Source organism: Zalophus californianus, chromosome 17 (genome assembly GCF_009762305.2).
Source record: "Zalophus californianus isolate mZalCal1 chromosome 17, mZalCal1.pri.v2, whole genome shotgun sequence".
Lineage (NCBI taxonomy): Eukaryota > Metazoa > Chordata > Mammalia > Carnivora > Otariidae > Zalophus > Zalophus californianus.
Window position 1 is genome coordinate 9,639,116 of NC_045611.1, and position 288,358 is coordinate 9,927,473.

General features: G+C 44.4%; 4 protein-coding genes and 1 non-coding gene across 12 annotated transcripts in view; 1 reads left to right on the forward strand and 4 right to left on the reverse strand.

The window, feature by feature from the left end:
• The window catches only part of WWOX (WW domain containing oxidoreductase), a 928,538-nt gene extending 917,481 nt beyond the window's left edge, over nucleotides 1–11,057 (reverse strand). For 2 of the 6 annotated variants that reach the window (XM_027618082.2, XM_027618080.2), the window contains exons 1-4: nucleotides 10,774–11,050; nucleotides 4,706–4,770; nucleotides 4,248–4,305; nucleotides 2,651–2,829 (exon numbers count right to left, since the gene is read on the reverse strand). In XM_027618082.2, coding sequence (XP_027473883.1) covers nucleotides 2,651–2,829; nucleotides 4,248–4,305; nucleotides 4,706–4,770; nucleotides 10,774–10,880 — 409 coding nt within the window. In that variant the 5' untranslated portion in view covers nucleotides 10,881–11,050. Of the gene's footprint in view, nucleotides 1–2,650; nucleotides 2,830–4,247; nucleotides 4,306–4,705; nucleotides 4,771–10,773 lie in introns of those variants that run through there. The other 4 variants (XM_027618081.2, XM_035724879.1, XM_035724880.1 and 1 more) reach the window with 4 other exon arrangements.
• A 42,815-nt stretch (nucleotides 11,058–53,872) lies between these two features.
• On the reverse strand, nucleotides 53,873–62,584 carry CLEC3A (C-type lectin domain family 3 member A). Its single transcript, XM_027618084.2, has 3 exons — nucleotides 62,086–62,584; nucleotides 57,370–57,453; nucleotides 53,873–55,469 (listed from the first exon to the last, which is right to left on the reverse strand). The coding sequence occupies exons 1-3, from the start codon at nucleotides 62,198–62,200 to the stop codon at nucleotides 55,075–55,077; spliced, it is 594 nt and encodes a 197-aa protein (XP_027473885.1). The 5' UTR covers nucleotides 62,201–62,584; the 3' UTR covers nucleotides 53,873–55,074.
• A 30,209-nt stretch (nucleotides 62,585–92,793) lies between these two features.
• On the reverse strand, nucleotides 92,794–235,402 carry VAT1L (vesicle amine transport 1 like). The gene is made up of 9 exons (XM_027620130.2): nucleotides 235,076–235,402; nucleotides 212,611–212,740; nucleotides 208,459–208,674; nucleotides 176,849–176,991; nucleotides 166,527–166,630; nucleotides 164,143–164,198; nucleotides 160,417–160,611; nucleotides 97,446–97,529; nucleotides 92,794–95,404 (listed from the first exon to the last, which is right to left on the reverse strand). The coding sequence occupies exons 1-9, from the start codon at nucleotides 235,303–235,305 to the stop codon at nucleotides 95,306–95,308; spliced, it is 1,257 nt and encodes a 418-aa protein (XP_027475931.1). The 5' UTR covers nucleotides 235,306–235,402; the 3' UTR covers nucleotides 92,794–95,305.
• LOC113936781 lies at nucleotides 209,373–209,515 on the forward strand. The gene has a single exon (XR_003524356.1). It is a non-coding gene; the product is annotated as a small nucleolar RNA SNORA15 (small nucleolar RNA).
• Nucleotides 235,403–274,353: 38,951 nt separating the features above from the next.
• Nucleotides 274,354–284,929, reverse strand: NUDT7 (nudix hydrolase 7). Of its 3 annotated transcripts, XM_035724858.1 has the most exons (5): nucleotides 284,576–284,765; nucleotides 282,493–282,533; nucleotides 280,394–280,457; nucleotides 279,884–280,042; nucleotides 274,354–275,007 (listed from the first exon to the last, which is right to left on the reverse strand). In XM_035724858.1, exons 1-5 carry the CDS (start codon nucleotides 284,597–284,599, stop codon nucleotides 274,639–274,641), a joined length of 657 nt encoding a protein of 218 aa, XP_035580751.1. In that variant the 5' UTR covers nucleotides 284,600–284,765; the 3' UTR covers nucleotides 274,354–274,638. The 3 variants fall into 3 exon arrangements, with proteins under 3 accessions (XP_035580751.1, XP_035580749.1, XP_035580750.1); XM_035724856.1 differs by lacking the exons at nucleotides 280,394–280,457; nucleotides 284,576–284,765 and adding an exon at nucleotides 284,795–284,929 and having other exon boundaries at nucleotides 282,493–282,646; XM_035724857.1 differs by lacking the exon at nucleotides 284,576–284,765 and having other exon boundaries at nucleotides 282,493–282,626.
• Nucleotides 284,930–288,358: the final 3,429 nt, after the last annotated feature.

A 288,358-nucleotide genomic window follows, 5' to 3' on the forward strand; every position in this document is an offset into this window, starting at 1 on the left:
TTAAAAATAAAGAATAATTGGAAATATCAGCTTTGTAAATCAGCCTTTGCAAAGCAAATCAGGGTACCTACGTTTTTAGTCTTGGAGCCACCACTCTCTAAATAAATACTGGTATGCTTTGTGGCAGCCCACTCTGCTTCAAAGAGAACAGACAGCCACAAGGCTAAAGGTTGGACAGCTAATACACAGAAAACAGGCTCCCGTGAACAGCAGAAGGCAAGTGAACACCAACAATGTTAAAGCTCAGAGAGGACTCCTGAATGCCCACACATCTTGGAAATGAAGATGCCTGATTCACTCTGCATTCAGTTACTTCACTTGAAATGTGCAGAAAAGTGGTGACAGCAATTTATAGAGGGACATGTTTCATAGTTCAGGAGAAGGGAAGACTTTATCTGGAAGCCACAGCCTACTTGGGCAAGGACACTTTCTAAGGCAGCCACGCAGGATACAAAAAGTGAACTTAGTTACGACGAAAAGCCATGTGCCTATCTTCAGCCTCTTTTCCTTAAGCCTGAAACCACTGCTGCCGAGTAAAATGATTTGCAAGGATTTGATTGCTTGGAATTTTCAGGGCGATATTATTTCAAAAATTAAGAATAAAAATCTTTCACATCCACCAAGACCTATGCTTCCCAAGAGAGGAGAAGGGAGGGGGGCAGCCAGAAGCGCTGCAGCTGGGGAAGGAGTGCGGGTGTTGGCACAGGAAGAGCTGGTCGCCCCAAGACCCTCCCAGCACCCCTTCCACTCTAAGCTTGACGATTTGCCACCACATCCAGCTGGACCACAGAAACCTGCTTGCAGTGTCCGCAAAGTTGACCGTGGACATCAAAAAGGAAAGGTCTTCAAGAAAGAGGAAGCGGGAGCAGTGAAGAGGCACGGAGTTTCCTCGAAGAGGCTCGAGGTCCATTCTAATCAACACATTTATTCTCGATGCTTCAGAATCCCCTCCTTTATGATTAAAGATCCAATGAAACAAAGCTCTTTGTCTGCTCTGAACCAGCTCAACTAGTTCTGGATCATGATGTCCTTAAGTCTGATGCTGCAAATCTTTGGCAGAGCATTAGAAGCATCAATCAAGGTCTGCTATCTAACGTCAGACAGAACAAAGTTTGAACACTTACACAGAAAATAACCAGTAGTCATGTTGCTTACTAATTAAATGAAAAAACTGTCCCGCTGGAAGAGTAAAGGAATGAGATCTTTTAATTAAATTTTCTGATTAACTAATTGTTAAATAAAAAGAGGTATTTTACTTAAGTCCTTAAGTACTTATTTTTTCTTAATTATTTTCCACTGTGTTGGTCCACACCCTCATATAAGAGTAGTCAATGCAATCAACACAACATATTGTTTCTTGGGCGACTGAGGATCCAGTCGTTATTTTTAGTACAGCATCATCAGTTTCGATATCAATGACAATTACATAGAATCCACCCCAAAACAGAAGTTCAGAAAATTGAACTGAACATACTCTGAGCCTAAGGGTGAGGTCTGAGAGTTGATCTTAAATAAATCCCTTTCCCTTTTTTTTTTTTTTAAAACTTCCGTTTGCCTCTCTGCCTTCATAGACAAGTACAGTCAAGAGCTCTGCTCTGGGACTGTCACCTGTTAGACTAGACCCTCTGCCATGCAATAACTGATCCTCTAAGAATGTATTTTCACCTCCTGTGCTTCCCCTGATGATACCAGGAATGCTTCTGGAGGTTCGAGAAGGGGTCAGTGAAAATGAAGAAGGATGGAGAAAGGAGACAGTGGAGGAGGTGCACAAAGGCACGAGGAGACAAAGCTTATGAAAGAGAAGGCCAACAAGGGGGGCAGTGGGGGAGCTGTGAGGGGTCAGAGGACAGACAGAACTTGCCAGAAAACAGCCCAATGTAATTCTATGTTTCATCTGGGTAAATTAACCTGAAGATGTAAATCCTTACTCAGGGCAGTTTGATTCTTAACAGGTACATATGCTGATGTCAGTGGATCAAAACAAAGAAAGAATAAAATCACGCGGAAAGCTCTTGTACAAGCATCTGCTCTGCCACTGTCCCTTTTAGCAGCCCTGTTTGCTAAAGGAGGGGCGGCCTCTGGAGCCATCTACCTGTGCCAGTCACTGCAGTTAAACACTGGCGGTTAAGACGGTTAATCCAGAGGTTAAGACAAGAACTAATTCCCCAACTTTACAGGGAAACAAGATCCTGTTCCCAAAGGAAAATGATACTCTCATTGACCAGGTGAAACCTGCAGTACCCTCTGTTCCAAAGTCATGATAGGTTGTTGCTCCTGATATTCCATTACCAATCAATTTTGGTTTCAACAACCCAAGTCATTGAAATGTGTCCAGACACCACACAGACCAGGCTGGAAACCCTTAAACAGAACCTGTTGTCTCTAATCCTTGAATACCAGGATAGCCACAGTCTTTTGCTGAGCGTTCAGCTCTCAGAGAATTCAAGGTCAGCCCTTCCACGGCCTTCCATGAGAACAGTGGGATTTAAAAATAGGCCAGGATCTTAAGAAAACAACAGTAGGAAAGGCTATAAATACATTTTTATATTAGAGAATCACTCTAAAAGATTTCGTTGTAGTTCAAATTTAAGTGGATTTCATCATAGCAGGAACAAAACATCACAACAACGACTGTAAGGGGGCGGCCTACCTACTCCTGAATTAGCTCCGGTAACCACGACCACTTTGCCGGTGAAGTCCCGGCCCTGCAGGATCTCCATGGCGGTGGTACTGCTATCATATCTCTGCCTGTTGGTCGGCTTCGTAGGGTTATCATCCACCGTAAATGCCAGTCTCGGGTCCAGATAAGTGGTTCTTTTATTTATATGACTGCAAAGAAAAGGAGAAAACAGTGAACCCAGGCATTTATAAATGTAAGACCATCTTATAGTTTAGGTGAGGCAAACCCCATTTTTCATGTACTAAAAAGGTTTATTCTTAAACCCCAGAAAGAACTGGCGTCCATTTAAGTCTGTCTTCTGGCCTCCAGAAGGATTGCATTCCTGCCTGGAAAGAATAGTCATCAAATCCTTTTCTTCAGAACTGCCTGTGAAATACGCTGTAGCATATAAAAAGCACTGCCTTGTATCCTGAGATTTCAAAAAAGGAAGCAGCTTTGGGATTTTTTTTTTTTTTTTAACTCATGTAAATGTGGCGGTAAGATCTGTCAGCCACTGTTGTCAGTAGATTTCAGTGAAATCTCTGAACCCTGCGCAAGGGCGTAAGAAAACTGGTAGGAGGTGGCAAACTCAAAATGATAAAAAGTCTGAACGTTCTGAAGTTCTGATGATTTTCATTTCAAGACCGTATTCACATCTCCTCCGAGCACTGTAGTTTGGATTTGGAGGTGATAAACTCAAATATATTAGCACATATGGATTAATGGGTTACTCCCATGGAACAGATTTATTTTTTTACATTTTTAAATGTACTCTTTGGATCTGAGAGAAAAGATCTCAAAATATCTTAAAAACCATTAAGAACTAACTCTCCAGAAGTAAACAGATGAGATTTTGTGATTTAAAATTTTTCTGTAACATGTGTGTGCTTAAAATAATAATATAGCTTAAAATCTATACTCATCACCCTAGAAATACAAAGAGCCAAGAAGAATCCAGCTGTCGTTTTACTTATAACCGGAGCTGCCAGAGAAGTGTCTGGAAGGGTATCATGCGAGATGCCACAGCAGTGCCTGGCCCACGGGTGCACACCTCTCCTGGCTCCTCACTGACATCCCCTGGGTGGCCTGAAAGAAGCTATGGTGAAAGGATGTGCCCCGTGGAAACAGAGCTGGGCGTCCCCCCACCCCCACCAGAGTTGGCGGGGGAAACGTTTACCAGCACACCGCTGTAACAGGTGGAGAGGGGAGAGGCCAGAGTCACACAGGAACTTCACAACGTCAATGCCCAGGAGGTAATTTGATAAGTTACAGTCTATCGGTACAAAATAATACTCCATGGCCATTTAGCACCACTGTCTTGAAAAAACTAAACAGGAGAAAATGCTCACAAGACATTATGTGGAGAAGGACAGTTTACTACACAATTCACAAAGTGCACTCCCTTTTTATTCTTTGAAGAAAGCAGACTTGGAGAATAAATAAAAAAATTATTAAAAGTAGTTAATCCTACTGATAAGATTAGTTACATACTACATATTTTTCTATATTCGAGGTATATTACTTTTACAATGAAAAATTCCTACTGAAAAGCAAAACAACTGAGAGGCCTTTCTATACAGACACTTACTCGACAAAAAAAACTTGTCCGTTCTCATCGGTTTCTTGTTCCCATCCATATGGCAAATCTGAAACACAGGAAGACTGGCAGGTCTATGTGCGGCAGGGGTGGGGTAAACAGAGGCCCAGGCCCCTGGTCAGGAGGCTCCCTGCCCTTCCAGCCCCCGCCCCAAAGCCTCTCCCACCAACCAGCAGCCTCACTGGGCAACCTCAGGCTGTGTGTACCAACCGTGGCCGTCATAAAAAGCCCATGAGAAATCACCCTCACCATTCCACCCCACTCTCATCACCTCCTTCTGCCACAACCCATGAGCTCCGCCGAGAGAGAGAGCCTGATTCCTTGATGGCTCCCTCCTAGAGAACCTTCCAGGAATGACAGAGCAGCCTGTCACCTGATTGTGACAGTTCTGCTATCTAATTAATGCTTTAAATACAAGGTTATTTGGTTTATGACAACAACATACAAACCTCCTGCTATTCGTTTTCTTTTTCCGGTTTTCGGATGTTCCCACTGGGTCTTCTCCTCAGCATGACTGTTGAAAAAAAAAAAAAAGTTAAAACTCCACAAAAAAATAGTAACTGAAGGTTACACTTCTAAAAATTAATCAACTGCATTGTGCCCCACCCCCCAACAACACTATTTCCCAAGAGTAGTAAAGCCAGAGTTCAGAAAAGAAATACTCAGAACATAAATGCTACTGTCTACATCAGGTTCAACTGCCTGCGTGGGAAGGAGAAGCAGCCCAAGGAAATCTCCTGAAAGCCTGTCTTTGTGAGCAGGCTGTGGAGGACGAGGAAGAGAAGCAGACTGGAACCCCACTTGGGGGTCAACTTTAGGAAGCTTAGTCAATCACTCCGAGTATCTAGATGTGTTTTGCATTTGTTTTAGTTTTATCCCAGGACAGATGAACAGACTTCAGTCTAATTTATGATGCTGATATTTAGGTATCATTTAGATATATTAATCTTAAGTATTTACTCTTTCCACAGATAAAACTTTGAAGTGTTTTAAGCACTGACTCCTAATTGCTCCCAAGAGGTATTTAAGAATGCAGTTAGAAAGCCCCAAAGGTCATCTCACCGCAACCTGGACAAGTTACTCAACTTCGGTGCCTCAATTTACCTATCTGCAAAATGGAAATGATCCTAGAACTGATCTCAAGGAAATGCTATGAGGATAAGGTATATCAAGGGCTGAACACAGTACATGACATATAAAAAGCCCTCAAAAGTGCAACCTATTATAAGCAAATCAAATATATAAACCAGTCCTATTTCTGTGGAAAATTTAGCATTTTATCTAACAGCACACAAAGTTACAATTAAAATCGTGAGCCAATAACAGACTAGAGATATCGTCAACAGGTGATAAAATATCAAGAAAAACAAAATTACTTCATCAGAGAAGTAGCTGGATGTTGCAAGAAGCATTCCCAGGGGAGGCTGAATTTCCTAAAAGTTCACATACTCATGCCAAAGTAGAAAATAATAATCACTGACATCTAGATGATAAAATCTGAATATGCCTTCCCTACCAATTACTTTAAAGAGAACAAATATAGAGAGCATGAATCTGCTGTAAAATTTTACATGAGGCAAACAAGGTTTTTTGGGGAACTGTGGGCTTCAGGTCTGGTTTTGCACTCTCAGTGGCGGGTGCAGCAACTCTGTGGACACTGGACTCAGGAGGCCAAAGACTTGGGCTCCCGAATACCTGTAGTCAGTCAGCCAGTCTCCCTGGCCCCACACCCACCTCACAGAGCTGTTGGAAAGGTAAGTGACACCCTACTTGTGACAGTGATTGGCAAACAATGAAGTCACTGTACAAAGGCAGGGTATCAGCAGCCCAGACCAACGTCTGCTTGTACATCGACCACCATGAAATCCTACTCGCAAAAAGGGAGAGCCTGAGTCCCTGGTAAGGACAAGCTGCTCCTTGCGGACACAACCCCTGCTTCTCCTTTAAAACTGAAGGGAACAGCAAGCAAACCAGATGCTGGCAAAGACCTACACCATTCCTGCTCTTTGCTTTGCTTTTCTCCTCACGCTTCTTCAAGAAAACTTTACAGATGTGATTTTATATTTTCCTCTGCCTGGAGTTGAAAGTAGTTTGCAACCCACAGGCAGGCATCAAATGAGCTTTGAGCCAAGCTCCAAAAAGACCTGCCCTCAAGAATCTATAAAGTGCCCCTGTGAGTGGAACGCTGACCTCTACAGCAGACCAGTGTCCAGATGAACCCTCAGACAACCAGCCCTGTGCCTGGCCCGAGGAGTTGCCCAAATGTAAACGGGCGGCGTGAATAAATGCTTTCCGAAGGAGTTGGAAAACTCACTGAGAACATTTTTTTTCCATCCTGAGAGACATTAAAAAAAAAAAAGATAAACATTGTCGCCCATGTTTTTAACTTTGACAGAAAACGCCTAAGTCAAGGTTTCTTACCACTGGCAGTCCTGACATTTAAGCCAGATCGTTCTCTGCTGTGGGGGCTGTCCTGTGCACTAAAGGACGATTAGCTGCAGCCCCCGTCTCTCCCTACTAGATGCCAATATACCATAGTTGTGGCAACAGAAAGTGTCTCCAGACATCTCCAACTGTCGCCTGAAGGATACAGTGTCCCTGGGGGAAAACCCCAGGCCTGACACAAGAGAAAAGAACATAATTTGGCAGTGAGGATTTCAGAGTCCAAATGCGCATGAGTTCCGGCTCTCCCACTCACCAGCCATGTGCCCTTAAAGAGGTGTTTGACCTCCCTGTGCCTCAGTTTCCCCATCTGTAAAATGGGGATAATAGAAGCATCTGCTCCTTGGGGCTACTGAGGACTCAATGAGTTAACATGTGTGAAGAACTAAGAACTATGCCTTTCATACAGAAGCATTAATTTAAATAAATACTTACATATAAAACGTAATTAGAAAGTGTTCTCAATTGTAACCTAAAATGACTTTTTAATGAAGAGAAAATCACGACATATGTCCCCAAAGTGTTATCTTCCTCTCCTTTAAACAGAAGCCCTCTTCTATTTTTTCTTTTTCAATAAGCTTTTTGTCATTTAAAGAGATAATTAACAGGGATCTTAAACCAAAAGGATCTAAATTAAATTCATACCACATTACATGGATATCACTTTCAAGTATGCTGTTCTAGAAATTTGTTTTCGAACTTAACTTGGAGACAGAGAGCTGACTGTGAGGAGGGCCAGCCCCGTGGACCAGGGAGCCATCTCCCAACTGGGCAAGGCCAGCGGGCCCTCTGGTTGCCAAGACGCCAGGGCTTCAGAAGGAAAGCAGCGGGGGGGAGGGCCCAGGAAGGCCCAGGTGACTGCGGCGACAGGCCCAGGCATTGAGCCCTTCCATCCCACCTCCTGGCTTGGGCAGAAGGGCTGCCCTGGACCGTGTCAAAGAGGGGGGAAAGGCCCGCCAGCTCTCTCTGGAACCAGGTCTGCCCTCAGTGGCAGGACGGCTCTCTCCCTGAAAGCCCAGCCTGGGGGGCCCTGGAGCCATAGGACATGTCTGCTCCAGAGGTGAATGCACCACGGGACACATGGGAAAGCACAAGGAGCCAAAAGAAGCCACACAACAGGAGAGGGGCAAAGGCATGAGTCAGGGAGGGGGAATCTCATTGGAGGCTACAGCCTCTGTCCCTGGGGGTGGCCTTGCTGTGGTTGAGAGGAAGACCACTGGAAAACAGGAACTACTCAGAGGGCAGACTTCTTTTAGCCCATTAACAGTTTCCCAAACCCCAAGAGGGGACAAGTGACCCTTCCAGAGTTAAGAGAAAAGACAGACCAGGATGCTTGCAGGTCAGGAGAGATCAAGGGGGACTGCGGGGAATTACGGTTAGGATTGGTCAGAGGCATCCTTCCACCTGGAGAGCTAAAGCACTGAGGGCCAGGGGGACTAGAGAGGGGGACACCCAGCTGGGCCCAGCCAACACTTGTCACTACATTCAGTGTAAACAAGAGACCCAGACAGGCCAGTTTGAGACCCAACACTGGGGAGGGAGAGAGCCTTTTCAGGGACCATATATGCACCACTGAAGCCCTGGAAGCACTTGAAGGAGCTGACTGGGGTGTGCAGATCTTATTTAGTGAAAGAAGAGCCCGGACACTGGACACCATCGAGGAAGGAAGCAGATGGGAAAGGCCACCCAACATAAGGTAGGACACAAGGGGAAGAGACAGGGTAACACCAGGCTCCAGGCAAACTTGAAAGAAAGCCAGGGAGCCTAAGCTAAATGGCCAGAACGAAGGTGAGCCCCACACAAAGCAGGAGGCCGAGGAGGGCTCTTATAGCCAGGATGGCAGTCCTGTGCACCTTTGCATTCCCCGGCCCAGGATGCCACCTGCTCAGGGAGGCCCGAGGAACCCTTCACTGGAGGAATTCACTCAACCCACACAGACTTATGTCTCCCAGGTGCTAAGCACAGGAGATTCAGAGGGTAACAAGAAAAGGTCCCTGCCCTCATGAAGCTTACAATCTGGGGGAGGAAGACAGAGCACAAACAAGGAAAGTATGGCTAAGATGTCTACAGAAAAGGCCAAGTGCAGGGGCGCCTGGTGGCTCAGTCGTTAAGTGTCTGCCTTCGGCTCAGGTCATGATCCCAGGGTCCTGGGATCGAGCCCCGCATCGGGCTCCCTGCTCGGTGGGAAGCCTGCTTCTCCCTCTCCCACTCCCCCTGCTTGTGTTCCCTCTCTCGCTATGTCTCTGTCAAATAAATAAATAAAATCTTTAAAAAAGAAAAAGACCAAGTGCCATGACTCAGATAATGAGAGGCTGGGAGGAGGGTGCAGGGATCAGGGATAAGGGGAAGGTCTCTTGGGCAGTGGCATTTAAGTTCAGCTCTGGGGGATGACAAAGCCCTTCACATAGCTCTCCAGGCAGAGGTAACAGGGAATGTGTGCTCAGAAGCTGCCTAGAGCCTAACAGCTCCCTACTGCTAGACTTGTCCCTACCATTCTCCAGAGCCAGAAACCACCTTTCGAAAGACATAAATCCGATGGTACTCCCTGGCTCCAAGCCTTCAGTGGACCCCCGGGTCCTGACGATGGAGCCCCAGCTCTTCCATGAGGCACAGAAGGGCCTCCATACACTGGGGTCTTCCTCTGCTGCCTCAATCTTCCCATCCCTGCACCAGCACATGGGCCATATAGAGGCCTCCACTCTGTCTCCTCTGCCTGGGCTGCCCTCCTGGCCCTGAACATGCCCACCTCTACTTATGCTGAGGCCCAGCTCAGGTGCTGACTGTCCTCAAGCACCCAAGGTGCCCCCCCACCTACCCACACACGCCTCATGTTTAGCAGGCTACTGCTCACTATCCACACACTGTGCTGAACTAGCCATGTGTAATAACTCTGCCATACAAGACTGGGTGACAAGTGGGTCTTATTTATCTCAGTATAACCAGTGCCCAGCAAAGAGCCTGGCATGTGATAAAACCCCACTGTGTCTTGAATGAAATAAACTCACCAAGGTCTGTCTTTCTTTTTTCTTTTTTTCCCCTGGTTTTGTTTCTACCAAGCAACCCAAGACAGCAGTGGCTCACAACCCTGGATAGATAAGAATCTCCTGGGGAGATTTTACAACATACCAATGAAGGTGGGCAGGGCCCAAACCAGTTAAATGAGAACCTCTGCAGGAGGAACCAAGGAAAAGCTATTTTCTAAGTTCTCCAGATGTTGAAAATCACTAATTTACAACCACATTTCACAAACCCAAATGATAACCTGCCTTACGGGGAAAGCTTATAAAATACAGATTCCTTACGCTGGGTGTCTGCTGCCTAAGGGTCTCTGAAACCTGTATTTAGGACCCTCAACAGGTGATTCTAATGAGGCTTAGGCGATGCTGTCACAGCTGCAGAGAGAGCAGAAAAAGCTCAGTTATGGCGCAGAGTACTCATTAGATCTGTGCTAAGTGTTTAATGTACAGTGCTTTAATCAAAATTCTGTCAACCCATTTTACAGGTGAAAAATCGGTGACTGAGAGTTCTTGCAATGGCCCAAAGTCGCACAGTAAGGGAAGGGAGAGAGGGTCGGCCAGGGTTTCCAAAACTTTGCCAGAAACTATTGGAATCCTATTACATATACAAATGTATATATACATAACTATATTAGGACACTTATTAAAAAATAGATTCTCTAGGTCCCTGCCCCAGACCCACAAGGAGGGAGCTGGGCACTGGCCTTTTTTGGGGGGAGATGAGGGAGTAAAGGCCTGCTAGCCACCATGGCACCGTGCAGCGCCGCCTCCTGAGCAGCAGAGGGCGCGTCTGGGCGCTGCCAGGTGACCCCCGCTGGACCCAGGGCCCAGAAAGGCAGCCGACCCCAACTCGGGGACCCTGGGAGCCTCCTTGAGGAAGCTCCTTAACTATCGCCTCCACTTCGCGCGGCCTCGCCAAGCTGGAGCGCCCGAGCCCCTCCGCGCGCGGGTGGCATTCCAGGCAGCGCAGGGTCCCGGGCACTTGAGGCCGTCAGGGTTCCAGGTGCGGCCCCCTCCAGGTGCGTCCCAGGCCCGGAGGCCCCCCTGCGGCCCCTTACTTGGCATAGTAAACCCAGCCGTCCTTGGTGGTTCTCTGCTCCCAGCCTGGGGGGAGCTCGTCCTCGCTGTCCGTGTCGTCCAGGCCAGCGTAGCGCAGGGCTGCCATGACGGCAGGGAAGGCGCTCAGTCACCCACTCCCTCGGTCGCCCGCTGCCGGGTCTCCGCGCCCAGGAACTCAATCCCGCTTCAACCGAGCGCCGCGCGCGGCGAGACCCAAACGCTCGCGCCTGCGCACTGCGCCGCCCCGAGCCGCTCAGACGACTCGGTAGCTAGAATCAGGTCTCCCGCGTTTCGCCGCTGCCGGCGTAAAAGGGGCGGGGCCTGGGAAGTACGGCGGTGAAAGCTCGGGAGAGATCGCACTGCCGCTCGGCTGGAAGTAAAAGCCGGTGGACGTTCCGTTACTCTGGAGATGGAGCTGAGCTTCGTCCACCTCCCGGCCTCAGGGAAGGGGCGTGGGCCTCCAGTAATGGTCCAGGACTCCGCCCGTTGCCGAGCGACCCGTAATTACTTCCGCGTTGTTCTGACCAATCCTGCTGGAGCTCTAGCAAATGAGCATCCTGGGAAACGTAGGCCAGGCCCAGTGGGAACGGACCGCGGAGCGGAAAGGAGGGATGCCGAGGCTGGTTTTCTGGACTCTGGCCTCTCCGGCTTTTAGGACATTATGAAGCCTAGATGTTCCTGCTCAGAAACCTTCCAGAGCTTCCCATCACCCAGGCTGACTCACACACTTTGTTGTGCATGTAACCATAACGTTATAAAACGTGGGAACGTTAAAAATGCAAATTCCCAAAACTTCTAAAACCCCGTCTTGTAGAGCAGATGCTCCCGGCCGCAGGATGATTCTGTTGATAAATAAAGGGCTTTTATTTATCAACATTTATAGACCGCTTAATTCCGGATCAAGAATTCATAGACTATCTCTTTCCGGGACCCGACGCCTCCCACAGGTGGGCACAGTTAGAAGAAAGGAGAGCAGGGGACTAACTGCAGTTGAGACCGTATTGCTATATTACAATTATCTGTTTATCTGCGTACTCCTGACCAAACTGACAGAGCACCACATCTTATGCTTCTCTATCGCTAGCACTTAGTAAAATGCCTAGACCTGCAAATTTATTGAATGAAATAAATTAATGAATCAATGTGATTTCGTAGCTTTGGCCCTCTTTAAGTCAACCTAGTTTAAAACAAATTCCCAATCTACAAAGTGGAGTCTCTCAAATCCTCTCGGAGCACCTACAAGTATTCTATCAATGTCCTGTGTCAAAAACTGGAAGCGTATCTTTAACTTGGTCTTGCCTAAGTTGTTTTCCAGAACATTCCCCAGTTGAAACTTGCTCCCCAACTCAGCATTACAGGGAAGTCTACTGACCAGGATTCCCATGGCCTAGGTCTCAGAAAAACACAAGCCTCCATCTCAAAAATTACGTATCTTTGAATTTTTTAAATTTTTTTTAAATTACATATTTAAACAGGTAGGGACATGGGGAGGCAGGGAGTTGTGTTGCTTTTTGTCTTCAAGTCCTAAAATTGATATTGCTTTGGGATTTCTGCTCTGCATGCTTTTTAGGGAAGAGACTTGCTTTCCTTTGAAGGTGCCCAACCAAAAGCTAACTTAATGAAAATATATTTTAGTTTTAACAGGTCCACTATCACATCTCAGACCTATCAAAACATCACTCTCCAACCCATATATATTTAAATAAGCTAATTTATTAATATGCTGCTCTTCTGCTCACTCCATTTTAACCCCTTGTCTCTGTCACCCAAGCCAATTTATTCCTTTAATATAAATAGAGATTAGGTCACAATGACCCCAGATGATGGGGAGGAGAATCAAACTGATTAGTTTTAGTCTTTCCAATTATAATCTTAGCTCCACCCAAGGACTTACTGCTTAGATTTATCTCTTGTTGCCCTCACCAGAGCCTCTCAGGCCACCTGTTCCCTATGACTCAGCATCAGGCCACAGGTAGTAATATGGTATCTTCCCCAAAACTTGGTAGTGGTCCCCTTGATAAAATTCACAACTTCTAGTTCAACTCTCTGCTCTTCCTACCACTTAAACTATTCCCTCAAAGCTTCTCCTGCCATGAACATCAGGGTTTCTCAACCTCTGCACTACTGACATTTGGGGCCAGATAATTCTTTGTTGCCGGGACGGGGTGGGGGCGGGGGTGGGGAATCCTGTCCTGTGCACTGTAGGATATTTAGCAGCATCTCTGGCCTCTACCTGCTAGATGCCAGTCGTGTCCCCCTCCCCCAAGCTGTAAAACCAACAAGTCTCCAGACCGTTGCCAGTTGTGCCCCCAGTTGAGAACACTGATCTACACTGACAGTAAGCCAGAAAACTACTAACTCATAAATTAAATGCTGGGATGTATTTAAGATGTTTAAGAGACCCTTCCTGGCCAGAGATTCACAAGGTGGTATTCAGACCCTGCTGGTTCAGATTGCCAATTCTCTAGCACTGTCTGAGGGTACGCATTTCTTCAATTCCTAGTCACTCCAGAGTTGAGACCCATAGGCTGACAGAAGTCTGGCTGAGTGGCCCAGACACCAATAATGGTCCCAAACGGTAATGATGACCTAATTTTATTCCTCTCTTCCTACTTTTTATCTGTGGCTTCTATCAGAAGATTAAAAGAGTAAGACACACAGGCATTTGGGGACTTATGAAGGTAAGGCATGCCAGATTTTAGGATTTCCAGTCTTCTGGCTTCTTCCAAACTGACATTGTTTTAGTAGTGCTTATTTGATTGCAAACAACAGAGACTTAAGCAAAAGTTTACGTCCAGGGTGCACATGAGCTAAATTAGAATGTTATCAGGGCCTGAGGGAGCTCAAGGACAAACTCCTTTTTTACCTCTTGTGGATTTCATGGTCTCTTGCTTCCCGCTCTCCACTCACGAGCTACATTCTCCTGCTCTCTCTTTACTGGCTTCCTCTGTGCCCTGCCAGGTCTTGCCCCCTGAGCTTTAGCTTACACATGTCTTTGATGTTGGTCTTCCAAGGATCTACAAGAGGGTGAGCTCTATTTAGCATATAGAATTTAACAGGTTTGAGGAGCCTTAAGTTTGGGAATAAGCCAAGGTCCTCAATATTGTACCCCTAAGAAAGCCTAAAGAATGGTTTGCTTTTGTAAAGCCAACTAAGTCACATTAATGGGTAGTGAGGAGATTTTAAAAAATCCAATGTGTGGTTATACAACTGCACACCAGATGGCCCTATGTGCCCACGATTGAAAGGCTAAAGACCAATTCCTGACAAGGATTTCTACATTTGAACTGTCTTCTCTTTTAGTGACCATTTATGCAGTAAGTGACAATTGATGAACATAGATTGACGAGTTGCTGCTAAAAGCAGTTTGGCATTACTTATGCGGTGGACACAAGCTTTAGTGGAACATCCCTGGGGCCACATTTCTTTATTTTTTTTTTTTTAAGATTTTACTTATTTATTTATTTGAGAGAGAGAAAGCAATGGACAGGGCCCCGAGTGGAGGGGAGAGGGGCAGAGGGAGAGGGAGAAGCAGGCTCTCCGCTGAGCAGGGAGCCTGATGCGGGGCTCAATCCCAGGACACTGAGATCATGACCTGAGCCACGCTTAACTGACTGCACCACCCAGGCACACCACACACACACCCCCACCCCAGGCCCACATTTTTTTAGTTCCTATCATTACTGTGATGATGGTCATTACCCTCCCCCTCACACACACAAACACCCCAACAATTCTGCAAACCTGCTTTAATGGAAGTCACCGTTCTTTGGGAAATTAAGCTTCCTGTGTTGGTGCCAAAGGCAATATGCTAATGAGACTTGGGAGGCCTCCTGGCTCCTCTGACAAACTTCTCCTGGGAGGTAACCAGTAACGAAGAATACTGAACAGGATTCCAAGGGAAAATGCTTTCCTGGTCAGTGTAGCCTTACATAGGAAGATGTGTTCAGATTTCATTTATTCATTCGAACACACAGGAGTGAGAAAAATTTATGCCATGTGTCTGAGAAAAAAACAAAAAACAAAAAAAAAAAATGAAACATCCCTTGCATCCAGAAATCAGTCAACTAGGATAAGACTTACAGACATGCAAAGAACTAGGGTTTGAGGGGGGTTTTTGTTTTGTTTTGTTTTTTGGGGTTTTTTTTAGGTTTTGTTTATTTATTTGACAGAGAGAGACACAGCGAGAGAGGAAACACAAGCAGGGGGAGTGGGAGAGGGAGAAGCAGGCTGAGCAGGGAGCCTGATGCGGGGCTCCATCCCAGGACCCCAGGATCATGACCCAAGCTGAAGGCAGAGGCTTAACGACTGAGCCACCCAGGCGCCACCTAGTTTGAGGGTTTTAAGAGAAGTTTGAACCAAGATGTATAGGTATACAGAGACAAGGGTGAGTTTCAGTGGTAGGGTTTCCTGTAATTATCTTTAGAACCAAACTCAGTTCATGTCACTTACAGTGACCAAGTCATTTAACTTTCCTTATTCCATTACCAGCCCTGTTTTTACAGATGAAGAAACTGGGGCACACAGAATTTAAGTAACTTGTCCGCAGTCACTCCGTGAGCAAGAGCCAGCAGGCTCTGGAATTAGAATCCAGACAAGAGGACTAGCCCCAAACTCATTCTCTCTACCATGGTTCCCCTGTATGCTATCTTTCCAGAACAGGGGGTCCTCAGTACTGGGGTGCCCAGGAGTTTCTGCTCCTCCATGAGAAAATGAGAAAAACAAAGTAAAAGAAGTGAATTGCTCATAAAGCTAAATATATTTTATTTAAAGTACTGTCTTTTTATTTTCTATCATACTATATCTGTTCTACTTTTATTTATTTCTGGTGATCTCCCAACATGTTTCATTATGAAATTTTTCAAACATCAAGAAAAGTTGAGACAAGTACAATGAATGTCCATCTTACCGCCCCCGCAACACACAGACCTAGATATAGTAATTGTTAACCTCCTGCCACATTTGCTTTAAAGAGACAGAACTTGATTCCCTGAAACATTAGGAGAGAGTGATTTTGTTTTCTTATGAGAGTCTTCAGGACCAAGTAATAAGGCTCATTTTCTCTAGGCCACACCTAAGCACTCTCCCCTGGTGAGTGCATTTCTATTGCAGTGACGTCTCCAAATCAGACCCTCACATTTGGAAATTTCATTTGTTTAATTTACATTTAAAGGCCTCAAGTTTCAATGTAGTTTTACTATATAACTGCTAACTTGCCACCATTATCAAGATTCTACTTCAGCCTAATTTCATTCCTGGCTACTTTCTGCCCCACAGCAAGAAGAAGGACCGCCGGGGAAGCAATTGTGTTGTCCCTACTCACTCGAAAACTGTGGTGAGGAGTCCATTCCATTTAAAGTCTTCCACCACCTGCTTAGAGTGTCTTATTTTGGCAGCCAAAGCTTCCAAGGTATCGCTCTGATTCTCGGCTGTTGCAATCTTGCAAATTAATTCTTCCAAAGATTCCAGACCCTGGAGCCCAAGATTCACCCCAGATCCTGCCAGATGTGCACATGTGAATATACCAGGAGAAGGGGACATAAAGAAAAGAAAAGAAACAAAAAAAGGCAATGACTCCAAAGCACTCAGCACAGTGCCAGGCACAAGGCAAGCTGTTATTCTTAAATACTGTATCACAAGATGTGAGCTTTCGTCATTGTAATGATTGGTGACTAGAAGTGGACTTTAAGCATTTTGAAATTCAACCGTGAAGCACAACTCTGATTCTAGCTCTGACTTTAAAGCATAGGCATAATTATATGAAAGTTTTACCAGCATTAGCACATACACCATTGTGACAAACACGTCGAGGTGGGTATCATTAGCCCCACTCTATATAAGAAATAAACTAAAGTTCAAATTAGCAAAGAGAGCACAGACTTGGCCACAGAGCAGAGACAATGCCCAGGTCCCTCAGGTCTGAAGTCGGTATTGTATTCTTAACCGCCTTGCTATACTGCCTTCCTTGTGTCTTACAGGAAATCTGAACTGCTCAACCAAATGAACTGTGCTTATGTGCACTTATGGGATCTTCTAGCACACTTGTAGTCAATTGTTTTAGAAAGAAAAAAAATAACACACTCTCCCTGACATTCCTAGCGTTGCCTCTCACCCTCTCCCACAACTTCTCCATAAAGCCTATCTTCTGTCTACAGTGGGCACCTTGATCAGAGCCGGCTACTTAAAATGCAAATCTAAACAGCCACTCCCTTACGTGAAAATGATTTCCTGAGGATATAAAATAAAGCTGATGGTGGCTTCCAGAGTAGAGAGCATTTCAGAGTAGTAGCAGCTAGTAATAAGAGAAAGGTTTTCACAGTATACACTTTGAATTCTGTAACTTGTGTATGGATTATGTAGCCTCAAAAAAAATTTTTAGCTAAATGCATGAATAAATATATAAATAAGACAAACATTTTCTTGGCTCCCCTATCCCCTGCCTTCACTATCACTATGGTATCGAGTGCAAGTTCTACAGCCTGAACTTTTGTGAACTGGTCCCTGTTTCCATTCAAAGCCTCATCTACCTCCTTCCTCTTCTTATACTTGAGGCTGTTAGTAATACACAAACACAGAAGCCTGCCCCTTGTCTCTGGTGTTCTCTGCCTCTAATGCCCTTCCTTCCTTCAACCACATGATTCCTACTCTCCTTCTTCATCACCCTTTGTGTGCGTCTTATAGACCTGTTTGACATCTATGGTTCTTTCACAGAATAATGTCTTTAAGTGTATAAAATAAAATACATAAAATCACAAAGACAAGTATATTGAAATACAATTATTAAAATATTAACAAAATTGTAATATAATAATACAATCCCTGTACTTCACTAATTTGCATTAAATATAGAGATCTGCTGGCAGGTCTATCGATCACCATAGTTTTATTTTTTTTAAAGAATTTATTTATTTATTAGAGAGAGATATTGTGAGAGAGGGAACACAAACAGGGGGAGTGGGAGAGGGAGAAGCAGGCTTCCTGCTGAGCAGAGAGCCCGATGTGGGGCTCGATCCCAGGACCCTGGGATCATGACCCGAGCTGAAGGCAGATGCTTAATGACTGAGCCACCCAGGTGCCGCTCAATCACCATAGTTTTAAAGCACTGATTAGCATAAACAATTTTCCTCCATCCAACATCACAGACTCCTTGAGTTCTGTCCATCTCAAGTTATGAACCCTTGTTCCCAACTTAACTATTCCAGGCACGACCTCTCCCAGAAAGTCTTCCCTGAGTTCCCAACAGAGCTAACTGACAGCTGTGCTAGCCAGCCTCCAAGATGGCCCAGTGGTTCCTGCCGCCTGGTGTTCTCGCTCTCATGTAATCGCCTCCCACACTAAAGAGGGCTGCCTGTGTATTGTGTAGGATATCATGGAAAGGACATTGTGACTTGTGAGCCTTCATCATAAAAGACATTGTGTCTTCCTCCTTGCCTTCCCGTGGATCACTTGCTCTGGGGACACCAGCCATATGACATGAGGGTGAAGAACTGAGGTCTCCTGCTAGTAGCCAGTATCGCCTTGCTTGCTATGAGCGAACCATCCTAAAAGCAGGTCCCCAGCCATGATCAAACCTTCAGGTGCCTACAGTCTTGACTGACACTTTGATATAACTGCATGAGAGACCCTGAGCCAGAACCATCCTGCCAAGCCATTCCTGCAATCCTGATCCTCAGAAACTGTGTGAGATAATAAACATTCATTGTCGGTTTAAGTTCAGGGTAATTGGTTAAGCAGCAGTAACTACTATAATTAATACACCCTCCTTTTGTCTTCATATAGGTAGAATCACATATTTCCCTCCATGTAGCATATGTAATATTGAAGTTGTCTGGTAATGTCTACCTCCTCCATGTCTGTAAGAACCATCAGATTAAACACTGCCCAGCTCCACTCATCCCAGAGTCCTTAACATCCAGCATGCAGTCCAACAGAGACCTTTGCCTACAGAGACATTAGTCAAAGCTTATTCATCAACAAAGTGTTGGCAGCCACTGTTTTCCCTCTTCCATATCTCAACAGAAGGGTAACTGCATTAGGCCTCAGTTCCCCCATCAGGAAAATGGGGGTAATGTCAATGTTTTCCTCTTGGGGGTGACTTGAAGATTACATGAGTTCATGCACATAGTAAGTTTCCATTCAATGATTATTGTTATTGTTAATTATTAACAAGTCATTGTGGGGTCTCTGAACATTAGTTTTTCCATCTAATGGGGCTAATGGTCCCCACTGAATCAAACACATACTATGTTCTAAGCACTGTGCTCAGCACTTAGTAGGAATTACGTCATTCTACCAGCCACCCAATGAGGTAGGTGTGGCTATTTATCCCCACTTTACAGATGAAGAAATTGAGGCATAGAGAGGTAGAGCTGGCTTCCAAAGCAGAGAAGTGGCAGTGCCACACTTGAACCTAGTTTTCTCTGACTCTTCACCTTGGCAATGTATACATCACAGGTTCCAAAAGAAATCACAGTTGTGAATTGCAGGCTGTAAAATCCCATTTTCAAACAAAGGATACTTACTGCTCTTTGCCACTGTGCTGCCCTCCTTGGGCCCCAGAAGGGTGAAGGGCTGAAGGGAGACTGGAGACTGGGAGGATACTTCTGCTGTTCAGGTTTATACACAGCATCTCGTTTCCTGCCTCCAGTCTCCATCTCTTTCGTTACACTGATAAGCATACCCAGGCTAAGGACAGGAAATCCCCACAGCTGTTCCTGGAACCGGCACTCCTAAGAGGTGCTTAGCACAAGACTAGGTGTTTCAGACTCCAAAGTTGAATAAATTTCAGGTACAGCATCTGTTTAATACATGTCAGTTCACTAGGCTCTGATTAATCATAAAAATAGATATTAAAATGGCTTACTGAAACGGGATAACATCTATCCCTAATAGATATTGGTATCTTAGGTGAAAGACATTTGATAAAAATCTAAAACAGAAGTGTCTTTAAAGTGAGGTATATGCCTGTTGCACCTGGCAGCTGGAAAATGGATGTGATGCCTGGACCTCAAATAGCCTTCTTGGACCATGTGGTGAGGTGTACACCCAGGGGTAGTGATGAAAGCCACAAAGAGGCTAGGTCTCTGACAATGTTATAGAACTCTTAGGCCTACTCTTTACTCCCAATTCCATATTTATATGAGAGAAATAAACTGCATGTATTTAAACCACTATTAAGTTGGGTGTTCTGCCACTCGATCCAAGAAGTTTAACTAATTCAAGAAGTTCAACCACACATGCTTCTTTTGCTTTCCACATTCCAGAATGTTCTTTTTATAATCTACTCTCTGCTTCAGTTGTCCTTAAATATTCACTTACCAAAACAAAATAAAAGTATGGATTTTTGCCATTTAATGAGCTTTTGGGAGAAAGTGGCTATAAATGTATGTATCCAATCTACTGTCTTGAATCAGAAATTTGCCCTCATGATATTTTTGAGAAAATTAAACAGTATAATGAATAGAAAATTCCCAGTACAATGGCTAACCCAGGGCAGACACTCAATAAATGACCACAATTATTATGTCTCATTATCATCGTTACCATTGTTATTTCAAATGCTTTCTCTGGTGCTCATATCTAAAGGCCACAATAAATGCAAACTGAAAAACAAAAGGCCCTGTAACGTGCATGTATTTTATAATTGTGCTAATCCAAATCAACACACATTTATTATTTTTTCATAAATCAAGAGAATATTTATAGTGACAGGGAAATTTAAACAGCCTGATTTAGCTCCCCTAGGCAACACAGCGAGTTTTGTTGACTTAGCAGAAATAAAATGGATCACATGCAAAAAAGCCATTCCCCTGCCATCCCATTTCCTCCTGGGCTATGTACTTGGAACCATGATCAAATTCTTAGAAGAAAGTTCAGGGAGAGATGAACCAGGTCTGTTCCTCAGCACTGTGTGTGTGTGTGTGTGTGTGTGTGTGTGTGTGTGTGTGTGATGGAGGAGGTGATGGGGGCAGTGAGGGTGCCATGGGCCCCGGGGCCTGACAGAACTGCTCTTGAACCCTCATTTGACCTCCTATTTCCAACGGGTGCTTGGGCAAAAATCTGAACTTCAGCCTCCATTTCTTCAGCTGAAAACACAAGAATAATTTATTTCCTTCCTCTTTCAAGCTCCAGATCTCCTTAAAAAAAAAAAAGTTCTCATCTTTTCATCTTCGCCTTTCTCTCTGTCCCAGTGTTTTCTACATCTCTAGCAACTGCTAAAAATAGACCTACAACCCAGCTGGGGGCAGCTGTGATAGGCGCTTAGCACCTGTGTCCAAGTCCCGCTCTGCCACTAGCTGGGTAATTGCATTAGACCTCCGTTTCCCCATCCAGAAAGTGCAGGTAATGTTAATGTCTGCCTCTTGGGGAAGAGGGGGGTGAAGATTACATGAGGTAATGCCTGCAGATGCTTAGAACAGAGCTTGCTGCATGGTACATGTAAAATAACTGTGCGCAAATAATACGTCGCAGGCACTGTGCTGAAAACTTCATGTGGATTACTGATCACAAAACCCCTATGAGCTCATTGCTATTATTTTCCCCGCATTGCCAGTGAGGTAGGGACAGGTTAGTAATTTTCCTAATTTATCCCTAGAGCATAAATGGTGGAACCCAGTTTTGAAATGAGGAAATGTGCCCCCACTGTCACTGTCTTGTCCACTGCTCTATGGCACCAATCTGAATCAGCTGTGGTGCTAAAGGTAATTAACTCAATTGTTGAAATGTCTTCAGTTTTTTTGCATCAATTTAAAAAACATTAAGAAATTATTATGTTTGTTTTCTGTGTCAAGCATAGAAAATAGTGGCCAATATTATTCAGGTCCTACTAAGCACTCTAGACATTAACTCATTGAGGGAGCACCTACGTGGCTCAGTCGGTTAAGCTCCTGCCTTTGGTTCTCAGGTCATGATCCTGGAGTCCTGGGATTGAGCCCTATATCGGGCTCCCTGCTCAGTGGGGAGTCTGCTTCTCCTTCCGCCTCTGTTCCTCCCCCAACCTGTGCTCTCTCTCTCTCAAATGAATAAATAAAATCTTTATAGACATTAACTCACTGAATCTCACAACAACTCCTATGAGGAGTACACTATTAATATCCCCATTATACAGATGTAGAAACAGAGGCTGAGAGAGGTTGGATATGAAGTATTAGCAAGTGGAAGAGTTCTGGTGCCCCAACGCATACTGTGATGTCATACTGCATCTGAAGACATGGTCCCTGACCTTAAGGAACTTAGAATCTGCCCAGGAAGATAGACCCTTGCCCCTGCTTGCCCTACTTCAGTCCCTTCTCCCCACCACTTGCAGGCTCAGGAGAACATTCTCAACAAATACCCAGAAACTGCCCTGCACGGCGGCTTACCTGTGTCAAAGTGGAGCACTCAAGCTGCTTCCCCCTCCACGGTGACCACCCTGCCCTCTCCCTGGATGCAGGGTGCGGTGACCCGCCTGTGGGACAGCACAATCTCAAACAGCCTCCCACTGCACTGCACCCGAGACATCGCGGTGTCCCTCACGCGGGGCTCAATGTCCATCTTGTAGGCGTTGAACGCTTGGTGGAAGATGGTCTTCAGGATCTACGAGGAGAGCGTAAGAGACTTGAGAGCCTGGGTCTCTGCTTCAGGAAACCCATCGTCCAGGCCGACAAAACTGTGTTTTTTACCATGACTTTAACAACAAGCCAGGAGGGGCGCCTGGGTGGCTCAGTCGTTAAGCAGCTGCCTTTGGCTCAGGTCATGGTCCCAGGGACCTGGGACTGAGCCCCACATCGGGCTCCCTGCTCTGCGGGAAGCCTGCTTCTCCCTTTCCCACTCCCCCCGCTTGTTTTCCCTCTCTCACTGTGTCTCTCTCTGTCAAATAAATAAATAAAATCTTTTAAAAAAATAAAAAACAAGCCAGGAGACTAACGGAACTTCTCACAATTGGTGCTGGTGGAAGACAGGAATGATAATTAAACCGTTGTCTTAAATTTTGTTTGTGAAAGGTTAATAACAAGGAAAATGCTTAGGTACAATCCATATTTGGTTCTTAACCTGAGACCAGAAAAAAAAAATTACAACTCTATTTCAATCAACCTCTAAATGAAAGTTAGCACTTCCTTCCATTGTGAAAGTAATCACAGTAGTACCCGTGACTCCAAAGTCAGGCAAATAAAAATGCTGGGTGTTTTCAAATGACATTACAGTTGTTGCAGAAATTTCAAGCATTGTTCATGCTTATCACTTCTCTGAAATTAACCAAATTGTGAGAATTTATACCTTATATCCCTAGATCCCACATCATGCATTATTAAAGAAGCACATATATTCTACTCATGCATTTTTTGAAAATACTTTGATAACTATATTTTATCATTTTCTTTGTTATTTCACATACTTTATCTTCTGCATTTTTGAAAACATAATCCTGAGGAAGTTCCTGTAGTTTTCTCAGGCTGCGAAAGGACTCCCTGGTGCAAAAGAAGTTTGGATTTTATGTAAATTTTATATCAATAGTTGGTTTCTGACATTTCTTCCTATAAAAGAATCATCCTATGAAGTTTGTGTACTTTTTCTATCCTCATTATTGAGATGTGCTGAGACACAGAGAGGGTAGGCAAGTTTCCAAAGATCACATAGTAAGTGGCAGAACTTGCCTCTGATATCAGGCCCCAACTCTTTAAACATAATGTTAAATGGCCACTTAAGTTGTGTTCCCTGCCCTTAAGGAATTCATAATCTGCTGAGACAGACAGATTTGTTCTACCCGCTTTACTGCCTTCTGCATACAACTCCATTTCCTTCCCTACTTCCAACCCGAGGAAATTTTCTCCATCTGTTATCACATCACACAAAAAATAAAGGTAGATGTATTTTCATTAAATGCTGATAGTATATTTTGAATGGTTTAATCTAAGACCCTTTTTGGCAGACCCTAGATGAAGAGGGCACCTAAGTTAACTCGTCCTATGTATAGATTAATTTGGCCCCGAATTTTAAAGATTATATGGATTAGCTGGGAGATATGCTGCACATGCCCATTAAATTTTGGGGTGATTGAGTTGAGAAATTTCCTCCTGTAATACCAATACACATTATTCCAGGAGGAAAAAAAAAATTCATCCACACCCAATAAAGAACCCATCTCTGTGTTATAGTGCCAAGAGCTAAAGCAGAAGGGGAACAAAGGAACTGGGGAATGATCTGAAAACGCATCTAGAAGGGATATTAGCCTCAAAGACAGTGTCTTCTGTTAGCAAGTAAAGGAACTTCCAAGGTGAAGCGTTTCTGCAGGTGCATTGGGATTCATGCTAGTATGGACACTGGAATACCTGCTAATTGCTATTCCCCTCCTTCTTGCTAAGAAAACCCTGCGTTTATCTGGCAGCAATGTGCACCACCTTGGGAAGTAGACCTACATCATCCAAGTTAATCAAGGCAGCCCATTCTCTTTGCTAGTGATTGGTCAGGAGATAAGCATGCAACCCAGTTTTGGCCAATGAGATATTAGGAAAAGTCTTCTGAGAGTTTCTGGAAAGGTTTTTTCTCCTGGAAAAAGAAAAGCTCTGGAAAAAAGAGTTTGCATTCTACTTGGAACTCTGTGGTGTAAAGACATGGTGTATGGAGTTGAGGCAGTGTGGCAGAGACACTCCTGGGACACTACAGCTAGCACGAAAGATGAACAGAAAATCCTGGGTCTTGGATAACATTGCTGCATCACAGTAATCAATGTCCTTCTGCTTGAGGCCACTTTGGGACAGCTACACAATATCTAGCAGCCAAGTGCACCCTAACAGATATGCACACTCGCTCCCTTGATGGAACCCAAGATGGCCAGGAAAGATGGTCTTTTAATGCATATGGTCTGCCTCTCCATGTTGGCAGCCAACCAAGTCAGACATGGGTTTCAACTGGCCTTGGAAGAGCGTGCCATTCCTGAACAGTAAGCACACCAGGGTCGAGCATAACCCATTTTGGTAGAATGTGGCCAAGGGGAATAAGCATTAGTCTCTGACACCACCGATGCCCTAGATCTCTTTCAGCTCTCTGGAGTAACCAGGGTCTGGTTTGTTGTGGCCACCAATAAGTCAAGGGCTGTTTCTCTTATTGTAGCCTTCTCTGCGATTGTGTGTACTAAGATGAGGAGGGAGTAGATGGAGAGGACTGAAATCTTTAGCATGGCCCATGTTGGCTGCCATGATCTGGCCCCTCTGGCTTGCTTCTCTCCAAAGTCAGCTGCTGCCCCTCCACACTTTCTCTTTGCCCTATAACTACAGTGGTTTATGGCACCTAAATGCCTTCGTACATGCTGTTGTCTCTGAAAAAATTGTCCCCCATTCCTCCCGGCCTTAATTAAGACCTGAGCCTAGTTCCTCAAGACTCAGCACAAATAAAGGTTTCTCTAGGCAGCCTTCCCAGCCCTCCAGAATTTGTTCTAGTTGTAGTTCATTTAATACCCTATATGTCTCCTGATAGTACTTACCTTAGTTTTAGTTAAAAAAAATATGTTGAGTTACTCCTTTAATGTCTGTTACACCCAACAGAATGTTAAGGACATTAAGCAGAAACTATCTCTTAGTCCTTCCAGTATCCCTAGAGCTTCACATGGTGCCTGACACATAACAGGTGCTCAGTAAATACTTGCTGAGCAAATGACTGCTCTCCAAAGAGAAGTTAAAATAGTGCAGACACTCCATCACCTAGGGTGCTCTCAGATGCAATTAATGAATCACAACTAGAAGCTGCTTACACAGTTAGGACAAAAATATCTCTGGTAACCAGAACGCCTGATTTGGAGTGTTTTCAGGGCTGGTAATTTAAGGACCCAGGTTCTTTTTATCTTTTCATTCTGCTGTTCCCTTCAGGGCATTGGCTCCTTTTCTTGCACCGGCTTCATTCATGGTTCAGAGTTTGCTGCCACAGTTCTAAAGTGAGAAGATAATATGCAGAGGCAGAAAAATGGAACATCTCTTCCTTGGTCCCTCATTCAAGAATGAGGGAAATCTTCCAGGACACCCCTCCCTGGCCAGCATTGTGCCACATGCCCATCCTTGAATTAACCTTTGACCGGCAAGGGGGATGGCATCCTGATTATTGAGTTAGACCAAAGGAGAGTCACTCTGAGGCTGGGGGCGGGGGGAGGAACCCAGTTGCATTGATTCCATGAACATAATCATGATAGTATGAGCAAGAAAGAAGCTAAGTGTATGTGCCTGTGTGGTGCTGATGCTCAGAGTGAGGAGAGAAGTTTTATAGGCATCCGAAAATGCCTGCCACTCACCCTCATGGTGCATTCACAGGAGGAAATTCATTAGAAGAAATACTGGCAACAAAATACCGGTATAGCCAAGGAAGAAAAGTTTAATTCCAAAGGAAAAAAAAATCACAATATGAAAATGCTCAGTAATGAATTCAGCACTTATAAAAGACCCTTTAAGCACCTCTCCCTCGTTAACAGTGGCTCCTGATTTATCCCTGCTCACCGTCGATACCTTTTTGGCTGATCTGACTGATAAGCAACTGTAGTGATCTTCTAACAGTATAAGGCAAACACAATCAATGGAGATTGATTACAAAGCAGAATTGCAAATCTCTCCAAAAGTGTGAACTTCCATGAAATCGATGCAGGTTATTTCAGAGATCTGCTTCAAGTGTAGGCAAAGGAACTCACAGAAGCACACTGGTTAACAACTGAGTTGAATAAAGGATGATAAGCACTAAAATATATAGATATATTTGAATTAAAGGCTAAAAAAAGGGCTCCTGATAAAAAGTCATGAAGTTCTTGAATATTATTTTTTACCAATGAGACCTTCTCTATGTTCCTAATGTCCCAGTCAGTTGTGAAGGGCAAGGTCTATAACGCTATCACACAATTTGGCAGGAAAAATTAACCATCCCCTTCCCCCCAAATTAACATCTGACTCATTTTTCATTCTAAAGTTCTACAGAGTTGCTACTATGGCCTACATTTGGGCAAATATCACATAAAATGAACTTACTCTCATGATTTATAACCACAGCTTCCCCTCTATGGATAATACAGTTGTGGTTGCCTTTCAATGGGGCTTAAGGCCACATTTTAAGAGAGCAAATGATCTTGAAATAATTAGGACCCCCAGTATGCTAAAACGGTGATTATGAAGATTCTCTAGAAACATTCTTTATGATATGATGCTAAGTATAAGATTACCCAAGATAACTGTAACCATGTAAAAATATTTATGTATTTGGATCAGAACTGAGGCCAAAATAAAAGTGGGCACACACAGGGAAATTAAAGCTAATTCCTTTTCTCCCTTTTCCTTTTTCCCCCCAAATATATCTTATTCTTTTTTTTTTTTTTTTTTTAAAGATTTTATTTATTTATTTGACCGAGAGAGATACAGCGAGAGAGGGAACACAAGCAGGGGGAGTGGGAGAGGGAGAAGCAGGCTTCCCACCGAGCAGGGAGCCCGATGTGGGGCTCGATCCCAGGACCCCAGGATCATGACCCGAGCCGAAGGCAGCCACTTAACGACTGAGCCACCCAGGCGCCCCAATATATCTTATTCTTAATATTTTTTTTGTTGTTGTTAACAATAAGCCCGGGAAAATAATCCAATATGCTTTTGATCTATTTAGTCTAGCACTGTAAGAGTGTTGTGTATTGATTAGGGACAGCCCTGACTTATGCTCCCAGGGCATGAAAGACAACCTCTAAGATGCTCCCAGGGACCCCCATCTCCTGGTATTCACATCCTTGAGTTACATCTGCCCTTGAATGTGGACTCAATTGATCGACTCTCTTCCAAAGAATGCAATATGGCAGAAGACATGGGAGGTCTCTTCCAAGATTAGGTCATAAAGACTGTGGCTTCCATCCTGGGTGTTTGGCCTCTCTCCCTCTTCGCTCACTCATACTGAGGGAGGCCATGTTATGAGCTGCCTTACAGAGAGACCCAAGGGCAAACATCTGCTATCTCCTGCCAAGAGCCTCATGAGGGAGCTCGATTCACATCCACATACACACACCCACACAGGGGCCCCAGTTAAGCCTTGGCAGGAGGGCAGACCTGGCCAACACCTTCACTACAGACTTAAAAGAGAGACTCTAAGCCAGAGAGAACCAGCTAGGCCACACCTAGATTCCTGACCCATAGACAATGAGACATCAATGTTATTATTTACCAATACTGCACCTGGAAACTTTTTTTTTTTTTAATCTTTGGTGACAGAGTTACAGAACTGCTTTTTAGAAATCAATAAATGTCATTTATGTATTTTTATATAATAGCAGTATTGATAGCAATTTTTATTTGAAAACAAACACACAAAGTGAAGTTTACAGTACTCTAGAGTTTCTTAGATGATGAAAAACAAAAACTTCCCTACCACATTCTCTCTGTACTGAGGGGCTGAGAGTATGGCGGAGAAATCTAACAACTTTGGATGAGGCCTCTTTCCTTGACTTGCAGATGCTACCTTCTCACTGTGGCCTCACATGATTGCCTCTCAGTCTGTGTGCCTTGTGTCTTAATCTCTTCTGCTTATAAGGATACCAGTCTTACTGGATTAGGGCCACACATATCATTCATTTTATCTTAATCACCTCTCTGGAGACTCTTTCTCCAAATACAATCACATTCTGAGATACTGGCAGTTAGGACTTCAACATATGACTTCAGTGGTAGGGGGCATACAATTCAGCCCATAAATCACTCATCTGCTCTTTGCTGAAAAAGTCAAAGACTGTCTGGGACTGAAAATCAACTTATACTGAAAAAAGAGCAATCCTGCCACTAATCTAGCAGGGAGAGAAGACAGAGACAAATGCCTGCAAAATTCACAGGAAACATTTTCTCTCAAGATCAGGTAGCAGCTATAGGATGCCATACAATTGGGAACCATTGCTTTGGGGGCTGGAAGATATAGTATCTTCCCATGCCCACTTCTCAGAGTAGCACCTAGAAAATAGTAGGCACTCAATAAAGGCTCAATGAGTGAATGAATGTATGATTATAAATATACATAAAATATAGTATAGGTAGTTGGGTAATAATCAACAACTCCCACGATCCTTGAATATAACCTAGTTATTTAAATGCTTCTCTTCACAATGTTAAAATGGAGCAGATTTCTTGCTCAAATGGTACCAATGACTGTGTCTCTTCCAATTTTTTTTTTTAACCCACCAGTTAGCAGTCCTTGTTCTGTCTGAGCAATTAATAAAGTCAGGAGTTTTCTTCTCTCAATTATTCTATTCTATCTTTGGGGGTGGGGGGATGAGCCTTTGGTGAAAGCACCAGAATGAGTTTGGGATGTGAGCAACAAAACACTTCATCAACAGATGAACGAGTCAGCAGAATTTCTGTGACTCATGCCATCTCCTGTGTTACTGCAGTGCTTCTCAGGCTCTAACGAATACCAAAATCACCCAGAGGTCTCATCAAAACACAGAATGCTGGGAACCACTCTCCATAGTATCTGATTCTGAGGCTCTGGAGTGGGCCCTGAGAATCGGCATCTCAACTGGTTCCTGGTCATGCCAGTGCTGCTTGTCTATGGAGCAAATGGTGAGAGCCAAGGAACTACACCAAGGTTTCTCAGCTCTGGCACTACTGACATGGGGCCCAGATAATCCTTGGGGGTAGAGTTGGTGCTGTTCTGTGCATCATAGGATATTTAGTAAATATCCCTGCCTTCTATCCCCCAGGTGCCATAGAATATTCCCCTCCTAGTGTGACACCCAAAAATGTCTCCAGACATTACCGAATGGACCCAGGGTACAATCATCCCCTGTTAAGAGCCACTGCTCTATAGCATTTTCTTCTACTGTTTGACTTTCAGATTGAACTGCTGATATGTATTTCCATCTCTGCATCCAGGGTGGCAGAGATGAAGTTTTAACAATGAAAGCTAATATTCATTCAATATGTAATAGATACCATGCATCAACCAAGACGTTTGCATACATTATCTAACCAAATTCATACAATAAACATTGAAGTAGGTACTAAGATCAGTGACATTTTACATTTGAAGGAATTGAGGCACAGAGGAGTAAGGTAAACTATATTGTGTAACCATATGGATCAAGAACTGATTGTACAACATGTGTAAAAGCCTCTGGGGAAAGCGTTATCATCCCCATTTTAAGATGGGGAAACTAAGCCTGGTTTCTGGACTAAGGATTAGAGAAGCTGAGAAAATCATCTGGGTTGCACACCCAGTAAAGTGTGGAGCCGGTCTGGTTCTAAAACCTGTTCTTCACCTTTGCATACCTTTTTTGTTCTACCTTATCCACTTTGAGGGGGGGAAAACAGATGAGAACAAAAGCTGAATATAATTGTTAATAAGGATTGGGGTTTGCTCTAGATTTCAGTCACCCATGGTAACCTTGAGTCCCTTTAAACTTGACAAAAGAGAAATTACTAGTCAAAACACTTGTCTGCAGAAAGACATTCCTTAGTTGGAAAGAGTTCTCACAGTCAGATTTCTAGAGACTCCCTTTTTTTTCTGAGACGTATCGGTATTCAGACACTATTACTAACTCAAGTCCAAAGTTTATTCCTATTCACTCAAATATCCTCCAATGTCCTTTCTCTGTCCTGTGAGCTCATCGAGGGTACCACTTTCTATTTAGTTGTCGTGTCTCCTTACGTCTTCTAGACTGAGTTTTCTTGCTTTTAATGACCTTGACCATTTTGAGGAATGCTAATCAGTTATTTTGTAGAATGTCCCTCAATTGGGATTTCTCTAATATCTTTCTCATAGTTAGTTTGGGGTAATGGGTGTTTAGGGAAAAGGCCACAGAGATAAAGTGCCATTCTCATCGCGTCATCTCACAGGTAACTCCTACCACCATGACTTATTGCTATTGACGTTGACCTTGATCTCCTGGCTGAGTTCCCAGTTTCTCCACTGTAGTTACCCTCCCCTCCCTGCTTTGCCCTTTCCATACTGTCCTCTCTGGACGGAAGTCACTGTGCAGCCCACACCTAAGGAATGGGAGAGATGCTCCACCTCCTTGAGGGCAGAGTACGTACAGACATTATCTGGAATCATCTGGGTATTTTTAAACATTCTTTTGTTTCCTTTCCAGTTCCTTGTACATAATAAAGGTTTATGAAATGTTTTTGAGTGAAAGAATAAGGAAACATTATTAGAGCTAGCATTTTGTTCCACTTATTCATTTCTCCTGAACCAATAGTCTATAAGAGAACTTTTTCTCTGAACTATGGATGACTTGTGAGTCTATAAGCCTTCAAGGGCAGAAACCAGGCTTAGCTGTCTTTGTGGGATAAGGTCTGACAAACCGAAAATGTGGAGTCTGAGTTTGTATTTTTTCTCTTGCATCTCAACCCAAATTTGATCAGTAATCAATTTTCTGGCTTTGAAATTTTAGTATATTATATAAGCTACTACCATGGGGGATCCCGTGTGAAGGTTACATGGCAGGGGAAGGGGGTTGCAATCAGGAAAAAAAAAGTCTATAAATACTCCTGGGGTGGAGATGATAATGGAAAACAATGCTGAGAAACACTCCTCCCAGATGAAGTTCAGTAGGTAATATAAGAGGACCAGTCTGAGAGCTTGGTAGAATACATGGCTAAAACAGGTGTCCAGGGAAAATCAGAGGGGTGATTGCCCATTTAAGAGATGAGGAAAGTAAGACCAAAAATGGTGTGAGTTGACCTTGAGCCCTTCAGTGAATTTATGGCAGACCCAATACAAGAAATAGTAGCTTCCGAGGCCAGGATTATCTCTCCTTCCACTTATGTAAGGAGAGCATTTATCAGATTGCTGTTGTGCACATTCTTTCCCGGTCATGCTCCCAACATTCATCAGAATTATTATATGGTTTCACTCATATGTGGAACATAAGTAATAGCACGAAGGACCATAGGGGAAGGGAGGGGAAATCCAAAGGGGGAGAAATCAGAGAGGGAGATGAACCGAGAGAAAAAATCTGGGGGTTTCAGAGGGGAGGAGGATGGAGGTGGGGGTAACAGGGTGCTGGGTATTGAGGAGGGCACATGCTGTGATGAGCACTGGTTGTTATACTTAACTAATGAATCACTGAACACTGTATCAAAAGCTAATTATGTACTATACAGTGGCTAACTGAACATAATAAAAAATTAAAAAAAAAAAAAGAAGTACATACACAGCAGCCCAACTTGGCAAAAAGAAGCAACAGAACCCATCACGGCTTAGAGTTTGTGGCCAATTTCCGAGGGACTTCAAGCCCCGTAATTTAGCTAAGAATTTGTTAAATGTTTAAGGGCTTTTTGAGCAGAAAGAAGGTCCTGAAAAGTTTGAGGTATGCACTGACTTGCTTTAAGAGACATTTTTATAGAAATACTCCTAAAAGAGCAATCTTCCTTATACTCTGAAATTATGCAGAACAGAATTTTAAAATGCAGTTACCCCTGATGAAAACCTATTACACTGATGTGATTACCAATGATCTTTGGAAGTTCTAAGTATGCATTTACAGGATCTGCTAACTGGAATGAAGACAGTCATTAAGAATAACCAATTACCTCTTTTACTTGTCATATTACAACTGCTATGCTAATAAACTGAAACAGTGAGCCATTAAAAAATTCTTCTTTTTTCCTTGTCTTTTGCCAGTGTACAAATCATGCAATAGAGCAAAGAGACATATAAGGACAGGGGGAGAAAACCAGAATTCTGTAAATATAACAATATTAGAACTGAGCAAGCAGTACCTATGACAAACATGCAGCATGTTCAATTAAATTAAATACAAGTGGAGGAGGCCCAGACATCCTTCAGCAGTAATCAGAATGGCACAAAGGCAGTCATCAGGGCTCATGTGCAGACCTGAGTTTGGCAATGTAGAGTCTACAGGTCAAATTTGCAGCTGCCTATTTGTAAAAAGTGTTTTGTTGGAACGCAGCCCCGCCCATTATTTACATATTGCCTGTGGCATTACCGATTCCCTTTTGGTAGGAGATAAGCAGCCTCTTGTCTCTAGAGAAGGAGAATGTAGTAAGATCCTTTGTGATTTGAGAATTTAAAAAGAAAAGTCTGCCCAGTTCAGAGGTGTGCATCCACAGGGAAATGCAGAGGGGATGGGATCCCACTTGAAGGAGCTGGACACTGGAACCAGTCTGGCTGGGGTTTGGGGGTAGGGTGGGCCCCCTCAGTTGAGAACGGACACCCCCGGTGTGCTCAGAGGAGCTCAGCGCTGGAGGAGGAATTCTGTCCTCCCTGGAGGGGCCCTTGCTGGGGTCAGCTGGTCTGCCTCTCTAGCAGCTGAGCCCCCTCCATCAGGCTAGCCCTGCACACGACTTGAGCCACTGCAACCACAAGGACCAGTAAGAAATGGGGGAAGAAACAGGCTACTTACAGCCCAATTCCCCTCTGCTTGGGGTTGTACACGTTCACAAATCACTTTCTGTTCCAGAGATGAAGCTAGAAATAGTCTTTTTCCTGTAAAATGAACGAAGCCCAGAGAACTCCGCTTTGTGTGGTCAAACACTGAAATCTTGTATGCCACCTCTCCTCCTCGGGAGACCCAGCAGGGAAAAAAAGGAAGCTCCTCAGCCAAAAAGCAGAGTCAAGGCTCTTGCAGTTCCAGAAAATGTGTAACCAGGAAGAAGGGGAAAGAGCTGAGCCGCTGACGGCGTGCAGGCTGCTGTCTCAGGTTTTTTTCCAACACCAAGCCAACTCTCCAACACCAACTGGGTACCCAACAGTTCCACTCAATTCTGACACTAACCTCCCAGAATTCACATAGACTCCACAGCTCGAAGGCTCAGTCCCATCAGACTGACCCCACTTGGGACACCAGCCACAAACAGGGTGCCCAGGCTGCCCACACTTCTTCCTGACCCATGACCCCCTCTTCAACGTTTGCTGCAACAACTCACAGAAAATCTGGGAAACACTTTACTTAGGTTTACCAGTGTTAAATTAATTGAACGAGGAAGCCATTACACTGAGGTGACTAAAACCTTGGTGGCTTTAGGTGAACAAACCAAAAATCAAGCCAGTACCCGCCTCAAGGTTAGGAAATCAAAATGCTAAGAACAACCAATCACAAACAGCCAACGAGGTTTTTAAATTGTAGCCAATCAATAATAGCCTTACTCTGCTTCGATCTTTGCTCTACAAAGGCCTCTCCTCCTGAGCTCCTGTTGGGAGTGTTCCTAAGCACGCTTCCTTTGGTGCTCCCTGATTCAAATCGCTTTTGCTTAAATAAAGTCTTAAAATTATTAATGTGCCTCACTTTATCTTTTAATCGTTCTGGCGTCAGAGAAGGAATCCAAGGAGACCCCCGACATCCCCCAGGAGCAGGGGCAACCAGGTGAGGGTAACTGCTGGGTCTCTTAGGCTCGCTGCCCTGGCTGCCCCAGGAGGTAGTGGGCACGTCCTACTTGGAGACTTTTGTGTTATGAGCTTTCAGACCATTTGAGCGTTTTTGTTGTTTTTGTTTTTTCCCAGACGGTCCGCAAATCAGCCGGGAGTCAGACTGGGTCTGACTTAGAACCTGGATAGGTCCGGTATCAGACTGGTTCCGACTTAGAAACCGGATGGGTCCGGCGTCAGACTGGTTCCGGGGTCGGAATGGTTCCGACTTGGAAAGCGGATGGGTCCGGGGTCAGACTGGTTCCAGGGTCGGACTGGTTCCGGTTGGAAAGTGGCCTGAGCCTGGAGGCCGACGGGTTCCAAGTACTCTAACTGGACTGAGTGCGGTGTGAGTCCTCAGGTAATAAAATTTTGTTTTAAGGCTGAACAAACAGGTTAACCTTACCGAAGATAATCTTGAGTTACAAGTAGCCACAATGGAGAGGTTTTAACCTATATAAGCTTACCTATTTACAGAGTTCCTTGGAGAAAAAGGGGTCTCGATCAGGCAATCGATCTAAAGGAAAGGGGAAATTATTTGTTTCTTACTCTGTAGTTTCTGGTGAGCAGGATGAGACCTGCTGGGACACCCCACTCACTCTGGAGCCTGAAGGCAGTGTCCTTGGAAAACTGGCAGAAGAAGGCAAAGCGTAAGAATTCTTAGGAAAAACAGGGATCCCAGATCTTTATCTGGGGTGCCTGGTCGAGAGAGGAAGGTAAAAGTCCATGTTTTCGCTTCCTTGCCAAATTCCCATTGGCAGGAAAAAAACATTGGTTCTCGATCCTTTCTATCTCCAGCACAGCTCTTGCTGTTTCGTTTGTCTCATTTTGTGTCCTGAGAATTTGGCTTGGAAACCGCCAGGTTGGAGGCCCCCAAAATACGGCTGGATAGAATGTGGGCTGTACCCTGTTTGTGGCTGCAGTTCTACCAAATGTTGCCAGCTCTCGAAGGGATTGTCTCAATCTTTCTTTCGATTTTCTTTGGTAGTGGCTGTGGATCTTGGGTGGGCAGTATCCTTTGCATCTTCTTTGGGGATCTTCTCTTATATCCTTTGGGGACCTTCTCTTGCCAGGAACATTTACTGTTTGTCCCAAGTGAAACTGACAATATATTCGAAAGGATGTATTTTGTTTTGTTGTTGTTGTTACTGTTTTTAAGTAGCTCTATGGTCAGAAGTTGGCCAAATTGGAAACTGATATTCAGAGCCTAGAAAGAGGAACTTTTTTTAGGCCTTTTCTCCTAAACTAAAATGAAACTGTATACCCAGAGGGAAAGAAAAGCATCCTGAAGTCTTTGTGGAAGGAGTTACTGAAACATTCCAAAGAAATAGGATTTTTAAAAGTATTTCTTTTTTAAAAATTTATTTATTTATTTATTATTTTTTTAAAGATTTTATTTATTTATTTGACAGAGACAGAGAGCAGGAACACAAGCAGGGGGAGTGGGAGAGGGAGAAGCAGGCTTCCCGTTGAGCAGGGAGCAGGTTGCAGGGCTTGATCCCAGGACCCTGGGATCACAATCTGAGCCAAAGGCAGACGCTTAAAATCTTAAAGCCACCCAGGCGCCCCTCTTTTTTTTTTTTAATTTAATATAATATTTATTTATTTATTTATTTTAAGTTAACTCTACACCTAACCTGAGGCTTAAACTCATGACCCAGATATCATGAGTCACATGCTCCACTTAACTGAGCCAGCCAGGCACCCCTAGAACATGGGATCTTTTGATTTCCACCTTCGTTGAAGAACTTCTCCCTGATATAAAGCAAATGGAGGATAATGTAGTTGGATAGGTAGGTCAGTGTCTTGATAAGATATCATTCAGGTTGGAACCCAGTGCTGTGAGGAATTAAAAATAACTGCTTGTCTTACAAATCCCGTCTTTACAAGAACGGAAATGTGGATGTAGAAACAATTTAAAGCCCACCTATCCTCTTTACCAATCCCCAGACCTCTCCAGTTCATCTCAAAAGACTTGCAAATATTGTAAAAGATTTGGATTTAGGAAACGAAAGCCCTTTCTGAGAAACTTTTATCCTTTCTCTGTGCCTTTGAGGTATCAGTGTTGTACCTTGTCTTCTCCAGGAACCCAGAGCCAGCTCTTGAAATGCAAACTTCAGGGAGGTAATTCTTGTCAGGAAAAAACAAACAAAACAAACAAAAAAAAACCTATTTGGGAAATAAGATGTATGAAAAACCTTAAAAGTCTTTCCCACAATTATTAGTAAAAGCTTTACCCATCTGAGCAGGTAACCTTAACTTACTTAATCTGTCAGAAACACAGTTTGAATCCAATTGTTCTTTTATAAACTAGTGAGTTTTGCATTACTCTACTTGTATCCTGGCTAAAATTTTAAAATGAAAGTGATAAGATCTCTGAGTTTGTATACATTTATGTGTGTTTATGTATATATGTATTATAGATATGTGATATTTTTCTACCCCTGTCGGTGTTACCAAAATTAGTTTGTAAAGAGCTCTATTACATTGGCTTAAAGACAAATAAGCATTTATGTAAATTAAGTATACTCTCAAATATAGAAGTAAACCCAAGTGGTTTTCAATTTCATGTGATCTAGGATACTTGGAAAATAAAGTCTAGTTTAAATTTGTTGATTTAACTAAAACAGGCATATCTCTAAAGTTATCAGCATTGATATACTTTTATTCCATCTAGTTTAATGAAAGTCAGATTATCTCTGTTAGAAAATCTGTCAGCAAAAAAGATAAGATGATGGTTAGCTGGTTAATGTCTCATGAAATTTTTATGCATAATCTAAGAATAGTTGTTAAGAACAAGTAAATAGATGTAAGTAAGATAAAAGTTCATAAATAAACTTTTCACCAGTAATGAGGCTTTATGGTATGTCCTCGTAAAAATAGTTTCCAAAGTCCTTTTGGTAACTTGAAACCTTAAAGTTGTATTGAGATAAGCTAAATCGTGGATATTAATGAATATCTAGGTCATTTCCCAGACAGATAAAACACTGAAACATTAATTACTGAACATGGGTTTATTACCCTGGGCTTCCTTTTACAGAGGAACTAAAGATACTTGGGCCTACTAGTAAACATGGGTAGTTATGTGCCCCATTGAAAAATTTACTAGGAGGAAGAATATACTTCTAGAAATTGTGAAATATATTTATAAATTTGCCAATCCACAGAGTGCTAGTGTAACAGTCCACCATTGCTTGTTTCTTAATTTTCACCAGAATTAAGGATTCTAAGGGCAAAAATTCTAATCAATATATTGATTAAAACTATTTAGGAAAAAAAAGATGAAAGGAAACAACTGTATACAAAAAATAGGTAAGGAAAGTAGAATGAGTGATTGTTCCAGAATGAGAAAGAGGAAAAAAACCTAGACAAAATCAGGATGGATGTGAAAAAGTTGTAGAAGGTTTATGGGAAAGGAATCTTGGAAACAGAATTTTATGTCTGGCCACACTGACTAAAATGGGAATGTGTTTGTTTAAGTTTTTAAAGAATGAGTTTTAATTATCAGAAGTATACTTATGCAAAATTAGAATTTGGTCTTCTTTCTAATAAAAGGACAAAATTGTCTTGGAGTATTGGTCTGCACTTGGTAAAAAATTGTGAAAGGCTTTTTGTGTTTTGTTTTGTTTTTTATCTTTTGGGTAACCTACTTGGAAAGCAAACATGTTGTGTGTTACCAAAATAATTTACTGTGCTTCACATTATTTTTATTGGTTCTTTGATTACATAAGAAAACCCAGTCTTGGGGTGCATGGATGGCTCAGTCTGTTAAGCATCCAACTCTCGATTTCATCTCAGGTCATGATCTCAGGGTCGTGAGATTGAGCCCCACATCACCCTCCTCATTCGGCACGGAGTCTGCTTGAGATTCTTTCTCCGCCTGTCCCTCTGCCCTTCCCCACACACACACTCTCCCTCTCTCTCATAAGTAAATAAATAAATAAATAAAATCTTAAAAAACAAAACCCAGTTTTCTCAATATTAAAAGAGCTAAATTTTGTTCACAATTGTGTAACCTTCTATATTCACCTTTAAAATCTTCTATTGTCATGTTGGTGAAATAGATGAATATATTTCATAGTGATCTGAGTTTAGGCCAATGTTCACATCTTTTGACATTTTGGCAACTTCCCCAAATCGAATTCGAAATGGAGTCTTTTTGACCTAAAAGTAACTTTGAGATTTGAGGGTCCCTGGACACATCTTACAGAATTTGTCTCTAATCTTGTAAAAGAAAGGTGTTAAACTAATTAGGTGTGGTAAATTATAAGGAATGCCTTGTCAAATAAGAAATGATGATAAACATTCTTAGGTTATATGTGAATGGATGTATGTCACTGATATAGGTATCCCAGAAATGGTTTAAAGTTTCTAGAAATTTGTCAGTACTCATTGTCCAGTTATCTTAGATTATTTGTATGCCACAAAAATGACATTTCCTTATCACATGTACTCTCATCAGATCTTTAACCATGGCTATGGTTTTCTTTTTTTAGTCTTTTGTACAGACAGTTAATTTTTTGATGCTTTTGCAAGGGTGCTTCATCTTCAGAGAGATTCGTGGAAAGGACTCTGACCAGCACTCTAGCATACAGGTTTCTGTAACTTTAAGACCTAAAACTGAACTGGGTAAGAATTTTCAGAATGAATGGAAAAACTGGATTCAAGCAGAACAAGAACTAATAAGATGGGATTGAATGAACTGATGAGGATGCTTATCACTTTTTTGCAAGTTTTTCTTTGAAACATTGATGGCTCCTTAATATTTTATTTTTGTAGAGACCAAAGGAAGTATAGTTACTAAGGTGCATTTTGTGATGACTGAGACCTCCAAACATGGTCTCAAGGACTTCTATTAATATAAGTTTAGAAGCCAGATGTACACCCCCCAACATCTTTGGACTCTTTAAACTCCTGTTTTTCTTTGACACTTGTGAGGTTGGAAAAGCAAGGCTTCAGGTGGGAATCTTTGAGATAAGGCAGGTCGGCCCAAGTAATTCATTTTTACAATGAAAGGTTGGCTCTTTTTATCCTGGTTGAAGGCTGACATGCCCACCATCTCTCAGTTTGGACCACTCTGGTTAATGGCTAATGTGTGTAAGATAACTGATAAGTTCCTGGAAGAGTGGGTAATGGATTCTCTGACCAGTTTTGTTTGAGATGATCCATGTTTGCCCAAAGACTGAGCATTCTGGGTTGATGCCAAGTCATGTTCATTGCATCGTTAGCACAGATTGATTTGAGAAGTCACAGTCCCTAACACTGCCCATGCTGATGACTCAGCCTGTGGAGTTGCCATTGTGCAGTCAGGTGGGAAGATCACCTGGGCAAATATCCTGGAAACCACCTGGTTGAGTGCTCTTTGTAAATAGGCTCTCAGAGGCAGAACAGACTTGTCTGTGGACCATAAATGAACTAATAATCAACCTGTCAGCTTAGAATGGAATAAGTGGGAAAAACAATGTGAAAGACCCTCTATGGCTTACCTGTCTCTGGTCCAGTCTTGTGATGGTGGCATTAGCTCCATAAGCATTGCAGGATTCCACCACATAATCTGGACTGAGCCCCAGCACAGAGCAGGTCTCCCCATGGGAGCCATCAGCCACCACAATGATTTGGGGCCAGTCTGGTACCACCACCTTCCTCATAAAATTATCTGTAAACTAAGACACAAAGATGGGCTGATGATGAACAGAGCATGCACTGACACATAATAATGACATGGATGTTTTCTGTTGATGAACGAGGTGGTGACAAGCAAACAGACTTGGCTGTTCTGTTGGTTGCTGCTACTATTATTAACAATTTTATTATTCACAATAATGTTATTAACTCTTAGAATTTTAACTGCAGTTTTGTAACTATTTCTTATCCTTGGCATGCACTAAGAGTTTTCCATGTATGCTTGCATTCAGCCTCAACAGTTCTATGAGGTGGGCATTTTATTAGGCCCATTTTATAGATGAGAAAAATGAGGATTGGAGAAGTGAAGTAATTGTCTGATATCAAAGAGCTCATAAGTGTCGGGAGTCCTAACTGAACATAGATGTCTTGTTTTAACGCCCATGTTTTTTGCCATTGCTTTGGTAGGTACTAGAGATGCAGAAAGGAATAAAACACAGTGTCTGCCCTCAGACCTAGAAGGTTAGATACTCAATTTGCAGAAGTAATTGTCAGCGAAGAATGTAATCTTTTGTCCATTTTAAAGTTGGGTTGTCTTTTATTGTTGAACTGTAAAGGGCTCTACGTATATCCTAGATACAAATCAGGTACATGATTTGCAAATATGTTATCCCATTCTGTTGATTGCTTTTGATTTTTTTGGTGGTGTCCTTTGAAGCACAGACGTTTTCATTTTGATAAAGTGTGATTTGTTAATTTTTTTCTTTTGTTGGTTGAGCCATTGCCTAATCCAAAGTCACAAAGATTTACACCTATGATTTTTTCTAACAGTTTTATAGTTTTAGCTCTTACATTTAGATATTGGACACTTTTTGAGTTGATTTTGGTATGTGGTGTGAGGAAAGGTTCTAAACTGAGTCTGATGCATACAGCTATCCAATTGTCCCAGCATCATTTATTTGAAAAGATTATTTTCCCCCATTAAATGATCTTGGCCCCCCTGTCAAAAATCAATTGCCCATAAATACACAAGTTTATTGTTGGGCTCTCAATTTTATTTTATTTTATTTTTTTAAAAGATTTTATTTATTTATTTGACAGAGAGAGACACAGCGACAGAGGAAACACAAGCAGAGGGAGTAGGAAAGAGAGAAACAAGGCTTCCCGCGGAGCAGGGAGCCCAATGCGGGGCTCAATCCCAGGGTCCTGGGATCATGACCTGAGCCGAAGGCAGACGCTTATCGACTGAGCCACCCAGGCGCCCCTGGACTCTCAATTTTATTCCATTGATCTATATCTGTCCTTATGCCAGGATCACACTGCCTTTATTACTCTTGCTTTGTAGTAACTTTTGAATTTGGGGTATGTGAATTCTCCAGTTTTTTTTTTTTCTTTTTCCAGATTGTTTTATCTACTCTGGTTCCGTGCATTTCCATATGAATTTTAGGATCAGCTTGTCAATTTCTATATGTCTTATGTCTTTTTTCTTCTGCCAAGGAGTCAGCTTGGATTTGATCCTGATAGCATTGATTCTCTGGATCAATTTGTGGATTCTGGGAAGGCCATACTCTGTGACAAACCCTATGCTAAGCATTTCACTGGCTTTGTATCATTGCATCCTCAAGGAACCTAATGATATAGGTAGTTACCATGCCCATTTTATACATAGAGACAATGAGGCTTTTAGAGTTGTCAGAAGTCAGATCTCTTGAGAAATAGATGCAGAGACAAGATTTTCATGCAGCAGGTTTATTGGGGAGTGTCCTCAGGATTAACATTTGGAGGGCCGGAAGGAAGCTGTTTTGGGTGGAGAGAGTTAGTTGAAATGGATGCAGTTATAAAAGAGGTCTCAGCTGATCCCATGGAAAGACCAAGGGCCCAGAACTGAGTCAAGGGGCCTCTTCTTTGTCTCTCATCATCAATGTAGGCTGCCCCAGGAGAGGCATAACCTTGGGTGAAACACCTCCCTCCAGTCAAAGACAACTCATCAGGAGGGACTCCTGTAGCAACCAGGAGCAAACACTTCCAGCAGCTGGGAGAATGAGTACCTGCATCCTAGAAGGTGGATGTGGGCTACCCCACAGCATTTACTACAAGGCAGTTATCGCTTGTCCTAAGTCATGCAAAGAGTAAATGGCAAAGGGTAACATCTGAGCACTGTCAGTCTCACTCCAGGCTCCTCACTCATAACACTCACACTAAATTCACTCATTTGCAGAAATTCAACTAGTGTTGGAATTACCCAAAACATCCCTTGCTGTGGGCTGGATGTATGTGTCCCCCCCAAAGTCATATGTTGAAGTCATAACCTCCAGGGGTGGGGCCTTTGGGAGGTAATTGAGTCATGAGGGCAGAGCCTTCATGAACGTGACTAGTGTCCTTATAAAAGAGACCCCAGAGTTCTCTAGCCCCTTCCATTGTATGATGCTACAGCAGGAAGTCAGCAGTCTGCAGTCCAGAAGAGGGCTCTCACCAGAACCCAACCATAGTGGCACTCTGATCTTAGACTTCTAGCCTCCAGAAGTGTGAGCAGTACATCTCTGCTGTTTATAAGCCACTCAGTCTATGGTATTTTGTTATAGTAGCTCAAATGGTCTAAGACATCGCTGAATTATACCCTTAGCTATATTTGGTCCCAACATCGAACTTGTGATTTTTGAAGTATCTTAGTTTAAGGGCTTGGGGAGGAAATCTTACACGGGGGTCTCAAGACTCCAGGGTTTTAAAAATTAACTCTGTGAAATGGAGCTAAAGGTTCCCCTTATTAACTGTGCTTAGTGAGAAGTGTGGATGCTGTCTTGGTAGTCTGGGCTTACAGAGGTAGAGTCTTTTCTGATGGCCATCCCTGGCTCCTCAGCTCACCTCACTTCCAGAAGAGGAGCCTGTAAACACTCTCTTTCCCAGCAGATGATCTGTGAAATGCAAGGAGTCTTCTGAGCAATGTAATAAGGACTCATCTTTCCTTGATTGTCGGCATGGCAAGCCTACAGACCTTGTACTCTGGGAGCTTTAAGTTGCTTTTGAGGGCACAGCTGAGTCTCCACAATCAATGCAGTTTGACCCTTTGCTTTTGTTTTGTCAGAAGTCCATAATGGGTTGACAAACATCTGATACATGGCTACAAAATTTAGACTTAGAGTTTCAATGGATTGAAACAAAGGATTCTAAACTGGAGCTTACGAGGCCCCTGAAACTGGATGCCATGTGGCTGGTGTATGTGCATACATGCGTTTTATGGGAGGAGGGCTCAAGCTTCCCTGATGGACTTCATAACCCCCCACAAAATACAGGACCATTGGTTTAAAAAAACCCAAACTATTTTTCCCCCTTTTGTGTCACTCATATATCCATTTCTTGATTTTTTCCTGGTCTTGCTGAAGGTTGGTCTTGAGTTGATACTCATTCTGGAACTCTGGTGTGTCATGCATATAACAAAATGGAAAATTGCAATCCTTCATAGCACCACACACCTGGCAATTAAACCATACACCAGTGGCCCAACTCTGGTCTTTTCTGCTCATCTGAGAGTTGGCCATTGTGCTTTTGCCTTGTTTTAAAATACCTGTTTGTGTTTTAATCTACCCTGCAAATATTTCCATAATGTATTATACCAGGCTATGTGCAGAGTCTACATGATGTACAAAAAAATAAAAGTGACTGTAATCTTAATAGTCCCCTAGTCTGTTTGAGACTTAAATAGAAGGAGGGGGAAGTGAACATCTATTGAGCATTTTCATTTTGTCAGGCTCCTAAAAGCATATATTATCCTATTTGCATCTCAACAATCTGAGATTGCTGTTGTCCATTCCCTCAACTGACTTTTTTTTTTTTAAAGATTTTAACAACTGATTTTTTTTTTTTTTTTTTTTAAACCAGAAGACTAGGGGCACCTGGGTGGCTCAGTCTGTTAAGCATCTGCCTTCAGCTCAGGTCATGATCATGGGGTCCTGGGATGGAGTCCCGCATCAGGCTTCCTGCTCAGTGGGGAGCCTGCTTCTCCCTCTGCCCCTCTCCCCCACGCATGTTCTCTCTCTTTCAAATAAAATGTTAGGAAAAGAAAAAAAAAAACCAGAAGACTAAGGCTCAGAGAATTTGGAGAATTTATTCTTGGTCACACAGAATATAAATGGTGAAGTATTTTTAAGAAGTACAAGTACGTGGGTGCACTTGTTAATACAGTGGAGCGCTTTCTCATTCCTCTCTTACAGGATTCTCAGTGTGTGGTCAAGGAAGACCCTAGAAGTTCCTTTTAACTTTAAGCATGGGAGACAAGGACTGTTCCTATCCCAGCAAGAAAAATATCAGAAGAGAATGAGGGAGAGAAGACAGCTGAAAGAAGGGCTCCCCACTTTACCCCTTTCTCCCATCCCATTTATTTGACAGGAAAGGCCAACTCTAAGTAGCATGGAATAATTTTCAGAGTTGAAAGATCTGGGAAGAACACTCTAGATAGGCTTCCTTTTTTCTGGGAAGGAAAGTGAAGCTGAGAGAAAGGGACTTTCAATGCCACTCAAATGATTTAATAGTTAAAAGTATTTCATCCCATCATCATCTCAGTCTGCCTTCCCATATTGACATATGTCCAAAGCATATTTCTGCCCATGCTGCCTCTGTAGTCCTAGATTTTCAAGGCTAACACTATGATTGCATGATTATTTGCTGTGTAATAAGCACACATGCTATGTTTGTGGGAATAAAATTAGTATCTTCTGTGTATGTTTCACTTATTGGATTATACTAGAAGCACCCCAAAGGTGCATGGTCTGGAGAGGGAGACCTCAGAACAGGGCTACCCCATAACTCAGTGTCAAGAAACAAACCAGTGCTAACTAAATATCTGCTTTGTGCTATACACGGTACTTGACACATCCACACATCTCATTCCATTTAATGGTCAATAATAATCTTTTGAGCTTGGTACAAGGATATCTAATTTTTAGTAGAGGACACTGAGTATTGAGAGGTTAAGAAATTTGCCTGATTTCATCTGGTAATTAGTCATTGGTGGAGCCCATATGCAAATTCAGGTTGGCTAATTCCTACTTTTTTCCTCTACATCAGGCTGTCTTTCAGTGCTTGTCATAGCAGGTGAGCACACAGGATTTGGGATCTGAGCATGTCACTACAGGGGAGCTGAAAATGTTCTTCAGGGGTCTGGCTTTTATTCTGGCCTCCTTGGGGAAAACCAGCAGATACCCAGGGTGGAGTATGTGTAGGGGGTGTGGGTGTTATCTTCTCTGCAGTTGGGAAAATATGCTTACAATGGGATGACACAAACAAAGAAGAACAAGAATAGCTAACATCATTGCATACTTACAGATCTCTGCTAAGGAACCTATGGGCATTGTCTGATTCAGTTCTCACAATGAGCCATAGAGGTAGATATAGATCTACAGATGAGAAAATGAGCCTTGTAGAAGTTAACTTACCCCAGTTAATTGAGCAAGTTTTTGAGTTAACTAAGAAGTTAAGAACCTTACTTTGTACATAAGTCTTACTGACCTCAGAACCCTAATTACTTTGTTGCATTGCATCTAATATCAAGAGTGATTATTCATTCTGTACTCAGCAACCCAACAACTACTAAACCACAGAGATCTTTTATTTCTGGGCAGTTCAGTTAAGTAAGTTTTATTGCCTAATGTCAGACCTCTTATTTAGAGAGCTGCCAACCTGAGATAACCTCCCTCTTTAGTTTGTTGGTGGTTATTCGTTCATTGGGGCTGCTGTTAATTTTAATTACTTGTTTGACCTTTGACCGCTATAAAGTTCATCTGATTAAAAAATATTTTCTTAACATAGAAAATTGCCAACAAATACCAAAAGCACTAGGTCAACCAAGCCAGACATGCTTGAATAAACAACCACAGAGCTTATAAAATGTCTGCCTGTGCCCTTGACATTTGTAAAGAGACATTTATGACTCCAACACAATCTTTGCTATCATTAGGTTATTGCTAACATACCAATCTTAACTTGACCATCAGCTTTGATTTTTCCACTGGCAAGAATAGCTTAAGCTTTTCACATTTTTTTGCATTACTGGTACTATACAGATCTCACCCCACTTAGGATACACACATACACACTTTCTCAACAAAAGAGGCTAATACAATATAAGCACTTAGTACTCTAAAATACAGAAAGACAACAGAAACCTTCTGTAGTGGACAAGCAGAGGGGGCTTCAAAGATAGCTGAAAGAATGTAAATTAAGCATAAAAGAGGACTTCCTCTTTGTTGGAAATTGGAGAAATCCAGTGAAGTTGGAGAGTCGTTATTTGCCAAGAATGTCCTTCTTGGAAGATGCTTGCAAATAAGGTCAGTTTCTTTGGCAGTTCTTGGATTCAGGGAAAGACTCTTGGATTTTTAAGTTTTCCTTCCATATGTTCTTTACTTAAATCTCTTGATTGGGTGCTTATTCTTTTGTTGTGGTATGCAGATTACTAGGCAGAAGTTACTTGGTAGAAAACATTTGAAAGAATTGAAAGGAGGGAAGTATAGATATGACATTTTGCTTCTGGTCAGAGTTCTCCTATAAAATTTGTACATATGAAGACTGTTTTTGCTCCACAATTCTGAGATTGATTCTTCATAGTCATAACCTTCTCCCTACATTGTAATCTGGGATGAAAGCTTGTCTCTGGGTACTGGATCCGTGTTACTGGCAAGTGAAAAAGTTCTTTTTTTTTTTTTTTAAGATTTTATTTACTTATTTGACAGAGAGAGAGAGAGAGATCACAAGTAGGCAGACAGGCAGGCAGGCAGAGGGAGAAGCAGGCTCCCTGTTGATCACGGAGCCCGATGCGGGGCTCAATCCCAGGACACTGGGATCATGACCTGAGCCAAAGGGAGACGCTTAACCAACTAAGCCACCCAGGCACCCCTGGCAAGTGAAAAAGTTCTTAAGACTTGGTCTCTGCTTCACGTTATTTTTCTTTCTCTTCACCCACCCCCTTTCTTTGAATTGGTAGATGCACTCTAGCTGTTAAAAATGTCTGTTTTGTTTTTTCTACAAAATGGGCTGCAACTTGAATCAGTGGAAATCTTGGTTATTGAAATACTAAGCTTTCAAGTGAGTCTGTGGGCTTAACTGTAGAAATTGTTTGACAAGCACAAAAATATCAAAACAAGTTGGTCCATTAAGTCCACTTACATACATAAAGCATTTTTCTCAATTTAAATGTAATATATATGTTCATTTTAGAAAGTGTGTAAAATAGGGAAAACGCAAAGAAGAAAATAAAATTCACCCATAAAATCCTATCATCCAGAAGTAACAGCTTATTAACAACTTAATGCATTCCTTTTCAATCTTGTGTGTTTACTAATGGCTGCATGTCTAAAAATCTACAATAATGTCTGCTCTGTTGTAAACTTAATAAATATTTGTCGTATGTGAATAAGATGATTTATGTGACCAGGGTCTGTTTTGTTTTTGATCACTGTGAATGTTCTGTCAGTTACAGCTATAAACAACATTAATCTGTTGTAAGTTATTCCTGCTTGGTACCTGATTTCCTTTGGGTATTTGACCTTGAAAGCCTGCTCTCTAGACTTATCTACGTAAATATGATAGTACATGTTGAGAGTGCTAATATATTAATTAGATAATATAGCCATATGTTAATGTTAATTTAAATTTTAATCTGTAGTATGCCCCAGAAGCGAATGGCAGCATGGGGTATTAGAACACTGACCCTGAAGCCATGCAAATACAGATTCTAATCCTGACTCTGCAACTGCCAACCGTCATGTCCTTAATAAATTACTTAATCTCTTTGAGCCTTAATTTCCCCATGGCTAAAATGACCGTAAAAACCCACATCATATGATTATTGTGAGATGAAAAATATGTACAAAGAGAAAGAAATCACTAAATAAATTTGAATTAACCCACAGTGGGACCCAGAAAATTTGTTTAAGAAACCATGACTTATCTAATGCCATGTAAGTTTGTATAAGTGAAAAAGCCATACTGTTATAAGGCTAAACAGTAGCCTGGATTTTCCCCCCCAAAGGATGCCATGCTAAAAGATGACAGTTATGAGTGTTCACTCTTCAGAGGGAAACTCCAGGGCTGACGGGCTGGCTAAATCTACACCTTGGAAAATTACCTTCATTTTAATCTTCTTGTTTTTAAGTACTTAGGAAATTTCTTTTCTCAGAGCCACATGATATTTGATTTTTGTGCGTTTGCTTCTAAAAAGATGAGGGCCCTTTTCTCTCTAGTTCTTGAATATCAGTTTACAGCTGGTGATAATTTTCATTTTCTAAGCTTCTCCTATAAGCAGCAGATTGTACAGTGCCCTTCTACCTACACTGTCTCATAAAATTGTCACAAAAACTTACAATGTAGTAGTAGTATACCACTTCATAGATATTCTCAAATGTTACCTGCATTTTACAGATGAGGAAGCCAATTGCTTGCTCTCTGTCAAAAAGCTGGTTTGATAACAAGGCAAATAGAGAACACAGTCATGTCCATGAGTTATCGCTGGCCCCCTGTACTCAGCGGGTGTTGGGGGTAGAGAGGCTAAGTCAAAGGGGATATATTTTCCCAGGCCGGCCTCACCTTGGTGCCCAGGAGAAGGCAGAAGCCAGGCCGCTGGCCCTCCCTCTCCAGGAGGCTGAGCAGGTGCTCCTGGAAGACGCCGACCCTGGTGAAAAAGTGGCCGTTGCGCCAGCAGCCCTCCACGTTGTCGAAGTCCACTCCCTGCGGCCTGAGGAAGCGGACGCTGCGGGGGTCCCTCGCAATCTGCTGCGGACGCGCCCGCAGCGGACCCCGCGCGTGTGCGTCCTGCACGGTCAGCTTCAGCACCCGGCCGGAGCGGACAGCGACGAGCGCAGCCGCCAGCCCCACCGGCCCGGCGCCCACTACCAGCATAGGCACGCGGGCGCGCCGCCGCCGCCGCAGCGGGTCAGCAGCCGCCTTGACAGCCAGCAGCAGCACCAGGGCCAGCAGCGTGCCCAGCGCCGTGCCCAGCGCCGCGTCCAGCGCCAGCGCCTCGGTGCCGCCGTCGGGCCCCGTGGTCCCCGCGCCCATCGCCCCGCGCCTCCTTCCCAAGCCTGCCCCGGCCCTTGGGGGGATCCTGCTCTGCTGCAGCCACTCCCCCCCGGGCGGGGCCCCACCCCTCCGGTCTCTCTCTGGCTCTTGGGGATGTCAGCAGGCGGACGTCCTAAACACGTAAATAGTTCCAGAAGTGGTTGGGGCTAAGTATACCCCTTTATCGGGCTCCGGGCTCTGTCACCCTTGGAGTCTGTCCTTTTGAGGTCACTTGAGACCTTTTAAAGCTCCGTCGTTGTACCCCTACTGTATTTCTTATTACATATGTCGTGGTTCGTAATTATGTTCTTTTGGTAACTATTTAATGCTGGTCTGTATGTTTTTGTTCTTCACGGTAGGCCCAGTTCTTCGCACAACGTGCCATTGGTCTAACCCGATAAATATACCAAATGTAATAATAATGTTACAGACTACCTGTGAGGCTTCTTCCAACTGCGCCACAATCTGTTTTTGTTTTAGCTCATTACACTAATGAATATTTGTCAAATTAACCATTACCAAAAAAAAGAACTGTTTATTTTTAATCCTAATAATTTTATGAGGTAACTATTACGAATATTATGAACTGCTTACATTATTGTTTTAATCTTCCTCACTTTATTTAGAGATTGGTGTAGGATTCAGCGAGTTAAGATGACTTCTTCCAGGTCACAGAGCTAGTGAACACACAGATGCTGGTGTTCAAACCCAGGACCGACTGATTCCAAAGTTAATGGCATTTACAGGACCTGCTGTTTCTTCAGTTTCTACAGTCCTTTTAGAAAGCAACTTAGCACCAAGTTGCAAAGTGTCTAAGGTTATTCCCACCCTTTGATTCAATAATTCCACTCTGGAAATCTGTCTTAACAGGGGAGGAAAATCCAAAGTAAAAAAAAAAAAAAAGATGTCCATTACAGCATTATTTACAGAAAAAGAAAAAAGCAAAATTCCCATTTATTTAAATAAATAAAAAAATTTATATTTAGTTATTTAAGTAGAATTCCAATCATAAAAGTATTTGAAAAATTGCAATCATATATGTCCTTAAAGAATAACACCTTGGAGGGACACCTGGGTGGCTCAGTCATTAAGCATGTGCCTTCAGCTCAGGTCATGATCCCAGGGTCCTGGGATCGAGCCCCGCATCGGGCTCCCTGCTTGGCAGAAAGCCTGCTTCTCCCTCTCCCACTCCCCCTGCTTGTGTTCCTGCCCTTGCTATTTCTCTCTGTCAAATAAATAAATAAAATCTTAAAAAAAAAAGAATAACACTTTGGAATATTATGACACCATGAAAAGAACGTTAGGAAAAATCTAGGAAAATGGTTATTTTTATAAGTAAAATAAAGCTGGATATAACATTGGCTAATGAAGTATCCTCCACAACTCTGCATGTGTGTTGGTAGAATTAGACACTGCTGGGTATATATACTCAATAAATATTAATTGGATAAATAAATGAAAAAGACAGATAAAGGATAATTTCTAAAATATTTTTTCTACTCTTCTAATTTTTTCTATGGTAAGATGTTTTTATATTACAACAAAACTATAAAGATGCCATAGAGTATGTGCTTACTCATAAATGGTATATGCAAATTTCAACTCACTGTCCTGGAATGATCTATCATTCCTACTGATAGATGAGGAGTGGGGGCCCCCAAATTTATTCTCACCTGGAGTCCCATGTGTCAGAAATGTGCAATTTGGGTCTTTTGATCCCAGCTCGTATGACCTTACCTGACCTTGAACTGGGCTGCCATGTTCCACGTTCTGCATTAGGAGATAGGAAACTGAACTCTAGTCCCTGCCCTGTCTCTGGCTTGCTAGGTGATTTGGGATAACTCACTTCTCTCAGGGTCTCTCTTGGATTTTTACCCTGCTGATTATAAGATGGCTTTCTTTTCTGTTCTTTTTTTTTTAAGATTTTATTTATTTATTTGACAGAGAGAGACAGCGAGAGAGGGAACACAGCAGGGGGAGTGGGAGAGGGAGAAGCAGGCCTCCCGTGGAGCAGGGAGCCCAATGCGGGGCTCGATCCCAGGACCCTGGGATCAGGACCTGAGCCAAAGGCAGACGCTTAATGACTGAGCCACCCAGGCGCCCCTGTTCTCTCTTTCAATGGAGAGAGAGCTGTATCAAAAAGGGTTGCTCATCATGTCTCATATTGCTCCTTCTGGTCACTCTATCTTTTATCTCTGTGTTTTTTCTTCTGTTACTATTTTCATTATGTCATTTTGTTATGCTATTTTGTCATGTCGATCTTTCCACATTTTGTGATATGATTTTCAGAAATGACCTTGTTTATTTCTTTGCCTTTTTTTTTTTTTGTATATTTTCCCTATCTAGATGTAAGCTCTGTGAGATCTTAACCTAGCCTGTCCTGGCTGATATGGCAACAAAAACTAGCTCAAATGGAAAAGATAATTTGTCTTGTGTAGCTTGAAGGGATTGTAGTGGCTCATAGAATTTATAGAAGCAGCAACCAGGACTTTAGAAATGACAAAGGCCACACTGTGTGAACACATACATGTACTTATTTCTTCTGCCCTCCTCCCACCCCCCACCCCACCTCATCATTTCTCATTACCACTTATCTTTGCTTTCCTTCACTCTACACGTTGCATCCATCTAGAAGGGAAGAATTCTGCCAGAAGCCCTAAATTCACTTTGTTCCAATTTAACATTTCCAGCAGTTTCATTGCCCCCATGTCAGAGGGCAGCCATTGGAAAAGATTCTAATTGGTTTTGCTTGGGCTATGTATGCGTCTTTGAACCAGTCACACTAGGAGTGGAATTGTCAGCTGTGCTTGCTCACGTGTGTGCATGTGTTTTGTTTTGTTTTTTAATCCTTAACGTACATTCAATTTGGTATTTCTGTGCAAAAGCTTATTTAAATCATTGACCATTTTGTGGTGTTCAGTTGAGGTAAAACTGCATAATAATAACCTATAGTCCACTTAACTTCCATATGTAAATATAGAGGTACTAATATTTTCTTCTTAGACTCCAGTGAATAGTCTTGTTCTCCTTCTGTGTGCCGTGTTGTTACATCCTTGAGTGTGGGAACCATAACTCCCTTATTTTCTGCCCCTCCAATATTACCTAACAAAATGCTTTATAGTTAGTAGCTACCCTCTGAATTTCTGACATCAGATTAAATGAGCTACTTAAGTAGCTGAATTTGTGGACTTCTTCATTCATTACATGTGCTTTATTTGGTGAGGATATGATTAGTTTTCACTACTGGGAAAGCAGGAAAGACTATAACTCTCTTTATTTTTAGTTTAAGGAATGCTATTCAGCAGTGCTAGGGAAGAGAAAGAAATCATTGATCATTGCAATAAGTCCTCCTTCACATCATGAATTTGAGCCTCTCTTATTGATATTTCCTTTAACTAATTGACTTTTTACCTTGTACCTCATTTAATGATATGGATAGAGACATCTGTGGTAGGTAGAAAAATTGCTCAGTATTGTTCTTCACTCAGATGAACTGCAGATGTTACCCTTGACATTTGAGTTAAAGAAAACCAAACTTGCAGGAATCCATCAGAGACTGTCTCTAGGCAAGTAACTAAAGCTTTAGGCCCTTGCCATCAGACCGGGGTGTGTGATCTAGTATTCTTGGTTTCAGCTGTAAACTTTTAGAAATGCAGAATCTAGGGCCTCAGCCCAGACCCTCAGGATCTGTAACTTAACAACTTTCTCAGGTGATTTGTAAGCAAAAGAAAGTTTGAGAAGCACTGCTCTGGAGATTAGAATCAGATTCCTGGAAGGCTTGTAGGGCCATGAAGGTTGGGCTTTTTGAATATAATTGATATTTTCAGGAAGCCAAGTGTTTACCCTAGGGACGACAATGGTGGCAAATGTTGATGTCCTCCTACCATGAGGTTGTGAGAGACATTACTAATTGCTCAGGGCACTCTTACCACCAGACTTCAGGATGCTTGTCCAAATTCTCTACCTAGTCTGGTAACTTTCATGGAGACAGAAAAGTTGGCCTAAGAGTTAAGGTCTATTTATTAATCTTGCCTGAAGACCAATTGTTGTTTGCTAAGTAGTGTCCAACAAGCAAAATAGACCAAAGGGAAATCTAGGTTATTGAATCTTGTGGGTATGGCTTTTGGATAATTTGTTGACCAAATAATAAAGTCAAGGTCATGAGTTTTGCCCTCAGCAAACCGGATAATCTCTTAATCCACTTCTTCCGGTCTTGCTCTGTCTCCCATTCATTTGCTCTTCCTCATGCTAAACTTGTTTGAATTCCCCTCACTAACCTTCATCTTTTGAATTAAGCTTCTTCTCTTGATCTTTCTGGTTGGGGTACTTGGGAGAAGGATCATTGTAGCTATAAGCCCCATCTCCTGAAGACCCAAACTCTGACACTGACTTGTATGAACCCTGGTTATCTTTATTCACCCTTTTCAAACAAACTCAGACTGAATGCCTCGTCAGGGTCATCTGTTGCCTAAAATATTACCCCAAATGATAGAAACTGGGAGAATGGATTAGAATCCACTTAAATTGCCTACTTGAACTGCTTGATGTTGTCACAGTTCCCCCATAGTTGCCAAAGATGTAGGATCTGAGTCAACTTTTTAAGTTCTGGTCACAATTCCACTACTTCCTGGAGTGTGATGTGGGGCAAGTTAGCACGTATCTCTTTTTTTTGGTTTGTTCTTCTTTCGGTGAAGTGGAATAATTCTAGAGCCTAATTCCCAGGGTTGTTCCGGAGATTAATGAGAATTATGTAAAATTTGGCACTGTACCTGGAGTATGATAAGATTTTACTACCATTAATGTCTACTAATTTCATTATTGTCATAATCTTTGAGGGGATTTTGGCTTTGTTGGAATAGAGGATTGGGCAGGGTCAACCAAAAACAATTGGAGGTACAACTTTCTTTTTAATATTCTCCTCTTCCCTCCAGACTTAAATCTTTATTGTCATGTAAAATCATTCTCCTAAGACATCTAAATCACCAGTTCAGTCAGATCCAGGGTATTTCCTCCCCCAAACTGTGCCACGTTTGGTATAAACCAATGTAGTTTGAATAATTAATCAACATCCAAATATATCCGCATCAACCAGAACTCAGGCTTTATTGTGCAGTGAAAAAAACTAAAACTTAATTCCAAGCACACGTAATTAAAGTTTGCAGAGAAAGATATTGTTCATAAAACATATTCGATATTTAAAGAAAAAAATAACAATTGAAAAACAGAATATACTTAGAATTGTTGGCTTCTAAAAAGCCCATTTCCCTCAATCCTAAACTTTGTAATTTCATATTAGGCAATGATGTTATTTTGTACAATCTAGTTAAACTATTTAATGGAAATAGCATTTGACAGAATAAAATATTACATAGATGTATGACTACAAAATAGTATTATTTAAATCCAATGTTCAACTTCAAAAGATAGATTGCCCCAATAGACTTCAATATATGCTCATTTAAATATATATATATAAGTACATAAAGTATATAAAAAAGGAAATGACATATATAATATCAACCCTCGATTTCATCTGAGTGGATAAGGATACTAAAGCCAGGGAAATGTAGACATATTTTTTTCTTACTTATTTTCCCATACCCTCTGCCTTAGGGTTACCCGTTTGAGTCAGAAATTGTAATGTAATTCTGGGACTAAACATTGACCAAATATGCTACTTTATCATTTCCTTGCAGAACTTGACTAGACATTTTCAAAATCAGTGTGTGTATATGGTGGGGGGAAAGGGTCATGAAGAAAACAAAGTTAAATCAGAACATTTCTGAGACATCCATGTTCAGATGTGGCAGACAAGATGCAGGTCCCACCAGGGGATGCAGCAACTCAGAAAAGTTGATGGGCTAGCAAGGTGCTATGACTGGGATGGAACAGACTTGGCATCAGACTGAGGTTTCTGGATTGTATCACACCCAGACTCTCTGATTGAGGGAATTCTCATCAATCAGATACATACTAAACTTTAAAGGGAAAATCTTCCAGGTAGCTGTTGTGTTTTTAACACAGACCTGGTTTCTGTACGAGGGAAAAGGCCTAGGAAAGTGGGAAGGATTTGATAGCCCATTTTGCAGAAGCCGCATTAACAGTGTGCACATAGCTGGGTCATTATTTTCTGATCTCCTATACTCCATGGAGGGCGAAATCACAATGAAAGGTGGTAGCAAAATTGGCTGACTCCTGTATTCCTATGGACACAGATGCCTGTGTGACAATTCTGACTGACTTTTGTGAACCATCAGCCTATAAATCGTGACCCATCTTGCATTTTTGAGAAGAGTCTATGAAGGGATGATAAATTCGCAGATGTACCTCTTGCTGCTACGACAGACCTCGTCACTCCATTTGCCCTGAGCTGACTGGGAGAACAGGGCACAGTTTTCTCGCTTACCGCCATTAGGCTGTGCACGGTCCCAGTTGAGGAAGGAGAGGGTGACTCCATGGACATCAACAAACTTGCCCTCTGTGATCATGTCATTGATGCCCAGCCAAAAGTCATTGACACCTGGAAGGCTTCTTTTACCATAGTCTCGGAGGGCATTGATTTCATCAGAGTTTCTGGGGATAACCAAGGTTCCTCCCTTGGAGATGCAGTCTTCGTTGGCTTCATGGAAGTGCTTCATGCCTTCCGAAGCAAGGTAGCATTTCTTGTGAACTTTTGTGCCTCGGAGACAGACTGTAAAGATGTGAAATTTGACATATTAAGATGCTTTTTGAGTGTTTTGCATCCAGGCCTGGACTTGGAAAATAGCAATTAATATTTGTGGATTGAATGATGTGTCATCATAATGATGAATTAATATTTATTGGAGATTTTGTATGTGTCAGACCCTGTGCCAAGCACTTTATAATAATGAACTCATGTAATAATCACAGCAGTCCCAGAAAGTGAGATTTTATTACTCCCACTTTTAGATATCAGGATATTGAGGCTTACAGAAGTTGTTACTTGTAACGACTTAGTGTGTAAAAACATAAGTTACATAGCAGATAAGACCATTAACTACATAAATCCAGGTCTGTCCCACCCTCAAAACATTTTTAGCGTCATGCTGCTTTGATACACACATGCTTGGTAGTTTGTATAGCTCTACTGTGTGCTGATTTCCTTGGAACTTTTGGAACTGGGTGGTATTTCATAATTATTTAAAAAACAAACAAAAACAGAAGTGTGAGTTGACATATGGAGTGACAATGGTTTTGTTATGCAGATAACTCAGCCCTGGTAATATTGTTTGGATTATCAAGGATAAACCAAACATAAAGATAGTTTTAGGGCAAAGCATTGGAGAACCAGGCTCTGACATTTATTAGGTGTGTAATTGTTGGAGAAAATACTTAATGTCTCTGTGTCTCAGTTTCCTCATCTGTAAAATGAGGATAATCATAGTGGCACCTATCTCGTAAATTGTTGGAGGACTAATGTGTTAATGTTTGTAAAGCATTTATAGTGCCCAGCTGTGGGGAAACTGTTAATAAAACTCTTTTGCCTTCTGTCTGGTCATTTGATCTTCCTTTAGCTTCTGAATTCTGATCCTAGAAACCTGATAAAGGGAATATGTCAGCAGTATTACTAGGCAAAATTGCTTATGGTAAAAATGACCTTGAACTGGTCACATATAGCTGGCCTGGGAGTTATAAATCCTCGATGGAAGGCCATAACTTTAGTCTTCCCTGAAAGTGGTAACTCTTATAATTGGACAGGTCTCTTGAAGGACCCTTGAAGTTCTGCTTTTGGAGTTGCTGTGTAAGGTATTGGATCCTGGGGGTATAAGCCTTGTGGGCAAGGGCTGTTCTTGAACCCATCCAGTGTTGCTCTCTTTTCCTTACCCTGGGAGCCAGGGAGGGTAGCTTTGTAGGTTGCTGGGAGTTCTACCTCCGTGTAAAGAGGAATGCCAAGCTGTGGTTCTAACCAATGGCCTTCCATTTGCATCTGGTGCTCCATGTGGCCAGAGTGAGTCCTGTGATCCTATGTTTAGTTGAACCCCAGCAGATCTCCCAATGGGCACTTAGTAAACATCTAATGAATGCTAATTACTTTCACCAATTAATATTCACTTCAATTCTGTTTCATTTCCTATTAGAGAAGAATTATGAACAAACTTTTAAAATGCATTATTGAAATGCTTATTTTTATTTCTCTACCACCGATATATAGGAGAAGGGAGTGGAAAATCAAGCTGATTTCCCCAAACAGTTGTCTGTCCAGCTTTTGAATCCTTTCTCCTGGACGCCTCTCTGGGTTGTCAATGTGTCTTTTAGAAAGTGTCAGCTAGGGGCGCCTGGGTGGCTCAGTGGGTTAACCATCTGTCTTCAGCTCAGGTCATGATCCCAGAGTCCTGGGGTCAAGCCCCACGTCAGGCTCCCTGCTCAGCGGGGAGTCTGCTTCTCCTTATTCCTCTGTCCCTCCCCCTGCTCCTTGTCTCTCTCAAATAAATAAAATCTTTAAAAAATAGAATAATAAAAAGTGTCACCTAGAACTTGACATGTACTCTAGATATGGTTTGAATTACTGGCAAATCACGATTTCTTTTCTTGTCTCTTTTGAGACAAGGCATTGATGAGTCGGGTCTTACCTGTCTGTAGGGCTTGCATTTCCTTCAAGGCATTGACTTCTCTCCAGAGCTTTTCAATCTGAGTCTTCAGGTCTCCATTCTTTTCTGGGGATATTTTAGGGTAGGAGGAATGAAAAGCGTATGATTAAAATAAGATAAAAATAAAATAAAACTTTGGAACCCAGAATCTAAGGTGAGGGTGGTTTTGATGAAACTGAGCCGAGTGTACATGAAAATTAATGGATGAAAATAAGTTGGCCAGGAAGATTCATAAGAGCTTGGTTGTGATAATAATACTAGATGGTCCTTCTTTGAGACAGGGCTGCTGTGCCTCTCCAGCCCCATCCTGTGGGACTGTCCCTCCATCAGGCATCAGACTTGTTCACTTTCAGAGTAAGGTGTGTCATCTCAGGGTCCATTCCTTTGGGTTCCTCCTGCCTGGAACACTCTTGCTCCAGCTCTTGTCCATCTCTCGTTGAGCTGAAATATCTTTTCTAGAAGGCTGTTCTGGTTATCGTCTCTATATTAACATCTGTCTGACTAATCTCTTTCTTTGAACCTTTACTTTTCTTCTGAGCACTTTTCTCTAATCTATATTTTTACTTACTTAATTTCATGTGTCTTACTGTCCATTGGTGCGCTTGGTGCTTAACACAATGCTTGGCACATAATAGCTGCGCATAATGTTTGTTGAATGAATAGACAAGATTCTAGGACTGATGGGGTCTGTCTTAGAAATTGACAGTTTGAACTCTTCAAAGGCAAGAATTATAATAAATTGTAATAAATAACAAAAAGGAAAAATATTAAGAGCCACCATACACTGGACACCAGGAGCTTAATTCTTTCAGTATTCCTGTGAGATAGATACCATCACTACCCTCAGTTCACAGAAGAAATAGAGGCACAGGAGGTCAAATTAACCTGCCATAGGCTAGCCAGCTAGTAAGGTGCAGTCAGGATTTGAATCTGTCTTACTCCAAGTCTGTGCTCGTCACATCCTTCAGACCTGCTCCTGCATAGTAATTGCCTGATCCCTAGCACATGGCCTTGAACAGAGAAGATGCTTAAAGCTTGGTATGAGCTGTCCCCACCTGCCTCCTTATATAGATACCGTATGGGGAATCTGTGTTCTATCCTGGGTTTTTCAGGACCGTCCCCAAATCCTCCACACATGCTGATTCATCATCCTCTTTAACATGCGCTTTGCAAGTCAGGTGTTTCCACGCTGGGTTAGGAAAGCCTTCTGGGATACCCAGGGATGGACCCCACCTCTGTTTCACTTGATGGTGCACATCAATTCTGAAAGCATCCAAGTAGCTCAGCTCGGAAATACAGTAACCCAAGAATTTCCTCAGAGACTATTCGATCCAGAATAAATATAAGGGTACATTCAGAATGCAAAACCATCAACTGTTTGGAGGCCAGGCTCACAAAGACCGCTGAAGACTTGCTTCCAAGTTTCAAGTTGTCAACCATACAAATGTCATCCGCCTTCCCTCTCAGCTTCCTGCTTCATTCTATATAAATATGTGGCCTCCACAGGAAAGCTGTAAACGTTGTAATTAACATGAAGACATGAATAACATAGGCTCCTGGGAAATCATTATGGAAATCATTGTCCAGGTGACTTGGCTTCTGCTTCTAACCTTTGTGACAAATGTGGATGTGTTTTGTCTACAATGAATACAGGGAATATTTCAATTTAAAAATTAAATTTTAGGGGCACCTGGGTGGCTCAGTCGTTAAGCTTCTACCTTTGGCTCGGGTTGTGATCCCAGGGTTCTGGGATCGAGCCCCACATCGGGCTCCCTACTCCGTGGGAAGCCTGCTTCTCCCTCTCCCACTCCCCCTGCTTGCGTTCCCTCTCTCGCTATGTCTCTCTCTGTCAAACAAATAAATAAAATCTTTTAAAAAAATTAAATTTTATTCATTTCTGCAACATATAATTTATTGAAACCTATGAGTTAAATTACCAGGGAAATTTTGTTTTTGAGTTAAGTCCCTTGATTGCCATTTTGAGTAAAACAACAATAACAACAACAAAAACTCCCTCTTATTTTATTACTGTTTTTCTCCAGAAGTAGTTTCAGTATAGAAATGCAGAAATAATTCCTGGAAAATGACTAGTAAACCTATGAAATCTACCTCATCCTCATTAACAACCAAAGAAGTGTCAACCTTTTTAACAACCAAAGAAATGCAAATTAAAAGCGAGATATTTTGTTTTTTGGTTAGATTGACAGAGCTTAAGCTGATGATATGATGTTACGTTGTCAAGGTGTGTGGGAATGGTCACTCTCATATGCTGAAGATGGGAGCAATGTGAGTTGATGCTATTATTTTGGGAGACAGTTGGAAAGTGTGATGAACCTGCAGTTTTCTAGAGGTATATCATAACATCCTACCTAGCATGGGTTCAATATATGTGTACAAAGCAGTTCACTGAGGCAGTGGATCAAAAACAATAGAATGGAAGCCACATAAAAGTTCACCAAGAGATAACAGATGACATGAATTGTGACCCATCTGTGCAATGGAATATTATGCAGCCACTTTAAGGACTGATGTATCCCTTATGTTGATAGTTATCCAAGATTCAGTGGATGAAATAAATTAATAGCCAATTCTTATTTGGTTAAAAATAGCAGGTTTTAATTGTGCATTAGAAGAACTCTGGGAATATTATTTCCCAACACGTAATAGTGGGTAATTTTGTGAAGAGGGTTGGGAGAGAAAAAATGGCTTTCACTTTTGATTTCATAAGGTTTGGTATAATTCCCAGATACTTAAAATGTTTTAAAATTGTGTTAGTGGAGAGAGAAGTGTTTGGTAAGTTTAGGCTTATTGCATCACTTACTGCTGTAGAATCTACTTTTTTGGACTTAAGAGTGAAAACTCACAAAAACTCCTTCAGGAGGATGATGCTGAAGAGGTGTGCGCAGTCAGTTAAAAGGCAAATGGGGAAGAAGAGCATGTGGGTATACATGCGTGTGGCTGGGGGACTTCAGAAACATCCGCATAGCACACACACACACCCACATGTTCACACCCATCTCCACGTCCCTACTTAGTGGTCACCACTTTGCCACTGCCTCCTCGCGGTGAAGAGATGCTGGGAGGAAAAATACGCCACGTGGTCACACAGTATCTTCTCCCTCCCTCCTCCCCCTGCCCTCATCTTCACCAGTATACTTTACCACGGATGAGAAGTACTTTAACCTTCCATTTAAAAGAAGTAACAGGAAAGTTTAATATTGTATAAGGAAAAAGAGTCCACTGAAGAAATCTTGCGTCAGACCTAAATCATAGAAATAAATGCCCCCTCTTCAGGGCACTTTATAATATGCAAAACACACACCAAGACAAGCCTCCTTTTTAACCCACCAGCCATCCATGTTGTGTCGAGTCTGCCTTGCACTTTGTTGGTATGTTTCGTATGTTTTGTTACTAATGAAGTGAAATTGATAAGGAAATAGTGTCATAATATTGACCTTGAAATACGCTGATATGAGAAAGAAAATGACTCAGAGAATGAGATAAAACATCACTCTTTGTCTCCCTTGTTACTTTTTTCCTCTTGCTATGCTTTCAGCATATTGCAAATAAATTGCTGTCATCTTTGTTTTTTGCAAGATTTGTTTTTTCTTTTTTAAAGATTTAGTTATTTGAGAGAGAGAGAGAGTGAGCAGGGGGAGGGTCAGAGGGAGAGAGAGAATGTCAAGCAGACTCCCACTGAGTGCAGAGCCCAACGCAGGGCTTGATCTCACGACCCTGAGATCATAACCTGAGCTGAAAGCAAGAGTTGGTCACTTAACTGACTGAGCCACCCAGGAACCCTTTTTTTTTCTTTTTTGCCTCTTAACCCAGTTCAAGCCATCCAGATTTGGGGATTGCTTGGAGATTCAGTTTTGCATTAAAATGTTTTCAAACGTAGGGATGCCTGGGTGGCTCAGTCAGTTAAGCGTCTGCCTTCAGCTCAGGTCATGATCCCAGGGTCCTGGGATCAAGTCCCACATCGGGCTCCCTGCTCAGCGGGGAGCCTGCTTCTCCCTCTGCCTGCCACTCCCCCTGCTTGTGCTTTCTCTCTCTGTGCCTAATAAGTAAATAAAATCTTTAAAAAAATGTTTTCAAACACTACATGACTTTGCATGTTGAAATATTTTTAAGTTTAAAAAGAGGTTCAATTTCTCTCTTCCATGGAAAAACTTAAATGTGTAGTATAGTCTGTCTTTATATTGTCAGAGGTATGAAAATATACCTATGTGATAACCAGTGACAAAATGGTCTAACCTTGACTATACATTTAATAAGATTATAGTTATCTTACAAATATATTTGAACAGTTATATAATATCTAGGAATGAAACAGTATACTCTAATTATTAATCAGTCTATTCTACTTGACCCCTTGTTCATAATAACCAGATATCCACGTATCCAGATTAACTCCCTCTGAAGAACATTCTTCGTGGCTAAGCTCACTTGACAAAGGATATACAACACAGAAACTCTTTCTATTAAAAAAAAAAAGGACCCCACTGCATGATTCCTTTAAATATCAAACTGTTCCAGAGAATTAAGAGGTCACTCAGTCCCTTGAAATGCCATATCCACATGATGGCATGGTACTTTCACCAGAGACGGTTCTCCTGGAAGAGTTCGGAAATGAATATTGCCCAGTCCCTCCCCACACTGAGCAAGCCTAGAATTTTGCTGGCCTGAAAGCCCCGTTACCTTTCACTCGGCGTTTGCTGTGCTTCCTGGCTTTAAATTTGGATGAATGGCTGGTGGTCTGGTCCAGGAGTAAGGTGATAACCAGGATGTAAATTACAAGTCCATTCTTTGCCATGGCTTTTGGGCAAGTCTGAGGACCACTGCCAGCTCCTGTGAAGTAGCTAAGAGGCACGTAGACTGCGCAGCTACATCTTGCTCTGGAATGCCTGGGGCCAGCTTTATAAAAGTGCGAGTGAAGATTGGCTGGAATCCTGCTGACGAAATGTTTGAATTCCTCAGCTGGCCACAGCAGAAGGTGGTCCCTTGTTCTTGTGTCTCAGGTTAAACTTTTTTTGTTTTTAATGTTCCTGTTACATTTTCTACTTGACTTGCCTTTTCAGACTTAACTAAGGGATTAAGGGTTTTGCCTGCGTTCTTCTTCTTTCTTAAAGTCCAGGAGGTTTGGAGTCTCTGTGAAGACCCCAATATTTAAGCCCTTGATTTGGAGCTCTGAAGTTCACTTAATCATCTGGGAAATTCAGTCCCGTTTTCAGGGCAAATAAATAAATAAAGCACACCCAAAAAACTAGGAAAGCTCCTGCTGTGTATGACTGTGTGTGTGATGCTGGAGTCTACACACATTCATGTGTCTACTCAGCTCAGGTGAAACTTGGGAATGGTTTGCTCACAGAGCGTAACAGGGCTGGCCAAAGTGGATGGTCCATGATCAAAAAGAAAGCTTTCTATTAGGGTTTTGTGAATTCATGAAGAATTTCATTTTGGGGAAACACCTTAGAATGAAAAGAAAATTAAGATGATGAATTATTTCTGTAAGAATTAATATATAATATCAACTATAGCTATTTTGCAAATCCCTGTCACCCAACACTTTCTGCCTTGAAATTACCCCAAACACTTAAAAAATACTGTCAAAGAGAATACAGAAATAACAGAAGAATAGAATGAAAGACTCGGTATAATTATTCTTACCTTAACAATGGGCTTTTTAGGACAAATTCTAGGAACCAGATAAGCTTTTGTATCAAAAGCAAGGGACGTCCATTATCTTTCTTTTTCTTTTTGAGACAACATAGGAAGAATCAAGGGGTGATTCATTTCCTCTGGACCTTGGAAAACCACAGTCTAATCTATCTTCATTGCCTTCCCATAAAAGTCTCTCAGTACCCTACCCATGTATTAACACCGAAGTAAGACCGCTGATAGAGAAAAGTCTGACATGGTTTAACAATGTAAATGTGAAATAAAGAATAAAGATTTTACTTACAATGCAGAATCCTTGTCCTGATTTGGGCAATCTATGAGTAGGCACTTGACAGCTTGTGGAAACAAGCTGAGCTGGGTTCAAGTTTGTATTTCACCCATTTATCAGCTTTGTGCTCTTGGGCAAGTCACTGAACCTGTCTGGGCCTATTCTCACACAGAGCTAGGAATGCCTACTTTATAGGGCTGTTGGAAAGATTAAATGAAATAATGGCTATAAGCACCTAGCACAATGCCCAGTGCTTAATGATAATAATAGTAATACTATCTGTAACATCTTTACCATCAATTATAATAGTATGTACAGTTCATTTCATGGAATACCAGATCTTTTTTTTCTTCACAGCAAGCCTATGGGATAAATATTCTCTCCAGTTACAGATGATTGAATCTGAGCCTCAGGAAAGTTAAGCGGACTTGTTCATCACTCAGATTCCAGTGGAATTGAGTAGAATTTAAAATCTAGTTTTGATTGACCCTGGAAGATCTCTCCTTTGACCTGGCCTGTGAAAAATATGCTTTGATCTGAGTAGGGAAATGGATCAGTGCTTTACAACTGATCTTATGATTGATTGAAAATACTTTTTTCCAGCTTCTCAAATCCCTTCCTCTGAGAAGAGATTTTGAGTTACAGAATAGTCATGGAAAGCTAATGATTTCTCTTGGATCTTTGATCTGTGCTATGTTCAAACTAGATTTGTAGGAAAAGGCTGTCTTTTTTCTTCAAAATAAATCTATATTGTTTTAGGCTCTTTTTCCTTTCTAGGAAGGCTTTGACAATTTTTGGATTTGTCTTCTTTTAGCCAGATTCTAAAGCCTATGCTTTCTCCCTTTTAAATTAAAAGACTTTATTTTTTAGAACAGTTTTAGATTTCTAGAAAAATTGAGCAGAAAGTATAGAGAGCCTGCCCTGCCCCCCTCCCCAGTGTCTACTATACTTAGCATCCTGCAAAAAAACCAAAAACCAAAGAAAAATCTTGCATTTGTGTAGTGTATTTGTTATAATTGATGAATGAATATTGATGTATTACTATCAGTTAAAGCCTATAGTTTACATTAGGGTTCTCTCTTTGTGTCGTGCAGCTCCATGGTTCTTGGCAAATAAGTGTATAATGTCATGTATCCACCATTACGGTACATCCAGAAGAGTTTTGCCAAAGCCCATGCTTTTTGTTCTAATTAAATATTTGAGGATTTGTTTCTTCCTCAGCTGTACTGCCTGGTGCCCCTCAGGACTCTCTCCTGACTACCCCTCCTGTTACTCTCTTCCTCCTTCTCATGGCTTCAGATTCTCTGTCTGGGACTCTCTCACATTTACCTCTCAGTTTGGATCTCCTCCTTCAGATTCACAGTTCCAGTTGCCCATGTGACCCTTTCAGGTGGATGTCTGAGACATTTCAAACTCTTGATGGTTAAAGCAAAATTCTGGATTCTTCCCCCATTAACATCCCATGAATTTAAAAAAGTCTATTCTTCCTGGCTCTTCTCCAGCACAGTTAATGTCCCCAACCCACTCAGGGGGCCATTTCTGAAAACTAGGAATAACCTTCCTGCTTTGCCACCCACCTCCCCCCAGACTTTGGCCCGCAGTGCCCTTCCGTGCAACCTTGTCAACAGCAATGCCGTGGTTTCTACCTCTACACGGATGCTTCCTCTTTCCTGCCATCATCCCATCTGAAGTCTCTAAGAGCTCTTGTCCTGGCCCAGCTCAGCCCCTGTGCTCCTGCCCATCTCAAGTGAATGCTCCACACATCATTAATGGGAATCATCACTCTCTGACTTAAAACCCTCCAAATCTTTCCATTGTACTGAAGATGAAACCCAGACTTCTTACTTTGGTTTCTGAGGACCTCCTACCTAGTGGGTCCCACCTGGTTCTTCCTGGTGACTTTCTCCCTCCATGGAGACCTTTTGTCAACTCTGAGTCATATTTAGTTCTGTCTTTCCATCCCCACTGTGCTTTTCCACAGCCTTTTTCTCTGTCACTATACCGTCACCCCTTCCCAAACTCGAACTCTTGGTGTGAGTCCAAATTAGTGCTACTTTGTGTATGACCCGACTCCTGCTTGTCTTCCAGATCTGAACTTGAAGATCACCTTCTCACACATCTTCTCTATCTGCATAATGTAGCAAGGTCGTACTCTCTTTTCTCCAAGAAGGTCCCCTGCTTCCTTTATAGCCCTTCTCATAGTTTGGTACTCATTTAAAAAATATATTGACCTAATTGATTCACTGGTTGGATGTCAGTCTCACCGGCTAGGCTGTAAGCCCCCAGAGGGCAGGAGCTGTTTGGGGTTAGCTCAGCTATGCATGCAGTACCATACTTGGCACACAGTGTTTGCTCAATAACTGTTAACTAATGTGTGGCAGGACGGTTTGGCTTTTGCTTCCCTCCTCTCCCACCTCTGCTCTGAGACTCTAGCAACAAGGCACTTGATCAAGGAAACAGCTCAGCTCTTGGAAGAGTAAAGAGACAGACTCATTTGGCATAATAACACTTGGAGTCATGCTAGGAAACCATCCCACTCAGCACGAGCTCTGATTGGCTTGCAGGTGCTTGGCCCCAAGGCCAGACAAGGATGGGAGCTTTCCTTTAACTTGTCTTCCTCCTGCTGGGATTCTAAGTCCAGCTCATCCTCCTTCAGGGAAAAACCACTGGAAACTGAATGACTGCAGGATTGGCTGGAAGAAGATGAGTTGGATGTGAGAATATTCTTTTTTTTTTCTTTTTTTATTGTTATGTTAATCACCATATATTACATAATTTGTTTTGGTGTACTGTTCCATGATTCATTGTTCATAACACCCAGTGCTCCATGCAGAATGTGCCCTCCTCAATACCCATCACCAGGTTAACCCATCCCCCCACCCTCCTCCCCGCCAGAAACCTCAGTTTGTTTTTCAGAGTCCATCATCTCTCCTGGTTCGTCTCCCCCTCTGACTTACTCCCCTTCATTCTTCCTCTCCTGCTATCTTCTTCTTTTTCTTTTTTCTTAAAATATGTTGCGTTATTTGTTTCAGAAGTACAGATCTGTGATTTAACAGTCTTACACAATTCACAGTGCTCACCGTAGCACATATCTTCCCCAATGTCCATCACCCAGCCACCCCATCCCTCCCACCCCCGACCACTCCTGGATCTGAGAATATTCTTAAGGTAAGGATTTTTGTCCCTGTCCCAAATGCTGATTGACATCAGACATGGCCTCCACCCCCAAAATCTCAACAGGAATAGCAGGGGGAAAAAATGGCAATGATCTGGGGAAAAAAATCACATCAAGAACTACACACACATCGAAGGTAATGGATGCAGGGGGCCCTGAACCCACCTTGTCCTTGGGGAAGGCAGGCCTCGCTCAGTTTTCTTGGAGTCTGAACAATTCCCTTTTTATGGAGCAGGATGATATCACCAGCTTGTCTCCTGGGCTGGACTAGGGCTTCTGAAAGGGCTATTTAAGAAGAAGTATCCATTTATAGCCAGGGAATAGGAACCATAAAAATACTGCCTTCAGTTGGAAAGCCTTCCTGTGAGGATTTACAAACTGTCACCAGAGTTTAAATTTCCTTAATAAATTGCTGTTTACAACATGTCTCCTGACCACCCTGTGTAATTGACATGTTTATTCCACTGGTTGCTATTTTAAAGTTGCTCTAAGCTGCTGTTTTCCAAAGTGTCTAACAAACAAGTCCATCGTCCTCCTTGCTGTTTGTCTGTTAATACTCAAGGCTGGAATCTTTGAAGGCTGCCTTCAGAGGTTCAAGGGCAGCATTTAGGGGAAGTGATAAGGCTGAAGGTGGATATAGCAGAGATGAGGTTGAAATGCTTGAAGGAAAGATTGGTTATGGTGTCTGTGCAAGTTGTCTCATTTTTGCTTAGAGCTATTACTTGTAGCTGTGACTGGCAAAAGTGTCAGGGAATTTGAAGAAAAGGCTGAAGACAGGGTTTAGGAAGAGGGTTCAAAGCCCTGCTGAGATGGGTCAGCATTGAATGTACATAAAGAGCAAGGACTCCAGTAGTTTGGGGTTAAAATTTCAGATCTGTTATTTTTTAGTTGTGTGATGTGGTCAGACTTTGTTGTTTCTCCTGTGGTTTTCTGATCTTTTTTACAGAATGTTGAGAAAACTAGAGCATGTGTATAAAACATGCAAGCCGCATCTTAGCTTAGGCCTCCCTAAAGACCCATCATATAGATCCATGAGGCATCATGTCTCTTTGACTCATCCTTGCCCTGACCTCAACCCACAGATTTGACCCCATTTGTACCCACACTGAACATACTTTATCATAAAACTTCTCAACCTTTTTTACTTATTTTATATATTTGTATCTCTCACATTTTTTACCTTGGACATGGATCTTGCCCTATTCTCTGCTGATTTCCTAGACCAACACTGTCTAGTAGAACTGCTCAATAGCCACATGTGGCTAACAGCTGCCATGTTGGATAGCACAATTTTAGTGCCTCGCAAAATGACTAATGTTTAGTTGACATTTAATAAATATCTATTACGTGAAGTGGTTCAACCAAGAAGATTTGGAGTAAAGAGAGTGGCGATTAATCTCATCGTAACTATTATGCTTGGATTTTTCATGTAAATTCTATAAGGAAGGCATTGTTGTAGGGATAGAAGGTGGACCTAGCCTTAGGGAGTGAGGTGAACTTTCTAAGAATCTTCAGCTTCTAAGTATTAGTCAAACTTGGTCTCCTTAAGGGGCACCTGGGTGGCTCAGTCGGTTAAGTGTCTGCCTTTGGCTCAGGTCATGATCCCGGGGCCCTGGGATTGAGCCCCCACATTGGGCTCCCTGCTCAACGGGGAGTCTGCTTCTCCCTCTCCCTCTGCCCACCCCACCCCCCACCGCTGCTCATGCTCTCTCTCTCTCTCTCTCTCTCTCTCTCACACGCACTCTCAAGTAAATAAATAAAATCTTTAAAACAAAAAACAATAAACTTGGTCTCCTCAGCTGAGGGGCAGGCCCACCTGGTGGGGGGAAGGGGATTTGGGGCTTTGTGGGCTTACCTAGGAGGTCAGAGTGAAATTTTCTGGTTAAGTCAGGGTGGTGGAATTAGAACAATGGAGTCCCAAGTTTGGGAGAGACAGATCTCCGCTTTGAACACTTCTCATGATGGAAAATTTACTACCCAGTAAGGCAGCCAATTCTGCTAGAAAGTTTTGCCTTACCCAGAAGACATTCACCCTTCTCCTCCACATCTTTCATGTTATTGCGACCAGCATTCTTGGCGATTGCAGCCCCCACTTTAATCCATGAAGGCCCCCTGGCATCACTGCACCTGACTGGCTCTGTTGGTATGATTTCTACCATGGTTCTAATTTCTTTGGGTTCTCCCTGATATTACTTACAAGAACCTCTGCCTGAGTTTCTTGGGTTCTGCTCTAAGCCTGTGGTAGCTCCTTCTCTGAGCTAGTTTCTAGAGTGTGATCTCATCTTGAACCAGCTGCCTTCCCTCTTCTGGGACCGAGTGTTCTTCTGGCTCCATCCCATTCTGCCTTCTTGTGGGCCCTCTCAGACAGTGGCTAAGACCAGTGCATCCTTGGCCCTGAATAGCCAGACACCTTACCGAAGTCCTCACTTCCCACAGCAACACACAGTATTGGAAAGTGCACAAATGACATCGACCTGGGGTTGAATCATGGCTCTTTCATTTATCAGCTATGTGATTGGGGCAAGCTCACTAATCTCTCTGAGCCTCCCATTCCTATAAATTGGGGGTCATAATGACCATCTGCCACCATTATTGGGAAGATTAAAAAGATTCCCTGAAAACAGTCGATATAGTGGATGATACAGAAAAGATATTTCATATGAGCACTTTCTGTTGATAAATCAGTTCTCGTTATCACCATTACCATTATAATAATAATGTCCTAGCTCTTATTGACTTCACTCTGAAGTCATCCCTCTACAGCCACCCAATCTATCCCATCCTCCAAGCACCCACTATAGTGAACGGTTCATTTTTTAAAGGAAAGCAAACATTCCATTGGTCTGTTTTTCCTAGGTGTACCAACGTTTCAAATTTATCGTGAGCTTTGCCTGGCCCTGCTGCCAAGATGGTCCAAGAATACAAATAAGTCAGTATTCACCTCCCTTCTCCAGGGAGCAAGGGCAGCCCTCAGTGGAAAACCTTCCTAATTCCTCCCTGAAGGCCTCCCAAGGTTGGACCTGGTAGAAACAGTTTTCGATCTTCAGGTAACAACAGTGAAGTCCTTGTTCTTTCTTAGAATTCAGAGACTCACAGACTCTGTCTGTGCTTAGAGCAAGATGACTGCAGATTGCAGAGTGAACCATTGAGAAAATCTGCCTTTCTGAGTATTAACTAATTTTCCAACTTTTAAGTCCCTGACCATTTCACTGGTGGAAGTTTAGTGATAGAACTAAAGCCATCTTGTGTTCCCCTTGAGCTGGCTCAGTTATACAGTCAAGCTCTTCCATCTGGTTTAAAAGGCATAAAAAGGGATTGCCTTTTGGTCATCTCTCCAGAAAGTCCTTCCTGAGGCTGAAACCCTGCATGGCTAAGCTGAAGAAATTGTCCTTGCTGGGTAGACCAAGGAAATTGTGGCCATGATATCCGTTTCTCATAGAAAGTAGGAAAAAGCAACCAAACAGATGAATTATATGTACAAGACATTACTTATATTTCTCCTGAAGCTGAGATAATTGAAGAGATAGAGGAAGCGAAGCTGCAGATGGAGAGGATGGAGGGATAGAAACAGGTTTGGTATTGGACAAGTCAGTCTTAACATTTTCATGGGACATTCGCTGGATTTGTCTAGATGATAGGAAATAATGGTGGGACACTGGAATGAAGTTAAAAGTTCTTCAAGAGAATCAATAATTCGTTAATAGGGAATCAATGATACATTAACAGTGGGAAACTGATGATGGGTCTAAAGCCAGGACACCACATGGGGAGAAGAGGATCAGAGACAAACCCATGGGGTCCCAGATACTTAAGGGGTGGGTGGAGACAGGAAAGGGACTCAGTCATCGGAAAAGCTAGAGGAAAACTATGTTTCTCTTTATTCCACATTTTTTGAACCTGAGGTGAAGGTTCTTGGGAGAGGAGAGAGGAGACAGAACTGGCAAATGTGTCAAAGAAGTAAAACAGGAAAAAGACTAAAATAAACATTGGTCTTAGGAGTTAGAAAAATGACTCCAGGCAGTTTCTGTAAGGCATAAGGCATGGAAACCAGATTGCAGTGAGGAAAATAGTAAGTAGAGGTTTAAAAGTTAATTTTTTTAGTAGACCTTTTTTTTTTTTTCAGGTTCACAGCAAAATTGGACTAAAGGCACAGGGATTTCCCTGTCTCTGCTTGTTTGTTGGGAGCAGAAGAGTAGGGTGTGTATGTGTGCAAAGTGGGGGCACATCTGTCCCTCTGCAGTCTCCTGCCCCAGGCCCTGCTTCTACCCCATCATCTATGCAGACCCAGGTCTACACCCTCAATCTTGCATATCCCTCACTCTCAATGCAGGAATGTGCTGGCCATGGGGCCACACACATCCATGCCCACAGGCTGGTGGGCAGAAGGTGCGCCCACTGCAAGCTCTATGCAGAAATGGCAGGGGTGTGGTATTGTGGTTAAGGCTGAAGACTCTGGAAAGAGACCACCTCGGTTGGAATCCTGGCTTTATGACTTCTCAGCTGTGTGCCCCTGCTACAGTATCTTCTATCACACAGGAAGAGAAGGTGCAAAAACACTACCCAGCTCCTGGGTAGAGATGAAGTTAGTGAATACATATAGCATGCTGGCAACAGTGTCTGTCCAATAGCAAATGCTAGCAACGCTCATTAAATAGATGGGAATGTTGAGTGGTTCTAATTCTGGGTTGAAGTTTTTGTCCATCAGAATGGGGCTAATTGTCCATTTGATGAGTTGTCCTAGAGCCTCTGCTGGGAACCTGGCTTCCTGATTCTTCCCTAATACAGTAGACCGGTAGGAGGCTGGCTCATGACTGGGAGGAACCCTACTCTGCATCGTGTAGAAATGTTGGATGGGTGTGCAATAGCCACAGGTTTGCACCTGCTACTTCGCCAACAACCCAAGTTATTACACATTGTTTTAATGGAGACATAATATTTCATGTGCCTTACTTTACTGAACTTGTTCCAGTTGTTTAACTATTTTCCAGCTTTTCCTTTATTATAAATAATGTTGAAATCTACATCTTTGTGTGTCAGTGTTTTTTTCTATACTCTAGATTATTTTCTTAGGACACCCTGTTGTGTAATGGATTTACTGAAAGGTAGCATAGTCTAATGCTTGACAACACAGACTGGAGTCTGAATTGCTTGAGATCAAATGTAGACCCTGCTTCCAGCAGTTGAGTTTTCTCAACTCCCCCACATCTTGGTTTCCCTGTCTATAAAATAGGGGACAATAGTAGTATTTATTTTTTTATTACTTAAAAATTTGTTTAAAGATTTTATTTACTTTGTATGTCAGAGAGAGAGAGAGGGAGCACCGAGGGAGAAGCAGGCTCCCTGCTGAGCAAGGGGCCTGATGCGGGGCTTGATCTCAGGACCCTGGGATCATGACCTGAGACGAAGGCAGACACTTAACCAACTGAGCCACCCAGCCTTCCCCAACAGTAGTATTTAAAATGTAAGTTGTTGTGGGGCTTAAATTAATACTTGTAAAGCACTTACTTAAAGCAACATTTAGCCATAGTAAGCATTAGTAAGTAATATTTAATATTACTGAGCCAAAGGGGATGAATATTTTAAGATTCTTGGTACATATTGCTAATTATATTTGATGGGAAAGAGGAGAAGGCCTTAGCTTGTCTCCTTCCCAGGAGGAGGGAACAGTGATGGGGGTGGGGGAGGTAAGAGGAGGGTCAGATAACAGGACACAGATCAGATCACATGGCCTAGCAGGCTGGGTCACTGATTCTTAAAAGGGTTCCATGTGGGAATGGCTAGCTCTTTCTCTTCCTTCTTCCGATGAGCATTTCCTCTCATCTCTTTACTTCTCTGTAATATGCAACTGGATGGACGGTGGTAATGTCCTCAGATGTGGGTCTGGGCTAAGGAAGATACAGAAGCTCCTAAATGTGGGGCAAGGTTCTGTGTTCTAGCCCGGGACACTGTGGAGTGCTCTGTAGTGGAGTTTGAGACACAAACTATGTACTGGCCGAGTCAGTCCTTGGTGTCCGTTCACCGCTGTCCTTCATGCGTGATAGAAATATACTATACATGCATGAGTTGTGTGGGCCAAGGCAGGATTCAGGCATTTCTGTGCTCACTGACTGTACGTAATATCATCTAATAAGGCCCCAAATGCCATCATCATACATAACTCTATTTAAAATGGATGTGCCCATTTTCCCACCAGGAAAAAAAAAGTATGTAAGAAGCAGATTTCAATGTTATATCTTTTCTTAGAGATGTGGGGAGGTCCCTCAGATTAGGGAGCAAGATGGTGGCTCACTGGAGAGCTGTGTTGGTGTCTCGGAAACACTGCTCTTTTTCTCAGAAGTGAAAGCTTTTAGGGCTTTAGAATATGAACCAGCTTTTCTTTGCTTTCCAGAAACCACTAGCACATCCATTTTGAATGTCTGGTAAACAGATAAACAGTGAAGTAGTCAGTGTTTTATGAGTGTCTACTTTTCATCTCAGGAGACATTTTCAGCTTCTGCTTTCCCCTGATGAGCAGAGAGGGGCCATCCAATTTGCACTGGATGCTAGTTTTTGTGAAGGGTTCCTTCCAGTAGAAACCAGACAGGAAATATTCCCAGGGCCTGGTTGTTTGGGTGTGGAGACAGCAAGTCCAGGAGACAGGCTCATGTCCCTGAAAGACCCACATTCACCATGCCCGCTTCCTTCTATAATTTATTTCTGCCCAAGGAGACTGGGCCACCCTCCAAAATATATACCAGATATCTGGGATTGCAGTTGAAAAACCCACTACTTGCCTTGAGTATGCCTTGTTGGAAATAAAGGAGCAAACAGTCCTGATTTATGCCTATTGACAGTTTAAGAGTAAGAAAAAGAATTATTTCTCCAACCAAAAATTGAAAGAGGATTACTCAAAGGGGATTAATATATTGACCTTCTAGGCCATCATTAAAATTCTGCTGTAAAAGGATACTGAGCGACATGGAAAATGCCCATAGTATATTTCTAAAGGGGAAAAAGCAGTTATAAACCAGAATTTACAGTTTATATATACTACTAATGGTTACATTTGGGTGCTGAGATTATGGCGTCTTTTTTCCCCCTTAGGTTTTCTAAGCTTTCTGCATAAAACATACATCATATTTAAAGTTAAACATTTTATTGAAGTACAGAAATGTGCCCAAATTGCAAGTATACAACTTTCTAATTCTTCATAAAATTTACATCTGGCCATGCTACCAGTACCTAGATAAAGCAAGCAGAACATTCCCAGCACCCCAAAAGCTTCTTGAGCCCTGTCCTAGTCACTATTCCTTAAAAGGTAAACCACTGCAGTGGCTTTGAAAGATGTCAACTCAGCCTGGCTCAGCTGTTTCCCAGAATTCCCTTCCCTGTGTATTTTGAGTTATGGTGAAGCATCAGATTTCCCTGCAGAATACCCACAGCATCGAGGTAGGAGGCAGTGAGAGATTGATCAGGGTTCTGGTGTGTGCTCATGGGTTCTAACTTGTCTTCCTTCTTTTTCACTTTACTTTCATCTTCCCTTCCCCATGGTCGGCCCTATGGACCTCACGCATGAAGACTACAGCCTTACAGAGACCATTAACTAGTTTCTACTGTTATATAAGGTCAAATCTCTACGCTAGTCCCTTTATTTTTTTTAAGATTTTATTTATTTGAGAAGAGAGCGTGCGCACACAAACGGGGGAGGGGCAGAGGGAGAGGGAGAAGCAGACTCCCTGCTGAGCAGGAAGCCCCGCCATGTGGTGGTGCTCGATTCCGGGACTATGGGACCATGACCTGAGCCGAAGGCAGACACTTAGCTGACTGAGCCACATGGCATCGCTGCAGTAATCCCTGTAGTACGTGTATGTGTACGCACATGTGTTTATCTTGTAATGGCTTTGCTTCTCTGGTTGAACCCTTTCTGATAACAAATTAGACAGTATATGATGGCCAGTCTTCAGGATGCCTTCCATTAAATGGTCCTCACTTCTTGGTGTTCACATACTTGTGTAGTACCCTCTTATAATGAGCAGGATTGACCCGTGTCACTCATAAGATGTTCTGGAAATGGCAGTATGGGACTTTCAAGATTAGGTCATAAAACATATTGCAGCTTTTACTTCTCTCTATGATTTCTTGCTTTGGAAGAAGCCAGCTGCCTGGCTTCTTGTCAGGAATGTCAGGAAGACATTCAGGCAGTCCTATGAAGAGATCCACCCTAAGTCAAAACCACCCAGCTAAACTGCTTCCAAATTCCTGACCCACAGAAACTATGTAAGATAATAAATGTTAATTGTTATTTTGTGTCACTAACTTTTGGGGTAATTTGTTACACAGCATTAGACCCATGGAATTCTGAGTAATCGAAATACCTGTTATTTAAGGCCTGCAAGTTTTGGGGTGGTTTGTTACCCACAACAGATGTAAAAATCCTTTCTAAAATCCTGACAGTCATACTATAAATCCAGATCAGTTTAGGGCCATGTTCTACTGTATATAACAGCAACTTGAACAAATGGGGCTGTATTTTTTCTCACATAATAAAAAAAATCTATGGGACGCCTGGGTGGCTCAGTCAGTTGAGTGGCTGCCTTCGGCCCGGGTCATGATCCCAGGGTCCTGGGATTGAGTCCCACGTCGGGCTCCTTGCTCACCAGGGAACCTGCTTCTCCCTCTCTCTCCCTCTGCTTCTGCTCTCTCTGTCAAATAAATAAAAAATCTTAAAAAAAAAAATCTAAAGGGAGATAGTTCCAGTGTGGAGTCAGTGGTTCACCATTGGGTATGGCTTCAGCATCTTTGCAATTCTCTGGGCCCTCTCCTCACTTATAAGATGGCTACAGTAGATTCAAGCATCACATCTTCACAGCATCACTTTGAAAGCAGAGACAGGATTTGTGGGATGGAAAGATAATTCCCACATGCCTCCCTTTTATTACAGAAGGAAACCCTCTCAGATGTCCCCTAGCAGAGTTCCCCTTAATGTTTCATTGGCCTGAATTGGGCCACAGGGTCGTCCCTAGACAGGTAAGCCCACTTTCTCTGACATGAAGGGCACACTAGCATATTCTCGAACAAAACAGGGATCTGTCAGCAAGGAAAAGAGTAGAGAGATGGCTCTTGGGTAGACAGCCAGGAGGGTTTGCCACAAAGTCTTTCCCTGACGGAATCCAATCTATCTTTCAGATCCCCACCTCTTTAGGAAGGACTTCTTCAGCTAAGTCAGAGTTTTCTTGTAAACTTTTGGGGGTGTATGTTGAATTCTTTCTCTTTGGAACTCCAGTCACTATAATTTGGATAGTTTGTTATTTAACAATGCCTGTGTCTCTTGCTAGAGCGCACGTCTCATAGTTCAGGCCTAAGGATGCAGGACCTGGCACACGGGACTCCAGGGAGTTCTTTCTCCTTCCCTGCTCTGTCTCGCTCGTTCTTTTTCCCTGTTTCTGATCAATAGAAATCCTTGTGAGAAGTAAACTTTTCAGTTTTCCACTGACTTTTTTATTTGTAAATCTATCCCAGGAATGTTCAATTGACTTGTTGAGCGTAACTGTTTAGTAAAGCAAGATCTGGAATGTTTAGCAAATAGAATGTTCCACTGTAAATGAGAAGTCCCATGACAGGGAAATTGGATTTCTCCTTTACTTTGTATATCTGACAAGGCTTGATTAAATATTAATCAGACTCTCCTGGAAACAGGGCCCAAGTTTAGTGATATAATTGTAGCTCATATTCGTAACTTAGGATTCCTGCTCCTTACTGCTTCCTCTGGAATAATAATGTCATTTCCCTCCAAGGCTTGTCAAGTCAAGGAGAATAGAGAGAAAGGGAGAAGGGGCATGTGTCAGACGTGGTTTGCTGGACTGTGAATGGAAGGCCACTGGTTAGTTTTGACTGGAATATGGTCCCTGTCTGCGTCCCTCTTTCAGATTTGTCCATTTATTAATATCTGTTGGGCCCTGCTATGTGCCAGGAAGTGTTCTAGGTGCAAAGATACAGCAGTAAACCACACAGACAAAGATCTCTGCCCACATAAAGCTTAAATTCTAATGTTTCCTGACACCTGCACTTTTGAGAACTATTACATGTATTCTCAATTAATGCTCACTACTACCTGTGAGGCATAATTTCTTATCCCCCATGATGGACATAGACATATTTTTTTTCCCCCTGCCAGTATGTTTTTCTATAAAATCTCTGCTGTAAGGAACAAATTCTGCTTTGGGTAGAGATGAACAGCTCCCATTTCAGTGTTCCAGAGGTGGATCAGTAAATCAGATATGACCAACCTGAAAAATCTTATCTCCACGCAAACCCAGGCCAGAGTCCTCTCTGGGGCTTGAACACCAGAACTATCAACAAGACTCAGTTTTCCCCTGTTGAGATTACTGAAGAAGTACTTACTGGCAGACAAAAATTCACATGCTGCTATGTACCCATCCACACACAAATAATGTGCGTACACACACATGCGCACACGAGAGAGAGAGAGAGAGTGAACCAGCCTACTGACATCTTTTGAAGTTCTGGATTTAGTTGTGCCAAAGTCAAATATCTTCCAGAACCAACCTGCCTGTTTATCTCTTCCATTTCCCTCCTTTTTCCTCTCTTATCTCTCTGGTTTTTGGAAAATAATTTATTGAATACTGTTTTAGTTTGATACTGCTGTCCAATATATTACCACAAACTTAGAGTCTTGTTTATTACAAACATAGGTTATTTTCTGAGTCTTCATGAGTCAGGAGTCAGGGCTTAGATGGTCTTCTGCTCAGGGGCTTCTAGCGAGGCATCAGCTGAGCTGTGTTCTCATCTGCAAGCTTGCTTGGGGAAGCCACTCTTCCAGTTCATTCAGGCTGTTGGCGGCATTTGCTTTCTTGGAGCTGTATGACTGAGGCCCTGTTTTAGTGCTGTTGGCCAGGGGACACTCTCAGCTCCTCAAGGCCACCCATGGCTCTTAGCCATGTGGCCCCTCACAAGCACACTCACAACATGGTAGCTTACTTCCTCAAAGCCAGCAAGGGAGAATCTCTTGCTCCAGTTTGCTAAGATGGAATTGTATACAATGTAACCTAATCTAGGGAATGCCATCATTATGTTTGCCACATGCCATTGGTTAGAAACAAGTCACAAATTCTGCCCCCATTCAAGGGGATAGAATTGTTCAAGGGTGTGATTCATGGTGGGTCACCAATGATTGCACCTGCTACTAGAACCTACTTTATGTACCAAGCACTAGGCACCACACTGGGGAATATCAAAGTGCAAAAGAGATATGGCTCCTTCTGTCTTGGAGCTTACATTCTTATAAATTTGGAGCTTGCAAATTATATAAGCCAAAGAAATGCTGCCTATTCCCCAGTTTTGTTTTTCCCTGTAAGCTAGTTTGAGTTCTTGGCGGCAGCAGAAAGAATCCTAACCAATACAACTCCGTTCTGTAGATGGGGCAAACATGTAGGTTGTAGGAGTCGGGGGTCCTATCCTAAGGCTCTTTCTCTGGGCCCCTAATCATGGAATGGGTACGACTTTGGGGTGAAATGTGGGGGTTGTGTTTTGGCCCCACTGTTTCTGACCTCAGGCACTTCACCTTTTTGAGCCCCAGCTTTCTGATCTCTAAAATGAACATAGCACCTGTCCACTGTAGCCTATTCTGTATGGTTCCTATGTGACAGTGTTCTGACAATAGCTGCAGACCTAGACAGATATTGCTAATGTACTTGGAGACCAGCAACAAGATCACACCACTGTGGAATATTTCTGGACCAGTTGATTGTTTACCTGGATCTTCCCAAAGAACGCATCTTGAGAGGAAGCACTCTGCCCTTTTTTAGCATCTTTGCTTCTCCAGTTCTTGACACACAGAATGTGCTAAGTGAATGCTGGTTGGTCCTTCCAGGATCTCGTGTGTTCTTTCTTCAACACATTTGTGGGAGATGCAATAATCGCCCCTGAAAGATGCCCACACCCTGATCCCTGGAACCCGTACATGGCAGAAGGAACTTTCCAAATGTGTTAAGGGTCTTGAGACAGGGAGATTGTCCTGGATTATCTGGGTGGCGTATGTAATCACAGGGTCTTTAAAAAGCGAGAGACAGAAAGACAGAAAGGTCAGAGGTAGAGGGAAGGAGATGTGGTAATAGAAGCAGAGTTTGGAGTGATGCCATGGCTGGGAGGGCACAAGCTAAGGAATACAAGCAGGCTCTAGAAGCTGAGAAAGAAGGAACAGATTCTTCTCTAGAGTTTCCAGAAGGAATGCAACCCTGCTGACACCTTGATGTTGGCCAATAATACTCTTTTTTGAACTTCTGACCTCCAGAACTATAAGACAATAAATTTGTGTTGTTTTAAGCTGCAAAATTTGTGGTAATATTTTATGCAAGTAATTGGAAACTGATATAGTGCTAGTCTGATAACAGTATTGTTTTATATGTGTGGCCCTAGTGTGTGCAGGAACCATCTACTATCAGCACATCAGAACCAGTTTGTAAGTATTTGAGAATTTTACAAGCTCATTCTCAAAACTCGTGATAGCATGAAATTGACTATGTTGGGATTATTTACACAAATCAGCAGCTATAAATTACAGCTTAAAAAAATTCTGTAGAGCTAGTTTATCAGAATACCAATGTGGGTGGGTGTCTGTGTATTATGGGGAGCATGGGGGGCAACTGGGTATAAGAAGAGATATATGTGATATATGGTGATTCCAGAGGACACCAAGGCCTTTGAAGGCAGGGGCCATGTCTTTTTATCTCTAAAATTGTTCCTTCTCTGTGCTTTGCACATTGTACGTCCCCAAAATATTTTTAAAATAAAAATTTGGAATATGTTATCCTTTAATGACTGGCCCAAATGGGATCAGTCCTTCAGTCTTGGCCTACTCCATACTATTGTCCAACCAACCATCCAGGGGCACCCCAAAATAGCAGAAAACTATGGGATTTGAAACTGGTGAGAATCTGAATTTGAGACACTGCCTTGTCACTGATCAGTTGTGGGACCCTGCAGAAGTAGCCTTCATGAAGTCCAGTTTCCTCATCAGCGAGATGGAAATTATGCTTGCATACTGTTGTGTGAAGGTCAAACACAATAATGGATGTGGAGGGCGTTTATAAACTCTAAAATACCATATAGATAGAGGTCATTATCACATTGAAAACTGAGTAAGAGCCTCATGATATAGAACTGTGGTTTCTGACTTGATGTGTGTGTGTGTGAGAGAGAGAGAGAGAGAGAGAGAGGACACAAATAAATAACTGTGAAGTTTTAAAAAAATGTATTTATGGTGAGGGAGCCCATCTGAGGCTTTCTGGATATGAAACTTTGGGAGTGGGCCCCTCCTGAAATGGACAGGTGTATTTACAAAAAAGCCCCACGGGTGATTCCAGTTTACACCCCCTGTTGCACAGAGGAAAGAATTTTTGAGATGAGTTTTCAGAGGCATCTGCATGGGACCCTGAGCTCAGTTTCACCATTAGGAATGACTTGACTTAACGAAATGATTGGTAGCATTCCTTCCAGTAAATAAGACTCTTATTCACCTTCAGAGCCCAGCAAAGTGCCTGACAACACCATAGGCACTTGACAAATGTTTGTTGGATCAGAGAATGAGAATAAGGGGAGGCGGAGATAAATCAGCTGTGCGTCTTTGACCACTAGGTGGCAGGAGCATCATGCTAAGTCCAAGCTCAGGTGCCTGGCTGTCCTGGTGGGGTAGGGGTGGTTGACCAGAGCCTTCTTGAGGGACCTTGAATGTCTTTCTAGGATAAGGCTTGTCATGGGAGTATAGGGGGTTGCAGGGAGCGAGGAGGCCTTTTTCACAAAAAAGCCTCACACTTAGACTTTACGAATTTCACAAAAGGCCTCACAGCAAAGAAATTTATTTCCATTGTCATAAAAATCCACAGATAGGATGGAAAAAAATTTTTCACACTCTGATACGTCTGTATATTTTTTAAATGTAACATTTCTTAAATTCCTTCAATGTATGGATAGTCTCAAAAACATAAGTGGTAAGTTCTACCCACTTCCCTGCCTCCCCGCCCTACTCCCCCCCCCCCCCCCCCCCACCAGGTCCTGCACCCCTTCGCCTCAGAGCTCATTCCCATTGCAGGAGGAGCCTGGCTCCTAAGCAGGGTTTTTCAAAATGCAGCAGAATCACCTGGGTCTGGTGTGTACAAAAATGCCAACTCCTAGGGATCACCAGACTGTGAATCCGAATCCCTGGCGGTGCTTTAGTCTGCAGTCACCCTGGCTGTGAACCAGCTGCATGTGATTTTCACGTACAACCCAAGTGTGAGAACCACTCGGTCAGGCTTTCTCAGGAGCCTTCCTGGACCTCTCAGAGGTCCAGAGATGCTCCAGCCACCTCCAGCTTCACATACAGATGCACACATGCACACAAGCACACATGCTCACACACACACACACACAGGTTGTTTTTTTTTCTGGATTATGTGCACAGTGACACATGGTCATCGTACAGATCCACGGATTATAAAATAAACACAGGAAACAAATCTGTCATGTTAAGTTCAGAGAGAGTTAAAATGTTATTAGTTGGTATTTTACTGCCTTCAATCTTGACCGCTCCCTGCCTTTAGGTATAAAAATAAGGCAGTTTTTTTTTTTCCTCCAGAGAAGCTTCATAAAAGCCAATAGGATGCCTAACCCCAAAGAGAGAGTTTCGGAGATGCGCAACAGCAATCTATGATGCAGGTCAAACAGTCTAGTTATCACATTAGTGTATGTTCCTGGGAAACACTCCAGGGTCCAAGTTCAAGGGCATCTTCTTGGGACACGTTTTTTGCTGTATAGTGAGGCTTAAAGTTTGTGTTCTTTTGAGATTTCCTTCCCTTACTGAGGCTGCAGTTGTCTGGCTATGCCCATGAATTGATGGTGTTTGAGCCCTTCCTGGATCCAAGCACTGAACTAAGTGCTTTATGTGCATGATCTCATTTCATTCTTATGGGAACTCAGTTGTCTGGCAGCTGTTAGTTAGCATCCTCATTCTACATACAAGGAATGTGATTATGGTTACGTGAGGTGATGACAAGACTGGCCTGGCTGTGGGAAGTACGAGTGATTCCCTCTTAATCAATACAGGATATGACAAAGGTGGAGGGATTTTGCAGATGTTAATGGGGTCCTTGAGCAGGTGATTTTGAGCTAATGAGATGATCCTGAGTGGGCCTGGCCTAATCAGGTAAGCCCATAAGAGAGGGTCCAGGCCTTCCATCAAGCTCGAAATATTGTTCTATTGGCCTTGAAGGTATATGCTGCCATATCGTGAGAGGGCATATGCGCACGTGTGAGTGTCGACAAGGGCCCTGGGATCAAGAAGGGAATACAGCCTGCTGATCACCTTGATTCCAACCCTGGGAGACCGATGCAAAGGACCCATCTAAGTGATGTCCAGATTCCTGACCCATGGAAGTGATGAAATAATATTGTTTGAAGCCTCTAAATTTGTGGTGATTTATTATGCGGTTTAGGCTTCTCTGTCTGAGCGCACCAGACCCAGTACTGCAGGGTCAGCCCATGGGGACTCCTTAGTTCTTTATAATAATTGCTGGCAGGATTCTTTGGCATCTTTCTGGAATTCATACACCACCACCCTCCCACCCCTAAAAAGTTCTGAAGTGATTGGACATGTAGATTTTTGTGAAAGATCCCAGAAGATCCAGGTCCTACCTCTGTAGTCAAGCCCTGTGGCCAGATAGTTAGGTCACACATCTTCTAAGCCAGAGGTTGTGGGTTTGGATTCTACCATATTTATGGTTTCCAGAATTAGCAAATAAAAATACTAGATGAATGCCCAGGTGCATTTGAATTTTAGATAAACAGCAAATAATATTTTAGTATAAGTTTATCTCATGCAATATTTGGGACATACTTACACTAAAAAGTTACTTGTGTCTGAAATTCAACTTTAAGTGGGCATCCTGAATTTCACCTGGCAGCCCACCAGCAAGGTGCCTCTTTATGTCCCGTGAGGCAGCACAACTTAGTGGCTGATGAGGGCTGAGCACATGGATTCTGGGAGCAAACTTGGGTCTGAATCCTGAACTTCTCCTCACCTCGATTTCTTCATCTGTAAAAGGAGAGCATATAGTGAGAGGATTAAATGAAATAAACCATGCAGAGTGCTTGTCGGGGGTCCTGCCTTGGTAAGTGATACATAAATATTAGTGGGGATGATGCTGGGAATCCCTAAGGATGTCCCAGCACCACAGCAAAATACTCAATGGACATGGTTGTGGTTTCCTTCCTCGCGCTCTTTGGTACCGCTAAAACTGAGCCCTTCCAAAGTACTGGGAACATTTTGGGGGACCATTTGGGGGATTCTATTTCAATTTTGGGCCTGCAAATGCTTGGCAGCAAGTGACGAGCTATAGAAGTGGCTGACAGATGGTTTCTCTTTCCATCTGAGTTTCCTGGTGTGGAGGAAACAAAACTTCTGTCAATGATTCATTGTTGAAGCCAGCTTTAGCCAGCGTTTAAATAGAAATGGCTGGCTGTAGAAAACATTGTCACCACACAGAAGTGAGATCTGTTTCAAAACCATGGTATGCAAAGTGCACTTCTTAGAGACAAAACCAGGGTATTAAATTATATGCACTAGCATGTCTTCTCAAGAAAGTCGGGCTTCCCTGGCTGCCCTCAGATCAAAGCTTCTATAAGCCTTGTTTGCTGGAGAGCAGGTTTCCCTCAAGCTGGATATTCACACCATTGGGGTACATACATTAAGAATGCTGGATCACAGGATTCCCTTTACATCTTGATTATGGTGTCAAGGAGACAGTTTTAATTTGATGTTGGTATGTCTTTTAAAAAATAAATAAATAAATAAAATCTTTCCAGAACTTGCTAATCTCTTTTTTATTAACAGGAAACTGACCTGAAGCCCAGAGTCTCTAAGAGGCAATCATTTTTAACTAGACTCTAATAATGTTGTATTATATTAGGTTTTTTTTAAGTATTCTTTTGGTAACTTCTTATTTTGACATAATTTCCAACTCACAGAAAATATGCAAAAAAATAGTGTAAGGAACTCCTTTATGCCCTCCACCCAGATTCACCTACTGATACATTTTGCCCCATTTGCTGTATAATCCTCGCTCTCTTTCTCTTTCTCTCTCTCTCTCTCCCCCTTCTTTTCTTTTTCTATATATTTTAAACCATTTGAATGAATGTTGGAGAGACATCATTCCCCTTTATACCTAAAATACTAAAGTGTGTATTCCTTAAGAACCAGGACTTTCTCTTAATGATTAAACTGAGGCAGTATACTGTGATACAATGCTGTTATCTACTTTGCAGTTCATTTTCGGTTCCATCAGTTGTCCCAATAAAGTTCTTAATAGCTCCCCCCCTCCACTGCCACCCCAGTCTAGAATTCAACTCGGGGTAGCCCATTATCTTCCGTTGTCCTGTTTCTTATCTCTTTAGTAGTTTGTAATAGTTCTTCAACCTTCCTTTGACTCTAATGATCTGGCCATTTTTGGAGAGTACAGTACCAATTTTTGTTTGTCTGTTTGTTTTTTAGAATGTTCCTCAGTTTGGGTTTGTCTGGCATTTCCTCATGAATAAATCCAGTTATGCGTATACTGGCAGGGATATTACAGAAGTGATATTGTGTCCTTCTCAGTGTACTGTATCAGGAAGCATATAATGTAAGTGTGTCTTTATTGGTGATATTGCCTTTGATCACTTGGTTAAGGCATTGCCTGCCAGGTTTCTCAACTCTAAAGTTGTCCTTTTTCATTTTGTAATTAATATGTGATTTGTGGGGAACTATTTTGAGACTAGGTGAATAATCTTTTTTTTATCAAACTTTGAGCAACTAGTTGATTTTCTAACATTTCTTTTGCGTTTATTAGTAGGCATTCAACTGCAATTACTTGTTATTTAATGGTGGACTGATAGGTCTTTAAATTTTATTCATGGTTTATAATCCATTACTATCATTATTTATTTTGATGCTCAAATTACCCCATATTTAGGCAGTGGGAGTCCTAACCTGCCAATGTTTAAGATTACTTTCTCTTCATGGTAAATAATACTCATTTTCCTTTTATAGTAGCAATAGAATTTTTAAAAATTTATGTTTAAAAATGAGTTTATTTAAAGAAAAATAATAATATAATTCTATATAAGTATATATATAATATATTATGAAAAATTAATGCCACTTTGGGCCCAGGTATAACAAAGATCACAGAAATGTTGGTATGCAAATAACAGAAATTTGGGAAATTCTGCTCTTGTATTGTGGATAGGTTGTCTCTGTTTTTTTGTATTTCAAATATTTGACCATTGTGTCCTAAGTAAAACATGGAATGTTTCCAAACTGCTTCTGTTTTGGCACGCACACTTTGTCTCTTACACTGCCTCTTTTCCTTGATGTGCAATAATAATCCTTTGCCAGGCTTTATGTCCTGGCCTTTCTTTGGGAAATACAGAATACAGCAGGAAAATGATCTGTCCCCATTACAACCTCACCAAGTTATTCAAGGCCCAGTTCCAAGACCCCTTTTAATCAGGTAGGGTTTTTATGCATGCAAAAATTAGGTCTGGCTTACTTAAACTATATGTATGAGATTGCCCACAGAATCTAAAACAAGTCTGAAGATCTAGGCTTGGGGAAAATAGAAACATGGTAGCTTTGGGGATCTGGGTAGCAGGGAGTCATCGGAGGCTCTTTAGGGTACCACCAACCAGATGATGTGCTCCATTCATTTTCGTATGTTTGCATCTCTCTTCTTAAACTTTATATTACTAGGTGAACATCCATTTGGCTTTCCCTGGGTCATGAGTCCCATTTGGCTAGAGGAGGGAAGGACACCTTGACTTACCGGATCCCTGAAACAACCTACAAGGCAGGGTCATTCCCCAAAGGAAAATCAGGTGCAACTGACAAAACACCTCAAATGACAAGCAGTTATTTTGTACCAGGTACTCAGTTAAAAATTTAACATCTATTGACTGATTTAATATACACCATAACAGGATAACATTTTTTTTTTTTTATTTGAGAGAGAGAGAAAGAGAGAGAGCCGAGCAGGGGGGAGAGGGAGAAGCAGGCTCCCTGCTCAGCGTGGAGCTCCATCGCAGGACCCTGGGATCATGACCTGAGCCGAAAGCAGATGCTTAACCAACTGAGCAACCCAGGTGCCTAACCTGATAACATTTTAATGTTGTCATTCCCCTTTTACAGAGGAAACAACAAAGTAAGAGATTAAACACAAAATGTGTGCAAGGTCATACAGCTGGTAACTCCAAGAGTGAGGATTCAGACCTAGTGCATCTATCTTTAGAGTCCCTGCTGTTGACCACTGAGCCGTAGTAGGGTGCAGTCAATACTTGGCAGGAAAAGCCTAGAGTGCCCGCACACTTCCATTCCATAGAGACTTATTTATCTTATGTACAAACATCACCTCTGCCAATTTTGCACCTTAGAGCCCTATGCATCTCTCCCTTTTACTCTGCTAGCCTTCTCTGGGTGACTGGGTCCCTGTCTTACTCTGTCTTCTAGACAGTGGGCTCTTTACCAGCATTGCCAGGCTGTATTTATCTCTGAATCCTTTACAGTACATAAAATAGGGCCATGCACATAGCAAAAGCTTAATAAATATTTGTAAACTTGAATGGAGTCTCCTTAATAATACTTACCTTAGCAAAGATAGATAGATAATAGATAGATAGAGAGAGAGAGAGAGAGAGAGAGAGAGAGATACTTACATATAGACAGATTGCTCCTGATTGAGAATGGGAGCTTTTGATATCCTCTTAATTCATCTAGTTAACAATAAAATACTTTGGGTCAGTGTGATGGTGCACTGACTTCCTATCTTGCTAGTTGATTAATCTCAAAGGATCATTGGGATATCCAGTCGTCTGCCCTCAAACAAAGACAGTAGTCAGACCAGCTCTTAATATCAGCAGTCAACCTGAGCATTAGCTTGGGCTCTGTAAATAGGTATTTATGCTTGTTTTTGCAAAGGATTGCTTGTTTTTGCAAAGGATGAAGAGATCAAATGCATTGCGATGTGTGCCTTGGTCTGACTCTCTGCTTCCCAGCATAGCTTTTTAATTCATTAGGCTGCTGGGCCCCCTCCTGCTGGCCTTGGATAAAATTCTCCAGAGTCAGGAAAACAGAAATAATCCCTTCTTGCTCCCTGGGCAGGCTTTTGAAAAACTGAGAAGGGCTGGCCCCAGAAGTCATTTTAATTGACACTGGCTTGGCTTTTGAATAATTTTTTTCCAATTTGTTAAGTGGTATTGTGTGTTTTCAGTGACTTGGACATTAGCAAATGCTTAGCTTGATTTCTGGGCCCAAATTCTGGAAAGTCAGTTGCTATGTGTAGTGTTGGGCATTTTTTACTTAACTTTTCTGAACTTTACTTTGTCATAAGTAAAATGGGAATAGTATCACTTATAAGGTTGTTGTATTTGGCAAGTTAATACATCAAAAATGCTATTTTCCCCCCAAGTAGCTCCCAAGATAAGGACTTTGGTGCAGGTCATTTATTTAGAAGGTGATGTCAAGAAGCAGGAGTTGGCCCTTTGAGATTCTGTGTGGAACAGGCCCCAGAATCATGAGAGCAGAGGAAAGGGAATCTGGGCATTTATCCACGGGCTCTCATCCTCTGCTTCTGTGATTGGTTTAAGATGGACATGTGATCCAAGCCAGACCAATCAGAGCCTTCCTGAGAGTACCTTGATTCCCACCAGAGCTAGTAGAGAGGAAGTTTTTCTTCCTTGTCCAGAGGAAAAAGGGGAGTGATCGCATTACCTGGGAGATGTTAAGTCAGAAGTGCTGGCCCCCATCTTCCCCAGCTGAGTAAATATGGGCAGGCCACCTCACCTCTCTGAAATGTAGTATCCTTATCTGAAAGCAGGGTTGCTGCCTTCTTTCCAAGGAATTGTTTTGATTCGGTGAAGGTATATGTAAAATGCTTGGTAACTGGCAAATCCTCAGGAAATGTTAGTTTTGTTTTTGTGGTTTGCCTTGATTTGATTTCATTCTATGGAAATCTTTGAACGCTAAGCTGGGACAGTTTTTTCAAAGCGATTCCCATCTTTATGCATGTGTTTGTGAGCTTGCCATGTGAGCCCTCTGGTAGTTTTGACTCCCAGCTCTGATAGGTGGTGATTTACTTTCTGGGTGCCTCCCATGGACAAGTGTCCCCCAGTCCTCAGGGAAAGCCTACATCACCAGCCTTCTTTGTCTTATCACTCCTGAAAGAAAGATGTGTTCTTTCTTTCCCACTCGGGCTGGATTAGTAGCTACTTTAATTCATGAGCGAATAGACAATGGATCGGCCTTGGGGGACAAACCAAAGAAACTGTTGTACCAGTATGTCCCCCTGCCCAATCTGCCTCCCAAAACTGGACCAAGTGAAATGGTGAAATTCATTTTTGGAAGATTTTCCATGGTCTTCTCTTACTTGAGAGCATTCTCCAGTAATCCCTTGATTAATCCCTATGCTTTTAGTAAAAATCCAGAACCCTTGAAGGGTCCTTTGTGGATTTCTATAATGCAGTCTTGCTCATTTGTTGTTTCTCCTCTCGGTGCATGCGGTAGCTAAATGGACCATTCTTTGAGTCCACCATGTGCTTCCCCACTGATGTACCCAAAGATAGTTGCTTCTCCTGGGCAACTCTCCTCACCTGCTTCTGATGGACATTATTCATCAGTTACAGCAGTCTTTACCACTCTGCCCACATGAAAGCCCAAGGCAGGCTTTACAAATAAACTGCCATTTGCAGAAGAGATAGAATTTATTTGTTAACACATCATTAAATTGTAAGCTTTTGGATGACAGAGGTTATGTATTTCTTATTTTTCCTAAGACATTAAAAATACTGTGTTGGAAACATGGTAGGTATTTGATTAGTGTTTGTTGAGTGAATGAAAAACCTTGTTTGAAAGCATTTACCATCTGGCTTCCAGACTGGAACTTGTGGGTCGTGGTTTCAGTCTGGTTACACATACACAGTTAAATTTGATCTTCATCACAATTCGAGGCCATAGACAATATAATTATCCCCATTTTATTAGGGGAAAACTCACATGCCAAGCAGTTTGCCCAGATTTGATCCCTCATTTGCAAGATTCCAAGTCTTAAGCTCTGAATCACCACTCATGTGGGTACTGCTTGTGGTGTGTTGGGGGTGCAGTTGCTACTGTCTGAGTCACTCCTTCGCCTGGGTGTTTGGGTGCCAATTTGAATAACTCATGGGACATATTTCCCAGCATCTTTGCTTGGCTGGTAATAGGAGTTGTGTTCATTCTGCTCAAGGCAGAGAATGCAAAAACACTTATGTCTTTGATAGCCCAGGCTGCTGTAACAAAGGATCATAGACTGCATGGCTTCTGAACAACAGAAATGTATTTCTTACAGTCTCGAGGCTGGAAGTCAGAAATGAGGGTGCCAGCATTGTCAAGGTCTTGGGAAAGGGAAAGCCCTTTTCTGGTTGCAGACTGCCAGTATCTTCGTATCCATACACAAGGGAGGGGGAGGGGGGGGAAGCAAGCTCTCTCCTGAGTCTCCTAAAGGCAGTAATCTCATTCATGAGGGCTCCACCCTCATGACCTCACCTAATCCTGGTTACCTCCTAAAAGCCCACCTCCTAATACCATCCCATGGGAGAGGGGGAGGATTACAACATAGGAATTTTGGAGTGTCACAGACATTCAGTCCATAACAAGTTATTTTTTCTCCCACCATCAAATCTAGAAGTGAAATATTGAGATCTATATATTCTCTATTGTTAAAAAAAAAGGGGAAGCTACTGAGTATTTCCCAAGCATCCCTTTCTTCCCTGCATTAGCAAATGGGAAAAGAAGCCAATGTTGATTGTGCTTACTGTGTACCAGGCACTATGCTGTGTGCATTAAGTACATTATTCTGGTTACTGGAGTGAAAGGGGGTGGGAGAAATGGGGTGGCTGGGTGATGGACACTGGGGAGGGTATGTGCTATGGTGAGTGCTGTGAATTATGTAAGACTGATGATTCACTGACCTGTACACCTGAAACAAATAATACATCATATGTTAATAAAAATAAACAAAACAAAACAAAAAAATAAGTACATTATTCTCATGAACAACACCCACTCCTCCTCAAGCGTCACTTCCTCTGTGTACACTTTCCTTGACATCCTCTTTTATCAGAGTTGACCCCCTCCCTATTTTGTGCTCCCACTTGCCCCCCCAACGTTGCCTCTTTGAAGCTATGTTGCGTATATTGGTGTCCATTTCTGCCCTTGTCTAGACCTGCCTGTCCAAAATGGAAGCCGCTAGTCACAAGTGCTACTGAGCATTTGCAATGTGTCCAGTTCAAGTTGAGATGTCCTGTATTATAATACACACCAGACTTGAAGTCTTAGTATGAAAAATGGAGTGTAAAATGTCTCATTAATAATCTTTATATTGACTGTATGTTGAAATGATAACATTCTGTATATTAGGCTAAATAAATTTCTTTTTTTACTTTTTAAATTTGGCTATTAGAAAACTTAACTTTGTATGTCGCTCATATTCATATCTTTACTGGATACCACAGTTTTAGACTGTGAATTTCTTCTTCTTTTTTTTTTTTTTTTGACTGAATTTCTTGAGGAAAGGTCTGTGTCTTATTTTCTTTCTATTTCTAGGACCCGAAACAGGGTCCTACACCCAGTAAATGTTCATTAATAATATCTGTTGAACAAACATATGTCTTTCTTTAACATAGAGTCCCAGATCTTCTGGCCCCAGTGATAAGACCTGAAATTTGGCAGGAAGACCCCAATGAAAGAACTCATCACAGTGAAGGTTGGGTGAGGGGAGGCATTTTGGCTGTCTCTGTGCAAAAGCCATATTCTTCAAGTCAAGAGACCAATTAACATAACAAAAAGCAAAACAAGGGGTGCCTGGGTGGCTCAGTCGGTTAAAAGTCTGCCTTCGGCTCAGGTCATGGTCCCAGGTCCTGGGATCAAGCCCTGCATTACATTGGGCTCCCTGCTCAGGGGAGTGGGGAGTCTGCTTCTCCCTCTGCCCCTCCCCCCAGCTCAGGCTCTCTCTCACTAGCTTGCTCGCTCTCATAAATAAATAATTTTTTTTTTTTTTTTTAAAAAGCAAAACTGAAAGGGTGGTGTGAGCTAATGCGATAGCTGGAGTGGGGAAGTAGTTAGTAAGCCTGGCATATGGTTAGTAGAAAGCTTCAACAGCTTCCCCATTTGACTTCCGAAGAAAGAGCCAATTCCCTTGAAGAGTTACAGTAAGAGCTCTGGGAACTTAACTGTTCCAAATCCCCTCACTGCTCCTCTATATCCTAATGGCTTTTTGTGGCTGTTCATCCAAGGGCATTGTCAGGCCACAAGGGGAAGGTCAAGAGCATCAGGGAATCAACACACTTGTCAGAAGTAGCCCTCTACCAACGATGCCTGGGAATTGATAGATAAATAGGACAATTTCCTCACCTTTCAAATGAGACACTCTGGGGCCTGTTTACCTCTCCCACAGTGGTAACTTGCTCATCAACATCCCCTGAACTGGCTTCTTCCCTTTCCTGTTTTATATTCCTCTTCCCCCAGCTGTGCTTCTTGGGATCACCTCCCAACACTGCTGATACTCAAGTCCTTGTTCTGACACTTAACGTCTGATTCCAGAGGATGCAAATGAGGGCGGGGGGAATTGAGGTACTTGATGTCTCCCTGGGACCATATTTAGGCTCATCTCACATCCCTCTTTGCATTGAACCCCACATTTACTCTTGATAATCACCTCCATGCCCAAACTTTCACGCCACACCACCACCGCACATCCTTGTTCCTTTCCACAGAAATCCAGGACCATCGACTTGGTGTTCAAAGACCTCCACACCTGGTACCGACTCCCCATCGTGCCTCTCTCCTGTTCCACTCCATCCCCGTGTGTGTGTTTCAGCTACACTGTTCTACTCTCCAATCATCATTATGCCCTTCAGAAGTTCTCACCTCCTTGCTTCTACACAAACATTTCCTTCCCTATGCCCCAAATGGCTTTTGAAAGGTTTACCTCCATTACCACCCAAACATCATTCACACTGCTGAAAAGAATTTTGTTTCCAACTGCTGGACCTCTTCCCCATTCTCAGAGTTGTAAGTGAAGATGTGGATTTTATTTTCGATTCCAGTTGCTGGACTGTGTTTAAATGTGACAGTGTACCAACACTGGCTAAGTAAGACCATGAGGTTTATATGGAGTACATGAACATTAAATTAGAATATTGTAAGAAAATCCTTTGTGCAGGCACTTTGAAAGAATTTCACTGACAATGTGAGTAATATTTCTACCTTGCAAATTCAGATTTATGTATGTGGCATTTTATTGACATGGGGCTTAGTTCTATTTTTTTGGCTTCCTGCTGAGAATATGGTAAACACAATAAAGCCTCCCTAATCATTTAATTCCTCTTTCATGAAGTCTTAGCCTTGGGGATTTACTTTTCTGTATCTCTTTGATAACCTTGAGGATATTAGATCATCAAAATGAAAAGGGTTGAGATGTGTGAGGGTTTTTTTTTTTTTTTTTGAGAGAGAGAGATGTGTGAGTTTTAAAATCAGTACCTCACTGAACCCTGGGATGGAGGGCCAGAAAAAAAAATGCTTCTTGATATATTATTGGCTACAAAACAGAACAAATTTACAAACATATCCTTGAAATCAGAGGAAACAGAATACTTGAAGAGTTTCTAGAGAACAAGGGATGGTAATTTGAAATGCATCATATTTCACCCTAGTTAAGCCAAGAAGCATGATAGGGTGATTAAGAGCATGGGTTCTAGCTTGGCTCGAAATCCTGGCCCCATCACTTACTAGTGATGTGATCTTGGGCAAGTGCAGAACCTTAATCTTCAGTCTTGTCACCTATAAAATGGGTGTAATGATAAACCCTACCTCTCAGGGCTATTGGGAGGGTAGGCAAATTAATATGTATGTTATTTAACTTTAGTTTATATAGAGATACAGTTCTCTTAACAGCATATTGTAGGTACCTCATAAGCGCGATTATAATTATTGTCATTATATGATGTCTTCAATAGTTACTTTATTTAGTGGTTATACTTTCTTGCTTGAGGGAACTTGAATTTTTTTTTTTTTAAAGGCTTGTCTCATCGTGCCTCCTATTTTCTCTACACAGTCTTTAGTTTCTCATTTGAAAATTCTTCTATCACGTATTTTTTTTTCCTTTTTGAGTCACCCACTTCTTGCATTTTAATAGTTGGGGCTGCTTTTCCAACAACTGTTTATGTGGAGTCACCAATATGCCAGGCAAGGTTATGCTATGCTGAATACTTTATTTATATATTTTATGTAAACATAATTTGCTTTGTAGGCACAATGTAACAAAAGCTCTAAAGCCACAAATACGTTAGACAATGTTTCAGTTCACTCCAATCAAGTTTAAATGACAGAGAAGCCTTCACAGTTCCTTTAAGGCAAACTGAGACTTTCCTTATACTTCCTTCAGAAAACCAGTCACGTGACAGGAAGAAGGTGCTTAAAACGAGAGTGCATTAAATGGCTAATTTTGGCATTTTCTTTTCTTCTGTTCTTAATGGCATAACTGGACCTTGATAGTCAAACTCTAGTTTTCTCTTCTCACCCTGTATTCTGGAGTGACAAAAGGGTTTTGTTTAACCAACTGCCATTATATATGATGACTGTATTAATTTTGCTAGTTGAAAAACAGATTTGGGGAAGCATGATTTCTTTAACGCCTCTCCTCTGGACAAGAACAAAGGCCATTTGGATTCTGCACATAGAGCTCCCACTCCCCTCGCAGAGGACAGCCCTGATTTGGCCAGTGGCTCTTTATTACCCCAGCCCTAGAAAATGCCATTTCTGTCCAGCTCACCAGGAATGTCACTTGGGTAGTGGTTCTTCTTCAAACATCATTGTCAGCTTGGTTATGGGAGAAACATGACCAAGAATACAGCATTTTAGTGAAAGTATTGGGTGGGGTGTGTGAAAACTCTCCACATTATCTTTCTAAATGGCCCAGAAATGAAATATTGGTGAGTCCTGGGGTATGAAGAGAAGATGATGTGAGTGTCTTCTTCTGAGATACTCTCATCTCTCTGCTCATCAGATGGAAGCGCCCTTTCTTGTCCCCATATTTTATATGTACATTCACAATGAGGAGAAACTCCCTTCAGATAAATATTTGGCATAAATGTCACCATCACAAGCTTAGTGCAGGAAAAAAGAACATGATTAATGAGGTGATTGTTCTTATAAAGGGACTTTGGAAATAAAAAGGTAATTGCTGGAATGCATTCCTTCCCATCATTTGGGGAAAGAGTTGGGTCTACCCTGAGGCTCACTGGTGGAGAGATGGGGCAATCAGGGAGCCCTCCAAGGTGTTCCAGAAGGCAAAGTGACTTGGGGTGCTAATCATGTGGGCTCCTTGTGTCTCCAGCTCTGTTTGTGAGTGAAGGAATCACCATTTGAGCCAAAAGGAGTGGGAGGAGGGAATAAGGAGCCCCCCCTATGGAGACACTGAGCCTCTCTCTCATCCTTCAGGGGAACTGTTCACCTTGAGACATATCAAGTATGGTGGGCGGGGTGTGGGGTGTCTTAAGAGTGTAGGAGCTGGAAAATTAGACAATGGTGTATAATCAAGTAGTTTGGTCCCTGGTTTCCAAAAAGCAGGGGCTTGCGAAGAGTCTGCACCATAATTTTGTATTTTAGAGGAGAGGAACTGCACATTTGGCATCAGATACTGAACATCAACCGTTTTTATCGCTAGAGTTTGTTACATGTCAGAACATGCTTTGGCAAGAAAAGAGATACTCATTGATTTTTTTTTTTTTTCCCCTAATATGGTCTACCAGGGAGGTCTTCCTTGGGGGATCCTTGGTAAAGGTAGCTGCTCACTACCTGGAAATGAAAAGAGCAAAATCGGTAATGCCCATGGCAAGTGTGCAAACATAGGCAAATCTCAGTAATGACTTCTGAAATAGTCCCACACGTGGTGAGTGTTCTTAGAATTAAAAGAAAATGTATATGGCGGGCGGCCGGGGTGGGGGGATTTTGCTCATGAGACCTGGTTTCAGAGGAGAAATCTCTGTGGCTGATGCTCAAACTCATGCTGTTGACCCATCTTCTATCCTGAAAACTCCTGTATTGATGGTTAAGAACCAGTGAAGGGATCAAGCATCAGAGGCTGATGCTAGAGGAGAATGGTTCAACCTTTTGACCAATAAACAACTGAATGGATGTAAGGAAGGTGCCTCTCAAATGGGGAGAGGGAAAGTACTATTTGGAGAGATCCTAAACGTATGGGCTCATAAAAGCACCTCCTGGCCTACCCTCCTTCTGCCAGCCACACTGGCAAGTGCTCTTGTCAGAATCACGGGTGGCTGGCAGCAAAAAGTGTCATTGGCCCGAAGAATTCTAGGATCTGGACACTGCTTTTATGATAACACCTTTCAACCCAAACTTGTCTTTGCCTATGTCTGGTCTCATAGGCTTTGGGCTCTGGGCTTGTATTAATTTGCAAGGCTGTTCTAGAACTGTCAAGAAGGACCCAAAGACGGATGGTTTTGAAGTAGGAGAGGGGGGAGAGTGTGATACACAGATGAGGGAGGGACATAATACTGCATGGAATGGGCTTGGCACTTAATTTCAAAAACAACAGTGATCAACAGCTTTTAGCTCAGCTGACTGCAGACAAACACAACACACAGTGGACTACAGCATTTGTTCACTGGGGTACAGAAGAGCTTTCTCGACCGGCTCGTCTTGTTCCAGACCGTCCTTCACATTCTGCTGCCTGGGTCCTGCGTTACTGGATAAAGGGCATCCGCTCCTTGTTCTCGCTGTCTCCCTCGTGGTCCTCCTCCTCCTCCCCCGCCTCGCTGGTCTCTGTGCTGTCGTTGGCCATCTGCAGTTCAACAGAGGACGTTTTAGAGGGTCTGCGGTCTGTCTCTCACCTTCTTCAAGCATCTGAGGAAGCCCCCTTGGGAAGGACTTCTTTGAGGGCTAAGAGTTAGGGTTGCTTTCCTCCCAGGAAGGCATTGTGGTGCTGGCCGTCTTATGTTGGGTGTCCTAAGAAGCAGACTCTGAGATAAGGATTTGAGTGCAAATATTTGGAAGCTGGGAGATGATGCCAGGAAGCCCGGGTAGGGAGGGAGGACACGAGGCAGGAAAGGCCAGGAAGTCAGTACAGTGTGTGCTAATAAGTAGGCTCCTACTGTGGGCAGCTGGGGCTCAGTCATGCCGGGGACCACTGGGAGCCAGTGAGGGACACCCCTCACAGTTGTCCCACGTGAGGAGGTAAGAAGCCAAGGAGTGGCTACTCTGGCATCTCTGGCAGTTATGTACATACTGGCCAAACATGCCCCTGTGGCTGGGGGCTCTCAGACAGAGGGGTCAGGTACTGGGGGACATGGGGGCACTCAGAGCATCCACTGCACAGACTGGCCAGGGTTCAAATCTTGGTGCTGTCACTTCCTAAGAGCCAGAACAATAAGGCTAACACACATGCGTTTGTCTGCCTTGTTGTCTACATCCCCCGCATTGGAATGGCATTTCTGTGAAGACGTGGATTTTGGCTCTAGCCAAAGCCTCATAAGAGCCCTCCTGAGATTTAGGAACAAGGGCCATAGCATACGCCAAGGAAGGCCCTGAGCTGTTATACTCAGAATTGGGCTTTTCAGCTCCTGCTCTGATGAGAATTCCCTGTGGTCAAACAGGCCTTCCTCAAGCCTGAGGGCCCAGCGGGACCTCATGTGTTATGGAGACAGGAGGGAAGCTGATGCCAGCTATCCTACTTAAAAGCAACAAACTGTCCAGGCTGGCTCTAGATCTCCTCTACTGATAAGGTACAATAGGTCTGGTCATGTGTTTTAAGAACAACATAGGTGTACAGAAGACCTGGGACCCAGCCCCCTTCTCCTCGCTTGTCTCAACCCCTCATCTGCCTTCAAACATTTGCTGGCGGAGTCCTGGGACTTAGTAAACACTTAATAGACAAAGTCCCGATTGTAATCAGTCACTTGCATTTTGTAAAATGCCCTCTCATGAAGTCATCCTTCATTGAGTGAAATGACTGCCATTCCCACACTACATTGTGGTTACAAAAGCCAAGGAAACACTTGAAAAAAACCACACACACACACAGAGTAAAACATGCAAAGATTTTAGTTCTTTCTCTTTTACAAATGCCTGATGCAGGTTTAAGACTAAACAAAGAAAAAAGCCCTTCCTAAGTATTTTCTTTGTGAAACCTTTCCTAGAACTTGGGATGGACGAGCCAATGCTTTATGTGTCTCATCATCTCTCACCTGACTTGAGAGAACTGATCAATCTCCAGTTTACAGGCAGGGATACTGAGGACGGAGTGGCAGAATAATCGCCCAGGGTGACACACAGGACATCAGAGCCAGGCTTCGAATCCACGCAGCCTGATGGCGCTCTGTGTGCCACACTACACTGCCTTCTCCCCCACCCTGGACCAGTGGCCCTTGCAAGAGTGTGACATGCTTCACTCCCGGTGGGATCCCTGGATGTAAGGGTATCATCCCGACGAAAGGAAACAAAAGCAATGCAATCATCAGCAGGCATCTCGGAAGCAAGTAGCCTCCATCTGTTGAATATGTGAATGTGAGTTTATTTGATTTTACCAGGAATTCCTCCCACTTGTGGCAGCCAAGAGACAGCACTTGTCATAGACACAGGTCGATTACTCCTGTCCTTTCCTGACTGCCCTCGGATTGCTCTTGAAATGTTCTCACTGAAGTATCTTCCTTTCCCTTTTAGCCTGCATCCCAGTTTTGTGACTAATCGCTCATTTGCACCATCATTTGATTACGCGGGTCTGCTGTGCGAGCCAGAACTGCTTGTATTTCCCCCTACCCGACCTGTGCCCACACCTGATAGACCCTCTTGTGTTGAACTGAACGGACCCTCTGCTTTTGACTCACCAGTGGAGTCGGGGTCTTCTCTACATCCAGAATTAATTTGCCGATGTTCCCCCGGTCGTGGATCCGCTGCATGGCCTCCTTCACCTGAAAGGAGAAAAAGGAAGCGCCGGTTGGGTGAGGAGTCGCCCAGGTGGAAAAGCCAAACCACTCGCCGCCCACCTGGGGGCGCTGTGGTTCAAGGTTAGCCGCTAAGCCAGCGATGGTTTGGGACACTGGGGGCAAATAAATTCTGGTTGTGTCACTCACGCTCTCCGAGCTTGTGCAAGCAACTTGGCCTTCTGGGTCTAAGAAATGAAAGTGATAGTTCCTGAAATAAGAAATTTTCTTAAAAAACAAAAGTCGGGGATGGGGTGGGGTGGGGAGGAGAGTACTGTGAAATTCTAAGAGACACAGGGCGCATCAGCCAGTGTAAATTTTGACCAGTAAAATTATTTTTTTTCAGAGTCAGTTGTGCCCTGCTTACCAAAATGGTACATAACTCTGATTCATAGTTTAACTAAAATGACCCGTTGCCTAGGCTAAACTATATTCAGGAAAATTCCCTTCGGTGACTCCTGGTTTTTGGGTGGAAATTTTGTTTCCACCTAAGTAGAAATTTCTCCAGAACTACTATTCTCCCCAGAGAAGAAGACCGAGTTTTCCTTTAAATGATGGGGGCTTGTCAGATCAAGCCCCTCTAAAAAAGCAAGCGTGTGCCCTCCTCTGATTTATGCTTGAGCATTTCATTCTGTGGCTGTGCGGAGAATGAACTGTAGGGGGCGCTGTGAGGAGAAAATGAGATAAGGAAAGGGTAACACTACCCGACACTTGGCATGAATAGGTCCTCCACAACTCAGGGAAATCTAAATGGAAATACAACATCTCTTAATTAAAAAAAAAAAGTTGTAAGAGATCTAGCCTAAATATTTTTCCTAAAGTCTCAGATTTTAAAATGTTTTTGTTCACTCATTTGTTCCACAAAATATTCATTAAATGTCCTTACAGGCTAGGCGCCATGGTTTTTTTGTTTTGTTTTTTTTGTTGTTGTTGTTTTGTTTAATTTAAATAAGGTAGGATGTCTGTCTTGGAGGAACTCAATCTGGGGCTGATGGAGTAATGTTTGCTTAAAAAAACAAAGCTGTCTTCTCATTTGGATAGAAACTTGACAGAGCCATTAAAATGTGCATACTCTAATTGCTTTTCTGGGACTTATCCTAAAGACATAATTCAAATTGTGGGGGAAAAAACTTACCATACAAAAGATACTCAATCACAGCATTGCTAAAACACTGAAGCAAGTTATATATCACAGAATAAGGGAATGGTTAAGTAAACCATGGCTCTTACATTTATCTATGGAATAGAAATATTATCTTGCGATTAAGCTACTAATTATAAAGAATGTACAGCAGGATTAAAAGCCTTTATAATATTGCTAACTGAGAAAACTGAGATGCATATTTTTATTTACATCCCCATAAAAACATGGACATCCTAAAATAACTAGAAAGGGATTTGGATATATGATAAAACATTAGGTAGGGGAAATTAGTGCCTTTTAACTCCAAACTTTGCCATTTGGCCTTCAAATTCAAATCAGTATTTAATATAAGTTAAATGCATCTTTAAATGTAGTCTTTGGGAAACCTAGCATTGGTTAGCATCAGCCTCTTTTATAGACTGATAGTGTCATATGATTGTTAAATTTCCTGACCCTAATACATATGCCAGTATATTTCTTTTATTTCTGTGGTGAACATTGCTTTTCAAAATGCTGTCATGTCTGGTTATTACAACTATTTACTGAGAATGTTAAAGATCATGGCAGACAGCTTCCAAAATTGCTCCCAACCGTCCTTTCCTCCTGACACTTACACCCATGTATAATCCCCTTCCCTTGAATGTGGGCTGGACCTCCTAACTTGCTTCTGACCAGCAGAATATAGCGAAAGTGATGGGATGTCACCTCCAAGGTTAGGTTATAAAAGACGGATTTCTGCCTGGTCGTCTCTCTCTTTCTCTGACTCTTCTTCCCTATTTTCTCAGATGACACAAACTGCCATGTTGTGTGCTGCCCTGTGGAGAGCCTACATGGCAAGGAACTGAAGGAGACCTCCCACCAACAGCCAGTAAGGAAGCAATACCCTCAGTCCAAAAGCCCATGAGGAACTAGATTCTTTCAGCAATCAATGGGAGAGCTCAGAAGCAGATCCTTCCCCAGTTAAGTCTAGAAATGAGACTGTATCCCTAGCTGACACCTTGATCGAAGCCTTGGGAGATCCTCAGCCAAAGGACCCAGCTAAACCATGCCCAGATTCCTCACCCACGTAAAGTGTGATCATAAGTGTTGTTTTAAGCCTCTAAGTTTTGGGGGTAATTTGTTATGCAGCAATAAATAAGCAACCTTCTTATCTTTCCTCCATAATTCTTACCTTGCAAGATCTATATTTTACCCATTTTACAGGTAAGTACCTTGATGCTCAACGATATAAGCAATTTGTCCAAAGATTATGTGGCTATCAGTGACAGAATCGTGGCTCAAATTCATGTTTGTCAGACTTCAAAACCCATGCTTTTTCCCAATTCCACCCAGACTGTGTTTAATTTAATTCTCAAAGGCAGAGGAAGGTGGTAGGTAATGTCTCACATAATGACTTCCCAGAATTCAGTTGTTTATTACCCTGGCAAGTCATTAAGCACCTGGTAACTCCTTGGAGATTCAGAACAATTTTTGTGCTGCTTCTCCAATAAGACAGAGCCCAGAGAAACTGAAAAGCGTTTTCCTACCAGTTAAACCTTATTGTGATACCAGAAAAAAGCCCCCCAAACGGCTGGCTCTAATCTGCATATTTTGGGGACTTTCTTTCTTTTTCTTTCTTTCTTTCTTTCTTTCTTTCTTTCTTTCTTTCTTTCTTTCTTTCTTTCTTTCTTTCTTTCTCTCTCTCTCTCTTTCTTTCTTTCTCTTTCTTTTCTTCCTTCCTTCCTTTTCTTTCTTTCTTTCTTTCTTTCTTTCTTTCTTTCTTTCTTTCTTTCTTTCTTTCTTTCTTTCTTTCTTTCTTTCTTCTTTTCTTTCAAGATTTTATTTATTTGAGAGAGAGCGCGTGCACAGAAGTGGGAGGGGCAGAGGGAGAGAGAGAATCTGAAGCCGACTCTGAGCGTGGAGCCCAACATGGGGCTCAGTCCCAGGACCCTGAGATCATGACCTGAGCTGAAACCAAGAGTCAGACCCTTGACCGACTGGGCCACCCAGGCACCCCTGTGAAATGAACTGACCCCTTGAAGTTCCTTATGTGGGGGATAGAGAAAGGGTTAGGAGTCTTTCCAAGAGGTGACTGAAGTAGTCTGATCCCCAGCCATGCTGTTTGAGTTTACATCTTCTAATGCTGCTCCTGGAGATGTGAAAGAGTCCTTCTGATGACAGCTTAGAAGGAAAGAATTACCTTTTTTTTTTTTTAGCAATTCTTTACATGTACAGTATGAAGGCATTGCTTAATGTATGAGGTATATACATTGCTTTTTATCTGCACACCGTGGGTTCACAGAAGAGAAACCTAAAGGTGAAAATCGAAGGACTCTGTCCCTGGTCACCATGTGAAAGGTGGGTAGAACCACTTGGGAGCTGAGAGAGCGGCTTCCCCTTTTCAGGACTCTGGACAAAAGCCAGGACAGGGCTCTGCCATCTGTACTCCAAAACTGCCCTCAAATAACCCCATCGTAAGGTAGAGTCCGCAGAAAGAGACCTTGTTCCCAAATTACTCGTTTATAAACGGAGGTACCTCAGTAGGTGAGAGTGCCCAAAAGGTGGTGGTGAGAACCTCCAAAAAGCTACTTGTTCTCATTTGGGGCTAGCATTTTTCTAAGATACACTTGCACTTAAAACCTTTTCCCATCATGGGCGCCTGGGTGGCTGAGTCGTTAAGCGTCTGCCTTCGGCTCAGGTCATGATCCCAGGGTCCTGGGATCGAGCCCCGCATCGGGCTCCCTGCTTGGCAGGAAGCCTGCTTCTCCCTCTCCCACTCCCCCTGCTTGTGTTCCCTCTCTCACTGTATCTCTCTCTGTCAAACAAATAAATAAAATCTTTAAAAAAAAACACAAAAATAAAACCTTTTCCCATCGCACTCTAGAAAAGCCTGGCAGACCTGCACTGCCTCGAGTCACATGGGGCACTGAGCCCTTGAACAGACTTCATTGTGCTGCGAGTGTAAACCACCTGGCCGACTGCAAAGGCTTAATAAGACAGAATATATACCGTCTCATTCAGAATTGTTGACATCCATTGCACGTTGTGAGGATAACACGTTAAATATTCTAGGTTAAGTAAAACATATTACTAAGGTGAATTTTGTCCACGTTTTACTTTTCTGATTGTGGCCACGACAAAACTGGAAACTTTGAGCGTGGCTCATGTTAGACTTCTGCTGGACAGCACTGGACTTGATCTTCTGGAGCTGATGTCGGTCAGCTTTCTGGCTTCTGGCTTCACTACTTTCTTTACACTTCCTCTGCTCCGGCCACTGGAGACTTATCTGAAGCTCACTGGGCTTCTCAGCTTTATGCCTCTGTATAGATCAGGTTCCTTCCCGGAGTATGAAGTGCGCTGGTCCTGGAGCTAACTCACATTTGTCCTGCGGCTGGTTTAGATGTGGACCCTTCTAGGAAGCTGCTCTGCACCTCCTACCCCTGCCCCTTGCACTTGGGGCCAAGTCTCCTTTGGGCTCCCTTGGCACCTTGGGCTAGCTAGTAATGTCACACTTACCCCCAGCTTGGAACTTAGCTGCTCTTCTCTACAGTACAACTCTCTGGACCGGCGCCGTGCAGTAGAAATAGGAAGTGAGCTACAGATGTCCTAAAATTTCTCTAGTTACTCCCATTAACAAATGTAGATGGAAACTGGTGAAATTAATTTTCGTAATATATTTTCTTTAACCAGATCTATCCAAAATATCATCACTTCAGTATATACTCAACACAATGAAGTCTTAATGAGATATTTTATATTCCTTTTTTTTTCCCTTTTGTACTACATGTTTGGAATCCAGGGTATACTTGGTACTCACAACATGTTTCAATTCAGATGAGCCACTCTTCAAGTGCCCAGTGGCTGCACGTGGCTCACGTCTACCATATTGGAGAGGGCAGCTCCAGATGGTGGGACAGTGGCACCAACCTCAGGGACCCCAGTGCATAGGAGTATTTAGCATATGATAGCCTCCAGGATGAATGAATGAATGAATGAATGAATAAGCAAGTAGGTATGTGGAGAGAGTGAGATGCCATGCAGCTGAGCCACACAAGAGGTTTCTGTTTCATCTGGCCCACATCCTAAAGCCCCTGGCCCAGGCAGCTGCCTCTTGGTGGCCTGCTCAGTGCTGTCTGGGTGGCCTAGTGGAGTCTGTTTGTCATCAGGGCCATGGCCCCTCACATTCAGTCTGACATACCACTGCCAGCTATGCGGCTGGCCAGATCTGGTGTTGGCAGCTGGATTTTCCACGGCATACTCAGGCTATCCCAGCCAGAGCTGGTGTGCCATCCAGACAGTGGGAGGAAGTTTGAGCCACATCATTAAAACATCTCAAGATGCCAAGATCCTGAGCACAGAGGCTCTCTGAGCTTTTTCTGATACTTCCTGTGCCTGGGAGGCCACCTTGGTACCATCCCAAGTGGATGGTGGCAGGAGGCAGTGAGATCATCACTGAGTCCTAGGCTCTGCTTTGACTCATCAGGGTCATTCCAGCAAGTTGCTTCATCTCTGCTCACCTTCTTAATATGTTAAATGATAATAGCTATTCTATCCATTCATTCATGCAGTCAGTCACTCATTCAAACAGTGTCAAAGCCCTGTTGAGGAGCTGTGTAGAAAGTGATGGATGAAACAGATATGCTCTCTCTGTCCTGAAGCCCTCACAGTTTTGTTTATGAAATAGGCTAATCATAAAAAGAATCTCATGATTAAAAAATGTGTTCTTGATTTGTTTATTTAGACCCCATGGATTGCAACCCATCAGAATTGATCCTGTACCCTTGGTTCATGCTCCAACAAAGTCCACTGGCATTCGAGATGGCATTCACGCATGACCTACAGGAAAAATGAACTGGTTCAGACCATGTTTGCAAAGGACCAGTAGTTACAGTCATTCTTATTTCTGTCTGCAGTGGGACTAGAAGAGGAGAGGTGGGGTTTCTGGAAGCCTGGGAAGACAACGGTGAGTAAACACCTACAAGATCCCCTGCCATCATGAAGTTTATGGTCTTGTGGGAGACATAGACAATCAAAGAATGACTCAAATAAATGTAAGATTGCCCCTTGATAACTCTAAGATGGTGTTACAAGAATGTGGATAGGGGATTTGATCTGGTTGGGAAGATCAGGGAGGGCTTCCCTGAAGAAGTGATAACTGAGCTGGGATTTAAAGGATGAATAGAAAGGAACTAAGACAAAAAAAGGAGAGGGACCATTCCAAGCAGAAGGGGCCGAATGTGAAAGGAGAGACTGAGAAGAGACCGGGGGGGGGGGGGGGGGGGGTGGGACAAAGAGCAAAAGTGAATGTGGGGCAAGATGCTGGCAAGCTTGGTTGGGGCCTTTGGTGCTATATTCCAAAAAGTTTCCAAGGATGCAGTGGCCACACCGACCATACAAATCTAGACTGTCTTTCCGCCTCCAGATGCCTTCTAACTGAGTAGTCCGTTTTTTCACACTTGACTAATGAGAGTTAACAATGCTCAATCTTTGTTGGGATCTCATTTAATGTTTCATGGTCTTCAATTTCCTTTTGAATGGTGTGAAAGGCACAAAGTCATTAGGGTACAAATGACACCACTTAATAATCAAAGCATTTGGCTTGTGCCATGAATAATAATAAGCCTAGCCACCTAAAATAGGAAAAAAAAATTAAGATGGGTTATTCCATGGATCACTGTGTCTATTAGGTGATAAATTAAAAGGTTTGAAAAGGAAGAAATGAGTAATACTATAATTAAGAAGCACATCTACCAATGTCATCTATGGAAGATTACTCACATGAACAACAGCCATCTTTGGGATGGCTTAAAATACAAAGTGGGTGTTGAAAAGTAACGCATTCATTGCAAGTAGACTTGGAATCTGGAATTTCTGTGTTTTGTCAAGTAGCTCCAGGAGTCTAAAGTGAGTGAGCCCCCAGATCTTGACCTAGATGGAATGGAAGAGTGACCAAAGAAGTAACATGTCAGGGACTGTGGATTGACCCACTTGGGAAGACAGAAAAAAGATTCAGTCAGCTGCTCTTTTGGACCAGTTGCACATGGGGTCTTTGCAGCAATGCAGGGTGTGGACCAGGATGGAGAAAAGGAGGTGACAAGGGTGCAGAACTGAAGGAGGCACTCACTCTCAGGGTCATGCAGGTGCTGGGTCGGCACCTGAGAGGAAGCCCCTCTTACCTTCTAACCCTCGTCACCTGTCCGGCCCCACCCTAGTTCTGGTCCTCAAGGATGGCTGTTATTTTCTTTAAAAGGGGAAACATTGAGTAGCTCTCAGAAGCATCTGCCTGGCCACTGGACAATGGAGATGCTCCAAGAGGATTTTTCAAGGGGCCGTTAGTAGGAACACTGGCTGAAAAGAGATAAAGAACATTCTGAGTGTGAGGAAGAAGGAAGGCAAGGAAGAAAACAAGACAGTAGAATCTGGATGGAGTAACTGGTCCTTTTTCCCTCATGGGTACTTGGATGACACTGACTCTTTTGACCAAAAATATATCGTGATAATGAGGGGTTCAAATGAATTAAACATTGAACCAAAAGCCAAGTTATTCTGCAAAAATCTGCAATCCATAATCAAGCCAAACTATATATTCTTATCCTGTTGTATTTTGAACTAAAGCGAAAGATGAAAAACAATCCAGTGAATTCTCTCCACTGTTTGTTTTATCTTATTTAACCATGTTTCCCGCTGTTGGATTTGGATAGTGGGATAGAATTGAAGTGGCCACTCAGTGGATGCTTATTCCAACATGAGAGTGAGGTTTCTGGGAAGGAGGAGGAAAAGGTTCAGGAGAGGATTCCTGCTCCCTGCAGAAAAATATCTGTTGTACAATCCATAAGAGGGACATTTGAACTGTGATGGGGCACAAAAGAGGACACCGTTGGGGATGGGGCAAGGATGAAAACCAAGGAAGTAACTCTTAGTCTGAGACTTGAAGGTCGAATAGAAGGTTGTCACTCAGCCAATAGAAGGACATGTAACTAATCCAAGGAAATACTGCTCTACTCAGAGAATGAGTCATTGATGGCCACAAGAACATGGAGGGCGATGATGAGTTATGCTCTGAAAATCCTCATGAATTGCTTAAGCTCCTCAAGTCTGTTGGACATGGGTAAAAAATAACCTGAGCCCCCTCCCCATCAGGGTATTCCACATGATGGTGGCAGAACTTGCAAAATATAATTCCAACTGTTTGGTCCTTTGCTTTGACTCTTTTAGCAAAATCCTCTAACTAGGGAGAGAGTCTCTATCTTTCTGCTCAGAGGACTCTGGTTCCTTGCTAAGAATATAACTACCGTGCTTGCAGATGATCTGGTTTTATTTAGTCACAGATTGATAACTACACCATTCCATGATGACTGCGGGCTTTCAGCTGTAGCTGCCAGACGCGACAGTTTATGGAGAAGGGTTAGAACTCTAAGGAGGCCAAAGACCCCTCAAAATCTTGAAAGTTCTCAGAGGGGTAGCCATATTTTCAAAAGAATGACAGCCAGACCTGCTGACCTTTAGGAATTACAGGTTAGATGGCAGAGGTGACTTTCTTTAGGCTTGGAGAGAAAGGGCTTGCTTACGGGTGTTTGGGGGCATTTTTAGTACCTAAGGGAATTGAGAAGTGTTTATTATGTCATTTAGACATAGCGGTAGTTGAGACAAGGGCTGGGGTGCCAAGGGTGCCAAATTCGAGGTGGCCACCAGAGCCGATATGCCTGGGACAAGTTGTCTGGCAATGGTAAATGGCCCAAAGTAAGGAACAGAAAGAAGAGAGGGGTTGTGTTTGTATTCAAGGTGCCTGCAAACAAAGTGCTCACATAGAAAGCTGGTTCTCTACTACTTTGACTGGGGGGGGGGGTTGAGGATCCCCTCACTCAAAGAGAAAGGATAGGGGAGGGCTAGAGGCTCTGGACCTAGCACCGTAGTGATATGAGAGTCACACCTATCCATACGTTGTGTTGGGAGAAGGCAAGAGTCACAAGTAAAGAGCTGGACCTAAAAACCAGGTAAATGTAAAGGACGAGGCAGAAGCATTACCTCCATGGAGTGGTGGGGGGCATTGTTCATTACCATCACAGCAGCTGACATAGGATGAACACTTGGCATGTGCTATCACTGAGCAAAGCACCCTATAGGCATGATCTCATTTTGTTGTATCAAGCCTGTGAGGTTTAAGTGGGAGTTGGTCAGACTGTCAATCAGGGGAACATAAAAATATTCTCCCGTTTCTTCTGAAGTCCCTGTTGCTCACGGAGGACAGCTGAGATGAAACTGAGGTTTAGTGTGGGGAAAGTGGCTTTGCCCAAGGTGAAACTGGGGAATATGGAGGTGCCGGGCTTCCACCTGAGCCCTGTGTAACTCCAGCGCTTAACACCAGGTTGCCAGGTGCCCAAGCCTGGGATGAAGTGCGAGACAGGAAGGAAGGTTCTGGGGCCTGGGGCCCTGCATGTAGGCACCAGTAATGCCTTCCTCTGTACTTGGGTATGCACCTTACTGGTTCCTTGGTTATGGCACTTAACTCCCTTCCCTCTTGAAGAGTTTCTCAACCGAGGAACTATTTACATTCCATGCCGGAGAATTCTCGGCTGTGAGCGGGCTGTCCTGTACATTGCAGGGTATTCAGCAACATCTTTGGCCTATACTCACTCAATGCCAGTAGCACTCCCCAGTTTGATAAATAAAAATGTTTCTAGATATTGCCAAATGTCCCCTGGAGGGCCAAATCGCCTCCAGTTGAGACCTTCAGTATTATGGGAGCAGATGCCTCATTACCCCCTCTCCATCCCTCCCACTGGTCTGTGGGCTCACGGGCAGGCAGCTCCACACCTCAGTACTCACATGACACCCTGGACAGGGGCTTGCCCACAGGAGACTGGGTTCTTCTCTATTCCTAGGACTAGGACTAGCAAGAGTGTGTGGTACACAGCAGGTGCTCAGTACCAGAAGAACACAAGGTGGCCTCTGACCTCAAAATGCTCATTGGTTATATTAGGTTCTCTCAAAGGGTGGATGGAAAGTTGCCTCCATCAGAATCACAAAGTGTGGCTTTTAAAGTGCTGTATTGGCCTCACCCTATACCTATTTGCTGAGACTGTAGAGATACTCCCCTCTAGGTGATTCAGGGGCTCTCAAGTTTCAGACCCTTGAGATTAACTGGTTCTTCATTTAACAAATATTGACTGCCTACTCTAAATCAGGCACTGTGCTTGGCTGACTCATGGCAAGGAACAGGAAAGACAAGCCCGCTGCCTGGCTAAGGTCCCTCTCAAGAGAGTGAGCCTGCGTTCCCCTTTCTCATATCTGGGTAGAGCCTAGTTTAACACTTGGCTTATATATCATTGCCTGTTAGAAAGTGGCAGAGAGCCACAGCTACAGCCCCTCCCATCCCAGGGCAATGGGGAAGGAATCAGGTGGCAGCTTTGGTTCTGCACCCTTGTGTAGACATTAAACAACCTGACTTCTGCTCAGTGCATCAAGAAACCTTCAGGATATTGTTTTACGATGAATTAAACACATTTACTGGCTCTGTGTGGCCCCTCAAAGGACCCAGCCACTGAGTTTCATGTGCTCCTGGTTGGAAGGGATGATCTCTGTGGTGGCGGAGTCATATGATATGTGTGCATCCGTTAGAATCAGTGGGTTATGGAGCAACCTACAACCTATGGCACAATGCGCCAGACCTTACTGTGACATGAGCAGAAAAATCAGAAGCGGAGTTGCACGCTGGAGATGCAGTGGGAAGGCTTATTTCTTTTTGAGGAAGAAAAGTAGGATCTAGTGTGACCCAACGGCTAGCAGAGATGTGTATCCTTGAATTAAGGTATGCAAATCAGAGCTCTGCACGGTGAGAACAAATGGCCAGAAATAAAATTGTGTTTAGCTATAACTACAACCAAGTAAATAATTGTTTGCATATAGACAGAAATCTGGTAATAATACCTTGAAAAAAAAAATCACACCCAGTCTACAGCTAAACTATTCATTCTTTTCATTAAAAAAGAGATTATGAACACATGGTAATGTTTGGGTAATAAAACAACAGCGATTTCTCAGACGGCTCTGGAGGTTACAAGCCCAAAATCAAGGACTGATTATTAGCTGCCATAATTTATAAGGAGACAAGTCCCTTCATCCATTATTTAATTACAAGTGATAACCAATTCATATAGGAAAGGCAGGATAAATAATTGATTTTTTCCTTATGTTTACTGGTAGCAACAACTTTTCAAAAGAAGCAAAATGAAGGAAGCAGAGTACAACTTTATGACTAAAACATTCACCACTTTAATAGTTAATATTCCTTATTTGATATTTAAAGGCAAAAAATTGGAGAAAAACGTTCGTTGGGAGTAGGGCAGTTATGAGAATTACAGGAGAGCTCTGTATCTCACTGACATGACGAGGGCAGTAAGTAACTGCATATTCCGTGTGACCACATCTATGCAAAATACACACGAAGGTAGATAATAATCGGTTGTATCAACCCAACAGCTCTGGCTACATCTGAGTGGTAGGGATATGGCTAGTTTTCATTTTCTTCCTAATCTGTGTTTTAAATTTTTACTGATTTATTTAAACCACCTTATCGAAGTATAATTGACATGTAAAAAGCTGTACATAGTCAATGATTACAACTTGATGCGTTTGGGGATAAGCGGACACCTGTGAAACCATCACCACCGTCAAAGCCATAAACACACCCATACCCCTCACTTCCCGAAGCTTCCTCCTGTTCTCTTCGTTGTAATAATTATGTTTTAGTTATGTTTTATGATAAGAGCACCTAACATAAGATCTACTGTCTTGGCAGACGTTAAGTGTACAGTATACAGAGTGTTGTTAGCTGTAGACCCTATGCTTCTGTGGTAAACCTCCAGAACCTCCTCAGCTCGTGTAACTGAAACTTGGTACCCTGGACTACTGCCCCCCAGCGCTCCCTCCCCCGGCGCCTGGCAACCACTCTTCTATTCTCTGCTTCTGTAAGTGTGACTAGTTTAGATTCCACAGAGAAGTGAGATTTTATTTTTTTTCTGTGTTTATAAAAAGGTCCACAATGAGCATGTGTTCATTGTAGAGTAAGTTTTTTAAAAAGTGATGGTGAGTATACCCTCTAGGTCCATCTGTGTTGTTGCAAATGGAAAGATTTCTTTTTTTTTATGGCTGAGTAATATTATATATATATATGTATGTATATATATATATATATATATATACATATATACACACACACACACACACACACACACACACACACCCCACATCCTCTTTATTCATTCATCTGTGGATGGACATGGGTTTGCTTCCGTATCTTGGCTATTGTAAATAATGCTGCAGTAAACATAGGGGTGCATCTATCTTTTTGAATTAGTGTTTCTGTTTTCTTTGAGTAAATACCCTGTAGTGGAATTACTGGATCATATGGTAGTTCTATTTTTAATTTTTTTGAGGAACCCACAGGGTATTATGCTAAGTTAAATCAGTCAGAGAAAGACAAATACCGTATGATTTCACTCATATGTGGAATTTAAGAAACAAAACAAAGAAAAGGACAAACAGACTCTTAAATGCAGAGGAGAAGCTTGTGGGTTGCCAGAGGGGAGGTGGGTGGCAGGGTGGGGAAAACAGGTGATGGGGATTAAGAATACACTTTATCTTGATGAGCACTGAGAAGTGTATAGAATTGTGGAATCATTATATTGTGCACCTGAAACTAATATAACACTGTATGTTAATATACTTGAATAAAAAAGTAAAAGAATACCACTTAAAAAAAACAAAAGTGATGGCCGGTAAAGCAGCAACTCCACTTTGATCATCCCAGGAGTGAATGGAGGTTACAGAGCAGGGGCAGAGGGAAGCTTCTTTGGGTATTTCGTGGAGATGTGCAAGTGACTCCAAGGTAAAAGAACCAGCAGCACACAAGAGGACCATGTGTTAACACAATCAGGGTCTCTTTGAGGATGCCGCATCACAGGATGCCCCATCAGCATCAGAGGATGTCCCACCCATGCTGCCCAAGAGGTGACTCATTATCTCCCACCTCACTCTCTCCAGGCCACCAGAATCTAAACTCAGCCCTCACCTGCAGAAGGCACCTCCCCTGCTGCAGCCACTCTGCGGGAGGTCTTTGCTCTCATCTCCCCCTGTGTGTTGTCTCCGCCTCTCAAGCCCCCATCCCGGAGGATGATTTTTCCCAGCCTCCTCTTTGGTCCCAGGCTCCAGTTTTTCCACGCTCCGGTCTGCCCTCATTCTGCTGCCAGAGCTGTGATTACTGATGGACACTGTCATTTGTCTTTCGTGCCCCAGATGCTGGGACTGCACTGTAAATTGATGTCTAATACTGACCACTCGGCGCATGCCCTAGGCACATGCTAAGCATCAAGTGTTTTTCATGGAATATTCCATTTGCTCCTCATTATAACCCCATGATGGATGTACTGTAATTATTCTTATTTTACATATACAGAAAATGAGGAGAGGGGAGGTTAATTAACCTGCCTAAAGTCACAGACAAAGTAGCTAGCAGAGCTAGGATTTTTAACCTAGACGGTTTATGAAATACAGACAGATGAAACTATTATGTCTGGGATTGCCTTAAGACACTGCTGACAAATAGTAGGGTAGGGTGGGGTGGGGTGGGGGCAACACAGAAAACAAAATCGACCAAACGTTAATCATTGTGGAAGCTGGGTAGATGGGTATGCAGTTGGGGGAGGGCAGTCGGTATTCTACTGCTACTTTTGAATATGTTTGGAATTTTCCCAAAAGCTTATAAAACATGAACTTTGAGCTCTGATCCCCAAACAACAACCATAACAACAGTTGCAGCACCCAAGTGCTCAACCATTACACCATCATTAGGAACCCAGTATATATTTGATGATGCTGTTACAAGCAAGGGTTTTGGGTTCCTTAGAAACTTGGCGCCAGAGAAGTTCAAGGTGTTATTTTCGTCTCCCCAGATAGAAGAATGTACCCTTTCAACCAAATAGCCCAGCTTTGAGAAGGTAATAACTTCCAGTATCGACCAGGCTGCATTCGGGGAGATGAACGCACACAGCCCCTGCCCTAGACAAGCCCAGGGCTGCCGAGGCGGGGAGGCCACCGGAACGCTCAATTCCAGTAGAGCATGGGAAGAGCTATACTGGAGGGATGAATGAAGAGGCGTTTGAGCCAGGAGAGGAAATGACTCAATTTAGAGGAAAATGGCATTTGTGTTGGGTTTTTGAGGATAGGGAGGCGTCTTCCGGGAAAAGGAAATGCATGTACTTGAGGCAAGAACAGAGTCGTGGAAGAGAATTTATGGCTCATTCAGGGAACGGAGTGTCGGTGAGGGGGACACTGTGTGCTGAGTTTTGATGGCTGGGCTCTTTTGTGGGGACAGCAAGTGGGAGAGACCTTCACCTGGACGCAAACAGAGGTGCACACTGGCAGGTGGGGCACTGGACAAGGAGAGACGGGAGACCAGTGAGATCTGGGAACTGGGGGATGCTGGTGACATGGAACTGACAAGATGCAGTGGGATATGCTGTTAAACCCCACTTCGCCTTTAAGACCGTTTCAGGCTGTTTCTGGAAGCCATATAATTCCCCAGAGGATAGAAAGATCCTCTAAAATGACCTATGTTTTGAAAGATTCTCCATCAAGCAGAGATGAGATCTGAGGTAATTTGATTTATCTTCATCCATTTTAATTAGCTTTGCAAACAGATGACCTTGCTAGCCCCGGAACCTTCCTTATGTCAGAGTCTGTGTGATGCTAAAGTCTAATTTCTGATTATCTGTGCCCATTTGCTGAGGCTTGGAGGGGCACCGGGGGCTAGCATCTTCTTTCCTGCATATTTCTTGCTTGTCTGTCAGCTGAGTTTTTTCCTCTAAGCATGAAGGAATAGCTGTTAGCCTCGAGATGGGGTTGCCATGGCAATGAGACAGCAAACAGACTCAATGGGGGCTAGGGGGTAGGAAGATGAGGAGGTGTGGTCCAGCCACTTCCCATTCCTGCTCAGGGGTCCCCTGCCTCAGCCAACTTGTTGGTGAGTAGGGGATGGAGTGGCTGAGTCACTCTTGCTCCAAAGTGGGGTTCACTGACTAGGTGGTCAAACTGGACTGATCTCTGAGGGATGGCTTTTGGACAACAGTCAGATCCTCTGGGTTCTTTGGGGGAATGGTGGATGTGGGAAGGTCCCCATAACAGACAAAGGGTTTGGTAGAAGTTGGGAAGGCAGATGGCAATTCATCCACACTAATAAGAAACTGAGGTCAAGTAGTGTAGGAAATGTTTGTAGAGTCTTTAAAAAGTCTTTAAAACACCTTGCAAGGGGGGTGCCTGGGTGGCTCAGATGGTTAGGCATCTGCCTTTGGCTCAGGTCACGATCCCAGGGTCCTGGGATCGAGTCCCGCATCGGGCTCCCTGCTCCTTGGGAGCCTGCTTCTTCCTCTGCTTCTCTCTCTCTCTCTCCCTCTGTCTCTCATGAATAAATAAATAAAATCTTAAAAAAATAATAATAAAAAAATAAAACATCTTGCAAAGCCTTTAAATTTCTCCAACTTAGTAATTCCACTTTTGGTAATAGAGCCCTAGGAAATAATCCTACAAATGGAATAATAATAGAAAAAAATTATATTCAAACTGTTTGTTGCAGCTAAAACAAAAAAAATTAAAACCTAGATGTCCAGGAATGGGGAAACAGTTGAGTAAACTCTGACATATTAATTTGTTGGAGTATTATGTGGCCATGATAATTTAACATGCTTAATAAGAGTCTCTGAGAGGGGGGAAAAAGCAGTCTGCCAGGTTTTTTAAGCAGTGTGATTATAATTTCTAAAAAATGTCAAACCCCTGAGCCAAAGAAAAGCAAAACCAACCCCCAAATATGAAAATACTGGAAGAAAAAAGCAACAAAGTACAATTGACCCTTGAAAAACACCAGGGTTAGAGCACTGACCCCATGCCCCCAAACCCCAGAGACTTTTGAAAATCCATGTATAACTTTTGACTCCCCCAGAACTTAACTGCCCATAAACTACTGTTGACTGAAAGCCTAACCAATAACATAAACAGTCAATTAACACATATTTTGTATATGTTTCATATACTGTATTCTTACAAAGGAGTGAGCTAGAGAAAAGAAGATGTCATTAAGAAAATCATAAGAAAGAGAAAATGCATTTATAGTCCTGTATTGTAAACAATGTGTAAGTGGACCCACACAGTTCAAACCCATGTTGTTCAAGGGTCAACTGTATACGCAAGGGTTATTGTTGGGTAATGGGTATATACATGTTTTTTTTTTCCCTTTATTTTCTCTTTCTTTAAAGGGGCATACTTTTAAATGTCTCCACTGAGTATATGCTATTTTTCCTACTGGAAGAAAATCGTTTTTAAAAGTTCTATAATCTGGAATCAGCCATGTTTCCAAGTGAATAAGCTGATAATCTTAGCAAGTACAGGTACCAGAGGCCACTTACACTTATTTTCGGGCTCTTCTATTGTCAAAGCAATTCTCGGCATTGTGGAAGCTATAAGACCAGATGATACAGCAGTTTTGCCCCATGGATATGACGGGCTAGGTCTATTAGCTTCTGGATGGTTCTATCACTGAGCGCTCTGAACAGACTTTGACTCAACCCAGACAATCTGTATGAACACACAGCCGACAGTCCTGTGTACAATGCGGAATCTGTAATTAGCCTCATCGTTTTTCATTACTTGGGATTCCATGCAGGTTTTAAAGAAATTATCCCATGGTTGAAGGTGGCTTGGGAGAGCGTTCAATTTATCTCTGTGTGTGTGCAGGTGGAATTATGCAAAACCTGCCCCCGTGGAGGTCCCATCTGCCTGGGTTGTTTTCCTTTACCACTGCTTATCAGTCTGCAGAGTCTTGGCACAAAAAAAGAGGCAGGTATACCTGACTCTCAGTCACCCACAGCTGTTTAAGTAACTGAAATAGATCCAGAATAATAATGTGGACAAAAATAGCTATTTGAGCTCTGATGATGTGAGGCAATATAATAGTAATAGTGATGATGATAACGGTTCTGTTTTCTGAGTACTTAGAACATGCCAGCAGTAACCGGCTACCGGGTTTATAGGCATCATCTCTCTTAATCTTCACATCAATTCTGTACATAGCAGGTACATTATTTCTACTTTACAGAGGAGGTCCTAGAACTTCATGTACTCAAGGTCACACGGCTGAAAAAGGGGAAGAGCCAGGATTTAAAGAAGGGAGCCAAGGTATTTAAAATCTATTCTGTCATCACCATTAAGTCATTTAGTGCTTCTAACAAGTCTGAGAGGCTTGGGGCATGAGAACACTGAAGCTGAGAGAGGTTGAGTAACTTTCCCAACATCACACAGCTAACTGGCAGCAGAGCCACGATTCAGACCCAGTTAGTATGTGTCTCTGACCCTAGAGCCTGCTTCCTCCCCCCTCCTACAGCACAGTGGCCCTGTCACCAGGCAGAGAATGTCGGGCAAAGATTTCATTTCTAACCCTTAACACTGGACCCATTACAGAGCAGATGCTTCATAAGATTTGTTGAAAGCCTGAGTAAATGACATACAGATGCTGAGAAACTCTAAGCAAGACAATGAAGAGTTCAAGGTACATCCATCCATCCCAAACAAAATAGTCAACCAACCAAACAGAAGTGTCTTGGAATTGCCATCAAAAGAGTGTTGCACAGCAAGTATCAGGGTGTTCATTCATACCTCATGACTGAAGAGGTAAAAATAGTTTATGCCTTGAGGTATTGGTTTTGCTCTTCCGGAAACTAGGTGCTGCTCCATGGGACTGCCTTACTGGGAGATGCCTGGGAGGTCACCAGGAGCAAGTGAAGTGAGAGCCATTGTAGGAAGATGAAGGAAGTGCCATTGCAGTCCCAAGATGGTCCCTAACTGTGCCAGCGGAGTATGAGATGTTACAATCCACAGAGGCTACGCCATTGAGAACTCCAGAGATTCTTCCAGTATCCCGATAGAACAAACAGATCTTCCAGAGTGACTCAGCTCACTAACTCCTTAGAGTGTGTTTTGCAGCCTTGGCACTGGTGGCATCTTGGGGTGGATCATTCTTTGTGGTGGGGAGCGATCCCGTGTATTGTGGGATGTTTAGCAACATCCCTGGCCTCTACTCGTTAGATGCCCATAGCATTCCCCCAGTTTTGAGAACCAACAATGCTCCCGTATATTGCCAACTATCCCCTGGAGACCAAAATCCCTCCCAGTTGAGAACCAATGCCTAAGAGGTAGGCATTAGAAATTGTAAGCTGCGGGGGAAGGCAGGTCTTTGGCCAAGCATCAGGTAGTCAAGTACAGGTAGAGTCAACTCTGAAGTTACATCATCTTTAAACCATTCCCCCTCTCCCTGGTCCTGCATTCGTGGGAGGTAAGAGGGGTGGTGATCCTAACACCACCCTAGTAGCTGCCATTGCTATGTGAGAGCCGTGTGTTCTGGCTCCTTCAGGTTAAATGACTTGCCTGAGACCACACCGACCACTTGTGGCAGGTCTGTGGATTGGAACCATGGTGCTACAGTGTCTACATATATATGACCCTGGGGCCCCCTCCTAGGTTGTGAGGGTCACTAACTGGAGAAGGGGAGAGAGAGAGCTGTTCCCTCAGAGTATCTCCCCTTCAAAGGTGCCACTCTCACCACGGCCATTACCCACTCTAGCCTGTGGGCGGCGCTGCTGTCCTTCCCTGTCTGGCCCGAGTGCACCATTACAATTTTTACTTGCTTATTGAATGAGTTGAGCATTCGTTATAACATGTAAACAAGACTTAATTAAAGGCTCAGACATTATCCCCTCCAATAATTTACTCATCTCTGGATGAAGACCACGACATCTTCTTTTAGTCTCAGGATCACCCGGCAGTGGTAAAGAACAAAGAATGTCAAGGAGGAAAGCAGCAGTGAGAGGGAAAGGGATTTGCCTAAGGACACACAGCTAATCAGTGACAAAGTCTGGATTCAAACCCAAGTCTGCCCGCCTTGAAAATCCCGGCTCGTTCCACTATGCTTGGAAGACTGCCGTCACCGTGGATGCTGGCCATTTCGGCCAGCACACTTAGTGACGCGCAAGCAAGCTGGGGTCACTCTTTCATCGAGTGGCAGCAGCAAGAGAGGGAAGGACGGCCAGGGCCAGTTCTCAAAAGACCACCAGTGGAGTTTGGCTTCGATGCCTCAGAGAAGTCTTGACCTTTTGCCAGTGCTTCATTTTCCTGCCTTGGGTTTTTCTTTGGAAATAGGATTGGGGGAAGGTTCTATCCGATTTCCAGGTACAGGTGTTTCAGAACCCCCAGCCAGTCGGTCTCATGGACCATCTCAGGGAGCCAATGAAAATGTGCTTGCTGCTTCCTCTGTGGGGTTCTAGCACCCTCACCCTCCCTGCCTCCAGAATTGAGAGAGCCACAGCAACCTTTCTAGAAGTGACTGCATCGAGGAGACTCAGACAAGCCACCAGGGGGTGCGGCTGCCTGCTACAGTGTTACACACCCGTTTGCAGAGACTCTGGCCTCAGGCCACCCGCTCCCTGTCCGTGCGGCTTCTAGTCCATCCTTGCTTCTGAGAGCTTGTCTCTGAGACAGTGCACCTCGGCAAATGACAGATACCCCAACCCCACCCCCATATGGATCCATCTGATCCATCCACTCAGCAAACATCTACAGGGATATACCACCTCCTTCCTGGCTTAGGAGCTCACTATCAGAGGGCAGGGAGGGCCAGACAGTCCATTTACATCCAGAGCAGTGGGGTGGTCTACTTCGGGGGGATGAAGCAAGCACTGGTGGCATCCCAAGATGGTCCCTAACTCTGCGTGGGACTGTGGGGTTTAGTTACAATTCCCGGAGGATGGAAATCCAGGGAATCTCTCTAGTCCTCTAGGACAATATATGCCTTTCAGAGTGACCCAGCTCAGTAATCCTGCCAATAGCTTTATGAGGTCAAGTGGCCTCCTCTACTGCCCCCTGCCCTGTACCTTGGCAAGAAGAAGAAGCCTGAATTCAGTATGTCTGGGCTTGTGCTGGGCCTCGGGGCAGAGCTACCATAGGGGAGACAGTGGGCATTGGAGCTCCAGTGCTAGCTTCATCACTCCCAAATGGGGGGACCTTCAACAGGTCACTCAACCTCCCAGAATTGCAGTTCTGTAATCTGTAAAATGGCATAACAATGCCCACTCTGTGGAATGGTAATAAAGATAAAATGTGGCAGTCAGTTAAGTGTCCAAAACTCTTAGTTTTGGCTCAGGTCATGATCTCAGGGTTGTGGGATCAAGCCCTGCATCAGGCTCCACGCTCAGCAAGGAGTCTGCTTGAGATTCTCTCTTCTCCTTCTGTCCCTCTCCTCACTTCACGCCTGCATGTGTACACTCAACTCTCTCTCTCTTTCTAATACATCATCTTAAAAAAAAAAGATAAAATGAGAGAAGGGGGTAAAGGTGCAAGCAGAGAGCCAGGCATATAGTAGCAACTAAATAAACAATGGATCTTCTCCTCCTCTTTACCCTACTGAAGCAGGATATTCAAAGTCATGGCCAGGGTGAAAGTGAGCTCTAAAAGTAGGGAGTTGACTGGGACTTTCAGGGGGCTGAACAAGGACCTTATGAAGTACCAGGTGGATGAAATATTTAAGTTTCATTTTTCTTCCTCGTGTGCCGTGCAGATGGACTTGGGTCAGAAGTTGTGCAAGGAGAGCTAAGGCAAGATATCTTGGGCAAGACGGGCAGAGCCTCAGATGCCACAAAGAGTGTTCTGGGCCTCAAGTGGTGGGTGAAAGGAACCTACACTCCGTATGCTGGGGGATGATGCGTCTGAAGGGAGGTGTGAGGACAAGGCTCCGAGTGCAGTGACGTCTGCTCCAGGGGTGGAGAAGGGTGCTTGTGCTGACTCAGGTCTGGTTCAAACCCTATCACCTACCAGCCACATACCTTGGGCATGTCCTGCAACCTCTCTGCCCCAAAGTAGTTGCTTCTGCAAAATGAGAACTCATTATCTCAGCAACTACAGCTTTGGGGACTTGCATGAGAAGGTGCAGGAATGTACCCTGCATGGTGCCTTCCAACATAATCTGAAACCTATGATACATAGCATTTAAATCCAGTGGTGTGCTGGAGCCAACTCCTACCAGTTCATGAAAACTGTGCACATTTCTTCCCAGTCCTGAGTTCAGTGATGTCATGTTGGTTGCTTGAAATCAGCCATGGCAGGAATACTTACACCAGAAAAATTGGCACCTGCTACAAATGGGCATATGACAGCATACCACTGCTTGAGTCTAAATATGTTTTAGATGAATGGGAGCAGGAGATCCCAAAGGTAGAAAATAATTGCAAATGTAACCAAGCTGCTTCCAGGCCCTTCTGCCCCCAGAGAGCCCCACAAGCATACCCCACAGAGACTGGGTGTCACCTTTTTTTTCTTTTTTTAAAGATTTTATTTATTTCATAGAGAGACACAGCGAGAGAGGGAACACAAGCAGGGGGAGTGGGAGAGGGAGAAGCAGGCCTCCTGCGGAGCAGGGAGCCCCATGTGGGGCTCAATCCCAGGACCCTGGGACCATGACCTGAGCTGAAGGCAGATGTTTAACGACTGAGGCACCCAGGCGCCCCTGGGTGTCATCTTCTGAAGGTTCCCAGCTGCAAGTGACTTTTGCTTCATCCAGATACCTCCTCAGTACCAGGAACACATTTAGGAACACGTTTAAAAGAAAACCGAGGGGCACCTGGATGGCACAGCCAGTTAAGCATCTGACTCGTGGTTTCGGCTCAGGTCCTGATCTCAGTGTCGTGTGATTGAGCCCCGCCTTGGCTCCACGCTCCGCAGGGAGTCTGCATGAGGATTCTCTCTCCCAATCCCTTTGCCCCTCCCACTCGTGCTCTCTCTCTCTCTGAGATAAGTAAATCAGTCTTTAAAAAAAGCCAAAACTCTGTGCTACTTCCATGAATGGAAAAAATCAATATTATTTACCATAAAAAGCTAAACCTAGTAAGGAAAATGAGATGCAACAATTTTATTACATCCCTAGCTTGATACCATTGCCTGCCTAAAGACTTGAACCCGAGGCTCGCTCCCTCTTTCTCAAAGAGGGAGAGGCTTGAGTGTTCTAGAGGTGTTAAAGCACACTAGCCCCCTGCTGGGACTCTCCTCCTGGCACGGAGGATTAAGAAGGGAACGCAAAGCACGTACCTTTCTCACAAGGTGATTCAACCATGAGGCTATTACATGATCAAGCCCCCGCCCCATGCCATCATGCATAAGTAGATGAAACACTGTATTAGATGTTACTAGAAGATCTGAAGGCAGAAAGAAAGCCATTTTTTTTTAAATTAAGCAGGGATGGATCATTGAGCTGAATGCAAAATACATACTAACTTTAAAACCAAGTCAGTGGTGTGTTGGACTTGCTCATGAGAAGTAATGGTTAAATTCTCAGGAATTTAGCACGTCAGTAGACAGTACATTGGTTGCTTGAAAACCACAACGGCGGGAAGCTTTACACCATGAATGCTACAAATCAGAGCTTCCCACACCCCAAAGATCCCATTGTTAAGACATTCACGAGCATTTCTCCAGCTAAAGCTTTCCATGCCACTTTGAACTTGTAAAGACATTTACTCCTTAGGCTTAGCCTTCTGAGGATGTCCATTCCCTTCCTCCCGCCTTGGAGACTTGGTGTGGAACAACTTAAGATGCACTGAATAACTTCTTCAAGTGTGATGATCTCATTTCCATTATTGCATCTTAAAGAAGAGTGATAGAAACCACTGCTGAGAAATCTGCCATAATTGATTATTGTGTATAAAGCACACTGACAATCCTTCTTTCCAACACACACTCTTTAATGAGCTCTTTTAGTGCTGGCTCTGCTGTTTGAATTTATAATGCCCTGGAAACTCAGTCTCTGAGGGTATAATGGCTATTAGGGAACAACAACAAAAACAAGATATAAGTCAGTAAATTCAGTGCAGGAATTTTTCACCCTTTGTATTCCCGCATGTCACTGCTGTCTGTTTCATTCCAAGCCTTTCTGTGTATCTCCTTGGTCCAGAATCTCAAACCCTCTGGTCTTCACTAACCCAGGAAGCAAGCGAGAGGCCACACCCAGGTTACCTGATAGAAGGGAAAGGGTGGGGTTTTAGGATGAAGTTTCCGGGTGCCTGTATCTGGCACATAAGTGTTAACCATCGGTGTGATGGTAAATGGGTAACAAATAACATTTGTATCTGGTGTGCGTGGGGGAGAGAGCCCTGATTTGTGGCACTTGCTGATATCTTGGTGCAACGACTCTCACCACGGCCAAAGTGAAGTTACATTATAATGTCACTGAGGCAGAGGTGGAAAGAATGCATAGCACTGGGCTCTCAGGAGCTGGTGCACGCTGGCTCTAGCCCACTACTGAGTGTGGCTCAAGTAAATCTCCAGTCCTTCCGGCGTTTCCGAGAACTGGTAAAAGTGCTCTGTCCTAGAGAGAGGTGTGGACCCGTACTTCCCCAGAGTTCATTTCGAGAGGTGGTGACAAATTCCCATCAGCAATGGAAAGGGTACCCTACTGTCATCTGTGGGTGGAATTCATGGGGACCACTAGGAGGCAGCAAAGTGCTTGCAGGGGAAGAAGCTCAGAGTAGAAAGTCCAGAGCTGAGCAGTCCTGATGGGTGCAGGAGAGGTCTGAAGCCTCATTCCAGGACCAGAGAAGGGATCCTGGGATACATCCCAGCCAGCTCACCCCTTCTTTCCCATCCCCGCTCTCACATTTCCATTTTATCCTTCTATTTCTTCTTAGCTTCTATTACCTTCTAATATAGAGTGAAAAGCAATTTATTTATTCATTATGTTTATTATTTTCCTCCCCCACTCCAGCACCCTCACCCAGTAGAATGTAAACCCTAGAGATTTTTTTATTTTTTGTTAGTTCTGTTGACAGGTGTAGCTCAAGTGCCTAAAACACAGCCTGGAAAGTAGTTGGCATTCAAAAAGTAGCTGTTGAATTTGGATCCAGTAGGCAAGGGAGAGAGACACAAGATAGGAGCTTAGAGCAGAGGTTTCCAACTTGCAGGGGGAGTTAGGGTCTCCAGGGGATTCTGATAAAATGAAAGCCTCTGGCCCCCTTTCCAATAACCTCTGATTCACTGGGTCAGAGGTGAGGCTCGGGATTGGCTCCAGGTGGTTCCGCAGTGAAAGAAACCCAGTATCTGTACTCAGAGGGAGTAAGCACCAGCGGCGACAGCTCATAGGAGACAGGGTTGTGCCCTGCACGTTCTCAGCATCCCCCTTCCCAGGTGGTGGCGGGCAACAGAGGGGACCTGCCAGAGGATGCCTAGTCGGGAAGGTCCGACTCAAGCAGTGGTCTTCTCTCTGGGTGAGTTCAGAACCATTTTAATTAACTCTGGCTTTTCTCATGCCGGCACCAGCGTCAACAGACTTGGTGGTGGAATGAGTAGCCATCTTTCCTGTTCAGAACAATGCTTTCTATTTTCAGAATTGCACATCTTCCCAGTTCCTAAACCTTCCAAGACTTAGCCTCTTCCATCAGAAGACCATGCTTCTATCTCAAGTCTTGGGAATGTTTTCTTAGGTAACTGTCAACTCTCTCAAAACCTCTGGCTTAAAAGACTCTTTTGAACCCTCACCTTGTCGGGGCATCACTGCTGGCTGCAGGCTCTGCCGGGCTTCTCCTTCATGTAACTCTGGAGATCCAACTTGCCTTGTCAGCGGGCCTTTCCCTCGGAACTCGGCTTCTTCGCTTTGCTGTTGGCTTTTTCACGAAGGTGGGAGGCAGGTGCATTGTGGCAGAAAGAACTGCCAGCATAGTGATTTGAGAAAATTCGGGCTCCTCTTACTGAACTTAGTGATCCTGGGCAAGTCATGAAAGCACTCTGAGCCGTACTTTCTTCTGCTCCCAAATGGGACACATACTTGTCCAGAGGTTTAGGTGGAGGGAATATGGCTACAGAAGTACAAGAACCCTTCGATCTCCAGTGTCAGTATATTAAGATAACTAGGCTCTCCCTGTATCCACCAGGCCTTTCCCCAGTCAGCCTAAGGAACTGGTAAGAAAAATCACTGGTGCTTTGCTCTCCTTAAAACCTAACCACGCCTCCCCCCTTTCTTCCCACTTGCTCTCCCTTCACCCAAGCACATGTCACTGATTCTTGGAAGAGAAGACTCAGGGGCTGTGGAGAGAGAGAGGCAGGATGTTCTGGAGAATGAAATGAATATTTATTAGACATTTACTGTGTTTAGACGGTGCCAGGCACTTTAGATACATCAGAATGCTAAACGGCTCCGCACACAGGTGTGATTCGTTCAGTCTGAAGCTCAGAGGGCTGGGACACCTTGTCCATGGTCTCCCAGATAGTTTGTGCCAGACTCCGGTCGACTTAACTTCACCTCCAGTACCGATTGTACTGAGCGGTTCTGTCGCCTACAAGGGCTGTAGGCACAGTCCTAAGGGTCTGAACCTCTTTCTCACATTTATCACGTCCTGTTCTGATCTTCATTCTCCCTCTCCCTCTTTCTCTTTCTCTGAGATTTGGGGTAGGATCTTCTAAACAGGATTTGAGTAGGATCTTCTAAACATCATTGAATGGGCAGTGGAGGGAGTACTGGGCATAAGGTTCCAGCTGAATGGAAATATTTAAAAACCTTCTTGTGCCCCTAAGAGGCTGCTCAGCTCTGATTTCCCTCACAGTTGTAATTCTGTAAAATATCCGAGCTGCTACCTGCACTGCCGATTTATATCATTATCTGTAATAAGCAGTAATGATATCTCTTGATTGCACTCCATAAAAATCTCAGTTATCAATTTAGAATTATATCAGATTCAGTGAGGAGACATCTCCTATAACCGAGAAAAATTTCCCACTTCAAATGAATCTTTTATTACTTTTTCAAAGATGCCTTATACCCTGTGAATCATTTGTGCTGGTTTCATTTGAAAGTCAGAACCAAGAGGAATAGGCTACATTTGGTGGGGCTGAAGTAAGACAGAGAAAAGACTGCCTGAAGAAACATTCTGTGGGACCCTAAGGCAACAGAGTATCGTGAGGCATTTTCCTCTCCACTCAAAAATGAAGACTAGATCAGACTCCCTTTTAGAGGTGACAACGAGAGGTGGGTCCGTTAAACTGCCCTGAGATTGCTCCCCAGCCTGCGGAGTTCCTCCCTGAGACGTGGCCCTTCCCCTTCCTCACCCTTACCCTTCCATCATCTGAGGCAGGACCTGGCAGAAGTGGACACCTCCTGCTTGTCTTTGAAGCTCTGCGATACCCCACAATTAAGTACTCTTCTGTTTTCGAGTTGAACAGTAAACCCATCTGTCTCCCTCTGTCTTCTCTGCTGTAATTCCTAGTTTTCTGTGGTGGCCGCTGTTTTGTATTTCACGGTTTTCCAAGCATTGTTCCACCTACCACTGTATTAGTTTGCTCTTGTTACTACAACCTTAGTGGCTTAAAATAACACACTTATTATCTCACAGTTCTGGAGGTCAGAAGTCCAAAGCGACTTTCACTGGGCTAAAGTAAGGGTGTCAGCACTTCCTTCTGGATGCTGTAGAGGAGACTGTCTTTGTTTAGATTCTGCCTGTATCCTTTGGCTCATGGCCCCTTCCTCCTCCTTCATAGCCAGCAGCATCTTCAAATCTCTTCCTGACTCTGATCCTTCTGCCTCCTTCTTATAAGGACCCTCGTGATTACATTGAGCCCACCTGGCTGATCCAAGAAAATTCCCCCACCTCAAGACCCTTAATCACATCTATAGATCTTTTTTTTTTTTTTTTTTTTTTTTGTACCGTCGAATAACATATTCCCAGTTTTCAGGGATTAGAACATGGATATGTCTGGGGGCCACTCTTCTACCTAGTACATCCGCATCCTGAATAGCAAGTGGTGCATGTAGGAGTTTAATAAATAAGTGAATGAATGAATGGATTTCTAATCTAGTCAGTCCTCACAACAGCCCTGTAAGGTAAATACAGCATCTAGAGCCAGACAGCTATGGGTTTGCTTCTGGCTTTGTCACATAATACCTGAAGGACCTTGGGTAAGCTACATTCTGAGCTACAGTTTCCCCCAGTTGAAAACAGGAACTAAGATATATTGCAGGTTGACTCAAATGAGATAGAGAAATGAAACGGTAAGATGTGATACTTGAAGTATTCTATCACATTAATGTCCTTTTCTTCTCTTGGCCACTGAAATGATCAGGAGCTTAAGGGCTTGAAGTAGAGACATGCCTGCTACCCATACCTGATTCTCATCTCCTTCCTAGACAGTCAGGAGAACTACACTTCCCAGCCTCCGTAGAGTTAAGCTGGGACCATGTGACTGGTTTTAGCCAATGGGATTTGTGTGGGAGAATAGTCCCACTGCATTGTCCCTCTGTGTGCAGTTCTGCAATGCTTCAGTCAATATGCATTCTCTTGTGTGCTATCTCAGCAGTCCTGGTTAAGAAAGACCCCTTCTGTTTTTTTTCCTTTGGATTCCTGTGAATTCATGGAGGCAAAAAAGAATGTAGGTTTGTGGGCAGAGCAGAGAGAAAGAAAAGCCTGGGTTTTTATGGCTGGCATAAATAATGCATGGTGATATCTCAAAGGTTGCTTCACTGGTAGGAGGTGGCATTCTTTTCCCCAGACATGCTCTGTCTCTACCGTGGATTCTAGGTAGGGAAGCACTGTCCCGTTCTTCCCCCAAGTTTGAACTATTGCACTGACAATCTGATGGCGGAGACATAGCCATCTTTACATATGGCTGTAAAGAAGGTAGTTTCCCAAACTGTGTTCCCCGGTTTCCTCCTGCCTCAGGAAATTTTAAGTGAACTACAAAAGTAAAGGGCTTCCACAGTCAACTAAGTAGGACAGAACAATGCAATATAACCTGTCCACCAGGAGCCCGACGTGAAAGAAACCTGCTGAACTTTCTTTAACCTCCAACATATGTTAGTTCAAGCTTATAAGACGCATTTCCTGTATGTCCTCTCCCCACCTTGCAACAAAAGCGTAAGAATCCAAAGATCACCCTGCACTAAATGCCCACATATGGATGGATGAATGGAAACCTGAAGCAAAATAATACTGGATGACTCCCTAGAGGAAAAATGGGCTGCCGAAAAACAGACCAGTAAAGATACTTTTTTTTTTTTTCCACATCAGATCAGAAGTTTTCTTATCAAAATAGCAAGTTAAAGTCCACATGCTCCTTAGGTGTGGAATTTGGGTTTTCTCCTTAACGTTTTGAAGTTAAATATATTACTCCTAAGTCTGCCATGTGCCGACATTCACTGAGACCCATATATTTCTGTAAGCTATGTAATTTTCATATCCCCTCATGGGTTTGCAAGGAATTACTAAATATCTCAATTTTATGGTTTCCAACTAGGATTCCACTATACAACATTCTGCACTTACATGTATATGGGTTTTTTCCCTCTATAATATCAGTTCATGAAAAGTACTATTTTGCACAAAAATGAAATTGGGATAGATCTCATATAACCAGTGAATTTTGTATACCAGCAAATCTAGTATCTGACCCCAGAACCCTCACTCCCTTTCCTGATCTACCTTTTAAGATCTCGCAGGCCTTAATCTTTCATGGAGCACCTGCTGGAAACTCTGATGTAAAAATAAATTCTAAGTAGGCTGCTGCTTGTTTGCCTGAGGTAAAATATGTAATCTTGGCCAGGTTGTTTTCTCTCTCTGGCCCTCAGTTTCCTTATCGCTATAGGTAGATAGGGAGGCAGGTATATAGGTAGGTAGGTTAGGTAGGTAGATAGGTAGGCAGGTAGATAGGTAGGTAGGTTAGGTAGGTAGATAGGTAGGCAGGTAGATAGGTAGGTTAGGTAGGTAGATAGGTAGGTAGATAGGTAGGTAGGTAGGCAGGTATGTAGGTAGGTTAGGTAGGTAGATAGGTAGGCAGGTATATAGGTAGGTAGGGTAGGTAGGTAGGTAGGTAGGAAAAAGAAGCTGTTAAACTTTCACTTCCAATTTTCTGTCATTCTGTGTGTGCTGATGTTTTGTATGAACTAAGCTGCTTAATTCCCACTCACCCCCTTCAACAGAAGAATGTTCCTCCGAGGCAATAATTCTGATCTGGGAAGCAGTCTAATAAAAAGATTAAGCTCTTGGCCTCTGGAGTTGAATTGACTTCAGTCAATTTGAACTGCAATTCTACCACTGATTGGCTATGTGCTTCTGAGCAAGTGACCATTTTTTTTTTAGCCTCATCTGCAAAATGGAGGTAATACTTTATCTACCTCTAGAATTGTGAGGTTTAAATGAGATAGAATTTAAAATACTTAATACAGAGCTTGGCACATCATAAGCACTCCAGAAATGAGGCTGAATTTTATGTCTTAGGTTGGGTCAGAGTCAAGCCAGAAAGAATAAAGTGTCAGAGACCAGCCCACCTTTCTTCACCTGCTCATTCTAGAAGGACAAACGCACTGGGTAGGAGAGAGGACATCTATCTTCATGTTCCCTCAGACAACTCTGCAATGTCAGGATAGGCCATGAGATGTACATCTCCTGTGAGCAAGAATGAAGGGTTTTCTTAGCAGTCAAGGGTTTCAGTGCCCTGGGATTAACATTGTCCAAGCACCAAAGGGTGATCCATGCCTTGCGCAGGGTTTTATTGGGTGTCGAATTCACTCCACAATGTACGTGAGGCAAGAAGAGCCCTGAGACCCATCTAGAACACCGGCTGAGGGTTAGGGGTGTGTTGTTGAGTATGATTCACTGAGGTGTCATTTATATACCACCCCCCCCATGTAGGAACCTATCTCACCTGCTGTGACAGTCATTCAAAGGATAATGTCATCCTGAAACCAATACTACACTATATGTTAACTAGACTTTAAATAAAAACAAACAAACAAAGGACAATGTCAGACTAAACTTCTGCTCCTCCTCAGTGATGAGAGACTGAGCTGATGGATAGGGTAGGGGCAGGTGGCCATTACACAGCAAACAGCTGAGCAGTGCACCCCAAAGAACACCAGTATGGTAACAGTGAAGAAAACCCACTGGCTGCCACTGGGGCCATGCATGGCTAAGAAACACAGAATATAGGCTGGGGTGGAATGCGGTGGTTCCTTCTACAAATGATAAGGAATATGGCCCCAGAGTAGATGATGGTGATTCATTCCAGAAAGAATAAGGAATATGGGCTGGGGGTGTTAGTCGGGGAGGTGTTGGTAGCTCGTTCTAAGAAGGACAAGACATGTGGGTTGGGGAAGGGGCTCTAGTAGTGGTTCATCCCAAAAAGGATAAGGAGTGGGGGCCATGGTGTGGTTTGGAGATTGATTTGGGAATATGGTGCTATTTCTGGAAAGGCATGCAGGAAGCAGAGTATACTGTGCTAGATAGGATGGTGGCCTGCGGGGGGCGGGGGGGGGGGCATTTTGGAATCATTCTGCTGGATTCAAATCCCAGTTCTATCATTTACCAGTTGGATCTCCTCAGATAATTTGCTTAACCTCTAAGTGTTTCCTCAACTGTAAAATAGAGGTAATTGTGGCACCTCCCTCATGTCACCTTATGAATATGAAGCACTTAATAAGGGTGAGGGCAGCCTTTGCTTCATTCTGTGAGGGTCTTCATTCCACCAAAGAATTCCCATCTGATTCCCTGTCTCCCTCTCCATTCCAAAAATGTCCCTGGTTTGAGATATGTTGACTCCTTGGGAAAACGGAGCTGTTTTCTTCCGTTTGAAATTTACTTTTATATTTTAAATGTTCTCTGGAACATATCCATGATTTGCTAGAGCTGAGAATTGCCACTAAGGCTTTATTTATGAAGTATTAAACACTAAAAGAAATTCAGTATGTCTTGCAACTACTTAGGGAACAATACCGATATATGTTCTTAAAAACATGCGCAGAGAGCTTGTATAATTCCTGTTCCCACCAATGTAGAAAAATATTGCTGGCCTTTCCTTCACCAGTGATCCCTGCCTGGAAGAGAGAGTGCCCCACTGTTCAGGCGGCATGGAGCCAAGCACTAATTATTGAAGGAGAGAGAGGGGGTTTCTGGAGACAAAGGAGGGTGTCATATTCCATCCATCTAGAGAATTCAGAGCTCAAATAAAGGGCATTCAAAGTACATCAATACCATGTAGCATAAAAATAACAGCTTCCTGGTACAGCAACCTGGAAAGTTTCAAATGCTCTTTAAAAAAAAGAATTACTTGTCTGACGACTCTGTCAATATAAGATATTTTGCAACTGTTTTTATAACTGATTTTGGTAAGTAATATAAAACAAGTCATTTCAGAGGGGATTGCTTTCCAATCTTATTCCCTTGATCATAACTACTTTAAATGTCACTGTGGTGGAGAGAGTGAGGTACAAATGCTTTAAAGGGAAAAGGTAGGGCTTACCACCCAAGAGAGAGATTTCCGTGACACCAATTAATGGGACATTTGGATATGACTTTTGTCTCACTATGTAATGTGATGTTGGAAGAAGTCTCAACACTTGAAGTTTTAAAAGCTGTGAGAGACAACCTCCCTCCATCCCTGAGTCCTCCCCCATGCATGGTGGAATAATAGTGAGAGCCAAATCCTCACAGTTAACAATAGTAGAATTAGTGAACAGTTTTTACAAGTGCTGGACAGTGAGCTGTGATTACATAATTTTTTCTTATTTCGAGTTACTGACATATGCATTTGTCAGAGAGTAATCTGGTGACTAGAGAGATGATGGCTTCCCAGGTACCTTACGGGTAGCAAATGGTCCAGTCAGGTCTTGATGTCCTCACAAAGACTTGACAAAGGGAAGCCAGCCCTGGGGTCTTCGATGGGATTCAACTACACTAAAATGGCCTTATCAGTAAGTCCTACTGTGAAAATGTTCCACTTGAGCCCAGTAGACACCAAAGAGAAGAACTGCTTTATTATTCTGATATTGCAAAGAGGAGGCACCTCATTGGAAAGAAAAGGATCTAACCAGAGGTCAAGTGACGCTTGATTTCCATGAAAACAGGGAGTTAGAACCGTTGATCAGGAATGTTAATTACAACAATGTGAATTTCAAAAACCTAATGGCTAAGGCAATTTTATTTTCTGAACTGCAAGTCAGGGCAGATGGCCGGATGTGACTCAATGGGTATATCTAGGGTGACCATAGGGAGATAGCAGTTGTTTGACCTTCATCAGGTTATTTAACCATGCCCAGCCTAAATTCCTCTATCTGTAAAATAGGGACAATAGCAATACTCACTTTATGCAAAGGCCTCCTAACTGCGTGGTGGGTACTAAGTTCTCAGTAAGTAGCTGATGATCGTTACATTGTATTGCATATTCCTAGCCAGACAGGTGGAGTATGTAAATGTGTAACTTCCTCCTCAGGGAGGAAGTGATTGGTTGATGGATAACTTCAGGGGCGATCATGATGGAGTGACCTGAGGAGCCAGAGTCCCTTCCAGGTTACAGGTGGGGCGAGAAGTACCCCCACAAAGGGAGACCACAAGAGGAATGACACAGGGCTGCCTCTCTGAGCTGAAAACGAAGGTTCAGCCAGAGCTGTAGGTCAGGAAGCTGCGCAATCAGAAAAGCCATTGGGCAGGGGGCTGGGGCTGGGGAGGACTGTGAGCCAACTTTATTTTGTATTCTGAGATACTTAAAAAAATCTGCACACACTTAATCAACTACCACATTTTTGAGTGTTCTCTTTTTTCCCCACTATTCTTTAATGAGGGATCATTGGCAGGAAAGGATCAAATGAACATGAACCATTGATCATCAAAGGACCAGGTAAAGCGTCTAGTCAATTTCATGGTCAAGGACTTTCAAAGCAAGAAGAATTGTGGGGGGGGGGGGGGGGGGGGAGGTGTTAAAGAAAGATGATGCTTCTGGATTTTTATGTTATTTTAAATATTTCTCAAAGGGCACCGTCTTGTGATCCAGCAATGACCCCTCCCAAGTCCACGATCTATAATACTCTCAATTTCCCCTAGTCTGTCCTCTAGACTTTATATCATTCACAGTGCTGGGGGAAAACAAAATTGATTTTAGGAAGGGAAACCGTGAAAAATGCTTTGGATTAGTCTCTTCTCCTGCTGAGTTTATTTTATTAAACGAAGCAGAGAAAACACCAGAACCTGGGAAGCTGAAAGTGTCCCTTTTTCTTATATTAGCTGGGGGAATGAGGAAAGCAGCATTATTGAATAAACCCCTTTCATATATGGGCCCCTTTCATTCCCCTCAACACCTCTTTACATTTAAGGGATATGAGCTCGATTTTATAACAGGGTGAAGCTCAAGCAACTTAAGCTCCAGTAGAGACTATGTGGTAAAGCTGGGCTCAAATTCACACCCGTCAGATTCAAATAACTATAAGGGGCAGACAGTGCCATAGCCATGATCAGGGTAGCATGAGATTTAAGGAGGCATCACTCACAAAGTTGTACGTGAACCTGAGAGTGAGCTCTTCCTTACATTTTGCACGGATTGCCTGTTCTGTCCCACCCTAGTCCATCCATGCTACTGTCAGGATTGGTTGGTGGTAGGGAGCAGATGGGCTACTAACTTTAGGGACCTCCTAGGAACTAACTGGACACTCGGCCAGGAGCTTTAGGTAAAGAACGGCCATCTTCTCAAATGCCTTGAGAGAGGGTATATTTACCTTCAATGTGCCCATGATCAGGTAGAAACCATTTTATAAACCAGAATTTCTCTTCTTGAGAGGGCCATATACTTGGCAATAAATCCTTTAATAAAATGAAAAGGGACAGAGACTGAGCTGTCATTTCCCCTGCCCTGGGGCTTAGGTAGCTGCTGATAGCTAGTCTTAGAAAGGAAGAAATTACTCTGCCAGACAGAGGGGAAAAGAATTTGAAGGTCTCAGGAGACAGGGTTGAGGGAAGACAGAAAGAAGGGGAAGTGAGTGGCCGTTTAAAGAAGGCTGATGATTCATGCACCTTGATGTGACGCCCACCCCCACCCTTCTACGCTCCTGAGTCTCAAGCACATTTCACTAAAGTTCAGTGTGTGATGGGGGGTAGGGGAAGAGAATGGGGAATGTATTAAGCAGTGATGGTGCTGAATTGATGCCAGGGTGGCTCCAGGGGAAACAGAGACTCTGCCACACACATGGGAAGATCACCAGATCATAATAGAGCAAATATTGGAGAGTATCGGACTTTTGCAGACCATGGGATTGGCTGGGCATCTGAGTCAATACTGCTTTTTAAGGGGAAAGGAGGTCCCCAGAGGACGTCTCTATGTTATGTGCAATGGAGAAAATGAAGTTCAGAGAGTTAGAGTCTACTGCACCATGTCCCATAGCTGGAAAGAGACAGTGGGGATCCAACCTGTGGTGTGTCTAGGTTCAGAGTTGTATGAACCTTGTCCTCACGGATGCTGGGGGGAGAGAAGGTGGGAAGGCATGTCCCAAACTATGAGGGGGATGTTAAGGCTTGTAGAGAGAGGGCCAGCTTGACCAATGCATCCCATATACACCAGCTTGGTGCCACTAAGCACTGAACAGCTGTCCTGGGATGGTTTTCTCAGCAGCCATTTCTTTTCACTGAAGGCAATTTGTTTTCAGAAGCTGCATCTACCAACTCAGGGAGAAAATTTGAACAAGAAGGGGCTTTGGGGGATATCCTCACCCATCCCCCTCATTTTATGGCTTAGGAAACCAAGGCCCAGAGGAGAAAGTCCAGTGACCAGACAGAAGCCAAAGGAGAACAGAAAAAAGCCTTACAAGTGAGGAGGTCTGCTTGATTTTGTTAAAATCAATCTTTCCAGGAACAAGGATTTGAAGACCTGATTCTGGGCCCCTTAGGTTGCTCCTTTTAATGGATGCTGTTGGCCCCTACCCAGTCCCTAGCTGCTTACTGCTGGCTGAAAAACTCATATCTGCCCCTTTCCGCAGAACTACCCTCCAGAAGCTGAAGTGTGTGTGTACTGGGGGGAGGGGCACCTGCAGGTTATGAGGTCTGTTGCTGGGGGAGGGCATCATGAGTTGGGGAAATTTCCAAAGCCCAGCACTGTGGCAAGATAGCACTGACTTTGAGAGGCCACCAAGCCTAGTGCTGTGGTTCTCAAGATTTAGTGCATGTACACATAATCCAGGATTCTGAATTCAAAGGTCTGGGTTGGGGCCCTGGAATCTACGTTACAGAGCTCCCAGGGATTCCAGCTCAGGCGGTTCACAGACCACACTCTGAGGGGCACTGACACAGCAGATTACATGGGTTGGGAAGCCCAACAAAGCTAGGTTGAAATCCTGGCTCTCCCTAATAGTAGCTACCTGACTGTGGGGAAGGAGCTTTCTCCTCTGTGCTTAAGCTGTCGCTGCTGCTTTTTTTGAACTAATTGGAATTCCAAAATTTATTAAAAGAATTTATACTGGGGCACCTGGGTGGCTCAGTCGGTTTAGCGTCTGCCTTCGGCTCGGGACATGATCCCGGAGTCCTGGGATCGAGCCCCATGTTGGGCTCCCTGCTCAGCAGGGGAGCCTGCTTCTCCTCTGCCCATGCTTATGTGCTCTTTCTCTCTCTTTCTCTCTCTCTCTCTCGCTCACTCTCTCAAATAAATAAATAAAAATCTTTAAAAAAATTTATACAACATAAAGATAAAAGGGTGTTGATTATCCTTAAGCTTCTTCCTCCATCAAGTGGAAAGGGTTTGGGGGTATGAAAGTTTAATAAGAATTTCTAGGGACTCCTGGGTGGCTCAGTGGTTAAGGGTCTGCCTTTGGCTCAGGTCATGATCCTGGGGTCCTGGGATCGAGCCCCGCGTAAGGCTCCCTGCTCCACAGGAAGCCTGCTTCTCCCTCTCCCACTCCCCCTGCTTGTGTTCCTTCTCTCATTGTGTCTCTCTCTGTCAAATAAATCTTTAAAAAAAAACAATTTCTAAAAAGTGCCTGGCACATAGTAGGAGCTTTATAAATGTTAGCACCCGTCTCCCTCTCTGCCCCTGTTTGAGCGGCTGCTTTCTTTCCCACTTCTCCCCCCGTGTAAGCTTCCACGTCTGCTGTCACTGCCAAACCGCCTCTCCGCCACATCACCGTCCCAGCTATGACAAGCCACCAGCAGCTGCCTGTCTTTTCTTCATAAGGAATTAATCTCCATTCGCTCTGAGGCCAAGGCAGAGAAAGAACGTACCCTTGCAGCCATTAATAAGCAGTGCATTTCTCACAATGGCCTAGGCTTCCTTTGTCTGTTCTGTTGAAACATGTCTAGCTCGGTTGCCTTGATGGAACAGGCCCTGGTAATTACTGTGCTTCTGAGGCTCTGAGATGCTTGGCTTGAACACTGTGCCTTTTAATTCCCGGACCTGAGAAGAGCTGCATGCATTTCATGCACGTACGTGTGTGCAGACACGCACGTGGCGACACACAGATGAACACACACATTCTTCGTTTACCAAATACGGTGTTCCACAGGCTTGAGTTTTCCCGATCGTAATGACTTGTCTCAATAGGTGCTGATCTGAAAAGAAGTTTCCCTAAAGTGTACACAATTCCCTGATTGTTATCTACTGAAGAGGCATTTGAGATGACTTAGAAAAATACATAAGCCCGAAAGTCTCAAATTAGGACAAAGGGAAAATGGTAATAGAGACATAAAATCAGGGGTAATATGAACAGGTAAAATACCTACAAAAGGCCCTACAAGTTTACCGGAGATTCCACCTCTGGCTCCCACAGCCAATGCACAGAGGGAAATGTAATTTATTATAGGATTTGTGGTCTCCGGCAGATCAGAGCCAACTGGTGTCTGACATGGATAAAGTTCTCCAAACACCCCCATGAGATACACAGATTCTTCTATTGCAGCATCTCTCAGGGCACAAGAGGAAAATGTCGACACACCACTCAGTAAAAGCAGTTCCATGAGGAGTCAGAGCAGTAAGGTCTTGATTTACAGTGTTCTTGGGCTCTCATGTGCTTCAACTAAGAAGGAGTCAGAAGCCTGTCAGCAAGACAGTCATGTCACCTTTCAGTAATAACTCTTCCTTCTCAGATGCAATTTGGCCTCTGAATCCTTCCCAACAGATTTCCAGGTAACCACTGGCAACCCCCTGAAATTGGTACATGTGATAAAACTTACTTGCCACTGCTACTCATTTAGAAGAATGAGTATTTGTGTTAACTTCTAATGGATCCATCATATTCTGTGTGTATATAGGTGCCCATACGTGGCGTACATTTAGAGAATACATATTCATATACAGAGGCATATTACATATACACATACACATATATACTCAGTCTTCTGAGCATCAGGTAACATCTTGAACTATAACTCAGTGGGCTTTTTCAGTGCTAATGAGTGTGCAGAGTTATTTTGTTCCTGCTATAAATGGCAGCTGTGTTTTGGGGGAACCCGGTGGACAGCTTTGTGGAGGTCTCCTCTGCTTTTTCCTCCCCCTTTGCTGAGCTACTGGCTGTCACACTCCTGGCCATTCCTTGTGAGTGGACCTGCCTCTGTCTCTTTCCTCCACCTTTTGAAACTTCTTATCCCACACCAGACCAGATGAGAAGCAGCCAAGATTTGCAGTGGTTAGACTGTGTGAAAAGTAGGAGTCCCCAGGTGTTGAACTAGGTCTTGACTTGACTAGGCTTATGCTTTCGGCACCTCTGTGAGGCTCCAACAGTGAAGACTTTGCCCTCCCTTCTGGAATTGTGATGTGTCTGGATACAGTTTGCGTTTTAGATAAATGAGATGTGTTGAACCTGTCGTAATAGGCCCAGGTATTTCTTGCTTTCTAAAGTCCTGCTCTGAGAGTCCAAGAGCAAGGAGATTTAGACAGTAAGGGATATTTTCTTATTTCTTGCCCTTTCTCTGTTATCTTGTCTCTATTTCATATACAGATTCCCTTTTACTCATGCTCCATGAGCTCCCGTTTGAAGAAATGGGAGCTGAGAAGATAGCTCAAATTCACCCAACAATGCTTGCATAGTCCTGCATCCGCCCCACCCTCTCCCAGCCCTGTGGAGCAGGGGAGGGGGCTGTTCTTCCATTCCACGTATTCCCACCACTAATTAATTTTAAATAGGCTGCCTGGCAGTGCTGTTGCTGAACTCTTCACATTCAAGCTCCCGACTCTTTTTCTGTTAATTGGAGAATGTTTCCTTTCAACTAATCAGCCCAGCATCCTTTCCAATCAAAACAGCATTCTGGTCTAGGTACAACACCCATCAGCAAAGGGCCCAATCAGATTTGCATGTCCGGAAGCATGAGGGGCTTTCTGTTTTCCGCCTGGACACCCAGGTTGTGGGCAACACACACACACACACACACACACACCTAGAAACTCTCCGGGGACTTGTATGCTTTCACTAGTGGCTGGCTAGTTTCAACCCTTCTCCTTCCCCATTGGCAGTCTCTACTGTGAAAAGTGATATTGACGTCTCAGCACGGTTTATCAAACCAAGGATCTGGTGAATAAGAAGCTAGATAGGAAGGAATGATGGATAATGCCTGCTTCCTGAGCAATTTAATTCTAACTAATAGCCATGCTAAACTCATGAAAGAAAGAGAGAGCTTATTTCACTGAACAAACATTTACTGGGAGCCTATCCCAGGCCAGGTATTGTGTTATACATTCTGAACCCTGAGATGAAGAAAGGAAGTTTCCTGCCCCCAAGGAGCTCAGAGTTGGATGGAGAAGAGAGGCAAAGTAAGAATTATGTAGAGTGTAGTAAGAGACAGGGCCGAAGAAACCCATGGGTCTTGGGAGCATGGTGGTGAGAGCGATTGGCTCTACATGGGGTGCTAAGAAGGCTCTCTGGAAGAAATGTTGGTTTGAGTATGAAAAAATTCTTGATAGGACATAATTTTTTATTCTTGTGACCTTCTTCCCTACCCCTCCTCATCCATGGTGTGTATGTTGGAGGGGGATTGCTTCTGGGTGGAAGAGTAGAAAGAAATTGTTTATTTAAAAAGTAATATATTGATGGGGCGCCTGGGTGGCTCAGTCGTTAAGTGTCTGCCTTCAGCTCAGGTCATGATCCCAGGGTCCTGGGATCAAGCCCCACATCGGGCTCCCTGCTCCGCGGGAGGCCTGCTTCTCCCTCTCCCACTCCCCCTGCTTGTGTTCCCTCTCTCGCTGTGTCTCTCTCTGTCAAATAAATAAAATCTTTAAAATAAATAAATAAATAAATAAAAAGTAATATATTGAAGTTGAATTATGGGAGGAGGTGTCAGTGTCACCAAGAGAAACATGTGTTTGGCTTATAGATGCCCCTTTTGTAGAGTGTAAAATGCAGTACGCCTCTGGTGACACAGAAGGATGGAGATTGGAGTGATACCCAAGTGTGCTACCCCAGGATAAGCCAGGGCCCCGTGGGGTGTCAGGGGAGAGGAAGGATCCGGAGGCGATGGGGAGGACAGAAGACAGGAACCCTGGAAGCTCATACCAAGAAGACTATTTATGAAAATTTAAGAAACCTTGTTCACTGTCCCACGGGATGCATACTCATGATCAGCTTTGGAGGGCTGACATATTTCTTTTCCATTTTAAGCCTATCTTTTCAGGGATGGAGCTGGATATTGAGAAACAATCGGAAGAGGAGATTTTTCCACCCACCCTACAGCTCACATGCATGAAGCGCACCATGAGTAGCACCTATACTCCCAGCAGACATTTGCTGGCCAGGGTCAACGAGACAGGAGGCAAGGAGACAAGTGACCAGAGAAGCAGTATAACAGAGAAGACGGTGGGTGGACTTATAGCAGTGGCTGTGGGAGGAAAGACTAGATTCAAGAGAAATGTAGAGGAAAGAATGGACAAACTATGTGTGAGTATGTGTCTGTGGAGGAGAGAATTCTCCCACGGCCTCCTGTGTGGCTGGTAGGACTGTCAGTTGGGATCTAATGAGAAAAACATTTCCAGATGTCTCCGTCAGTAACTAGCTTATTGCTTATTGGGCTCACTGTATCCTCTTTCCCTGGCTTCTAAGACAACACAGAATAAACAGCTTGCTGGGCCAGCTGGTGTAGGGTCAGTGAGAGAACCTTCCAGTTTCCTGAGCCAATTAGCAAATTCCTTAATGCCTTTGCTTTGCATCCCCACAGCTCCCCATTCATACACTTAGTGGACCATGAACTTCTCATGAAGTTCTTCAAAGTGTGTCTTTTTGATAGAAGAGATTCAGGCTTATGTCTCTTCTCCTCATTTTCCTGCCTAGGTGGGTGTCCTATAGTTTATTGTTTTCTAGGATAATGGAAGGGGCTGCTTACATCTGGAGGGCTTATCTTATAGATCCAGAAATTCAGTCTATGACTTCAAATGATTTCCATTTTGGGGGCTCCCTCAAGTATGAAGATGGGGAAGTCTGGGAATTTGGAATCCTTCCAACCTGTATCTCCCACTCAAAGGCAACACAAATCATACACTTTCCTCATTACTCTTTAACATACTTCAGTAGTAATCTCTCCTACATCCCAAGAAATTTACTGGAACCAAAAGATCAAGGCAGTGTAGTGGAGGGACCCTTAGATTAGACAGAAAGAACCAAATCTCTGCTCCACCCTATACCAGTCTTGTTGAGTTTCAGTTTTCTCTTGGTAGCCATATAAATTGCCTACTAATGGAAGCTACAAATACTTAAAACATGAAGAAAATGTGGTGAGTTCTCCGAGCTGGATTGAAAAGCGCTTTCCTAAATGCAGTGATTTCAAGCTGAACAGGGATCTTTGGGACTACATTAGGATGAATTTAATTATCTCTTAATTTGCAGTGGGACCTGAGTCCCTTTAGCAGTTTTTATTACCCAATATTAAAGGAGATATAGTTACAGGAACTACTTTAGTAAAAGGTAATATCACTGAAATTACAAAGCATAGACATGCCTTTCCACGTAATAGGTATACTTAGAGCTAAAGATGCCTTAACCTTCTCTTTTCTATGTCTTCTTTTTCCCCTTTCTGATTCCACCTCCCATCTCTCTTAGTGATACTTACTGGGAAGATGAGCCTAGACTTCCTCTCATTTCTCCCTTTATTTTCCTTTCATCATCCATCCAAATTGGCCCTCCATTAATGAAGTGAGGCTTCCAAGGTGATTCTGAGAATCTAGGTTGTATTTTAGAGGCTCTGTTAGGCCAAGGATATCTCTTATCTAAATCCTTCAAGTGCTGGTGGATGAATCATAACCGTTGATTCACTGAAGTAATACACAGAGATGACTTTTTTTTTTTTAATCAAAGCAGTGTGTATTAGGGCTCCTGGCTGGCCCAGCTGTTACCACGAGAATGACTAACGTCACCATGAGAGCAATCACCACTAATCAGAGGGCGCTCTTTGCACAGGATGCTGACAACAAAGTGGAGAAATGACAGAATTCGCTTTGAAGATGTGCCTGCCTTTCAAAGAAAGGACAGAATTCAATATGTCATAAGAAGGATCCCCTTAGGAGGAGGTTAAAAAAAGAAACTCTGCTATAGATTCTTTTAAAAACCTTTCTTTCTTTCTTTGATACTTCTACATGTGATCAAAATAACAAAATACCAATTTAGAAACCACCCTCATATTTATATATTTTTTCATTCTCAAAACAACCTTATGGGAACACAGTAATATTCCCATTTTACAGACAAGGAGGAAACAAGGACCTTCTGAGTTTCATAGTCATGTAGCTACTAAGCGGTACAGGGGGGGACTTGAATTTTGATCTTCTGAACCCAAGCCCCTGGCACCTTCTTCTGTACCATGTTGTAGGGATCCTATCATAGGCGAAGTTCTTGGGGGAAGCAGCATTTCCAAGGACACTTCTTTGCTCAAGAACATGGTCAAGTGAATCCCTACTGTTGAGTTCACCAAACCCCAAATTAATGGGTATAGCAGACCCTCATCCTTGCTGATCCCAGAGCGCCACTCACCCATTTCTTTGCCCAAAGGCTTTCTCTTGCTGATGCTGCCTGCACAGCAGTCCAGAAGTGTAAGAAAATTAATGTTCCCCATCCTCAGAGCAGCTTTCAACCAACGACTGTCAGAAGTTGATGCTTACGTATTCCAGTTTCCTTGTCCCTCAGGTGGGATTACTCTGAGATGGGAGTTTTGTGGTGCCTCACAGTTCCCTCATAGGATTCACCTCCATTACCCACAGGGGTAGCTGGCTTGCTAATGCACCTTGCAGTGATTGCCTTTCTTTTCCTCTCCCCCAGAATGTTCTAGATCCTAAAAAAAAAAATACATCTTGCTTTGGGATGCCTGTCTCGGAGTCTACTTCTGGCTTCTCAGACCCTCCCTCTGGTCCCATCTCCTCTTCCCCCCCTACTTGCCATTAGTTCTCCATTCATTCATGCATCCCCATAGGCTCGGTCTCGGAGTGTAACCAGTGCTGGAATGCCACCAGTGTGTTCTCCTGCCTCTAAGCCTTTGTTTACTCTGTTTTTACCCAAGTTCGGCACTGTCTATTCTATGCTTCCTTTAAGGTTTTACTGAAGTCCATCTTCTCTGTGAGGTCTTCGCTGATGATTCCCGTATGGGTCCCTCCCGTCTACTTACCAGGCTTTCTGCAACATTTCCCCATAGAAAACAGTGTACTCCTTTGTCATATGTTCTCTGGCCCCCTAATTCGTCTTTCATCCACACCATTTGTTTTCCTTCCAAATAGACTTTAAGTTCTTATGTATGAGGATCATGCTCACAGCCAGCAGTATGCTGGTAAATGTTTAACAACTGACTCTTTGAAAAATATATGTATTTATATATATGCATATATGGACATACATACATTTACTATAAATTTTACTGACATAGAGAGTGTATAGTCCACAACTGACAGGTGATAACAAGATAAAGCCCATATACTCAGCTCTTTCTTACAGAATACTTTTGCTGTTTTTCATGGAACTGTTCTATCTGTACCCAGCCGATGGTCACAATTCAATCATGACTTGACAAACTGAGTTGCATGCCCAATAGGTTTGGTGTTATTGACCCTTACATATGATTGATATCTGATCTACTGTTAAGCTATTTCTCACCCTCATCCAGATTTAACTCAATAAACTGTCACTTCTTTTAGCTTCAGCACTAACCGTGACACATTTTCAAGATTAATCTGCAGTATTCACATTTTCTCCCTTACTTTCTTAAGTTTATACAGTCAACAGCCACACAAAATCAAGCCCTGGTTTCCACGGTATAAATACTCCCACTGAGGCTGATTTTCAAGCTACCCAAGTGATGTCACTGCATTTAGCATCGTGAAGCAATGCATAGTAGCCAGCATGATATAGTACTTTCCCCATCCAGATAAAATAAGTGTAGATAACCTCAAGAGCACAGATTGTCAAATGTGAAATAGCTAAGAACTGATAAGTTTTAAGTATGTATTTCCTTTTCTTACAATACAATTTTTTAGGGGCACCTGGGTGGCTCAGTTGTTAAGCGTCTGCCTTCGGCTCAGGTCATGATCCCAGGGTCCTGGGATCGAGCCCCGCATCAGGCTCCCTGCTCGGCGGGAAGCCTGCCTCTGCCTCTCCCACTCCCTCTGCTTGTGTTCCCTCTCTCGCTGTGTCTCTCTCTGTCAAATAAATAAATCTTTAAAAAAAATACAGTTTTTAAATCAGAAGTTTATATACTTTGATATTTAATATCATAGTTTTGTTGAATGACTGGCTCACAGATTTCCTGACTATTTAACAATAGGCTCTTGTGAGCTGGTATGAGCCAGCTCCAGCACACCACTACCTCTATTTTGTAACTCAAGAGTGTCTAGCATGGGTCTGGGCTGCAGTAAAAGCTCTCTGAATATTTGCTGTGTGAATGAGCAGCTTTAATTTTCAAAAGGGCAGATGACCAAAGAACTTGAGAATATAAGGCAGCCCTCAGTAAATGTTGTTGCCCAACTGCCCAGGGCAGCAAGCCAGAGGATGAGAGGGTCGGTCCCTGGGCTGATAGTGGGGAACAAGGTCAAGTAACAGAAGCTGCCGATTGACCTCTTTGTTACTTCCTTATTAAAACCAAGGACCTTGGCTTATTAGCATTTGGATTCCCCTGTTCTCTCCTCAACAGGAACACAGGGGGTAACGAAAGATAGCGTAGATCTAAGGTTGGGGTTATGTTTCTCATTGTCAATTAATAAACTGGCATTCCAGTTTGGACATTGGCCTTATTGGGTGGTGCAGGCTGGTATAGACAACTGGCTGGTTACTACTGCAAACCAATTGTGCAGCCCTGTCATGCAGGATGGGAGTCTGGTTCACATGTTATGGTTATGAGCAAGGCTCTGGAGTCAGACTGGGTTCAGATGCCCATTATTAGCCATGTGACCCCAGGAAAGTTATCAGATCTCCCTAAGACATTGCTTCATCTTCTATAAAATGGGGATCATGATTGCGTCTTATTCACTTGTTGTCAGGATTCAACGTGATGCCTGGCATGCAGTCTGTGCCCAAATAATGTTAGATGCTGATGCTGATGACAGTAATGTACTAGCACCTTTGGGCAATGGTCATTTCACTGGTATTAATAAGGTTTCTTTCATGCAGACTTCTCCAAGTCTATAAGATGTCACATGCCAAGTGATAACTGTGAGCCAAATTTCCCAAACCAGTGGTATTCATGCTTGTGGAACATGCCCTGAGAAGTCCATTTTTAGCTCTATCTGGAAGTCTTTGAAACTTCCCTTCAGGAGAAAAGAGCAGCTGCCGTTTCTCAACTTTTCATTTTCCTTCCCTTGAAGTGGAAATGTTATTCGTGCCTGTTATTTGTGCCTGTTCGTCAAATACCAGGACCCTCGTCAGAGCTCCGGGGACTCGAGGGGCGCTTCAGGCATCCCTGTTTTCCATGTGGGAAGAATTCATATGTTTGCAAAGAATATTCAAGTCAAGCAGCCACATAGCTAGGGTTTGTTCACACAAGAGACTAGCAGGAGGGAGCTCTGTGCCTGGTGGAATCCATCCTCCAAGTGACTGTATTGTCAGTCAACCCCCAGAGCCCGGGGCCAGGGTATGTATGTGTACCAGGGAAGCTAGTTCCGACGGTGGGTTGTGTGTGCCTCTTCCCAACTATGCATTCTGGGATGATGTCATGATGATAACTTGCTGTCGGTTATGGTCGGAGTATTTACACCACAGAAACTGGCAAATGTGACCTATCAGGGATTTCTTCTCCAGGGCCAGTTGCCGAAATATTTACCAGCATGCTACTGTGTATACCTCCTTTTGGGAGCTTTCTGTGCTACCTCTCCTAAGATGTACCACTTTATAGGTCTCTGCGTCTTATTTCGCTAAAGAAACTTGACGTTCATTTTATCAGACACCTCTTACATGGCATTCTGTGTCTTCTGGGTCCCCTTCATACTCTAGCTACTGCCACTGGAACCATACAGGTGTTGACCAACTTTATGCAGTGCCTCAGGCCCTGCTCATACCTGGGCCTCACCCTGAGGTGTCCCTGATGTGAAAGTGGGGGACACGCATGCACAGCCCAGAAGTACTGGGATGGGGTTGCCCGTGGCAGCCCCTTTCACTAGTGGGTACTGATGGTCAGAGATCACACTTCCCCTCTGGTGTCCTAGGAAGGCAGTTCTGAGAAGCATTTCCTACATCTTCCCAAGAATTGAGCACTCTAGCTGTATTGACTCATCCAGTCTACCCACAACCCATCTGACCTTGGCAGCTAAGGAGACACGAGGGCTCAGAGGGATTCGGTCACTTGTCAGAGATGATGCATCTGCTCAGGAGGAGACAGAATTTGGACCCGCATCACTGGGACTCTGAATCTGTCCATGCCTCATTCTGCCTCTGCCCGTCCGACACCCCAGTCCTTCCCGCTCCGCCTCCTCTCCCTCCTCCTGATCATGGCTCCTATGGGAACGCCTTGGCCTCTTGGAAGACCACTTACCAAAGCAGTACCTGCCTTCGATAACACATACTTTCTTCAGTTCCCGAATGTTCTCTTTCTCCCTCACTTTTCCTTCCTCCTTATCACTTCCCGTATAAATGTTTGCACACAAGCCTGTACCTCAGGCTCTGCTGTGAGGGGATCCCAGCCTAAGACACCCTCTGACTGTACGGACATCTGTCACATGACCCTCCTGTTGTGATAAGCACAGTGATAAGTAGGACGTGGCCCGGGAGGGAGAACCAGATCAAGCGCCACCTCCTCTTTGAAGCCCTGCCTAACTTCCCCAGACCTGCTCATGCTGTGCTCCCAATGGAACCACACTGTCCTGGAACTGATGGATTGACACACCAGACCTCTCCTTCCAGGCTCCAGATGCTAAGACAGTGGGGACGTTGTCTTCCTCATAACATCCCTAGCACAGAATAGGTATCGATAAACTTTCTGAAGAGCGAATAAAGAAAGCACTTTTTAAACAGTTGACTATTTAGCACGTCTGAGAAAAGCCTGTTCATCCCACACTCACTGTCAGGTGGAAGATGGTGACAGGAATTCCCGCTGCATGCGAAGGCCATCCCAGAACTGCAGAGATGCATGGTGACAGGAAACTCAGACCGCAACCGGCAAGGACAAGTAAAAAAATTAAACCTGCAGCCAACATGAGCCCAAACCTCCCAGATCCGACAAAACGCTTGGAATGTCGATGAGAGAAGGGGTAGCCACTGCTCTTGACTATTTTTAATGATTGTTTTTTTTGAAAGGCATGCTTCTCAACGCTGCCAGTCTGGGATAAGCTCACGAACACTTTAGGGGAAGCACAGACATGGGGGATGAAAGCTGCAGAGTGAGTCATACTTGCAAAGCATTGAGGGAAGATCCAGTAACACAACAAACCTAAATTGCATCTAATGACATAAACAGAGAATAATGATGCGGGGAAGACTGCCAACCCAGAAAACAGAGCAAAGGAAGTCAACTTGTAAATAAGGGGACGGTGGAGGACCCTGGTACACGGGAGCTATGTGGAAACCAGGAGCAGGGAAGGGATCTGAACAGGAAAGTCCTCTCTGGGGCGGGGGGGAGGGGGGAGCAGCGGGGACTCTTCCGTATTTGCTCTCAGAACCTTCCTCCAGGGAAGATCTGAAGAAACCTGCCAGCAGATTTTTAAACTCAAAAAGTAAAGTTGGAATCTTGTCAAAGGGAAGGAGGGCAGTGAGCATAATGTCAGGTGTCTCCTCTTAGCTGCGCCTTTTTCTTTCTTGATTCTGCCTTGAATTCTCTTTTTTTCCTTAAAGATAACAAAGCCATGCCAAGACATTTAATATTACCTTTCTTTTTTTAGCCATAGGAAAATTATTTCAGGATTTGGAGCACTAAAACATCCCATTGTCTGCACTCAGTAAAGCCCAATCCCCCCACAGGTAGGGGGTGTTGCTTGAGTCTTTTGTAACAATGCAAGCATTCAGGGCAGAGTTGAATTCCTCCTACTTACCCCATACTGATACATACCCCATACCCCTGAATGAGGTCTTTCTTGTGAACCTCTCCCCTTACTGAGCTTGCAACACTGTATTGTAATGGTCTGTTTGCATGCCTGCTTTACCACCAGTTGGTACTCTCTTCAAGGATGCTTTGCTTTTCTGCCTCTCGAGCGCCTAGCTCTGGGTTCCATAGTAGGTGCTCAATAAATGCAGGTTGGCTTACAATGAAATGAAATGAATGAATGAAAAATCAGTCCATGCAACTACATGGAAATTGAAAAACGTCTTTTCTTAAATAAAAAGCGGGTCAAGGAAGGAATTCCTGAGTTGCCCAAACAATACTGAAAGCACCCTTCTTTACCTGAAATTCTTTTTTTTTTTAAAGATTTTATTTTTTTTATTTGAGAGAGAGAGAATGAGAGATAGAGAGCATGAGAGGGAAGAGGGTCAGAGGGGAAGCAGACTCCCTGCTAAGCAGGGAGCCCGATGTGGGACTCGATCCCAGGACTCCAGGATCATGACCTGAGCCGAAGGCAGTCGCTTAACCAACTGAGCCACCCAGGCGCCCTACCTGAAATTCTTGTATTAGAAAGAAAAGAAGGATTGATCCAAGTGTCTCTAGGGAATTTAGGAAGTGTTATAGACTGAATGTTTGTGCCCCACCCGAAATTCATATGTTGAAGCCCTAACCCCCAATGGGCCAAAGCAAACACCCTCTCCATTTTCTTGACGCCATGTTCCTCCCTAGGCAAGCATCATAACACATTCCTAATTTGCTCACACAGGCTCATGAGCACATCTGGAGCACTCACAACTACAGTTGTGGGGGGTAGGGGTGGGGCAGCAGTCGAACAGGAACAAAGCCAGGGATGGGCTACCTTAAAACAACAGCAGTCATTTTGTTTAGGCTGGTACAATTGTGGGTGATCTCTTTTCTTCTCTTTTCTCAACATTGTATACTGTGATTATATGATATTTATATAACTTATTCTTTTAATTGCAAAAAAAATTCTGGGGAAAAAGGCAATATAATAAGCAAAGCACACACACACACATATGCACACAAACACACACACACACAAACTCACATGAGTTCCAGAATAAGAAACCGAGCTTGGATCCCTGGTTCTGCTACCCTGTACACATTACCTTGCCCAGTCCCTCCTTTTAAAATTCTGTATAATGGGCATAATGTCATCTGTCCTGCCTATCACTGTGAGTTTACTGGGGGGCTTGATGCCCAAAAGGCCAGCAAAATGCTGTGCAAAGAGAAGATGCAGGGTGGGGTGCAGCCTTTCTGAACTGTCACCTTTATACTTCTTAGCACAGCCCTGCATTCAGTGGTTTGCATGGTAAAAGCGATCCTCTGGAGTACATCCAAGTGCCCAGCGATAGAAATGCAGTAACATTAGTCCAACTAGTTCATAATTTGTAGCCACTGGGGCAAGACTGGGAAGGGAAGTAGCAAGCTCAAGTACCAGCCTTGGAGTCAAGGTCATCTGTGGTACCATTAGATACCTGTGTCTTGGAGGAGGCATCAGCTCTCCTGGTCTCACCTTCTCACCTGAACCACGGACATAACTGCCACCTACAAAGGGTTGAGGTGAGCATAGTGTGGCTGTCAGCTTAATCACCATGTCCCTATCCTCACCCAACAGGGGTTTGTGGAGCAAATTTGCTGAATGATAATGTGTGTCTGTGCCACGAAAATGACCCACGTTTGGGAAGAGATGTGGAAAGGAAGAAACAAAAGTTGCATTCAGCACCCACTCTGAGGCATTTCTATACAGCACGAAGTTTACAATGTACACATGGCTTGTGCCAGACTTTAAAACTGGCAGGAAAAGCAAGGGTGATCAGCTGCATTTTACAGAATCAGGAAACTGAGGCTTGCAACTCAGTGTCACCCGTCTGCAGTCACTGGAGTTAGGGAAGGATGCACCAAGTTCTTGAAACCCAGTCTTCCCCACAAACCAAGTGGCTTCCAATCAGGGAGACTGGGCAAGCAGGGTGAAGGGTCCAGGACACACTCACCCCCACTTCTGAAGGGGCCAAGCCATGGCCACGAACATGGCTTCAGGAGAGAGCCCGCTTGAGAGTTGAGTTTTAATGTTGGCACTTTTGTCTGTATGACCTTGTCCAAGCCACTCACCCCTCTCAGCGTCATCTGCACAGCGGGGAAGTAACAGTTCCTTACAGCCACTCAGGGTTGCTGTGAGTCTAGACGAGCCTGTGCATGCAAAATGCCCAAGACAGTGCCTGTGGCTCAGCGTAAATATCAAACTGGATCCACCATCGTTACTTTCTCACTCGCCCAGGGCTCTGCAGACAGCTGCTCACTTGGAGTTTATTAAATGACTAACCAGAGCATGGTACATTGCTGGCAGCATCGCCCAAAACAAGCTAACGGCTTAGTAATCAGAGTCTAGATGGTTGGAGGATCAGAGGATCCAAACACCAGCATGTGTTTATCATTTGGCCTGCTTAGAGCTTCTGTTCCAGAAAGCAGCTCCCACAGATGCCTTTGGAAGTGTGTAAAAGCAAAAGGCAAGAAGCAACAGTAAAGCCTGTTTGCGCCATGGTGGTGGCAAATCATGGGGGAGCCAGCCCTGGGAGGGTGAATTATAAGAGACAGAAAGACAAGGCCACACCCTACCCATCCCTACCCAGATGGGAACAGAGCTGACTTTTACAGGGTGCCAGGACAAGCCCCACAGCCTGGCCCCGCACCGTCTATGATGTTTTCACAACAACCCCATAGAGGAAGTACTGCTATTATCCCCATTTCACAGATGAAGAAGGGGAGTGAAATCAGGTGCCCTTCCCGAAGACTCACGTCTATCACCAATGGAAGGAGGACTTGGCCCATTTCTGGAGCTTGTTCTTTTAACCCTTATGCAAAAATTTGTCTCTTCAGCCCTTTACAGTTCACAAAACATTTTCCCATTCTGAGTGTATCAGACTCACCATCTTTTGTGTATTGAATTCAGGCCCTCATTGAATATTCATGTGTTGAAGTCTTAACCCCCCAGGACCTCAGCATGTGACTGTATTTGGAAAGAGGGTCTTTGCAGATGTAATTAGTTAAGATGTGGTCACCCTGGAGTAGGGTGAGCCTTATTCCAATGACTGCCGTCCTTATAAGAAGGGGAGATTTGGAGACAGGCACCCGCACAGTGAGCACCCCACGTGAACACAAAGACAGCCATGGGCCAATGTGTCTAGAAGCCAAGGGACACCAAAGATGACAGAGAACCCACAGAAGGGACCAGTCCTACTGACACCTTGATCTGGGACTTCTGGCCTCCAGAACTGTGAGACAATACATTTCTGCTGTCTTAAGCCATTCAGCCTGTGGTCCTTGGATACGGGCAGCCCATTTTCAATGGAGGAAAGAGATGCTCAGGGAGGAGAACGCCTCCAGTGGGTGAAGTGTAGGCAACATCCACAGCAGGCCTACCTGCCGGGATGCAACCTTCCTTCATGCATTCTCTGATTTAAACGTGTGCTCTAGTGTTCAAACGATCTTGGTCTGCCGCACAGTTACCTTCCATATCTGCTTCTAGCGAGTAGGTCAGAATCCGTGATTAACACATCAGTACAGATACCTCGGAAAATATTTGAAAACGGTCCTTCTGGCGTCACCTTGCAAATGAGACCTATAAAGTGATTGCTCTATCGACTTGGAAAGCAAACAGAAGCAACCAGGCATTTCTAGCCTTGGAAGTAGCAGAATTTTGTCTAGGTCTTTTAAAAACACAGCCAAGAGCAGCCTGCATTGACTCTGTCCCTTGCTCACAAGAAACTCCAGTTTTGTGATGTATTTTCAGCCAAACGATAGGCATGAAGGCAAAAGCGATCATTTTCATCACAGAAATGTATTCATTGCTGAGCTCCCAGAAGGAGCACTTAGCTATGAATAAACCTAATCCGGCAACATGCTGTGGTCTCTGGTGGAGACAAAATTGTCTGGTTAGAGCCTGGATGGCTAGACACTGCCCCGGGCTGATGGACACACCTGCCTGGAGGCCCTGGAAATCTTCTGCACGGCACACCCTGTGTCCTCCTTGCTTGGTCTCTTGCCTGAGAGTCCCTGGCCCCAAAGAGCTCAACTGTGTGGGTGATACATCTGCACTGCACTGCAAGAATAATAGCTTGCAAGCACTTAGTATCTTTCAGGCATGAGGTCATTTAATTCCTCCAATTAGAAACTGCTGGAACATACCATTATTTTCTCCATTTATCTCTTTTTTTTTTCTTTTCTATATTTTTCATAGGTAACTGTCCATGAACATGTTGATGAAGGAGCCAAGCCCAGGGGACCCAAAATCAGGGGTTCCTCTCTTGGGGTTGGGGGTCATGGCAAGACTGTGGGATGTGGGGGATGCTCTTGCAAAAGAGCTAACACCATTCCCGATTCTTGAAAGGAGAGCAGGAATTTCACAGGACAAGGATGAGGGAAGGGCATGCTAGGCGGAAATAACAGAGAAGAGCATGAGACAGGCAAGGAGGCAAAAGAGACTCAGGTTCTTGAAGAACCACAATGGTCCAGTTGGCCAGAGTGAGGATGGCACAGTTAGGCACTGGTGGGAGCTTATACCTGCTCCATTTCCTCCCCGTGCTCTCAAGGTCTGGCCCCTGGCCTTCCCATCACTTCCTGCTCAGCAGACGCACCTTTTCCCTGTGCTTGGATGTGCCAGCCTCCTTCTCTCTCTCCAGCTTCCAGCCTGGGCCTGGGCTGTAGCACGTGCCTTAGTCACCCCTCCAGCTCTCTTCCTGTGGGTTTTACGTCCTGCTTATGTAACCATCTGGCTGCTCCCTCAGTGCAGACCCACATCTTCCCACGACAAGTTCGTTTTCAGAGCCCAGCTCTGGATTTGCTGAATAGATGAGGTCTTAATTCCCAGTTGCTGCTGTAATGCACACCCCCCCCAACTCAGTAGCTTAACACAACACGAATTTATTCTCTTACACTTCTTACGGGTCAGAAGCCTGAAATGGGTCTCTGCTTTAAAATCAACATGTCTACAGGAGTGGTTCCTTATTCAGCCCACCACAGAGGGATGAGCTAGCCAGAGCTGTGTCTCAATTTGCTGATCTGTTGGGTAGCTCAGAGCAGGGTTGAGGGCAGGTGCATGGCACGGCTTACAGACAGAATGGTGCTGGGATGCTTGAGCTGCAGAAAACACAGGTGACCAGGGCATGCAGGGACACCGTGCATGGAAATTGGGCATGTGTGTGTGCGCGTGTGGGGTGGGAGTGATTGTGTTGAACTGAAAAATCTAGGATTCTCCTTGAGAGAAAGGGGGACACGTGGCAAAGGAAGAATGAAGCTTAGGGACATAAAGCAAACATAGCAGCCACTCCTGGGGACTCGGCTTCCTCATTTGAAAACTCGGGGAAGGGACCAAGATACATGGATGGTTTCACAAGGCCATGCAGCGAGGATACTCTAAGGACCGAGGCCGGGGATCTGGACTTCCCAAGCTGTACCTCCTCCCATGTCCCCTTATCCCGACTCTACACAACCCTTCTCTTCATCCCACCCCACAATATAACAGCCTTATTGAGATACGATTTGCATACCATACTGCATAATGCATTATAATGCATATAACGTATATAATGCAATGGTCTTTAGTCTAGTCACAGACTTGTGCAACCACCAGTAATTTTAGAACATTTTCATCCCTCCGAACAGAAACACCATACCTTTTAGTGGTCCTTTTCATTCCCTCCCCAAACCACCCCGGCCTAGGCAACCACTAATCTACTTTCTAAACAGCCCTGCCCTGGAGCCTGCTCCTCCTGGCTATTTTCAGGGCTTTTGTTCCACTCAGCGCTGAATGGGAGGCTTATGCTGGCTGTCAGCCTGCCTTACCCATGCGTTCCCTTCCTGACCCTCTGCATCCAGGCTTCTGCCCTCCCCATCCTACTGAGAGGGCTTTCTGAAATGTCAACGTGACCCGGGGCCAAACCCAAAGGCTTTTCCTCTATGTGCTTCCCGACTTGTCAGCAGCAGCCGACACTAACGACCCTCAGACAGCCAGGGTGGTCCCCGTGCCATTGCCCTGTCTGTGGACGCCTCATCTTCTGCCTGCTCTTGTGAAGGCTGGGGGATGCTGGGGTTCTGGCCTCAGCCTCTTCCCTCGGCCACAGAGAAGTGGCACAGACTCAAGACCCGATCTGTCTTGCTGTGCCGGCATGGCCACATACCAGCTGTGTGACCTGGGGCACCTTCATCACGACCCCCATTTCCTTATTTGTGCCGCGGAGACAGTAACAGACAGAACCCCCTACTCGAGGTCATTTTGGGGATGCAGTGAGTTAATCAACAGAAGGTGCTTGACACATAGAGACACACTACACCAAGTGTTTGCCAATGCGATTATTCTGCTTATTCTTTTATTCAGTGAGTTTATTCATTGCCATTTTCTCAATAACTTTTCTGCATCAGACTTCCCTGGGCTTCAAATTTTCATTAAATTCAATAGAATCAGGAGATTAGGGCAAGTGTAGCTTCCCGAAAGCCTCACATCTGTGACCTGGAGGATGGGGAAAATAGTAGCTGGGTGTTAGGGCTATTGGGCAGTCTAAATGATTTAATACATGTGGAACACTTAGAACAATGCCCAGCACATGGTGAATCCTCTGGAAATGGTGGCAGTAGCAGTGGTACTAGTAAAAGTACCAGTCATTACCCTCCTGTCTCATCTCCCTGTGATTGGGGGTTTGAATTGTGGACATCTCCACCTGCGTGTTCTACCATCACCCTCAAACCAAACTCACAACTAAGCTCATCAGATTTTTTCACGGCAGCGTCTACCACTGGTGAGTAAATGGTATCTGCCAGCACCCCACTCCTGGTCTCCCAGGTTACAAAACCATTGAGCATCTCCGACTCTTGGTTCTCTTTTGTCTTTTGTTTCCATTTTCCATTCTTTCGAATGACCCTGACTTGCTTATTCTCTCCCATTCCACTGCCCCCACTTTTGTCTGGGGCTCACCTACCCACGTCTCAAAATCTGCAGTGACCTCCTGGCCAGACCAGCTGTCTCCAGTCCATCCTCCAAACCAATGAGCCCATGATACAACACACATTGTCTGCTTTGGGGTGATGTCCTTAAAATACCCTCCCTACCCCCAACCATGCCTCAGAAGGAGCCTCTAAATCTTTAAAGAAGGTCCATGCCAGCCAGTTGCCATCTGCCATAATTAAGTGGACTTTCCATGGTTTCTCCTTGAGTCTTTGCCTCCTTAGCTTGGCTTTGGACAACTGTGTCCGATGCCTGGCTTCATCTTCTATTAACTTCCCAGTCTGGTGTTGGAGTCTGAAGCCTGCCATTTCTTGACACTGACAATCACACCCCCCCACTTGGCCTTTAGTCTTGGGTCATCCCACACTCTGTCGCTGGTTTCAACATTAATCTGTCTCTCATCAAGTCACCCTCTTGCTCCAGGACAGGTAAGTGTCCCTATCAAGCTCAGCATCGTATTATTTTTTCTTCATTGATTATTTTAGGCAGACCCATCTCTGTATAGGTTTTGTGATGGCACAGGATGAAAGACACACACATGTAATTAAACCATGACTATTAACATGAAGGGAAAAATGCAGGAGAAATATAATGAGGGATTAGGGGCACTTAAATAAATGACTGCATTTGGATAGCAAGCTTCACTACAGTCAAGGCAAAGAGAGACATACAAGGAAGGGCATAATTAACATAATTTGCTAAAAGGTAATCATGCCAGATTGCTAGGGAGGCAAATTTTTTTCCTACTTTCAAACAGAAGGATGACATCATCTTCTAGATCAGCTCCAGCAGGGTTTCTACAATGAAAGGCACGTTCTTCTATCTCTGCATGGTCTAATATGGTAACCACCAGCCGCATGTAACTATTGACCACTTGAAATGTGCCTAGTACCCCTAAGGAACTGAATCTCTAATTTGACTTAATTAATTTACATTTAAATAGCCACATGTGGCTAGTGGTTCCATATTAGAGAGTGCAAACATAGACAGTTATGTAAATAATGTTGTAAAATGCTACCGGCAGTACCTTTAACAGAAGATTTTAAAACTGCCAAGATCTCCGTGCCACCCTGTATGAGTTGGCTGGGGCCGCCATAACACAATACCATAGACTGGTGGCTTAAACAGCAGAAATTTACTATCTCACCATTCTGGAGGCTGGGAGTCCCAGAGGAGGATGCCAGCAGGGTTGGTTATATTCTGGGGTCTCTCTCCTGCCCATGCAGATGGCATGTCCTGACACGGTCTCTCTGCACATCCCTGGTGGCTCTGTCCTAATCTCCTCTTAGAAGGACTCCAGTCAGATGGATGAGGGCCCACCCCAAGGCCTCATTTTAACTTAATTCATTCTCTAAAGGCCCTGTCTCTAAATACAATCCCATTCTGAAGTCCTGAGCATTAGTACTTCCACCTATGAATTTGAGGGGGTGAGTAATTCAGCTCATAACAGTGCTCCCCGTGCTATGAAATGGCAGATGGGCAAAGGCATTTATAATCAGAGGCTAGAGCTATATAGTCCAGGTGTATCATTACTAGTGTCACACTTGGGACGGGGATGGGCTTCCGGGAACCGAAAGGGTCAGATGGTGCCATGTTCCTTAGGCCACACTCTCTAAGAGCAGTCACCTCACCTAAAACGTCAACTCCTCTTTCTCTGCTTGGCAGTGAAGGCCCCCACGATGTGACTCCATTGACCAAACCAACCTTACTTCCTCTCCTCCTCAGCCAATCACCTCTGCTGTGTTTTGCTCAGACCTCTCAACCCTGCCTACCCCATACTCCTGCTTCTGAGATTTTGTCACTGTCCCTCCTGCTTGGAATGCCTTCCTTGTTTTGTAATCCCAAAGTCATCCAAAGAATTTGTATCCCTCCGATCTCAACTAAGCCCCTCCTCATTCTTGGAGCCACTTGTAAGCATTCATTCTCTTTTATTTTTTATTTATTTTTTATTAACATATAATGTATTATTTGTTTCAGGGGTACAGGTCTGTGATTCATCAGTCTTACACAATTCACAGGGCTCACCATAGAACATACCGTCCCCAACGTCCATCACCCAGCCACTCCATCCCTCCCACCCCCCTCCCCTCCAGCAACCCTCCATTGTTTCCTGAGATTAAGAGTCTCTTATGGTTTGTCTCCCTCTCTGGTTTAGTCTTGTTTCATTTCTCCCTCCCTTCCCCTATGATCATCCATCTTTTTTCTCAAAATCCTCATATTAGTGAGATCATATGTTACTTATCTTTCTCTGATTGACTTATTTCGCTTAGCATAATACCCTCTAGTTCCATTCACATTGTTGCAAATGGCAAGATTTCATTTTTTGATGGCTGCATAATATTCCTGTGTGTGTGTGTGTGTACATATGTACATACACACCACATCTTCTTTATCCATTCATCTGTTGATGGACATCTAGGCTCTTTCCATAGTTTGGCTATTGTGGACATTGCTGCTCTAAACATTGGGGTGCATGTACCCCTTCAGATCACTACATTTGTATCTTTGGGGTAAATACCCAGTAGTGCAATTGCTGGGTCGTAGGGTAGCTCTTATTTTCAACTTTTTGAGGAACCTCCATACTGTTTTCCAGAGTGGCTGTACCAGCTTGCATTCCCACCAACAGCACAGGAGGGTTCCCCTTTCTCCGCATCCTCACCAACATCTGTCATTTCCTGACTTGTTAATTTTAGCCATTCTGACTGCTGTGAGGCGGTATCTCATTGAGGTTTTGATTTGTATTTCCCTGATACCAAGTGATGTTGAGCACTTTCTCATGTGTCTGTTGGCCATCTGGATGTCTTCTTTGCAGAAATGTCTGTTCATGTCTTCTGCCCATTTCTTGATTGGATTAGTTGTTCTTTGGGTGTTGACTTTGATAACTTCTTTATAGATTTTGGATACTAGCCCTTTATCTGATATGTCATTTGCAAATATCTTCTCCCATTCTGTCGGTTGTCTTTTGGTTTTGTTGACTGTTTCCTTTGCTGCGCAAAAGCTTTTTATCTTGATGAAGTCCCAATAGATTCTTAACTAACATTATTCTCTCTAGTTTTCAAATCCAGTTGCACTTGAAAACAGTACCCCATGACCAACACCTCGGTGTTGTCTCAGAAACTAAATCATAAACGTAAGGGTCGGGGAATCCTAAATTGGTACTCGCACATAGTAGGTCTCAATAATGTCACTGCAGCTTGGTTGACAAATTCAAGTATGTTTCATTCCTTTCCCACCTCTGAACTGTTTGGAGAGATGAGCTTTTTTCTAACTTAATGTACAGCTGCATCTTTAATATCTGGAGGCAAACCTGAAGCTGGAGCGTATCTCTGCTTCATGTATTAAATTTACAATAAAGTCAAAGACAGATGGCTAAAAAGAAACACTAAATCGTTTCTGAAATTATTAAATCTTCTAGTCTGAGGGCTCAGAGAGCCCAAGAAAATTTTCTTTTAATCCCTATGGGCTTTATATTCCATCGATGAGGTTACAGAGCTGGCCTGAAAAGCAGTTTTGTGAAATCATTTACCAAAGGGGAGGGGAAAAAAATCATTACAGTCATCCCTCTGAGGTTCGCAAGTAATAAGCATACTCTATTCTCCTTGAGCCCGGAAGAGCCACGTGGGCTTGATAAATAACTGAGTTTGGCCCAACTGCAGTTCTAAACAGATGTCTGTAAATATTGTAGAAAAGATCCCCCAGAAAGTTGGTGGGTGTTACTAGTGAGTGGCTGTGGACGTTTTTGTTGGGAAACAGGCAACGGCTGTCTCTCTCCCCTCTCTGTGGATGACTAGCCTGCCATAGGAACATATAATCCCTTTGTTTTCCTACGGACTATCTTAACCAATACGGCTTCTTTTAAAGCGGTGTTTCTCAATTTGTGGAGGTTTTGCCCCTCCTCCCTATCCCACTCCGGGGACATTTGACCACGTCTAGTGATATTTTTTATTGTCATGGCTGGCAGTGGGAGGCATTACTGTTGTCTAGTGGGTAGAGACCAGAGATGCTACTAATCCTACAAAGCATAAGGCAACCCCCACCCCTAGCAAAGGATGATTTGGCCAAAATGTCAATTGGGCCCACGTTGTCTTAAAGTAATAATACCTTGTTTTAGTATGTCTTGTTCATTCATTCATTTATTCATCATTCAACACATACTTATTATTGAACATAGAGAATACCCAGGTAGTCCTATCTCTGTGTATTGCTGGATTCATCAGTTCACTCATGTAATGAGTGTTTATTGAGCATCGACTCCAGGCCAGGCACTGGGGTCTTGAATGGCACAGTCGGGGTCTTTCCTCATATGGGGTTTACTTACTAGTGGAAGGGAGACAAGAGTCTCAACAAGCCAACAGATGAACAAGATCATTTCTACCAGTGATAAATACAATGGAGATTGGTCGAACAGAGTAAAAAGAGCCACCTGGGTGGGTGGCTGTGTAGGAAGGACCCTTCAGGAGGGGCTTATGGAAGGTCTCTCTATTTAGGTCACATTGAAGATGAGATATGAATGGGTGGAAGGAAGCAACTCTGTGAAAATCTGGAGGAGGAGTATTCAAAATACCCCTGTTCCCAAAGGCTTGGGTAGTTTCAGGACCAGGGACACGCAGGCCACTGCAACCCGGATGAAGGAGACAAAGTGGACAGCGAGAAGATGATGAGAGAGGCAGGAGTTAGGACCAAAGCTGTACAGTCCAGGAAAGAATTCAGACCGCAGATCGGGTGTAGTGGGAAGTCACAGAGGGATTTTAAGCAGGGTGGACACGGTCTGGGTTAGGGAGTGATAAGGGTGATAGTGATAAGGTGATAAGTGATAAGGCCCAAGGGTGGGCTGCTGGGTGGAGAATGCCCTGCACTGGGGCAAGATGGAAGTGAGGGGCCAGTCAGAAGCTCATGCAGGAGGGAGGCCAGCTTAGACCACAGTGCCATGAGAGTGGAAAGGAGAGCAAGTGGGTGAATGGCGGAAGTACTTGGAATAAAGTCCCCAGACTTGCCTGGATAGATCCCTGACTCAGTCCACCACGACTGCCAGCCTCAGCTTCCCGCCTCTGGTCAGTGCGGGTCCCTGCAGAGCCTGTCCTGACTCAACTCCCACATGCATGGGGCTCCACTGTTCCCCACTGCCTTACATGAGCAGACCCTCCCTAATGCACGCTGAGCTCAGGTTAGCGCCCCCCTCCCATTCCCAAGTCAGGTCAAGAGCTTCCTTGAATATCAGACTTCTGCAGCTGGAGCCTGGGACCCAGTCTCACAATTTTTGCTTCTTCCCTAGTGGATCATACCCTTGGGGTCCCAATGTGGCACCTCCTGACCGTGACCCGTTAGCAGCCTCCCATGGGACTTAGACTAAACTCCAGATTTCTATCTGGGCCCTGCTCACCTACTCCAGTACTCCTTTTTAAAAATTTTTTTAAATTTAAATTCAATTTAATTAACATATACTATATTACTAGTTTCAGTGGTAGAATTCATTGATTCATCAGTTTCATACAACACCCAGTGCTCATTACTTCACAAGCCCTCTTTAATGCCCATCACCCAGTTACCCTTTCCCCCCACCAACCTCCCCTTCAGCAACCCTCAGTTTGTTCCCAATAGTGAAGAGTCTCTTATGGTTTGCCTCCTTCTCTGTTTTCCTCTTATTTTATTTTTCCTTCCCTTCCCCTAGGTTCACCCGTTTTGTTTCTTAAGTTCCACATGAGTGAAATCATATGATATTTATCTTTCTCTGACTGATTTCGCTTAGCATAATACCCTCTAACCCTCTAGTTCCATCCACATCATTGCAAATAGCAAGATTTCATTCTTTTTGATGGCTGAGTGATATTCCACTGTGTGTGTGTGTGTGTGTGTGTGTGTGTGTGTGTGTGTACACACACACATATATGCCACATCTTCTTTATCCATTCATTTGTCAATGGACATCTGGGCTCTTTCCGCAGTTTAGCTATTGTGGACACTGCTGCTATAAACATTGGGGTGCAGGTGCCCCTTGGAATCACTATGTTTGTATCCTTTGGGTAAACACCATTCCCACACTTGCTCATACCAACCTGTGGAAAGGGGCCACATAAGCCTTGTCCTTTTACTTTTGAGGGTCTCTCTGCCCTGGAGGCACTTTTCTGTAGCTTTCAGTCTCTTTCATGTCCCAGCTCGCGTGATACCTAACCTTTCTTGTCTGAAGTCACTGTACCGAATGCATTTTCAATGAGTGCGATACCATCCCCCAAAGGGATAAAAATTGGTTCTTGGAGGATGAAAAAAATCTTACTCTTTTAATCGGTAAAGCACAGATATACACGTAGGACATAAACAGAAGGACAGCTAGCTAGATGATAGGTAGGCAGCTGAATTGATACAGAGATCGATGGTATACCTATGGTATTAAAATATCATAGAGGGGATTCATCAGGAAAAGAAGTCTAAAAAGTCTCCTGTGAGGGGCAGATAATAAGGAAAAAGGGGTTGAAAACCACTGGTCTGTGAAAACTGTCTTCCCGCTCCACTTACTTCCAACATATACCCTCATTTAATTCCTTTCAGGAACTTATGACAATTTGCAAATACCCTGTTGATTTCTGTTCACTGTCCAGTATTTTCTGCCCCTCCCTCCATCCCTCTAAATGTAAGCTACTTGAAACCCAGGTATTTTGGCTGTCTGTTCATCACTGTGTCCCCAGCATCTGCACAGTGCTGAGCATATAGTAATTATTCAATACCTATTTGTGACCAAGAAATGATTTCAAATACGAGAATAAGGACCCACTGGGTCAACTGGACCCCTCCTGGATTTCAACTCTCACTTAAATGCTTCCCTTTTAAACACTCAGTTTAAGTATAAGCCCCCTTCTTTGTCCCATAGTCAAGTTAATCTCTTAGCCCTGGTCTTGACTACCCCCCGTTTTCTCTCCTCTCTGACCACTGAGAACCAGGAACCATGCAGTCCAGCCCTTCTCTATGCCACTGAGACACCACAGTGAATACCATATGTAAGTCTGACTCAGTAAATTAAAAACGTTTTCAAGGAAAGTATAACAGTAGTCTAGCCATCTTGGAGATTACACAGCAGAGGGAATGCATGATTATCTGATTTAACAAGAAACCGAATCACAGTGAACATCTGCAAAAGAAAAAAAGACTGGAAGGATGCAAGCCAAAGTGTTGGCAGTGTTATCTCTGGAATGTGCACTTGCAGTTTATTTTCTCCTTACGCTTCTGTTCTTACTTTAGGACTTTCCTACAATAAGCATGTATTTCTTTTATCAGAAGACACAAGGGTTTTGGTGGCTGGGTTTTTTTTAAGACCATTCATGATACTGCAGTATCAAAGAAGCAGATTCAGGTGCGCTCCTGGTCCATTCACCTAAGACCGGTTCTACTTGATTATGTGGGGACCCCCACAAAGCTTTTTTTAGGGCAATTTCTGTGCTTAGGGGAGCCACTGGATTTCGGCCAACTTAGTTCATTAGGCAAATAGCACCAGCTTTATTGCCAGGACAATACCTACTATCTGTATCACAGAACATTATGTTTGTTAGCTTTTCCAAGGATGTCTGTGGCTCCCCAAAGTACAAAAAAATTCTTGTAAGGCACTCACCCATGCAAAATGCAAAAGCCAAACAAACACAAAACACATTCCTACATATTTTAAGATATTTCTCAGTGGGCTTCACGGCTCCCTGAAGCCAACGGCCTGACCTAGGAAGATTTCTTAGTGAAATGTCTCTTGAAACCTACGTTATACCTCTTTATTTTCTCTGCACAGGTAGCTCCCAAGACTGGCTACCCAAATGTCCAGAACGTCCCCGATCCTGGAGGATTTTCTAGACCCTGCCTCCTCCTAGGACATCCCACCTGCCCCAGTTTGTGCAGCAAGTTCATGCTTCAGTATCCTGAAAGGTTACATTATGGAGTCTAGATTTTTTTCGTGATCAAGGAACGCTTTCAAATCCTAGAACTTTTGGCAGATCAGTTAACAAACACACTCAGTTCAACACTAGACCCAACAATTCATTCATAATTACAGTGCCCATTGTGACAGCTAACAGCAGTGAGTTTAGCATATAAAACATTTCAGCTCTGAGCCACTGTCTGCCCCAACCTTGATGTCATCTACTCACATGAGGTGATAATGTAAATGATGCTGCAGCAATATTCATGCCCTCTGAGAACCCAGGTGGATCGTCCACACCCATGGAAACTTGGTGGCCTATCTGAGAAGGACTCATAGTGGTAGGTTGAGGCACATGGTTTGAGAACCACTATGGAACTTAGAGTATTTCTTACATCCAAAGCCCAAACTATAAGACAATGACTTTTAGGACCCTCATTTTAAAACGAACAAACCTGGAGAATAATCTTTGAATAAAAGATTGTATCTGGCTGCCCAAATCTCCCTGGGCTAAAAAGAGATTATTTGCTGGGGGAAAACATTCTTACCTCCTCCAGGGCCCAAAGGGAGTCTACCACGGGCTTGATCTTCTTGTGGTTATAGAGCCCAATGAGTTTGTCCACCACTCCTCGAATGAGGCCTGCACGGCCCTGTTTGAAGAGCAGATTTAAAAGGGAAAATCCCGCGATGACTTTGTTCTCTTCGTAGAGCTTGATGGGGTTCACCTTCTCGACCTGCCACCACTGGAAGGAGAGAAGGTGTCCGTTACAAGGAACCAAAGCCAGCTGTGTTCACAGCATCGTGTGCAGAGAATAGGGCTGCAGTGGGACGGATTCCAACTGGCCAAGGGGTGGTCCTTGTTGGGGTATTTTTTAAGGCAGCTATTTAGCCAGGGATTGCTGTGAGTGCATGGTGATGCTTATGAGCAGAGCACAGGGTCTAGGTGGGAGAGAGAAACAAACTTCCTGAAAACAGCTATTGGGCCACATGTCATCGGAACACTGAGGCACAGGGTTAGGACTGTCGGCTCTGGAGCTGAATCCTGCTACCACTTGTGCTCCCTGTCCTTCTGTGTGCTTCATATCCCTGGGCTACAGAGAGTGGCAGGGCCATGAAGCCCTCTCAGGCATCTGAAGAGTTTAGCTGATGAATGGTGGGGAAGGAGAGGGGTGGCAGAGAAGTCCACCAAGTGTGGTGGGGACTCAGTGGGATGGTGACCCAGCCACAAGAGCAGCTTTCCTAGGGGGAATGATGGCACAGCTGGAGAGGTGGGTAGGAATCCACCAGAGAAAGAGTGAGGGAACATAATTCAGGCATGATGGAGCGTGAAGCCGTAGTGTTGGGACGAAGCCAGCGGTTCCTATCTGAGGGACAGTTGGTAATGTCTGGGGGTGTTTTTGTGGTGGTGACTGGAGGGGAGGGGAAGCTACTGGCATCTAGTGGGTAGAAGCCAGGGGTGCTGGTGAACATCCCACAGTGCACTGGGCAACCCCTCATGACAAAGAGTTATCCAGCCCCAAATGCCAATAGCGCTGAAGTCCTAGATGGGACACGCACACAAGTGGCAAGTGTGGCTATTTCCAGCCTCTCATCCCCCACTTCAGACATGAAAGTAAGTAAATAATCCACTAACAGACTACAGAAATGGTTATCCAACTGTTTTGTCCTGATTTAACTGCATTTTCTTTGGTGCCGGTCAGAATTTAGAAATGCCAAGTTCCAGTTTCTAATGGCTCTAAGGAGAAGTGGTGAATCGTTTAAAAGAGAAGGCAGAGAGGAATGTGATGGGCACTTAGGGACATTCATAATATTTATGTCATTGGGGTGTTTATTTACATCCTGCCTCTTTCCTGAATTGTGGGAGCTCATGAAAGCTCACAAAAGATTTTGATATATATTTTTTAAGTGGGACAATCATATTTTTAGGAAAATAAGTGTGAGAAAGACAAGTCAAAAAAAAAAAGGGATAAGGTTCATGCACGAAATTCTTTACTAATGTACATCCCCTGAGGGCCTGGAGGCCAGCTCGAGGAGAGACATGTATTTGGCCATGGGCTGGCTTCCCACAAACACAAAGTAGAGAAATGATTAATGACTCCTTTCATGGTGCATCTGCAATGTCCAAGTAAATGTTTGTGAAATGAATGCTTACTAAATCTGCAATTCCTGCAGCTATGGTTAAGGGAGTTCTAGAGCCAAATGCCTGGTTTTGAATCCCAGTTCTGCCACTTACTAGCTGCGTGCACAACTTTAGGCAAGTCACCTAACCTCTCTGTGCTAAACTTCCCTACTGTATCTCATGGGGTCAATCATGAGGAACAAGTGTGTTAATATATACAAAGTTCTTAGAACAGTGTCTGACCTGGAGTAGGTTTTCTAGAAATATAAAGTATTTCTGTTATCTGATTTAGAGAGGAGGAGCTCCGAATTGGAGGCAGATTGCTCTCTAGGTGTTAACCATTGTTAACCAGTGCTATAGTCTAAAAGCAAATGGCGTGTTTGACAAAGAGTGAGTACCAGCTCTGCAAGAGTTTTAAGGTGGAACATAATTAGGATATCTGAGTGAGAAATTCTTTTATAGGTCCAAGTATGGCTTTATTTTCTAAGCCTTTCTCCAATATATAGAAGAAAATTCCTTTCTAGAACCTCCTAGAACAAAGTCATCATTTCACTCCTTGGCATGCCCTATCTTCATTTTGCTTCTCACTGACCAACTAATATTGGACCTGACCTCTGAAAGGAAATAGTCTTTGTTCTTGACCTCCAACTATGTAGCATTCTTTTAATCAGCACCGCTGTTTCAGGCAGGAGAATCTCAACCTCCATCCTGGCCGTGTTTTTATGAGTGCCTTCACTGAACCTGGGCATACTGCAGTTATTTCATTAACACTGTGTGTTCTGATTGTGCATTTAGGGGAGAAAAGGAAAACACTTCTTACAACTGCATGTAATTTGGGATCAGTTTGGTTACCCACAGCAGGCTGTCAGCATCACGTTAATTACAGCCACAGCAACGAAACAGCTGCAAGTGGCACAAAGCCTATGTTCGTGGGACTTGCTCCAGACAGCATCCTTCATTACACTCCATTCTTGCTCCCTTACAGATTCTGTCATTGCAGTGATCCTTGATCTAAACTCGGAAGTTCAAAGGCAAAGACAGGCCCTTTAATTCTACTGTCACAGGGCAGGGAGTACGAATCATTCCAGAATCAGGGAATGTTTGGGGGTGAAGCCTTGCGCAGCCACAGTGTTGGCACTTAGGGGGCATATGAATACCCCATAGTGCCACCCATAGAATGATTTTTATGGCTTTCCCTGGCCACCCTATTCCAGATGCCTCCACCCCATCCTGCATCCTATTTTGAATCCCTTTCAGAGTTCTTATGACCATTTACAATAACCATCTTATTAATATGTTTTACTTCTTTCAGTTTGTCTCCTTCATTAGAATGTGAGAGTCACAAAGGGCTAATATGTACCCATCTCATTCACTGCAATGCCCTGGTGACTTGCACACATGCAGGTGCTCAGACGGTGCTCACAAAGTGAGTGAACCAATCATGATGCACTAGCTGCTTAGGAGGCTCAGGGGAGATAAGAGTAAGCTCTCGTGAGAAGCAGCAATTCCCTGTTGGGGGGCAGGGGTAAAAACTGAAGTTCAAGTCCAACTTAGCTTAATTCTAGCAAGTGTTGCTCTAGGTGGGAATATAGGTCGGAGTAGGTTGGACTGCCCAGGGATGTGGTTTCTCAATCGCAAAGTAACCACTACATTCAGAGCATGATTGTTTAAGCTAGTGGTTCACAGATTTGCCTGTGTCTAAAATCACCCAGGGGACTCACTACAATTGTGGGATCCTATTTGGATCTCCAACTCAGTAGAATGGAGATACAGAGAAATCTTAAGGACTCCCAGAGACCTGGTCAGAAACCAACTCAAGCAAATAAAATTCACTTAATGCCAAGTTTATTTTTGACCAATGAATGATTAAAAACACAAAAACTTAAGCAATCTCTGTTGAAATCAAAATAAAGCTTTCTTGAGTTTCTCGGATGCTCCCACCTCTCTGCTTCATTTAGACAAAGCAGCCAAAGTTTATACAGAGTCTTGTTCATGTGTAGTGACCAGGGCGGGAACACAGGGTTTATTGAAAATGAATGATGCAGATGAAGGACAAACAAGGTTTAGGTTATTAGGTCAATGTCTTTATTTGGAAGAGCTCACAACATGCAAATCACGCACTACCATAGTACATTTGACATGTATGGATACTTACTGATTTTGCAAAGCTAAAGAAGCTCTTGGTCTCTCCAGTCACCATGTTGGATGAACCTGCAAATGGAGGATTCCAAAGTCAAGCTATTGCTAATGAAAACCAACATCTCTTGCTACACACAGAAGAATGGCAGTTGTTTGGTCCAGAACTGTCAAGAGCTTGAAAAAACTTTAATGCAGCCTTAGAAAAATGAGGGAAATGAAGGGAGTGGGTGGCATCAAGTTGACTTAATTTTAGCCAAGGGTCACTGGATCAAAGAGAAAGTATTTCTCAAGGTGACCATGTCATTACTTTGGAAAATTGGGCATGTAGCAAAAATGTGATTTAGACCCACTTTCTAATAAAATGATAAGTTGCTTGAAATGTCTTATTGATTCCATTATTCAAGACTGGGAAATGAAGTCCTATATGAGCCTAACTCATGGTTTGAATTTGATTCCTTAACAAGTGAAGGGCTTGGGGCTCTGGTGGGCTGGGCACTTAAGTTGCAGGGAGAGATAGGACTGAGCTAGAATTTAGATGGATGGAAAAATGGGGTACAGAAGAGCAGGTGAGAGTGAATATAGGTTCAGGAGCCCAGGAAGTGGTGTGATCAACGTACTAGCTCCAAAGAAATCTGAGCAGAGAGGACAAAACCACTTGAGACAAATGGTATGAGAAACTGTGCTTGGTTAAAGGGAAAGGGCAATATTCAGAGGGAAGATGGGAGATGGTGTTAGGAAGATTTCCTAAGATGCTCTTAGAGAGAGAAGAGACCCCTTTGTGTGGTTCTTGGGGATGCAGAGGGGATGAGAGCTCTTAACAGATCAGATGCTATATTGGTGCCTTTTCAACAACTTTCCTGCCTTGTCCCCAAAGATTGGGAATAAGTCCTTCTCAGAGAAACATTATTTAATGAAAAAGCAATGTATATTTGGAACTTCATTATTTGGCCTGGGTAGACTAGTAGCCAGTTAATCACTGTTCTGCTTTTATGGGGTGACTACCACCAAGCATTGTGGTACCAGGCTTTGGTTACTTTGTAATCAGTGTCATCAGTTAGATCCTTGTGAGATGATAAAATTGTATTCTGCCAAGTGACATCATGGAACTGGGGCAAAAATGGAACTGGTGAATAAGAAAGAATAAATTGTCTATCAACATTTGACTCACATGTTAGTCATATCCAATATCCCCACATTGGGCATTGATGCTCACAGCTTCTTTTATCAATAATAGTAATAATTAAAGAATTATGTGTCTACTTGCAAAGACTTTCAGCTATGTGGTCACTACTGAAAATACCAGAACACTTCAGCAACGGGAAGTTTATTCCCTCTCTTTCTGTCATAATCATGATGATAAGATGCTTAAATATTTATACCTCTCAAATATCTTTTATAAGCTTCTCAGTGACTAGCAGGGAAATGAATACTTTTTCCTGAGTCATACAGAGCTAAGGCTCAATTTTCTAATGGACCTATAGGGGACAGAAGTGCCAAAAATCTCAAACATTGGATAATCCCAGTATCCTTTGGCTTTGGAATATGATATCTGGCTTCTCAGGTAGTCTTTGACTTTTTAGAGACTAATGTTTAAATTAGTTTACAATCATGTAACAGAAGAGAGGAAGAAGAGAGGGAGGTGGCTCTGTGGTCGCATTCTGCTGGAGAAAATCTCCCAGATATTGTTCATAAATCCCCTCAAACTCAAGAGCATATCAGGGGCTGTAAAAGCATAGGTATGCTGCAACCATTCAGGGTTTCTTTGTGATCAGGATATACAGGAGTAGTTTAGAATAGGAAGGAGTTGTAATTTGCAACTTCATCTCCAGTAGGGAAACTGCCATATCTTAGCCACCCCTCCCGTCCTACTGTTGGTCCTTCATTCCTTCATTTTTTGAATTTCCTTTGAAGCCATTAATATTTCCCACCTGTGCCACCTTCTGTGGGTCAAGTTAATAACTACACTGTCTTGACCTTCCTTTACCCCTTTTGGAATGAGAAGTATTCATAGGGATAATAGGGCAGTAGGCACATGTGTTACTTTTATAATTGAAAATAACTAATGGCGATAGCAATATTATGGAAAATACTTAAAAAGCCCTCCTGGAGTGCCTAGGTGGCTTAGTCAGTTGAGGGTCCAACTCTTGGTTTTGGCTCAGGTCATGTTCTCATGGGTTGTGAGATCAACCTCCGAGATGGGTTCCACGCCCCGTGGGGAGTCTGCTTGAAGATTCTCTCCCTCTTCCCCCCCCCCAAAATAAATAAATAAATCTTTAAAAAAATTAAGTCCTCCCAATCTCATTACCCCAACATATCAACACATTTTATTCATCAGAGCTTTTGTAAGCATGCGTGCAGTGCTCCCTGTTGCGGACTTACCTTCTTGTCTTCAGCACTTACCATATAAAATATAGGTTCCCAGTGGTTTGAGAAGGCTGAGACCTTTTCCAGTGTTATCCCCACAGAGGCAATCCAAAACAATGTCCACTCCTTCAGGAGAGATTCTAAATGGTGTGAAAACAAAGTAAGATACTGTCACCTGTTAGGGACCAAACTTTTGATTGCTCTCCCTTCCTGTGTCATGTTGTTTACTCCTAGAATCAGAAAGAGCTAGAGCTCCGGGAGTAGCCATAAATAGGCCAGGAGGCCAGGAGGTGGATTTACCTTTCTGGGTTCCACTCAAGAACTTCACAGAGCTGGAGGCAGCTAAAAGTCTGGCTGGTGGCTGATATCAGGAGCCAGCCTGGGTTAGGAGAATGAGCGTGGACATCACGCTCATTGAATGAATACATTTGAATTTGTATCTAGCCACCTCTTGCAACTTCTCTGAGCCTTAGCTTTCTCCTTCATAAAGTGGAACAAGCATGTTTCTTTGTGCTGGGGATGAAATGAGGTGTCAAATGCTTAACCCATTGCCAGCCACACAACCATCACTCTAAAGTCAGTCACTCAACAGTTCCTACCTGTGGAGCTTGAGCTATGGGCTAGGCTCTGTCCGAGGTGCTAGAGACAGGGACAGGGGAACAAAACCAACATGCTCCTGTCTTCATGGGGTTTCCAGTCTAGCAGGGATTAGCTTTTCTCCCCTTCTGCCTCTCTCCTCAGTGAAGCACATTAATTTAACTCACAAACTTGTATTCATCCAGTCTCTAGGTTCAATCTAAAATGGAATCTTTGAGGAAGGAGGTTAAATAGACAGGATCTCGGGGCGCCTGGTTGGTTCAGTTGGTTAAGCAGCTGACTCTTGGTTTTGGCTCAGGTCCTAATCTCAAGGTCCTGGGGTCAAGCCCCATATCGGGCTCCATGCTCAGGGCGAAGTCTGCTTGAGGATTCTCTTTCTCCCTCTCTCTCGCCCCCATTCTCTTTCTCTCTCTCTCTTAAATAAATAAATCTTAAAAAGAGAGAGAGAGAGAGAGAGGATCTTCCTGTAGAGTAGAAGGCTCCAGAGTAGAGAGAATCCATGTTTGTACTGTATTAAGCAGATGAAACATTTTTTGATCCCTTCTTCCATTAATATATTTATACATTCATTGATTCACTCACTCACTCATGCATTTAGCAAACATCTACTGGGCTTCCACTGTTAGAAGATATTATGCTTGTGGGAGGGAGCTGTAAACAGGAAGGCTCTGGGGATTGTAAGGAAGATATTCATGCCCCCAGGGCTCCCAGTTATGGCTAGGCCTTGCTCTGCTCAGACAAGAATGGCATTTCTTCAGATTTATGAGTTTGCAGGATTATCTTGTCTTAGCACACAGCTCAGTATTTCTTCCTCCACCTTCATCCCCAAACAAAGTTCAGGCATTGCAGGCATTGCAGCTCATGTCAACAGCTGGATCCTGTTTTCATAAGTAGAAAATTGCATGTGCATCTCTAGGGTTCAGACACTAAGTCAACTGCCCCATGCCTGAGGACAGCCAAGTTGTGACTTTCAAAAGCTGAGTCATGACCTTCAAAAGCCTTTGAGTCAAGTCCAAACTCCAGTCATTACAAAGACTCATCAAAAATTATCAGCTTAGCTTTTGCCTAATAGAATGCTTATCTGTAGAGGTATGTCTGTTCAAGTCCCACCTATAAATTCAGAACTAGGGAATTAGGCCAGTGGATCTAAAACAACAGTGCATCAGAATCTTCCGGGGGGGCGGGGGGCACTCATTAAAACAGATTGCAATTTGCCCTCCTTCCCCCTCTTCTCCTAGCTTCTGATTCAGTTGGTTTGGGGTGGGCCCCAAAGATGTGCATTTCTAACAGGTTCTCAGGAGATACTGATGCTGCTGATTCTGGATCCACACTTTAGTCTACGCCAGCTACTCGGGAGCCAAACTGGCTATTTTTTTTTATCAATAATTAATTTGTTCATTAAATATTTGGCCCTGGCACTGCACTAGGCACTGGAGATGCAGGTGTAAGCCCAAACAGATTGGATTTCTCCCCTTTTAGAACTGCTATTAGGTAGATGTTAACCTATAATTACACAAATAAAAATTAAATTGAAATTGGTGTCTAGTGCCACAAGACTGTATCAATCTAGAGTTTGCCCAGTCAGGTCTGCCAGAGAATCCATCCCTGGGAAAATGCAAAGTGGAGAAGTTATCTAGGTAAAGAGTGGCAGGAATAATGTTTCAGGTGGGGGGGGAACAGCATATGAAAGGGTCCTGTGGTGGGAGAAAGCCCGTGAGCAGGAACACTGGGAAGCAGCCAGTAAAGAAAATGTAAAGAGGTGAGGCCTGAGAGGCAGTTGGGAGCTGGAATACACAGACTCCACTGGTGGGCTCTAGGTTGATGCCTCACACCTGGTGATCAGGTCTCCAGCTTGCATCATGGGTTGGGTAGCTGTGTGCCTGTATTCTTCACTTCTACCAAGTATGTTCACTCCTGTGGAAGTAGGACCCCACTCTGCTTCTACGACCAGCCCTCCTGGCCCACCAGGTCTTCCCTGCAAACTCCATTTCCCCAGGACCTCTTTCCTTTACTGCACGATGCCCACCTGTGCTCAGGAGCAGCCTCCCAAATGCTGGGCTGTGCACACCTTTGGGGGTACCTCTGAAGGACCCTGTCCAGAACCAAATGCTCACATCTTGCCTAATGTTCCTCACATCTGTATTCTGTGAGTGCACATTTCCTCCCATAAACTGCCAGTCATACCTCTTTGTATTAATTAGCTGCCTCATCTAGGCCTGTTGCTCTGTCCTCTGGTTCTGCAGAAATGGAAGGCAGCCCACAGCAAGGGGTGACCTATAAGCTACCGCCCACTTGCTCATCCTTACTTGCCACTAACTGCTCAGGGCATTCTGACCTTGTAGCAATTCCTAAAATGTTCCTACCTCAGGACCTTCACATATGCCATAATCTCTGCCAGAACAGCCTTTCCCCAGTTCTCCTTAGAGCTGGCTCCTCCTCATCTTTCAGGTCTTATTCACATGTGAACTCCCCAGAAATGCTGTAACTAACCACCCGACCTGGAGCAGCAGCCCCAAATTATCTCTACTTTAGCTCCCTTTGTGCTTCAGCATCTGTACTAAAGACACTTTTCAGTTTGTCATGGGCTGAAATTATCCTATGGTCTCTTCCACCAAAATGTAAGCCCATGAGACAGGGACCATGTTTGTGCTGCCTGTTTTTATGCTCAATCCTCCTTATCCTGCAGGACCCAGTGTTAGTTCTCAACAAATATTGACTGATTATATGAATAGATGATTAAATAAATGATGAGTGAATGAATGCAGGACAAAGAAGAGAACATTTTAAGACTGGTATTCCACATTTCTATATGTGTGCTTCCTTCAAAGGAAACTCACATTTTCTGAGCTCTGCTGTATCCCGGGCACTTCAGAATTAATCTTCATGACAAGTCTGAGACAGGCATTTTAACTCCACTTTTTTTAAGGAAGAAATGGAGGTTCTCAGATGCAGCGCCTTGCCCAAGCTTATGTAACTGGTACACCTAGAATTCGAACCTTGGTCCAGTTGAACTCCAGAGCAATGGCCTTGCCACCATTCAGAATGTAAGATCTAATAAGTGTTCCAATCAGTCTAACTATAGAAGCATTGTTTGAGCAAGCAGCTCTGGGAAGCAGTGAATTTAATTTATTCTTTGAAAAATTCTGTTTTAAATGCTGTCTTTAAAAATAAATATAGATATATCCAGAGTTAGACCATGTTACTCCAAACAGATAGGCCAGGAGGTTTCTATTTTGAAGCTGCTTTTTTCTGTCCTAGATTATAGGAGAGGCCCAAGGTCAGGTCCTACACATTTGTCCTAAATTTCCAGCCACTGGACAACCACTCACTGAGTGCTTACTTCATGCTGGACAGTGTGTGTGCTGAGCTGGGGGTATGCAGATGAGGGCTCAGTTTCCTCCCTGCCATCCAGGAGCTCGTGGATACTAGGGAAGACAGACTAAATGGACAGCCCAGGCAGTCACCACAGGTCCAATGGAGCCACTTGGGGCAGTGGAATAGGATCCTTCTGTTAGTGATGAGCAAGAATTGGTTGGGTGATGAAGGAAAGGCATTTTGCAGAAAACACTGTGACAGGTTGACCCAGGGCAATCAGCACTAAATAGGCCCAAGGAAGAGGCTTTGGGGCACCAACCATGGTAATGAGAGACTCTGTCTGGACACTATCTCCTTCCAGAAGGACCCAAGCATGTCTGCCACAACTGACAACTAACATGGAGTGTTGGGCAGGCATGGGAATATGAATTTCACCTCAGTATTGAGCATTTAGTTTGCCACCTACTTGCTGTGTGACCTCAGGTGAGTTACTTAGCCTCTTAGTGTCTCAGTGTCCCCACCTGTGGAAGGGAATGATGGTGATAACTCCCATCCCAAGCTTCTCTGTGAAGCTTGGATGAGTTGATGCACATGGAACATAGGGCCTGGCGCATGGTAACTTCTGGGTCCATGGTAGCTTTTCTTATTATTTTTTCAGAGTAGGCCAACTTAAAGAGAATTCTTTTAGTTTGGGAAAAGAGTATAAAGGACAGATTGTAAAACCTCAACAACCCAACCATTAACCCCAGCAACCTTCAGGGTGGGTGGAACCAGGCAGCACAAAAACCATTAGAGCAGAGGCTTGATACCCTTGATGCTCCTAGGAGAGCAGGTCCCACTTTCAAGAGCACTTACTATGTGCCAGGCACAGAGCTAAGCACTTCCTAAGTCCCATCTCCTTGAGGACGTCTCATACCAACCCTATAACTCAGGGGCCATCATTATCCCCACTTAATGGATAAGGAAGCTGAGGCTCCATGGGGTCAGGCAACATACCCTAGGGCCCACTACAGGGAATGAGGAACCTTGATCCATCACATCCAGAAACCAAGTGAGGGCCCCAGAAGCAGGGCAAGGTTTCATACAGTGAGCTGTGGCCAGCCCTGATGACCACCACTACCACCACTAGGCATGCAGGCTCCCAGCAGGGGCTGAGCAAAGCTGGGAGCTGCTCCCTGGGCTTCTTGCTAGAGGGAGATGCTGCAGATCTCCTGTGTTCTTCTCTCCCCACACCTCTCTTGGCGTTGAGATAGCTGAGTCAGGTAAGGCAGGGTTTGCACATGCACTGGGGTCACATCAGCCGCAAACTCCTGCTCCTTGCTGTCACTGTGACCTTTTGAAGATCAGTGGTGGGGTGGGGGTGGAGGGTGAGAACAAGGTGGATACCGAGCAGAGGGTGACGTCATTCCCCGTGCCTCAAGGGTGAGGATGCTTTGGTTGTTTCTGTCAAATCTTTAAGCAGTTGGGGCGCCTGGGTGGCTCCGTCGTTAAGCGTCTGCCTTCAGCTCAGGCCAGGGTCCTGGGATCGAGCCCCACATCGGGCTCCCTGCTCAGCAGGAAGCCTGTTTCTCCCCCTCCCACTCCCCCTGCTTGTGTTCCCTCTCTCACTGTGTCTCTCTTTGTCAAATAAATAAATAAAATCTTAAAAAAAAAAAAAATCTTTAAGCAGTTGTTGCTCCTTTTAAGGCTAGATATGTTCCTTCAGGTGAGTTGCAAAATTGAAAAGGTTCTCCATCCCCCATTCAATCATTACAAGCTCAACCAGTGGATCAGACAGAATGGGACTCAGTCGGGTCTATTTCCAATGCTCCAGGCCCCACAAGTAGGCTTGGAACAGGGCTTCCCTTACTCAACCTCACACTGAAAAGCACCTTAGCAGCTCCTTTTAATGAAACAACCATGGAAATCACAAGCAGAGCTAGGCAACCCCTCAGAAGCTCAGGGGCCATCCTCATTTCTTAGCACTTCCCCGCCCCCCAGTCTCGGGCGGTGTCAGTCTCACCTGTGTGTGTGTAAGCAGACAGAGTAAGGGCTTTCTCCTGCTGTCATAAATCTCTGCAGATTCAAAAGGCAAACACAAAGAGCCCCAGCTCAGAGATTCGCTGGCCAAATTCAGCAGCAAGATATTTTGGAATTGCTGATCTGAGGTTTTCATGCCTGTCCTTCCTGGGTCCCCACCCCCTTGCCCCTTTATTGTGAATGCACCTCTTTGTTTCCCACCCACACAGATCAGTAAAGAATTTCTCCTGAACAGTGGTAGGTCCAACAGGGCCATTACTGGGAGAGAAGCCCTTGACTTTGCCAAGATATGTATCCCCCTTTGTTGTAACTTTCATCTCCAAGTGGATCCTTGGTTCTCTGCTCAGTGCTTCTCTTTCTGAATTCCTCTTTCTCTGAGAACTCACCTGTGCCATAGCTTTTACCATTCACCCCCGAGCTCGTGACAGAGGGATGAGGCCCTTTCAGGGTGCCTAGCACAGTGCCTGGTGCACAGCAGGCTTCTCCCAGAGGGTCTAGCATGGTGTCCGGTACACAGAAGGCTGAGTGCAGTCCCTGCCACATAATAGGCTTCTCCCAGAGGGCTGAGCACGGTACCCAGTGCACAAGAGGCCTTTTCACAGGGTGCTGAGCATGGTGCCTGGCACATAGTAGGCTTCCTAGTAAAGGTGTACAATTACTTAGCAATACCACCTCTAGGAATCCTTTCTTTTTTTTTTTTTTAAGATTTTATTTATTTATTTGACAGACAGAGCACAAGCAGGGGGAGCAGGAGAGGGAGAAGCAGGCTCCCGTTGAGCAGGGAGCCCGATGCGGGGCTCAATCCCAGGACCCCGGGATCATGTCCTGAGCCGAAGGCAGATGCTTAACGACTGAGCCACCCAGGCGCCCCTAGGAATTCATTCTTGATCACACTCTGTGCTCTCTCTAGGTGATTAGAATCTCCTTGATTTCTATCATCTCCGTTTCTTTATCTGTAAAATGAGGAACTTTCCCCTGGCAGGATTATCTGAGGGGCACCACCGTGGTCCAATCATTCGGGTCAGCAGAGGGAGAGGAGACCAGCAGAGCCTGGGGCTATGATCCGCCTCCTCTGCACCCGCTCGCCTGCCTGGGATTCGCTCCCACCTCTGGCTACCTACTGAAATGCTTCCCTTCCATCAACCTCCCTGCTGGGGACTGCCCACTTTGGTGCTCTCTGTCTGTCTGTCTGTCTGTCTGTCTCTCTCTCCTCTTTACTTTTGAAGTCCTTACAGTGAGATGCACATGCTCAAAGCTTCTAATTCTTGTACTTGATTTCAAGCATAGTCAGACAGAGAAGGAGCAAGGGCCGTAAAGGTGAGATCTCAATTACAACTATTTCCCCCCATTCCCTTTACAATGCCTGGCTGAAGGCTGAAAATGTGTTCAAAAGAAGCTTACCAATTGACTGGCTTACAAAAGAATTTGCATCTCAAGAAATTTTATGTTACTGTTTTTCCCCTCATGTATCACCACAGAACACTGTAACAAACAAGATCCGTGGTCAGAAACCAAAGAGAAATCACTCTACATTGCACTCCTATTGCATATTAGTGGCTGGATTTTTTTTCCCCCACTTTCTTTTCATTTTTTGTCTTCATGCGCCAAGAATTTATACAAAGCTGTGATCACAGTGTAGCTAGAATTTGGCATTCTGCTTTTTTTCCACTCAATATGCCACTGTGGATATTTTTTCATTTTGTGACAGAATCTTCATAATTATCTTTTTTTTTTATGGGCTGCATAATACTCAAGAGTGTGGGTGTAGCATAATGCACTGAACTGTTTCCCTGCTGTTGATAATGGAGGCTGGTTCTGAAATCTCACTAATTACAGACAATGCTACAATTCACCCTGTGGGAATATGTTGAGCACCTACCCTGAGGCAGAAGCAGTGCTTGGCTCTGCAACAGGCGCTGAGTACCTGTTGCTTGTATCTTCTTCTGGATTCTTTGCTGAGGGTAGGGTTGGTGGGACAGGGAGGTTTTGTCCCTCTTCCCCAACTAGACTCAACCCATCTGTGGCTTCCTAGTCATTTTCGATGGAATCCTAGGGTCTCTGCTTAAACACATAAGGAATCGGTGGAAGTCACATTTGAAAGAAGCTGGTGTTGAGGCAGGTCTCAGATGCAGTCTCTTTCTGCTCTTCTTTCTTTTAAAGATTTATTTATTTGACAGAGAGCACGTGCGCACAAGCAGGGGAAGCAGCAGAATGAGAGGGAGAAGCAGACTTCCCGCCGAGCTGGGAGCCTCATGCGGGGCTGGATCTCAGGACCCTGGGATCATGACCTGAGCTGAAGGCAGACGCTCAACTGACTGAGCCACCCAGACACCCCTCTTTCTGCTCTTCTGACATCAGCATGAATCACTGACTCGGGGCTAGAAAGGCAGCAGGTTGTGGACAGTGAAGTGATGCGGGGGGGCGGGGAGGGGATGGAAAATTCTCCGGGGAAAATGGGGAAGGCAGGAGCTCTCTGGTTATGTACTGCCACTTACTTACTTACTTACTTATTTAAGATGTTATCAATTTATTTGAGAGAGAGAAAACACAAGCAGGAGAGGGACAGAGGGAGAGGGAGAGGAGCCTGACGTGGGGCTCGATCCCAGGACCCTGGAATCATGACCTGAGCCACCCAGGGGCCGCTCACTGTCACTCTTTTAGAAGAGTAGCCACCACCTGACCGTCTTTCCCCATTGCTTCCCACATCCTACTACCTCCAGCTACTCTGGTCCTCTTTCATAGTCTTGAATTTACCAAGTCATTCCCAAGCCTGGACCTTAACACATGCTATTCTGCCTGGTCAGAAATGCTGTTCCTATGGCCATTTTCTCATCCTTTAGTGTTCAACCTGAATCTCACTCTTTGATGGACTCTATGTCTGATCTCCCCGTCTGCATATGTTCACCAGCATCTTGTATTTCTCCACCAGAGCACATATCAAGAGTATAAATCAATCTATTTTTTAAAATACTATTTTTTGTCCCTCTTCCCCAACTAGACTCAAAGCTCCACGAAGGCAGTGACTCTCAAGGTGGTTTTTTTGGCCAGATCTTCTGCCCTAGCACAGCACCTGGCCCATCACAGACACCTGGTATTAAGGTGGTCAGGGTATGAATGAGGAACGAATGCTTGCAAAATTATCATTTAAGGGATTAAAGGCAAAGCCTGCTGGAGGGACAATGGCAGTTCATTTTCCAGACCACACAGTTCAAGAGATTCAAGTTATAAGAAGGAAGAGCTACATGAGGGTTAGGAAAGTAGGCAAACGTCCATCCAGGAAGTCTTTAAAATATGCCTGCAGTGTCTAGATATCTGAGAAACAGGTGCTGCTGAACCTCTAATATCTAGTTTGGAAGCTCTTTTTTCACACCCCACTGAAAATACCGGGACAACCTTAAATTCTGTGCAAATCTCTACCTTAAAAATTGGAAAACAAATCTGAAAATCCAGACCATCAGAAGACTCTCCTTTCCAAAAGACTCCCCAAATTTCACCTAATCTGGTCTAAATCTATACCCTTCGACAACCAGATCTCCCATCCTCTAAGTCCTTCAATTTGGAGAAAGTTGTTTCTTGATTATGATGCTACACGGACAACTGAATTTCTCTGTGTCGTACAATTTAGGGCCAGGAAATGAAGAGACCGAAACCACAGCTCTGAGACTTCTCTGAATCCCCTAAGGAGCTGGGAGTGGAGCGAGCCCGAGCATCAGCCTCCCCCCTATTCTGAGCGGCAGCAGGGGTGTGACACACAAATCATCTCAAGGCAGCTGGGTTTCCCACCTGATTTCCTGTGTTGACACGCACAGGGCCATGTCAATAGCTTCAGGACCCCAGGTGGGGCATGGGTCAGGTTATAAACCCACGCTCCCCACCGTGGGTCCACACCCACCAGCAACCTGATCTCTCTGCCTTGCAGCCTCCCACCTCCCAGTCCTCCTCTACACACCACCAGTGACTCTTCAAAACTCAAATCTGATGGTGTCTTCACGGGAATCATGACCTGAGCCACCCAGGGGCCGCTCACTGGAGTTCCTCGGGCGGCTCTCAGTCACACCCAGGTTGGAGTCCACATTTCCTTGGTCTGTCATGTGAATGAATGAGAAATAAACTTCTCGATGTAAAGGCCATGTCACAACCACTATCATAATGTAGCTTGGCAAGTTACTCAACTGCACTGTTCCTCAGTCTTATCCTCTTCAAATTGGAGCGGGGGAGGGGGGGCTGTCATAATAGGGTTGCTGAGAATTAAGTGAGCTCATCCACATCAAGTATTCAGCACAGAGCTAGTAATACTCGGCCCCCGATATACGTTTACTGTGATTACTATTACTATTATGATCATCAGCCCTCCTCTAAATGAGTGCTACTGTTCTTTAAGAGAAGAGCAAGGACCAAGCTGGCACTCTTTAGAGCAAACACCTTACCTTTTCACTTCCTGCACATAGTCTGCATTTCTGTCAAAGAGGTGGGTCATGGATTCTTTGATTGCTTCATGCTTGAAAGTAGAAGCTGTTCCAAAGACAGTCACATTGGGGATAGTGGAACACAGCTGAGCCACAGCTTGGCCCTGGAAGTGAAATACAATAGACAAGTCACACAGGAGAGTTACCATCCAACAGCCAGTCTTGCTGGATTAGAGTGGGGTTTCTCAACCTTGCCACTACTGACCTTTCTTAGGTCGGATCAGTCTTTCTGTAGGGGGCTGAAGTGGGCATTGTAAGATGTTTAGCAGCAACTTGCACCTCTGACCTGCTAGGTGCAAGTAGCGCCCCTCGGTTTTGAAAACCCAAAATGTCTCCAGACATTTCAGAATGTCCCCTGGGGGACAAAGTCTCCCTTGGTTGATAACTACTGAAACACTCTCATACCAAGACTTAACAACTATTATTTTACCATACTGAACCTCAGGTTCCTCATCTATAAATTAGCAATAATGGCACCTACTCCATAGGGATCTTGGGAGATGTCTTAGCTTGGATCCCCCAGAAGCTGAGGCAAGGGTTTGAGAGTAAATACTTTATCTGGAATATGACCAAAGGAAATACGAGGGTATCGAGACAGAAAGAGAAGGCAGCCAATAAAGGGTGTGCTATCAAGTCAACACCCGCCATGGGTAAATGGAACTCAGTCCTTCTGGGGAATTCCCTGAGCAGGTGTAGAATATACCTCAGAGTTATCCCCAAACACATGGTGAGGAGGCTGGAGTATTTATTTCCTAAATTTCCATCTGCTATCAGTCGAGAGTTGCTTCTTCAACAGTAACTCCTAGGGACATCTGGCTTGTTTTCATCGGCCAAGCACACTCCCTCAGCCAGACTCGAAGCCCTAAGTATGCAACCTTCAGCAACATTGAATGCAGAGAAGAGATGGTGACAGCATCCACTCTGGGGCGTGTTAAATGAGGCAATGTGTAACACGGGCCAAGCACCTGGCCCAAAACACGATACTTAATAGAAATTACTCAATAATTCTTAATCCTCTGTTCCCTTTTGTGGCTGAGATGTCCAGGCATATAAAGAAAAGGCGAATGCATGAGGTTTAAATATTGCATGGTCTAAGAGAAATCACAAACCCAGTTAGGAATGGGTGTTTTTTCCACATCCTTTCTCAGTATGGTCAGAAATGTAAGTCCTTGGACAAAATACTGTGATCATATGAACTCAGAAACATTTCAGTAAAATCCAGTTGGCTGCTAATGAAGGTGCATTCTAAAACCAAGTACTCTTTCCAGGCTTCTTTCTGCCATCTTAAGGAGGCAGAGATTATTCGACCAAAGTGAACTGTGATATTAACTTCTGCCTATCACTTCATTACATGTGTTCATGTTGGTGGACTAAATCAGGTTGGCAGGTCTATTTTTGGAAATGTTATTCTTCCTAACACTGGCAATGAAAGGCAACATTGACAGAATCCTAGAATGTCAGGGTTAGAAGATCATCCAATTACTCCCTCCCTATCATTGTTCCACAGATGAGGGAAAGGTGACTCAGAAAGGTTAAGTAGACCCAGTTCTTCAAAGGCACATCGAGATTCAAAGCAAGGACTCCTAACTTCTGGTTCTTGCCATTTTCCGTAATGCCATGTCATCTACTTATTTTGACATTTTAAGCTAAGCAGACTTTGAAGCTGTTGCCTAAAATAGACACGTTACTGACTTGGGGGTCAACATTTCGGAACATGGGCATGAACCTAAGACTCCTGTCAGACTATCATTCTTTCTTCTAAGAATACCTTTGATGTTTGGTTAATTTTTTTTATCACTTGATTTTAGAGAACAAAGAGAGGACTATCCTTCTTGATGAGTGGAAATATCAGCAACCAATGCAACAATCCTCTAAAACCCAAAAGGGCTTGAGCTAACCTCGTTTGTGCTGGGACGGGAGATGAGATCTAGTTCCAGTGTTTGTGTGGTCCCTCCTGCCCGCTGTCCGTAGGCCACCAAGACATTTATCCACTCAACTACTTTTTCCAAATTCCTACTATGTAATGGTCACACGGTTCGATGGATGGATGCAGGAGTGTCAGAAATGAGTGACACACCTTACTCTCTATTCTCTGGTCCCAAGTCCCCCACCAAGACTTAGATTTGTGTATTGAATGACAACCTTGGTGCCGGTCTCCACCTGGCTATCCAAAAACAACACATCAAAGTCAACTCATCCAAAACGTAACTTTTGGCTATCTCCAAATGAGTTACTCCTTATATTGCTTTGCTGGGGCCCTTGTAACAAAAATACCACAGACCGGGGGGCTTACACGACAGAAATTTGTTTCACCATTCTGGAGGCTGTAAGTCCAAAATCAAGGTGTTAGCAGGGTTGGTTCCTTCCAATGGCTGTGAGGGAAGGGTCTGGTCCAGGCCTCTGTCCTTGGTTTGTAAATGGCTGTCTTCTCCCTAGGCCTCTTCACATGGTCCTCCCTTTACCCACCACTGATTGACATTCGACATGATCCCAGGGCTGTGCAACTCTCATTCCATGGTGTCCAACCTGTGTCCAAATTTCCCCTTCTTATAAGGATACCAGTCATGTTGGATTAGGACCTACCCTCATTTAAACTTGATTATCTCTTTAAAGACACTACGGCCAGATGAGGGCACCTTCTGAGGTACCGGGGGTTAGGACTTCAACAAACAAGATTCAACCCATAACATTCCTCTTACTGCATTTCCTGCCCTGGTGGATGAAACTGTACCATTTACCTATCGCTTGGCTAAAGTCAGGAATCTGGGGGTCACCTGACTCGTCTTCCTCCTTCAGCTCCATATCCAGTTAGTGTATTGTTTCTATGCACATCTCTGTGACTATCACCTCTCAGTCTGGGTTGTTGAACTTCCTCGCCTGGATGACGACAACACACTTCTGGCTGCCTGGCTGTTTCCAGGTGTACTTCACACCGTGGACAGATTGATTTTTCTCAAACACAACACTGAGTATCTCACTATTTGTCTCAAAGCTCCGTAGTGCCTACCATGGCTTTCAGAATGAAAAGCAGACCCCTTTTTTTTAATTTAAAAATTTTTAAGATTTTTATTTATTTATTTGAAAAAGAGTGAGAGACAGCACGAATGGGGGGAGGGGCGGAGGGAGAAGCAGACTCCCCGCTGAGCTGGGAGGCCGATGCGGGACTCGATTCCAGGACCGTGGGACAATGACCCGAGCCAAAGGCAGATGCTTAACCTACTGAGCCACCCAGACACCCCTGAAAAGCACACCCTGAAGTTTATCCAACAGTCTGGCTCTCTGAGATCTGAGCCAGTTTACCTGAGAACATGCTGTCCCTCTACTTTTCTAGTATCTGCTCCCTAACAGAACATGGCACTTGATCTACCACTGATTGACGTTCTCCATGATCCCAGTGCTGTGCAAGCCTCATTCCGTGGTGTTCTCAGAATGAACCTTGAACCTGACTCTGCTGAGGAGGAGACTGAGTTTTACGGAGGTTAGACACCTGGTCCAAGGTCACTAGGGTAAGATGGCAGACCTTGATCTGCTGTACTCACCGGCTGAGCAAGCTTGAGTAACGTATCAGTTCTTCTGTTCGTTCATCTTAATATGCAGAATGTAAGCCTATCTATACTCTAAGGTTTTTGTGGGACTATTTGACATAATGCATCCAAGGGCTTAGATCATTTACAACAGTGAATGCTCAGTATTTGTTGTTACTACTCCCATGAATACTATTATTCTTTTTCTTGCTATTATGTCAGCAGTATCTGACAGTATGTCAGCAAATCTGTCCTGCTCTCCTGAAGGTATCACCCTATTTTAACATGGACACTAGTTCCTCACATGCTGTCCCCTGCCTATCATGCCTGTCCTTCCACTTCTGCCTTCTGATCACAGCCATTCCCCCTTAGGCAACTCTTCTTCCAGAAATCCTTCCCCGGCAGGGTCGCTTGCCTCTTTTTGCTCCACCATAGACCTGTAATTCCTTCCTCCAGGACAGCAGCCACCAGGACCTTTCTGGGTCTGCTGAGCGACCCGTCTGTGGGTCCCATGAGGCCAGAGACCATGCCATATCGGGCTCTGTACCCCAGTGCCCAGGGCAGAGCCTGGCATATAACAGGTGTTTGGTAACACTTGTCAAATGGATGCATGAGAAAGTACAGGAATGTGATGTAACGGGGGGGGGGGGGGGGGCTCTCATCATTTTGCAGATTGCCATGTCCTTTAGCATTGCAGAGTAGGTGTAAAGCACAGATTCAATTAACGTATCTAGCATCTGACCTGAGCAGAACTTTACCATTCCCATTTTCAAGGAAAAGATACCTGTGGTAGCAAAATGAGATGGGTTACTTATGTATTTATATAATTATATAACATAATACATGAGTATTTTTATATAATATAAAATACAGAAATATAAAAATATATAATATATATAATTAGAATATAAAATTAGTATTATATGTATAGATGTATAATCAGTATTATATAAGCATACATATATAAGTAGCAATATCTGATATTATAATATTCTACTTGTAATATATAATTAATATAACAATATTACATAGTCATATATAATATATAATTAGCATAACATGCAAGTATTATTTATAATATTATATCATAACTTGTATTAGCATATAAATAGTACGGGCTGGAAAAGCAAATTCAGTGGACATCTGTTTGTAGCACCCCCCACTTTGAGCTCTCTATTAACTCACTAAGGCAATGGGAGGCCCTTGCAAGATCCTCAGTGATCTAAAGTAAATAATACTCAGCATTCTGAAGTGAAGCAGAATGTGTGCTTTCCCTCACACTTAACAGAAAATCTGTACTCTCCCTTCTCCAACTCCCAAGGTGAGTGCCAGATCAGCATCTAATTTATCCCTGTTTCTCCCACGTGCCTAGAAAATAGCATGGGCTCAATAAACATTTGTGGAAGACGGAAGGAATTTTCAATAACAAGGATTTTACAATTTACCTACAGACCCAGGACATAAAATGAACAAGACAATCTATTCTCCCAGCAACAGCAACAAATGGAGCTTTGCACGTACTTGTTTTTAATTGATTTTCCTGTCCCTCTTTAGAATGTAAGAACCCTGCAGCGAGCCACTGCCTCTCTTCCCTATGGCTTCCCTATGGCCAGCAAGGCAGCAAGTACAGCTGACAGTCCCTTTGCCTCTCCATATGCCAGGTACTGTGCTTAAGTGCTTCGTTAAATCCTCAAACCACGTTTAGAGTAAATGCTTTTATTTCCCTTTTATACCTGAACGTGGAGATTCAGATGGGGAAAGGAACTTGTCCAAGGTAATACGGCTTGTAAGTGATACGGCCGGGGGATCAAACTCAGGTCTCCCTGATTCCAAAGCCACTCTGCTATTAGTAGTCTTCTTATCCATCCAGCTAAGCACTCCGAGTTGCTGACATGGAACTGAAGTCTTAGAGAAAACCATGGGTCCTTGGCATCAATCGGGAAGGCTTCTCTGAGCCACTCTTGGAATAGCTCTGTCTCAGGTTCATGTGGGTCAACAGACCTCAGCCAGCTCAATCCTAATTCCAGGGCCATCAGGGTCCCCTCAAGTAGAGCACAACAATGAGAAATCCAGGGACAGTAGTTACAAGGGAGCTGTTTGGGGTCACTGAAATCTGACTCTTATCAACAGACTGGTAGTTCAAAGCAAGATCCTACTCCAGAAAAGCCAGGCACAGCAGACAGATGATTCGAGGAGCAAGTGCGTCTACATAAAAGGCTTAGTGTACTGCTTTGTACATACTAAGTACTCAATAAATGGCAGTTTTTTGCCATCATTGCTCTGGGATTAGGACTGAGCTTGGTAGAAATTCTGGTTACCCCTTCAGTGGGAATTTAGGATAGATGATCCTGTCAGTTTACTGAGATTTAGAAATCAGCATCAGAGACTCAACTAAGTAAGACACAAAGAATGGATGGCTTTCTCTATAACACAAATCACATCTTCCTCCTCAGACTTATTTCTCATCATATACCCAAAGTCTAGCTTTGGCTGTTTGGAAAAATGCTTAGTCTTTCCTACGTGTCAGCCGTGTCTCACCACAGGACCTTTGCACAGGACTTTTCCCTGTCTTTTCTCCTGGCTGGTGTCTAGTCATCCTTTGAATCTTGTTCCTCTGTTACTTCACTGAGTCATTCATTCCATCATTGGGACTACTTAATAAGTGCCTCTAACAGATTAGACATTGTGAGCAAGTTATATATGGTGCCTGTCATCTTGGAGCTCGCATTCTTGTAAAGACAACCATGTTAATAAAATAAGTATAGAATTAAAAGTACAATTGTACACCTAAACCAGGAGGCTGAGAACACCAATTTCAAACACTGAACCACTGGGATAAGACCACATTTGTACACTACATTTTCCCAAATGTACAGAAAACAAGAGGCATGTACTAATATGGACCATATGGGGGAAAGTATAGATAAAATGGAAACTAGACTTGGTCTCTTTGTCCCCTCTCCAGCCCTAAGATTTCTAGCACACACTGACCAGTTCTTCAAGTGCTAAAAAAAATCTTTTTGAAGAAGTCTCTCAAAGAGAATGCAAGTTTGCTCATTACCCTAAGTCTGATGAAGGATGGAACTTTCCATTGCTAACTTGACCATTTCTGAAATCATTTTAAAAACAGGATTATGTTTATCTCTTCCAGAAGTTGTTTTCACTTTTAAAAAGCTCATGTATGCAGAGTCAAAGAATGGAAAAGAATTAGCCAAGTGAGCTTGTGAAAGTACCAACAAGATTCCTACGGTAAACGGTGAGGAAAGATTGTTTTCTTCCAAAGAATTGTCAGTTTCTCTTTTCATCTCCATCATTGCAGAGAGGCACTTAGACTAAGAAAGCTCACTGAACGTTATCACAAAATCTCCTACATTGGATACCTGAGCCAGGCTTATGCTTTTCTTATGACAACATAGATTCCCACGTTGGGATTTAGACACAGGTTTAGGAACATTTATTTTAGATCAGTGCTGTCATTCACTGTTCAACAATTCAGTTGACTCAATTGTTCTAAGGGGAAGAAATTCGGATCCCACTGTGGGGGCTGATCCATGTGACTCGCCATCAAAGGCAGCAAAGAATATGCTATGTTCTCACTGAGTACACTCTAAGACTCAGTCAAGTTTCTTTTTCTTTTTCTTCTTGGCACTGCAAACCTGTTGTTCTGCCCACGACACTCGCTTTAACATGAATGTGCAGAGAATTCCAATAGCAAGGAGCCTCAGCGGCACCTGGCTGAAGGACAAGACAGAAGGAGGAATCAATTGCTCAAGATAGAAGTATGGAAACATTTTTTTAATCCAAAAAAGCAGTAGACACATTTCAGGGAAGATGTGGTAGATAATATCTTTACTTCCTACTTTTATTTATTATATAGATCAGTGCTTCTCAGTAGCTGGTGCTGGAACCGACAGCACCAACATCATCTGCAGTCTTGTGAGAAGGTTCCACCGCCCCTTGGGATGCCTGGCAGGCTCAGTCGGTTAAGCGTCTGCCTTTGGCTCAGGTCATGATCTTGGGGTCCTGGGATCGAGCCCCGTGTTGAGCTCCCTGCTCAGTGGGAAGTCTGCTTTTCCCTGTTCTTTTGCCCCTCCCCCACTCCTGCTTGCTCACTCTCTCACTCTCTCTCTCTAATAAATAAATAAAATCTTTGAAAAAATAAAAAGACGAAGGCTCCACCCCAGACCTACAGAATCAGAAACTCTGGGGGTGGGGCCTGAGAATCTGAATTTTAACAAGCCTTCCGGAAGATTCTGATGCAGCTCACAGTGAGAACCACTGATATATATCATCTTTATTGGCACCCACTCTACTCCACATGATTTGGATGCTGAGGCCCCCATGATGCTCAGAATATCTTAATATCAGATATTTTATTTAAAACCAAGGTGGGGCCTTATTATTAATATAGGTTTATAGTATTTATAATTCTAACGTGCAGCCCTTGCTGAGTGTCCAGCGCTCTATAAAGTTTCCCTTCTACCAGTTTGGTCAATGATGGCGTCATAACAACCTCCTTTTCCTAGTTGGGGTTGACATCACACCCTGTGGGTTGCAATGTGGGATCCTATAGATCAAGCATGACTAACACAGTCTTCTGTGAGTCAGAGATGCAAGAAGAGAAAATAATTCACCATCCCCATCAGCAGGGTCTGAAGTTCTGGACGCTTGGAGAAATTCTGCCCCCCTGCTCCGTGGGCCTCAGCTCTGCTGCTGAACATCCAGGTTTTCCAAACCGTTCACAGCCCTGCCCATCAGGCGACTGCAAGGGTGAATATTTAAACCTTTTTCTCTGCTCGTACTGCACTGAGCTCCTTCCAGAGGCACTCAGTTGAGACGCAGTAGGGCAGAGCGGTGAAGAGTGTAGGTTTATTTATTCAACCTCATCTGCTCGGAGTTTCCTATATGTCAGGCAGGGTTATATGCTCCACAAACACAGCTCATCTGATCTGTATCATGGCCTCCAAGAGGCTGAGGACTATTTCACCTGCATTTTCGAGATGAAAGAACTGAGGCACAGAGCAGTTATGTAAATGCCCAAAGTCACACAGTGATACCTGAGACAAGAACCGAACCCACAGTGTCTGGCTCCAGGACAGTAGTGGGTCCGAAGGCTGAAGGGAGAGAAGGAACCATCTCTTACTGGCTAGTCAAGCCCTGCAGGCACTTTATACATCTCATTTTACCCTCCCAACGTCATATTCCCACCATGAAGACAGGCTCAGAAAGTAAGTACTAGCAACCAGAAATAATGGGATTTAGACCCATGCCTCCTTGTCACTAAGCCTCGGTTCTTTGTTCTTGACCACCAGTACAGGGAATAGAAATGAGACACATCAGAGGTTGCAGAGCAAGCTAAAACTCTCGAGCCCCACACCTGATTTGGTCCTGGTGCGGCCACCTAACCTGGCTGAGCTTCAGATTCCTCTTATTTAAATCAGGGATGACAAGGCCTATTTCACGAGGTCAAGTGTGGGACAAAGGGGACTACATAAGTGATGTGATTCCCCAGGGTAGACCCAGAGCAGGTTCTCAATAAGCAAGTTTTCCCCCATTGCCGTCCAAAGCCGTCTCTTCTGGGAAGCCCTCCTGGGCATCCTCAGAAGGGGTTAATGTCTCCTGCTTTGCCCCCAAAGTCACACACATCACTACTCAACCATCTTTTACTCTGCTGTGATGAGTCTTCTCTCCCTCCCCCTCCTCCTTCACCTCCATCTCTCTCTCTTCCTTTTGAAAAAAATACCTCTTTTTGCATCTCCCACCAGGTGTCAGCTCCTTACGGGGAGGACCACATCTTATTGCCCTCTGTCTTACACATTAAGCCCACTGCTTAGTTCTCAGTGACTGTGTGTTGAATGTAGGAAATAACAGTAAACAGAAGTTTAGAGAACAAATAGCAAAGGTCAGAGAGGACTCTCAGGGTCAAAGGGCAATCCAGGGCTGGGACTTGGGATATAAGCCCTCCTTTGCTTTATCCCTCGGTTGGGACTTGGGATATAAGCCCTCCTTTGCTTTATCCCTCGGTTGGATGTGGACAAAGTCTACCCTCCATCCAATTGGCAGTTATAACTTTACATCAGAGATGGGGGAAACTTATGTGCCTGCCAAGAGTAAATATTTTCTTGTTTTTCTTTTCATCCATACACATGGAATGGGGAGAAGGTCAGATGAGGGAGGGATGGAGAAAGAACGTTAGGGTCAAACAGGTGTGGCCAGAGAAATCTATTTCTCGCAGAGCCACCAGCGCCTTATTACAACTGGGTGACAGCACTGGTCCCTCCCAGCTCAGTGTCTTGCAGACGCTGGCCTGGCTTTGCCCCTCCCACCCATGCACACCGGCCAGTAGAGGCCTGCCTCTGAGAATCTGGTCACCTTGGGGGACAGAGGGATGTCATGAAGGGATTTGGCAAGAATGACTCCCATGCCAGGCATGAGCCCAGCTCCCCACCTGATGCCTAAAGCCCTTGGTCTCAGCACAGCTGGGTTTCCTAAAGACTGCGCGTCACCAAGCAGGCAGCTTGGGGACTGAGGGTGGGAGGGAGGTGGCTTTCACTTCTTCATAGTTCCTCCTAGGAGGAACACAGGGTCCAACTGGGGTGAGGCACCGGTAGCAGCTCGGCCTTCTGCTCTGATTGAGAGGGAAGCCGGTCTGGTATCACGTCATGGTGTTTGAGGGCCTAACGCCATGGTGCATTGTTGTTTGAGCAATAAGGAAGGGCAACCCCAAGACAGGGGTTGAGAGAGATGCAGAAGTAGGGCCTTAGGGAAATAGACTGCATGAGGTCCTCCCTTCTGAATAAGACCTGGAGTAGGCTGGCTCCAAGGGGAGCCCTGGACACACAGCAGCAGAAATGCTGAGTCCTGGGGCACCTGGGTGGCTCAGTTGGTTACGTGGCCAACTCTTGATTTTGGCTTGGGTCTTGATCTCAGTGTTGTGAGATCAAGCCCCGTGTCAGGCTCCATGCTCGGTGCAGAGCCTGCTTAAGATTCTCTCTCTCTCCCTCTTTCCTCATCCATCTCTCGAAAGAAAGAAAGGAAGGAGGGGAGGGGAATCCTGAGTCCTAACCCTCCTGCGATTTCAGCTTGAGTTGTTCATATTAGCAGGAAGGGCCAGAGCACAGCATCTCCGAGGGCCTACGTGAAGCAGCTCAGCATACAGGCAGAGCAGAACAGGGACTTTAAAAAAACTCGGAGTGAGATTAAAAGAAAAAAGCTGTACATATTTAATATATACATCTTCCTGAATTTCATGTATACATCCCATGAAACTCTCACAGTAAGCAGTGCCACCAACAAGAATCATATGATCCTCTCAATAGGTGCAGAAAAAGCATTTGACAAAGTACAGCATCCTTTCTTGATCAAAACTCTTCAGAATATAGGGATAGAGGGTACATACCTCAACATCATAAAAGCCATCTATGAAAAACCTACAGCGAATATCATTCTCAATGGGGAAAAGCTCTCAGCTTTTCCCCTAAGGTCAGGAACGCGGCAGGGATGTCCACTCTCACCACTGCTATTCAACATAGTATTAGAAGTCCTAGCCACAGCAATCAGACAACAAAAAGAAATCAAAGGCATCCAAATCGGCAAAGAGGAAGTCAAACTCTCACTCTTTGCAGATGATATGATACTGTATGTGGAAAACCCAAAAGACTCCACCCCAAAACTGCTAGAACTCATACAGGAATTCAGTAAAGTAGCAGGCTATAAAATCTATGCACAGAAATCAGTGGCATTCCTATACACCAACAACAAGACAGAAGAGAGACAAATCAAGGAGTCGATCCCATTTACAATTGCACCCAAAACCATAAGATACCTAGGAATAAATTTAACCAAAGAGGCAAAGGATCTGTACCCAGAAAACTATAAAATACTCATGAAAGAAACTGAAGACACAAAGAAATGGAAAAACATTCCATGCTCCTGGATTGGAAGAACAAACACTGTGAAGATGTCAATGTTACCTAGAGCAATCTACACATTCAATGCACTCCCCATCAAAATACCATCCACTTTTTTCAAAGAAATGGAACAAATAATCCTAAAATTTGTATGGAACCAGAAGAGACCCCGAATAGCCAGAGGAATATTGAAAAAGAAAAGCAAAGCTGGCGGCATCACAATCCTGGACTTCCAGCTCTATTACAAAGCTGTCATCATCAAGACAGTATGGGACTGGCACAAAAACAGACACATAGATCAATGGAACAGAATCGAGAGCCCAGAAATGGACCCTCAACTCTAGGGTCAACTAATCTTCGACAAAGCAGGAAAGAATGTCCAATGGAAAAAAGACAGTCTCTTCAACAAATGGTGTTGGGAAAATTGGACAGCCACATGCAGAAGAATGAGACTGGACCATTTCCTTACACCACACACAAAAATAGACTCCAAATGGTTGAAAGACCTAAACGTGAGACAGGAGTCCATCAAAATCCTAAAGGAGAACACAGGTAGCAACCTCTTCGACCTCAGCCACAGCAACTTCTTCCTAGAAACATCGCCAAAGGCAAGGGAAGCAAGGGCAAAAATGAACTATTGGGATTTCATCAAGATAAAAAGCTTTTGCACAGCAAAAGAAACAGTCCACAAAACCAAAAGACAACCGACAGAATGGGAGAAAATATTTGCAAATGACATATCAGATAAAGGGCTAGTATCCAAAATCTATAAAGAACTTACCAAACTCAACACCCAAAGAACAAATAATCCAATCAAGAAATGGGCAGAAGACATGAGCAGACATTTTTCCAAAGAAGACATCCAAATGGCCAACAGACACATGAAAAAGTGCTCAACATCGCTCGGCATCAGGGAAATCCAAATCAAAACCTCAGTGAGATACCACCTCACACCAGTCAGAATGGCTAAAATTAACAAGTCAGGAAACGACAGATGTTGGCGGGGATGCGGAGAAAGGGGAACCCTCCTACTCTGTTGGTGGGAATGCAAGCTGGTGCAACCACTCTGGAAAACAGTATGGAGGTTCCTCAAACAGTTGAAAATAGAGCTACCCTACGATCCAGCAATTGCACTACTGGGTATTTACCACAAAGATACAAATGTAGGGATCCGAAGGGGTACGTGCACCCCAGTGTTTAGAGCAGCAATGTCCACAATAGCCAAACTGTGGAAAGAGCCAAGCTGTCCGTCGACAGATGAATGGATAAAGAAGATGTGGTATATACACACAATGGAATATTATGCAGCCATCAAAAGGAATGAGATCTTGCCATTTGCAACAACGTGGATGGAACTAGAGGGTGTTATGCTGAGTGAAATAAGTCAATCAGAGAAAGACATGTATCATATGACCTCACTGATATGAGGAATTTCAATCTCAGGAAACAAACTGAGTGTTGCTGGAGTGGTGGGGGGTGGGAGGGATGGGGTGGCTGGGTGATAGACATTGGGTAGGGTATGTGCTACGGTGAGCACTGTGAATTGTGCAAGACTGTTGAATCACAGATCTGTACTTCTGAAACAAATAATGCAACATATGTTAAGAAAAAAGAAAAAGAAGAAGATAGCAGGAGGGGAAGAATGAAGGGGAGTAAGTCGGAGGGGGAGACGAACCATGAGAGACGATGGACTCTGAAAAACAAACTGAGGGTTCTAGAGGGGAGGAGGGTGGGGGGATGGGTTAGTCTGGCGATGGGTATTAAAGAGGGTACATTCTGCGTGGAGCACTGGGTGTTATGCACAAACAATGAATCATGGAACACTACATCAAGAACTAATGATGTAATGTATGGTGATTAACATAACAATAAAAAATAATTAAAAAAAAAAGACCATTGCTTAAGTGCGTCCACCGCTGCTGTCTTCTGCCTCCTGACCACCCTGGTGTCTTTCCCATGTGGTCCTGTGTGCCTCCATGTCTTTAGGACCTGTGAGTGTAATAAACTTTACTTCCCCCAGCCTCTCCTCTGTCTCCTCTTGTGGCCACATCTGACTGACCATCTAATAAAGGAATACAAAACAGCATTCCTCTTTTGTCCCAGGGGTTGAGTGTTTTTGTGCAGTGTACAACTTGCCCAACTGCACATGGTGACCTTACTACCCAGCGCTCATGGGGATCATATCAAGTCTTGTGTCTCTCATCAGTACCACTTTCCAACTGATGGAAACCATGGGTAGCCATAGGCCAACCCCTAATTCAGACTCCCACATTGCCTGAGACTTGGATTCCAGCAACCATGTGACAGGAATCCTAGCCAGGGAGCCAGTCCAGCCCACCAGATGGCAAAGTCTCCTTCACGGGGCTCTAAATCATGGTGGGGCAGAACCACTTCCAGGCTGGCTACCTTCCACACAGTGCATCTGGATAAATTTCCTGGATGATTACATTTGCATGGTGGGATGCCGGATTCACATTTCCAGCCAAATGACAATTTGTACCCACAGTTTGGAACTGTGGCTTTGATAAATGCATCTATTTCAACCAAAACCTTATTAGGTAGAGTGATAATAGAATTTCTCATCTAAATTGGGATATTCTTTGAGAGTGAAGGGGGATACTATTATTACCTTTTCCCATCCAACAGGTATAAATTGGAAGGGCCCTAGGCAGATTGGGTCACCCTACCTATTCGAGCGGCCACCCTAATATTAAGTCAAGGAAAATCAAGGTGGCCAGAAGAGGAGAGCAAAGGTGTAGGCATCTGTGGGACTTGGAGTTTGATCCTTGGATCTACCACTCATCACTTGAGGGACAGTGGCCCAATTATTCTGAACGGACAGCTTATCTTTAACATTGGGATAATGGTACCTACCTCACAGGGTTGACCTGAGTGTTAAGTAGACATATAGAGAGAAAGCTCTGCACAGGGTCGAGTACAAAGCAAGGACTTAGGAAGTATAAGCTTGTATGCCCCACTCCCCTCTTTGCCCATGGACTACACTGTCTGCTCCCCAACTGCAGAGATTTGGGAAGGGGAGATCTGCTCTCCCCTGCCTGCCCTTGGAGATCACGCATCAAGACTCTTTCTGTGGCTTCACACCCCTTGGCTGAGGTTCTGAACCTAGCATTGCAGAGCCCATTCCGGCAGGGGGTGGCATCGGATGCCTCTGGATAAGAGCATGTTAAATCTTTGGGCCTGCGAGGAATCGAAGTGCACAGAAGCCGGTCTTCAGACGGGAATTCCCACGGGGATGTTTAGCCCTGTCCACCCACCGGCCGCTTTCTGCCTCTCCGTCCTCAGACCCGCTCTCTCTAAAGAGCAGCTCACTTCCCAGTGTTGGGTCCTGCTGTTTCAAATCAACAGCACACATTCAAAGTTAACTGACTTTCTTTGTAAACACAGTAAGTACAAAATTACTCCACGCTTGATATTGTGTATCAAGCCCTTTCTCTTGCTTACAGTGACACCACCAGGCCCAACACTAGGTCTTTAATGGCCTCTGTCGGGACCCCACCATCTTTGTCTAGCACCAGGCACACAGAAGGTGTCCATAAAAATGTAGGAATGAATGAATGCAAGAGAATCTCTTCACATTTTTTCCTTCTCTGGCACATCTCAGTAAGGCGGCATCCTGTGCCTTTCATGGTTTGCTTTTCACAGTCCCACCAGTTTTACATTCATCTGTTGTACTATGCAGCACGTAAGTCAGGGCGCTGTGCTCTGTGCATACTTAATTCGTGCCACACACTGTGCAGGGTTCTGGGAAAACTAGCAGCAGGCAGAAGATTCTGGACACGGATTGCCTATGGAATAGCCCTGACTATACTTACCAGCCATCTGGAACTGGGCGAGTCACGTGAGCTTTTAGAACATTAGCTTCCGCACATGTGCGTGGTAATGGTACCCACCCCTCGGTGGGTGTGAGGAGTGACAGATGTGATCCGTAAAGAGCCGGGCATCCTGCCTGCATCAGCTAAATTATGGTTGAGGACTTGGATTCCTCTTCCGTTTCTCCAACAAAGTCTCTGACCAGGCAGTCACACACCGTGGGACAAGGAGGGAGGACCACGAAGAGCACTGAAAGCCTAGATTTGGAGTCTTCAAGACCTAAGGATGTTTTTGGTCCATGCCCTCCACCCACCCATCTGGTGCAGAAAGCCCGACTCTGCTCCCACTATGTACTCCCAGGATGCAAACTGAGGAGACGAGAGTGGAGAATGAATGACCTCCCCAGCTAGCCCATTCTGTTTTGGGGCAGTTCTGTGGTTCTGAAGTTCTCATTTACATTGTGCTATGGGAAGCCTCCCTGTAGGTTTTGCTCCCAGGAGGCATGGCACACTAAACAATATACTTGGGGGGTCTCACAGCCTATATTACTACTCCGTTGATATTCCTAACATCATTCCTACATCCTGAATCCTGTTTTCCAGCCTGTGTCCAATCCCTCCAATTCTTGTCATTGGCAAACAGAACTATGTCCAGTGGACAATGGCCTGTAGGATGGAAATCCTCTGAAATGTGGCATGGTGGGACCATCTCCCTCCACTTGAGCATTGGCAGTTCTAGATATTTCTGTGTTCACAGCCTACTTTCGTATAACAGAACTTGAATAGATCAAAAAGATGAGAAGAGCACCAAAAAAAGGAGGGAGAAATTCCACTGCTGCTCATAATCACAGCGTAGCAATATCTCACGGTCTCTGGTAAGGCCACACCGTCATCCTACGGTCTCCTGGTTTTGCCACCCAATTTTAGTACTGTTGAGTAGCTGATCAGGCTCTCTTTCCATGTCCACATAAGATGAATGTCTTGCATGGCCCCATAAATAGGTATTTTTCTTTAGGCAGCTACATCATTTAACCCTCTCATTTTACACATGGCGAGTAGTATCACGTGATCTGCATTTTCGAGCTCTCTCAAGTCCACGCTCTGGTGGGCAGGCACGCTGTGCATCCTCAGTTATAGTAAGGATGCACATGGGTCCATTATTGCCAAGCTTCTAGTGCACTACAGGTACAGTATGAGAGCAACCCAATTCGAAGAGCACAGGTTTGTATTTCAGAAGCATGGGGGACAGAGCGGGGGGGACGGTTTGGCTTTTGGCCCCCTTCCCCCCATCACACACACACCCACTGCTTTTCTAGGTTGCAGTCAGCAAAGGAGCTGAAGGTGAACCATTCCCAGTTTCCGAGTTTCCTGTCAGCTTCCTCATTCCCAAAGAGCTCCTGGCAAGAGTGAAGCTATTATTTCCCCAAGCACAGCACAAACTCTGAACATCTTTGTAAGCTCTTCTGATACATGAGAGGAAGACATGTCACGTTTTGCAGTGGAAGGATCTATTCTGATTTCTGCTAAGCTCTTTAACAAGTACTATTATGAAAGCAACACATGTTCATGCCCATGATAAAGAATAAAATTTGGAAAATACAGGAAACCACAATGCCACATCCCAGGGATAAATACTCTATATAATCTGGCTTGTTTTGTGCCAGTAGTTTTGCAACATGGAGACATCAATATTTGACTGTCCACAGAATTGGAATCATACTGAATATACCACTGTGTACCCTGATTATTGTTTTCTTTCTAAGCTTATATTGTAAGCATTTTTGTGGGTCATAAAAAATTCTTTATCATCATCATTTTGAATGGCTGGGGAATCTTCTATTATGTAGATCTATTATAATTCCTTTTAACCAACCCCCGTCTTATAGGAAATGATAATGCCGCACTTTTATAAGCCATATTTCAGGGAACATCTTTGTACACAGATCTTTGACTGTAAGTTTCAAAAGGCAGAGACTAAGCCTATTTTATCTGCTGCTGTATATTTTGCATCTAGCACATTGTTGGGCAAAGTGTGGATGCTCAGTGTTTCAATACAGACTGGGTCCCTGTTCGACGAACTCTGAATCTTTCTTTAGAAGATATTGCCAGTGGATAGGGTTGCATCATGTATTTTAAATGGCAACCCTACCAGTATGAAGTTTCGAGGTCAAAAGGCTTAGCACAGTTCTAAAGAGAAGACTGGACAGGAAAGCAGGAATTCCAGACTCTATGATCCACAGTGATAAAGCAGAGCCTGCCAAGGGCTGTTTCTGCTTTGAGGATACATTTTAGTTTTAGTAAATCAAACATGGTCACTGGTTTAATGACTTACAAGCTATATTAAGTAATGAAACTGTGCCTCCATGTGGTTCACAATTTGATGTAAACATACTCATTTATTAATTCTACATACTTAATGAATGTATCCTCCTCTGCATAATTAAAAATCTCATTATCATTACACAGATGCTGTCTGCCTGGAACAGGTGAAGTTCATCAGTTTAATTTGATCAAACAATTGCCAAGCGCCCACTCCATCCTGGATCCCGTGTTATGTGCTAGAAACACAGAGATGCCTAAGACCCACTCTGACCTCAAGAAGATCCACCGAGACAGGAAGACCCATGGACAGGTGTGGCATGCTAGTGCTTGGCATCTGGAGGTAGTTAATATGTATCTGTTGGATGGATGGATGGATGGATGGATGGATGGATGGATGGATGGATGGATGGATTGGTGGATGGAGTCTGGTGAAAGCAATATCAGTAAAACAATGTTGAAGGTACAGAGATGAGAGCGTAGGGGAGGCTTCCAAGAGGTAGCGACATTTAAATGATGAATGGGAATTTGCCAGCCAGAGGAATAGAGAGAACTATGCAAAGGCTGCCAGGTTGAAAAGTGTGTGGTTCCAAGGGGGAGATGGACAGACAGGCATGACCAGAGATACGAAGGTTGGTTGGGAGCGAGGGTTGGGGGGGGGATGATGGGGAGGGATGCTTGACTTAACCTTTGACTGATCATGAATGATTTGTTCAGATGGTTTGGGTTCTCCCCCAAAGCATACCCTAAGATGAAGATCTGTTTGCATGTAATTTATTTGGGACTCCCAAAGATGGGATGAAGAAGTCAGATGATGAAGTGGGGTAGAGAGGCAGGGGAGGGAGGGAAGCCTGTCGAATGGTTTACCCAGGTGAACAGTTGGACTCATCCCTGATGGGGACTTTTCAGAGACCGTGTGGATGGTGCTAATGCTCATTTTCTCCCACCAAGGGGGAGGAAGCTCAGGAGTTTGTCCCCCAACCTCCTGGCTCATGTGCTGAGGGATGCTCCAGGGGCAGTCACTCGCACATGCAACCAGCCTGCCCACACAAGGGCCACGTTCAAACCAGAAAATGACCTCCATGAGTGCTGACATGAACCAGGACTGCGCCTGGAGGCGGTGTGGGTGGGCGTCTGGGTGCCTGCCACAAAGCCTAGGGGGTAACGACTCTGATTAGGCAGGGAGAACAGTCCCCTTCCAAAGACTTAGTACCTGCGGCAATTCCTGCCTGGGGGGTTTGCTGCTTCCTGAAGCCCACAATGAACTTTCTTTCTCGCTTTTCACATAATTGCCTCCTTGTCTCTGCTTAAATGTCACTCACTCAGTGAGGTTGTCTTTGAAGATTCAATCTGTATCTTTCTTCCTGTTTATTCTCAATGATCGCATCTTGATCCTTTCTTTATGTGTATATGTTATATAGATACATAATATATACACATACACATATAAAATATGCATATATATAGTTGTAGAGATACACATATGTAGAAAATGTGTCTATATGTAAATGTATTTGTTATCTGGCCTATCTCCCTTATGTGCCACTGCCTTCTAGACAGCTGGCATGCTGCCTAGCACATAGTAAATGCTCAGTAAAGGTCTGCCGAGTGATTAAATAGGATCTACCGCCTGCCTCACGTACTTTCTGGCAGAGGAAGCCTCCATCGTCCCCCTTCCTAGCCCCGGGCTTTGGTTGCTGTCATTTTTCCATGCTGTGAGCCTGTGTGGCTGCAGGAGAACCCTGAGCAGCAGGGAGTAAGCCTGGCCTCTGCTTGGCACCAGAAGGGGAGTCCAGGTCTTGGCATTGAACTCATAGCCACTTTTCATCCTGGGGATGGGCTCTAGAGAACAGGGCTCCTTTCAGTGCCTTTTCTTGAGGCTTAAAATATTTGCCCTCCTTAATGCATTCCTCACTGGATGTATCTCCTAATCGCCTAAATCCAGGATTTCAGCCCCACTAGTGTAATTAACTCCCTGGAAGGGTTAGAACTTTTTGTGGGAGAACGCGAGGGACCCTGGGAAGTAAGGATTGCCAGATATAATCCATATTTGCCAAACCTGGCAACCCTACTAGGACTGACCTTCTGTCGGGGCTCTGGGGAAGCAGGGAGTAACGTGGCCACCCCTCCAAGCTGGGTGGCTCGGTGCACACACACCACCTCGCCCCATCCCCATGCTTCTCCCCTGCCCTCCCACTGCCACCTGGCTGCTCAGGCCAACGTGACCCTATAGGCCATCAGGAAAGACAGCTGGTAGCCTGGTAGCTTCGATGCTCCCAAAATAGGCAAGTAGGCAGAAGCCTCGAGCAGATGGGTAAACCTGTACCTGCTGTCACTTTCCTCGTTTCCTGGCCTTACTGTAGTGGTTTAAAACACACGCTTGGAGAAAGACCCATCCGAGTGTGAATTCTACCTCCATCTCTGCCAACCACGTAGCTTCAGATAACTGATTTCACTTCAGCAAGGCTTGGTTTCCTAAATCTCAAAGTGTGTTGATGATAATAGTATATACCTCATAGGGTTGCTGTGAGCAGCAACAAAATAATGGGTGCAAGGCACTTGACAGCAGGCTTGTAAAAAAAAGTCAAGAAAAAATATATTTCCATGCCTAGTTTTACATATATACATATATATATATATATATATATATATATATATATATATATAAAATACATAAAATTCATAAAACTTGAGAAACTAGAATTTGGCAGTTAAAACATCATTCCCAACAGAACAATTAAAAATAGCTAAGTGGGTATTATGTGCCGGGTCCTGCGCTGACTCCTTGGTCTGCATCTGCTTTTACGAGCAGATGCTAAAACACGTACAAGAGCTTTATTCCATTACTGTTATCTCTGAGGGAGGGCGTGACTTGGACCCGTCACATTTACTGCCTGCTCACCTGGACCTGCCATCTTGCTGAGGATTCTCTCCCCTCTGGCTGAGGGACCACAGCAGGAGCGGTGATGCAAATACAGGTGGGTCTGGAATCGAAGACTTGCATCTTCTGTGCCAAGATAAACATACGCTAGCCTGTACCAATACAGAGGATTGAAATGAATGCTAATGCATTCCTGACACCTGTATTTCATGTGCCTTACATGTGACAGAGCACTGCCACACCATGACAGTGATGTCTCTTTCCTCCTGAACTTCTATTCTAAGTAAGCGCTCCATACCACTGGTTCTCAAACTTGAGCTTGCATTGGAGTCTCTCAGACAGCCTTGCTGAAATACAGATTGTGGGTCCCATACCAGTTTCTGACTCGGTAGTAGGTCTGGGGTGAGGCCCAAGAACTGGCGTTTCTAACAAGGTCCCAGATGATGCTGATGGTCCAGGGACCACACTTTGGAAACCAGTGAATCAACTCACTGAACACTCACATCAACACTTCATGATGAGGAGGAAGAAGCTGAGGTCCCAGGAGTTTAACTTGCCCAAATAAAGAGAAATACACCTTTAGTCTTTTATTTGAGCTTCTCTTCTTTAAGCCGATCCCAGAATAACGTCACTTCTCTCTCCGTGATGCTGCTGGCGAAGCCCACCACAGGGGCCTAAAGCCCAGGGCCCCATTTACCCAGCTCAGGGCCATGCCATGAAGTTATCCCAATGTTTTGGCTGGCACGAGGACGGGAACGAAACACAGAGTCCTGGACACTGCCCTCCCTCGAAGTATTCTCATGAGGGAAGTTGGAGAGAACACTCCGGAAAACAGCCATCTCTAAGGCTGTGTCCCTGGTCAGTCCCTGACCCCCTCAATCTGTTCACCCTCTGGCAACATAGGAGCTTCTGAAAATGTCAACCCTGAGTTAAATCTCCGCTCAAAACCCTCTGTGACTCCACGTGGCTTTTAGGGTAAGGATAGAATTATCAACATGACTGTTGTGTGGTCATTTAGGTGCCGCTCAGTCACTGTCGCTTCTTTCTCCGTCCTTCATGCCACACGCTGGTCAGCCCCGTGCACGTGTACAGATTCCCTGTCATTGCCCATTCTTGTCACCTGTCCGCCCTCCACCATGCTTACCTCCCCGTCTCCTCCTCCTCGTTAGACACTAGCTCTAAGTTTCATTCCGAAGCACAGTCCTCTCTGGTGCCCGGGAGCAGGTGCTTGAGGCCCGTGTTCCACAGCCACAGCCCTGTCCTGCCAGCAGGGATTCAGCAGCCTCTGGGAAAGGTGCCTCATATTCACGGGGCTACAGGCTTCGGGATGGGGGTGGGAAGAAGGAAGGAAGGAGAAAAAAGAGAAAGAGAGGGAAGAAGAGAGACAGAAGGGCACCTAGAAAGAGGGAAAGAGAGAAGCAAGCGAGAGAGAGATACAGAGAAACAGACGAAGAGAAAGAGCCCAGGCAGAGGGAGATGAGAGAGAGACGGGGTGGGGGGCTCTGACCAATGTGGTGATGGTAGGCCAGGAAGGATGAGGGCAGGGTCCGGGAAGGACCCCTCGTGTGAGCAAAGGTATCCTGCCACACAGTTGGGAAGCCCAAACGCGTGTTGAACAGGGGTGAGGGGTGGACGGTGCTGAGCATCATGGAGTGAGCTGCAGGGGCCAGCCCGGGCACTAGGGTGCCAGACCTGTGGCCGACACCCTGGTGGTGTCTGCGAGGACAGACGAGGCTGCTGCTTGCTAGGCTTCTCACTCTTTCCCAGCTTAATAAGGGCAATAATATTCTGAAAAGCAACTGTGGCCTTTGGGGCGTGTCGCTGAGGAAGCGGGTGGGTCCCCAGGGCGCTATAAACTCAGCCAAGACTAGTTCACGTGTTTGGCGTTCTTGGCATGTGTCCAAGGGCTGGAACTATGGAGCTCGATTTTCCTTAAAGTCTAATTATGTCTTCTGTGTTTGAGGAAAGTGATGTTTGAAAGGGGGCTTGTGTGACGAGCCCACTAATCCCCAGGGACATCGAGCAGCCGGCTGGCTGTCCAGGAAGATCCACTAAGGAGCATCTTAAGATGGGCTCTACCTTCCTGTTGCTCCAGGTTTCAACCAGCAGCCACCAGCTGACTGTACTGGTTGCTAGCTGCTGGCTTCTGGTTATAGATGCCAGAGGACTCTTGAGTAATATTCTCTAATCAGATAATGACAATAATAACCTGATGGTAATAATAATACTAATCATAGCCACTGACAGTTGAGTTTTCTGGGCACCAGACAGCGTACAAAGCCCATTACATAATGCTCTTTAAAAAAATTATACCCATTTTTTAACAGATGAAGAAACAAGGTCCCAGGAAGTTAAAGTACTTGTTCAAGGTCTCTCACCGGGAAACCAGAGAAGCTATGATGAAAACCAGCTCTGACTCTGGGATCTGGGCCTTTATCTTCCATAACTTCATTGCTGCCATTTTGGCCCCCTTCTTTTCCTCTTTCCCTTTTTCTTCATTCCCTCTGCAAATATCTTTCAACTGACACCACTGTGCCGGGTCCTGGCGCAGTGCTCAGGATACAGGGATGAAGAGGTCATCCCTGCCTTCACCAACGTGGCCGTCGGGGCTTACTTTCAACTGGATAGTTAACATCAAGGGCAGCTCCGGGAGTGCTCAAACTTCCTGACTCCTTGATTAGTTGGCCATGTCAGCGGAAGATCCTCCTCTCCTCCCGAGGATCCTTCAGTTCCTGAGCAACCCGAGGTCATCCTCAGCTCCTGGGGGAAAAGCCCACCAACAAAATGCAGTGGATTCCCATTTCAGCTCAGGGCTTCTCTCAGCATTGCCAACCTGTCCACACCACCTCATACTTGCAAACATGGGCTCTGTATTCAGAGGGTCCTGAGTCCGCATGCCAGTTCTTCTTCATAGCAGTGTGACCCGGAGCAAGTTCCTTAACCTCTCTGAGTCTCCATTTCTTTCTTACAATGGGCATGTGATAGTATCTGCCTCATAGGCAGTGGATGGAAATGACTGGCTCCATCTCTTTAGCCCTTACCCCCCTGTGAGCTGATACATTTATTCAACTGTGATTGAATGAATGAATTCCATCTCTGAAGCCAAATTTAACCTTTATAATATTTATGATAAAGATGGTTTCTTTGACCCAGTCATGATTTACTATAAAGGAGTTAAAAGCAACTAGAATAAAGATCAAATGAGGCTTTTGCAGACACAGACATAGCGTGGAAGAAGTGTTCCTACATATATTTTTTTCTTAACCTAAAGCATATTGCTGACATGAGGAATCCAAGCACCACGTGCCGCCTCAGATGTTTCCAGAAGCAGGGAGGTGGGGCGTTGCTCCATGGCAGTCACTGAAGTACCTTTGACATTTAGGAAGGTGAGGGCCTTCTCCTTGGGGTCATCAGAGAACAAGGAGCTAGCCATTCCAGAGTCCTCAAGCTGCAGCCCTGGCTGCTGGAGCTGCCGTACCATTTATCCTCATTACTTCGATTATTCATGAAGGATATGACAGAGCCACTTTGTTCTCTTTAAATTTTCAGAGGCTTCGTTTCCTAGTGTTGTATTCCCTGGGGAGCAGGAGGTCCTGCTCTAGTGAAGTCCTGCGTGTCTGGGGTACAAGGTGGGGCAGGCAGAAGAAACGAGGGGAGGCACACACATTTCCGAGGCCGCTGCGGTGGGGTAGCACCAAGAGCACTGGATTGGGGGTTCCTGGCCCTGGATATTTGTGCTCAAATTTGATCCTTCCTGCTAATGAACATTGCAGCCTTGGAAACAATAGTGAACCGATTAACCTAGAAAATTATAATCGCCAGATTTCACTGGGTGTCTGTCCCGGGCCAAGCACTGCCCCAAGTTCACAAGTACCACCTAAGGCTGGCACTAATATCAGCCCATTTTACAGATGAGGAACTTGAGTCTTAGGGTGGCTGGGAACGTGGGGCTGGGGCCCGACTCTAGAGCTCATGCTTCATCTCTTCACTGCCATGTGCTATCCAATGGGCTCCAATGGGGGAGAGCGTTTACAAGGGCTACGATGAGTTACGTTTTCAATGATTCTACTACATGGCTAGCGTTTGTTCGACATAAGTTGGTGTCTGTCTTTGTTTCCTTCCTGCCCTAAGGTCTCATGCATGTCATGCCACTTGGGGTGCTGAGGGATACAGGCTGAGCATAGCTGGACCATGGAATGATGGAGAGGGTGATGGGTGGGACAGCCAAGGGCCATGAAAAGGGCACCTCATTCAATGAGTAACGCACACTGAATGCAGATTAAAAAAAACTCTGTAAAGAATACTCAGAATGTTGGATGGCGTGAGCAAGATCACTGAGGACTGCTTAAGAGATTGAAATTTACAAGATACCAGGAATGATTTTTATTTTCCCCTGGGATTAACTCCATGACGGGGCTCTCCTTAGAGGAGGAGGGCTTTAGTCCTAGACTGTCTACCTCCAGGGTCCATGCCTTCACCATTACCCCGGGGACAGCAGAGGGAGGAGGGGGGGTGCCGCCCAGGGATGCAGGAGAGCCAGATGCCCTGTGTATGGAGTAATGGAAATGTGATGCTAGCTGCTATAACAGGTGATCCCTGGAATCTCAGGAATCAAGACAACAGGAGTTTCTTTTCTCCCCCTGCTCACAAAAGTCTACATGGCAGTGGGGCAGGGACAGGACAGGGCCTGAAAAGACAGGTCCTGAGCAGGTCCTGAGCAGGTGGAGGGTCTGCCATCTTTAACGTATGCTCCCAGGTCATCCTCGCCATCTGCCAGGAAAGGGGAAGACAGAGAGCATGGAGGGTCTCCCAGGAAGACGCAGTCCTGCAAGTGACATGCATCACATGGCTTCTGCCACGTCCCATTGGCTTGAGCTCAGGTGTGTGCCCCAGCAGGACACAGGGGCAGGGGCGGGGGAAGGTGGCTGGAAAATGTTGTTGGTGGCTGGGCAGCCAGCTCAGCCACACACCTGTGGGGGCTGCGAGTCCTTCTGTGTTACTGAAAGAAGAGGGATGGGGGGAGGTGGCCAGAGAGAAAGACAAGGTCCAGAAGACGAGGGCCATTTGTGCCAAGAGGCTCAGGAGACTGAACTTGATCCTACCAACAGTGGGAGTCTCCGTGCATTATAAGCAAGGAGTGACAAGAGCAGACTGGTGTGCTGGCTGCAAGCACAGAGCTGACCTAAGGGGGAGACTGCACGGAAAGGCAATCATATGCCCGCTGCAGCACAGGGGGTGAGAGAGGCGGGGGCCATGAGAAAACCAGCAGGAGGTGGGGCAGGGAGAGGAGGGTGCATATAAGAAATGTCCTATTGTCTGCAATTCTTCATACCTTCCCCTGCCTCTATTTCTCATGAACGCCCTACCCTCCATGTCCACTCTAGTCCGGTGTGCCTGCTTGTCATCCTGAGATCACATGCAATGCCACTTCCTTGGGGAAGCCTCCTCCCCGGCTTTACCCCCCTCCCCGCCTCTATCCCAGGTCATTTCCCCTATTATAAGCACCATATCGGCTTGTACCTCCCTTTCAAGGGACTTGGCAAAGTTATTCGTGTGATTATGTGAGTTCTCTGCCCACCTTTGATTTATAGGGCTTCTTGCTGAAAGGAGAAAATCTGGTTTTTTTCTCTGTTGAATGCCTAGTGCCTAATCTGGGTGGGCCCCTGTACCTCTGTGCTGAATGAGCAAATGAACGAAGGAATGAATCATAAGACAGGGAAACTTATTGCATGCGGGAGAAGGGTTCCCCACAACTCCAGGTTGCTGGCTAGGCTGGCTGGGCAGGTGCTGGTGCCTTTCGTGATCAATGATGATTTTGTTTTCCATGAAATATTCTCACGTAATGATTCTGCAGATGGTTGTGTCCTTTCTGCTAAAACAGAATGACTATCCGATATGTCCAAATCCTCCAGCACACTGAGGACCCCTACTCTCCCCAGGCTCTGTCAGTTTAATGTTAACATGATGTATGGTCAGTTGGCCATTCAGAGAGGACCACATGAGGTGGGGGAGCCTCGGGACGCCGCCTCCAAAGATCCTGGCTCTCCCATCTGTGGCTGCTCCCTTTCGGTGATTTGAATGGCACGGGGAAATGCCCCACCCATAATGAATAGAACTTAAAAATTGAGTAGTAGCCATTTAGGTCTGTCTGAAAGTTAAGCTCTGCTTTCCTTTCCAAGATCTGTGGCCCATCGCAGGCTGCTCCTCTCTGTTCAGATGACATGATGAAAAGGTTAAAGGACACCAAAAACTGGAAAGCATCAAACGTCAGACACAGTAATGCTGCTGTGCAGGAACTGAGCACATCCCAACCGAGATGCTCCAAGCTGTAGCCGCTTGTTAAATGGGACAGGCAGCAAAATCCTCATCGTCAGTTCCTGACAGGAGCCCCACTCGGTTGCTTATCTTGTAAGATAAGAGATTGTAAGCCCATTTTCGACCAGGTTCTAAAGATACGATCAGGGCATCACCCTCTCAGGCCATCTGGGTCTGCTATTGTCAGGGGGAAAGTGTCTTCAAAGATGGGACAGAGGGAAAAATAAAAACAAAACAAAACCAAGATGTGACAGAGCAGTGTAGACACTTGGGCAAGTCCACTGAGAAAGTAACCGGCTCCGGATCGAATTATTTTCCTATGCGGTGCCCCTCCCCCTTCATCCGAGGTGGGTTTTTTTGTTTTTTTGTTTTTTTTGTTTTTTTTTTCACGATTTCAGCTACTCATGGTCAACCTGGGTCCAGGTCCAGAAGCAGACGATCCTCCTTCTGACCATAGGTCAGAAAGTCCGTAGTAGCCTAACGCTACATCCCAACGTCTCTGTCATTTACCTCATTTCAGGGCATCATTTAGGCGTTATATCATCTCACACCCTCACAAAAAGGGTGAGCACGATACAATGAGGTATTCTGAGAGAGAGACCACATTCATATAACTTGTATGACAATATACTGTTGCAGGGCGCCTGGGTGGCTCAGTTGGTTAGGCGTCTGCCTTCGGCTCAGGTCATGATCCTGGAGTCCCGGGATCGAGTCCCGCATCAGGCTCCCTGCTCGGAAGGGAGTCTGCTTCTCCCTCTGACCCCCTTCCCTCTCGTGCTCTCTATCTCTCATTCTCTCTCTCTCAAATAAATAAATAAAATCTTTAAAAAAACAAAACAAAACAATATACTGTTGCAGTTATTCTATTTATCACCGTTGTTCATCTCTTACTATGCCAAATTTATAAATTAAACTTTATCATAGGTATGTACAGATAGGAAAAAACACGATCTACATAGGTTTGGTACATCTGCAGTTTTGCTGGGGGGGTCTTGGAATGTATTCCCCTTGGATAAGAAGGGACTGCTGTGCTGTATTAGTGTCCTTCAGAATTATAGCTTAGGCTGGAATTCCTCACATTCTGTCTTCAAATTCCCCAGCCTTTGACAAAAATCAGACAGAAGTCTTGGTGCCATTAGAACTGCAAACTTATATTAACTCGAGTTAGGAAACTTTATCCTAATTAGGTTTTTTTGTTTTTTTAGAGAGGGGGAGAAGGTGGAGGGGATGGGCAGAGGGAGAGGGAGAGGGAGACAATCTTTTTTTTTTTTTAAAGATTTTATTTATTTATTTGACAGAGAGAGACACAGCGAGAGAGGGAACACAAGCAGGGGGAGTGGGAGAGGGAGAAGCAGGCTTCCCACTGAGCAGGGAGCCGGATGTGGGGCTCGATCCCAGGACCCTGGGATCATGACCTGAGCCGAAGGCAGACGCTTAACGACTGAGCCACCCAGGCGCCCCGAGGGAGACAGTCTTAAGCAAGATCTACACCCAGTGCAGAGCCCAACGTGGGATTCGATCTCATGACCCTGAGATCATGACCCAAGCCAAAATCAAGAGTTGGAGGCTTAACCAACTGAGCCACCCAGATGCCCCCATCCTAATTAAGTTTAATCTCTGTCATCTCATCAACATCAAGCGAGAAAACATGTACCTGGACCACAACTCTTAGCTCTACAGTTAACACTGGGTAGAGGTTGAACAAATATTTGTTAAACAAATGAATAAATGAAGAAATGATTGATTTGGGTTCTCCCAACATTCCAGGTTGTTGAATGGAGAGAATAGGTTTTGGAATTAGCCAGATTTGGGTGTGAACCCTAGTTCTGCTGCTTGCTACTTATAATTTTTTCAGGCCCCTGTGGGCCCTCCGCAGTGAGAAGGGAGGCAGCCCAGAGAATCTGGCTGTATTCATTTCCCATTGTTGCTGCAATGAGAGCTAACCACAAATTACCACAAATAGTGGCTCCAAAAACAGAACAAAACAAAACAAACCCAACCCAGTTGTATTATATTTTTTTTTCTGGAGATCTCAAGTCCAAAATAGATTTCCCTAGGCTAAAACCAAAGTGTTAGTGGGGTTTTGTCCCTTCTGGAAGCTCCAGGGGGAGAGCCCATTTCCCTTCTTTTCCAGCATCTAGACACCACCCACATGCCTTGGCTTGTGGTCTCTTCCTCCATCAGCAAAGCCAGTAGTACAACATCTTTAAATCTCTTTCTGACTCTTCTACCCTCCTTTTCCATCTGTAAAGAACCCTTGTGATGACATTGGGCACCGCTGGATCATCCAGTCTAATCTATCCATCTGAAGGTCTTTACCTTAATCACATCACAAAATTCTTTTGCCAGGCAAGGTAAACTACTCACAGGTGCCAGGGATGAGGACCCGGATGTCAGCGGGAGGTCATAATCCTGCTACCACAGCAATCACCAGCCAGAGGCCGCACTTAGCAGATTTGTTCAACAGTGGCGGGTGGGAAGCACCTTCATTCCTCCTCAGGGTACCTCAGATAGTGCCTAAAAAGCACTCCCTAGGGAGTCCCCCGCACCATAAGAGCAGCGTCTGCTTCTTTCCTTGGGAACAATCTAGCTCTGGCTAGGGGTGTCTCACTGCTCTTTCCACTGTGGGGCAATGGAATGGTCTGGGCTCTCCCTAGGACTCCTTGATTTTTGTAAAATAGCATTAGCTCCACCCAGCTTGGTTGAGTATTCACCTACATGGATGTGCACTTGGCTAAAAATCTTTCCTCTAACGGCCACCTTGAACTCAGTGTTGCACACCACCAATCAAATCTTGGTTGGGAGAAACACCATTCAAGGAGACCCACCTGAGAGTTGGGCCGTCCAATGACATCTTTAAACTCCCCATAGGTTAAACCAGACCACATCCTTTTGGCCCCAGGATATCTGCTTTCACTAAGTGTTGCTTTACTTTGGTGCTATTAGATGACATTCAGGCACACCATAAGAAAAAGCATCACGGAAATAGTTGCATTTATTATAACAGTTTTGTGGAGGATGGTTTATTGCATGTTGGCCTACATTTCCTATGAGAAACAACAGAGAAATACTTCCAGTCTCTGAACCCAGGACTAGCTATGGTTTCCGCCACTAACTGTTTTGTTTCGCTCAAACGAACACCACCTCCTGTGGCTGGTTGTTTTTCCTTCTTTGCGTTCACCATTAGGAAGAATCTGCAGCAAAGCTTTAGGACATGAGTCTGCATTTATGGGCACCCACTTCTCTTCCAACCTCATTGTCCCTTCCCTGTTTGCCTTCATCTGTTTCACATTTTGCATCTCATTGTTTTAGTGTCTAGAAGCCCAGAATAAGGCATGCTAAAAACTTTTTTTTATCTCCCAAGATTTTTTTTCCTTTTGTGAGACACATGTCCCTGATACATTCCTCTTTGTTCCAGGCACAAACTAAAAATGAAACACACACACACACACACACACACACACACACACACACACATGAAAGGAAACCTCATCAGTGCCAATGTTTAAACGTTGATCCCCAGCAGAACTGGGTTCGGCACCACTGTAGAGACTGGAGCTTATGTTGACAATACGAAAACAAGTCACTTCCTGCACTTCGTATGCTGAGCACACAGAGACCATAAATGCCAACATTCTAAATGGCTTGCTTGCTACTAGTAGATTCCCTGGCACTGAAATCTATTTCTTTTCTAAGGATATTTAGCTTTTATTGTATCTTTACTCATGGTCAGAAGACATCAGCACATTTGCTAATGCAATGGAAGGTATTCCTCATAAAGAAACGCACTTTACACCAGGTAGGGTTTTGATGGCCATAGAAAGCCAAGATAAGAAAAAAATTAATGTTGGCCGAACTTCCAGTGAAAACATCTTTGAGATAGACCCAAACATATGAGTTCATTTCTGAGCTCATCAAACCACAGAACCCCAGTACTGAGAGCAAGTCCTACTAAAGGCTGTATTATGAACTTCTCTTTTTAATCTCTAACCCATAGAATCCAGAACATAGTATGTGTTCAGTAAATACTTGTTGAATGAATGAGTCATACCTCTCACGCTCAGAAAGACTCAAGTTCTACTTGGACCCCCATAGATCGTGATGGAAACACATTCCTTGCTGTGTGGCGGGTATGCAGTAGGGACTGACTGACTGGCACTGAGACGTATCCAAACCATAGAAGAAATTTCTGCCATCCCTGAACTGCAAGGCAGCAATTTTGTATTTCCATTATTTCTCCCCTTATCAAAGACACACCTGACAGGTGATATTAGCATGTCCAGTGATTCTCACAGATATTCTTAGGTTTATGCCTAATTACCAGTGTGCTAATACAATCTCCATTCACCTCTCCCACTCAAGAAAATATATCAGAACACAAACGAATAAGGATGTCATGAATATGGGAACAACCTAGAATCCATGGCAATTTATCGAAGAAGTAAGTCATCCACCATTTTGGTGTTTCAGATAATATTAGTAGTACATGACTAATGAGGCATCGCACAGTGATTGATGCAACGGTCCAATGTGATACCAAGACTGAAACCATCTCTGAGACCCACTGAGTCCTAACATGCTATTTGGAGACCTCTCAGACTCCAGAGGCTCTTCCTACCCCCAACACAGTCATCTGTCTGAGCTCTGCCACGCACGTGAGCTTCATCCAGAACCGCAGAGATCATCGCTACTAATGGACATAGCTCACATGGGAATCTCACTGTCAACTGGGGATCCGTCCACTTTCACCATTATGATTTTAAGGAAGAGGACGCACAACCAACCAACTTACCACGCCGCCGCCAGCAGAGTGCACGAGCACAGACATTCCTTCTCGGAGGTTGGCAACTTCAAAGAGCATCATATAGGCTGTGACGAAGTTCACGGGGAATGCAGCAGCCTCCGAGAAGCTCATGTCGTCTGGGATCTTGTAGACAAATTCCACCGGTGTGCAGACCACCTCTGCCCAGGCATTGTAATTGACAAATGCCATGACACGGTCCCCGATCTGGGAATGGGGAGGCACAGGGTTAATGGAAGCTTCTTACTCTTTTTTGAAAGATTTCTCAAATCCTTTTGAGAACCTGGGGGAAATTATAGATTTCTTCCCAGAAGAAAAAAAAAAAAAAAAGCAACCAAACCTTCAAATATGCTCACTCTCACATGCCTGCCAATTCCAAGGCACTCATGGATGCGCTGAAGCCCATCTATGAAAACTTGCTGGGGGCTGTGAAAGCCAGGTTCTCTACCCCTCTTCCCAAGCATAAATGTACAATATCGTCACATCACACACCATGGCATGTTAGTGTCAGAAGATCATTTTACCGACTCAACCTCTCATCTCCTCTCTGTTTGGGAGTTGAGGAGAACTAAGCCATAAGGAAATTTAAACAGGCAGAGCTGCGAGTAAACTCTACTCTCACTTGTTTTCTGCCACTCCATAGGGATTCCCTGCCAGGCTAATTTATTGGGGCATTTGCATCAAAGGTTAGCACTGGATTACTGATCACAGTAGTCGTGAGATGTGGTGCATCCGAAGAGCTGTGTAAATCTAAGTGCAGGAGACTGAACGAGAACAACCAGACCTAGAGCAAAACAGGAGAGTGCCATGGGCTGTGATGAACAACTAGTCCTTTTTTGGACACGTATTATACGGTAGGCATTGTCCTAAGGATGTCACCTAATCTTTACAAAACCCCTATGAAGGCATGGCTGAATACTGTGTTCTTTTTATCAGTTGTTTACATAGCCAGACATCATGAAAAGAAAAAGCATTCTTACCTTTAAAGTGGTTACGATAGAGTGCCAAGTTTTTTCATAGTACATCATTAGTAAAGGGAAACACAAATGAGTGAACTGATAGTAATAGCTTGTATGAGCTGCCAAGTGCTGGTGAAGTTGAACCACTCTGCTGTTTGATGTTAGTTGCTTGGACTATGACTTTCAAACACAATATTCAAATTGCTGTGGTCAGAGTGAATTTTTAATAAATGAATGGCTTTCATATGCGTGTGCTTTACTTTTATATATTTATAACTGAGTCTCCTGTTTTATTTTCTCTGTAGCTTACTCAACAAACAACAACAAAAGCCTCGTATGAGATGGGTCCATAAGAGCTCACATTACAGATGAATGGCTATAGATTTTACAGACATTGAAATTGAGGCCAAGAGAGATGAAAGCACGTGCCCAAGGTCATGTAGCTAGGGAGTAGCTGAGCCAGGATTTGAGTCTCACAAGGCTGACTCCAGATACACAGGATTAATTCATCACACCTGGGGTAAGCGCTACAAAGAAGACAGAGTTCTCAAAGGGTGTACACCAGGGGGCCCGACCGCCTCTGAGAATATTAGTGTAACTGTTTACGTTTTGTCTGCTGTAAAATGAGTATATTAGGGAACGGTCCTTACGGAAATGAAGTAACACAATATGCACGCAGCACACTTGGTGTGATGCATGTAAGGTGAAGAAAGAACAATCAGTGTTAACTCTTAAAAAGAACAGACTGGTTTCTGGTCTCATGGAACTCACAGCTCAATGATCACATGCTAAACACAGACCCACTGTATCTCACAAAGCCGAAGGAACAGCTGTCTAATGAAGGAACCGATGGAAAGGAGAGGCTGTCCCATCAGCAGTGAGCGTCCTAATCCCTGGAAGGGCTGAAGACCAACTGATGAATGTTGGGAATTATCATCTTAAATGCAACCGCTTGGACCAGAGGATAACCAAGGTCTAACACCGGCATCCTCTTTTGCACAGAATCGTGAAAACCCAAAGATACATAGCACCGTGGAGTAGCTGATGGCTTCAAGTGTCAACACAGAGGGCAGTGAAGAGTAGTTCAACCACCTCGACAGTGACAGTCCCAGCCAGCCCAGCAGGGCTGACCGCTCCAGGGCTCTCCTTCAACTTTGCGCCATCACTTCCTTATAAAAATGGCGTGAGTGGCTTAGCCATCACATCAGCCCTAGCCTGAGTCCAGAGGTAGGCAGCTTTTTTTTTTTTTTTTTTAATATCCAGTCCACCTCATTATTTGATTTTGTTAATAAAAAAAAATTAGTCCTGGGTGACTGAGCCCCAATTATTCCTATACTGCTGTGCCTCTGGAGACAATTTTTCAAGCTTCCCTTGCAATGCATCAAACCAGGAGAGCTATTCAGTGTGCTGCCCCGTGATATTCCATCTGCGACATGGTTGAAAATCTTAAGTCAAAATTTTAGGGGGACTATTAGTATTGGTTTTCCCCCAAGTCACACCCAGACTGGAAACCTGTATGTGGCTTCTTTCATTTGTTTGTGCAGCTGAAAGTCACTGGAGGGGAGTGGAGGTGAAGGGTAGGATTGACAATAAGTAAACCAGGCCTAAGCAGCAAAAGAGAGATCACATATAAGGGGAAAAAAATAATCAAGCATTGTATGTCCTCCTTCTGAACCAGGGCCAACGACATCCCTATCTACTGTTATATTCTAAAATAATGGATTACTTATGCAAGGCTCAGGATTACTAGTGATAGGAGTATGATCTTTTCCTTTAGGACCAGGTAGGGGAGTGAAGAAGAGATACTATTTCTCATATGCAGCACTTTCAGGGAGAGATGGTGCTGCCTCTGCTTATATTGCTTACCTGGGAACAGAAATGCAAAGTCATATGAAAGAAAGGGAGAAGTGCATTTACTTCTTTCTTAACACTTTACAGCTGTATTATCTGGAAACCAGTGACAAAAAGACTGATGTGTGGGATGAGATTTTCAGACATTCATCCCAGGGAATTTGGAACATATTGATATTTTCAGAGTGTATTGAGGCTCAAATGCACTGAGCCTGAGCAGCAGGCTCCAATTCAATGCCAAGGTCATTTTGGCATTGCATTTATAGGATTTTCCTTTCTGCATTTAGCTCTGCAGCATTTACAGGTTGGGAGCAGGGGTGAAGATCTGGTGACTTGAATCCATGTTCATCTACCTTTCTGGCCTCCCCAGAAACAACTGTACTCTTCTGAACTTCGTCTTCAAAGGGAAAATAACAATCTTTACCTAGCAGCGTTGTAGTAAGGCTGAAGAAGGATGACTTGCCCATGTTTCTGGTTATGGTGGATTCTCAAATGTTAGCTCTGTTCATTTCTCCCTGGGGAACCACTTAAGTTATGAGGAAGAGCTCTTGTACCTGATTGGCACTGGTTTTTCTCACTCCAAATTGCTGCAATTTTGTGTGATTGATTTGCCCACAGTTTTTCAGTTTTTAGAGACTGGATTCTATTTGATTTGCGTTACAGTGGTAGGAAGGGTCATATATCTTTTCATCGATTAAAAATTTTTTATTATGGAGAATTTCAACACGTACAAAATAGTCAGAAAAATATAATAACCCTTTTTATCCATTGCCCTCTTCCCAAAGCAATCAACCCATGGCCAGTTCTGTTTCATTGCCAGGTACCTCTACCCTGTGCCTTTAAAAATCATCATTCAAAAATGTCACTTTCCCAGTGTCTGAAAGAATCATTTATAAATGATTACTTAAATGCATAAAGGAACCAAATTATGAAATACAGAGGATATTTCTCCCCAACCTCTACGTTTTGTAGTTGGTTTTTGAGCCTCAGGTGGTGGGAAAATGGGAGCCATGGGGAGGGTGAGGGGGTATGCACACCTAGTTAATCCAAGGCCAGACATTCTTGTTAACAGCTGTATTACATGAACAAAAGGGAAGACAAATTTTTCCCTGGCCACTTCACCAGGCTATTCCCAGGAGCAACCAAGATGGTACACGAGAAAGGCATGAGGCATGTGGAAAATCCTATCATTTATAAACGTGTTAATAAAACCTACCAGTAAGATGACAATAATAACACACACCATAGATTCAAACATTTCTTTCATTATCTTTTATATGTCAACAGATTCCAAATAGATATTACTTTTTTCCATCATTAGTCAACACATTACCTCGTATCCTTTCACGCTGTCCCCCAGAGCTTCAACAATCCCAGAACACTCAAATCCTGGCACCAGGGGAGTCTTGGGAGGGTTGTCGATGTTCCCCTGTCGCACCATCAAGTCAATGAAGTTTAAACCACTGTGAATGGCAAATGTGAAAAGAGAGACATTCAAAATGGAATCCAAGAGAATACACTTGGCTTGACTTTTCTTCTACCCTCTTCTTGGCCCTCTCTCCCTTCCCCCATTCCTCTCTTGTCTTTTTTTTTTTTTTCTCTTTCATGCAAAATAGGCCTAAGAGCAGTCACTTGACTGGATGTCACTAATAAAGCAAAAACAATTATCTCTACAGACAAGGAATGCTTTCCTGGCAGTTAGAATTGCCACTGCAGATGGTACCCTCTGATTTAAAAGACAGCCCCTTTGTCCTCCCTCAGAGCCTGCTTACTCCTACTCTAACAACACATATTGGCTGGCCTGGTCATTAGCCATGCTAGCACTTCCTGAAGGGTAAAGAATATACTAGGAAGAAGTTATAAGAAGACTCATGGAAAGCAGCCAGACGCAATGGCCATCAGCCAATCTATGAGAAAGAGAGAGGGAGAAAAGGCAAATTTAAAAGGTCTCAAAACAACTGTCACTGATCGGTCAGCACACAGATTCCTCCCAGCACTGTGCCATACACAGTGAATATGAGCGAATATGAGCCATCAAGGGACTACATTACATCCAGCCGGGGGACTTCACTAGAAGTGAGATCAAACAGATGAACCAATGGATTAATACTGGAGGGTTTGTTTCAAAAATCCTAGTTCTCTCTGGATGAGAAAAGGGACTAGGTTTTTTCTATTAACATATTAATTTTGAAATAGGAAAGTTATTAAAATGTATTAAGCCATCACCTTGGAAAACTATATACTTGATTTTAATGATAACATCAATGCTCCAAAATGTTGTTTTCTTTTTAAGAGCTAGTCTTAGAAACCACTTTGAACACTCATTTACTAATCAAATGAGAAAACACATCCCACTGAACACGTATTTTTTTCGCAGGATGCTCTAATGTACTTCCTGTTTTCATAAGCTGCCATTCTAAGAAAGACTCAGGTTATAGGAACCAAACTCCTTGGTCTGGCCCAAGGTCCATTAGTGTATGGCCACAGCTTCTTTTCCAAGCAAGATGACTCAAGCTACTTTTAAAACACAACTTGCCCATTCCTTCCTCGGCCTCTTTGGAGCCCAGGAAACATCAAATTCTGCTTAGATCTCCTGGTCATCAGTGTCCCCCATAGAGAATGGGTAACAATGAGGAGGATGCCTTCCTTGAAAGGTGGGTTCATGGGTGGCCACCTTCTCAAGGTTTTCCTGGTCACACATCAGGCAAGTTTCACAGTTGCCCCAGCTGAACTATCTCTAATGCGTGTCCTCCTTGAAGGCAGCTTCATGCCTCTTATTTCTTTGCTTCCAGAGTGCCTGGCATGCATCAGGCCCACAGCAACAGAGTAGGTACTCAGGCAACATCTGCTGAATGAAGGAATATATTCATGAGTATTCTAACAGAGGTGCTGCCAGTGTGAGCACTAACTCCTTTCAAAAAGTGGCCACGGTATGCTCAGAGGAATGGACACATTTCTGAAATGTGCTCGTAGACTTCCAGAGATCCTACGTTTTGATGGTGAACAGTTCATCGGGTCACTGATCAACCAAATTGTCCTCCGATAGCACGGCCAGTTTCTTAAGAGCTTGGAGAGGCCTGGGCACCAATCCCAATTCCACCACCTTCACCCGCGTCACCTTGGACCAGTTCCTTAGCCTCTGTGAGCCTCCATTTCCTGGTTGGTAGTACTTGTCTCACAGGGGTGTCAGGAAAATGAATGACAGGTAAACACCTAAGCAGGATGCCAGCTACATAGTAAGTATCCAATAAACGCTAGCATTTAAATGTGCATCTTCTCTTAAGAAAGCAGAAGTACGTGATACATTGTAGGAAGACTCCCATTAAACAAGAGTTAAAAACAGTTTCAGAGCTGCGATGGGAAAACTTGGCTACCCATGAGCTTTGCTTGTGTGAAACAGCCCATTTTCCAATACAACCAAATAAATAAAGCATCACCACATAACAATAAGAGGAATTTCCATGTCCCAAATCAAGCACTCCATCTCTCGTTTCATGGATATTTTAGCTCACTGTGTTTTCCTTTGCGTGAAAACCTATGATTTCCCAAGACCCTGATGGAGAAATGCCAGAAGAAATTACTTGACAGTTCTGTAAACGTGCTAACCCCTGGAGAAGGTTTTGTCCTAGACGCTTGTTATGCTGTTCAATCAGGCTGCCTTGGACCCCCACCCAGCATGAAGTGGGCAGGCTGATTGTAAACCGAGAGCCAGCTACTCAAATCCATCAAGAAAGGCTTAGTGAGGCTGACTTTATAAAAGCTCGTAGCATCCCATCCATTTCCACAGTGAGGCAAGCGGCAACTCTACTGGGGTCTTGGAGAACGCCACCCATCTTCAGGAAAGAAACGTGAAGTGGGTATATTCCAGGGGATGGGGGATGAGTCAGTGTTCATCTCCACACAGAGAGGTGGTGAACCGTTGTTAATGGAGTACCTTCACATGTTGTACCAGACCAAGTTCAAGGGCCTGTCCACGCACCTGCTCCTCAGATGGATACAGCTAGCAGTTACTGAGGGTTCAATTTCTGGCAGGAGCTGTGCTAAGTGCTTTACTTCATTGTTTAAGACTCAACAGTACTCCTGTGGGGTATGAACTATCACACCCATTTTCCAGATGAGAAAACTGAGAATGAGCAAGAGTAAGTAACTTGCTGAAAATCTCATCTTTAGAAACTGTCAAAGTCAGGATTTGAATGCAAGCAAAGTCTAGAACTTGAACCCTTTACATACGATGCCTCTTTATGGGAACTTCACCCACTGGCTGAAGCAACATGTCCAGGGGGCCGTGTTTATAACGTATCTCTTTGACAGTTGATTGCACCAGTGGTGGGCCCATTGTTGGAGGAGTGGCCATTCCTAACCTAAGCAGGAATCCCTTGCTTCATATGAAATAAATAAGCTGATCTAAGAACTGAGCATTCTCTCAAAAACTCTGAATTAGGAAACTTGCAGCAAGAAAACAACTTACTGTCAGAAAGGACATCAAAAGATAAAACTGAGCTAGAGGGACCTATTGACCTGCACTCTAGGGAAGCAGAACTGAAAAAGTCAGTAGGTAGGGAGATGCCTGGGGGGCTCAGTTGGTTGAGCGTCTGCCTTCAGCTCAGGTCATGATCCCAGGGTCCTGGGATCGAGTCCTACATCAGGCTCCTTGCTCAGCGGGGAGCCTGCTTCTCCCTCTGCCTGCCGCTCCCCCTGCTTGTGCGCACTCGATCTCTCTTGCTCTCTCTCTCTCTCTCTCTCTCTCTCTCTAACAAATAAAATAAAAAGCCAGCAGGTAGGGAAATTAAAAGAAAAAGACGAAGAGCTGCAGAAGCAACCCAGCAGCCTGCCCCAGGGTGGGCTATACAAACTTTGTTGCCGGGTTGCCAAGAATGCAAAGGTCCAGTCTCCATACTTGGTGCAGCCCAGGCCCAGTGCGCCTCCTGCCCTCTAATTTCCAAGAATTCTTTTGCTACTCCACACTGGTCTTTAGAACAGAACCTCTTTGTTTGTGTTACACGTGTGGTCCCTGTCTCATGAAACCAAAAGACACAAAGTAAAACAAATACCATAATCAGTAACCCTAAATCATCCACTGGACAGATATTATTGACCTCATTTTTTTTTTTTTAAAACAAAACCAGTAACACTGTGCAGAGATAATTAAGTTATTTGCCCAAGGCCACACGGACAGTGAAGAGTGAAGCCAGGGACTTAAACGGGGGTCCAACACTGTTCTTTTGCCAAACTCTACACCTTCTTAATCATAGTTTCCAGTATTCTCTAAGATAATCTGATTTTTACTTAGACACTGTTTGAGGATGGCAAGGACTATTTTCTTGACCCGGGCTCACATAGAGGGTAATCTTCAGATTTCTCTCTTACCTAATATTTATTTATATGGCTCTTAAACATTTAAGATTGTTGCAAAAAAAATAAAATAAAATAGTGCTGGAATATGCTCAATAAAATGTTCTGCTAGGTAACCTTTTCTCACAGATTAGTATAATTTTAATTAAGAAGACCTTAATTTGTTCTTCCCATACTATCACTCAAAGCCTATGTTTAAAGAGTTATTACCAAGACATTGCAGCCTGAAGGAATGAAGACAGGTTTGACAAAGGGACCCCCAAAACCTCAAGGCAAAGGATGAGAGATGTGATAGAAGACACAGGGAAATGTAGTGATAGTCCCTTTACAAAATAAAACTGTTACATCACCGGATGGTGACGTCTGCAATGTGCTTTCACGCACATCTCATGGAGCCTTGTATCAATCCCGGAAAGGCTACAAGTGCAGATGTTATTATTCCCATTAAATAGATGTGAATAAAGAGACTCCTTAGATAAGAAACCTGACTTGTCAAAGACAACACAATTAGCCCATGGCAGAGCTGGGACTTGAATCAAGGTCTTTAAACTCCTTGATTATCGTGTATCCTGTGACACCATGAACTCTTAGATATAAGTAGATATGGCCATCTGTGCACGGTGGGGCCTTGGCTGAGTCTCTGGAGCCCTAACCAGGTCTTCCACATTGTTCACTTGGCTCTCCTTTGTCCTGCATGCTCTCCTTAAGATATTATCAAATCAAAGCTTAGGTAAATGGCGGTGGGGGGGGGGGGGGTGACTGGGTGGCTCAATGTTAAGCATCTGCCTTTGGCTCAGGTCATGATTCCAGGGTCCTGGGATCAAGCCCCATGTCAGACTCCTTGCTCAGTGGGGAGCCTGCTTCTCTGCTTCTCCCTCTGCCTCTGCCCTCCACCCCTGTGCTCACTCACTCTCTCTCATATAATTTTTAAAATCTTAAGAAAAAAAAAAAGCTTAGGTAAATAGGAAGGGATGCTTGGTGGTCTTAGGAAAAGACACTGATTTGGGATGCTTAGATTCTACTTAGAAGGAAGGCAAGCTAGCCATGGCCTCTATACTTTATTTTCTGTTATCTACTAAGTGATGGATGCCAACCCTGTAATGTTTCATGAGAGATGTTTAGCTGTCTTCATTTTATGTTCTGCGGGACTCAAGCATGGACCATTTCAATCTCCATTTTGTGCATGAGGAAGGTGGGGCCTGGAGAAGATGAAGTACCTTGTCCGAGGTCATATAGTAGGTGACAGAACTGGGATACCAGCCCTTTTCATAGGACTTCCAAGCTTGAGCTTCTGACTGCTAGGACTGTCATTCTGTTAACTATACATCATGGTGGACTACGATGTATTCTTGTCCTCAAAGCTCCTGGTCTGGGAGCAGTCCATTTCTTTTGGATATGCTAATTAATATTGAAGAAGACACAAATGATTTGTTATAGGACACCGCTAAGTGGATGACAGAAGAATCAGCTAGTTTATTAATTTTCCAGTTTGAAATAAAACTGGCCCAAAGAAGTTTAGCCAAAAAGAGGGAAGTAGATATGGAGAGGCTCCCCTGTCTTTTATTCTCTAGGTGAAAGGAAGGGAGAGGCGTTGCTTATATGAAAGGATTTTAGATCTCTTGCCTCTTAGTTCCTTCCCCTGGTTGTCAGTACCCTTGGCATTGGCCATGGGAATCCAAACATCATCAGACCACCACATAGAGAACAGTGTGATGAAAATCTCCCTTTTCCAGCAGTTTACTTCTGTTGACGCCAATCAACAGAACCCCATCATATCGTCTGATCTCACACTCAACAGAAATCCCAAGTATTGCCTCGTCGTTGGTTCAATTAAGAGACAGATGGCCAGTCCTCCTTCAGAAACCTATTATTTTACCTACGAGGGAATATTGTTGAGCATATCATTTGTTACAATATGCAATTGTTTCTTCATGAAGACAGAGTAATTTTCCCTCATATCTCAGCACAAGGACTGATTTGTATTGATCTTACAATCCCAGCAGCTTATAAACTCATTATATTCCTTTCTTTGCATTGGCTAGTAGGAAGCTCCAAGCCAAACTTGCAGCACCCCCCCCCCCCGCCTCCACCCAATTGCAAGGTTTTGTGGTCTTCATTCTCTCTGCCATCCTAACACTCAACTTCATCGTAACTTTCTGAATGCTTTGGAGCTTCCATTAAAAAAAAAAAAATCTTAAACCTTTTATAATGCATCTCAAACTTTGTGTCAGAATTCTCTGAAGCGCTTGTTAAAAGCAGATTGCCAGGCCTTATTGCTGAGTTTCTGACTCAGCAGGTCTGTGGTGAGGTCCCAGACTCTGCATTTCTGGCAAGTTTCCAGATGATGCCATTGCTCCTAGTCTGGGGACCACTTAGGGACTGGTTGCTGTATCCTCTCTGTTTAAGCTACTTCAAGTCCTTTTTGGAATGAGGCAAGGTAAAAATTAATAGACGATGATGAAATAGATAAGAAAATGGAAAGGTCTCTCACTGTCCTCTAGGGCACTTGAATTTTCTGATCCTGGTCCAAAGGATTATACGTACCCTTGTGAAATGCAGTCTTACTAGATTAGCTTCATCTTGCCAATTTGTCTGGCTCTTTTTTGGATCCTAATTCTTTCATCCAAAAAACTGGCTCTTCCTCCTGAATCTGTGTCCTCTGAAAATGTGGTTATCATGCCACTTACTACTATACCCAACCTGCTGATAAAAATAGAGGCTGTCACGTTCTTGGTGACTTAGGGTATTTGTGAAGATCACGAAAGATGTCATGGGAGGGAATCTAAAACATAGGACTGGCTGACATGTTTTAAGTGTCTTGAAAGCATGAGCTCCTACAGTTCTCTGAAACATGTCCAAGACCCTTTGAATCCGTGTGTAACAAGTACTCCCTCAGTAAGACCATGTTCTTGCATAGGGCCTTATGACAATCAGAGGCCCCCTCACCAAGAAACTGGCAGATATGCAGAAACCCCCATTCTAATTGCTCTGACGATGGACCATGGGAACAGAGGGAATTATTTGTGGCTAGACAACATTTAGGGGATACTTACTATGTAGCAGGCATGGCATTAAGTGTTTTAGAAGCATAATTTTTACAACGATAACAATGCTAGAGGATAAATCATATTACCACATTTTACAGGAACAAAACCCAGGCATATTGAGGTTCCTGAAGCCAAGGTGCAAGAGCAAGTAATGTGAGTCCAGAGGCTGTGCTTTTGACTCCTGTGCTTTGCTTCTGAGAGACCATCACTCAGTTTTCCCAGTTACAGAGAGAGGGCTTCTTGACTCACCTGTCCCACTGAGCACTTCCTACACACTGAGTGTATACTAACGAGGGGATATCCAAAGGGATCAGGGGGCCCCGAAATTATAAACGCTGATCACAGTACAGTGTGATAGGTGGCTTTACGGAAGTACAGGCAGGAGAGCTCACACAACCACCAGGGCATGCGCTATCCCACAAGATAACCATGAAGTCCGAACACTGGCCCCTAGAAAAAATTCCCCAGGGAAATGTCCTAGTGGTGCTCTGCAATTACTAAACCTAAACTTAGATCTTAACTTTAGCCCTCTGGCTCCCCCTCAAGTGAGTTGCTTGAAATCCTTGAGCCTTAGTTTACTTGTCTCCAAAATGGGGACACCTACAGGGTGCTCACCCTACAGGGTGTTGGTGTGGATGGTATGTGACAGGGCATGTGACACAGAGCGCCTCACACACAGTAAGTGCTCAAATAAACGTGAGCTGCTGACATTGTCACCCCCCACCTCCACCATCAGGGCACAAGGTGTCACAGGTCAGGTTCCCTGGGAAGCAGCCTCCGAGCCTGCGATTTGCATGCAAGGAGGTGTGATGGGGAGAGCTCTAGGAAACAACAGCTGCGTGCTCCTGAGGGCAGCTGAGCTGGGTAGAGGAAGAAGTTCAACACTGACGTAGTAGTAAAAAAGACTCAATTTATCCACAGAAAGTTCCCAAGCTAGGATGGCCCCTCACGTCACCATGAATCAAGGCCAGGGGATGAGGCCTTCATACCCTCATGTCAGCTAGTCCTGGAGAAGAGCTGCCCCCGGGGAGAGAGCATGGGCTTGGGCAAGGAGGCTTCCTGCAGCCGAGGGCAATTCCTCAGCAGGGGCACCACTGGGAGCAGTTGGCCGCCACCACTCCGGGTCCTGGTCCTCCAAGGGGTTCTGGGTGGTGTACCCAGTATCCATGACAAGACGGATAACATATTTTTCCTTTTCTGGGTTTTATTCCCTTGTGGGCACAGAGCTCTTATCACTGATGGTGCATATTTATGGAGCCCCTTTGTATGGTGGCCCCTGAGGAAGAAGCCATGCGAGGAGGGAGGAAAAGAGAATGAGATCTTTAAGGCAGGACCTGAGAGAATAAGAGGAAAGGGAAAGGCAGGAATTGAAAGGATCAAAGCACCAAGGAAGGGACAGAGACTAAGAAAAACGAGAAAGGGAAAGGCAGATGGATCATCAAAAGACCTGCAGGATAGATAAATCGCTTGGGAAGGTCCACAAAAAATAGGAGTCCGGGGCTTTCTTTGGGTCTGTGGGAAGCCAGAGGTCCCTGGATGCTGGGAGGGACGTGGCCATCGAGGAGAACGCTGTCAGGCTCCAGATGGGAAGTGTGGAATTCCCTCGGCTTGGGGAGCATCAGTGGCCACCTCCGCCAGCTCCCAGAGGATCGAGCGGGCCAAACGTGAGTGAGGCTTTGCACCCCGGCGGGGGTGGGGGATGGTTGTGCCTTCTTTGCCCTCCTCTTGCGGCCGCCGCTATGTTCATCAAAGCATTTGACTCCCAATCCAAGCAGGGGCAAAGAAGCCAATGTCTGAGTCATTCCCTCCATCCCCAGGGCTGACATTTCTGTTTTTGTTTCTTCATCTCAACTGATAACTTGAGAAAGCCCAGGACAATAGGGCTTGATCTCAGAAAAATCTGGCTTCCAAATTCTTCTTCTTTTTTTTTTTTTTTCCTTTCTTTTTCTTTCTGGGCTTGTGTAAGCACCTGTTTTGTTATCTCAAGTCTGATACCAATCTGCTAGGGGAGGGGAAAAAAAAACACTCATTGTCTAAAACAAGGACACCTTTTCTGCAAATCTCAAATGGCACCTCTTATTGGAGAGCAGCCAGAATTGTCCTGGATGGACCTCAGGAGAGAGAAGGCACCTGTGTTCCGTCAGCAGTGGGAAGGTTGGAATGGACACTCCAACTCTGCTGTCCCCATCACTGGCCTGTGGTTCCTGACACTGGCCCCCTCATGTCCGGCTCCATGTGACCCTGCCTACCCTCTCTAACCACTGACTTCAGATGCACAGACCACTGCGGCCATGTGAGACATACAAAGCTCTCTGACAAAACAAACAAACAAAGTTTTCTGACACATTTGATGTTCTTTGTAATCTACCATTTTGCTTACGAAGTCAATAATGCTATCGTTGCCCCGACCCCCCTAGATCCCCTGATCCACAAAATCTGGATGACGATGAGGGCAGCACAGTTTGGGCTGGAGTTGTACAAGTCTTTTATTGCCTCTGAGAGAGGAAATATACTCAAACCCTATGTCCAAATGAGTATTCAAAACACACTTCAGCGTGTTTTGTTCCAAACATGGAACAAAATGGCCAGTGATTGGGAATCTAAATATCAAGAGCCAGCTTTCAACAGAGACAGAAAAGCATGGTAGCGCTGGGTCCAAAACAAGCTCTCCTTGATGCCAAGACTAATCCCTTGATTTTTGAACCTGGAGTTATCTATTTACTCTCAGCCTCTCCTGGGGACACGGCAGGTATTTGTTCCTGAGAAGGTTCCTAAAAAGGTTAAGATCTCTGTGTTCCATGTTAGATGTTGACCAGGTCTCTGACTTCAAACAGGTGCCTGGCAGTGATTGGTTATGTAGAACATTCAGTCGAATTCTGTTTAAATTCGGCAGCCCCTCCATGGCTCGGGACTTGGCTCAGCATGAATGTTACAAGGGTGACAGTGGGGGCTGTGCCTCCCAGGAGTTCAGAGATCAACAAATAAGTGACTACATCATGTGACACTCCCCATAACAAGAGATGGTACAAGGGTCATAGCTCACACAGAGAGAGGGCAGTTCCTAACTCACTTTGCGGGAATCACAGAGGTGTCCCCAGCTAAGTATCCCTTAGGAAAGGGTGTCTCCTTTGCTCCTGTTCTCCCAACCTCTTCTGCCTCATCCCACCTCGCAATGGTGGGGAGAAGGCAATTGTCAGATGGTACAAAGCAGTTCCTGCTTGACTTCTCACTGGAGGACCAGGCGGCGGGGAGGGCCCCATAGAGAAACAGTCCATATTGGCTCTAACATGAACAGTGATCCCCTACGTCATCGCTACTGATAAAAACCATGTTTAGTAAAACAGCTGTTTCAGTAGCAAAGAATGATGTGAAGACTAGAGCAGGCCGTTGTCCAACTGAACATTCTGCAGCGGTGGAAATGTTCTGTATCTGTGCTGTCCAACCACTGGCCGTATGTGGCTACCAAACACTCGAAATGTGGCTAGAGTGACTAAGGAACTGAACTTTTAATTTTAGTGAATTAATATTTAAATGTAAGTAGCCTAAGAAGAAGGCAGTAGCAGAATCACTACCCTGCCGTCTTCCCCATAGATTATGAGCAACTCCAAGGCAGAGTAGGAAAATTTCCTCTCCCCATCTACGCTCCCCCCCCACCCCCAGGGCCTCCTGCTAACCTCCAAACTGGCCCCTGCTGTTCTCCAGACTCCCCCAGACTCTCAAATCCTACCGTTGGATCTCTTGTCTTATACATTTATCTCTGCTCACCTTTCACGCCTATTCTTTTATCTTCCAGAAGTAAATCTTTGCTCTTCCCAAAGCACATCAATCAAGCAGGACTTTGATCCGTTCCCCTCCTTCCTGCTACACCAAAGTACACACCAAGGCTGCCCGGCCGAGATCGTCCCCTTCAGCAAGAAGGAAGGAAAGAGCTTGAATCATTCCTAGCTATTTTCCTACAATTTTCTAGAGGTTTTTCTCTGTAGCACAAATGGATCCAGCTTTGGTATTTTCCAAAGTACTCAATAGAATTTGACTGTGCTTTGAAATTATATTGGAAGTGGGCTTCTATTCGAGAGCAAACAGACCCAACTACATCGAGGATACAAAAGGGAAAAAGAAGAATAGGAAAAGCAAAGACAATGTTAAAAGAGCAAAAGCAAGAAGTCGAGTCTCCCACAAGTGCTGTTGGCTGAGGACAGAGAGGTTGAGGCTCCAAGGGAGTAGGAGGGTGAAAATTGCCTTTGCTGTTTATTTCCTATGGAGGAGCAGTGCCAGAGGAAAGGACTCCTCTGCAGTCACACAGAGAATGCGCTCAAGGATCTGAAGGCAGATAAACCTTTCGGGAAGGTGGGCCACATTGCTAGCTGTGTTTCATGTCCCAGGTTCTGGCTGCAGAATGCTGACTCAGAGTTTATTACAAGGTCCCCAATAAGTACAATGTCAGTGATTTTAGCGGGGAGCGTAAAAAGAGTATCCATTTACAAGATCATTCAGACCAATCACAGGAATGGTAGGTTTAAGAGCTCGCCATTAGCTGATGGAACTAGGTGTAGTATAAGACAGATGAAAAACAATTGCTTCTGATCTTAGACAAGGAATCTTTTTTTGAATAAGAAAGGAAAGTCTGTAACTTGATGGAGAGTCTATTGGAAGGAGCAGGTGTGTCTGTGCTGGGAGGAAGGGGAGGGGGCTGTAGAGTACAGTACTCAGTAGAGAAAGCCTCATCAGCGTTCATTGTAGAACTCAAGACTGTGGGGGCCAGTGGAGTTGCCCCACTGTGGATCTATTTGCATGAAGAGCAGCTAAGCCTTCTGGGGAAAAGAAAATAATTTATCCTAAGGGAAATGTGAGTTGGAGAATATGAGTAAATCTGGATGAAGCCATCTGTAGCAATACAAGGGGGATGGGAGGAGCTTGATTATGATGCAAATCACCCTTCATCTCCTGGGAGTTTGAGTCTAGGGCAGAGCAGTTGGAAAATGGATACAAAATCCCGGAAGAGGAAGCCCTGGAGAGAGAGAACCCTGGCTCAGTCAACATCAGCTCTCTTGGTCTAATTAGTTGTGTGATCTTTAGCAAGTTCCCTTGCTCCTTTGATCCTGTGTCTTCATCTGTGAAATGTTTGGTATCCTAGAAATTCCTATAAAACACTTAGCATAAATACTCAATGAAAGTCATTATGATAATAGCGATGACAAGTAATTAACGAAAGTGTTCCATTTATTAGCTCTAAACAGCAGGGGCATGAATACATAGGGTGGCATAGACTGCTTTTGACCTATACGGAGTGGAAAGGGTGCTATGGCCCTAAGCAGAGGGCCACACCACCTGGGATGGAGAGGAAATGGGAAACATGGTGGGGCAGCTCCAGTGTATGGCAGGATGGGCAGAACAGGGTGAAGAGGAGGGAGTCAGAATCAGTGGGGCAACCAGGAGAACTGTCTGTGTCAGGGCAGGAAACTCTTGCACCCACCTGGCAGGTGTTGAACGGGGAGGTCCTGAGACCTACCAAGGAAGGTAGGAACAGAGTCATGGACATACTGCTTGTTGTAAAAAAGGTGAGATTTTTTTTCCCCCAGTAGGTTGGAAATAACTTAATTCTTTTCCAGTGTTACTGAGATATAATTGACCTAAAACACTGCATTAGGTGAAGATGCACAACATAATGATGTGATATATATGTATATTGTGAAATGATCACCACCTAAGTTTAGTTAAATATTGTTTTAGCATCCAGGCTGCTAGGGCCTGGGTTCCCAGGTAGACACACGGCGCAGGAATGCTTGAGTAAATGCTCTTGGAATAACAATCCCTAGACACAGCCTAGAGGGTTCTCTTCAAGATCCCTGGCCTCCCGCTCTCGATGCAACGGGATGTCAGTGAGGAGAAAATTACACAGCATCTTGCAAAGTCAGAGACCCACATTTCCCAGCCGAGGGAGAGTAGTTATTAGAGAATTCAAAAAGCGAACATCCCGTTTCTAGAGAACAGATTGTATCAAGGAGAGGTAAAACCAAACTGTCTGAGAACATAGCTCCTTTGGTATCCTCTCAAGTCTCCGCTCAAAGCCCCACATGCTGGAGAGATGTAGGCCTCCTGTCAGAAGAGGCTGAGGGGACCAGGGGGTGCCTGAAGGTACACGGGCATGGACCGGCTGCCGCCTGTATTAGCAAAGTCAGTACTGTTGGTATTTGCAAGTGACACGGCAACTTTTGTAGAAACGTACCCCTAACGTTTGGGGGAAAGTCAGTAACATATTCATTCATTCCACAGACATTTATTGAGTGCCTGTGGTTAACCAAGCACCAGGCTTGGTGTTCACCAGTTAAATGATAATAGAGCAAGCTTCTAGCATTTCCAAGACTACCAAAGAGATTTAAAAGGAAGCAGACCTCCAAGTTGAAAATATGATATATGTCATTTAATCCGATTCAATCACTTTGTGCCGAGAATGTAAGGTCCCAGGATAGGGAAAGGAGCTGGCTTCTCCAGTCCCCTCTCTGATTCGTCACTTTCTGTGGTGAAGATCGAAGTCTCCCATCCCCCACGGTGGCTACCATTTTGATTAGTTCTGTGTGTTTCTTACCCCGTCTTCTGGTAACTGCCCTCCATTCCTTTCAAAGTATCTACCCACCCCACCCCCCAACACACACGTACACACACACTTCATGTGTTCCTAGTATGGCAATCAAGCATGATGCTCCATTCTTCTAGGTCAGGGTAGGAGGGCACGAGATGCAAATGTGGCCAAGCACATCATTTCCTTGGGCCCAGCAGAGAGAGAAAGAGAGATCCAGAGGCTGGTATGTGATTCACAAACGGCCATTAAGATTACTTCCTTGATATTTGAAAATTGGGAGAAAAAAACGGGGGCTCCGCATTGGGCCTCGCTAAACTCGCACAAGGCATCTGGGGCAGAAGGCCACCATCTCTCCTAGTCTCAGGAAGGAAGCTCATTGCAGGAGGAGCACATGAAGCTACCTCATGAGGGGAAGACAAAACACGGAAGGGAAAAGAAAGGGGAGAGCCTAGAAGGCCAGAGACAATTTCACCATGATGGTTGGCCTGACTGAAATAAAGGAAAGAGAAGTCAGAGCAGAAGTGACTGGTCTTCTTTTTGAAGATCTCTGAGCTTGGCCCAGCGTCCTGCACATAGGACCACAGTAGTACATCTTGGCTCCATTTCCTCTCTTGTTCTTTCAGAAATTCATCTGAATCTTCTTATGCATGTCATGGCGCCATGGCACATCCTGTCTGGGTTACTTTTTATTTTTAAATTTTTATTGTTATGTTAATCACCATACATTGCATCATTAGTTCTTGATGTAGTGTCCCATGATTCATTGTTTGTGCATGACACCCAGTGCTCCCTGCAGAACGTGCCCTCTTTAATACCCATCACCAGGCTAACCCACCCCCTCTAGAACCCTCAGTTTGTTTCTCAGAGTCCATCGTCTCTCATGGTTCGTCTCCCCCTCCGATTCCCCCCCTTCATTCTTCCCCTCCCGCTATCTTCTTCTTTTTTTTTTTTTTTTTTAATCTGGTGGGGGGGGTGGGAGGCATGGGGTGGCTGGGTGATAGACACTGGGGAGGGTATGTGCTACGGTGAGCGCTGTGAATTGTGCAAGACTGCTGAATCTGTACCTCTGTCTGGGTTACTTTTGACATCAGGGTCTTGTACCCTTTGGAGTCTGAATAGGGACTCCATCCGGAAAACTTCATGAAATATGGAGGGACTTTTAAATGTTCTATTCTTTGCATCTTCTCCCTACCGTTAATATATATTAAACATACACTAAGGACAAGGACTTCATTCAACAAATATTAAATATACCGTCATAGCTAGGTACTTTAGACGTATTGTCTCTTTTTACCCTCTCACAAAAAAATACCCCATAGGTGCTGTAATTAGACCCACATTACAGATGAGCAAACTGAGATAATAAAAGCTGAAGTCATTTTCCTAAGGTTAGACAGGTTGCTAAAACCATCATATCCAGGATTGGAATCCAGGTCTGTTTCACTTCAGACCTTAACTATTTTATAACCAAAAAGCATACTTCCTCCCATCCGTCTGGGTGTGTAGTCAATGCCAGCCCAAGAAATGAATCATTATCATTCCCCTCACAGAAGATAATTATCCTGCATTGGGCTTTGGGGACTACAGCCATTTCGACACGTCAGGAGTAAGAGCGCCCAAAGCTTTCACTTCCCACAGGGGTTCTGTCTGGGAAAGCACTGTTTAGCACACCCCTGGCTCCAGAACAATGCTAGGGATGAGGCTCAGCTGAGGGACCAAGGGTCACCGACAGAACGAGATTGAGGACAGAAGCTGACTGCAGGGTTTTCATCAAGAAAATATCACGTTCAAAGATGAAACAGCCTCTTTCACTGAAGCATATATTTTGTCCCCTGGGCCTCCAAACATTAAATTTACTCATTTTAATACAGTGGCTCCGACTGATTTTCTGTGTGAGATCACACACAGAGGAATCAAACTAATTTGAGATTACACACCCGCTGCCCTTTCCCTATGAAGAGGCTCTTCTTGTTTCTAATTAAACTTCTTCTTCTACGACAAATGCCAAGATGCCAGAAAAGATCCCTATTAAGAGAAATGTCAGGAACTTGGGGTCATGGGGGTGCCATTCCCCCATGCCTGAGTGAGCTCCGCTGTCAGTGTTGAATGCCAGCGATATACTCGAGGTCGCGGGATTTTGGTTCCTCTGAATGAGAGTGAACCAAACTCCAGAGGCTGGACTGTTCTGCACACCCAGCTACCCTAGAAATCCCTGCTGCCACCCATGTGGATCAGTCCAAATCCATTCCAACCCTGGGAATGAGATTCAAAAGCCAGCACCCTGCTCCCTGGTGCCAGTGTAGTTTGGTGGGAGAAGAGCAGGACCAAGAACCAGAGGATGGCATCAAGTTCCCACCTGTCTTTTTACAGCTTGAGCGACTGAGGAAGGAAAATAACCTTTCTTGAATACCCATGGTGTGCAAAGAGCCGTCAGGACTTGACAGATTATCAGCTAGTCTTCCTAACATACCAAAAAGTGGGTATAATTACCAAAGTGAGGATATGGGCAAGTTGAAAGTACTATTTGATTAAGATCACACAGCCATGGTGAGGTAGAGTTAGGGTCTGAACTCAGATCTATTGTAGCTTCTTGCTCTTTCCACTTCAGCTCTGAGTCTCATTTTCCTCTCTGAGAAAGTAAACATGATAACCTCATGGGGTTATGAGGGTCCGATGTAAAATGGAGGAGCATAATGAGCTTTGTTGCTCCAAAGATGGTGCAAGTAGAGGGTAGGATGAGCATGATTATCAGTCATCACTCCCTTTGCCCATCATGGGTCACCTGCCATATAATTAAGATCGGGCTGCTATTTATGGGAACCTACTGTATGCCAGATGTATAAGATGTTCTGTACTTCCTTTCTCTATGAAAGAGAAGCAGCACTGGGCTTCCTTTCTTCCTCGAATTGCTGGGAAGGCAAGAAGTCCATTCCATTATTGGATGAGAGCAGACATGGTCACTATCCCCAGCCCTCACCAGTGAGGACACAGTTCCTGGGAAAATGCAACTTTCATGAATAAGTAAGATCCCTGAAGTAGCATCTCCATCTCCTCATCACCAACTGGGGCTCAGTGTGAGTCAGCACAGAGTCATCCTTTCCTGTCAAATCCTGATATCTCTATCCAACACAGAGTGATTCAGAACACTTTGTTCCCATCTCCAGGCCAGAGTGGCTCCTGGCTTGGGTATTAGGGACCCTCCAAGCAATTTCTCAGTTTTATAAACATCAGTGTCACTTAGCCTCACGCACTCCATTTGTTTATTTCAATAAACACAGGAAAGATAATATTGGCCATATTTCATTGGATTGGCCTTATCAGTGACATTTTAATGATATACTATTTGGAGATATTCTACAGTCAAGTTGCCAACGTAGCAATAGCCCAGTGGAGGCAAAGGGGGCAGATGAAGGAACTTGAATGTCTTGAGTGGTCCAAGGAGTGGTGATTGTGTTTAATCAGCGTGGATATTCTGGGCCAACAGTCATAGCAATTTGATCCTAAGTAGATCTCTAAAGGGTCCCCTATGTCAGCAACAGAGGGAAAGTGGATGTTGTTTAGAAATACAATGGCCATTTGGGGAGGGCGAGATGGCATTTTGAGTCTTTATCAGTTATACTTCAAATCAGTCAAATGCATGCATGTTTCTTTGTATTCCTGATTCCAGTCTTGGTGTCTGTCTGCCTGTCTGTACCACTTGGTCTCTCAGTCCTTTCTCTCTTGTGCCTTTGTCACTGAGTCTTTCTGATTTTCCCAAACGTAAAGAGTCCAGGAACAGGCTGACTTGGATTAGCAGTTTGTGATCTTCACATGTCTCTGGAAGTCAGCTTCCCATCTTTAAAATGGAGATAGTAATACTGATATTATTGAGTTGTCATTAGGATAAAATGAAACAAAGTACATAGCAGGCAACTCAGTTCGTGGCTCCGAACAAGTGCTCGGCAAATGTTAGTTCCCTCCCCTAGCCCAATGCACTCTACCCCTGTGACATGTTAAGATTTTTTTTTTTTTTTATTTGAGACAGAGAGAATGAGAGAGAGAGAGAGAGAGAGAGCACATGAGAGGGGGGAGGGTCAGAGGGAGAAGCAGACTCCCTGCTGAGCAGGGAGCCCGATGCGGGACTCGATCCAGGGACTCCAGGATCATGACCTGAGCCGAAGGCAGTCGCTTAACCAACTGAGCCACCCAGGCACCCTCCCTGTGACATGTCAGAATACCACCGTGTGTTAGCTTTCCTTTAGTGTGGCCTGCCCTCAGCCCATTTTCAGATCAGCCAATAGAGCCATGACCGGCTGGGACCATTTTTCATCCAACTGCTCTCGTTCTAGCAGTTTCATGTGGCCTCTCTCTGTAAATCAGTCTGGGAAAATAAATGTCCCCAATCCATTAGTGCCTTTCCATCACAAGCCAATTTGAGCCACAAACCAGACAAGGCTTGTTAATGGCTACTTAAATATATTTCTACAGTCCAGTCTAGAGACCCTCAGCCTCAAATCCTCCTAGCTTCCGTCCAAGAGATGTCTCACTGTGACAAGACTTCTGCAGCAAAGGTGTAGACCTGACCCTTAGCTGTTCAGGGGGACCACGTATGTACCCTAGTCTGCCTAGAACAATTCTAGTCTGCTCCTGCTCCAGAGTAATTATTAATCAGTGCCCCCTTAACACCCCAAAAGTTCCCCTTTGAATGATATACTGTACATGGTAGCTACGGAAACCAAGAATAAGAGTTTAAATAAAAATAGCTATCATTTATTAACCACTTCCTATACACCAGGCATCACCAAAAAGGTCTTTATACACTGGATCTCATTTCAGCGCCATTACAACACTGTAAAGGGAGGTGCTATTATCATTTATATTTTATAGGCCAGGAAACTGAAGTTTAGAGAAATAAGCAACATGTTCAAGGTCAGCCAGCATCGAGGGCGATATTTGCGCCTCACTCAGATCCCTTTTTCCTGGGCAGTACACCCATCCCCCCACTGCTGGAAGTGCTGGTGGCTCCTGGCTCAATGTGGCACCCTAACCCTCATCCCTCTTCCAGAGGAATGGAGCTCAAACAGAAGCCACCTTTGCCTGAGAGGCTCCATGCCCCCACTGCCCATACCCGACTGAGGACGGGAGTAGGGAGGGAAATGGGGGTGTGCGGGGGCACAAGGGCTTCCCCTATTGCTTCAAGGTCAGATTGACTCTACGGTACAATCCATGCTCCAGAACTCCTGGTGGGATCCAGGGGAGACAAAATGCTTGCTTGGCTCCTTCCTTGCCCTGCTCGCCTTGCTCCCATTCTCCTGAGAACACCCCCTTGATCCACCACTTAAAAAACATCCCTGTCTCGGGCTCTGCCTCTAGGGGGCAAGACCCAAGACATAAAGCTAGCAAGTGGCAGGGCTGGGACTCATGTCTAGGAAGGTCTCCCTTTTCATCACGGAGCAAACGTCATGACGTTGCCTATATTATAAACACGATTTCAATGACGGCCTCCAAGTTATCAAATTGTCAAGAAGTAAGTCATAGAGGTGTAGATTCAACAACACCGATGACAACAGTCCCAACAACTGTGTATTTAGTGCCAGGCCCTTTGTTGCATCTGATCCTCTCAGTGACACGGGGTTCACTGCATTATCTGCATTTTGCAGTTGAGGCACGGCAAGCGTGGAAAGGCTAAGACGTGTCTGTTGAGGTCACACAGATAGGAGGTGATGGGGCTGGCGTCTATATCCAGATCCTTCTTCTTCCAAAGGCCACGTGCTTTTTCTGCATGGCCAATTAAATTGCTTGCTGTGTATATTGCTCAGTGAATGGTTGACTAAAGGGGTTCCCCAGCAAAGCTGACGCTCTTGTAACAAATTAGAAGACTCTGCAATCCCTCCCACCCTGCACTCTCCAAAGTGGTTCTTTTTGAGCTGCATTTGACCATCATGTCTCCATTTGGGGGAGAAAAGCCATATTACTCTGGGAATAGCCAGAGAATGTTCTCTTAAGTCAGACATAAAAAGATCAAAGGAGCCATACTCATTGAAGAAAGGAAGGAAAGCAAGTTTGCATGCCAAATATCCAGAGAGGTAAATCACATTTCCTGTGGCTCTTCCACAGAGGGAGACAAAATAGAATAAAAGAAAAACAGCAGAGCTTTACGGAGAGACAGGCCAAGACTCATATCCTAACTGTACTGGCTCTGAGATGTTTTTAGCAAATTACTCAACATCTCCAAGCCTCAATTTGCTCTACTGTAATACCTATCTCGTTGGACCATAAATGAGAGGGGGTAAATGAAATAAAATATGTATTTCCCTGTACCTCTTCTCTTCCATTTCCATAAAATTTATAGAGTAACCAACTTGAACCTTCATTCCAGGTCTGAAGAATACTAGTTCAGACGGACTATGCTTTATTGCCAAGCAAACAGCATATCCTATTTGATGATAAAAGGTTTCCATTAAAAATAGAGAGCAGATAAAAGGGGGACCTTCATCCAGAAAGCCATCAGCTGATTCATAAAAATACAGAATGAGTCATCCTTGCTCCCAAGGCTAAACTTACAATCAGCGGGCATCTTTGGCCAGCCAATCCTAGCCCAGTGGAGGAGGAAATGCCGGGGCAATCTTCACAAACCTACTTCAGCCCCCCCCTTGCAAAACTGATTAACTCTGCTTCCAGCGTGGGGAGACAAAAATCAATCTGGGCCCTTTGCAATACTGGATCCCAAATGTTCCCCCATGCCTCGTTGGCTTTCTGAACAAACGGGGTGGGAAATCTGCAGTGATTCGTGTGTGTGTGTGTGTGTGTGTGTGTGTGTGTGTGTGTGTGTACAGCTCCAAGAAAGAACAGGCTTGTGCATCTGGCTTTGAAAAGCAATCTCCTGGCTTTCATCTTGACATTTATTATTTCAAAATGCTTCAGTTCCTATCAGTATCTATGTAATTAGCATAAGACTAGAGAACCCAGACCTATTTGTATGGCAAGTGATGCTCTTTTCTTTAAAAAGTAGCTTCAACATTTTCACTCTCTGAACATACCCTGGATGGAGAGTCATAAATTATATACACCCCCCACCCCCCCACACACACAAAATATTTTTGATCTGTGGCTAAGGAAGGAAAATTATCAATATATAGTTTTAGTTTTACGAGGTAGATGTTCCTCCACCAGCAAGCGAAGAAAAATAAGGACTCAGCAGTCCCGGCTCAAGCGTCTTTTCTCACTCCATTCATTCAGCAATAACTGATTCCTTCAGCAGTAACTGATGTTGGACATAGTGTGTGCCAAGCACCATGCTGTGCTATGCTGGGCATCGGGGATTTGTTGGTGAAAAGGGCAGACGCAAGCCCTGCCTTCTGGGATCAATCAGCTTGGTTCACAAGAGTTAACAAAATGGAACTCTACAGGATCCCCCAGTTTGCAAAAGCCTCTTCCCTTACCCTGAATTCCCAAGAGTCATGTTTAGAGGCAACTGCGACCTGCTACATGTGTGAGAAGTGAGTCAGAAACCAGCGCTTGCTTCTCTTACCAGCTGCCTTCCAGCCTGGCATGTGAATCCTGCACCTGCTCTCAAAGCAGCGAAGGGGAGGAGAATCTCCTTTGCATTTTTCTTGCCTCTGCATATGGTCGCAGAGTCCAGGTTTGGGGTCTAACCTAGGAACAGGTAAGCTGACTGCTCCTTTCCGGAGCCGTGTCTGTTCCCTTTAAAACACAGACATGAGAAAGGGTAAGTCCATCTAACTGTGCCAAGAGCGGGCTCCCCTTAGGCGCTTCCCACGCTAGTGCATAAAGAACTCAGAGTGTTGGGTCCAGTAAACCCCCTGGGGTGAGTGAGCCCTCCCTCCTAGAACTTCGGAGAAATGATCATATAGTGACAGCACACAGAGAGGCTTAAGCCCTCCAGAGCGAATCCCAGCTGGGTATAACTCTGAAGTTCCCCCAGGAGGAGTCGGGAATGGAAGGACACTCAGATTGCTGAGCTCCATTTGAGATGGGGGCAGGAGTTCTGAGAAGATTGCCGGTTGTTTGTTTTTCCACTTTGGAGAAGCACAGAAGACGCTAGTGGGGAAGAGGGAGCCTTGGCCTCACCCCTCACCAAGCTGAGATGCTCCAGGACCTAACCCCCTGCTTCCCAGTCCCTTTGTCCCTACCAGGGCGCCAGAGGGGCAGAATGCAGCAGTGGGGAGAGAAAACGCACTTCCCCAGCCCTGCACTCTGTCGCCAGCCCCAGCAGAACCGCAGCACAGAGGCTGAAAAGATCGAGTAGCAAATCCTGGCCAGGTCAATTAGTAGCTGCCACGAGATCTCGGGCAAATCACTGCCTGAGCCCGGGTCTCCTCACCTGAAACGGGAGATAATGATGGTACCTAACTCATCGGGTCCCAGGAAGTATTAAATAAGATCGCACACATAAAACTCTAAACACGAAGGCTGGTACACAGTAAGCCGACGGTTATTATTATTTTTTTTTAACCGTGTTATCAAACTCCCTTTCCTGGCAGCTGAGCTGTCTACCCGACGGAGAGCCCCCGCAGCGCAATCTTCCAGACCCCGGGTGCTGGGCGCCACCATCCACCGCGTTCCTCCCCTCGCAGGAGCTCACAGTCCCCTCCGGTCAACCCTAGATCCGGCTTGGCGCGGGCGAGGGCCACCTCGCAGCATCCTCCCCAGCGTCAGCCGGCCGCCGGCCGCGGGGAGGCTCTGAGACCCGGGAAGGGCGCGGAGGGGACGCCCACGGCCGCTCTTCCGCGCAGGGGCCCCGCCGAGGCTCCGCCACCCCCGCCCCGGGAGCGCGGAGCGCGCAAAGAGAGAAAGCGAGAAAGACGCGGATACTGGACCAGGCTTTGACGCGGATCTTGAGCTCGCTGTCCTGCGGCTCGGGCATGGCCTTCCTGGTGACCCGCAGCTTGTTGAGCCCCCCGAAGCCGGCCAGCACCACAGCGCGCATCTCCTGGGCGTCCCCGAGGCGGTGAGAGCCGCCGCCGCCGCCCTCAGCGGGCTCCTTGCCTGCCTCCTTCTCGATCATTTGCTCCGTCTCCTCCGCCTTCTCCACGCCTTCCTTGGCCATGGCACACTGGGGCGCGGGGCGCACGGGCTGCGGCGGCTGCGGCGCGGGGGGCTCGGGCTCCTCTCCCGCGGGTTCCTCCTGTTGAATGTGGGATGCTCGGCTGTGCAATGGCTGCAGCCTCCGCGAGCCGCGCCAAGGTCCACAGCCTCCGCCGTAATCCTCGCAAGAGCCGCGCCCCGCCCGCCCCGCCCCTCCTGCTCCCTGCCTCTCTTCCCTGCCCGAGCGGAGCCTTGCCTCCAGCTCCAGAGCCAGTCTCAAATCGGGCTCTTGATCGCAGCCCCAGAACCCAGACTTGCCCAAGACTCGTGGATAAAACACGCAGAGAGGACGCAGTGTCCTCCGCGGTGGGCGCAGTACTTTGTTATTTACGGCGCAGGCTGGGCGCCTTGAAATGGACAGAGACGAATGTCTGGGCCTGGAGGATGCCTCCCGGAGACTGGCTTGCCTCCTCTCCCTCTGATCTGCGGGGGCCAGCGGGTTAGACGGGAAAGGGGGCTGTTTCCTAAATTGCCGGTACCGGCTGGAAAGGGGAAGAGGTTCGGGAAGCGGGAAACGAGAAATCCCACTTACTCCCCTGAAGAGTCTAAACCAGGGTCTTTTCACTCCAGACCCTCGGGGTCAGGGCAGATGCTCTTTACCAAGCATCACCAGGAGCCTCTTATGATGACTAATTCTCCCCACCCGCACCATTTCTGGCCATCAAAGAGGCTTCAGAAAAGAGTTCTGTAACAGAAAATGGTCCTTTTTTTGTTCTGACCGCCAGAAGATCAGTTTTCACCCCCTCCCCAACACACACACACACACACACACACACACACACACACACACGCACGCACACACACACACACACCAGTAACTGGCTTTTTGAAAAGGAGCTTATAGAAAAACTTGGACTTTTTAGGGGCTCCTGGGTGGCTCAGTCAATGGCGCCCCACCACCCAGGGAGGGCACAGGTGGAGGGAGATTGCCTTGTGGCTGTTTAAAGAAAGATTGTAGTGGGGGAGTGGTGGAGGTATATTCTAATTCCTGTGCAGCCACTGCCAGCTTTGGGACCTTGGGCAACTCACTCAACCTTTCTGATCCTCAACTCCCTCATCCATAAAATGGGTACATTACTTAGGGTTTTTTTGCATTGTGCTAAGTGCTGGGGTGGATAGGACTTTCAGTGACAGCATGGTCCTTACCTTTAAGGAGCTTACTCTCAAGCATGAGGCAGGGAGGACACAGCCAACAAATATAAATGACACAGTGAATGGAATGGTGTAAGTGCCTCTCCTTCCATTCTCCCCATGCCTCTCTTCTATTCTTCAAAAATGGTATTGTGTTCCCTCCTACCCCCTGTGCCTGTAATGTATATGCCCCTTCCTTCATCCGCTGTTATCTTCTACTTCACTTTCAACTTAAGCACCCATTCCTTGTGTCCATGGGTTGGGTCTGCATCCTTTGTGGTAAAACTCTCATGGCAGTTTGTAATGAACTGTTGTATGATCACCTGATAATTCATATCTGTTTCCTTTCTCCAGCTGTGATCTTCATGTGGGCAAGAGTGATTTCTGCTTTTATCCAGCATGGTTTCCCTGGGGCTTGGCACATGATTGGTACATAGTAGAAAATGCTCGGAAGAACCTTTTTTGAGTGAATGAATGAGCCAGTGAATTCACATGCTACTGTGGGAGCCCAGAGGAGGGAACTGGCTTGGGGAGTTGGAGAGGTCCTCATGGAGGTGAAGAAGTTTGAGCTAGACCTTGAATGATAAGCCAGGCTCCTCAGACAGGGAAGATCAGAAGCACATTCAAACACATAGAAAGGGGACAGGTGGGAGGAGAAGACACTATCTTGTTCTCTGTGGGCTGACCATCAGCTGTGGTTAGCAGTCACTGGAGACTAGGCTGAAAGGTTGGTTGGAACCAGCTTTGAGGTGTTTTACATATGACGTTATAAGATTTAAGACATAAATCATGGAGGCAATGGGTGCCACTGAAGTCTTAAAAACAAACAAACCAGGGAATAGCATTACTGTATTTTAGGATAGTAACTTTGGCAGTAAGTGGGTGGTGGATTAGATGGTAGACTTACTGGAAGTGTGGAGATTGGTTAGAGACTATGGTGCAGATAGATAGAAATAAACAAATAGATAAATAAGAAGAGCCTTAACTGAGGCAGTGGCTGTGGGATAGAAGAAGGGCTGGATAGGAAGCTGAACAGACAATGCTGGTTAGTGAATAGTGAACATGTCATTGTGAACCCAATGATCCAAGTTATGAAGTCTGTTCGCATTGTGAGATATAGTGTTTAGGCTGGATTCTATCCTGAAACAAGACTTTGAGTGCCAGCAATTTATTTTGGAGGTCATCCCAGGAAGCTCCCATCAGGAAGGAGGAAAGTGAGACAGGAAAGCCAGAGAAGCCAATCCAAGGTGCATGAATAAGCAGGTTAGCACAGGGACGAAGGGGACTCAAACCCACAGGACACCCTTGTGAAACAAGCCTCAGAGTTGTCCTACCCAAAAACAAGGAAATGGGTATTTCCCACTAAATTTTCTGCAAGACTGGCTAAGAGCTATTCCTGGAAGTATAACTCCTTGGCACTCCCCACCTGCCCCATTCACCTGGGCTGAGAGAATCCCCAGGCAGAGAACTTTGGATGCTTTCACTAGGAAGCCATTTTCTTGTAGAAGGGATGGTGAGTTCGAAGGGGATATGGGTTTGCGGCTGACAACAGCTATAATATAGGATATTGTTTTGGGGTATCTACTGCTCTGGACACTTCAGGCATGTTTTATAATGAGGTTCTCAGAATAACTTTATTAGGTAAGCATAATTCCACTTTATAGAAGAGGAAACTGAGTTTTAACATCAATGCTCTTAACATCTCATCAGGCACGTTTATTTGAAGGGGCCAAGCTGGTTCATCCCCTGAATGATAATGCTCCATGGCATTGTTTATGTTCTCTGCTCATTTATTGGCCTCCTAATATCTCTGTCCCACCAAGATTCCTTGCCTTTATCCTGAGGGGCTTCCTTTAGCATCAGTAAAGTAAATCTACTTTGCTGTCAGCACATAGCATGTTTAAGAAAAAGCGTTTGCCTTATATGTTCAAGGAAATATAATTACTCCCTCCAAGGGAATCTTCTGGCTGTTTATAAACCCCGGATTATAATTGGTATGCAGCTGATTGTCACAACAACCCAAGAGGAAACACAACGCAGTCTGCACTGCTTCGGGAGGAAAGCCTTCCTCTGAGTCCTATATACCACTATTTGGATTGTTTAGTATTCCCAAATCTGCTCCTCTCTGGTGGAATGTGGCAAAAGCCATGCTGCAAGGCACCTCTACAAATAAACACAATAAATCTATTTTCAATTTGTAAAATTGCTTTCTTGGGCATTCACTCACTGAGAACTTCAGTTGGGAAATAGCTTACATTGTAGGGTGATGTCAAACAGTGGCCGCCTCTGGTGGAACTCAGTATTACAGCTCAGCTCTATGTACTTACTTGTGGCCTGGGAACAACCGTATTTGCCTTTGAGAGGAGTGTAGACTCAAATTTAGGAATCCCTCGAGGCACTGGCCATCTGAGGGAGTGGCCAACAGAGCTGAGGTCTTTGAGTAAGAATATATGGGAAACAATCATAGTACAATTTTAGGAGTGGTTTTCTAAATAACTTGGAATGGTTCAGTAACTTTCCAGAGAAATATGTCACCTGGGGCAAGCAGTCAATGTCTTCAGCTATATCCTTTAATAATATTTATTCTCTTGGGGCACCTGGGTGGCTCAGTTGGTTAAGTGTCGGACTCTTGATTTCGGCTCCGGTCATGATCGTGGGGTCGTGGGATTAAGCCTCGTGTTAGCTCTGTGCTGGGCGTAGAGCCTGCTTGGGATCCTGTCTCCCTCTCCCTCTGCCCCTCCCCGTTCTCTCTCTCTCTCTCTTAAAAAAAAATGTTTAAAAAGATAGTATTTATTCTCTTGTATTTTCCTCAACACAAGTAGGATCATTTGTTATACATACATTATAGTATTTAATCTACAAAATAATCCCGTGTCATAGGTACTATTATTCCTATCTTACATGGAAGGAAATTTAACAGAAACTGAATAACTTTCCCCAGGTCACCAACTTAGTCTGTGGCAGAGACAGGATTTAAAGTGGGAGCCATTTGAGTCTAAAATGTGGGTACTTACCCACTATGCTATAATGTCTGTAGTTTCATATGCTGTTATAGTTTCAAAATGTCATAGAATGGGTCAAGAGGAAGGAGACAAATTTAGAAGGTCAATGGTGAAGAAAGGTAGGAGATCCTGGCCATTGAAAACTCTTAGTAAAATCCAAGGGCACATATGAAAGGATATGTGCCATAATTTCCTATAGTTTGCGTTGGTGTAATTTAAAAAATAATGGAGCAAGATTGCCACGGGCACAGAATTATTTTCAGAGAAGTACTGGATAGGTGTGCAGCCCATCCTGAATGTGGTAGAGTAAGCTTCCTAATTATATCTCCTAGGACCAGTCATAGGCAGCTAACTCTAGATGTGTCAGAGGAGAGAAAAAAGTGAACTGACATTTATTCACCACCTTTTGAGTGCTGGCCTTGGGCTGTTGCTAATACTGCAGGTAGAATGGTGAATAAGACAAACATATTCATGGTCCTAAAGGGGCAGCATTCCTCACAGGGAGATACATATTGTTTGAGGTTGGGTTCCCCAGAAGCAAACATTTCTTCATTCAAATTTCTGAATGCAAATGACTTATTTGAGTGGTGGTTCCAGGAAATAGGGGTCTGTGGAAATGAGACCAAAAAGAGAAAGAAGTCAATGCAAGATGCATTATCTGGCAGGTTATCACTGTCATTGGCTCAGGTTAAATCCTGCTGAAGATGATAGCGTAAAACACACCTCAAAGGCATTCTAATCAGGAGGCAAGGTAAATGGAGTGCCTACCAGCTCTGGTCTAGGGCTCTTGGTGGGAGGCACTAACCATCTGCCCCTCTGTGGGGGGCTGTTTTGGAGTGAGTGGCTAGACCAAGCCATCCTGATAATTTGCAGGTGCTTCAACGTAACGCTGCTGGATCATCGCATGTGGCAGGGAGGAGTTCCAAGAGGGTATGGGTGGAGCGTTGACAGTCTCTGCTACAAATATTAAATCAATAATATTAAATAAGTAATTAAATCGTTTACCAGCCTGATAAGTGCTGTAAAGAGGAAATAGAAGGTGCTGCGTAGAGGGTCAGAGAAGGCTTCCCTGTGAAAGTGATGATAAAGTAGTAGATTCAGCTACAAATAACAACAACAACAACAACAAAGAAGTGGCTTAAAGAAGAGAGCATACATAAGGATGGCATGGAGTCTCTACAAGGTTACCAAGGATCACTGTTCCTTCCAGCTCTGTACTTCAGCTAGATGAGGATCAGCCCGCATTCTCACAGTTCAAGTTACAGCCCTCACATCCATGTTCCAGGTGGCAGGATAGAGATGAGTGGGAGGGGGAAAGACCCCCCCCATCCTTCTTTTTAAGGAGACTTCAGGAGTCCTCTATGTCCATCGACTTTCCTCTTATTGGCCAGAGCCTAGTCCCATGGCCACATCCTGTTGAAAAGGAAATGAGGAAATACAGTTTTTTCTTACTTAAATGCCATTGTCCTAGGTAAAAGTCAGGGCTCTACGATAGTTGGGAGGGAGGAGAGAGAACACTGGGAGGTATAGCAGCGCTACTGAGATGCCCCTGGAGCACGGAGGACGCGTGGAGGATGGAGGCCAGGCCTTCCCATGCCTCCCAGAAGCACAACACAGTCCAAGGATCCCAACCCCTGTGACCCAGCGCTCCTCTCTCACCAACTCCTTTAGAGAGAGTTTTCCACCCTCTTGGAATTTTCCCTTCATAGGAATTCTTCGTACGAATTTCTCTTCATAGAAATGGTGATTTTATAGTGGAAGTTAACAAGATAACCCAAGTCTCGTTCCATAACCAAAAGGTACTAGTCATAGGACACTGAAAACCATTTTACCTTTACGAGCATGATCATGTATGAATAGAAATAGGAACATTTCACCTATTCTCATCCTTTTATTCATAGAGAGATGATCTTGTCGATTGTTCAGTATCATTTGGTAAACGTGGTTGGCTAAGTAAGGAGAATATACCACCCGGGACTGAGTAAGGAATTTAAATCAAGTAGTTTATGTTTTTGAGCCCTTGTTCATGCCAAAATATAATTTCTACGTGATTTCCTTTACCCATTTCCCTGACTATTATCTAGGGTTTTCCCCTAGTTTGAGGCTATTTGATTTCTTGCATGCATCATCGCTACAGTGAAGCTGTCTGTCTCTTTAAAATGTTGCGGAGAGCTGGGTTTTCCCCCAGAGTACTTTGCTATAGATCACTGTGAATAATGGTAAAGGTATGGGGATTCAGAAGTAAACAAAGCATTTACTCCTCAGATGGAGTCCAGGGGAAACCAGAAAGGAGGAGCACTTCCTCCCCTACCCCATCAGCACCATTTTTCTTATAAGCTGGGAGGATCATACTATAAATCAGGATGAAATAACCCTCCAGCTAACGCAGCCTTTTATTTCCCTGATGTTTTGGGGCTAAGAGTTGATTTCCCCGAGAGTTTTGTTTCCTTTATTTTATTGGCCCATATCCAGTTGGTTGGGGCTGTGTGAAGTGACAAGATCTCAATGTAAATTGAAAATGCTCAATATGAGAAAGGCAGATTTTGCCTTTCCTGTTCTGAAATCAGAAGACATCAGCCCCAGGAGAAAAGCTTTTCAGGGGCAGGCATCCTACCCTATTCCCTTTAGTATGCCCCTCCTCTTTACAAAGTGGGGTGCTTTACCCAAACTAAGTAGGCAAGAAATAATGTCCATTCATCATCTATTCATCCATCCATCCACCCATTCATCCATCCATCCATCCACCCATTCATCCATCCATCCATCCATCCATCCACCCATCCATCCATCCATCCACCATCCATCCATCCACCCATCCATCCATCCATCCACCATCCATCCATCCATCCATCCACCCATTATTCATCCATCCATCCATCCATCCATCCACCCATTATTCATCCATCCATCCATCCACCCATTCATCCATCCATCCATCCATCCATCCACCCATCCATCCATCCATCCACCATCCATCCATCCACCCATCCATCCATCCATCCACCATCCATCCATCCATCCATCCACCCATTATTCATCCATCCATCCATCCATCCATCCACCCATTATTCATCCATCCATCCATCCACCCATTCATCCATCCATCCATCCATCCATCCATCCACCATCCATCCCTCCATCCATCCATCCACCCATTATTCATCCATCCATCCATCCATCCATCCAGTCCCTGTATTCCTGCTGTGCTATAAACAAAGTGGAAGGAGCACATAACCTTATTTCCAGAATTTGTTCAGATCCCAGTTTTCCAATTACTAGCTATGCAGCTTTTAGGCTCTAAGAGGTTAAGAGAGTTGCCCAAATTAAATAAGAACCAGAAGGGGCGCCTGGGTGGCTCAGTTGGTTAAGCGACTGCCTTCGGCTCAGGTCATGATCCTGGAGTCCCGGGATCGAGTCCCGCATTGGGCTTCCTGCTCAGCAGGGAGTCTGCTTCTCCCTCTGACCCTCCCCTCTCTCATGTGCTCTCTCTCTCAAATAAATAAATAAAATCTTTAAAAAAAAAAAAAAAAGAACCAGAAGACCTAATTTTCAGGCATGGTGTGAAAAACTGCATGAGATACCATGCCAAACTCCTCCAAGTATTACTTCCCACACATAGCAGTAGGTGAATGGACAATAATTCCCTCTCTGCTTCCTTCATGACTAAGGCCTGTCGCATGTCCTGAGAGGGAGACAGACATATCAACAGTGTGGCCCAATGTCCCAGGGGGGCAGGACAATGTAGATAGAGGGTAAGTGTGTAGAAACTGGGGTTGGACAGGCTGTGTTCCAATCCTGGCTTGAACTTTTCCTAGCTATGTAACCATGGGCTAATTCGTTAATCTTTCTGTTGCTTTATTTTCTAATCTGTAAAATGTAGATACTGATCACACTTACTTTACAAATTTGTGTGGGAAATTAAAAAAGGTAACCCAAATGAATGTCTGTGCTTGGAAAAATCACTCTTTCTATGTGAGTACTTGGTAACCACCTTTGTCATAGAACTTTGTATTTCAACAACTGTGTTTAATTCGAAAAGTTTAGAGTTCTAATCTAAACTTTTCCAAAGTACATTCCATAAAACAGTAGTTTCTTGGGATAGTGATTAGGGCTAGGGTCCTAGGGGGTTCTGTGGTCAAATTTGCTTGAAACACTCTAGGTCAAGTGCAGCCAAGCAGTTTTCTTTAACGCAGGGCTGTTTAGAACCTTGTAACAATGTGACCTTTGAATCTCCAAACGGGGATACAGAAGGCAGCTTTACCCAAACTTGCTGGACTTCTAGCCCCTTTTCCTTGAAGTCCACAGCTAGCATTCTGCAGGATATCTTTTGACAGACATTGCTCTAGACAAATCAATAGAACACTATTTCTGAATATCTTGCTTGGGGCTAGACCCTAGAGAGGAACTAAAAGGAGAAAATGACATGACCTGCCCTCGATGAGCCAAGAGCTTGCTCAAGAGAAAATAAAACTACAGACAGTTTTGAGAAGACTTCCACACTAATGTGGGCCCCAAGAAGATGGTGAAACTATTCAAGTGTTTGGTGTGGGGCACAATAGAGAGTGGTGGGGACAGTGACAAACTCGATTTCAATCCCCCCTGGCCCTGCGAGAATGCGTGCTCACAGCATGTATGCCCGGTCTTCCAAATGTTCAAGAGAAGCCAGGAGTCCGGATTTTTAGGTGAAATCTCCCAGATTTTAAAAAGCCTAACAAATATCACACAGAACAAGCAAAACATAGCTGAGCCAAGTGGTACCAGTTTGCAATTTTTGCCCTAAGCCAGTAGTTCTCAGCTGGGGGGCACTTTACCCGTCTGGGGATATTTGGCAATGTCTAGAGACAGTTTTGGTTGTCACAACTGGGGCCGTAGACATCCAATGGGTAGAGGGAAGGGATGCTGCTAACCATCCTGCAAGGCACAGGACAATGCCCACAACAAAGAATCATCCAGCCCCGAATGTCATAGTGTCAAAATCGAGAGATTCTGCTGGAAGCCACAGATCCTTAGAGCCTGTGAGCGAGGAGGCCCGTGCTTTCAACATGCTGCCTGTGTGACTCTGGAAATGTCCTGTTCCGGTTGGTAAAAGGAGTTACTTGGATTAATTGAGGCTCAAGGGACTTTCCAGCCCAGGGGCTCAGGTGACATCAGTCATCACTGTTGGCAGTGGCCTGGCACCAGGGCTGTCTTGGTAGAAATGACATGGATCAGAAATGATAACTCCTGAAATGACAGCACACCCACCAAGGCAATGTGTCCAACCCGGGATCCTGTCTGTCCTGTGGAAGAGTTCAGAAGCCTGTTTCCTGCAGCTCTCACTCCAGACATTTGAATAAATTTGAAGCTGATTGTAGAAGGCTGCTAAATCATCGTGGGCAGTTTTGTCTTAGCAACAGTTCATATTTTGTTGAGGGGAAAATCAAAGGACATGCTTTAATTTAAGATACCCCTGCCTTTCCAACTAGGACAGTCTCTCATATTGAACTGGAGTCTTGGCATTGCATGAACCTGTTCATCCAGTTGGCTATCAGGAACAAAGTTTGTGTGTGTGTGTGTGTGTGTGTGTGTGTGTGTGTGTGTGTGTGTGTGTGTGTTGTTTTGTTTTATCTTAAGGATTGAATTCAATCATGCCCACAGTAGAATTGAGGCAGGCTGCAGGATGAGGTGGGTTGATGCTTTGACCCGGATAAGCAGTGTTGGAGAGGGAACAGGACAGAGAGTGAATGGAGCTAATGGGACCTTACACCCAGTGTGTTACTGCTAATGTGAACTCTTGAGCCCATCCCGCCCAAGCAGTGAGCCACCCACTACTCAGGTTGCCCTCATGTGGCCTCGTTCCTCCTCTCCTCCACCTTCTGCAGCGTTTCCCAAATGGGACAAATCACTAGGGAGAAAGGGCTTTCTGTGATCCTGGAGAGGTACAGGCAGGGATGTTGTTTCGAGATCTCGGGCACTGGCCCGATTTCCACCCCAACCCTCCCAACCCTGCAAGAGGAGGTTGTGACCTTTGGTGATGCTGAGTTGCATTCAGGAACATTCAGGAGAGCTAGGTGTGTGCAACATTTGCATTTGTATAGATTGTTAGGGCAAGATCTTCTGGAATGGTAATACAAGCTTGAAGATACAACAGCAGTAACAAAGCAAAACCCCATGCTGAGTGCACAGTGTCCTCAGCAGCTATGCCCCCCTCCACCCCCCTTTAGGGGCTCTGGGCCCAGAGAAATGATGCCAAATGTGCTAGCTCTGCCCTTCTCTGTGAAGTAATCACCCTTCCAGTAACTTCCTGTACCCTTAGCTGACTGGGCTGGAAAATCAGTCTCATTGTATGATATGTGTGTGAGTGAATGCATGCAATCCCTGCCAGTCCCTCACACAGGTGAAGTTCAGGTAAATGTACAGTGTTGATGATGTGCAGGTGTCTCAGCTAAGGCTCCCCCCTCAAGCAGGCCCTGAGGCTAGGATGTGCATTCAAGCAGCTTATTTGGGAGAGGATCCCAGGAAGCAGTAGTAATGGAGTGGGGAGGTAGAGGAGGATTGGAAGGAAACAGGAAACGGGTGCATTTTCAAGCAAGTTGCACCTGGGGCTCATCCCCACTGGGGAATGATGGAAGACAGTGTAAAACATGCCTTTTACATGTTCCAAGGGGGCACTGATGAAGCTGAGTCTTTATGCACCAGTAATTCCCTTTGTATGATTTGCTGAGGGCTGCTTTCAGGAGCATTAACTTTTCAGAACTTCCGGCTTGCCCTGCTTTCAGACCAGGCTGGCTCCCATTGCAAAAGCCGTCAGGCGGAGAGCAGCAGGTATTCATAGCCAGCAGCTTTAGGAGTGCAGAGGTGAGTTTTAAGGGCATTGCCATTGGCCATTGCCGGCACCTGCTGTAGCATATTGATTTAAGCTATGATTACCATCCTACTACTCACATGAATGCAAGCCAACTGTAATATCCTTATGTTTATAGCTCTTATAAATGACTCAAAAAAGCAAAACATGCTTACATATTACCTTTTTAAGCACTAAAAAGGAATATAAGTCAAAATTACAACAAAAGCTTGAGGCGATGGGTGGTATTGTTTGGTCAAACAAAATCAAGTTTTGCAATGTAAATATGGCACTCATCAGCAAGGGGCAGGTTCTGGGGAACCCAAAGCTCCAGTAATATCCTCTGGTAACTAGATTTCCCCCTACTTTTCTGTATTGCAGCCGCTGCCAAAAGTCAATCTTGCAGCTCTGAGGTCCTTTGGTCTTCATGTGACATAGTGCATCATTTTTCAGTCAAGGGTCTTTTCTCCATCAAGGTTCTTACTTGAAACTGGCTGATCTGACACACAAAGGAAGGGAATTAATTGGAGAGATGTTGGGTCACTCACAGGCTCTGTGGGAGGACTGCAGAGTCCAGGCTCTGGGAAGTTGCTAGAACGACAGGAGTTGGGGAGCAGACAAGACCCCAGCTGAAGTTATGCCAAGGAAGCTGTGTGGTAAGGACACTGCTCTCACCATTTCTGATAAACAGGAGACCCCTTTGCGCCACCACCACCCACGGCAGATACTGGGTACCATTGCTGCTCCATCACTCTGTTGCCCCTAAGACCTTGACATGGCCACCACTGTTCCATCCCTCCATCCCTCCATCCTCAGAAGCAGTTCTCTGCTTCCTTGCTTCAAAGCCCAGGTTGGGTGTGAATCTGATCAGTGGCACGTGGCCCACAAGCCTGCATCTCAACAAAAGGGGAGACTGGTAAAGCAAACATGTTGTATCATCAGGTTCTAGAGTGGGATTCAGGTTTTGTCTACCTCCAAGGTTCAAGGTGGGGTATTCCCCAGACATACAAAGGAGGCTCAGATGCTGAGCAGTCAAAAAAGTTGACTGATGTCACTCCGATCTTTCCCTTTTCTTTTTTTCTTTAGTATGTCAGAGTTAAAGAGGCAGGGAAAGCTTTGGTGGGCTGGTGACAATCCACTGAAAGTGTCCCAAAAGAGTATTAAAGAGGTCTAATTAAAAAAAAAAGTTCTAAAGTTCCCTAGATAAGGAATTGGGAAGTGCTCATAGGCACAATATGGTCTTACCACTGCATGCCAGTTAGGACATCTCATTCTGGAATGCAGGGGTTATGTCTTATTTATTTCTTTGTGGACAAAAGCAGGCATCAAATGCATGCTTAAAGGAGGGAAGAAGGTGGTGAGGGAGAGAAGGAAACAGTTCCAGTTAGGTCTTCAGCTCTTGAACACAAACAGATTGGGGCAATGAATCTTCGGTCAGGAGCCAGAAGAGAAGTGCAATTTTTAGAACAGAGCAGAAAAGAATTCCGCTTGGTATGGGAAAAGATACTTTGAAGGGTAGGGAACCTCAGTTGTGGTTTGAAGAAAGAACACGTGGGCACAAAACCAAGAAAGACCAAAGCATTTATAAGAAAACCAAATGTTCTGCAGAAAAAAATACTAGGGGAACAGTCAAAGGTGACATGACTTTCCAATCTGGAAAATAAAGTATTTCCCTGGAAATAAAACACAAAGGAAATCTCCTAATCAGGACCTCTTGAGCAGCAGTTCTTGCTGACTTCAATTAACACAGCAGAGTTTCTTTGGGGGAAAATGAAGCTTTTATTATTTTTTAATAAAAAATTCTAGGGTCCCAGGTAAATATGCTTTGCCAACTTTTCTATAATTATGTAAAAAATAAAATTATTCCCATAAGAAGAGTATTGGAAACAGATGGGCTGTATAATCTATTCAAGATTTTTCCGTCTGTATTTTTGGGTATTAACTTGGGATTTCACGGAAAGGCATATGCTAGGAAGTGAAAGTCATTTTCAGATAGACACAGTTCAAATGAGAAGACCATCCGTATTCATGGAAAAGGCCCAGGACACACAATCTGGATCTGACAGTAATTTATTTAAGAATGTTCCAGCTGGTAAGCAAGACATATATGAAAAAATAAGCTCAAATAAATACAAATCTGAATGCTGACTTCTTTTCTCTTGCCAGTGTGTGATGTGTGTGATGGCTGTGTCTTCGCATGTCTTTGAACACTACAGTCCAGTGTGATTATAGGTATAGAGCAAAGGATCCCTGGGGAGTGTTTGAGGAGGTGAAAAGTGGTTCAAACATTTGAGAAGGGAATCTGTGCATGTGAAACAAAAGCCTTTGGAAGATGTAAATTTTGACTCAGCAATTCCTTTTTAGAAAGATATATTAAGGAAATTAGTAAAGACGTATGCAAATATCTCCACTCTCAGCATTTTTCACTGCAGCATTAATTATAATACTCTGAATCTGGAAATCTTAACTTCTACAACAGAAGTGAGGATAAGAGATTTGTTTTTCATATCCATAAAATTAAAACTCATGGGATCTTTGAAAATATTATCAATGGAAGAATATGTTAAGCAGGTTTAAAAAGGACCCAGATAAGCGATACCTGCATATTTGCTTATGTATTTAATGTTAAGATGATCAGGAAAGATCAAGGAAGGTCTTCATGGTGATTATCTGGGCTTGATTATTTTATGAATATCCTGAAACTTTTATTCTTTATGCATATCTGTACTTTATAATGTTTCTACAGTTAGCATATATTGCCTTTATACTGAATACTTTTAAGTGACTTTGTTTTAAGAAAAAAAAGTCTGGCATACATCTTCCCTTCCAGCTCTATTGATGGGAAGAAGTAATTTTTATAAGTAAGTGAATAGCTATGTGGTGTGTGATCTTTTTATGTCTATCATCTCATTAATTGACACAATATCCTATGGAATAGAAAGTATATATATATATATATATATATATATATATATATATATATATATATCTTAATTTTATTGCTGTTTATAAGAAACTGAGGTGCACACACTAGAGAGTAGAAAAGCTAGGTTCAACCCAGGTTGACTGGTTCTAAAACCCATATATGTTCATCACACCAGCTGTCACCAGGTCCCAAAGGATCTTCTGAAGGACTCTTTCACCCGTGCTTTTCATTTCCCAGAGCTCTATCCTCCAACTGGCTTTGAGTTCCTTTTCCAGGGTTGGGGGGAAGGCAGAAATTTAGTCTATCAGATTTTAAACACCCCAAAATATTTACCCTTGGGGTGGGATTACTTCCCTTCCTTGCCCCTCTCCTGGGACAGAGCGTTTACAAAGTCTAGGCCAATAGATGGTATTTGGTAAAAGGACACAAGGTGGGGAAAGAGGTAAAGTCTTCTGGGACATCAGAGAGGGAGCCCCCAGCTGCCTTGAAGATGCTGCACCTGCAGGGTCCAAGGTGAATATGCATCTTCATTCCCAGTGAGCTCACCCAGAATAGGAAGGAAAAAAGGAAGGATGGAGGGATTGAAGGAAGGGAGGGAGGGAGGGAGGGAGGGAGGGAGGGAGGAAGGAAGGAAGGAAGGAAGGAAGGAAGGAAGGACCCCCTTCACCTCAAGGTGGGGAGAAATAAATGACCAGAGGTACAAGGGCAGTGGATGGAAGGGATAGAATTTCCAAAGGAAGAAAGTATTTTTAACCTTCTAACTGCAAATAGGTAGTGTTAAGGCATGACCTCAAATGCTTAGAGTTGGAAGGTCTCATCTCTGTTCACTTGCTGGGAGAGTTGGTGCCAAAATGATGACATAGGGAAGCCATTGGCCCTAGGGTTGGTATGGGATGGATGGTCTAACTCAAACCCCAAATAAAGGACTGTTTGGCACATGTCGAACCTTGTCTCACATTGACTCTCAGTGTGTAAGCAACCGACTGACCCTAGGTTGCTTCACATTGGATTGTACCACTCCTCCTGGTCATCCTTGTGATTGCAGTTTAGTTTTTGAATGTGTGGAGCATTGACATGCTTCCAAAAGTCAAAACTATACCAAAAGGTATACTCAGAGAAGCCGACTTCCTTCTGCATCTCTTCCTCCCTGTTCCTCTCATCTGAGCCTTCTAGGTCACCAAGTTCATTGTTTTCTGGCTTACCTTTTGTGTGTCTTTTTTTTTTTTTAAAGATTAGTGCATATATGTATATTTTCTTTATGTCTCTTCTAACACATTCTGTGTTATGCCTTTTGGTTCTTTGCTTTTTTTCACTTAACAATCTCTCCTGGGGCGCCTGGGTGGCTCAGCTGGTTAAGCGTCTGCCTTCGGCTCAGGTCATGATCCCAGGGTCCTGGGATCGAGTCCCGCATCGGGCCCCCTGCTCCTTGGGAGCCTGCTTCTCCCTCTGCCTCTCTCTCTCTCTGTCTCTCATGAATAAATAAAAAAAAAAATCTTAAAAAAAAAACAAACAAAAAACAATCTCTCCTGGAAATCACTCTATAATCAGTTCATGGAGATCGTTCCTTTTTCTCTTTACAGCTGTTCAGTAATCCATTGTGTGCACACACCAAAGTTTATTTTTACCCATTTTAAAATCTTAACAACTAATTCAATTTTTTAAAAATAGAATAAAACACATCGGTGGGCTGTGAGCCTATCATCTCTGGCCCGCACATATGCATAGAGTCGAAATGTCTCCAAGGGAAAGAGAAGATTCTGGGGTTGGGAGGTTGGGGAGGCAGAAGCAGCCAGGTCATAGGTGGGTGTTGAGAACACTTCTTAAGACTTAGGGAGGGCTGTGCCTTCCATGAGTGATCGGGACCCCCACTCCACTCCCGGCACAGCAGAGAGGTGACAGATCCCAGGGGAAAGTGGCTGTGGGGAGGAGGCTCATGAGGGGGCTGAGCTCCAGGTACCAGGACCCTCGGCCTTCTCGGCAAAGCCCCTGCACTCATCAGTGCTTGGAAGCAATAGGACTAGGAGTCTCCTGAATGAAGGCTCTGCTCTTGAGAAGACCTCTAGGGCCTTCACAGGTTGGAAGGAGTTCCATTACTGTATCTTCTGCCATCCTGGTGGGCTGGGTAGTCAGCATAGATTTTTTCCTCCATGTATTTACTTGTTTATAGCTGAGATGCAGAAGGCTGTTAGGCTAAATTTTATCCAGAGAAACAAATGTGATGTTTAAACAGAGAAACAACCCTGTATGTTGGAGCTAACTTCGTTCCCCCATCATATATACCATCTTATTTGATTCTTCCAGAACTCCTACCAGGAAGATATTATTTGCACTTCATGAATTTCAAATTTATAAGATCCAGAGAGATTAAGTTTCTTGTCCAAGACCACCCAGCAAACAAGTGGCAAAACTAGAATTTGCACCCTGTGTCTGACTCACAAATCCCCAGACCATTTTCTTCAAAGAGTCATACTTCTCAAAATCACTGAACCTGCAATAAGTTCATGGTCACAGCAATCGCAGTCTTTCAGAGAGTTGAAAACTACATTTTGGTGTTTTGTTCCTCTGTTCAAAGCTCAGAAAGTACAGAGCAGTCCAAAGTATTACATGCTTTAGAGTCTGTACAAGAAAATCTGTAAATATCCAGGAGTGATTTTGAATAAGCAGATGAAGCAGTGATGAATATTTATTTGGCATATTTTACGAATCTCATAATTCAATTTTACCTCTTGTTTGGAGAGGGGAAATTTCACTCCAAATAGGAGGGAAGCCCTGGAAACTCCAAGAGCTATAGGTGAATTAATTAGCTTGCTGTGAAAGTGGTTTTTGCTTTTTCATTACTGTCGTTGTTAAAAGCAAAAGAAAACCTCTAACAATGGGCTTAAAGAAAAACCTGGGTGGTGTTTGAAAGGACTCCAGGGGTGGATGGGGCCCGAACAAGGAAGAAATCTGGGACCCAGACTAACGTTTTCTAGGTCTCTGGGGACAGTGTGGTGCTTTCTCTTTGCTTCTCTCTGAAATTTTGCTTTTTTCCTCCCCCTTTTCTTTGCTTCTCTGCGCATATGGTGGAAAATGATTGTTCAGTCTCTCAGCGTACTTTTGCTCTGCTCCTTTCATGGATAAGACAAGAAGTAAGTGAGAGCGAATGAGTTTAGTAGGAAATGAAGAGTCTTCAATAAAGAGGGGCTCTTCCTGCAGGTTCTAGAAGTGACCTTTCAGTGGCTACTGAGCAGTTTCTGCAATGGAGGGAGAGTGTGGGGTGGGGGGTGCGGGGAGTGGGGCAGATGAAAGTCTGAAGGCCCCAGGAAGGTAAATATACAAATTGCCCCTGGTTGCATGCTTCTAAGAGACAGATGCAGGCTTTGAACCCAGGTCCCTGATTAAAACCACCCATCCGTGACTATAAAACAGGAATGATTTTGTTTTCCTGGCTCCCTCCGGGATTGTTGGGAACTTCAAATAAGATACTAATAATTTGGGGTATTAAAGAGTACTCCCTAGATGTGAAAAGTATTGGTAGTACTACCACACCCACCAAATGCAGATACTACCTACAGACCCTGGATTAGGAAGCCAGAAGTAAGAATGAGTTCTGCAAACACAGGGGTGGATCCTGTCTTTGTTAAAATATCGACGTTTCGGTAATCATGGATGTATGCACTCCTTCCAATTTCCAGAAATCATGCATTAGACTATTGTTGACCTTGATTACTTTTTCGGCATTGCTTTAAATTGTGCATCCAAGGTGAGTGCCTCACTCCCTTGACCCTAGTCCTGCCCCTGCAGTAGTTGACCGTACAGCAAGGTTTCCCAAAGTGTGTGCCACGCACAAGATAATCTTAGGTGGTACATGGCCATGACACTAGATAACACTACTCGCTTCGTGAGGACGTTTTTCCTTTTTCTCTACCTTCTGGCTAGGTGAAGGGTCCTAGCAAATACTTGACATCTCTCCAACTAACCCTTGCTAAATTTTTTTAAATATAAGAAGTTAGATTTGGGGGTATGCTAGGTATCTTCTATTTGCCCTCCAGGTCCACTCTCCTTTTTCTACCCTGCTCTGTGCCCTAAAGGCTGATCTCCATGGAAACCACTGGAAGACTGTCCACAGGTTCACTTGCCCACTAGTTTCTGGATTCTTCTAATAATGGGAAATACCAGGAGGAGCTGGAAGACTGGAGGAGGAGCAAGAGCTCAGATCTTCATTCCCCCCAGCTCCTTCCCTGCCCCTTGGTTCTCCTCCAGACGCCGCACTCCGTGGTGTTCTAATAACCACTTCTCGTCTTTCCCTCTTAGAGCAGCGTTGCCAGAAAAGTACAGGATGTCCAGTTAAATTTGTATTTCCAATAAACAACAAATAATCTTGGTACAAGTAGGTACCAAATATTGCACGGGACATAATTATACTAAAAAAGCTATTTGTTGTTTTCTGAGATTCGAATTTAACCCGACATCCTGTGTTTTTATTTGCTAACTCTATCAAGCCTGCCCTGGTGGGTCATTGCTCTTGTCATTTGCCAAGTTAATTTCCCTTAACCTTGTTCTGCATCTCTATTAATAATTTCTCCATTAAATTCTCCTTGGTGTCCCCATTTGAGGGTATCATCTGTTTTCTTGGGAGCCCTGGATGGGTACTAGTAAGCACTAATATCTGCGTAGAATTTTATAGCATTGTTTCGTTCCTCATTTTGAGTTGATCTTCTCAAGTGATATTGGTTTTCCTTCTGTGGTAGTGAAATATATTTTCCCTTTAAGATAAGTGTATGTAAGTTTGAAAATAATAGTAAGGGTGCAACGTGGCACTTTTAATGGCAAAAATCATGGAGAGGATACCCAAGCCAACTGGCTTTTGAAAAATTAAAAAACATGGCATCTGGAGTCAGATCAACTCTAGTTCAAATCTCAACCCAGGGCTGTTGTAAAGATGAAATGAGATAACAAATACAAAGTGTGGGGGCTCTGCTGACAGTGGCGTCATATCTACATATAAATAAGCATGCACACGTTGTCCGCTCAGAGAGGTAAAGTGACTCACCCACAGGCTCACAGCAAGCAGAGAACATTAGGGGCTATGGTGCAGAAACCTGGCCTCCTGCCCCGTGTTTTTCCACGGGGCCACGGGCTGGTTGTGTTGTATGCAGAGGAAATGCTGCGTCAGCTATGGAGCTGCTTACTGCTCTCAGTCTGTCTGGCAGGAGTGGTCAGTCCTCATGACTCTGGTTTTTTGGAATGCTGGGATGAAGGCCATTGAGTCTGGCCAAGTTGATGTTTCAGAGGGAAATGTTGAAGACACAAGTTTTCCTTGGGTTTAGTAAACTCAGAGAAGGAAAGGAGTGGCCTCATTGTTTACTGCCTGCCTGCCTGACTGATTGAATGACTGACTGACTGAATGAATGAATGAATGACCAAATGAATGACTGACTGCCTGCCTACCTGCCTGAATGAATGAATGAATGAATGACTGCCTGCCTGACTGATTGAATGATTGACTGACTGAGTGACTGACTGACTGACTGCCTGAATGAATGATTGACTGAATGACTGAAGAGAGTGAATGATTGACTGAATGACTGAATGAATGAAAGATTGACTGAATGACTGCCTGAATGAATGGATGGATTCAGGGGAATGTGAGGTATTAACCTGACAAACTGTGGTTGTAGTGCCCGGCCCTTACATCTGAACACATCTCACCAGCTGCAAGTTGACCTCCTGTGGCATCTTCCCCGTTCCTGGAGGATTTGGGCTGGCCGGATCTTGGTTAACCTGCTCCCGAAGTGGTGTTCTGCTCTTCACAGTTACTAACCTAGCGCCTGCTATGGACAAAGCACATCATTAGAGAGAACTCCCAAGAATGAGCCAGAAGGAATGGGGGTGTCCCTTTTCCCCCGCCAGCCACAGGGAGAACAGCTACTGCGTGGCTCACGCTGCCACGGACGGTGCTAGGGACCTCACACACAGCCTTTCCTTCCCTCCTCACAGCAGTGCAGAGTTGGTGGAGCTGAGCCTCGGACCGCCACGACATCATCGTGCGTGTCCTCTTACCTCGCCGGGCAGCGCTACAACAGGAAGAAGGTACTGTCATTTCCTCGGTTCACAGATGTGGATGCTAAGACCTACAGATGTTAGCGTCTTGCCCAAATGCGCTACACGCTATGTGCCACGTGCTAGAACCAGGATTAAAACCCAGCCCCGTGGCCCAAATCCCAGGTTTTATGCCATCAGGGGTGGTGTGGGATGGTATAAAGGATTTGCTTACACAGCTGGTAAGAGGCAGAGCGGGATTTGAATCCACACTCTTTTCTTTATACACTCATGTTTCTTAAGAAATTTGGTGGTGTTGTGATCTCGGAACTTTTATTTCCACTGAATTGAGTTAAAGTACTACAAAAGTGCCATGGAATGAGAGAGAGACAGAAACAGGGAAAGGGAAGGAGAAAGGGGAAAAGAGAAAGACAAAGGTTGGTGTAGTAAAGTTGAGGCCGCACTGAAGGACAGCCAACATTTGGGGGAGACGGTGGCACAGAGCAGACATCACGGGGGAAGGAACAGTGTGGACAAAGGTGGGGGGTGAGGGGGAAGGGTAGGAACACATTCGAAGGACGGTCTACCTCGGTACTTCCTGTGCACGCCAATCTCAGCCGGCTCTGGTAGCAGGCTTTCTGCAGGGTATTCCATCTGGGGCCCATTTTTTGAGTCTGTAGAGCTGTTCCTTCTGATACTGGGCTCTGGATTTCTCATGCAAGTTCTGCCCCCTTGGTTCTCCAGTTTTTGTGAGCAAAGGCCTTGCTGGAAGAGCTAAGAACAGGCAGAGCACGGGTATGGAACAGTCCTGTCTTTGCTGGGCGCGTGGAGGTGGGCATGGGACTCCAGGGCCAGAGCCGACATCCCAAGTGGCTCTAGAAGGGACAGATCCCCACATAGTGTCAGCTAGGTGGATGACAGCTGCATTACCGTTCTTGGACGGAAACAAGATTTTGGTTTTTTGTTTTGTTTTGCTTTGTTTTTCTGTTTTTGGCAAAATGCCCTGTTGTATCAGGCCCTTTTGTGTGTGTGTGTGTGTGTGTGTGTGTGTGTGTGTGTGTGTGTGTGTGTGTGTGTCTGAAGCAAGGAACACCATGACTCTTCTATCTGCCTTCTTTGATGAAAGGACAAAGCTGAGAGCTTTGCATTTTTCTATCTTCTTTGCAAAGTGGGCCTTTCAAGAATGGTAAACAAGTAAAGAACTGATATTTGTACACTTTAAAAAGGGCTTTAGCACTTTTGATCCTTAATATAACTAGTAGATGTTTTTGCTGGCGTCTGGCGAGTAATCGGTCCCTGTATCCAGTTAAGTAATCGGAGGCTAGAATTGGTTAGAAGGGGTCAGGGTTGAGAGTGGAGCAAATGCAAAGCTTCGGGTGCTCAGTTCAGGACATGTTCCATTTCACTGTGTTGTCTCTCTGGTGCTATTTCTCCATCACCAGAATCAAGAAGCATGTTACACTTCCGCTTAGGACATGGTATCTCGTCGACAGGGCTTCGAAGGTGTTAGTTATTCATATTTGTTATCTCACAGCTGTGGTTGTTGTTTTCCCTTCTCTGCTGCACTGAGGCATTTCTCCCAATAACAGAGGCTCTGTGCCTTGGGACACAGGATGGTAGGATGGGAAGAACAGGGAGACTCAGCAGACCGGGGTCTGCGTTGCGCTGGGCAATGGTGCTGAATGCATCTCACCTTTGATTGTTTTGCTAGGAGACCGGGGACAACCACACTCACCTTTTGCTCTTGAACTACAGATTACTAAGCCAGTCTGGGACACGATGACCAACATTTTAAAAAGGAAATGAAATAGAACAAATGGACTAGACAATGTCATCATGGATTACCCACAGTGTGTAGTTTTCATGGAATGTTTACATGCGTGTATGTGTGTAGTGCATACAGTCGAAAATGAATTTCTTACTGTGGGTGACATCCAAAAGTCTTAGGAATGCTGTTGTGAAGATTAGAGGCAATGTAGGTAAAGCAAGTGCTGGACACAGAGGAAGTGATCGAATGATCTTTGTTACCATCAGCTTCTTCATTGTCATCTCTATCTCCAGACAAGCCAGGAAAATTCTGCTTGTGCTTGTCTACCTACATTGAACCAGATGGTTCACGGATCTCAAACTATCAAAGGATAACTCACGTGGCCAGCCAGCTCTCCTTAATCCTGCCGACCATCAGAACTGCCTGCAGAGGCCCACTCAATAGGCAGGTGGCTATGACCGGCGCAAATCTCCTGAGTCTGAAAAGCCCTGAGCAGAGAACAGACTGAGCTTGCCTTGAAGGAATCAAGGTACTTTCCAGGCATGCTGTGCCAAGAGCTCTCTTGCCATCGAATACCTCGTGTCCCCTCTTTAGTTAAAAAGGACCGAACCGGTAACTGGCGTGTTGTTGACCACTGAGCAGCTGTGCCCCCGATCAGATCAGAATGGCATCTGCTTGGAACAGAACATCTTGTTATTCTGGGTCCCTTTTGCTATGGCAGTTCAAGCGTGATGGTGCATGAGAAACATCAAGCAGCTATTTGTTCTAACATCTACCACGAACTGAACATTAATTCAATTGTGCTGAGCTTTTATAAAAGAGCCTCCAACAGTCACCGGAATGACTTTTCTTCCACAACGTCTGATCTTGTCAATACCCTGATTTTAACCCTATTAATGCTTGCCTCTTATCTTCAGGGTGGCCGCCAAATTCCTTGGTCAGGCATTCAAAGCCCTGCCTCATGTTGTCCCTACTGACTGCCCCTGCTTCATCCTCTTGTCATCCTGGCTTCATCCTGATGCTTTATTTACCCTAATACTTACAGCTTTTTGAATGGGCTTTGCTATTTCATGTCTCCACGCCCGTTCAAAGGCCTTCCCCTCTGCTTAAAGCGTCTCTCCTTGTCTCAATCACCTGCTGAGTTTCTATTCATGTTTTCGGACTTCGTTCACCTCTTTTTTGAAGCCATGAAGGTTAATTACTTCTTCCATTGAAAACATATGAACCTGAGGGATATGTTGATTAATATTTGATTAAGATGAATTATAGTCAATTTATTTAGTTGCCTGTCTCCACGAATGCACGTCCAGGTGGGCACATACTAACCGTGACATCCACTAAATGAATAGCAGTGTTAGCCGACTTCTGTAAAAGACCTACTAAGTGCCAGATTAGAGCCCCAGGCTGTATAATGGTCTCCCCCCAAATATCCATGCCCTCATCCGTAGAACCTTGAGTGTTACTTTAGGTGACAAAAGGAACTTTGCCGATGTGATTAAGTTAAGAATCTTCATATATAGAGATTATCCTGGATTATCTGTGAGGGCCCTAAATGTAACCACAAGAGTCCTTAAAGGAGGAAGCAGGGGGAGAGACACAAGGCCATGTGAAGGCTGAAGTAAGATGCTATCTGCTGGTTTTGAAGGTGGAGAAGGAGGCACAAGCCAAGGAAACATGGTTCTAGAAGCTGGAAAAGACAATGGAACAGATTCTTCCCAGGAGCTTCTGGAAGGAGCATGGCCTTGCCAACACTTTGGTTTCAGCCCAGGAAACTGTGTTTGGACTTCTGGCCTCCGGAAGTTCAAGAGAATAAATTTGTGGGGTTTGAAAGCCATTCCGTTGGTGATAATCTCTTACACCAGCAGGAGGAATCCAATACACCAGGCAACACGTATAATGGGATAAAACTTACAGATGATATTTATTGGGGAAGAATAGAATAGAGCAATGCTTCCCCAACTTTGCAAGAATCACCAGGGATCTTGTTTCACTGCAGATTCTGATTCACTAGGTCTGAAGAAGGGCCTGAGATTCTGTATTTCATATAATCTCCCAAGTGCGGACCATGCTGCTTGCCCAGGGACCACACTTTGAGAAGCAACAGACTCAAGCCTTGGGGCGAACACAAACTAGAGAGGTAGCTCTGGGCACAGAGTTTTAGAGACAAAGATCCACTGAGCAGGAATTTATGCAGTGGTGGCCCTGGGATGGGTATATGATGGTACCAGTGATTCCTCAGTGCCCTCTTGGTTGGGAGTCCAGAGGCCCCTCAGTTTATTGTCTCTATTATTTCCAACAGCCCTGCAGATGAGGCACCTTAATGCTTTTTTGACAGATGATGACTTGAAGGCCAACAGTATTAAAAGACTGGCCACACCCACATGGAGTCAGACCTAGCAGGTCCAAAATAAGTGGGTTTTTTCCCCCATTTCCCTCCACCACCTTTTCTCGATAAGGAATAATGTGCATGTGCTATGGGGCTTTGCAGAGAGAGCAGCGTTTTTCAATTTTCATACAATGTCTGGAGCTTACCTCGGTGGAGATCTTCACATCCCCCAGTGAAATAGGCACATGTTACAAGGGATTGAAATTGGACTTGCCAAGACTGAGGTTGAGAGAGAATGAGAGCTTTTGCCAGGCCATTCTGTTGGGTTAAATGATAGTCCACAAGCTGAGGGGCAGAGAGAGGTCCCTGCAAAACATGGCGGCTGCGAGGGTTGAGAGGTAAAAGGTATCCGCCTCCCCCGTTGGTGGGTAGAGGAGAAAGTGGAGGACTAAGCATAAGCGCATGAGCTGGCCCTTAAAGAGCTCGCAAATGATCAAATCAGAGAAGCCAAGAGCATTCAGCAAGCCCGGCGAGCAGGGGCAGGACTAAAATGGGAAGAGAACATGCAGATCCAGAACGAGAATGGAAGAACAATGGTATCGGGAGCCAAACAGGGGCCATGAGAAAGAACCACATTCTTTGACCCTCACCAGGGCTGTGGCCGTGGTGGTCTCCTCGTCAGTAGCATCAGAACCCTCATACTGTTGCTGTAGGCAGTGGTGGAGGTCAGAACAAATCTACATAAAGTGCCTGTCATTCTCAAGCTGTCACGAAAATGATGGATTCCTTCAAGCAGCCATGCTGTCTATTGGTCTTTACGCATTATTGGGTTTATAGTCTGAGATGGAACAGGATGACCTAAGATAAGAGTTTGCCACAGAGTTTCCGCAAGTTCCTTATTGGTGTTATTTTGTGTCCTGCTGTTCTGTGGCTTAGAACATATAGGGAAATTCTTGAATTTTTCCTAAGTTATTAAAGATCATCAGAGGTTAGGAAGAGAAAGGAGAGAGTATGTTTGGACAGGGAAGTTTTAATTTTGTGGTGACATCTTTGGCTGCTGGCGGATATTTATGTTATGCATGATACAGAAGGGCCTTCTCTATAAGTTCTCCTTCACTGACCACCACAATCCACCCTTGAGAGGTTCCTATCCCAGTTCCCAAAGCTATTTTTCTTGCCCAGGCAGCAGATTTTATAGGTTTTAGAGGGTGCTAGTATAAGGAAGGGCAAGAGCATGCAGGCAATAGGGAGGCAGCACTGTGGGTTCATTAAGGAGGTAAGTTTTACAATTAGAAGTGGATTGAGCCCTAGCTTTACTTGGAGAAGTTACTTGATACCCTCTGGGTCTCGATTTCTCCATCTGTAAAGTGAGAATGGAAATAGCATCAGCCTACCTCACAGACTTTGTGAGGATTAAAAAGGAAAATGCTGGAAGACCATTTAGACCAGGGTTCAGCAAACTTTCTGTAAGGGGTCAGAGAATTAATATTTGTGGCTTTGTAGGTCAGAGGTCACTGTGGTGATGCTCAACACTGTCAGTGTAAAGTAAATGCAGCCACAGGCAATGTGTCAATAAATAGGTGTGGCTCTGTTCTAACAAAACTTTATAAAAACAGGCCAGAGTTTGCAGATCTCTGCTTTAGAATAATATGAAGTAAGCCTTGGGGCGCCTGGGTGGCTCAGTCTCTTGGGTGTTGGACTCTTGGTTTCAGCTCAGATCGTGATCTCAGGGTCCTGAGATCAAGCCCCGCATTGGTTTCCATGCTCAGCAGGGAGTCTGCTGGAGATTCTCTCTCCCTCCCCACCCCTGCGACTCTCTCTCTCTAAAATAAATAAATAAAGCTTAAAAATATACGAAGTAAACCTTCAAAATGGCGGTAGTAATTATGACTGTACATATTGTTATTAGAAGTAGCTCATACTGACTTAACGCTTTTTCTTTCAGCAGCCAGGTTCTCAAAAATTGAGGCCGGTACCATTCACTTTTATCCTCTATGGAGTAGTTTTTGTGTGTGTGGAAGTGCTGGTGGGGAGGGAGTGGATTATTTCCTTTGGGCTTTACATCTAACAACAGAATTCTATAATCCAAGTGTTTTGGGTATCACTTTTTAAATATGTTGGCCCCTTAATGATTTAATTTTTATTGATCAAACCATATAGTAAGTGAGGATAATTTGAGAAATAAATAATAGATAGCCTGGTTCATTTATCATTAAAATAGTCAAGATTCAACCGCAGAGCTGGAGATGGGAAATTTTATCGGGAACAGTTAAGTGCAAAATGTGAGTAGACCAAGATAATCTAATTGTTTACGTTTAGGTATCCCTGAGGTCTGAGTACTTATAGCCAAGAGAATTTATCTGATGACTTCAGTCCAAGAAACACAACTTTATTTCCCGCCTACTAACACAGCTTAAGCGTTAATTTAACTGTGTTGCATGCCCTGCAAACATTAGGCGCCTTATGTTCCAAATGAAAGAGTTCATCAGCGAGCTCTCTCCTGATGTGTTATTAGCTGGAGGTCAAAATTAATGAATTTTGTCAGACTGCCTCGAGCAGAGACAGAAAAGGATAGAATTCTTTGGCAGACAATTTCCACTCTGTCATCTGCTTAGTGGTTTTTGTTTTGTTTTCTTTTGTTTTTTAGTGTTTCTTCTGGGGGGTCTTCCAGACCTAGTATTGCTTAGAGTTCTCAGGGCACAAGACTGAATAGTATTCTATTTCCCCCGTACGTCCATAAGGTCCTCCGTAAGGTCTGTAAGTCTGCTGCCCAGAGAGGAAAAACAACACTGGGATCTAGGAGCCTCAGAAGCAGTGATTGAGGAAAGTAACCCATGACTGATGGCCGAAGGAGATCTGAAAACACGCTAGGACAATAAAAAAGCACAGCTACCATAGAGCCCTACAGTAATGTACCTGACTTCTCTTCTGCCTTTCATGTGAAATTTGACATAGGTGGAAAAGGAGTGCAAGTTCTGCAGTAGTGATCCTCACTTAAATAGCCTTGGGTTCTTAGGCAAGCATCAGACATCACAAATCTCTTTATTCATGCTGGACAACAGAGCTAACTGTTCCAACCACGCATATAGGATTATAAGAACACCTAGTCAAGAAGCGTAGTGTGAAAACCCTCTGTAAATACACATTATTGTTCATTCTGTTCATTGGCTTGGGTCCTTTTAGACCCAAACACTTCCAGTAGGAGTGGGTAGAAGAAGGGGCCATAGGGAAAGAGTTGCCGAATCAGTGAAGGTTTTCAAACTCTATGAATCCCACAAAAGGACCCACTCGTGATTTTGTATTAAAAAATCTGTGGAATGAGAAGCAAGTGTATTCTGTATACAAAGGCTCAGACTGGTTTTTAGGCACAGTACTTTTTTTTTTCCTCAAGTAATTACCTCTATCTGGCCATAATGGAAACCCATATCTTCAGTTCAGGACATTTGTAATTATTGAGTAGCCTTGAAGTTTTGCAAGACTGAAAAATATTTTTTTCCCATCTTGGTGAACTAGTCTTTGGGGATGGTCTTGGGATAGATCTACATCAGCGTTGTTTAAGACAGGGGAGTGGCAAGAACCTCAAAGCTCACAGAGATCTCACCCCATCAGCCCTCTGAAGGTACATGCTTTCCCCCCCAGCTGCACATGTGCTCTGTCAAAGTGGCAGGAGGAGTATCAGGCACCACCAGCTACCTTGGACCATGATTTCTCTTTTCAGAAATTGAAAAGAACTTTCAGATTCTTTCCCCAATATCAGTCTATTATTCTAGACTTTCTTCCAGGTTGATTTTCTTCTAGGGCCTCTGTGGTTCTCCTGACAACTTGTGTGTGTTAGAGTACCCCACCAGGTTCTGATGTGCCTGCACATTGCTGGACCCCATCACTGGCAAGTTTCAATTCACTGTCCTGGGACATGGCTCAGCCTGCGTGAGGATTAGTTGGTGAAAATAGATGCCCAAGAAGGGGAGCAGTCATAGCCACACGTATCTTCTGTACATTCAGAAAACCGTCTCAAACTTCTCTAAATGTTCTACACATGACCAATTTGTAATGCAGATACATGAATATAATACACTGGGGTGTAGAGGGATGACATGGGATGTGCAGGGAATGGAGTAGGAGAGAGAACAAAAGAGAAGACAGTCTCAAAGCCATCCCTAGTCCACCACAGTGTTGCCCGGTCAGCTGAGCCAATGTTCACCAAAGATGCAGCCAGGATCACCATTCCCTGATCCCCTCAACTGAATGCTGTAGCTGAAACCCTTGATTCCAGACTTTGGAGTTTTACTTCTTTTTTCTCTACTGGGCATTAGGTTGTTTTTTGTTTTTTAAATTCTTTCCTCCTATTCAAACATCCCAAGTCCTTATATTTTATAGCCTTTCAAAGTTTTTGTGTTAAAGGGTGGCACAATCCCAACCCCCTTCTTTTTTTTTTTTAAAGATTTTATTTATTTATTTGAGAGAGAGAGAATGAGAGATAGAGAGTGCGAGAGGGAAGAGGGACAGAGGGAGAAGCAGACTCCCTGCTGAGCGGGGAGCCCGATGTGGGACTCGATCCCAGGACCCTGGGATCATGACCTGAGCCGAAGGCAGTCGCTTAACCAACTGAGCCACCCAGGCGCCCCCAACCCCCTTCTTGAGAAGACAATTTAAAACACCTTGGTGACTATCTATCTAAATAGAGAGGTATGAATAAAATTATTTGACAGAAATGAAATCATATATATTTTTCTATAATTTATGATAATTTATTTAAATAGTTCACAAGTTGTTTGGGTGTCTAGATCGTCCTATTTTTTTCCTAATGTATACAAATACAGAGCCAGGCTAATTAGCTGGAGTAAATTAGGCCATCTTCAAAGAAGAAAACAAAAGACATTAACAATTCTAATTGTTAAAGATGCACAAATGGTTAAAACTAAAGATGCATAAATGGTTACAAAACTGTCCCATGGTGAAACAAATCACCAATATTAAAATAAAATAAAAATAAAAATTAGAATGCCCGGGAAATTTTTAACCTCATCATTGATATGATTTCATTATGGTGCTGACCTAATTTTTCTTTGTGGCGAAATGATTTGGCCACCTAGTTTTCAACAAAATCAATCCATTCATGCATTCAAAATATATTTACTGAGTCCTGGCAGAAAATAAAATCTAATAAAATGTTCCCATACTCACAGAGCTTATGTTCCAGTGGGAGAGAAAGGGAAAAAACACAAGTAAATAAATACACAAGAATATCAGATATGGAAGTGATGCACAGAAAATTGAAATATGGGTATGTAATAGAGAGTGGCATCAGGGGTAGGAGTCTCCCAGGAAGGGACAACTATACCAAGAACTGATGATAAAACAGACACCAGGCATGCAAAGACCAGAGCAAGACCATCCCAAGGAGAGGGGACAGCTGGTACAAAACCTCCTACCATAGGGATGACCCTGGCGTGTTTCAGGGAGAGAAGAAAAATTGTACTGAAGGAAGCAAAGTGGCCCAGGGTGAGAGGGGTCAAAGGCAGGCAGGGTCCAGAATGTGCCAGTTTGTCAGCCAGGAAACAAGCTTGAACTTCATTATAGGCACAGTTGGAAGTTATGAGAAGGTTTTAAGCCAAGAAGTGACATGATTTTGCTCATGTTTTCAAAAGATCACTGTAGATGTGATGCAGGGCAAGAATAGGCATAAGGAAGGGACCAGTTAGGAGGCTGTTGTGGGTCCAGGTGGGAGGTGATGGTGGCTGACACAAGGTGTCACAGGGGAGATGCAGAAAACTGGCTGGATTTGGGGTATGACTTGGCCACAGAATGAACAACACTTGCTGGTGGAATGCAAATGAAGGTGGCGGGGGGGGGGTGGGGGTGGGACCCAGAATCAAAGATAATGCCAGTGGAGCTTCTGAGAAGAATAGTTATTTTGTCTGGTAAGCATTTGGAAAAAATTGCTTGTTTGCATCTATTATAATATGAAGCCTAGTGTGGATTTTTTTCTGATATGAATAATAGTACCTTCCATTTATTGAGTACTTAGCATGTGCTGGCCATTCTTTTCCTTACTGTGTGTGTAGGGGGGATACATATTCACCTGGCTTTACTAAGTTACAAAATGACCCATGTGTTCCATATGGCCTTTGCCCCTCTGGGGATTGCATTGTCAAGGAAACGGGACGTTGAGCACAGGCACCGAAGCCAAATCCTATTAAATGTGCAATAATTCAAACAAAACGTACAAAGCCAAGCAGCACTTGGGTTTGGAATATTGGCTTCCAAATGTCCCCCTCCCAATGCCTAGCTAGATACCTAATAAGGTTCAACGTTTAGATGCCTGTTCTAATTCTACCCAGAGTTCTGGACTTGTACATTCCTGCCCCAAATCCGTGCTCTGAATGTCAGAGTTTTTAATTAATCTCCCCAAATGGTATTTTCACATAATGAGCTCTCTGCGTGCTGCTAGCTTCTAACAGTAGACAAAAATGATTCTTTTCTTTTCCTCAGTCAGATTTGTTCCTTTGTAAAACATAAGCAAAAGTGCTTAGATACCTGTCTATGCTCAAATATAGCTGGAGAAGGTCCAGAATTCGAGATTTCAGAAGTAGAAGTTGTTTAGAGAGCAACTAGTTCAAATCTGCTTTATACATAAGAAACTTGAGGTTCAGACAGGTTGATTAATGTCGCCAAGGTCACACAGCATATTAATAGGCAGGGCCAGGGCCAATGCCCACTTCCCCAGCTGGTGACCCAACACCGTCTCTAGGTGTTTCAAGGTTGTTCCTCTCAAACCCCTCCCCCAAAAGTTGTACTGACTGCCCCTTTCTTCCTTCCCCACTCTCTTCGCCTCCATCCTCTACACTCCCATCTGACCCCATTGCCCTTCCCTCTCCCTCTCCCCCACCCCCTCCTCAAATGCAACTTCTCGCTCCAGCTCCTACCTCTGATCTTACCCTCATCCCCATCACCATTTTTCAGGCTCATCTATCTCCTTACAAGATCCATGTACTTACAGACCAAATGTGTTTTGCACAGATGTGTTTTTTTAATCCAGCACCCATGAGCTTGGCTATAAGCCTGTGCTCACTTGACCCTGTCATTTCATTAAAAAAAAAAAAAAAGTCCAGTGGAATGAGAAAAATTGTGTTTGGAATCCATGTATCGTATCTAGATGAATGGTAGCGTGAGTGAAGAGAGGAGAGAAGGCAAGGGCTAGAGTGTTGAGAGTGCAGCGTCAGCCTGGAGCCTGATTTGGCAGAAATGGACAGGACCTTTTTAAGAACAAGAAAACACAATATTCAAATTTAAGTTCTGCTCTCTCATGTTACAGTCTACTTACCTGGCTGATACCCCTCTGTCTCCAACTAAATAAAGGCACACAGAGGTTTTTATAAAAGGCATCTTGTGAAAAACACAGAGAGGCAGGCTGTGACCAGATTTGGGCTGACACTAGGGTAGAGGAGGTAGGAAGGAGAGACCTCAAGATACAGAACACGGAACTAAGATTGGCTGAAGCTGGAAACTGAACCAGAGGTGACTCGTGGAAATGTAAGCCCTTAAGGGTTTGAATAAACCTTGGAACACTGGACATTGAGCTTTGCATTGGAATTACAGTGGGGATTGAGGTCAAGTTTATCTAGATCTGCAGGGGCATGGGCCCCAACATGTGCCATGCATTGGAGATAGGATGAGGAGGATCTAATTCTTGCCCTCTAGTGCTCATAGGAAAGTATATCAAGGCAGCTGGGTATAGAAACAACCAAGTTACTGATTGAAGATAGGAGCTCCTCCCTGATTCACTCTTGGTAGGGCAATTTATACCCTTCATGCAGTGAATGGGGTTGACTAATAATGTTGAGCCATCTTAGGTTTATCTTTGCCAAGTACCCTATTTGGAAGAGACCGGATTTTTCCTCAGCCCACCAAACTGGCTATTTGATTAGAAATAGCTGCCTCTTTGCCCATTTAGTTTTATTTCACTTAAGAAATATGTTTTGAACATCCACTCTTTGCCAAGAGCGGCACTAAATGGTAAGATACGATGATGGACCAAAACTGAGACATGATCATGCTATCATGGAACTCAGAATCTATAGGAGGAAAGAGGCATCAATCAAGGAATCAGAAAAAGGGATGTAATAATGTAACTGTGATAGGAGTTATGGGGGAGAGGTACATTGTACCGAGAGAACTTATCACCAGGGAAACTGACCTACTTACGGCGCCAGAAGAGGCTTCCCTGAGAAGCTGAGATCTGAACAATGAGTAAGAGAGTGCAATTGGCAAAGGCCTTTGTGAAATCATTGCAGACTGAAGGATCAGCTTGTGCAAGAGTCCTGTGGCATTCACAAATTAAACCAAAGCCAGTAATATAGGAGTGGGATGAGCAGGGAGGGGGCAAGTGATAACAACACACTGCTGGAGTAGGTAGGCAGGAGCAGAATACAGGGCTTATATGCTCCATTAGTCTTTCTCATAAAAACGATGGGAAGTCATCAAGGTGTCTCAAAGAAAATATGATCATATTTAAATGTTGAAAAAATAACTCTGGGTGTAGGGGAAAATGATACAGAGCAGTGGTTACCAGACAGATGTTTTGCGGAAGTCTACGATGCCTTAAACTAAAATGATGTCAGTAGAGATATGAAAAACTAGTTTTGACAGATATTCAGAAGGTAAATTCAGTTGAATTTGGCAACAATTTGGATGGAGGAGTATCTTAGTTTGAGTTTACTAGAAACTCTAAGACAAAGACTCAAGTAATTTATTGGGATATACAGGACACATTGGTAGGGGGTGGGGAAATGAGACGAGAAAAGAAGGCAGCCACTAAAAAGTGAGGTATTAAGCCAGCTCCCACAGTGGATGATTGGAACTTAGTTCATTCTTAGAGTCAATGAAGAATTATGCCTCAGAATTATCCCACCCAAGGCGTGAAAAAGCTGGACTTTTGATATACCAAATTCTTCCAGTCATTGACTGAGGATTGATATGGGGGCCATTAATTTTCAGGCACTTCCAATCTGCCTGCTACGGATTTAGAAAAATCTTCAGGAACGGAGATATAAGAATTGGCTGTTGGAAGTGGTCTGGTGCTCATTGCATTGATGGGGACCTGGAGATACGGGTGACTGTGTCACCTAGGGAGTAAGGGCAAGAACAGTGTCAAGGACAGCTCAGATTTCTAGGCTATTGAGATAGAAAACACTGGAAGGTGTTGCATACCAGACACTGCCGTGCCGTGGGAATGCCAACAAGGTGAAGTCACTGCCTTCATGGAACTTACAGTCTAGCAACACTAACTAGTTAGCAACCACTCACTAGAACTTATAGTCGAGTTAGTGAGAACACCCAAGGATGTTCTTCAGAGAGCAGGCAGACAGGTTCTGGTGCTGCTTGGTCCTAATCCCAAGGGAATTACTGAGCCAATGAATCTGATTAACAGTCTGGGCTGCATGCCAATCCCTGGACAGTCAAGAGTGGATTGTTTCCATGTTAATCCTAAAGCAGAAGGGAGACCTTTTCCTCAAAATTGAGGGGGTAGGGGTTCAGAACCAGGGGGTATTCATGTACTAGGGCTGGTGTAACAAAGTGCCATGAACTTGCTGGCCTTCAACAACGGAAATTTATTCTCTCGCAGTTCTTGAGGCCAGAGGTCCAAAATCAAGGTGTTGACAGGGCCACACTTCCCCCTGAAGTCTCTAGGGAAGGCACCTTCCTTGACTCTTCCAGGTTCTGGTGGCTCTAGGTGTTCCTGGGCTTGTGGCTGTGTCCCTCCAACCTCTGCTTCATCGTCACATGGCCTTCTCCCTGTGTGTATGTGTGTCTCAGATCTCCCTCTCCATGCACTGATGAGGCCCACCCTTACAAATGGCCCATACATAAGGCCCATCCGTCCAGGAGGATCTCATCTCACGATCCTTAATCACATCCGCAAAGACCCTCTTTCCAAATAAATTCAATTCACAGGTACTGTGGATTAGGACCTGGACATATCTTTTGGGGGCCACTATTCGATTCACTACAGGGGGCTAAGACATATTGATAAATGTTTATAAGAGGTTAGGAGCGCTAGCAAAACCATTTCCAATAAATCATTTTGTTCAATGTTGGGCCATACAGATTTATAGTCAGGAGAAAATGTAGGCAACTTCTCAGAATGCTTTACGGGCTCCATGGAATATAGCAGATCTAGAAGAAAAACCCAGGCTGGTGGAAGGAGAGGAAATGAGCCCAGAGAGGAATCTGTTCACAAATTAATAAAGAAACACAAACGAATTAAGAAAGTAGAACAAAATAACCAGAAAGCTTCAGTTTCACATGGGAAAGAACTGAAAAAAAGAGAAAAAAGAGAAACAGAAATGCATTGACAACCATGATGAAGTACGGAATAAAGGCTTGACAATATAAAATGAAAAATGAGGAAAGTTATTGTCAAGGAAATATCAAACCAAGGCTATACCTATAAAATAAAAATTGATGGACTTGAATATGAGCCCTTTAAAAAGGATCTTTAAATTGCTTCAGGAAATATTTCTTCTTCCACTTGTATCTGGTGGACTCTTGACAGGATGACCACTGCCCAAATTAAAGACACATTTCCACCAATTATTGGCTAACTAACCTTTAAACTCTGACTTTTTGGGCTTACTCATCACTATGCACATGGCCCACAGTAGTTCCTGAGCAAGTATTATGTTCTGGCACAGTTCAAATTCTTTGGAAAATCTAATAGACGTGGCTCAATTATTTAAGTAGACCACACAAGTCATAGATTACTGGCCATCAAATTAGATACTGCCTTTGGGTTGGCCATCAATCCTTGCTTCATTTAGTACCAGGGGAAGTCAGACTGAGAGGTTTCATGATATGTGGATATGTCCCTTTCTGGGTCATGGCTGGAATAAACACAAAGGTACACACATATTAAAGAGAGAGGCAAAGCGGTGCAAGGAAGCCATGTCCATGCTATGGCGTAGCATGGGAGATTTAACAGTGGGCACACAGGAATTGACACTCAAAGTCCGAGTGCTGTTCAACAATGGGAAGGCCCAGGGAGGGGCTGAGTGGTGATGGGAAGGCAGTCAAGAATCCTGAATGCAGCATACACACAGACCCCAGTAGGAACCCAAGTACACCACATCTAAGACAACTGGACTGAGTGATGATCCACTCCAGTGACTGTATCAAAACCTTGTGCTATTCTCAGATGAGAAACCAACTGGAAACGAGAACAAGACTTGAGTTCTATTTAATCATCTTGTCTGAGGGGTGAAGGGACGTTTCCCCATCTCGGTTCTTTAACTGGAAAGTGGGCACCACAGTGTTGTTAAATTAGCAAGTATGACAGCACTTTCATTAATTAATTGGTAGGTCCCATTTTAATGAACACCATCCTAGCTAATTAGTCATTTCAGTGTGTGCAACACCAGCTGTGTAAGCTGGAGGACACGATGAAGGCAAAAATAAACTCTGCTCTCCCTCCCATTTATTAAGTTTGTATTGCTTTCCCTTTCACGTGCAGGGAATCAAAGGAAACATAAACTTAACCTTCTATTCTTGCCTCCGTCCTTATGAAATGAGCCTCATCTTGGAGTAAGTGGGTAAGAGTAAAAAGAGTATAGGCTCCAAAATTCATACATGTGGGTTTGGAATGTTGGCTCTTCCATTTATGAACCCTGTGACCAGGGGCAAATATTTAACTTCTCTGGTCCTCAAATTTTCCTATCTAAAAATGGGAATAAGAATAATGCTCACTGCAGAGATGTGGTGTGAGGGTTAAATGAGTCATCAAAGTAAAGGGCCAGGCATAGCACAGGTGCTTAACCAGTGTTAGTCCCCATCATCACCACGGCCATCCCATTCACTTGGGTAGCATCTCCTTATCCAGCAAGGCTCAGCTCCACCACCACCTCCTTGAAGATGGCTCCCTGAGTCCCAAATCTGAGCCAGGTGTCCCTCCTCCCTGCATCTGCATGTTTATTCCTATCACAAAACTGGCTTTGAATCTCCCGTCTATGTGTGTGTTCAACTGGTGCACACATCCCGTTGGTGAACGATCGTGGTTATTTTATAAGATTCAAACAAAAATAGTATTTTTCTAGTGTATGGTATATCTTCAAATGGCTACCAAGTTAGTAGGGCATAAACACTTACTAAGTTGTTTGGATGTAACAACATAACAGAATTATCCGGGATTTCTTTTAGCCTACATGTACCCTGAAAAATTTACTGAGACGTCAAGGGTGCTCAGTGTGAACCAAGAAAGTTCAGGAACCTCTGGCATAAGGAAATGATGATGTGCTGAATCAGAGAAATGACAATACTTGACATTATTGTTATAAGCTGGCAGTTATAATAGTGCCGTAATTACTAGCTACCAGGTAACTAAGCCCTTTCTACTTTCCAGGCATTGTTCTGAGCATTTAGTTGTGTTTCCAGTAAAGGGGTCACATGTACTCACTCCTTTAATCCCTTCAAAAGGCCTAAAACAAGAAGTTTCTTTCTCCCACTTACAGAAGAGGAAACTGAGGCCTGTAGAGAATGAGTCACTTGCTAGCAGGCCACCAAACATCCAGGCTGTTGCTGGAGCTGGGATTCAAACGTAAGCATCCTGACTCTCAGACCCACGGCTCTTTTTTTTTTTTTTTTAAGATTTTTATTTATTTATTGAGAGAGAGAGAGAGAGAGAATGGTAGAGAGAGGGCATGAGAGGGAAGGTCAGAAGGAGAAGCAGACTCCCTGCCGAGCAGGGAGCCCGATGCGGGACTCGATCCCGGGACTCCAGGATCATGACCTGAGCCGAAGGCAGACGCTTAACCAACTGAGCCACCCAGGCACCCAGACCCACGGCTCTTAAGCACCTACTTACCGAGGCTGCAGGGAGGCAAAGAAGGAGACCCAGCTGAGCTAGAGCTGAGCTGTCTGGATGGCACAATCTACAGAATTTAGGGATGGATTTTAGAGACGGTCAATGTTTTGGGATGTTTGCCTAGCCCACTTCCTTCAGAAATGCTCCTCCCCACACCCTGCTGACTCTGGGCATTTGTGGTCCCGACCCCCACCCTTGACCATATCCACAGGTTACCTGCCAAGTGACCCAAGCTAGGCCAAATGAAGCTTCCTCCAAGGACCTGGAGACTGACACACTGAGTTGCTGTTGCTTTTCCATGCCTATATCAATCAACCCAAATGGATGGCTCTTGCCCCAATAATGACAGGATGAAAAAGGGAAGGTTTACAACTTCTTGCTTTTGAGGTAGCTAGCTGGCCTGCTCCTTCCCCATTGCTGTGCATCTTGAGGCTGATTTGTTCAGTGACTTTGCGGATTCCCTGAGACCTGTACCCTGCCAGTAACTTCTTTCATCTGAGCCAGATTTGCTAGACTTCCGTTCCTTTTAAGCAAAGGATGTTTAACTGGAACCCTGAACATAGACGTCTTAAAATACAGAAAAGACAGAAAATACCCCCCCAAAAAGGGCAGGGGGAGGCACTACCCCCATTACTAAATATTTAGCCCCTTAAATTGGGTGGCCCTCGAGTGTCATTCAGACTGTAGACGTCGGCTGGGCCAACGCACCTTAGAAACCAGGCAGATCTGAGGAGTTCACAAAAACAAACAGTTCGGAAAGGCGGCTTTCTGCACTGCCAGAGGGGTCAACAATCTACCAGGCAATTACACTGCTGTCAGATTGTAAATACACATTTGCAAATGCCTCTGTAATTGCTGCGAAACAGTTTAGGCCTGTTCATGCAGGGCCAGTTACTGAATGTTAATGGAGAAGCTTACCCAACATCTGCTTTCAAGGTTGGAGCCAGATTTGTGCCATTTCCATGTTTATGGGTATAAAGCAGATCAGGCATTTTTCCTCTGCCAGCTCTCAGAAAAGAAAAACTCTGAAGCAGTGGGCAGTTGCATGGCTGACTGAATGGGTTTGGTGTGGCCATCACATTTTCAGCTATACCAGAATCTTCCTAAAACTGGCTCGGCTTTCTAAAACTCTTGTAGCAGTCAGTAAGATAGGAAATTGCCCTCACGGACTTAAGGTTATGTTGTTTTATGCACTGATCTCCCTGACCTCGTGCAGGATGGTTAATACTATAATTAAATGAAGAAATTCCTGCTAACTCAAAGCACGACATATGGAAATGCCCACGTAAGAAGTGGTAGATCTCAAGGAATGCAATTGAGAATGTTTATCTTTTTGACTTTTCATTTGGGGCTTGTGCTCAAAACCAGTGTTTTTCTGCTTTCGTCATCTTAAGACAGAGAACCTTATCTCTTCCGATTGGTGGGCATATGGGCCTCTTAAATTCCTTCAGTCCAGTTGCTCTGGATGATGACTGCTAGACCTGCCAACACCCATGGCCGTCTTGTGTATGTCACAGAACCCATGTGTTAAAGGTCAGATCATCCCAAATTCTAACTGCTGGCAATACTTCAAGTTTGAGTGAATATCCATCTAGCCATTTTCAAGTGTTATGGTATATTACTTAGGGTCATAGCTCTGCTCTAACAAAATGACCCCAAGTAACAGTGGCAGAAAAATGACAGAATTTTATTCTTCTCTCACATAATAGGCCCAAGTGAACAGCGCTGGGTGGCAGGTTGCTTTACTCCAGGGAGGCATTTAGAGATCCAAACTCCTACCCCCTTTGAGTTCTGCCATCCCCCCAGGAATTGTCCTCATTTGTATGGCCAAGGCTGGACTGCGGGTAAATCCATGTTGCAGCTCCTGGAAAGGGGAAAGAGAGTCCAAGGAAGCTGGCTTATCTCTTCAATTGGAGATGACCTGCAAGGTCAACTTTCACTCACATCCCATTGGCCCAAATTAAGTTTCAGAGCCACATTTAACTGCAAGGAATCCTGGGTAATGCCATTTCTTACTGGGGAGCTAGGAGCTTTGCTTCAACTCTACTGCCAGGGAGGAGAAGGTGGATAGATTCTGATGGCTGGCCGGAAGTTTCTAGAATAACAATAGAGATACTACCTCTCACAGATAAAATAAATGCCACATGGTCATATATTCAACAAATATTTATTAAGTGCCTACTATGTGCTGGATACATGTGTACAAAAAAATAACATGCTGTGGGTGAAATTATGCAACACTATGAACACATTTTTCCACTTCTGAAAGACTTTTGCTCTCTCAGGTAATACAGGGCAAGTGGGAAAAAGGCAAGGTTTTTTACCTTCATATTGCAGGAAAAATAGTCGCACCTGTCAATTGCCGACAGCTTGTGTTACTGTTGTTCTTATGGAGAAGCACACACGAAATCCTCTTAGCTATTTGGATGGTGGTCTCATAAATCATAACTTGCTTGTAGCATGCTTATTTAGTTTCAGGAAGATCTCTTCAGAGGATGAAATCAGATCATTGAGATTAAACTCCATTTCAAAGATGGGATTTTCCCCCAAAATAATTAAGGCAAGGAACAGGGCAAGTTTTGCAGTTATTCCCTTGATCTGGTAAGTGACACCATCTCCAGGGTCTGTGTACTCAAAGCAATGAATAATAACATGATGACCATAATGTGTCAGGTAACGCTGGTGGTAGACATGTGGATGCAGGAAATATTCCAGAGGCACCAGGAACACACTTTTAACTTCATCGGGATTAGGCTGGGCCTGGAAGTTGTGGTCTATAAATCCTACAACTGGGGTTATCAATGTATCACTCTAAAAGCAGAAAACGAAATATACAAATTAAGAACAGAGTCCAAAGCAGTCAATGATATAAGGTGGGTAGGGAAGGAGGAAGAATTTGCTCCAGACATGAACAGTCATGTCCGCTGTGAAATGGGGGTAGTCTCACCCCTACCTGAGCCCGTGTCTGTGAGATGACTCTGAAAGTGTATCTTTTGTGAACATACTGGTATAATCTTTTGGAAGGGCAATCTGGCAATGTTATAAAAATGTGGTCCCTTTGACCGAGCAATTGCATTTATATAAATATATCTGTATGATAAATTCCTACCAGTGAGAAAAAATACAAGACTGAAGCATTTTTTTTGAAGATTTGTTTATCCGAGAGAGAGAGCGTGCGCACACACAGGGGCAGCAACAGAGGGAGAGGGAGAAGCAGGCCACCCAGGCGCCCCTGGACTGAAGCATTATTTGCAATAGCCCCAAAATAAAGTTATCACTCCTCCACTGATGGACAGTCAGGGTAGGTCAATTATGAGTGTATCTGTGTAATGGGATACTCTGTGGCCCTCAAAATGAATGTGATAGACACCGTTCCCTGTCAGTACAGACAAGGATGTGCCATCTTACCAACAGAAAAGTGACATATTAACTGTGGCATATACCCAGTTATGGGAAATTGCATTTATAATTATATATGAACTATTTTACATAACAGATGTTTATAAGGAGGGGGATTTCTATTTATAACCACAACTGCCTGCAAATGAATGCAGGGTATTATTAAGCGAAGGACCTGCTGGGCATCTCCAGGGTGAGGCCTGGGGTTTAGTGTAGGAGCTGTGTAATAATAAGAGAAGAGCTGCATAAGCTTGAAGTGGAAAGTGAGAAGAATCCGGAGTTCTTGGGGGACATTCCAAGAGAAAGTGGCTGGGAAAAGCCAGGGATATACCTTGAGGTTGGGCCATGAGAGCAGGATAAACCGGTCTGTGGAAAATTCTCAGGGGAGTGACAGCTGAAGCATGTTTAAGAACAGTCATGACTCAGACCATTAACTGAATCAATGGTGGAAGTCACTATCTGGACCAGGAGTGGAAGACAGAGCGTAGACTTTAGCTGTCTTTCCGGTGGGAAATCTGGGGTCCTAAGCGGCCCCAGGGCAGAAGTAGCATTCCACCAGCTGCGATCACCACCTGGCCCTAAGGGAATGCTCAGCCTCTTCCACCACAGAGTTCCCCAGGAGCCGTGGGTGTCTGGGAGATGGGGAACACTCAGATGCAACTGATTTCTTAAGGAAGCACTCTCAGGACAAAGCATGAGGTAGGGAGCAAGGCAGGCGAGGGCCCTGCAGGGCATCTGGGCGTAAAGTACACCACAGAGCTGGGCTGTCATGCCCCCCAGCACAGTCACTGGTGAAGGACTGGCCGGCCAAGTACATTTTCAGGCCCTCCAGGCTCCCTGTGAGCAGGGAAGGGTGGAAAGCTGCATGTGTGAGCTTTCAGAAACACAGTAAGAGGAATATGAAAGGGTCTGGACAGACAGAGCCCACGGTGTTGGTTCAGCGTGCGGTTTGTGGTTGCTGTCACCATGAAGTAACCACAGCCTCTGGGGTCCTGGGCTAGTACCCAGCACCCTTTCCCTGCTTCTTCACAACAGCCTGACCCTGAAGGAGTTTTAACAGTGGAAATCAGACACCTGAAGCGACCTGCTCAAGGTCACGGCCGGCTAATACTTGGCAGAGACCAGGATTCACCGGCCTGCTGCCCACACTCTAGAGCACAGTGCTCAAGGGTTATGAAGACACAAATGTCATCATATCTCAAAGAGATGACACACCAGCCTCGCGCAGGTGGAGAGTTCTCAGCTGCAGCTCGGATTCAAGCTCTTCCTGAGGGCCGGGCTAGGAGCACAAACTCATCCTCACGCTAAGGGCCAAACTGCTAGGCATGGGTGTGGACAAGCAACTTAGTGTGGTCAGTACTGGCCCTCGGACTCGCATGTCAGAGTCTGAGGAAGTAACTGGTGGGGGGGGGGGGGGAATCAGAGCCACAGGGGAGATAATGGTTTAAGACTGAACGTTTCAGATGGGAAGTAAGGCACGTTCAACATGGTTCAAGCTCAGAGAAGTCAGACAGACTTTGGAAATTTGTGGAGGAAACAGCATGTCTGGACACACAGTTCCCAAAACACAGGTGTCTGTCTTGGAAGGAAAAAAGGATGGTGGGTGCATGGCAGACGTTGTAGGACCAAGGAAAGACTGCATTTCGGCCACTTGCTGAGTTGGAATCCCGTGGAGATTGGCTTTTGCTGTGGCCACAGGGACGAGGCCTGCTTCAGGGCCCCAGAAGGAGGCCACCTGCTCTTAGAAACATTCCCAGGAAAGGACACGCCACTGAAAGGTACCAACATGTCTACAGGAGTCGAAGCTTCAGAGAGGGTGAAATGAAGGAGGATGAATGGAAATGTGTGGGCCATGTCTCCTGAGGCCATTGCAAAGAGCAGTACATACACGTATGGCAAAGCGACACCTGGGGTGGGCTTGGAGGGCCATCGCCTGCCTTGGAGGGTTAGCAGGAGGTAGGAAACAGCCAACAGCACCTCCTCTAGCTCTGACCCAAAAACATCTCCAGGCATTGCCATGTTCCCTGGGGGACATAATCAGCGCTCGTTAAAAAACCACTGAATTAGATTCTGCTTTTAAGTGTTAGATCAGTGGTACTTTTGCACTACATTTAAAACATGTGCAAGGTCCAAAAACAAAACCACCCTCGCTAGCACTTCCAAACACAGGACACCGTTCTGGAAAGCCTTTGTTCATGCTAACTTCTTGATAAGGTGATTGGCATCATTATATCAAGAGGAGGTCATTTTAGAAATCTCTGGTCTCGGGAGCGTCTGGCCCACCAACATCTCCTGAAGACCAGACATCCTCCTGTGGAGACTGTTGTATGCTCCTCACAGGCAGGACTCAGTAGCTCCCGGGTGCCTTGGAAATGGGAGTTACTCTCACTTTGGGAACCTTTTACCATTAGGGTTCAATTTGTCAATAGAGTTTTAAAATAAATCCCCCAAACAGGCTGGGGGATTTGCAGATGCCGAGTGGAAGGGGTTCCCATTAGAAAACACAGTTGCCTAGGAAGTAACTGCTACATTTCTGGTCCTTATCTCACGTTCTCCCCTCTCACTTAGGAAGCCTTCACTCGAGAGGCCACTAGCTTCTTCCGAACTAAATCTCCCCTGAGTGGTGACCTTTCTGTTTTGAAAATGGGCCTGCTTAAGATAGATGCCCCAGCACCACTGATCACCACAACACTGCACCACCAAGACTGTAAGGCAAACAGAACGTAAAGGATGGTCTGACCCACTGGTTTTCTAATTGTTATGCATCAGTGGGACTCTCCTCTTGAAATAAAAATGTACCCGAAAGTCCAATGTATAAAACATACAGTTGACACCTACTTCCAACAGGTGACTGGAGCACTTCCCTGTGGTATTCCTCCCCCAAGCCTATAACCCTAGCTTAACCATGAGGAAAATATCAGGTAAACTCCAAATGGAGAGGCATTTTACAACATACGTGACCAGTGCACGGAAGAAGTGTAAAGGTCACGAGAACAAGGAAGGTCTGAGAAACTGTCACAGACCAGAGACTAAGGAGACACGACAAACAAATACAATACGGTATCCTAGATGAGATCCAGGACAGAAAGGAAGACATTAGTAGAAAAATTAGTAAAAGGCAAATAAAGTGTGTTTAGATAATAGCAGTGTACTAACATTGGTTTCTCAGTTGTGAGTTGTGACAAGTAGACGCCAGTGGCATAACATGTTAATGATGGGAGGAACTGGGTGCGGGTATATGAGAACTCTCTGTAGTATCTTTGCAACTTTTCTGTAAATCTGTACCTATTCTAACATTGCAAGTTTATATTAAAAATTTTAAACCAATAAAACAATGCTGTTACCCGAGCACAAATTTACAACATTTACTCCATCTCAAGTCAATTAATACAAGTCATAAGTTCACATGAAATAAGATCTGGCTATTATATGAGTCCCAGAATTCATTTTGTTGCTTTCATGGTTTGTTTGTTTTTCTTCATGTATACAATCAAGGAAATCCATACAGAAATGTAGGTACAGGGGCACCTGGGTGGCTCAGTCGTTAAGCATCTACCTTCGGCTCAGGTCATGATCCCAGGGTCCTGGGATTGAGCCCCGCATCGGGCTCCCTGCTCGGCGGGAAGCCTGCTTCTCCCTCTCCCACTCCCCCTGCTTGTGTTCCCTCTCTCGCTGTCTCTCTCTCTGTCAAATAATAAATAAATAAAATCTTTAAAAAAAAAAAAAGAAAAAGAAAAAAAAGAAATGTAGTTACGAATAGTAGTAGTTCTTAAACAGCTTGCCTAGTGATCTCAGGGTACTGCTCAATTAATGTGATATGGAGAAGCTTGATTCCAAGGTATGTATAAAAATTAGTGTATTTAGGACAAAGGTAATGCACTGGTGGCCTCCAAGAGGCTAAAATTTGGAACACAGCACGCTCAAGTGTGTGGTATTTTTTCAAATGAATTCTCAAAAGAAATGTATACTGGCGAAAAATAAATGTAAATTGAATCTTAAAGAAAGAATTCTGAAGCATCTCCAGGATTCTACAGGATCCAGTTTGAAAACAACTGATAGAGCTTGACCCTTTCATTTCTGGATGGGCAAAGGGGGGCCCAGATGGGCAAGGGGGCTTGCCCAAGGCCAGTTAGCTCACAAGGGGCAAAGCCCACATAAGAGCCAGTCTCTTGACTCTAAGGACAGCACTGTCAAGGGTCATGCTTGGCCACATGTGGAATGCTGACGACCATGGGTCCACTGGATGGCCATGACAGTGTAAGCAAGCCAGTTCCACTCAAACACTTACGTCAAGCAGATATGGCACCAGGCAGCAGACAACCTCCACTTGGTGAGGATGCAGCCCTACTTCCTCCTGGGCTTCCCGGAGAGCTGTAGCCACATCATCCACATCTGCTGGTTCAGACTTGCCTCCAGGGAAGCAGACTTCTCCAGGTGACCTTCTTAGCTGGATATTGAAAGAACAGAACTGTGATGTGGGATTTCAATTCTGGTAGCACGCACTCATTCAACAAGTAGTTCCTGAACTTCTATTTTGTGCCAGAGACCACTCCCACCCTGGTGGTAATGGCCGGGGGGGGGGGGGGGGGAGTAAGACCACCCCCCAAAAAAGTTTTTACTTGAATCCTTTTTAAAAAATGACCTTTGAGAACTTCCTTCACTTGTAATTTTTCTCTACTTGCCCCTAAAAGATACCATACGCACGAAACAAGATCTACGCTGAAGGGGGAGAAAACCCAAAAGGAAGTAGAATAAAAAGGGCCATGTTATCAATAGACAGCCTTGATTGAGTGCTTACCCTGCTTCGGGCATGCTGCTTCACAAGAAGTTTTTCCACTGAGCCCTCAGAACAGGTCCACATGCTGTTATTTTTTAAAAAGCATTTTTTTTTTTAAATTGAGGTGAAATTTACATAACCTAAAATGAACAATTTTATTTATTTATTTATTTTAGAGAGGAAGAGAGAGTGTGAACCGGGGGGGGGGGGGGGGAAGGGGCAGAGAGAGAAGGAGAGAATATGAAGCAGATTCCATGCTGAGTGTGGAGCCGGACGTGGGGCTCGATCTCAGGACCCTGAGATCATGACCTGGGCTAACTTTGCTCTAGGTTCCAGAACTGGTAGGAGAGCACATACTGAAGCAGGAGGGATTGAAGACAGGTGCCCCTTCCCCATTTACTGGGAGGAAACCCATGAACTCTACTCGTGTGACTCCAGGAAGGGGTGCAGCTCCAGGAACGCCTGGGAGGGAATTTCTTGCCCCCAGAGCCAGATAGGTATAGAATCAGATCTAATTAGATTTAAATACTCTTTTTTTGTGTGTTTAACGTGATCTTTGCACACCAAAGTTTATGGTCTAAGATGATTCTCACATAGTAATCAACAGGCAAAGCTATCTGGGTGAAATAGTAACCAGAGATCCATTTTGGTCTTGCCTCAATTGTCTACATTATTATTTAACTGATAGTCTGAAAAATAATACTGAAGTGCTTTTCCTCCGCTTTTTGGCAGAGCTGAGAACAGACCCAGGTCCCCTGGTTTCCAGTTAGGTATCTCCTGTTGGAACCTGCATTTTCTTACCTCCTGTGTATGTGATTGTTGCCCGACCCAGACCCAGAAGAATCCACATGAGTCTAATCCCAAACCTACGAAACTTCAGCTGATTCCTTGGCTTTCTTTTTCCCTGAGGGGATATTGTTCATTGATGTTCTGCTTTGAAAGCCATGCTATTATGGCCCATTTTCATTTCTGTACTTGGGATAACTCTGAAGTTACTGCTTCCCCAACTTTTCCTCAGAAGCACCCTAACAGCAAAGGAGAATGACTGTATCCAGGGGTGTGCCCAGGGGAACTCCATTCCCAGCCCAACATTTCTTTTTTTTTCTTTTTAAAATATTTAATTTATTTATTTATTTGAGAGAGAGAATGAGATAGAGAGAGTACATGAGAGGGGGTAGGGTCAGAGGGAGAAGCAGACTCCCCGCTAAGCAGGGAGCCTGATGCGGGACTCGATCCCGGGACTCCAGGATCATGACCTGAGCCGAAGGCAGTCGCTTAACCAACTGAGCCACCCAGGCGCCCCCCAGCCCAACATTTCTTTAAAGTAGAATGGTTTCTCTGAAAACCTCAGGCGATGTCTGGTAACAGCAACAGTGATGGCAGCTAAAACTGACCAGAAACCTTGCCAAGTGCTAGGGCCAATTTAGGCGCTTTGCATTTGTTTCCCTGGGAAATCCTCACAGTAGCCCTATGAAGCAGCACTAGTATTTTGGCCTCATTTTGCAAGTAAAGAGACAGTAGCACAGAAAGGGTAAGTAACTAGGACAAAGTCACAGAGCTGGCAAGGAGAGAGCCTGCATTCAAACATCGGCAGCCAGCTTCAGGGCCCAGGCTGTTAATTTCTGTGCTCTAGAATTTTCACATTATACCTGGGGTGGGGGTGGGAGGCTGAAACAGTGGCTGTTGGCAGCAGCACTGTGCCCCCCATCCCTGCCAGGACAGGGATGTCTGGAGACATCTGTGGTTGTCACAAAGGAGTGTGTGTGTTTGTGTCTATATTACTGGCACCTAGTGGGTAAAGCCCAGGGATGATGCTAAACATCTCACGATGCACAGAATAGCTCCCACAGCAAAGAATTATCCAGCCCAAATGCCAATTGCGCCAAGGTTAAGAAACCCTGGTCTAAAAGTATTTCAAGTTACTTGCTAGCTAAATAACTTATTTTTCTAAAACTTTCCAAAAAATGCCGTGTTATCCTGTGGCTTCTTGGACCCCTGAACATCACAATCTTGAAAGTCCATTTGAAATCCATAACCTCAAGATGTGTGCAACTGACAAATTTTTGTGGGGTTTTTAAATGTCCTGGAACTTGAATGGCAGGAGCCTTTTTGTCACCTACCTTCTCTGACCGGAGGGTGAACAACAGGTGGAGTTTTCCTTCTTTTGCCAACAATGGTAAAAGGACAGAATATTTGTTAGACGACAAATGAGAATATTTGGTCCCAACATCATGCTTTTTTAAGCGGGCCTTAGCATCATCTATCAAACTGTTTCTAAAATGGAAACAAACCAAACATTTTAGTAACCAGAGTTATAATAAAAAGCTCCTTGTCCTGCCTATGTTTCCGTTGCATTGTGTGTCTTGGAGCTTACCATTTCTGACTCTCATTGTATTTTTCAGTAACAGAGCAGAAACAGTAACACCCAAATCACATGACTGTTGGCAAGATAAAATGAGCAAAAAACTACTAAGAATACAGTTTAGTACACAAGTTCACTTTGAAACTTAAATAGAAATTACGGTAAAATATTCTTTCAACGACACAACAGTTAAATGTTGAATTTTTAATTACATTCAAGTAAGACAGGTTTGGTAAACAAGTCATTGTAAGGTTAGACAACTCTCAGCTTAAGGACTTTCTCTTAACCTGGCCCTTATGTTATCAAACCCTTATGTCTTCAGTTGCCTTACAACAGTGGTTCCCAAACTTTAATGGCAAGATTCACCCAGAGGGCTGGGCCCACCCCAAAACTGCGACTCAGTAAGTTTGGGGTGGGGCCTGGAAGTTAGCATCAAACTCCCAAGCAATGGTGATGCTGATGCTGTGGACCAGGGGAACCCACTTTGAGGACCATTACTGATAATGCAAGTATTTGGATTTTTAAGTACATTGGGTGCCCTGAATTCATTACTGTGAATGTTTTGGTCCTTTTGACTGGCGTTATTTTGTTGCTGGTTCATGTAGTAGTTTAAATAGTGTCCCCCAAAATTCATGTCACCCAGAAGGCTCAGAGTGGGACTTTATTTGGAAATAGTATCTTTGCAGATGTAGTTATGGATCTTGAGATGAAATCATCCCGGGCTCTAAATCCAATGATTGGTGTCCTTGTAAAAGGAGAGGATATAGACACACACACACACACACACACACACACACAAACACACACACACACACACACACAGAGGGAAGAAGGCAATGTGAAGACACAGGCAGAGCCTGGAGTGATGTTGCCACAAGCTCAGGAACATCAACATCCATCAGAAGCTGCAAATGGCAGGAAATTTCAGACATCCGGCCTTCAGAACTATGGGAGAATAAATTTCTGTTGTTTTAAACCATCATGTTTGTGGTACTTTGTTATGGCAGCCCTAGAAACTAACAGTGTGGTTTTAATCTTTCTGGGGGAAAGGCAGTCTTGCATCCTGGCCAAAATGAGATATTTAAGTCAGGCAGAACTGGTTTTAAAGGGTTTAGGAGTGACCTCTCCAAGTCTGTGACATGCTTGAAGAGATCTGTGAGCATGTAATGACACTGTTCACATACTGTGACTGGAGTCCGCCAGTGCCCCATTAATGGTAAGGACTGTCATAAATGTCTCCAGCATGAGATGGGCAGTGGCTTGCGGGAGGTGTTTGCTACTTTGGGCCTCTTTCTACGTGGCGGGTTGCTCACTAAAAGTGACTGGGTGACAGCAATGGATGTCAAAAACGACCAAACACCTGAAAAGAACCACAGCATGCTGGCACTGGAGGGGACTCCGGAGTACATCCCATGCACACAGGCCCCCGTCCAGAAAACTGGCCCGCCCGAGTTCGCATTGGGCTGACTGTGACTTTTGAGAGGCCCCCAGAACTGACCAGAGGGACCGGCAGTAGCAAAAGTCTGCAAAAACGTGGGGCTGGTCCTTCTAACCACCACCATGAAAACACCACAGTAGCGGCCACCCTGTTCTGAGCATGCGCGCATCCTACGCACTTTCCACACTTTTCTCTTTCCAGCCTCGTAACAGCCCAGCGAGGTGAGGACGTGATCCCGTCCAGGCTCAGGAAGGTTAGGTAACTGAGAGACCCGGGCCTTGAACCCGGAGCTGCCTGGCATGGGCTCGTGGTTTCTGGGGGTCAAACTCCAGAGAAGCCCTGAGCTGAAGAGGAAAGGCAGCTGGGCAGGGGGAAACGCTGCCGGTGGGGAAGGGGCGCGAACCTTTGAGGCTGGGTGTGAGCCCATGGGGCCAAAGCTCGGCCCAGGCGGGCCGGAGGAGGTACAAAGGCCCCGGGTCCCCGGAGGCTAAGCGCACGGAGCGCAGGCTCTGCAGGTAGGCAGGCGGGCTCCGCAAGAACAGTCCCGGCCGAAAGGCCCCGGTACCGCGCTCAAGGCCGGGCCAGGCCCTGCTCGGAGCGCCAAGGGCCGGGGAGGCTTTACCTGACCGGCTCCGGGGACGCACAGGGTCGTGCCATCCTGCAGGGGAAAGTTTGTTTCCGGACGGAGACGGCCTCAGAAGCGCTCGGCTGGGTGGACATGCGCAAAGCAGCCGCGGCCTGGGGCTGGTGGGGGGGTGAGGCGTGGCCTAGGAGGCGGGAGATGAGGCGGGGCCTAGGGCCTTAAAGGAGGATCGGGGCGGGGCGAGACGTGGGGGCGGGGTGGAGGGCGGGGCTTAGGGCCGGGCAGTTTAGGGTTGCCTAGACGCGGTTTCTGCTCAGTTCCTTAATCTTCCTCAGGAAGGAGAAGCAAGTGAGGAATCCTGAGGTTGATCGTTGTTAAAAAGGGAAGTGGGAAAAAAACGTACGAATGAAGTGCTGGTGATCTGAGAGGATTCTGACACCCGCATTCACTGTTGCTAGGAGGTTAAGTTGGTTCAACTCTTCTGACCAGCAGTCTACACATGTTTCCTGAGCACCTGCTGTGTGCTAGCAGGATGCAGATACCACAGCGAGCCAAAAGACCAGTGGAGCCTACAGACAAGTGGGAGAGAGAAAGAGAGACATGGATCAAAGAATTGCATAGATAAAGCGGAGACCTTTAATCCTTAAGAGTATATGAGGGAGGGGCGCTTCGGTGGCTCAGTTGTTAGGCATTTGCCTTCGGCTCGGGTCATGGTCCTGGGGTCCTGGTATCGAGCCCTGCATCGGGCTCCCTGCTCAGCGGGGGGCCTTCTGCTGCTCCGCCTGCTTACGTTCCCTCTCTCGCTGTCTCTCTATCAAATAAATAAGTAAATTTTTTTTAAAAAATGTTTATGAGGGAGAAACATGGGTGAACCACGTCAGAGAAGGCTTACCAGAGACACTGGAAATGGGGGGGGGGGCCTCGAAAGAATCTGTGCTCCAGGTATGGTCTTCAGACCAGTGCATGAGCATCACCTGGGTGCTGTTAAAAATGTACATTCTGGAGGGGCGCCTCGGTGGCTCAATCAGTTAAGCGGCTGCCTTCAGCTCAGGTCATGATCCCAGGGTCATGGGATCGAGCCCCACATCGGGCTCCATGCTCAGTGGGAAGCCTGCTTCTCCCTCTCCCCTACTTGTGTTCCCTCTCTCCTGTCTCTCTCTCTGTCAAATAAATAAATAAAATCTTTTTTTAAAAAAAATGTACATTCTGGGTTCCACCCCGGAGCTGCTGGATCAGAAACTGGGGTAAACCCCAGCAATCTGTGCTGTAAGAGGTGTGTGATAATCGGAGAGCTACTGTAAGGTATGTGTGGAAAGCAAATAAGGGAAAGAGGCAGGGGAGAGAGTCCCAGAAAGAAGAATAAGTTTGTGCAAAGACCCCAGAAGTGGCTGGAGAAGAGTGAGTGGGAGGAAGCCTGGTTTGAACTGACACTTGTAAGACACCAGACTTCAAAGATTTAAAGCCAGGCTGACTTCTCCATCAGGCAGAGGCACAGGAGGTACAATGCCTGGGGCCCACAGTAACTTTAGGGGCTCACAAAAATGTTTCAACTTATATTCTTTTAAAATCAGAAGAAGAGGGGTGCCTGCATGGCTCAGTCGGTTAAGCATCTGCCTTCAGCTCAGGTCGTGATGCCGGGGTCCTGGGATGTGCCCCTTGTTGGGCTCCCTGCTCAGCGGGGAGTCTGCTTCTCCCTCTCCCACTGCCCTTACCCCCCGCCCAGCTTGTGCTCTCTCTCTCTCCCAAGTAAATAAGTAATCTTTAAAATCAGGAGAGTAAGATGAATATAATGATAAGCAACATGAAATAATGAATGCAGCCTGGGTTATATCCTTCCTTGTAGTGCCGTCATAAAATATAATTATTTTGTTATCATTTTATGGAGGAAGGGGTCCACAAAAACAATATTGCCTAGAGCCCCATGAAAGTCACAGGGTGGCCCTCAGTCGTGAGACAGTTGAGCCACAGTTCCCAAGACCTTTAAAACCACTCAGCTCAGATAGTCACCGGGCCAGTACTTGCCAAGGCTGGAAGAACCCAAACTAAAAGCTTGATGACATCCAAATAATGCTAATGGCACATTCACCCACATTAGCGAACTTAATTTGAGCAACTGCACAATGTTATTTCCATAGGGCCATTACCATCCTTACTTTCCAGATTGGGAAATAAAAACATGTGTAATATCACATGGCTAGGGTTCAAGATTAGCTGGTTCTGACCTCTCTGTTCCTTTATTTTGACACCACTTCTCAGAGGCAACTGACCTATGAACTATGCGGATCTGATTGTGAATGAGGAGATAAATTACACCCCTCATCCAATATCCACTGTGTAGCAGCTGTGTGCTAGCCATGTCTAAGATGGGGCCCCTTGACCTCTAAGGCCTCCTGGTCTATTGGGGGTGATAATCAACAGGACCCTCAGCTCTCGTAATTCAGTGTGTTCTCAGCTCTGATGAGAAGGGATGGGAGAGGGGTTCAGGATTAATTTGAGGGCTGAAAATCATCGTCTGAGGCTTTTATTTGCTCTTCTTTTAGACATCCTTTGATTGAATCTTCATTGTGAAGGTGAGCAAGCTGAGGCTCAGAATGGTTGAGTGCCTTGCTCATGGTCATACAGAAGGTAAATGGTGGAGCCAGGGTTTGATCCCATCCACTGAGCTGCAGTTGGCCCTCCAGTGGGATCCGAGAGATAAGTGGGGTTTCAAGAGGCCAAGGTGGGAAGCCGACATTCTGGGCAGAGGGAACAGCAGAAGCCAAGCTTGGGTGAAGAGCCTTGTTCAGAGCGGTTGGCAGTATAGTAGAGCTGGAACAAGAAGGGACGTTTTGCAGAGTAGAGCTCTAGGAAGAGGCAAAAAAGGCTTTGGAAGCCAAAGCAAAATGGAAGTTGAACTTCTTCCTGAAGGGAGAGGAATAACAGGTCAGGGGTTCCCAGAAAATCTCCGTGGAAGCAGGGTGAGAATGGATTGAAAGTGGGGCAAGGCCAAGAGGTGATCAGAGGGCTCTCCCAAAAATTGGGGCCCAAGGAGCAGAAAATGATGCTTTAAATCTTCAGAAAAATTCACACACTCCCCAAATCAGAAAGTCAGAGTGTGGCAGGGGTTTGGGTTACTTTAATGTATAACGTGATGCTTTGCTGTGTACCAAGGCTAAACGCACAGCGTCTTCTTTCAAGATCAGAAAAACTGCTGTAAAAATACTTAGTTTTTATGGCTTTTGTAAGGCTGGAAGCCACAGCACAGGGAACATCACAAGGTGAAATGCATCATAATCAGATTATATATGTATGGGTGTGTGTATATCTCTGCACCTGCCAAACAACACAGGCTTCAAGGTTAACCGGCAATGTCTTTTAGGGGAAATGACTTGTCTCTGTAGTTTTTGCATGCAGATTTGTTGGCAGTGACATAATTCTGGAAAATGAGTCAAAGAGAAGCAAAGCTATGACAAGGGCCAGGCCAGCCTGCAAAGCTCACACCTCCCTGGTGCAGTTCCGTCAAAGAAGCACATCCCAGAGGCCAGGGGGGCCCTTATCTGCAGTCCACCCACCTGTAAACTTTATTTGAGCAGCACCTCAGGGCCAGTCAGGGTGGTACAGAGA

What these genes read in the sequence shown, in the direction of transcription:
- NUDT7 (XM_035724856.1), bottom strand. Translation starts at nt 284,892, where the DNA reads ATGTCCACCCAGCCGAGCGCTTCTGAGGCCGTCTCCGTCCGGAAACAA. An exon ending in TCACCCTCCGGTCAGAGAAG is followed by an intron (nt 280,043 to 282,492) that starts GTAGGTGACAAA and finishes TTCAATATCCAG; the next exon opens with CTAAGAAGGTCACCTGGAGA. An exon ending in TGGTGCCATATCTGCTTGAC is followed by an intron (nt 275,008 to 279,883) that starts GTAAGTGTTTGA and finishes TTCTGCTTTTAG; the next exon opens with AGTGATACATTGATAACCCC.
- CLEC3A (XM_027618084.2), bottom strand. Translation starts at nt 62,200, where the DNA reads ATGGCAAAGAATGGACTTGTAATTTACATCCTGGTTATCACCTTACTC. An exon ending in CAGCAAACGCCGAGTGAAAG is followed by an intron (nt 57,454 to 62,085) that starts GTAACGGGGCTT and finishes AAATATCCCCAG; the next exon opens with AAAAGAATGGAGACCTGAAG. An exon ending in AATGCAAGCCCTACAGACAG is followed by an intron (nt 55,470 to 57,369) that starts GTAAGACCCGAC and finishes ACATCTTTACAG; the next exon opens with TCTGTCTCCGAGGCACAAAA.
- VAT1L (XM_027620130.2), bottom strand. Translation starts at nt 235,305, where the DNA reads ATGGCCAAGGAAGGCGTGGAGAAGGCGGAGGAGACGGAGCAAATGATC. An exon ending in ACTCTGCTGGCGGCGGCGTG is followed by an intron (nt 176,992 to 208,458) that starts GTAAGTTGGTTG and finishes TTTCACTTCCAG; the next exon opens with GGCCAAGCTGTGGCTCAGCT. An exon ending in TATGTGCAGGAAGTGAAAAG is followed by an intron (nt 166,631 to 176,848) that starts GTAAGGTGTTTG and finishes CACACCATTTAG; the next exon opens with AATCTCTCCTGAAGGAGTGG.